Source organism: Camelus dromedarius, chromosome 21 (assembly GCF_036321535.1).
Source record: "Camelus dromedarius isolate mCamDro1 chromosome 21, mCamDro1.pat, whole genome shotgun sequence".
Taxonomy (NCBI): Eukaryota; Metazoa; Chordata; class Mammalia; order Artiodactyla; family Camelidae; genus Camelus; species Camelus dromedarius.
The window spans coordinates 23126583-23399312 of NC_087456.1; the positions used below are offsets into that span (position 1 = coordinate 23126583).

The following is a 272730-nucleotide window of genomic DNA, read 5'->3' on the forward strand; positions in this document are numbered from 1 at the left end:
ATTCAATGGCTTCTGGGTAGAATTTAAAACTCCAGGGTAAATCCTAAACATGATTGGAATTTACTGACCTCAGGGACCTTGTATGAGGCTGAGACTGATGAGATTGTGAGAAACCTCTTCCTTTCCCCTTAGAGCTCCCTTGTTATGGTGATCAGGGTTCTGAGCTGCAGACAACAGAATCTCTTCTAGCTGATTTTCAGTGGTGGGGATTTATTGAGGGATATTAAAAAACTCACTGAAATGTTGCAAGGGCTGGAGGCACTGTTTCCAAGCTCCCAGGAGCACCTCCCAGCCCCTCACTGACGAATGGGCCTGGTAAGGTAGCTACTGTCATCTACTAACCCAGAAGTACCTGCATTTGCAAATAAATGCCCTGATGCCTGCTTGTGGCATCACTTTCAACCTCAAATCTGATATGGTTGCCTCCGTTTGGTAGAACCTGTCACGTGTCTGCAGCCTTGGGGCAAGGGAGGCTGGGAAGCAGTGTTCTGGATGCTATGATAGGAAGGTAGACTCACAACTTGGGGGAAGCTTCCAAAATATGGAGAGACTGTAAAATTTGGGATACCCACGGAAGTTCACTACACATGCAGAATTACCCTTTCACTAATCACTGGGGGAGACAGGAAGTCTAGATTCAGAGCTATATTTTCTTGTTCTGCCTTCATTCCAGAGGCCTCTTGTTCAGAGTTCAATTTTAGAGGAAAAGGGGAAGTCTGTAGAAAAAAGGTTTTGATTTTATTGTGACTTGTAGAGTCTGCCATTCTTTTATAGTCACGTGTGAGAAGTTTTAACAACTGTCCTCTGTTATTAGCGACGGCCCCTTGATCAGGTTACATTCTTTTAGGTCGTCTCTTGCCTGTGCAGTTTCTTCTGCCTGGGCTGTAGCTCTTCCCTCTGGTCACCACCCACAATACCCGGACCAGGCGTTTGTGTGCAGGTCTGGGAGCCGGCCAGACAGACCTGGGTTAAAATCTAGCTCTGCCGCTGTGTTGCTGTGTGACCTTATGAACGTTCCCTGATTTTTCTTCTCCTCAGTTTGTACATCTATAAAATAGGGATAATATTGCTGATCTCAGAAGGTCATTGAGGGGATAAATGGATGATGGATGCAAAGGGGCTCGGTAGATAGAGAGTAAGCCCTCGGGACTCCTCCTCTCTTTCCCATGATATTTGGTACATACCTTGCTTACAGCACTTAGGCTGAACTGTGCCATTTGGACATTTAACAATTGCCTTATTTCAATAATATTTAAAACAAAGGTTTAATCATCTGTATCCCAAGCACACTGGGAAAAGCACATAAGTGACATGAAATTACTCCCACATTCAACTCTCTACTCCCCAGAAGGAGTCTCTGCTAAAAGTTCTGTGCATATCATTCTAAACACTTTATTTCCCTGCTTAACAAAATACTGTGACCAGTTTATAAATTTGCTGCATCATTTTTTAAGGGCAATACAAACTAACCCATAGTTTTATTTAACCACAGGTCTATATTGGTTGTCGTTAAATTTGTTTCAGGTTTTTGTCACGAAAATCCCCGTACACAGTCAGACCACCACTTCTGGCACTCCTGTATCACAACCATAAACAGTCACAAGTGTCAGATTCTGCTCTTTCAAAATAGTGGATTGATTTTCACTCATCTGAACAGCGCCTTTCCCCCTACATTCTCTCCAACACTGGACCGTACCTATCTTTAAAATTCTGGCCAACCTGATAGGTTAAAATGGTAAGTCATCCAGTGAGCAGATTGTCCATTTATATTCCTCCTTCTGTAAAGTGCTTGTTGATATCATTTGCTCATTTTTCAACAGGTAGTCCTTTCCTTTTCAATTGTTATGATAGAGATCTCCATCCTCTGCCTGTTAAAGGTGTTGTAAAATTTCTTTTTCTTCCAGGCAGTCATTTGTCTTTTTTAAGGATCTGTTTACTGTTCTGGGCTCTTGGAAGGCAGGGACCTGGTCATCTGTGGGCACCACTACCTGAGACAGTAGCTCGCTCAGTGCAGGATCCCAGCAAGATCTGTTGCATAAATGAATGAATCTACACACGGATGGCAGACAAATCAAGGGAAAGTCAGTCTATATTAGTGAAAATTTCACATTAGGAGATTTTAAAATAAAATGTATGTTCTGGAAAATATGAATTGTGTCTGTCCACTTTCTGAAAGTTTCATCTTCAGTTCATTGAGATAAAAACCACTGTGGATCTTGGGGTTTACTTTTCAATTCTTCAAAAAAAACGTGAAACAAAATTCATGTGGCAGTATTCACATGTATAAACGGCAAATAAAAATTAGAAAAATAGGTATCTACCTTGAATAAGAACTAAATAAAGCTTAACAGGATAGTGAATAATTGCATCATAAGAATGGTCATACAGACTGTTAAAATCAAGAGAATATCAAGGAATGATTAATCATTTAAAATGACTTAATCATGGTAGGTTTGTATCATGGAAAAAACCCAGAATTCCTAGCTTGGCACTTGTCAATTGAGTGATCAAGTTAAGTCCCTTAACCTCGATTTCATCATCTGTAAGTTGGGCAAAAATATCTGCCCAGACTATTTCAAGCATCCATCCATCTATCCATCCATCCATCTGGCCATCCTTTCATCAGTTTGCTCACTCATTTATTCTAAACTTAGCAGACATCTCACAGTGTAGGTTGAATTAACTTAAATGAGACTCACGTAAAGGTGACATACAAACTATAAACAAATACAATGGTAATATGAGAGATAACTTCAAAAAAAATAGCTTATAAAGTTGGAGTAGAAAATATATCTGTGCTACCCCAAGAATATAATAGACAAAAACACTGATACAACTTTTGGAACATACAGAAATAGAGCTTATTTAAAATACAGTGATGGTCATAGTGAGACTGGAGCGGGATAAAGTTTTTATTATATTGAAGTATTTGCACAAATACACACACTGAAAACATGTAAGTACACACGTTTATCTACTCCACAATATACACAATCGTCGCAGTGCGGGCAGGTGTGTGGATGGCATCTGTGGGACAAAGAATCGGCTCACCAAGGACGGCTGCTCCATCTGTGCAGGTTGTGCTCCAGGGAGAAGAGACCGACATGATTGGCATAACAGCTCCCGGGACAGTCATGTCTGCAAGTGGCCCCTTCACCAGCTCTCATCTTATTTCATCCTTGCAACCCCGTGAGGTAGGCAGCATCAGTTTTATAGAGGAGGAAGCTGAATTATTAGAAAGTGGCTAGTCTTGCTCTTCAATCTAAGTCTTTGGTTTTTAAACTCCAAATCTCCCGATTTTTCTTTTAAAGACCTGGCTGCTTCAGACCTGGGTGATTCTAAAATGCTTGAGACTATCTGAATCCTAGTTTCAACATTTTTTCATATCGCCCTTTTAAAAAAATTTTTTTACTTGTGCAATGATTTGCTTTGCAAACTCCTTTTTCTTGGAGGGCATCAATTTTGCTTTTTAAGGACTGCAGCTTTCTTGGAAATAGAGGTTCTACATCATGAGAGGCCTTCCTCTGTGTCCCGAGTGCAATGGACTTTGGGGAAAGTTTTGTTACTTCAGCACAGCAAGATGCTGAAGAGTGCCTGCTCTCAACAGCTTGGTCTAGTGAAGGAGACAGATAACCAGACAATTATAATAGCAGGTGATGGGTGCTGAAGGCAAAACTTGGTGTCAGAGAGACTCCCTACTCCAATGGAATTGTGGCGTTTGAGCAAGTGACGTCACTTGTAGTTCCTTTCAGGACGGCTCAGACTGCTTGAATAGATTGATCAGCCTGACTCTTCCAAGACCCAAGTATGACATCAAAATACAGAGAATATAAAACCTTCCCTCCATCTCTGAAGGGGCTCAAGATGAGTTCGCCCAACCCAGTGAGGTTTTAGAGAATCAACTCACAGATGAGAAAAATCACAGTTTTTGTTTCCAAGGCAGGATTTGTACCTAAATTAGTTTTCTGAATCATAGTGATTTAGAGAAAGGATTGAATTTTGTCTCAAAATTGGCTTTTCTAACCTACGCTTACTCTCTGATGGTAACGTGTAGATATTTACCAAAGTGCTGTGTGATTTGTCATGACTGGCAGGGAAGTCATTCACGGAAGGAAATTTACCCTACCTGCTAATCACAGCCTAGGGTCCGTTTCAGGGTAGGGCAAAGAAATTCAAGTTGGGATCTGTGAACGAATTTTTCAACAATTCAAGAGTATTCAGTATATATCTATTTCATCTGATATACATGACAAATAACAAACATGCGCTTCAGAAAACTGAAGGTGAAAGAGATCAAACCATAGTAAAGAACAAACCCTGGTGAATATCAGTCTGAGTGAGGATGTTGCCAGAGACTTGCGTGTTTCTCAAAAGCCTTTCCTCTGATCTCTGCAGGAAAAGAAATTTTGCTGGAGGGAGGATAAAGCTTGTGGCTTTCCATGCCCCATGCTTCAAGGCTACATTGAATTAAGCACTTCCTTGCTGCCAGAATGCAGAGAACGAGGTCGCCCTGAAGACCAGAGAGCTTCTCAAGGTAGAACAACTCTCATAGGAGTGGGGAGCATCCAACAAAGGTCACATTTAAGCTATTGTAAAATAAATGATATTTCATATTCTCAACCAGTATTTAAAACATCTGGTAAAGTTTTGCCTGGAGATACTCACACACATACATGTGTAATTTAGGTATCCATACCTAAAAACACACACACAGCCACTACCTTGTAAGGTTGTACAATTTGTTTTATATCTCTTTACACTTTTTGCTCTGGCCTATTAATACTGCTTCTGGCCAGTTTAATATGTTTTATGTAAATAAAAAGGATAAATTCTATAGATTAAGACAATTAAAGGACAATTATTAACTATCACAAAACTATTAAACTGGTTTATTTAATGTGGAAAAAAAGAAAAACCTGGACTTTTTTTTTAAATCAGTGAGATTTGTAAATGATCATATTATGTTGCAAAAGCAGTAACACTAGAGTAGTTTTTTTTAAACTCTTAGAGGTTTGTTCTCTTAAGCAGGCTAACCAGGCTCTTTGTAATCTTGTTTAAGTTATTGATTTACTTAGCAAATCCTTTCACTTTTAAATAGTGGAAAGCTCAAGTCCAGTTCATTGAACAAAAATGTCCAATTAGTGGGTAAAGTAGAACAAATTTTACCCTGATTGTTACTCTGTCGCAAATTAAAACCAGTTCTTATAAGAACCTTAGCAGGTTACAAAGAAAAATATCTGTTGCTGCAAAGAATCTACTCTTCACTTTTTAGGAAGGTGTAGATTGTGTGACAGAAAGTTATGTGAAAAAAAATATGATTAGAAGAGTGAATGTCAAAATATAGCTATTCCAGTTGATTTGAGGACATAAAGTGTAACTTCAGTTTCACTGTGATAGTCACAGGGTCAGAGGGAGCACAGAGTCGTTAGTAATAAGCACAAAATCATGAAACGGATCCAATTTCAGCTGTCGGATGAGAATGGTGGAGGTGTGGGCCAGTATTTTAAATGTTGGCTTAAATCCCCTAGGAAGAGGTCACGTGTGCTCTACAGAATTCCAGTCAACAAATTGGGGCATTGACTCAACCTCTTACTCAAAATTGTAAATATGTGGGTCTCAAGTTTCCTTAAAAGAAAACCCATAAGGCTTGGAAGAGCCCTTTCTTCTACTGTGACTCCTGAACTCAGAACATTATTTATTCCATGCCCACCCCTCCCCCAGTTTAAATCGCACTCTCACGCTCCAGGTCTCAGGAAGGCAGACTTTCAGGCAGCAAACATCCATTAGGCTCTGCTGAGTTAGGAAACTGTGTCCTAGTTGGAACTTGTCAAGTTCATGTTCTAACTGATGGATTAGGGGAGTTGAAAGAAACTGTGTTGATCCTGGTTACTTAATGAGTTAAGTGTGCATGCTGTGGTTTTTAAGGCTGATGAAAAGAGAAATGACACTTTTTTTTTCCATAAAAAATCCAAAATTAGGGCAGTTAAAACACTGTTAAGAACAAAAGGCACAATATTCTATTAATCAACCATGGATATTCATTACTTATCTTTTTTTCTATATATTTAATGCAAAGATAAGAAACCTCTTGGTGTACAAAATCAAACATTAATGAAAGAGGCTGTTTTACAAAAAACATTGTGAATTCATATAACAACAACTGAAAATAAACAAACTAAATGAACTAAATGCCAGCAAACATTCTGGAAAGATCCATGAGGATATAAAGGATATTTGAACATGCTAGTTCCTTCTGCATTAAAAAAAAAAAGTCCTCTCATGAGTCAACAAATTTCTACTTTCATGGCTATGTCAGAAACGTATGAAGAAAACCCAATTGAGTCTTTGGATTTTGTTTTTTTTTTTTTTTTTTTAACAGAGGCTTAAAATTTCTTCTAAAATGACTCTCCTCATTAAAGAGAAAAGATACAGCTGTTTTCAAAGTCATTGTTTCCTCATATTTCCTTTGGAATCTGTCCTAACTGCTGGTAGAAGGATGATTTCCATGTGAGACAATATGAATGAGGAACATTTCCTAATCTTCTGTCAGACCACATTTGTTAAAATTACCCTTCAGATCACCCGTTGCAAAAGTTTAAAAATTTGGAATGACTAAGGCTGGGGCATAGATTATTGTAATGAAATGTAATATAATAAGGTCTTAGCAAAACTTTAAAGAGCGTTGTTTTAGGAGGATGTGCATTTTATAGCAGTTACACACAAGAAATGAATACACACAGATGAGGCTGTGTGGTTTATTTCAGACAATACAGATCTTCTGTGTGAAAAACTTTGTGCTCTTGGCCTATTCCACTTTTCAATCAAGAAGGAATTTTAAAAAGTGATCTTGCAAGGAAGAAGTCAGGAACAAATTGGTAACACAGAATCAGATCTCAAAGGTATATTCTGTTGTAACAGAGTATGAAAATCTTTTCATCAGCAAATAGGACCCTTTTCCCTATGTACAATTTAGTCTCTTCTCTGTGTCGCAGTTCTCTAGAAGAGGACAATGGATGAAAGTTCTTTGTGGAACAGAACTGGAAACAGTGATCCTTGGCTGCCCAGTAATGAGGAATAATTTTTTTTAAAGCTTTCCAGTCGCAGCTAACGAATTAGCTACAAAATTCCTGCATGAAAAATATAGTCAATTCAAATCCAAAGTCTGTAGATGTAATTAATGTGGAAAGGGTCCAGCCACATTCAAAGTTCAGGGTAATTAAGAAGAGGGGTGGGAGTGGGAGGGAAGACAGGCCCCTCTGGCCTCCTGGAACCAGAGCAGGTGCAGAGCAGTGCAGATGAACATCAGCGCCTGACTGGGGCCCAAGGGAGAAGACAAAGTTAACAGGGAGGAACAAATCTGACTCCATATTGGATCTGTTCCTTTAGCTCTAACCCTGGGCTCTGTTTCCTGTGCTGAGTCATGCTGGTTCTGCACCTTTTGTAAAAGAATGTTGCCTGTCACCTGAAATATACAGGACAGCCCATTCTCAAGGCTCTGACCTTTAAGGGTATGACACTTATCCATTCATACAGAGATAAAAAGTTGCAGGACAGATTATAACGTTTGTCTTGTTGGAGGATTACAGGAACATCGTGCCCTGACCTACGTGGACAGCTGCAAGAATGAAGGACTCCTGACACCAAGAAGTTTGCAACAACCAACTACAGCTTCTCCCCTCTTTAGTATAAAAGGAGCCTGAATTCTGACTTGTGTAAGATGGTTCTCCAGGACATTAGTCTGCCATCTTCTCGATCTGCTGGCTTTCCGAATAAAGTCGTTATTCCTTGCCCTGTCACCTCAGCTCATGACTTACTGGCCTGTTGTGTGGCGAGCAGATCGAGTCTTGACTTGGTAACCAAAGGGTTTCTCCTCTCTTCCTCCTAAGACCCTTTCTCTTCAGTTTTTATTTTCTAAATGAAACAACACAGCTCATGTGAAAGTTTTTCAGGTTGGACTCTCTGTAAAGAAGTTTGCTTCTCCTGGTGCCCTTTAATTCAATCTGTGTCTGTGCTCAGCAAAAAAAAAAAAAAAAAAAAAAAAAAATTCTTTGGATCGCTAAATTTGCACTAGCCAACTTTATGCTTACACGTTTCAGAAGAAAAACAAAGAAGCCAGTGTTGGGGATTGTGAAGTCCTATTTTCAAGTGTTCCCTTCCTTTCCCCACTTCCTCAGATTTTTCTAACAGAATGAAGTGCACTGGAGGTGTACATGTGGTCCCAAACGTCAGGGCCAAAAACGAACTGGTCTGACGAGGCAGCTTAGCAGCAGTGCTAACAGTGCGGCAGAGACCTAGTGGATTGAGTTTCCTCTAAGCTGCTTGAGAGGCAGCTGTCATGCTTGAGCCAAAAGTTATTTCCATCTCTAAGTGAACTAACAGACTATCATCCTGTCTCCCTGGGGCTGGTCCTCCTTCCTGTGCTGTATCACAGCCTGTTTTGGGTCCTGCAATTGGGCAGGGAGTTTGACAATCTTACTTGTCCAGAGACCATAATTGTTCAATCAGTGTTTTAATTGCTTAAAACCCAGTCATGAGAAGAACTGTTGAGTGAACTGGGGATGTTAGTGGGAGGACATGATTACTGCTTTCAAGTATCTTTCGGGATGCCATCTGGCAGAAAGATGAGAGATGTGTGTTTTCACTTCAGGGAACAGAATGAGGATCAAACAGGACTAAAAGTACAGGACAAAAGATCTGGGTTCAACCAAGGTAGGCATGTAGTAAGTTTACTGTCATTGAAGTATTCAAGCAAAGGCTGGAGAGCTACTTAACAGAAACGTGGTTTGGTGGAGGTGGGCTGGAGTCAGTGAATGTAACCCCTTCCAACTCTTGATAGCTCTTTTCAGATCCTGAATAATATGCGGCTCTAATTTGGAAAACTATTCTTAGAAAATAATATAACTTCTGGAAAGAACATTGTATTTAGAAATCTTCCGGCCAGTTTTCTCCAGAGGACCAAACTGGAGGCAGAGCCTAGAAGGAAGCAGAAGGCAGTGGAACTCTCCCTGAACGGGGCAGGAATGCACACAGTTTCAGATGACGCCCCGCAAGGAGGCTGTGTCAGATGAGGAATTACCCAGAGAGCGAGCTCCAACAGCTCGATGACTGTAGCTTGATCTAACACAAGATACACGAGTGTCATTTAAGATGCCGCCGGAAGGCTCTGCGTCTCCAGGTGTTAGTTGCACAATAAAATCATCCCTGCGCATCTTGAGACGCTGCTTAACACAGGAGAAGGCAGCTGTCTGAACATGTCCCCTGAGGATCAGAGATGAGAACAAAACTTCATAGAACAAGTTCCTCTTCTCTGAAGGCTTCAAGGGGCTGAGGTTCATCTGACCTGGGGCTATCTTGGTCATTGGGCAACTTATCTTAAGAAGTGTAGCACTTTTTCAGGTGATCACCTCTCTTCATCTATGCTCTTCTTTCTGTGGCACTAACATAACTGTCGCCTGACACAAGATGATGCCTGTGACTCCTGGCTTAGGAGCTATAATAATAGAACAACTGTATGTTTTGGCTAATGCAGAAAAAGACACAAATTTGGATATAAATGTGTCATTTGTTTCAAGTAAAGTCTACCTATGCAGACAGGTGGAATGCACTATTTAAATGCTTGGTAATTAAGTTTTGAATGAGGCCTCACCAAAAATATACATTTTAATGTTGTGTAGCTCTCTTAGAACCAGTATTTATTTTGAACAATCCAAAGTCCTAATTACTGACAACTAAATGCTCCAGAATAAGGGTATCAGATAAATATAAATGCCAGGGAGAAATGAAACTCCCAAGTAATTCAAACTCTAAATCTCTGACTCTCTGCTATGGGAGGGTTAGAGATAGAGAGAAAACAATAACTTTTTAAGCTGGGTATAAATGTGAAAAAAACAACTATACTTTTTGAAAATATAAAATTCAAAATGGCAGAGTGGGGTATTTAAAAAAAAAAAGCCAACACTCGTTAGAAACTCGAGTTGTTGATTGTTCACATGGAATCTAAAAATATTTCATGGTTTTAAACAAAGTGTTCCTGTATTTTGTGGTTCCCTTTCTTAAACTTTTAGATTTTACTTCCATTTGAAAGGAATAATTGAGGCACTGATTTAATACTATATTTATTAAAGTGTTTTTATTAACAAACTTTCACCAGAAAGTTCTGAGTGTGTTAATACAGCAGGCACATTGGCTTCAATGTTTGGTATCTGACAGTCCACAGAATTGCACTTAACTCTCACAATTCTGCCACAACTTTGTGGATTGTTTGGGCAGGGCCTAAAACCAGCCTCCCCCATTAAATGGTTAAATATAAATTTTGGTTCACTCTGATTTAAATGTTCTGAGTTCACAATGACATCAGTCTGTGACAAGCCCGGCTCCACTTGCCTTTCTGCTTTGTCGGTCTGATTCACTGAACCCGAGTCCTTGTTTGCAGCCCCTCCGCTGCCCTCCATGTTTCCGATGTCTCTACTTTTACCAAGTCCCCTTGGGTGAGTCTCAGGATCACAGCATGCTTTCTGTAAAGCTCCAGCGCTTCTGCAGACAAATGACGATGGCTCTGCCACCTTTGGAAGATGCTCCTCTATGCTCTGAAGGCTGTGGACGCTGGTCTTCCCCATTTTCTCCTGGGCTTGAATGTGCTGCACTGGGTGGAGGAAGAAACCCCTAGACAGAGAATTCTGCACTCCCAGCGGTTTCACTCTGCCCTGTAGGCAGGGACAGTGGTGGATGTGTGGGATGGGATGCATGAGGCCCTCGGGGGCTGGCTGTGCAGCCTTCAGAGGTGCCAGGCCGTTCTGGACATGCACAAAACCGCTCGCAGTCGGAGCACACTGGTGGCACAAGCAGTCAGCCACCTGCTGGCAAGAGCGTGGGCCATATTTCAAATGTCTGTAGGCATCTGGACAGCTACATCGCTGATTCAGAGAGAAGAAGTGACACACGGTGTGCTGCTCGAGAGAGGGCTGTAACAAGGCAGTGCCAGCTTCAGTTTTGGTGCTTTGGTTGAGCTCGCTGTTGTAAGCTGCGTGTACTGACATCCCTAAATTCTTGGCCTGGCTGTTGAAAAACTCTGAGCAGATGTGGGTCTCTTCGTAAGTGGTCTTCTCAGAGGCCGGGCAGCTGTGGGACGCCAGGGGTTCTAATTCATAAAACTCGTGCTCCATTTCAGATTTCTGGCCCCTGGGATCTAAATGGTAAGAGTTCATAGTATGTGTCTTGCTTTGTCCCTTGTCACCAGGACTCGGGGAAAAGGCATGGGAGAAGGCACTGCACTGGAGTTTTTTAGGTAAAGGAATCTGACCACAGGTACCCTGCGGCCCAAGGCACCGGCACATGCACTGGAAGAAGAAGGTGGCGAACGCCCAGCTGATGCACATGATGAGCATCAGGAAGGTGCCCAGCTGGGTGTAGGCCAGGACCGTGGAGGGCATCATCATGGCCCCGGCCACGAAGGTGGTCAGAGCGGCCATGGCGATGGCCGAGCCCATGCGACTCAGAGAGAAGATCACCTTCCCTTCTCGGTCGGCATCCGGGGCCAAGCGGTAGGCAACCCCGTAATGGACGGCAAAGTCCACAGACAGGCCAACTGCAACCGAAATGGTGACCGATTCCAAAACATTTAGCTCCCAGCCCAGCAGGACCAGAGAACCCACGGTGACAAATATAGTTCCAGCGATGGAAATGATGGCGTAGAGGCTTATGATGATGTTCCATGTGGTAAGCAGCATCACACTAAAGGCCACAGCCACGGAGAGCCCCATGGCGATGAGGGTGCCGTCGGAGAGGCTGTCCTGGAGGTCATAGAACTCCAGATTGCTGACAAACCAGCCGTTGCTGAGGCCCTCGGGTGCAGAACTCAGCTCACTGGAAATCCACGAGTCCACCTCTTTATAAAAGTGATGCATCTTTTCATAAGCCAGTGTGAAGAGGTAGGTACTCTGGAACTCGAGCACGACTGCCCTGATGGTATCATTGATGTCAAACCTCGGCCCTGGGGTTTTGCTGTCTAAATGGTAGCCCGTGCTCCTTTCCAGCTCCATGATGGCTCTCTTGATGCACAGTTCGAACACCTCTTGCTTATAGGGGAAGCTCCAGTGGCTGCAGCACGGGTACAGGGCGGGCTCATCGCAGTCCTGGTTTTCCATCCACTGCTTGAATGTCTCAATGAAGCAGCTGGTGAAGTCCTGGTCGTCCGTCTGGTAAAAGAACGTCTGATTTCTCAGTTTTTGACAAAAGTGCAAAATCCAGACCTGGGAAGCCGGGCTGGCAATGTTAAAGCTGCTGTCTAACGTCAGCTTCCCCTTGCTCTTAGGGTTGAGCGGGTTGCCGTTGTCTTCCGGGGACACGCCCCAGATGACGGTGATGGGCATGTGGAGCTCTTCTCCGTGGTGCACGCGCTCGAACATGAAGAGCTTTTTGTACTCAGCGTCGTAACGTTCGAAAGGGTGGGACGCCCTGAACACCTGGAACTCGGACAGCTCCAAGGAGGGCAGCTTCATCTTCGGGTTGATGCACACGATGTAGGCCCCGCCCACCGTCAAGGCAAGAAACCAGAACAGCCAAAGGTAGCGAAACTTAATGACGATGCACGGCAGTACTTTTTCAAAAAAAATCCGAGATGCTTCTGAGACGGCAAACAGGACTTTGTGGCACTTCTGACAGGCCACCGTCCAGCAGCTTTTGTTATCGTATATCTGTGGCTGGGGCTTCTTGAAGCAACTGAATAGATTGAGAAGATACCGCTCGTGCAGAACGACCACCGCCGGGAGCCACGTGACCATCAAAACGTAGTTCACCAAGATAGCGGTCCCCGCGTAAACCCCAAAGCATCTGATTGCCGTAATATTGCTCACGTAGTTGGCATAAAAGGCAGCCGCGGTGGTGAAGCTGGTGACGAACATGGAGAGGGCGGCGTGTTGCAGAGTGATGCTCACCGTCTCCGAGGTTTCGGCGTGAGGCTTGTCAAACTTGGTGTAGTTCCACACATCACACAGGACAAAGGCGTCATCCGCTCCAATTCCAACCAAAATGATGAGTGCGGTGAGGTTCATAAAAGGGAAAAATTCAAAGTTGAAGACCACGCGGTAGAGAAAATAGGAAACAATCAGGGAACTGATGATTGCAAACATAGTCATCAGGGTGATAAACATGGACTTGGTGTAGACACACATGACTAAAAGCACGATCACGATGGCGATGGCGGGATACACGGTATCCATCAGAAGATAATCCTGAAACAGACTGTGCTTGATGCCGAACTCAATCCCCGTGACGGTGGTGACGCCGTCGGAGGAGTTCCAGTTTTCGAAGTTGTCCAGGTAAATGTTCATCATGCTCTCCCCTTTCTCCGTGGGCGAGAAGAGCATGCTGTACTTTAAGGAGGGCGTGGCGTAGTCCGCGGTCTTCGGGGCCATGAAGTCTTTGTCCACCAGGTAGTGGAGGATCTGGTACACGGCGTTGTACTTGGTGCACTTTCGCGGCACGTTCGTGCACTTGAGCTGGTCCTTCCTCCGGGCCGCCATGTCCCAGCAGTCCGGCTCCAGGGTGCCGTTCTGGTAGTGTTTGGCGCAGGTCCGAAGTAGCTTCAAGGTGTGAGAAACGTCTCGCTCGACGATTTTCTGACAGGAGGACCTGTTGTTGAGAATCGCGATGTAGTTGCCCAGCGTCCAGCTGGGGCAGCAGGAAGCAGCCGTGGTCCTCTGGCAGAGATCGCCGAACTGGGGGTGCGCTCTGATCTGCAGAGACAGAGACACGCGGGAAGGACTGCCGTTTAAAATCAGTTCACTGAAAGGTCTGAATTACGGTGGCCTTGAGGGATGGGAAAGTCACAGAAGCTAAATCAGCATCCTCTGAATTTGGTATCAGTTTGAATACAAGCTGAGAGTCCCCCACCAAAGCTCTCTTAATGTTGCAGAGGGTGCATTTTGAACAACAAACCACTGTTTGGGGATGACACACAAGTGTGAAACAGTTTCAGTCAATGCCAGCTTAGTTTCAAAAAGGAGACAAAATTAACACCTCTTTAGTAAACACGCCTGTTCAAAGACACTTTAAAAAGCAATACAATGGACAGGCTGTGAAGCTCATGTATATACACTTATGGGATTAATTAAGAGAACAATTGTCCAATTGATATAGGAAACACATTTGTGGCTTTGCCTAAACTTTCTGGTAATCAGCATGAAATTCTTGGTGACAAAGGTACTGTATTTCAGTCAACTTAGTTGGAGGCAAAGATGATATTCTCTAGAAAACTAGCAGTGAATCAAAAAGTGATTCTGTCACTGTGCTGTACATCTGAAACTAACATAATATGATAAATTAACCGTATTTTTTAAGGTGCTATCGCATAACAAAATCTAGATAAAAATTGGGAGATATTTTTAATTAGGTAAAGACTTATTGGTATTACTCTGTGTGCACTTTAGTTTAGGGTTGTTTAATCAAAAGTAAGTTCAAGATGTGAAGGCAGGAAGGGCCCCAACCAACCACAGGAAAAGTTTGAAACCAGTTTTTTAACCATCTTGGATATTCATGGACGTAACTTTCTCTAGTTGAAAGTTACGGAGCAGGGACTATAGTGCCTACAGAACTAGTAAATCTCCTTTTTACAGATTTTTGACATTTCAAAATATTGTTCTCTATACCTACTTAACCTAATGCTATATATTTATATCAATAAATACTGTATATTTAACTATAAAAAAAAGTGATTCTGGTGGTATCAGAAGAAATGATGTCAAAGATGCATGGAAAACCTGGAATAAAATTGTGTCCTGATATATGAGTAGAAAGGGGAAATGTTTCTAAATTTAAAGTATATATATGATTTTAAATACACATATACAGTTCCTAAGTAGGAATTTAATTATTTCTTCTACATCCTTCAAAGTTTATTCAAGTAGACTAAATTCCCTTTTGGGGAGCTTTCTCTTCTGGTTAACAGGGTCTGCTGCACATTAGCAAGTATAACAATTCTGGATTTAATATGGACAGTATTTCACTTAGAACACTATTCCCGGAGAAAGCTTTTCTTCTTATGGCTGTTCTTGTCATAGAAAATTGAAAAAGCGTTCCAGTGCCAAATCTGGCATTGCTAAGGTTAGAATGAAGCCGGCACAATTCCACTGCCTTAAAAATCTATAAATTATGTGAATGGCCCTTCTTCCCTGAAAATGAGAAGAAGAAATATTCCCTTGCTGTTGAGGCTGTCCAGAGACCTCTCTGGAAGTGCCAGGGCTAAGGACGACCACTCCTATCACATTCCCTTATCTCTATTTAAAAAAGGTTGTTCCAGGGCAGAAACTCCAAAGTTCAAGAAGGGCGTGAGGATTTTCTTTTCTAATAAGATTAAAACCACCTTTTTATTTAAGTAGGCTTGATGAACCATGCATTGAAATATTTTCTCATGAACCACGTTACCTGAAATTAAACAAGCCCTGGCTATAAGGATACTTTCCTGGAACTAACCCTGCGGTGGCGACCTGTGGATGACATGTGATTGGCCAGCTACTGGGAATTGCTAAAGTTGGGTGACCTGTACAGAAGATTTCGTTCTACTCTTCAACTTTTGCATCTGCTTGAATATTTCCATAATAACAAGTTAACTTTTTTTAAAAAAGAGATACTCTATTCGGGGTAAAGAAAAATGAATCAAATGGGTTGTTATACAAGTGTGCTGAAATAATGTTCATTTTAACAAAGGCTTCATTTTTAAGCTCATTTTTAAAGAGTGATAATTATTTGACATTCATAAGAATACGATAAGTAATATGTAATTGTTTCTAGGTGAAAACATTCGCATATGTTAACTCAGGGGAAACTGAACTACCTAATAAATAACATGAAACCCTAGAATAGCATCTCTCAGATAACCAGTTTTACTCCACAAAGAAATAATAGGCGAGTCCCTGGGGTCAGCCTAGGGATATGAAAGAAAGGTAATGAAACCGCAGCGTCTGAGAGTTTTCAGATGGAAGAAAATGAACTGTATTCATTATGAAACCCACTATCAGCTAGAGGGAATGTGTCTGTACTTGCTGAAATAACCAGTTGCCGAAGATAAAGCAAACAGGGTTGCCAGCTAAAACGGGGAAAGAAGGCACAGAATTCTGTCCTTGAATAACCTTTTCCAATAATTGCAGGGTTTTTTTAATGTGTGTATCTGACCAAAGATTAAAAAGCTGGCCATGATAAACATAGACCAAATACAACTTTGCTGGATGCTATCAAAAATAAATGTGAATAGGCCTTGGGAGGGGGAGGGGGCCAGACCTCAAATTCAAAGGTGGTACTGACTGATGTACAACCTTTGGAAAACAGTTTTTGAGGAGTCTCTTACAGGGTAAGACATAAGGACAGAGAAGAGACATCTACCCTGAGCTGGATGCCAGTTCCCTGAACCTACAGGAATGGAGCTCAAGGACTATCTAGGCTTTCGGGGGGTAAGGCCACGTGTCCCCACTCAGCCAGCCAGCCAGACAGCCAAAAGGAAAAAATATTTATTGAGCACCTACGCAAGATGAATAAGGAAAAGTGGTCCTGCCCTCAAGATCACAATGAGGCAGGGAATCAGACAAGAAAACCAATCATTGCAATTCAGCATGAAACGCAGCACATTACAGGTAAGGGTCTACGTGAACCTGTGGAGACTGCCAAAGTCTGTCAGTGCGATGGGACAGCGGCCCTAACAGCCGTTTGTGACTGAGACAGTTTAAATACAGAGTCATAGATTATATTGTGGGGCTTAAAGAGCTTGGCAAGCAGGTATATATATCTTCATGCAGAAGGCAGCTATATTTTTGCCATAGTTTTGGCAAAGGGATTCATAGGAATGATTTAGAAATCTCTGAAGTTTATAAAAATAAGAATGGCATTAGTGAGAGCAATTTCGTCTGACTCTCCTGAGGAACACAGCCTTTTTCATTCTAGGTATTCACATAGGGGTGTTTTAGGGAACCATTTTTGCTCATGTGCTTATAACATGTCTTTGCACACTTCCCTAGTTAGCTGGGGTGAAGTTGGCTTAAAATGGGAGTAAAGGAAGAGGAGAAAAAAGAAGAAACCAGCAGAGTTTTAAATGATATCTTAAACTTGTAAAACTTTGGCTAAGTTGAAGATATGTTAAGAGGCTGAAAAAGGAGAAAAGGGGAAAAAATTCAGTGCTTAATACCAGGTTCAGTCAACTGCTGGACTCTCCTTCCCCACGTGGCTGAGTTCCTCCTGTATGGAGTTGAAGGGAGCTGAGAGAGGAAAGAAAAAGGCAAACAGCAAGCGCTCCATAGTTCTCTTTAAAACAACATTAGAAAACACATTTCTGGAGTCCTCTAAGCTGTAGGGAGGCTCCAGCTGGTCCATAAAAGCTACCTTAGTAAAACGGGTCTTAGGCACCTAATTTTAACTCCCTTCTTTAGGATGACTCGTCTGAGCTCCAACTGCTGCAACACGCAAAGGCTAAGAAACAGGGCAAATGGTTTCCAGCAGAGTCAAGATTAGAGAAACACACTTCCTGTTACTAACGACTATCTGCCAGTGCACCCAGTAGGAACCAAAGTGCAGGGAAAAGTTATGAAGAAGATCAAGGGAGTCAACTGAGGCTCCTTTTGAAAGAGTCTAAGAAAACAAGCATTTCTGTGGGGAGGTAGACAACAGCATCAGAAACAGAAGCTCTTCACTTTGGAAGCCAATGCCTGTCTGAACTCTAAGTGGCATGTAATTCAAATGAGATCGGGAGTCTGAACTCAATGTGCTATAAACACAAGACAGGTGACAATTGAAACATCTGGTCTCACTGCGATATTACACTGATTACCAGACGTTTTCTGGAGTCAACCCACCAACAATTAAGCTCTTCTGCTCTGTATCATTTGGTGTGTGTCCCATTCAAATTGATGTTAATAATCAAGTGCTTAGGTCAACAGCTAGGATTTAGAGGGTGGGGGGATTGCCAAGTGGTCTCAGGACAGAGTTTACTCAAACCACCATAACAAATAAAAATCCTAAAAGGCTCCAGAGCTGGGAGACTTAAAAAGGTACAGTCATAATCTGAAATCTGAACTGTTAACCAGTAGTTATTATTTAAGATATCACTGGATACATTATCTCAATGAGAAACATATATTATTTTGGGTTCACAGCAGAGTTTGAACTAGACTATAAGGGCATTTGCAATTGACAAAACAAATATTTATTTTTTGGGGGGATAATTAAGTTTATTTATTCATTTATTTATTTTTTATGAAGGTACTGGGGGCTTGAACCCAGGGCCTCCTGCATGCTAAGCATGTGCTCTACCACTGAGCTATACTCTTCCCCCACAACAGTAGTAATTTAAAAAGTTAAAATTACAACTCTGTTCCTTGAGGTAGAATTCTGGGGCCCTGAATTCAGTTTATTCATTTATTGGCATGGATCTATAATTGGCTTGCCAGTTCATTCAGACATGTGAGTCTGTTCCTCAAATTTTCACAAGAGGATCACAAATCATTGAGTTGTGGTCGGGGATTACAGACTTGAACTCATAGCTCTCCAATCCTTATTACGAGCCCAGTAGAGAAAAAAAAAAAAAAAAAAAAACTCAGACAAGCACAGTACATCTATTCCTTTAGACAATCTAAACTTTGCAAATGCATCAAACTGAACCATCAGAAACCACGTATTTAGATTTCATTGCTTTATCCTGTGTAGAAATGCTTCTATAATGCTTTCCTGCTACCAAACAACCTGAGATATGGTTTACAGATCAGCTAAGATTCAGTACTGTACTTCTTGTAAACCTGCTGTTAAGAACTTTCTTCACATCACATGTCCTTTATGAAGCCTAAGGGGAATGGTCATTTCCTGCCTTAGTATAAGGGAAAGGCGGGCTTCTTCTAAAAATCAAATTTGTTACCCTATTTATATGACTTTTGTCTCTGATTATGAATTCCTTTTTGCTCTGGCTGCCAGGGAGGTTGGAGACAAGTTTGCCACTCACCACCACTCAAATATTTGGAAATGCGGGATATTGATGCTGACTTTTACCATCTGAAATACATATATACATAGTGTTCACTTATAAAAACTGTAATGGTATAGTACTGCTTACTGGCTTTTGAGTCTTTGAGTCCATTAAGATCTAACATGTACTTACAGAATAAATTGCTAGCTCTTTAAAAAAATTTTTTTTAATTTTCGAGGTGGGAGGTAATTAGGCTTATTAATTAATTAATTTATTTTAATGGAGGTACTGGGGATTGAACCCAGGACCTCATGCATGCTAGGCATGACCTCTACCACTGAGCTCTACTCTCCAGCCTTGCTAGCTCTTTTTTAAAAAAGTACCTATTCGAGGCCATGATGATTCTTTGAGGTTCATTTGTGTGGGAAATGGCACATACAGTACAAGACAAAACAAAACTGGGGGGCAGTGATATGTGTTATGGAAGCATGAAGAATGGTGAGCAGAGGCATGACCCTGGAACTAGACTTGGCCGCCTTCAAATCCTGCATCTGCTACTTACCCCCAGTGTGAACCTTCCTCATCTATAAAATAGGCAAAACAACAGTGTTTCATTCATAATGCTGCCATGAGGATTACATGAAATAATTCATTAAAGTGTTCCGAACACTTCCTGACAAATATCAACAACACTCAGTAAACATCAGCTATTAATCAGCTGAGTGAATTCAATCACTTCAGAGTCTTCAAGGGAGGGAAGATCTAAAGACCAACTGCAAGGGCAGAATGAGGACGAAAAGGTATAGAAGTTAGTGAACTGTTCTCATCCAAGGCGTGATTATCAAGTAACCCGACTGACTTCTCTAAGCTAAACTTCTCAGCCGCCAAAAGGTGTTATTCCAGGGTCCCAGGTCCATCGTGAGGGATGTAAAGGGTGCAGCATAAAGTCCTGCACAGAGCAGGTACTCCGCATGCATACTACTTTAGAGTCCTTTAGAGTTCACTTTCTGTATGAGAAGGGCTGTAACCCACAACAAGAGAAGTATGTTCGCAGCTTCCAAATAACATGCCGATAGCTGTAGAACACAAGGAAATAGGACCACTGGTTGAGAAACTTTGGGCTGTTTATAGATGGTTTGTGACTTTGATCTATTTGGAGTTGCACAGAGACAAGATGGCACGCACAGAAAATCCCGATATCCTAATCAATGGACAGTTATTTGCAGAACATATAAGCAGCCTCTCAGAATGAAGAAAAAAGCCAGGAGATCTGGGACTAACTAAGTGACCTGGGTACTTCTGTCAGCACAGTGAGAGTGCCAGTCTGTAGGTGATCTCAGAGCGTCCTTTCTACCTCCTATTCCATCGAGAAACCCTGTTGATAGGACAGGTGACTGCACTGGGTTGTCAGGCTGGCTCTTAGCAGGGCATGTGATTAGATTATCAACCGACCAGTGATTTGACGTTCTAGAATTATGCTAAGAACACCATGAGCTCCTTTTCTGCCTGGTTACTGTGCTTGGACAAGTGCATTAGTGACATCAGGCAGCAGTTTCTACTTGGATAAACTACCTCTGAACATGTGAAATTGACAGCTTTCCCAAGCTCAACGGGTGACTTTCCGTTTTCTGGGACTGACATCTTTTGGCCCTAGAGGAAGTGCTCTCCTCGCATCCTTCTGTCTTACAAAGCAGCACAGTGTTTAGAGTGCAGAACAATCTGGATTGGAACCCTGGCCACTTCCATAGATAATGTATTTGTCCTTTGGCATCTCCTTTCCTAGCCTGTGCCCTAAATTCCCCTTTGACAGTACTGGCCCCAAAGACCCACTGATTGCCAGAAAGGTGAGCATTTCACTGCACAATTAAGATGCTGACAACTGCCTTGGGGGTAAATGGAGTGAACAATGAAACTAGATTAGGAAAGAGGAAATATAGCAAACAAAGAAAAAAAGGCTTAACAATTACCTGAAAGGAAATAAGCTGTGAAATAATACAGAAGACTATCATGTACAAAGAACACAGTGGGAAAGGAAAATAGAGTCTTTATTAAGGAAGATAGTAGGTTTTAAAAGTGGGGGAACAGAGACACTTTGATCCTGGGATCGGAAAGAATGCAAAGCCAGCCTGCGGGTGTTTACTCCTCAGTAGGTAAGCCACTTAAGTGCTTTCAACTATTTAGGCACCAGGGTTGGCAGTAAAAGGAATTTTTAAAGTATAACCTTACTTGTACTAAATATATTTCAGTTTTACTTTACATACCCTTGAATTATCTACATTGCACATTGATTTAATTGCAGGTAAATTCCACAGTGTCTCCCCTCCAGCTGAAGTAAATACTACTCTGGAATATCGGTCACCTGGTGATAGGAGAAAAGAAAAGAAAAAGGGTTATAAATTATTCATTTATTTCATAAGACTCAGCATTCAGAGACAATTCAAACTGGGAAACCACATAGGCAATTCATTAGCAGTAGGCAATCCTGTGCTTCAACAAATTCCTGGAGAAAATGTTAAAAAAAAAAAAAAAAAAAGAAAGGAAAGTAACTTTATAATATTGCTTTAGCTCAAAGCCTTTGTCTAGTCACTATATCTTAAAATTCATAGGAGTTATGTAACAAATCTAGTTCTGATCAGACTGTAATTAGGAAGAATAATCCGTAGGAACATTCAGCAGAAAATTAACTGAATGCCTGCCTCTTTATTTCACAATGCATCACCATGATGGTATATAACATCGAAGGATGATGCCCTGGGGAATATCAAGAATGGATTATAAAGATGTTCTCTTTGGCAGCTAACTAGAGAGCAAAGATGGCAGGTGATCAATTTCAAAGCACTAAAAACAGTCAACTAAGTACAGAATGCTGGCCAGCATTACAGACACAGTCCACATTCTGACTGAATGTTCAGAGTTCCAGAAAAAAATTTTGGAGATCATACTAATACCAAATATATTTCTGAATAGGGAGGTTGTGTGATATACTAGAAAGAGCATGGTCTTTGGAGTTAGAACTGGGTGTAACCTGATTCTGTCATTTACTACCTGGGTGATCGTAGGCAACTACCAACTTCCCAGAGCAACAGTTCCTCATCCGTAAAATAAAGACAGCAGCACCTTCTCAAATAGGTGTGAGACTTTAATGAGATCTTGATAAATAGGTGCTCAATGAGTAGTATTTCTGCTTCCTCAGCCATTAAAAAAAATTAATATGAACCAACTGAAACAAAGCAGGTTAGTTTTCTATGATCTAAAATGCCCAATTGTGCTGACAAAGAAAATCAGTTTGCAAATTTATGAATACAGTTTTATTACATGAGCTTTTATTCATGACCATGAAGTTTTCTTTAGTAAACTCTTGTCTTCATCCAATGGCTATTAACATATGTCGATTGATTCTGAAGACCAAAACAAGCCTTGTGGCAACTGGCACATTTCATTCTTAAAGAGCCAGTGATGGCTTTAGCCAAGGCAGAACCTACTACTCATGGGACAAATACTTAGCATTGACTACTAAAATGTATACAATGTATTCATGAATGTGCTAATGTTCTTCCCAGTTAAGATATTAACTGACAGATGTTGGTTAAGCAGTATATGGTAACACTTTGAGAGAAATAAACTAGTCAAAATTGTGCAACTAACCAGTGTTCAACTTTTCTAATATGTCTTTTAAAATTAATTCTTGTTTTTATTGAAGTGTAGTTGATTTACAATGTTAGTTTCATGTGTACAGCAAAGCGATTCAGTTATATATATACTTGTATTTATAAATTTTTTTTCAGATTGTTTTCCATTTCTCTCATTACCAGAAATTAAATATAGTCCCCCATGCTATACATTAGGTCCTTATTGTTTAATTGTTTTATATCTAATATATGTTTTAAAAGAAGAGACAGAAGAAGAAACTTGCATTGCTTTCTGGGATCAGTTAAACATTCTTTCTAATCTCCTACTTTCTATTACTATATAGTGAAACAGTGTTCAAAATAAAGACCCTGTGGTTTGACAAGATCTAGAAACATCAAAGACCCAATCAGGTCCCCCCAGTGATTTATGGAGATAGGAAAATACACGTTTTAGAAGGACTTTCAACAATAACAAAAAGCTGAAACCCAAAGAGCGTCAATGTTAATATTCATTTAATCAGAAATTGGAGTTATCCACAATTCCTCATTCATAATCATGAGGGCTAATCAATGACTTACAGACTTAAACAGGGTTCCTAGAGACCAATTACCCCTTCCTTCCCCAGCAGCGCAGAGGGACTGGACTAGGGTGACGCCAGGCCACAGCAGATTTTGTTCGGTGAATTTGCTGCCAACATTTCGAGATCTAGAGATTCCACATTGAAATCTGGATTCCTGACAGTATTGGGCCCTTGTTTTTTCAAGGCCATATTCTGCTGCACCGTCACCTCCTGCTGTCTGACGCCCAGCTAGCGTTTCTCATTCATCCATGAGCTAGGTCCCTGAGGCCTTCCAGCTTTGGACCTCTGGGCTTTATTTTGTTCATTTCTCTCCCTCTAGTGCTTAGTGATGAGGTGGGCACAAGAAGGCTATTAATATATGCTTTTTGAATGAATTAAAAATTTAAAAATTAATACAGTAGATTATTTCAGGGTTCAATCCAAAAATACATACAAGGAATTTTTCAAATGACTTGAGATTCTGGGCAGTGTCAAGAATTTGTATTAGATTTATAGCATTCTTAAAACCGAATATAATTCAATCATCTCTTTCTTACTAATTTTTAATTCTAGGTAAAGAAATTCAGATTAGTGGCTGACTGACCTAGAGAAGTAAAATTACAAGTTAATTAAGCTAAAATCTCTTGAAGCACAGCAGAAAAGAATGAGGCTGTGGGACCAGCCACACACTCCTGGCGGTCTAGACTATTAATCGTGTTCAGTCCCAAGTGCCAGGGAACGGTGAGAGGTTTGTCACCCACAATGTCACTCACTCGGAACGTCGCAGAAAAAGCTGTCTTTGTGGAAGTTCCAGTCCACTTCTCTTTTCTCTCTTTCATAATGATCGTCTGACCATCTATCATCCCGATGGCTGAAAGGGAACAACAGTTTGATCTTCAATAAAGCCCTCACCATTTCAAGGCTGACAAGCCTCCCGGTAACAGTACATCCTCAAAGTTATGGCCTATTTACCACATGATATTAACTTGGAAGGATTAACATAAGCAACCAACATAAATTCTCTCACTTCTGAAAAAGGGAAAACGAAACCCCAAACCCTCACTTTTTCGTCCTCACACAACAAAATCTTAAAAGACAATGACAGTTGCAACAAATTTGGTGGCCAAGATTTCGAGCCCACACACTTTCGATTTAATCTGTTTGCTCAGGCAATGTTCAAAAGTGGAATTCATTAGCTGCGTTTTGTCTCAAAGTTAATAAATGATTACCTTTTGGCTTGTTCATCTGCATATTTAAAGGGGTAATTTGCTAATGTTGCTTTGTATCCTGTATTTTTCACCATGTTATTCCATGTGACCAGCCTCTGGCCTATTGCAGTCCCTCTTGGTTCAAAACCCTAAGGCAAAATATTACAAATTCCCATTAGTGTACTTCATTTCAGGCCAAGTACAGTCACAACAGCTTGGGAAAGCAACGTCAAGGTGATGTATAGTTTTCAACAGAAAATATACACGTTCCTCTCAGCGACTCCAGAGGTGAACTGCATTAAAGCAGATGACTTGACCTAAAAATGATCACCTATTTACTGTGACAAAATGATCTGATTCTTTGGTAGCTTACATGTCTCAGGGAAGAGGAAAAAATAAACAAACTTATCTGAAGCTTCTTTTTCAAATTCATACCTAAGCATTTAATAAATACTTATTTTTATGTTCTAAAAAAATCATGGTCAAATTAAATTGTTTTGCATGTAGTGGCATTTTACAAAGAGTTTACCATTATCTTTGCTCACATTTTCCTCACTATTCCACCCCAGAGAGACATTTACTTAAAAACAGACCCTGCTATTTCTTAGTTATACTAAAATTCCTTACAGTTCTTTGGGGCAAGAAGTGACATTCAGTCTTAAAGATTCTATGAAAATGTTTTTACAGTATGCAGATTCTCCAAATTACTGTTTTTTAGTTTAAACACAGAGACCAAGAAGCAAATTTCCAGATTTTTGATGGTGAGCACGTTCCTTGATCCTTTTTGTGAACCTGAGAGCACTGCTATGTCTTCACCTTCCTGACAGAGAGCTGTTTACTTACTGATGACTTGAGAAAGTTTTAAAAGAAATGGGATACTAAACAACACAGTGCAGCATGTATTAAAATGCTTCATCTTTTGAGATGATCCTGGACTAGAGAAAATAGATAAACAAATTCTACTGGCTCAATTCTCCTTACCAGCAATGGGTCAGAGAAGTCAGGAAGCTCTGGCACTAATACACCAACCAAGGCACAGACCACGATGAACACAGTGCACATGCCCAAGACGACCACGGGCCAGTCCGCTATCAGGGCCGCGTAACTGCAAAGGCAGGGAGAAGTCACACAGAAAGCCTCTTAGAAGCAGAGCAAAGTTTTTTGCTACCTAAGAGAGCAATTTGTTATATCCTCATATTTCAGACCTAGGACAGGGATTTATTAATAAAAGACCTAATGAGATTATAAATATTTATATGTAATTGTAGTAGAAAATTAGAAGATCACTCTCCTTTCATTTTTGTGATAAAGCAGCAGTGGTCATTGTTACAGGCCATTCAGACTCAGAATAATGTCCATTTCTTTTTTTCCCCATTTTTTAAATTGAAGTATAGTCAGTTTACAATGTTGTATTAATTTCTGGTGTATAGCATAATGTTTCAGTCATCCATATGCATACATATATTCCTTTTCATATTCTTTTTCATTATAGGTTACTACAAGATATTGAATATAGTTCCCTGTGCTATAGAGTAGAACCTTGTTGTTTATTTTATATACAATAGTTAGTATCTGCAAATCTTAAACTCCCAATTTATCCCTTCCCACCCCCTTTCCTCCCTGGTAACCATAAGTTTGTTTTCTATGTCTGTGAGTCTGTTCGTGTTTTGTAAATAAGTTTGTCTTTTCTTTTAGATTTCATGTATAAGTGATATCATCTGGTATTTTTCTTTCTCTTTCTGTCTTACTTCCCTTAGAATGACAATCTCCAGGGTCATCCATGTTGTTGCAAATGGCATTATTTTATTCTTTTTTATGGCTGAGTAGTATTGCATTGTATATGTATACCACAACTTTATTTCTGACAAACAACATTTTATTGCTACATCTGCACCTGGGAAAAAGAAGATCTTAAATCTCTACTTCCTAAATGGAAAGAAATATATTTTAACAGAAGATCCATCCTCTTTGGACTCTCTTCCAGGACTTTTGTTTCTCCAGTTATTCCCTTCCTCCATACTTTTATTCCATTAGTTCTTGCAAAAGAACTTAGCCCATAAACAATTTCAAAGAGAAGAAACTTTAAGAATAACCAAAGCAAACCTAAAGCTTCCCATAAACCTATTAACTTTCCTTTTAGCTATAACTATAATGACCATGTCCACTAGACTATGAGTTCCATGAAGGCAAAGACTTTTGATTGAGTGAGTGAGTGAGTGAGTGAGTGAGTGAGTCTACTATCAGTGCCTTGAACAGTGCCTTTTAAAAGGAGTTCAGAAACTATTGATTGATTAGATGAACAAACACCCCTGAACCTGCCCTCCCTTCACTCTCCAATCAAACTGGCTTTAGTTTCTTACTACACCTCACAAACTCCTCTCTGTTACCAAATCTTACCATCAAGCTATTTCTTCCAGCACCCTCCCCACACCCCCAATCACCATCTTCCACTGAAAGACCTGTTTCTGGGGCCCTTCCATAAGATCGTGGGCCATCCCTTATTAACTTGACGCTTCCAGATCTCAATACGAACTGAGTGCTCAACAGAAGTTGACTAAACTGAACTTTTCTCAAATTCAAAATGTACCCTGCCAACTTCAGGCTACTTGAGTTTTTTACTGAGAAGAAACATTTAACTTGTCAGCAATTACTGTGAAGTTCTCAACAGTGTTAGTTACCTGGGCTGCTCTGATGGCTATTTCTGGCTCATTTGAAATAGGCTTCTTGCTAATAAATTTTGAATTTTTTCTTCAAAATCATGCCAGTGGTGTAAAGAAAGCTGGCGGCTAACAACGTCATTCTGAAAAAAAAGCTACTATATGTCTCTAAGAATGGACTGATTTTTATATTCTAATCTCTCAACTTCATAGATCTGGCTTTGTGATGTTCAAATTAAATTTTAATAGGGAAGTTAAAATATAACATAATTATGCTTTAAGGGAGCACTTGCACAGGCATTTTTCATTATTGTTCCTTTAAAAGCAACCTTGGGAAAATAAAGAATAGCCTTGCACCCAGTAGGAGTTCCAGTTGCTCTTATGCTTTGCACAGATGATCATCTCATTTAATTCTCACCACAACTTTATGAGATGAAACTGAGGCACAGGCGTGTTAAAGAACGTGTTCAAAGTCACAGGCTAGACCGGCTAATAAAACAAGTCCTGGGGATGTAATGTGTAATGTACAGCACGGCGACTATAGTTAATAGTACTGGACTGTATATCTGAAAGTTGCGAAGGGAGTAGATCTTACAAGTTCTCATTACAAGAAAGAAAAAAAAATTTGTAACCGCGTGTGGTGCTGAATGTTAACTAGACTTATTGTGATTATTTTGCAACATATACAAATACCAAATTATTATATTATACACCTGAAACTAACATAAAGTTACATGTCAGTTATATCCTCTCAATTTTTTTTTTTAAGCCACAAAGTGAGGAACCTAGGTAGTCTGGTTCTAGAGTCTGGCCTTTTAACCACGATGATATTATTTCTTGCTTCAAACACAGAGAAACAAAAGGCATCAGGAATTTGCTTCCCAAACTTGCTACTGATGCTTCTCAAAATCGACATGTGAAAATTAAATTCATAAGCCACACTAATAGTTAATTCCTCTTTGCAAAATCACCTCGACCCAAAGGACTTTAAGTTTGAACATTATTCACTAGATTGCAAATTCTGGATTTAAAAACTCATTAAGGAAAAATTACGCTTGATAAGATGGAATGACTTTTCAAGAATAATTCTGAATGTAATGAAAACATGTAAATCACAATATGCTGATTGTAGCTGTTCAAATGTAAACACCAAGTGGTCAGAAGCTTTCGTATTTCTAGAACACACCCAACGCTTACAGACTCTACACTATATTTCTGCCTCCACCAAATGCAAACTAAGATGAAAGTACCTGGTTTGAAGCAATAAAGTCCTTTGTCAATAGCACGTTTGAGACTTTCTGTTCATTGCTTCAGACTTAAAAAGAGTCCTTTACATTTTTAGACCTTTAAAATATCAGCCCTATGAAATGAAAATGGCCCTGGGCTTATACAATTACTCATTATACTTTATGTTAAATGGATCAATTTTCTTTCAAATGTATCAGAAGTTATGCATTTTTACCTACAAATATGTTATCAGTAGAGGGCGGTGGGCCCCAAATTGCTTAGTTTTCCTACTGTGGTTTAATTTACTCATATAATGACTTTTTGTTTGTGTTTTTGAAAAATCTGCACACATGATTAGCAACCTGGAAAACCTCATTCAATAATTGCTTTTCTTGCCTTTGAAAACATTTGGTTTTGATTTTATAGCAACTGCTCTATACCGTATCCGTGCATTGACTACATGTGGAAACTTTATGGCATCAGGGACTTCAGCACGTTTCTTCCAAACACGTTTAACCTTACGATATTACAATTCCACTTCCTCACCCAGCAGGTGTTTCGCAGGCCAACCTTTCCTAGAGACAACTGTTCGCACTTAAGGAGTGGAATCACCGTCCTGAGAACATAAAGCACCACGGGGGGAAGGCCCAACTCATCTGAGTGAACTGTACTCGGACAAGTATTTCTCCTAAATATTACAAAACAGTTGAGGCTATTTGTGCTAAGACCCCACACTGCACCACACGTACAATAACAAAACCCAGACAATGGTTGGAATATTAAGATAAGAATCTAATAAAGCAGGAAGATTGGTGAAGTAAAGGAAATTAAAAATGGCCTATAAACCTGACCACTATATTTTTTCGCTAATTCCACTCAGGGTGAGTCTGGGTTCAGGGACATAGTCCATGGCGTAAATCAGAATGAAGTATCCATACCCTCTTTCCTTTGAATGTGCATTAGACAAATTTTCAAGAGGATCACTCCTTCGACCCTAATATCTTCTTCTGCATACCATGTAATATTTGTCTTTCAGCTGCCTGATCTAATTTTGTAACTCTTTAGACCACGTCGCAACATAGTTGTAAATGCAGCCCACTTCTGGGATCCCGGGTTGCAGCAGGCAGTCCTTTTGCAGTGACTGAGCAGGGGGAGGCCCTTTCTTTGAGGCCCTACTGCCGTACCAGCCACTTAGGCTAGGGCCCGCGGTGTTATCCGTGGCCCAGCTGTAAACAGTGCACATCATTTCTCAACAGGTTAAGTCTCAAACAGTACATACAGATGAAGGGCTCATCCTCCCTTTACAAAAGTAAGAAACAGAGGGCGCAGGGTGAATGAAGGGTGCGCCCGGGTGACCTGGGGATCTGAGTCAGAGGGCACGCTGCCTGGCGCCTGGGCCGGGCGCCTCCTGCCATACTGCAGTTTTCATGAGCATCCAACAGCAAGTCCCTCAAGTCTACTCATAGATTCTCAGCACCTGATTATTGGGTTTACTTTGGAAAAAGATCAGAAATAACTGTTAAAACAAATAAACTAAGTGTCACAGGGCTAACTTATGCTGAAGTGACATTATATGGGGGCCTGTTTAAAATGGGCCATTTGTATTACAATGAGACCCTCCACAGTAAATTTTCCTTTCTCAGCTTACAAAGATTTTTTTCTTTTGCCCTTTTGCAGCCTTTCTGCAAACACTCTCCTCTTTCTCCCCTTCCTTTCTGAACAGAGAGCCAGGCTTCAGAGAGTATGCATACCTCCTTTTCCTGACCAACCACCCAGTCCTTAATCCCTGATAGCCTGACTTCTGCTCTCCTGGCTCTTCTGAAACCGCCAGGATCAATTAACCAGGCTTGGTTTTCATCCTCCTTAACCTGAGCAATGTTTAACACTTTAGCTACCGCTTTCTTCCTAAAAAAAAAAAATCTCTTCTTCCTCGATTTCTTCTCTATTTCCTTTAATATCTCTTCCCTATTCCTCTTGTCCTTTAAGGGTAAGCATTTCAAGATGTTGTTTATCAAAACTTTTCTAGCGGCATCAACTATCAATTTAGTGGGAGGATTGATTGATGCTACAGGACTTCACAGAAGGAAACATTACAGAACTCCCTCTTTCTTGAAGGAATAAACTCATTCAACAATTAGTATGACTTAGTAAGGAGGCTGGTGTTCTGGGAATAAAATAATGGCAGACATGGGATACTCCAAGGAACTTAGAGCCTAATTCAGAATATCACACAGGTACACAAATACCTGCAAAACCAGGTCAACGGAGATGTGTTTTTGGAGGGATACAGATAAAATGTTTCGTGAATTCAACAGAGGAAAAGGTTACTTCCAACTGAGGTGGGAAAGAGAAATCAGAAAAGACTAATTTTAGGAAGAAGTTGTATTTATCTGTGTATATACCAAAAAGAAGAAATTAAGACTTTAATAAATACCAATCTATGAACAGAAAAAAACATATATGAATCTTTCAAAATAGAAAACTTCTGGTCATTGAAGAAGACCCTATAGTTTCTAGAAAAATGGAAATTCATTTTCTTAATATGTCATATTTACTGGTATAACCTCTTTCCTTCATCTTTTTCCATAATTTTTTTGCAAAAATGGGTAAACAAAAGGTAGTATATGCATACGATGGAATATCAATCAGCCTTAAAAAGGAAGGAAATTCTGACACGTTACAACATGGGTGAAACTTGAGGACGTTATGCTACGTGAAATCAGCTAGTCACAAAAGGACACATAGTGTACTATCCCACACATATGAGGTATTAGAGTAATGGAATTCATAGAGTTAGAGTAGAATGGTGGTTGCCAAGGGCTGGGGGGGAGGGAGAAATGAGTAGGTACTATTTAATGGGTATGGAGGTTCAATTTTACAAGTGGGTAAAAGCTCTAGAGATGGATGGTGGTAATGGTTGCATAATAATGCAAATGTACTTAATACCACAGAATTGTACACTTTAAAATGGTTAAAATGGTAAATCTTATGCTCTATTTTACCACAATTTTCAAAAATAATTTTTTAATGTAAAAGGCATTTCCTCATTAAAATTTATGTAGTAATTTTACTCCAGAGAGGATAACTCCTGAGGTAGGCTTCAGAGTTATCTGCATCTGAGCTAAAGAAGCAAATACATTTCAAAGATCACTAAGAGTTTCTTAATAATATTGTATCTGGAAACACAGTGTACAAGGACAACTGATGCGACATGCTTTTTTTCAGAAACTCTTGTCCATTGAAAATTTTGCTTTTCCACTGAAAAACTAAAACTCGACAATTTCCATAAAAAAGAATCCTTCCATCTTAATATGAAAGCAAAAATTTTTAGAAAGCGACACAGACAACCCATCTGAAATAAGCTGCCATGAATTCAAGTGATGGTAGTTGGCCAAACGGTCCTTCTCTCATCAACAAGTAAGACATTGAGAAGCCATTCCATTACAGAAAAGAATTCGAGATAATTAGGCAAATATAAATGATTGAACTCAAGCAGAATTTAAAGACTAAAAGTCTACCTTGAGATTAAAACCACTTTTGGAGATACAAGATTCCTCAAGCAACCAAGTCAGGGGAAATTTATTTTTCCTTCACAAAAATATGAACGAGGAAGGTGAAAACAATAGCAAAATGTAAAGAAAATACTAAGAGGAAAAAAGCATGTCACTAGTTAATAAGATGACCCAGATTACTTTACCTTTTTGGTAACTTGAAAGGTCTGGATGGTCTGGAAAAAAAGCAAAGGAAAAAGAATCAGAAACAAGGCATCATAGGTGAAACAAATGCTTTATATACGTGTTTAACATCTTTGCTTGCTATCTTTCCTTATGGAAACATCCAGAAGGGATAAAAAAGACAATCTTCGTTGGAGAGATTTTGGATTTAACAATGAATGTTGACTGTCTTGTACACCAGTAAGTGAGACCTTCCCAGACTCTAATCACACCCTCCTAAGGGAATCACAGTCACACCCTGCAAAGTTCTCCAAACCTACAGCTACAGATTCCCTCATCCCTCTCACTACTGGAAGCCACATACCTGCCTCCAATCTAAGCTGCTTCTTACCTATCAAGGATCTCCTAACATCTTTTTTTTTTTTTTTTAAATAGGACATCAATACCTTCTTCAACTGGAAATTCCTTCTTCAGCTACAAAATTCTCTACTCATGTTTCATCCTTCTCAAATACAGTGGCTCTCACAGCATGGGATGAAAACCCCTGAGACTTCCTGAGACCCTTCACAGGGTTTGTGAGGGCTTCCCTTTATTAACTCCATCACTGGTTAAGGCGAGATTTTCTCCCTAATTTTATATGTTTCAACCGAATGGCAGACCGCAATAGATTGACTGCAGAAACAGATACGAGAATCCTACTGTCTTTGCAAAAATGTGAAACAATGTTAATCATCTCATTAAACATTTTTTTTTTGTTTTGGAAACTATATTTTTCATAAAAAATGTTATTTATGTTAACATGTAAAGGGCTTATTGTCATTATTTTAAATGAGGTAAATTAAAAATATGAAATCTCACCGTTTCAATTCCAGTGTGGTACATACAGAAATAACTCACATAAACAAAATACTTCTGGATCTTTAATAATTTTTCAAAGTATAAAGGGGTCATGAGATCAGAAAGTTTGACAACCATTACAATGAGAGGCTACTTATATATTTGTTGAATAAATGAACAAATTTCCTACCTGTGTACTCTCCCCTAACCTGTAATCTTCCAGCATGCTGCCCCATACTTTGAGGAAACAAAACAAAACAAAATGAAAAATCTATCTTCAAATCTTTCTACTTCAAGCTACTACTCTTCCAAATAGTTAGAGCCCTACTTTAGAATTTCTTTGAGATCTAAAGTTTCCTTTCTTATTTTCTCTCTCCATTTACATACATGTATTCATTCTGTAAAAAAAAACCAAACATTTATTTCACTCCTGGTATAGCCATGAATGAGACCAACAGGGTTCCAATCTTCATGGAACTTACATTCTAGAACGTACTTTGTATTCATCTGTTTACATGAAAAATGCATATGTCCTAAATTCATGCTTTATATGTGAATGTCTTCATTAATGGCTCTAAGTCCATTAAAAATAATAAAGTCAAAGAAATGGAACAATCCCAGAGACTGCAAGCACTGGAAACAATCTTAGAGAATACATGTTCCAATTCCACCCCAGTCCTGTTTCTAGAGACGGGCCTCAGCTTCCCTTTGGTCATTCAGGGTCTTAGGAGCAGAGCTGTAGCGAGAACTCGTATTTCCTGGTCACTAATCCACTGCTCTTAGTCCTGTGTGTGTCTGTGTGTAATACCAAGGGGAAGAAACAACATAGGGATAATTATAAAGTATTCATCTGTCATACAGGAAGAAGTATTATTTCTTTTGGGAGATGTGGAATTGGAAGCCAGAGTTTTCAGTAAGAAGAGCATGAGAACTTGTTGCTTTATGAACAAGTATGAAACCGAATATTCACAGCATTTCTAAAGAATACCCCCCAAAATGCATTCTTTTTATGTATGTACAATAAAGAGAATTCATTTTCAAAAGCTAAAAACTGACATTAAAAGCATACACAGGGACTATATCCTCTTTGTGTTTACATCTCTGTAACCTTGTGTAATGTATGATCCTTTGTCAGATCAGACTTTGCTGGATTAATGAATGAGCATCTTTTATTACTTTTCTCAGGCTCAGCAGCTTTGAAGTCAGTAGTCAATGGACAGGAAGAAAATGAGGCCATAAATATCAACAGAGGTAGATTTAGTTCTATTTTCTGTTTGTTTATTTCTCTCTCTGTTATACACACACACACACACAAGAGTCTATAACTTCAGCCCATTCTTAGCTGCCAATCCGACGCCCCTTTACCACTTTACCACGTTATCTAAGTTTTCATGTGTGTCTCTGAACCCTGTTCTCTTATTCAATGCTGCAGGAATCGTTAATCTGATGGCTAATCAGAAAGGTTAAAGTAAGAAATTTGAAAAAAGTGCCATATACATTCCTTAAATATCTAATTGTAACTTAAATGTATACTCTGCTGCCAATCTTTTCTTACGTATCGTACTGCATTGTCTATGATTTCTAGTTTTGGAGGACTTAGGATACTTGTGAGTATCCCAAGTAGACTAATTACAATATATGATCTAGGTTTTGGTGATGTTCCCCCAAATCTTTTATAGTTCTTTCTCTCATGCCTAATTCAGTATCAATTTTTTTTTGTAGCAATTCACATTTACCTAGTTTTTCCAAAGCCTACAATTTTTTCACAAGGACAACTCTTTCTTTTAGAGCCTATACATAAATGGATTATTTTAAAAATTTAATTAAATGACATAAAATGGCATGCATAGGTTTGGTGAGCATGCGTGTCAGATATGGGGAGGAGAAGCACGTGGATGTGGTAGTGAGTGGCCTGCTGGGCCATCTAAACGTGCAGCGGGAAGGCCCATACCCCCAACCCTGTGAGCTGGTACAGTTGGAAATGTGCTCTACACAAAATGAGCACTTCAATACATATGTTTGCTACTGAAGAAGTCATGAAGAACGTTTCGTTTTTTGGGGGGTAAATCTATCAAGGAAAAAACCCCACAATATTTTCAAATATAATTATATATTGATTAAATGTTTTATTGAGATATAATTCACACCCCAAATAACTAATCCATTTAAAGTGTACACGTTAATGGGTTTTAGTACTTCCACAGAGTTGTTCATCCATCACCACTACCACACAGAGCTTTGTAAAGGACATGTTATCTGAACACCAATGATGAAGCTATTTTATGAGCTTCGTGAGAAAATTTATTTTTACAGAGAGGTTGAGTAAGATACTGACCAAAGAAGCCAATCACTTAACTGTTACACAAAATCTCAATTTTTTACTCCCAGTTTTCAAGTTCCACATCCTCAAAAATACCTCTTGAATTTTCACAAGAAGTTAATAGATCTTGCTGTCACTAGATCTAAGGTGATCTCCAGAGCCACAGTTCTGGGCTAGATCATACTATGCAGTTACAATATATTTTATTATATACATTTTGGGTTGTAACAAATGTAAACATTCTCTTTTCACCAACTCAGCCTCACTAGTTTTTTTTTTTTAACTGAGAAATTCATGCATCCATGACTCGTTTACTCCCTAGAGACAGGAACAACTACATATTCATCACATTCTTTCTGCTTGAGTAAGACTTCATTTTATGTTAAATTTGAGACAATAAGTAGAGATTGTGAACATCAGTTAAGAAAGAAAAATTGAGGTTACCACAAAGATACCTCCCGGGAAAACATTAGATCCCTTTGAAGTTTTTATACTAATGGACATGACAAACAGATGTTTGAAACACATGAAACCACAACTGCAGGTTACACAAGAAACCTGTTTGATTTATGGTTTACGGTGTTGCCATCTTTAATTCTGTCCTTACAATCTCTTACCAGAACATATCTGTTTAAGGAGCAAGCAACAGAATCCACCATATACTTTCAAAAGTAGTCTTCCTCCAGTTATATGATCTTTCCGATTTGCTCCTTTAATAGCTATCGAATAAAATCTACAGAGTGATTTTTTTCATCCTAACCTCAGTATTGTGTTGCTAAATAACAACTAGTAAAAACAAACACACAAGAGAGAAACAATGTTTTTTCCAAGGTTCATTTACCTTTCAATACCATCTGGTCAAAACCCATGCCAAAAAACAAATAAAAAACTAATCTTAGGTAGGAACATCTGCCTGTTCTTTGGGTAGGGTTTTAGCCTTTTTTCTGCTGAGAAAAAGCCCCAGGGCAGATGACATTTGCGTGCTCCACCAGGCTGTGGTGCAGACAAGCTTGAGTTGTGCACAGTTCCCAGACGGCAAGCTGGAGTGTCGCTCTTTCTCTCCCATTTAAGAAAGCGTTTCTGCATGCAAGTGGGTGACAGTGACATGATTGCAGGGCTAAGCTCAACCCTGCTTTCAGACAAAATAACGCACTTACAGACTCGGTGCTCGTAATTAGCAATTAATTGCCCCAGGCACTTTACACGTGAGCAGTGTAATAGCAGTTGAGAACCTTGGCTCCAGTGCTCCAACGACCAGTGAACCGTGGTATGTGCACATACATCAGTCAGGGGGGCAGCTAATGAGACTGTAAAGTTCTCAGGAGGAGGGAGGGTGGGAGGCACTCAGGACAATGGGGGTTGGGGGAGATACCGTGGCAAGAAAAATTTTTTTAGATGTTGAAGAAAGAGTATAGGAGGGGAAAAAGTTAACAAGAAAAAGAAGAAATTCTAGAACAGTTACAAGTGGTCTGTTTCTTTATTTCCCTCACCTCTTCTCTCTCTTTTAATAATTTCTGGAAAAGAGTAGGGGATTGTAGAGTGAGGGACCTGGGAATACTAAAACATGAAAACATGCCACCCATCCAGGGAACTCTATTGTTGACATAGCTGCAGAATTAATATCACAACTTAGAAAGGGACCGCATCAAGTTTCACAAATTCCAAATAGCTCTTCTTAGCATTCAGGAAATATCAAAGCTATGGAAAAAATAGCTTTGTATATTCTGAACAACTAAAATGCTATGAAGGAAATAGATTTTCTGCTTCATGGTAGTAACCAGATTTAAATAAGAAAATGCTTAAAATAGGACATTTTAGTCTCAATAGTCCCATATTTTTGTCTCAGTTGGAGTGTGCCATATTGCCTTTTGGTAAAAGAGTATTCTGCACATAAAAACTTCAGTTCGGTGCTGGTATGTTAGGAAGAAAAGTATATGAAAGTAAAAAATCCACACTTTGAGGAGCATTCTTTAAAAGATTTCCAACAAAAACAAAACCAATCTTCATCACTAAGTATTTCCATGAATCATCACTGGCACATGGGTTCCAAGGTGAAGATGAAACAGATACACTGTAGACTAAGCTTGGCCTCTAATTCATCTTCATGCACCAGAACTAAATGTTTATGGTCTATGTCAAGTGATTTGAGGGATAACAATAACCACAATGACTTGTGTTATGTATTTCCTGACTGCTCAAGACATGTTGACTCAAAAGTACTGGTCATCTCGACGTCTCAAACTGTCATAACTGACCAGAGTCCCACCACTATATAATGTATAAAGTAAACTAGGAGTGGGGGAAAAGGTTGAGAATGGAGGGCAAATATTTAAAGAGCATCTAATAAATACCCAGCTCTCTATAAATGTTAAAAAAAAAAAAAGAAATCCAGCATAAATTAAATAAATATGAGTCTGAGGAAACTGTCTTTAAGAAAATAGTGAACTTAAGCGGGGGGGATATAGCTCAGAGGTAGAGCACATGCTTAGCATGCACAAGGTCCTGGGTTAATCCCCAGCACCTCCATCAAATAAATAAATAAAAACCTAATTACCTCTCCCCAAAATAAAATGAAATAAATTAATAAATAAATTTTAAAAAAGAAAATAGTGAACTTAGTAATCAAAAGATGTGAGGTCAAGTCTGGGCCCTGAAACTCATTAGCTGAATGATCTTCAACAAGTCCTTTAATTTCTCAGGATTTATGAGAAATTGATAACGCCTAAAAATGATCTATATGAGTGACAGTGTTCTGTAAACTATTGAGCGTTAGCCAAAGGGAAAAAAGGTGTAACAACTACCACTACTATCACTACTACTATCACTACTACTACCACCACCACCTACTACTACTAACTACTACTAACTACTACTACCACCACCACCACCTACTACCGCCACCACCTACTACTACTGCTGCTACTACCAGCACCACCTACTACTACTACTGCTGCTGCTACTACTACTAACTACTACTACTATCACTAATACTACTACTACCACTAACTACTACTACCACCACCACCACCTACTACCACCACCACCTACTACTACTGCTGCTACTAGTAACTACTACTATCACTACTGCTGCTACTACCAGTACCACCTACTACTACTACTACTGCTGCTACTACTACTACTACTATCACTACTAGTACTACTACTATTACTACTACTAACTACTACTACTATCACTACTAGTACTACTACTATTACTACTACTACTACTAACTACTACTACTATTACTACTACTACTGCTGCTGCTGCTGCTGCTGCCCACCGCCATTACAAGCAGTTCATCTGGAAATGGCGTTCAAGCATGAGTTAAGAAGTAACGCCGAAGACTAATGAGGAGTAAGGTGTAATGCCCTTCTATTCATAAGCACCGTGAAACTTTATGGTTTACTTTACTAGATTCAAATGGCACTTGCTACTAGCTGAATATAATAAAAATGAATGGGTTTCACCCACAAGCTTAATTAGAATAAGAAATTGTTAGAATTGTAAGAAACCCTAAAAGTCATCCCTCTAATCTTTGTTGTCATATAACAAAGGAGAAAAAGGTCCAAGGTCACAGAGCAAGTCAATGAAGAGCCAGGTCTAGAATGCAAATTTTCTGACTTGATCCTATAATTTTTGGCTACAGTCTGGAAAAGAGTGCACTGGTGTAGGTTATGAGATACTGCTGGTGAACCAAAAATGGGAGGAAGAGCAGAACAGGAAGACCTTTTTTAAGAGCAAATGCTACCTGTTCACAAGAGTACATATGCAAGGATGTTCACTGAGGTATGGTTTATAATAAAGAAAAAAATGGGAGCAACTTTTGTGTTCATCTATTAATAGGAGGATGCCTAAATAAATGGTGGTACATCCAAACTATGGGACACTGTACACAATCACTACACACACACACACACAGGCTGGTATGGAAAGAGACATGAGAAATCTCAAAACAATTCACATGGCATTTATTGGAAAAACAATACACAAAATATGTAAATTTATGTTAAAAAGTCTGAATCATGGCAAATCAACTGCCACGTTCATGATAGGAGAAAGAATCAAGAGTGAGTTTTTACTTTGTATTTTTGAATTCTTCAGGAGAACGTATTCACGGATTAGTTGTATAATTTAAAAGAAGTGAAAAGAAACTTATAAAGGAAAATTCATATGTATTCATTTAGGTACATGTGGCTGAAATATTTTATTTAAAACTTTCTCTCACTGATAAAGAATCTGGGGAGAACGCAGGCATCCCGGCTAACTATATACTAGATGAAAAGAGGTAACACTATACGTACATTTTCAAAGAACTTAAAACAAAATATATTAAATACAAAATCTATAGTTAATTTTGTTCAATTCAAATATTTACTGCACAGTTTAAATGACACTAAGTCATTTGATTTTCATTGGAATCACCTGGGCAGCTTATTTTAAAAAGGGATTTCCAGGGTCCTCCCCAGGGACCTTGTTCAGTAGGTCTTGGAATAGAGCCTACACAGTCAGAACTTGAACCATTGCTTTGGACAATTTGCCAGGAAAATGTGACTTCCAGACAAGAAACTATTAGGGAATAATACAAGAAAATAATTGGCCTTAAAAGTATAGTACAAAATGTTAAGTGAAGGGGGAACAGAGTAGTTCAAAGAGTAGCCCCTGAACCTGACATAAGAAGTAGAATTTGAACTAGGTCTTGAAGGACAGATAGATTTCAGACAGATAAACAGGAGGCAGAGGGAAGGAAACAAACACTGTACCAAGATCTATGCTAGAGGCCTTCACGTAGCAGCGTGAGCAATGCCAACAGGACTTACGAGGGAAAGTGAGGAGGGCAGCTTACTGGAGTAGGGAGCGGGAAGCAAGAGACCAAAGTAGGTAAGAGAAACAGGAAGTTGCTAAAGATCCTTGAGCAAGAATGGACATGATGGAAACACCATTTTAGGATGACTGATCCAATGGCAAGATGCAGGAAATGCTAAAGAAAAGACCAGGTTGGGAGCCGGTGTAGTGTTCTAGGTAGACAGTGCTGAGAAGAAAAGAAAGGACAGACTTTAATCTTCCCTTCATGATTCAGAAAGCCTCTGAGAATCTTATAAATATGTAAATCTATTGTTATAAATACATATTATTATATATACTATATAATAATATTAAGTATAAAACCAATATATTTATTAATTATATAACAATTTTATACAATTATGTAACTTCATACTATATTATAAAATATATAATTTTATATAATATATATTTTATATAATTCTACATTATATAGAATTATATAATTAATAATGTTAAAATATGTATATATAACAAGAAAAAATTTTGATGAAATTTTGGATAAACCAAGGTTTATATATTATATGTATAACACATTTCCATACTCTTAATTGTTTAATATTTATATATAATAATGTACTTTAAGTATAATTAGAAATGCCTAAAACTACACTTATCTTTATATAATAAATTAAAAATAGTGGTAGTAAAAATAAATAGTAGTAGTGCCTACTGAAATGAAGCTAGTGATAATGTGAATCACAACACAACACAAAGAGGGTGTCCAAAAGGTTAATCTGGAAGTTGAGGGCATAGCTTTCTAAATTCATTTTGGGGACTTACATCAAGCCTGATTCAACAAATGTATTTTATTACTTTCATTAAGGTAAGAAAGACATACAAGCACATCCCTATTTTCAAAACTTTATGCATCTTATCTGTAAAAAAGTAAAAAGGTTTTGCATCTTCATGACAAAGTGTACAAATTATACAAGTAAGAGCTTGTACAATTATATGAATAAGAGTTTGTACATTAATTAAAGCCTCAGTAAAGGTGTATTTGCATTTCTGAAAATGTTATCTATTTTATTAATAGGACAGATCTTCATCAACTAGACTAGAGATCAAAAGTATAAACATAATCATAATTCATAAACTTGCCAATTGTTTTCTCCAACATTTCTGGTTTTCCATTTTTAGTATAACATGTCCATATTTTGTTCAGTGTAAGAACTATAATTTGAGCTCAACATTACAAGATTATTCATCTTTCTGAAATTCATTTCCTGCATATTTTGTATTATTTTGGCCCCCACAAAATTACTCAGTATCATACAAGTTTGAGCTTGGAAGGTTAAAAGTCACACCTGCTATCAAAAAACTTTGGGGGTGGGGAAGTTAAAAAAAATAATAAAAATCCACTATATCAAAATGACTTCCAACAGTGTAACCAATACCTTGCAGCTGTTGTGATATCTTCATTTTACTGGACAGGAGGATAGATTTATTCCCTCAACTTCTATAGAAATTCTTTGGTTATGCTTTTAAGAACAAGATATAGTGAAATTGATTTTTCTTCCTGAATTAATTTTCTCATATTTATCTCTTTAAAAGTTAAATTTAACTCAATGGTCAAAAGCTTTAATAAAAAAGGTCAAAGTAAAACTCTAACACAGTTTTTATAAAAATAATACTGATAGAAGGTTTTCTTCTCAAAGTCTGAGGTTAAAAAAAAAATCAGCTATGCTTAAAAGAATTAGACTGAGAACAAATGAGAATTTTCTGAGGGAAAAAATGAGGAAAACCTCAAGATGGCAGGACCATGTGTTCTCAAGCTGTGCTGAGGTCCTTGTTACACTCTGGTGCTAGGGTCACCAGGCTAAAACTGTAAGTTCACTGTATTCAGTTCATAATGCTGTAGATTCTTTTCACATCCCCAAAACTTATCAGACCAAACACCATGAAACAAGGTTTAGGAATTTATTCTAAGAATAACGTATTAAAAAGACCACAGTGAGAAGTCAGAAAACTTGTTACTAACTGGGGATTAATTTTGGGTTTTAACCTTTCTGGCTTCAATATCCTCATCTGTAAAGTAAAGAGAGTTGGATTAAATTATTTCTAAGGTCCTTTCCTGCTGTGAAAATCTATTGTATTCTCTTGCGGAACTTTAGAGAATTCAAGTCATCACAGAAGTATTTCAACACTCTGCCATGCACAAGCTGGGAAGCCAGGTTCCCCTAATCAAAATTCTACGTTAAAATATTTCATGTAAAATATTCAGTGAAAAACAGCACCCTTCCCCGCCCCCCCACCCCAACTAGGTAAGTAAAAACTAGTGTTTTGAAAGGCTTGGGTGGGGTGAGAGTATAGCTCAGTGGTACAGGGTACGCTTAGCATGCCTGAGGTCCTGGGTTCAATCCCCAGTACCTCCATTAAATAAATAAATAACCTAATTATCGCCCCCCTCCAAAAAAAAAAAAGATTAAATAGTTGGACTAAAAAATTTTTAAAAGGCTTTGAAAATGAATATTGGCTCTTTATGTGACTAGCTAGAGAGATTGCCTTTTTAAATGGCTAGATACATAGATTAATGGGGGAAAAAAGGGCGAGGCAGGAGGATGGGGCAGAGATCCCTGTGTTAACATCAGGTGAGCAGGGAGAATGATAAAGTGTGATGGCAGTAACACATCTGTGCTAGTTTGTGTCACAGGAGGAAAAAACAGCACAGGAAATCATACGAGGTTATCAAAGACGCTGGTGGCAAGATGTGGTCAGGAATCACCTAGTTCACCAACCTAATGGGTTTTACCAGAAGAGCAAACATGAAAGACTGCTCAGGTTGAAAGAGTTATTCTATGTCTGTGAGTCTATTTCTGGTTTGTAAATAAAATTGGTATCTTAAAAAATTTTTTTTTCTTTTTTAAGAGAGACATGCAGACATAGAAAACAAACTGTGGCTACCAGGGGGAAAAGGGCGAGGTGAGGGATAGATTAGGAGTTTGGGATTAACAGATACATATTACTAGATATAAAACAGATAAACAACAAGGACGTATTTTATAGCACAGGGAACTATATTCAATTTCTTGTAATGAGCCGTAATGGAAAAGAAACTGAAAGTGTGTGTGTGTGTGTGTGTGTGTGTGTGTGTGTGTGTGTGTGTGTAACTAAATCGCTTTGCTGTACACCCAAAACTAACATTGTAAATCAACTACACTTAAATAAAAAATAAGAATTAAAAAAGAAGTTATTCTGAGGTGATGTATTTTCTGCTTTCATTTTGGTTTTGTTTTCTGATTATAAAAATAACACATACATTTTTTTAAAGTCTGAAAAATGCAGACAATGATGAAGAAAAAATATCAGCCACACTCTTACTACACAGGTCTAGCCTCCGTAATTCTCTTTGATCTATTTCCTTTCAGTATTTTTCCTTTGTGCCTAAATATACACCTTAACTATGCACACAATTAGGATTATACTAGATGCATGAAGTATTGTCACTTATTATGAATTTTTTCCATGTAATTAAAAACTTCTGAAAATATGATTTTTAGTAGCTGCATAATGTTCCACTGTATTTCCCCAAATTTATTTAACATATGCACAGTTGTAATCACATCAATATATTAATTTGTCTCTTTTGCATATATATATATATCTTTCCTATTTATTTCTAAGAGTCCTGTATTAAAGCTACAAAACATCAAAATTTTCCTAGTTTGTGATATGCTTTTTAACATGCATTTTAAAATTTTCAATGGCTGTAATTTTCCGTTGTAATTTTGATGACTACTTTTACAGTTAAAGAGTTATCCTTGATCCAGATGTCAGTTTTTCCCAATTTCACTTACTAATAATCTAGACCAGCCCTATTTCTTTGTGATGCTTCATCTATTATTTTCTGTAAGCCCTCACTTTAAGGAGAGAAGTAGAGTCCAAAAATTCATTTTTATAAAATATATGGCATTTGATATTGTGAGAATAAGGAGCTGATCATGGCACACCTGTTCAGCTAGGAGACTGAATTTCCACAGTTTGGCTGAACCTTCCAAATCTGTGCTGGTACGTGTTTTGGTGCCATCTAGTAACAGTTGTTCACTTGGGTGTAATTAGCAGTGGGAACAAATGTGGTTTCTGAGGTTGACTGGTCCTTCTGGAACTACAATAGTGGTAACAGAAATCTCTCAGTTAGATGGTGCCTATTTTATTAAGCCAGATTTGGGGAAACTGGGCTGAGAAAGTCAGAGAAATATGGAGATCCACTTTCTGCCTCCCCCCTTCCTAAAAGAGGGTTGCCTATGATCAGAAGATAAGAATTTCAGCCTGGCCCCATGGGGGTGGAAGTCAGGAGCCCCTTGAGTTATCACACAGTTTTACTGTAGTAAAGCTTTATACAGACTAGGGTTTGTTTTATCTGTCCCATTGGACCCACTGATCCAATTCTTTTCACAGAATCACATTGTTTTAGCTACTTTGGCTTCAAGATAGGCAAGTCTCAGGAGGGAATGCATTTAGGAAATCCTAATTCTTTTTAAACAACTAATAGATTTACAGCATTATTCTTGCATTTGTAACTTGAAAGCAGTTTCAGTTAGTGAAAGATCAAAAGAGATGATTAAAGGGGCCCCCAACCGAATACAAGAAATTTAATTCTCCGATGACATGCACATGGTAGATGACAGTCTAGAACAAAGATCCTTAAGGACATTTCAAAAGTTTTTCAGCTCAGTCAGAACAACTTCCTAACAAGACAACTGCATGAACCTCAAGGGCAGTATTACAGCAAATTTCCCATCTGCTTCCCTTGTGCACAGATATTTCTTACAGAGTAAACTCACATTCAACTCTAAGTCAACTGAGCATAGTAAGTTTTCCCAGAACCTGACTTATGTCATAGGTTGAAGTATTTTGGAGGAAAAGGCTTACATATGTAGAAATCAAGAGCCCTCCCTTGTAATAAATGTTAAAAACACCCTTTCTTTTCCTTCTTCCCAGCACTAAATCTGGCTCTTCCATATGGAAAACTTAAATCTCTTCATAATCTTGGCTTACCTCTATCATAAAATCTTTGGCAGAAGGATGGGAAAGATGAGTTACTACCTTCCCTAAGGAAGGCTGCCTAAGGACAGCCCTTTATTTTCTCAGCATTATTAAATCATTCATTTTTGTCATCTCTTCCACACCCTAAAAATTCCAATTCAGTGTGTGCACTTCTGAGCAGTGAAAAGTAAAAACACATTTTCTGCTCTCAAGTACCAAAATAAGAAGATGAGAGGCTGACAGAAGATGCAAGAGTGAAAGCAAATAAGGCAAGAAATGTGCAAGAATATGATTATGTCACAGAATATTCTACTTTACAGATTGCGAAATAAAATTGCAGCTTAACTTTGCTATCTTCAAATTAAGGAGAAATATATATACATATTTAAACAGTAAGGTGATAGCTCAGAGTGGAACTTGGTTTATTAAAAAAACTCTTCCTGGGATGCAGTGAGCATGCTAGCCCTTAAGCTTTCCTCCTGCCTCCAATCCCCCTCCCACTGCATAATCAGGAATATAAAAATTAATAGACTGTTGTCCCTGTCTTCCAAGTGTATAAAGGACTGGCTAAGAAGGTGAAAGGATATTTTAGAATTAAAGGGGAGAGATTCTTAACCATTGTATGTCATTCTTTTAAACCATTCATATTTCACCAAGTCTTCAATAAGAGGCACAGTGTTTAAGTGTTCAGGTTGATGGATTTTATATTCATGTAACTACCACTCAGATCAAGATATAGGACATATCCCAGAAACCCAAAAGGCTCGCCTGTGCCTCGTCCAGTCAATAATCATAATCAGAATTAACCAACATTCAGGCTTCTATTGCCATAGATTAGTTTAAGAGAGCCAAAGAAAAAAGTTTAAGTAGAACCTTTGGTAGTTAGAATTCAAATTAGTTCAAGTTTAGGGAAATAGGTGAAAATGAAGTCCTGGCATCATTTTAAATGGGTAACTCCTAGATGAGTCTTAGCTGATCTTTTGAAGTTTTAGAAATATCTGTCCACATGACTGAGAAAGTAGAGATCTTAGATTCTGATCCTTTGTTTGGTGGGATATTTAAATAAAGATGTCACACATGCTACTGTGAACATAGGAATATCCATGACAGTGAAGAAAACAGATAAGAAATGGAGATCTGAAATTCTTAACAGTGGAGAGGAGGGTAAGGGAAAAAAAAACAGTGAGCAAGGTATTACGGAAATGACAGGCAAGTAAGGGTGGAAGAGGAGGCTCGGTTAACAGTGAGAGAGGTCAGAAAGGGTCGCAGTAGTTCAGATAAAAGGAGAAGCATAGGGTCATGAAAAGCATAGAGCCATGGAATGCACAAAAAAAAGAACAGTTTAAAAAGGGATGGTGAACAGGGATTACATGCTATTGAACTAAGGAGGAGAAGAAATGAGATCAGTTTGTCAAAAAGGTCCCTGACCCGAGTATCACCAGGAAAGGAATGATGGTTAAAAGTTAGACTGCAAGGTGTTAAAAAGGAAAGAGGTCATACAAAGTAAAAGCATTAAGTGTATGAAGATATCAAAAATAATAATAGTCAACATTTATGGAACTTCACAATGTGCCACACATTGTCCTAAGAACTTGACATATATTAAACAGTTTTTAATTCTTGAAACAATCCTAGGTGGTCAGTAGAGATTTTATAGATGAGGACTTGAAGCACAGAAAGGTTAAATAAGTTGCCCAAACTCACACAGCTAGTCAGTGTTAGAGGCAGGATTCAAGCCTAGGCAGTCTACTGCAGAGTCCAGCCTCTGAACCTCTAGGCTCTGCTCTAGCAAAAGATTCGTTGTTCTCATAATATAGTAGTAGGTGATGCTGCCCATGGATCAGGGGTTGAGAGAGTAAACTACGGTTCGAGTAAATTAGAGACAGAGGAGCATGTGAAAAAAAGCTGCTGTGGGAAATGTGTTTAGGAGTTAGCAGTGAGGACTGAATTTTACCAGACTGCATGAAGTCACATTAAGTAAGGTCTACAGTTTCCATTTTCTTACAGCAAGCACTGTTTGGTAGTCTGGCAGCTGGAGCAAAGGCATCCCAAACTCTGAAGATGACAGCATGGAGTGTGACATTTAGACTGGAGAATTCAATTTAGACAAAAAGAATATGTTACACCTAAAATCTGGAAGATCTATTTATTACCACTAGCATGTCCAAGAACCCACTGTGTGTCCCCCACTGGTGTTTAAGTACAATGCAGACAAGGCACAAAGAGATTGGAGAAATCAGGGGGGTTCTTCCTCAGGGTCTGTGCAAGGTGGCACCGTGAATAGGCCCTTCCTGTGATCTGAAGACAACTTGGGCAGCCCGAGGCAAGTCATCTGTGCTTGTCACGATTATTTGTGTGATCTGTGATCTGTGTGATCTCAGCTCTGCGGTTTCAACAATGAATTTGCACAAATGTTTACTATGTAGCAAGCACTCAGTAATTATTTCTGAAACTCCTACTAAAATGAAAAAAAAATTTAGCTAAAAAAAAATCATTCTCTTATGTTTGGGCAGCACAGAGATGTGACGAAGAGGAAAGGCTTCACAATTGGACAGACCAGGACTCAATTTCAGACTCTACTGCTTATTATTAACCATTTAATTAATCTTTTAAATGTTATTTAATTTTTTCAAGTCATAGTTTCTTCATCTATAAAATGGAAGTGACAAAAATAGCTCTGAATTCCTTGGGCTGTTTTCAGGATTAAATCAGAGAGTGCATGTAAAACAGAGCACAATGTCTGGTATACAGTAAGGGTTCAATAAAACCATGTTACTATAAATTTAATTGAGACCTTATGCCATTAAAGTCCATTTTCTTCACCAAATACAGGCACAATGCATAACCAAGTTCCACTTCACAATTTTAAAAAATTCTTTATACTCAGAGACTAGTATTACTTTGGAATATTTTAGGATATTTGTAGTAATGATCGAACTTACTATTAAAATTCTTAGAAAGGTTATTTTACCATAAAATTACGTAAAAGAGATACCCATGTGATAGCAGAATAAGAAATAATTTAAGTGTTGTGTAATCTAAATTGCAGTGTTGATGGAGAGCTGAATATTCCTAATTGCTTATATGACTAGATATATTTAAGTACCTCATTAATACAGAAGCAATTTACAGGTGATTGTATTTCCATGCAAAGCCTACATCTGTAGGTGAGAAGAGGAGACACACCTCTTCAAAATGTCCTTCATCTCTTCCCATTTTGAAACCTTGATGAAACATGAATAATGTTCTATGTAAGTGTCCTCTAATTTAAATTTTACAGACTTAATTCACAGTGATGAATTGTTTTTCTTTTAAATCATGGTTTTTAAACAGAACATCTGAGGTTAGTTATTTTAACTAAGGAAAGCTAGAATATTTAGTGTCTAAACTATGTGATACTAAAAATCATGCTTATGTTGAATTTACCTCTCAAGATATATCTAGAACCCTGATTATGACCATTACTACTTTCAATAATGAACGTCCAAACGTTAAGTATAAAAATTTACGTTCTCCTTATCACTGACAGGAATACGCCAGTCGAAGGCAGCGAACTGCTGAACTGTCTATGGATTATGGGCAATCCGACTGCTGACTCTCCTTTGACGTCTTTCACTTCTATCTATTTTACAGCCCACTTAAGCAAACAGTGGCTACTTATTAACTAAGAAAAACTTATCTCCAATTTAGCTGTTAAATCATTTGCAATTTTCCCCCTCGAGACATGAAGAATATCGCAGAGATGTGATAAAAGACTGCAGTGAACAATGATAAAAACGTGCATTCTGTATATATTTATAAATCCCCATGCCAACTAACCAAACTTGATGGCAAAAGAAAAATACCTGACATTTAAGGATGTCTGTCCAATGGGGATGATGAAAGGCAAAACTGCCCACTCATCGGATCTCCTAACCGTTACCTCAATTAGTAACCGAGCCTGGTAACCCATGAAGGCATTTCTATGCGATGCTCCATAAGACAAATATGCTTTGTGTATAATATACAATATTCCCTGTCTGTCCCACTCAGACTCAAAATCCCGTAAAGCTGGAACAAATCAGACTTTCATGTTCCAATTTAAGTGAAAAAAAGGAAGTTTTCTCTTATTAGTAGAGCCTGGTCCTAAAAACCAAGCAAGAAATTATGCGATTTCCCTCCAGGTATTTCAATAAACAAGAAAAGAACTGTGTTATACAGAACTGACTGAGAAAGGGGAGGGGCGTCATTTCCTCTTACGTAATTAATTAATTACTTCTTCTTAAGATGATAGAGTTCCAAGGCCCAGCAGATCACTAGTTAAAGGGCAGCTATTCTGCTGTTCATTGAAAGGTGAGGGAAGCGGGGCATGGGAAATTCATTTTCAAATACTTTTTGTCTCTGCCACTTATAAGGAGGAGGGGAGGCAGGACTGGAGGTCAACATACCACAGGGTGCTGGTCCTGTGTGATGCAGACCCCCAAAAGGGGAATCTAAGAATGCCTCTTTTGCTCTCCCCCTCTTTTTAAGAAGCAGTTTAAAGAAATTAGCATTCTGCAAAGGACAATTGGTTAATTAAAAATATTTTTAAATGGTTGAAAAAGAATCTTTGCTTAAAAGGAAACAGTCTTCCTCAGCTCATGAAGTTAAATTTGCATGGTTTAGCTGAAGGTTATAAAGCAAATAGCCCCATGTGTTACATTTTAAATTTATACTAAATTATAAAGCACTTGCCCTGAAAGTCAAGCCTCTCCATGCCAGACTGTTGTTGTGAGCCCCGCACAAAACATGCTAAATGTGAGTATAGTATATACTTTTCTTAATAAGATGTGAATAATAATCACTAATAGGAGATCCAAGAAAAGCTCATAAGAAAGCCAGAAAAATCTTATTAAATTTAACTATCTTAAGAGGTTGGAATGCTGGAATGAATTTTGAAATTCTCAAGCCAAAATACTCACCAGACACTAACGCTGCTCACTTAGAATTTTTAGCTTTGGGAGATACAGGTCAAGGGTAAGGCGGTTAAAAAAAATTAAAACAATTTGGAGCTCAATGTAGGGTTTAACTCTGCCTCAGAGGGAGATATTTTAACAATCAAATAATACATTTAAATAAATCTCCCCTAAGGATTGCTTTACAATGAAGTGGTTCTTGTTTCTGGTAGCCAATATGGTAAGCCAATGGCTGACGGCTAAAGCACAAAGTCCTGGAATAATATCTTAAAAAAAAAAGACCCAGAATATTTAGTGTTGGCCAGGACCAAAAAAAATTATGAGTCTAGTTCCTGATTATATAGAAATGGAAACGAAGCTACAGTTATTAAGCAGATTTCTGTTTAACTTCTAAAATGCAGGGGGAAAAATCTGTTACAGTAATCTTATTCACTGAGCTCTGTCACCTTGTTCCTGACCACAGCTAGAAGATTCCTCCTCCCCGAAACACCTTTCCTTCCCTCACAAAACACACTCCTTCCCTTTAAAGACTTTCAATGCCAGGTCAAGGGGAACCATGGAAGGTTTCTGAGCAGAGGAGTGACATAATGAGAGCAGTGTTTTAGGAAAGGGGAGCTGGGCAGGCCCAAGTGACCACAGACGCACAAACAGGGTCTGCAGGAATGTATGTGTTAACTGTCCATCCTTGCTTCTTGCTAGACACACAAAACAGTGTTCAGAAATAGTAAATTGCTCACATTCATGATAAAAAGCATCATACTTAAATCTCAAACTATTTGATAACTATCAGAGACCTGTATTATTCAAATGGGGAGAAGAAACTGGTTTAACTAAACCAACAACTCAGCAAATTCACAAAGAATAAGGCATCAGATCTGACTCTGGACCCTCTCGATTTATTCTTTCGAAGTCATAAAATACACACAAACAAAGAAAAGCCCAAACTCGTATTCAGGAATTTATATTTCATCTGCCAGTTTTATAATCTGCTGATTGCTTATAAAGTCACTTATATTAGATTTGCAAATATCCTGGAGCTGGCCAGAGCTGAGCAAACAGAAAGGTTATTCTGGGCTGACTCTCCTCAGAGCACGGAGTCTCCTGGCCCCTCCCTGTCTTTCTCAAACGGATTCCAGAATCATATATGAAAGAAGCTTACTAAGAGCTGTGGGAGTGAACTGGGTGCCTAACTTTTCTTTCTCACATCTTCATGAATGAGGCTATAATTTTTTGAGAAGTTAGAAACCAGCGCAACTGTGGGGAGATTTAAAGGACAGGAGGAGATATTCCCCCAAAGAGGCTCAAACAACAATGAACAAAACAGCATTTTTAGGGAGACAGAGCCTTTTAAACCTTCTCCCATGCTTTGGAAAGTATCTTAGTCCAGGAGACCACTATGCCTGATTTTCATTATCAAAATAAAACGTCATAAAATTGAGCTGTGCATAAGAAGGATGTGGCTGATGGTCAATTATTCATTCCATTCAACAATTTCTTTTTTTTTTTCCCTTTATTGTTCAAAATCTTTTTTTTATTGAAGTATGATCAGTTTACAATGTTGTGTCAATTACTGGTGTACAGCATAATGTTTCAGTCATACATATACATACATATATTCCATTACAGGATACTATAAGATATTGAATATAGCTTCCTGTGCTATACAGTAGAAGCTTGTTGTTTATTTATTTTATGTATAGTAGTTAGTATCTGCAAATCTCGAACTCCCAGTTTCGATCATTCAACAATTTCTGAATGTTGACTAAATGCTAGGCACCTTGGTAGGCCCTGGAAATACACAAAAAGCCGTACAAAAAAAGGTTCAACAAGCCTAGGGAAATAGCAATGAGTGAAAGGCATCAGAACCAGGTAATTGCCGAATATAAAGTACTTAGACACTAGTAAGTGCTTCATGATGATTCCACAACCACTGGAACCCACTGTTTCGGGGAGCAGTCTTCTTTGACTCACTGTAGCTACTGTCCTCCAAAGGTTGAATGAGATGAACCTAGTAGGCAGCGTGCCCTGTGCCGCCTCCTCAGGGCCCGTCTGGAGACAAAGGGCACCGCTTGCCAGGCTGCTTCACACTGGCTCCCACTCCCACGTCCTCCAGGCCTCCTTTCCCCTGTTTCAGGCAGCTGGTCTCCCTTCCAATTGTGAAAGACCCTTTTCATTTCCCATGACTCCTCCTCTAGGCTCTCCTATGACTCCATCTCTCTTTGGGACTCACATGACTCTGATTTTGGTACTCAGAGACTGTGGTTATTTTCACCCCATCATCGCTCTCTTATTAGACAATAAACTGCTTGATGGCAGTGACCAATCTGACTTTGTGAGGTTTTGAAAAAATTTCAGCTTTGTCAATTTTTTGCAATTAAAAGAAAAAGAAAGATGTCCTGAGAATTTGGGGGGTGGGCAATCATTCATTCAACAAATATTTGAGTTCCAAATATGCCCCAGGCACTAGGCTGTCTTTCAAACTCCAGTTGACTATTTGGTTTGTTCTTTAAAAAAAAGATATAATTTTGTAGAATCAATTTTGCAGAAAAGAACACAACATAGTACAGCAATAAAAATTCTCCTATAAATGTTAAGTTCTATCAATTCTTTTAAACTACACCTAACAATCCACTTAAGCTTTGAAAGAAGAGGCAGTAGTACAATTGTCTTTTCCCTGGAATTAGAGATGTAACTGATCTGGAACGGTGTCTTTTAAGTTTTACTGTTTGCTAAATATCTTACCTTTCTAAATGTTTTTAACAAAAAAGAAAAAGAAAAATTTGGACCCTTCCTTTTTTTCCTTCACTCTCTAGGATCTGTTAAACAAGCAGCAGTACTACAGAAAGGGGGTGATTAAAAAATACATATTTGCTTCATTCCAAAATGTTACATTAATTAATTTTATGAAATAAAGGGGGTATTGTTTCCTGACATTTATTATTATTAAAGTACAAGATGACCAGGACTCATATTCTGAAATGTATTACAGACTGTGCAATGCATTCCATGAGGCATAGCACACTCTAAAATCGGTTCATTTATAGCATAAAGAAGTCTCTACAAGAAGTCCTCCTAATAAAATCGGCCTTCACTCAGCCTGACTGCCAAGCTGACTTACTTTGGCAAGCCAGCTTGGAACATTTTAAATTTTACAAACATTATCCTGTTTTAAAAAAGTTAATTTTGACTACTTCAAGGAATGTAAAAATAAACCTTGGTTTCAGTGAAATCAAGATTACATCTTACCAGACTTCTAAAATTAACTGTCATAATCAGATTATACAATTAGTATAAAGTATAAAGGTTCTGAGTCTTTGAGGCTGGAGAGGCCCATTTATTCTTAACAATCCCTTTTTCCTCTTCCAGAAGGCAAATTAGTGACCATCTTTTCCACTTGCTCTTTTCTGAAGTCGACGCGGTAAAGCATGCAATGTATAAATAAGAATGAAAAGCAATACATTGTGTATTTATTTAAACCAGGAATCAATGATAGTTTGATTTCTGAAACAATGCTAACAAAATTAAGTACCCACAGCAAAGAATAAAAACAACAAAAACTTCACAGGAGAAAATGCAGGGGACAAAAGTAGAAGGAGGGGAGGAAGGGGGCTCAGATTTGGCTCTAGCTCTGGGCTTTGTGCAAAATAGCCACTGTTATTCTCATTTTTACAGAGATAGAAACTCAGGCTGAGAGAGGTGAAATGTTACCCAAGATCACACAGCTATCAAATGGCGGAGCCAGAATTCAAACACAGTGTGTCCTTTCTAAAGCCCCTGCTCTGCCTACCCCATACTATGCAGCAGTGAGAAAGGAGACATGGTTGAGAAAAGAAAAAATAAGAGTGGTTATGTGGCACCAACGATGAATTCTAGAGGCTAGCTATATTTATCTACTTTTCAGAAAAACTTTGTTTTTTATTTATATTTTAGATCTACTTCTAAAAAGCCCAGGCAACTGTAAATTCAAAAGTTGATACTTTTGCCTTCGGATTGATCTGCAGCAGTTTTTGTAAGATGTAACTGTGACCTCTAGAAGATGTTGCCTACCTGTTACAATTTTTTATCATACAGGGCTTCAGTCCTTCAGATTTTTGATGACGACAGATTTTATCTTTTGTCATTTCTTTGTTATATTTTAAACAAAATACAAGCAATCATACTCCAATTAATTAGAATGCTGTTGACAAAAAAGGGTATTTATTGTCAAATACTGCTGTTATTCTACCTCATCCAGGTTCCATTTGCTGCTACAGAGGTTAAAAAGGGGTCTCGGTTGCTTAAACAAAGCCAAGAAAGATAATTCTGTCCAATAAAATTTCTGCCACGATGGAAGTGGCCCATAACCGTGCTGTCCAATATGGTAGCCGCACGTCACTAGTGCCCGTTGAGCACTGGAAATGTGCCTTGTGTGAAGAACTGAATTTTTCATTTTATTGGACCCTGCTGAACAGCACAGGTCTAAAGAAGTCAGTTTAACCATTCCTTCCTGCAAAAGACACCTGCTTTGCAATCGTGGCCAGGTTACAATTTATAGCAACTGCATTTAAAGACAAATGCTTATTATTTAGCTATTAGAAACCTTCCAATGGTAAGAGAGAAAAAGAAAGGAAAATGAATGTATAAAATGATATGTAGTCTGGTTCTCTTTTTGTATTAATATATAAGCCTGGCTTGTGCCTCTGCAAAAGCCCTGACATTTAACTTCTCTGCTCCAGAGAATACAGCAGCTATGCAGTCAATTTGTTGATCAAAGAAGTCTCTCTACCCAGGTCAGCCCATGCTGAAATCCAAGTATCTTATCCCATCCACATCACCTCCACATGTTTGAATCTGGGGACCATACTTGCAGTTTTTACCTCTGTCTCCATCACTTAACACTTAGTAAGTATTCATTAAATTCTTGCTAAGTAAGTGAGTAACTAACCTCGAATTTCTCCATTCGTTGCTCCATCTTAGAAAAGCCATCTGGGTTGAGTCTGGTGATTCGGGCAAATCAAAGACTCTGGGATCTGTGTCAATGCCCAGGTTCATGCTGCATTGCTGATGAAGTGTTCAGAGTGATTTTTGGTTCAAATTTCCTAGCTAAATAAAATAACGCAATCGCCCGGGATTAGGGAAAAGGGAAGGGTGGATCATTGCAGGCCAGGTGCAGCAAAGTAAGACCCTTTGGAAAATGAAGCTCAGGTCTAGAATATACCCCTGGGCGTGATACACCATATACAAAGGAACCAGATTTCAAGTCGTAGATTCTCTCTCTTTTAACATAATACAAGAATTCTCATTTCTTACTTTTTAGGAGTTCCTTGCACAGAAAGGAACTAGTGTCCTAAGGGGAAACAACAACAAAAAACCTCTGAGAAAAGTGAGTCTGAAATTGGAAAAGTAATTTTAAAAAACCCAAAGAGAAAGGAAATATAGGTTACAAAAATTATATAGTCACAATGTATGGGGAGGCAGGGACAATGTTTATTTAACCTTTCAGGGGCTATGTTTATTTAACCTTTCAGGGGCTGAGCTAATGTTAGGGTCCATGGTCCCCTCTGCCAAACCTTCTTAACTCGGTATAGCTCTAATTCCTCCAGGGTGCCACGGGGAACATTCAAAGTGACCATCTGTCTAAGAAATCACCCTCCCAGAAATAAAAATGCATTTGGCAGGTACCCAAAACTATCACAGGTTCCCTACCATGATAATGAGTCTCTGGCCATTGCCAAGTATCACTTAGAGAGTCCTCTGTTACGATCGAGAACATTTTTCAACACCAAATTAAAAGTTACGTATAGTTTGGATTAGAAATCTTGTGTGCTATTTTTGGGTGCAGAACTCCTTATTAATTGTGTCATAATACCATGACCCTTTCACTTTAATATGGCAATAAGAAGATTCCCAAATGAATAACTCAAAACCTCGCATCAACCAGCACACATGGAACGTGACTGGCTCCTGAAACACGTTTTCCAGATCTTTGTAGGACAAAGAGCAGAACATTTCCATGCAGCCTTTCAGACAACTGGACTGTGTTCAGGATGTAAAACTAGTTAAAGCTCTCTCTCCTGACCATCCAAATGACTCCTTCACTCTGGCCATCCTGTTCTCTTTACTCTTGCTTAAGGATGCTTTCACTTTTGCACGCTTTCCCCTTGCAACTTCCCCCCACCTTCTGTGTTCTCCCTCCTGTGGTCCCTTTATCATGTCTGGTCCTCCCACAAGGGTCACTCAAGTTCTCTCTTCTCAGGCTGCCCCTAACCTATAGGATCCTTCCCACCTCTGAACTCCTGAGTTCTTTATTGTTTCCACTGCAAAAGAAACTTTTCCTTATTGTTATGGTACTTTTCTCTTCTTTAACTCCCCAGGTGATCCTGATGACTTGTGGGTATCAGCTGTGTTCCTAGGTAGGCAACACTACTTTCTGCCTTTTCTAATTCCTTAGTGCTCTCAACCAGTCACGTGAATTAACAGCCGAGCAAATGAGTATGACGCTAGGAATCTACAAACGAAAAAGCTGGAAGCTTTAAAATGAGATCTATTTAAACTACTTAATGTTTGGTGATAAATGGAATTAAAAGAGGATACACTAAATGTGATCCTTGCAATGATCTTAATTTAATCCATCAGAAGATTAGCAGAGAATTTTAAAAAACAAACACACACACACAGGTGACTGATTCTAATGAATCTTTTAGAAACATTTATTACAGCTCAAAGAGTCAAGAAGGGATGAATGAGAATCTACTGTACTGCAAAAGGTGGGGAAAAGAGGAATGGGAGCATGACCAACTGAAAGGAGGTGGCAAATACACTGAGATAAAATTATATTTTGCATTTGACTGACTCTTAAAACATTCTCTATGGTTTAAGTACTTTATAAACAAATAGCAACTTTAAAAAATAAAACAAAATACAAACCAGATGGGCATGCATCTGTGGTGCAGGTGCAAAGAGCAATAGCATGTGAAGGTACCTAGAATCTTTCATCTATACAGTTTTCCTAGAGAGCCGTCAACCTTCAAGACACTCTTTAAGCAATGTGAACACCGTGTACTTTTATGAAGTCATGAATTCATCTTAAACATTAATTGAATAATACTTCCTTAAGTATTTGAGATGATCAGTTTTTTAAAAAGCAACATTCCAGAAATCACAAAAGGAAAACAAACAGACGTAGAGAGTTCCTGGTGGAGATCAGCCTCTAGAACCTTTGTTCCAATAATTCTCCTAAAAGTGCTGAGTAGAATAAGTAATAGAAGGCAGCGAAGTGTTATATGACATCCTCATTTTCAGAATTTCTTAGCGAGGACATCCCACGTAGACTATCCCAAACGCCCTGCTCTCCCTTACACAGTAGCTATTTCCACATCCACATTTGCTTCCGAGCTCATCTTACTGGTTTGAGAAAGAGAGACATAGTACCTGGCTGGGTGCCTTTCCCATAGCACAGTCCTGCAAATAAATGCATACTGGGCTGAGTCTAAAAGTGACAGTTTTCATTCCAGGATAATCACCAACAGTATAGTTTTCCTAATGTAATTGTCATGAATTATCCAGCATCCTCATTCTTTCAAGAAATCCCAAAGGATCACACTCTTCCACTATTACTGCCCACCCCCCGCCCCACCCAAGAAGCCCTGCTTGCTCAGAGCTCTTCCCCCATCCTCTCCATCTTAGTGACTGCCATTACCACCTACCCACCTCGTTGCTCAAGCCAGGAAACTGAAAATCAGTTGTGATTCTTCTTCCCTTCCTCACTCATATCCAGTTGTTCACCAAATCTAGTAGATTCTACCTCATAAATCTCTCTAGCATGAAATTATTTCCAAATGTGGGATTGTCTCTCACCTGAATTACTGCAGCAAGCCTTCTAATGGTCTCCCTCCCTACAACAGTCCTGACCCGGTACAGTTTACTCTCCACAACACAGGTTATGGACCGCTACTAAAATGTGACTCTGAGAGTGCGTCTTTTCTGCTTAAAAATCTGTAGTGTCACATCCGTTAGGATGGCTATGATAAAAATTAAAAAAAAAAAAAAAAAAAAAAACCAAAACAGAAAATAACAGTGTTAGCAAGGGTGGGCACTGCTGAGGGGGTATGTAAAGTAAAACAGCAGCTGTGGAAACAGTCTGGTGGCTCCTCTAAAAACTAAACACAGAGTTACCATATGATACAGTCACAGCACTTCTGGGCATATAATCAAAAGTGAAAGTAGGACTCAAACATCTCTGTACCCCCATGCTCACAGCAGCAGTGTTCACCATAGCCAAAAGGTGGAGCAACCCAAGTTGCTGTTAAGTGGATAAACATATTGTGGTATCAATATATAATGGGATATTATTCAGCCTTAAAAAGGGAGAAAATGTTGATACATGCTATGACTTGGAATGAACCTTGAAGACATTATACTAAGTGAAATCAGACAGTCACAAAAGGACAAATACTGTATGATTCCATTTATATGAAGTACCTAGGGCAGTCAAATTCATAAAGATAGAGAACAGAATGGTGGTTGCCAGGGGCTGGGGGAGGGAAGAGTGGGAAATTATTGTTTAATGGGTATGGAGTTTCAACTTGGGAAGATGAAGAATGTTCCAGAGAAGGGATGGTGGTCATGGTTGCACAGTAGTGCGAATGTATTTAATGCTACTGAACTGTACACATAAAAATGGTTAAAATGATCAATTTTATGTTCAGTATATTTTTCACAATATAAAAAGTCATGCACACACAAAAATCTATAATGCCTCCACACTGGTCTCAGGATAAAGTCCAGAGCTCTCCTACTGTGGTTTACAATGTCCTTCAGGATTTAATCCGAATACACCTCTCCTCTAGCTACTAGCCTCTCTTTTTTAAAAGATTCCACACCTGTACAAATGGCCAATAGACATATGAAAAAATGATCAATATCACTAATTATCAGAGAAATGCAAATCAAAACTACAATGAGGTATCACCTCACACCAGTCAGAATGGCTATCACTAAAAAGTCCATGAATAATAAATACTGGAGAGGGTGTGGAGAAAACGGAACCCTCCTACACTGCTGGTGGAAATGTAATTTGGTGCAGCCATTACGAAAAACAGTACGGCGATTCCTCAAAAAATTAAAAATAGACTTACCATATGATCCAACAATCCCACTTCTGGGTATATATCTAGAGGAAACTCTAATGCAAAAAGATACATGCACCCCAATGTTCATAGCAGCACTATTTACAATAGCCAAGACATGGAAGCAACCTAAATGTCTATCAACAGATGACTGGATAAAGAAATTGTGGTATATTTATACAATGGAATACTACTCAGCCATAAAAAGAATAAAATAACAGCATTTGCAGCAACATGGACGGACCTAGAGATTGTTATTCTAAATGAAGTAAGCCAGAAAGAGAAAGAAAAATACCATATGATATTACTCATATGTGGAATCTAAAAAAAAAGGACACTATGAACTCACCTACAAAACAGAAACAGACTCCCAGACTTAGTAAACAATCTAATCTTATGGTTACTGGGGAAAGAGGGTGGGAGGGGATAAATTTGGGAGTTTGATATTTACAAATGTTAGCCACTCTATATAAAAATAGATTTTTAAAAAAGTTTCTTTTGTATAGCACAGGGAACTATGTTCTATCTCTTGTAATAACCTATAATGGAAAAAAAAATGAAAATGAATATATTTATGTATATGCAAGATTGAGACATTGTGCTGTACACCAGAGACTGACACATTGTAATTGACTGTACTTCAGTAAAAAAAAAAGAAAAAAGAAAAAAGAAAAAATAGGTTCTATGTCTGCTACAGTTTATCAAAGGCTCAAATTCTTCAGATAAAATTTTAATAAGAAAAATTTCTCACACAATATTCCAGTTTCTTTTACAACTTTTCTGATGGAAAAATATGGCATTTTGTTTTATCAGGTTTTTTTTTTAATGCCATTCTATTTAAAGTTGTATGTAGGACTCTCATTCCTTTAAAATTTGGTCATTGAGAAGCGCTAAGCCAAAGTCCTGAAAAAACCAACATGCCTGTTGGTATTGAAACAACTGGTTGCTTGTGCGTTGTTTTACCATTTTGTGAAGTTTTTCAAAGGAGGAGTCGTCTTCAGAATGTGGAACTATCTGTCTCATCTCACACTCTGCACCCATATAATTTATGATTCGAAAATATCAATGTTTTTATGACTATACAATTTCAAAATCAACCACTTAACCACAGTCTCACTCAGAGTGGAAAGAGCCTAAAACTGGCCGGGCAGCACAGTGCCGTCAGGACCAACCTTCTAAGAAATGACTTTGGAGAGTGTTCTTATCATACATAGTTCCTCAAACTAAAAGACTCTCACATCTGATATGGAAAAATGGATTCAGACCCTGTAGAAACACTGCAGAGGACTCCTCACTCTCTGTCTTTCTCTTCCTCTCTTTTTAAAAGAGTGAAACCAGATCATCTCAACAGCATCTGAAACCTGATAAAGCTGAAAAGTATTTATTACTTAATCCCTGTCTAGCTGTGACTCTTTTTTTCTATTGAGGTATAACTGACATATAACATTATATTAGTTTCAGGTGTAGAACATAATGATTCGATATTTGTATATATTGCAAAATGATCGCAAGAAGTCTGGTGAACATCCATTACCACACATACTTAAAAAATTTCTTCTGTGATGAGAACTCTTAAGATCTACTCTCTTAGCAACTTTCAGAAATACAATGCAGCATTACTAACTCTAGTCACCATGCTGTACATTACGTCCTCATGACTTAAAATTTATTACAGAAATGGAAGTCTGTACTGACTCTTAAATTAAAAGTGAATTTGCTACATGCATATGATGGATTACTACGTAGCAATAAAAAGGGAAATGAATACACATAGCAACCAGGCAGTCTCAAAAATGTTATGCTGAGTCGAAATTGCCAGACACAAAAGAGTACCTACAGTTTTATAGCAAACAGAATAATCTGTGGTAACAGAACTCAGAACTGTGCTTCTGGTGAAGACAGTAGGAATCTTCTGGGGTGACAGAAGTTTCTACACCTGACCGAGGTGTGTATTACACTAGTGTATGCAGGTGTCAAAACAGATCAAACTGTACACTTAAGATATGCACATTTCCCTGTATATAAATTATACCCTAACTTTAAAAAGAAAATGTTCTCTTCTAGCGCTTTAAAAACTTTTTATTTCCAAAAAATGTGAAATGGTTCTTGGTCTCTACAGAGTACCCAGTATTTCATAAAATATATTACCATTGCTCACCTGCGATACATGTGGCTTACCCATGAGAAAAACAGCTGAAAAGCGCATGTCAGAGAAACAATGGCCTGAGCTGGGAAGGATGTGGCAATGATAGAGATTTTTCTAGTACTTTTCACTCTACCAGATCTGAAAATGCTTTACAAAAATTATTTTTTCAAGTCCAGTGCTACAAATTTATAGGTTTCATCTGCTGTGAAAGAACTGTTGCTTTCGTACGATCTCAACATATTACATAGTCACCCAGATAACATGACTAAAAATTGTAAGTAGAGCCGTAAGGAAGCAACTGGTTTTATACCACTTTTTCATAAACACTGACCACTATCAATAATAGCAAATACAAGACTCCTATTTAGGCTGCCTCATGACAAATATAACCCCCGTGTTTAGCAACAGAAATTACTAACAATAAAGCCTTATACTGAACTTTACAATTCAAAGCCTACCAGGGACACCTACCCAGCTCGCAGACAAGAAAAAAGGAAGGGAGAGTTTAATTGACTAAGATGTCAACAGATAAAACAGGTGTAATATTCGTTCATTTGCATTTTAGTAGGCTTCACACAATCCATGAAATGCACATTTTTCATTGGTTTCCTTTCCCTGACACATTTTTCCCTCCTTCTTTTGGAGAAATCAACAGAAGCTGTCACATTCACACAGAATCAGCTGAATGCTAACGTCCAGCAAAGCTTTCACACCACTCACCTTATGCTGGCTATGTGCTGCTGCACTGGCTGATGCTGAAAATGGTCAGGCCACGGATGATGCAGGCAGAAGGATGGAGAGGGCTGGAGACAGCACGCAGTCTGATACACAGGCGAATGGTTTGGACAGAGAGATGCAGAGTACTCTGCGTGTGGCTGCATGCAACACGAGGCCAAAGTGGGAGGTGCTGCAGGGCCAGCCTCGGGATGGCACTCTTGGTGACTGTCATGGCCAGTCAAAGGGTGATGGTATGGGCAAGGATGGCAGCACTGGGACAACCTCTGAGGCGTTCTTTGGTCATCTAAAGGCAGAAAGGATGATTTAACTGAGCCATTAACTTGCAGGCATCCATTTGGACTCACTTTTGTTCTTGGTGCTTCTTTGGGTGTGAGCTGCTGGGCTGCAAGGTCTCCATCACAGGGGGTGAGGGGACCAGGGCTGGTAGCACTGGTTGTGATGCTGCCATTGCTCAGAACCACAAAATCATTGTTTCCGTTGCTCATAGCCATGCTCCAATTTCTTGGCCCTAAGAAAAGAAAGGATAGAAAATCATCAGGCTACAGTCCAGCAGGCAATTATATAGAAAAGACAGGAAAAATAATAAAAAAACAGCTCTTTGAATCCTCCCCACTCCCCAAAAAAAGACACCAATGAACTTATTTACAAAACAGAAATAGACATAGAAAACAAACTTATGGTTACTAGTGGGGAAGGGATAAATTGGGAGTTCGAGATTTACAGATACTAACCACTATATATAAAATAGATAAACAACCAGTTTCTACTGTATAGCACAGGGAACTATATTCAATATCTTGCAGTAGCCTATAGTGAAAAAGAATATAAAAAGGAATATATGTATGTACATGTATGACTGAAACATTATGCTGTACACCAGAAACTGACACAACATTGTAAACTGACTATATTTCAACTTAATTAATTAACTTTAAAAAAGGAAAACAGCTCTTTGAAAGCAAGGGTTCTTTCAGGAGTTGGAAAAGTGTTGGGGGAAGGCCGGCAGCACCTGGAAGAGAAGCAGCCAATGCGTTCGGCCCCCTGTTCTTTCCTGCCGGCTACTGCACGTACCTTGAGAACCCTCTCCTATCCTCTTCCTTCCTTCCCGCCCCTCCCCTACTTTCTGTGCCTTTCTTTTCTCCTCATCCGAGCTGTGCAAGTGTCAGTTAAGAATTAGAGCATTTTAGGATGGGGGTGGGGATGGGGAGGAGAGAGAAGATACCACTATCAGCTATAAGTATCAATAATGGTATCAATATTAATACCCAGAGGATACTCATTGTACTAGGATGCAAATTTAGCATTACTGATTTATTTACTTTTTGGACAGAGCTCATCAAACACTCACACACATACACACATTCAGTTATATAAACAGCAGTGCTATAAGAAATGGAAGAATTAATGTGGACATTAAAAATTTTATTTATAAATTGTTTCAGTGAAAAGACAAAGCATTTCTAAACATCAAAACATATATGTAAATCAAGTAGATGTTACTTTTCTCATCAGTTTTATCATCACTTTTGAAAGTGGTCTGTCTGTCAATCCCAACTTCCTTTTACAATGACCATTAAGAAGGATTCTGAAGTGCAGTGAACACAGTTGCTCTCTCCTTCAGTAAATCACTCCTGCGTATAAAGACCCACTATAAAACATTCAAATAATATACTCAGCACAAAGCAATGGTAGTTAAATGGATTATCCAACTAGTAGGAAGCCAGGGTAGATACACTGGTATGAGCCCCAAACTGACCCAGGAGGCACAAACTCTAATCTTCCTTCCGTGACTTTCTGAATATGCCACCACAGCAAGACCTGCTCACTTAAGCTTCTGTTGACTGAAGGACATATCCTCCCTTTTGTTGTGAACAAAAGAAAAAGCTGTATGCAAATATCCTGGAAACAATAAAACATAGCAACTGAAGGCCATCTAAAAAAGGCACTAGACTTCTTAAAATGTTAATTGACATTTAAAATGTTTATTTGTATGGTTCGGTGAAAGAGTCTAGATCATGTAAGAAGCAATCGCTGGAGGAGATAAATGCAGTCATTTCTCAGAATTCAAAACCCTCATTGTACAAACACCCCACAGGAATCACGGAAGGCACATGCTTTCTCTTGCCTCCACCCATGACTCATACCCCCGAGCCTTCTCTTCCGACCTCAGCCGAGCTGCCCGAGCTGATGAGATCTGCTGGGCTGAATGGGGGGGATCAAGACCTCCTCCTGACCCTTCCATCAGGGTAGAAGGAAGACGTTTTCTGGTTTGGGTGTGTTCTTACCATCCTAGATTGGTTAACATCATCTCAGAGAGTCTTTTCTCTAAGTATTAATTCAATCAATCCTACCAACTCCAACCACAGCTGTCGGGTGAGTTATGCTAGTGCAAAGACTCTAACCACAAAAATCCTCCAAGTTTTCACGTGAAACTGAGCTTAACACAGAGTGCCATCAACCTTGAACACCCTTCAATTTGCCCTGAAATCCCCTCTACAGTCTCCAAAATTTCATCTGTTTCCTTATCTTCTAATTGAATCTGCTTTTCCTCAGGAAAAATAATTTTTCTTCTTTGTCACAAGAATTACAACTATCATTGTCTCTCATTTTTATTGCAAATGCATCATTCTGTAGTTACAAAAGAGTTAAATAGATTTTTGCAGGCCAGCCGAGGGACCTAATCACCATTTATAACATTTTTTTCCCCAGCGTGGTTCAAGTGCCAAATAACTGACTTAAAAATGAATTTTGGGAACACAACTTGTTTTGTAACTTGGAGACTTCTTGTTATAAAGTAGGTATGAGTGGACAGTAAGGAATAATTTGAACTCTGACTTTGGCTTGTATTTGAAGTTAAGTCATATGAGCTTTCTACGATTTAGTTTCTTTAATCATAAAATGGCAACAATCAAACTGACTTTATAAATAAGTTGTGAATTATAAATAAAAAATAATAAAAAAGGAAAAATACACAAAAATGTGTTCTAAGAAATGTCTACAGATTAAGTTCAGTGGGTGTGTTTGTGTAAGACCTCAGGTGACCAGGAGAATAGCAAAGTTTCAATCTGAAGTCGAGTTGACCTTTAAGGACACACAGAGAAAGACCTTCTTTCATTAGAACTGAAACAAATGAGAAAAGATTTTGAGAGAACCGGAAAGAAGATGAGATAGAGGAAGATTCAACATCATAAAAAGGAATTATTGTGATAAATGTAAGGCTATGTGATTACAAGTGCAGGGGTAACAGTATTTATGGTGGAAGTTTAAAACATGTTTTGGATCAAACATAATGAACCACTTTAAAAGAGCTATGTTGAAATCACCTGTTTTCCCCAGGGCCATAACACACAGGAACTGCCAAAAGAAAGCTAGTCTTGAGGTGCTGGCTTGAGGTATGATGAGGTCCACAGCCAGATATTTCAGTGTATTTCCTGTTGTTCATGAATATAATATGCCAATATCAATACAACCAAAGCCACTAATCTCACACCCCCTATTTCACTTTTCTACTAGCATTTTCATGTCCTGAGTCCTTTAGCCATTTGGGGACTATGAGTCCTTTGGCCAAGGACAATCTTTTGATTAGATTTTTAAATTAAAGATTTTTTTTTCTTTGAGCCTCACTCAGTTCTTTACATGTATAAACCAGGATACAAATCAATGTCCATCTCATAGGATTATTACGAGAATGTAAAAATGTTTTGAAAACCATAAAGGGATATGTATTTACAATGGAATAATAATTACTATTGCTTGATTGAGTGATGAGAATATACAAAAAATATAGAATGATGTTTCCTAGTTTCAAAGCTCAAATTATGTTTTAAAATGGCATTGGAGATATCTGTAGCTTAGAAGAAATGGCCTGAGTAGGTATGAATTTGAAAGCTGACTCTTACTAGTTACTGACTCTGAGAATCTGGGTCAAGTTACTTACACTCTTAGAGACTCTAAGTCTTGGTTCTTCTTAGAGTTAAATTTGTTTGAAATGCAAATTGGTACAACCTTCTAAGAGAGCAACATGGCACTACTAATCAAAATTTAAAATGCCCTCATCTCTTGACTTACATTTCTATTAGGAGTTTATCCTTTGGATATACTTGAACAATGTGTAAAAATAAGTGTCTGGATAAAGATGTGATTGCACCACTGCTTATAATGGTGAGAAATGAAAACGATCTAAATTATCAATAGGGGACTTAAATTCTGTTATACCCATACACTGGGTATTCTGCACAACAAAAAAGAATGAGTTTGATCAGGATTATTGTTAGGGGAAGAAGTCCAAAGTAAGTCTTTATGTGTGAATAAAACCTAACTGCAGAACAGCCTATATGGTATGAATCTATTTCATTAAAAAAAAAAAAAAGCAGGCGAGACACACATACGTTATCAGTATATACATAAATAATTTCTAGAAGGACACAGGAAAATGCTAACATTGTTTCCTGCTGGAGAGTTGGACTGGGCCATGGAAAAGTAGACAAGAGTTTCACATTTTACTTTTTGTATTGCTTGCAACTTTTACTATAAATGAGTCTTCTTTATAGTAATAAATTTTAATAAAACAACATATAAAGCTTTTAGCACAGTGACTAATAAGAACAAAAGGTAATTATTATTAAAATGCAAAAACAGGTACAAATTTATTTTACCTTAAAGGATAACTAGTCATCTATTTACCGGATGCATTTTAAATTATCTTCCAATATATATCTGCTCTCACACAGTAACACTTTACACAATATATTAAATAATTGGATAAAACAGGAAATCAAAATTGAGTTAAGAAGCAAGAACAGAGAAATACAAACTATTCAGAAAAAGGTTTTCAATATATCTTCTCTCATAGCTTCCAAATTTCTGGAAACATAAATTATTATTTTTTGGACCAAAGCTATCTATGAACCAAAAGCACCATGACTAGTTTTCATAAGCATTAAGCAGACAACACAGAGAAGAAACATAGAGGCACTTAAACCATGTTGAATTGTATAGAGAAAAGTCATCAGAGCTCACGTGATTAGAAGGTTCAAACAATTGTACCCTAGTCTGGTTTGGGACTCAGGAAACTTACACTTACAAGATAAAAGGAGATTACCCTGTTTGAAACACTAAAATTAGTAACTCATTGAAAATGCTATCATATAATCATAGTAGGAACTGTTTGAATATGAAGTTTTATTCATCAACATACTATATACCAAAATTTGTTAATGACACACAATTTACCTCAAAAGATGCATTCAGTCTATTTAGGTGTTCAACATTTACAAAGTGTTATGAACACCTCATAGTAGCTCCTTGAAATTGGAAGTCAGAACTGCTAGTGTGGCCAGAAAACTGTCAAGTTAAAATCTAAATGTAATGTTGAAAGAGAATACACAGGCCTGTTCCAATTACCACAGCAACCACTCAGCAAAGCCATCACTATCCTTAACAAACACAGGGCTCAGATGGCCTGGAGGAACAACATCTTCCTCCCCATCAACAGTTACAATGGTTCACCTCTTAGGTACTGCCAAACACTTTCACACACGTGATCTCACTTGAGCTGATCCCCCTAACAGCCCTCAGAAAAATAGGCATGGCAGGCATGACCACTCCACTGTGCAAAACAAAAAACTGGAGACACAGAGTCTCAACTGGTAAGGCCGGGAAGTCTGCTACCGAGATTTTGAGGGCGTCCTGTGAAACTACAGTCCCCAAGCTCAGATAAAGTATTCTAGAATAACCCTTTGCTTCATCAGATTCATGAACACCAAACTTAACAATAAATGGCAAGTCTGGATCAAAACCAAGATCCTATACTGTAGCCAATCATCTTTTTCAGAAGAGTGCTGCGCCCTTCCCTACCGCTTCACTAGACAAAACACAAAACCCTGATACAGTTGTTTCTCAAACATAAGGATCACTTGGGGATGCTGCTAACACATAGATTCTGATCTAGTCCATTGGGAGTGGGGCAAGAATCTTCCAACAACGTGCCCATACTGTTGGTCCCTGGAACACTCTGTGTAACAAGGCAAAACCACAAACTAGTGGGGAGGCTACAAGAGAATTAGGCCTAAGTAGTGACAAAATGATGCACAATTAAAGCAGAATGGATCAAACAAGTAGGGAAATGATAACAGTTGACAGAGAAATAAAGGCCCATTTTTCTAATTTAGGCAGAGAAAAGTAACATGTTTTACCAGTTAGAGTTTCTAATTGATAACCAAGTTTCATTATGGCTTATTTCATGACTCCTAAACTGCTGTGTGCATAAAAATAACAACCAATCAGATTTTAATCTTTTTGGTGTAATGTATATGGATTGAAGCACCTTGCCCAGTTAACTGGGTGAGACAGTCTTTTTCTCTCAAGTGATACTAGATATTGGAAGATGAACATATAAAGATACCTGAGGTCTTTTTTTTTCACACGAGGTATATAGGCAGTTTGGAAAGTACCTGTATCCATTACACACCAAATCTGTTCTAATATGAAATCGGTCCCCTAAAATTGCTTGATGCTTCTAAAATGGTGGCCTCATTTCTTATCACTGGTACCAAGATGGCCTATTAATACTTAGTGCTACGGCCAGAAAATAAACAGCTTCTCTATATGCACCAGAGAAACTGACAATCATATTTTGGCATCTTCTGTCGTATGAGCTGCTACAGCTGGATGGCAGGACGGCAGCCAGGCTCTGTCTCTAGGAATAGTTTTCCCTTCAAAGGATTATTTAAAAAATTTTTTTTCAAATCATCTTACTATAGATGAAGTATTGTGAGGAAAGCGTTTGACTCAACACCTTCATGAAGATCTTATTAAACCCACTATAGAGAAAACTGAGGGTCAAAAATATTATAGGGATAATCAATCCAAATTCAATCTCAGACCAGCATGTCTCTGAAAGTAAGGCTTTTCTAACAACCTCAGGATGCTTCTAGAGCAATGCCAAGTTCAACTATTTTTTTATAGGACCACTAGAGGCTACTGATATCAAGTTTAGTCTGAAGGTCCACATGAAAAATAGTCCCTGAATTCAATATTCCCCAAGACAGTTTTAAAAGGTACAATTCACCATTTAAGAGTGTCAGAGACATATTTCACTGAATTAAAAGGTGCTATCCACCCATGTATCATATTGTGCAAACCTGAAAAGAGAGGCCATAGATCCATCTTTGCTGTCATGTAGTATTTGGACTATTTCAAAATAAGATAATTGTGACCTGACAGCAAAATCTGTATGTTTAATCAAAGAATCAGGCCCTCTTTAAGCAACTAAAAAGAACAGTCTTAAATAAAGAAATACAATCTTCTCCCCTTCAGAGACAAATTAAATGTTCTTATTTTTCTTTGAGTTCATGAACTTTCTACCATTAAACTCTCCTTCAATAAGAACACTTATAAATGTCTTCATTTAATCACCTATAAGCATTTTATGTGTTGCAAAGAACTCTACAGAAATCAAGTATTATTGCTATCATTCTCCTTAATCATAAACTGCAATAAATTAGAAGCTATTTTCCCAAAGAAACAATATTATACATTTGAAAATCTAATCCACTAAACAAACATTTCATAAGGACCCGCTAGATATTACTATGATTTCCATCACACCATGAGAAAGCAAACTGATCAAGTTCTAGGAAATCTGAAGGTTAAGGATCACTGTTCTTTTACAATAAAACCTCATTGTTGCCTATTAAATTTATATTATTAAGAAAGTAGTTTCAACATATGATAACAAACACCATCTCTGCAAATGAAATATACCTAACATTTTTATATAACCTCTTTTAAATATGATTATGTACAAGATTGATATTGATACAGGCGTCGATAAAGATAAACTACAAATGTTATATGTTTCATTTTTACAAAAATCATTCATATTTATAAACTGCTTAATGATATAGAAGAAAAATTAAAATTGACAGATATAGTTTCCCCCTCCCCAGATTTACAAAACTATATAGATAGATAAGAGTTAAATTACATTAAGACGATATTGTAGTGTACGTGCCACAGCAAGGCTGAAAATCCTGAATTTGGAAAGCGGTCCTATTCCTAGATATGAGTTAGGTTGTCAAAGCAGAGTTTAAACCTATTGGGGTGAGTGATAGGAATTTCAGGGTTGGGGAAACAGTCTCATTTTTCTCGTGTTTAATGTACCTTTGGTAACAGGTCTACGTGGGAAGAGAAATGTGGGTGTAAATAAAGTTGATCTTTGATCTTTTACAGTCTGGGATAAATAATAGTCGATAACACCCTCTTTTTGGCATAAACAGTGATCTTCCTAAGTATATATATTTTAAGAGCACTATCACTGTATTGCAGTCATTAAAGCAGTTTTCAGAGATCTCTTTTCCAAGTTCATCCACCAAAATTATCATTCCATGAAATATTTGCCATTTCTCCCTACAGTTATGTGTTGTGTCCATAAGCATCAATGCCCTTAAAAGAGAGAGAGAGAGTGTTCTTTTATCTCTGAGTTCCTATTTCAGATGAGTTTCAAATTATTAAGCTGCTATAATTTCCTCTAACCCTAAATCTGAAGACTTATCTTCATTTGCACAATAATCTAAGACTATACAAAATAAAACTAGAGTTCTCTATCATCAGAAATGTCAATCACAACACATTGTAAACTGACTATAACTTAATTTTAAAAAAATCTCTTTTTACCTATCAACTTAAAGAAGATTAAGAGAAGATGAAACCCAAAGTTGGCGAGGGAGGGGAAATGAAATGAGTATTTATCTATATTGCCAGTGGAAATAAAAATAAGAATTCTCTTTGTGAAAGCAATTTGGCAATATTTATCAGCAGTCTTAAAAGTATCCCTCTCTTCTGACTCTGTAATTCCAGTTCTGGGAACCTATCCTAAACAATAATAATTCTAAATGCAAACATTTGTCCATGAGAAAGGTCAAATTATTAAAAAATGGAAACAATCTGATATTGATTCAATAAATGATACATCTTAAAAAGAAAAAAAAGAAATGTCAATCAACAGCCTTTCAAAAAAGTTCTAGAAAGTCCTCTGATAAGTCGTTATCTAACCAAAGAACCAGCCGAGACATTCACTTACTCTGTTGCAAGTCTTGAAGGGAACACAATAATTATAACAAATATTCACAAAATTACAAGTCTGTTACAGCAGTTTCAATCCTTTCTGCACATTAGAATCATTTCTGTAATATAAAAAAATTTACAGCCACAAGGCTCTGACCCCAGAGGTTACGATTTAAGGCATACTGTAACGGGGTGTGGACATTAGCATTTTTAAATGCTCCCCAGAGGATTCTAATATTGCAGCTAGGGTTGAGAACCACTGATTTATACTTTATGTAATGAATGCTGATCAATTTATAAGAGCAAGCAACTGCCACTCATAGTATTCAATGCTGGTTCAGAAAACACTGCTTAAAACACATAATGTTCCTGTGTTTTCAAAAACATATGGACCTGGTGGTACTTGGTACTAGATGTGCATTATAGTATCCGGATTATCTTGATGTCCTTTGGGGTTACAATGAAAAGAGATTTCACCTACAGTATTTTTGAAGTTAGAAGGGTGGGGACAAGGGTGCAGCAAAGAGAAATCCTTAATAAGACATTTATTTGAGAGACAACAGTGCAAAATTCATGTGGAACAATGCTGTGGAAATGTAAAACAACCTGTCACATAGCCTCAGTCACTTACGGATCGTTTGAATAAAGTTTAGGATACAGCCAATGTGACTAATGAGTTATTTAACCCTCAAGAAAAAATATGTCCCCAACGTGAAGTCCCAAGCTTCTCTGTTAAAAGAGCATGTTCCCTAAGGTTATGTGCCAAAAAAAGAAGGAAAAGAAGAGAGGAAGGAAGGAAGGAAAGAAGGAAGGAAGGAGGGAGGGAAAGAAAAAGAAAGAAAAGAAAAATAATTCCGATTGCGTTTTAAGCATTTAAAATGTTTCAACTGTAGAGTCAGGCAACTTGCAGACACCAGGCCTGCTACCTAGCCCCAGATCCCCACTAAAAAAGAATTAATTACAAGATGCATTGGTAATGAACAGGACCCTCAGGATGAGATAGGTCTGTCTTTGGCCACAAGATTTCATCTGAAATTATTTTGCCTCAACTAAAATTGCAAAACAAGCAACTTTACAATTGAACAATCTATCTGTATCACTACAGCTCTTCCCCTGGAGAAACAGGATCATATTACTGAGCTTAAGTCATGCTGAACAGATCACAAGCATGTCTAAAGACACCATGAATGTTTAATACTTCACACATCTCAAAACCTCAAAACGTCGCAGCTCAAAGGGAAAAAACTCCACTGAGGTAAATCAAATTAAGACAATTCAATATCCACATATTGTGAGGCAGAAGAATGTGAAGGAATCTTTTAAACGTCTGCCATAAAGCCAAAAACTGAGATCAGTCACCAGAAAGCACTTGAAAGCTGTCTGATTCAGATGGTAATGTGTTGTTTTCTAATACCACACTTGGAATGATCTGAGCTTTCCCCACAAATGCTAAGGATCTGATACCAGGCTCCACTCCCTGCTGTTTTGTGAAGTTTGAGAAGCAGCAAATCAGATTTCCTAGAGCTCCCCAAATGGGTTCTTCCCTGCAGAGTCCAGCAAATAAAGTCTCAAAGGTATCCTTTAGTCTACTGAGCAACCTGGGAAACGTATCTCAAGGCATTTGTATGAGACAGAATTGAAGATACCTTTTTCCTTAAAGGACTCTGAGATTTACCTTAACCTTAGAAAAACATCAAATTTTGATGATTGTTCTTCCTTGAATTGGATCAGTAAAGTAATTCTTAGCAAGAGTCTGGGTTTACCTTTTCATAAATCTTTTCCTATTCCCTACTTAAATTATCACTATAAATGCTTGTGAAGTCTGCTATTGTTTTCTTGCATATATTGGATGAACTGAAACTACATTTACACTGTTCATAAAGATAATTAAATGGCATTTTTCAGTTAGTTAGGCGAATGTCCTTATTTAGCAAGCACATAATAAGCACCTACTGTGTTCCTTGTGAATAATTCTCATCTAATATGTGAGCCTAAAATAAATGAGACTATTTAATAGCGATTAGAATGATGAAAGAATAGAAATTAAGAGAGAAAGAACAAAGGGACACCCTCTTCCCCAACTCTTGCTTTTCAAATATACTTAAATTGCTTTGTTTTTTATTTTTTCCAAAAGACTGAGAGATTGAGCAGTTCATTTGTCTTGATCCTAAACACCCAGTTTTACTTCCTGTGTGAGGATGCGATCTGGAATTGTCAATTTGGGCGGAAGAATTGTAATTTTTTAACAATCGGAAATGTTCAGAGAGTCAGTGTGTCAAGGCTGTCCGTCACCCATACTGAGCTGTAAGAGAGCCTGAAGCACTTGTAACAGCACAAGTTGCAAGCGCTCTGACCCAATCCCAGAAATCAGTCGTTAGAATGGAAGGTAAAGAACTGGTGCACAGCAAGCACTGAAGAGCAGATTTCCCTGATTGCCAAAAAGGGCTGAGTGCTTCAATGTAAACTAAAAAAGACAAGATTAGGTTAAAATGTCAGCTGAATCCATCTTACAATATGTATCATGTCCCAGACTGAGGCAAGGTTCACAGGTATTTTCTAAACTGCTTTGTAAATCATTTCAGACACTTATATATTACATATTTTTTCATCACCAATCCAAATAGTTTACACTCACAATTCTATAATTCAGCTCTAAGATGGAAGCTGTATGAAGCACGGAGGATACATAAATATTCTGCCTTATTTTTGTATACTATACAAACACTGACAAATGAAGTATAATAATCCAATAAAATACTCTAATATTCAAGATTTGGCAATGAAAGCATTCTAAGGTAGTTTATTAAGAGATGTATTAAAAAACATAATGCTAAGGCTATATACTTTGACAGTTTAAAAAGTAGAAATGTGTCAGCAGACATTAAAACCAGTGGGAAGTAGTAAACCCACTGTCTACAAGTGGAACACTCTAGTTTAGAGTTTATTTACATAGTTTAGTGACTTCCCAGCCATCAAAGGCAACTGGAGTTTTCTCAATTATAAATACTATCATCTAAAACAACCCTCTTGTGGGTAAAAAGGACATACTCCTTTTTTTCTTTCGACAGGAATATCTGTTAAAGAAAATTTTAGCAAACTGTAAAGTATGGTTTCCATTTCCTGCATATCACTGAAGCAAGTCATTTGTGGCCAGTCAATAATTTGCATGAAATACCTCAGTTTTTGTGAAATTTTTATCCACTTGGTTTTTTAAAAATTTACACTTTACTACCAAACATACAAATATTTCACAAGTTAAACTAGTTTGAATTTTTCTACCAGTCACACATAAATTATCCATTCTAATTTTAAGCAAAAGTAAATATGGCAAGTACATTCTGATGTCTACTTTAAGTAGTAAATCCAATCATGATATAGTTAATATTGCCATAATTAAAATGAATACCATGCACGCAACATTTAATTGCCTCAAATACAACTTGAGGGTGTATAGTGAGAGGTGCATTTGAAATGAACATTGATAAAAATTAAACTTGCTGTGGAAGCTTAGCCCCTAAGTGGATTATCCTCACACTTCTATTTTTATGAGCTGGAAGATGCTACTATTTCACTATTACAATGTGTAAGTCGCAGAAATGATGAAAGTGATTCCTACATCTAGTTGTCTATCACCTGGTAATGAAAGAAGCATATATTTTCCAAATTCTCTGATACAGATAATGGTTAAAGAAGAATCTCAAAGCATAAAACAGCCAAACGACTTTAAATCTGAGGTTTCTTTCCAACTTCATTTTAAAAAAGCACATTTTAATAAGTCTTCTGAAGAAACAGCTTACCTTACCATGCTAGACTAGAATTCAAAAACCTTCATAAGATTTGAATGCATTCAGATGCCGTTCAAAGTTTGCACTGAAAAAAAAATTGTGTGCTGGAATTTTACATTCCATCTGAGAAGCACAGAGCAAAGTTCAGTTCTTGAATAAATTCTCCCCAAATAACAAATTCAAGCATCCAGAAGCATGAGTAAATGTATTACCTTTCTGTTAAGAGAAGAAACGTCCCTGGCTCAGTTTGGTCTGCAAACGACTGCAGCAGCAACAGCCCAAGAAACTGGCCCCAGAAACGCCGCACAACGGAGAGCGACCAGGGAGTCGCAGGAGCAGCTCCGCGGCGCGGCAGGACAGACTGAGTGACAAGCACATGCAGATTGCTTTGAATTAGGCACGTTAGGGGCTGGGACTTTCCGTGTTTGCTCTCCTATAGGACAGGAGAGTTTTTCTCCTACTTAACTCCTGGGGGCGAGGTCTTAATAATGGTAACAGCTGGCATACAGAGGGGCTTGATCTGAGCACAAGGTCAGCAAGCCAGGATATGAAGGTGACATGTAATTTCTAGCCTTTTCCTGCTTCTACAGGGAAACTGCACGAAGGACTGTTTTTAGTTATAAGTTCCTTTGATCTTCTGGATTTAAAGTTACTTAGTAGATTAAAGCCATGTTAACTGATATTATTTGCGAGCTTGGGCTAACCTAAGTGTTACAGATTCAGTTTTTCTGACACATAGGGCTCCTGCATTTAAACGAACAACAAATAAACACCAGTCCGTGTTTATTTCCAAGTTCCGGGGATTCTTGTGTTCTTTCACAAATGACTCTTGAAACTGCTTTTAGGGCAGAAAGTTCAGAGTCTTTCAAAGAGGCAGAGTCTTCTTTATTAAAAAGGGAAGTATTATTTAAAGCGTTATAAGTATTTCTCTTCAATTTTCCTAAACAAAAACAGTGTGTTAAATAAATCTGACACTGCTTTTTATAAATCTGTGGTCCTGTTGATGCCAGTATTTAAAATTCTACAGCCACAAAAGCACTTTCAAAATTTAAGAAGGTAACACCAAAAGCACAAGAAAAAAAAAATAGATAAAATCGGACTTCATTGAAATAAAAAACTTCTGTACATGAAAGAACTTTCTCAAGAAAGTGAAAAGAAAACCTACAGAAGGGGAGGAAATATTTGCAAACCATATCTCTAAGAGGCTAGTAACCATAATACATAAAAAACTTACAACTCAACAGTAAAAAGACAAATAATCCAATTTTAAAATAGGCAAAGTTTTAGAATAGACATTTTTCCAAAGAAAATATACAAATGGCTAATATGCATATAAACAGATGATCTGCATCACTAATCATCAGGGAAATGCAAATTAAAACCACAGTGAGGTACCACTTGACATCCACTAGGATAGCTATAATCAAAAAAAGAAGGGAAGGAAGGATGGAAGGAGGAAGGGAGGGATGGAGGAAGGCAGGGAGGAAACAAGTGTTGACAAGGACAGGGAGGAACTGGAACCCTCAAACACTGCTGGTGGGAATGTGAAATGGTGCAGCCACTATGGAAAAGCCCAGCAGTTTGTCACAAAATTAAACACAGAGTTACTACAGGACACAGCAATTTCACTCCTAGGCACAGCTCATTATTTGTGGATTCCGTATTTGCCAATTTGCCTACACACTAACATTTATTTGTACCCACAAGATAATCCTCACGATGCTTTCATAGGCATTCAGACGCATGCATGCACAGAGTGGGGAAAAGTTTGCCTTCTCCGAGACACATGTTCCTAGGTGAGGTTGATCAAGGTGACACACTGCCTCCTTGTTTCAGCTCTGACACTGAAGAGAAGTGTTCCTTCTGCAGTCTATTGGGTGCCATGTTTTTCACATTTTTTGTACTTTTTATTGGCAAATTCACTGTTTAAAATGGCCCTGAAGTGTCATGTGTGGTGCTGTCTAGCATTCCTAAGCTAAGAAGGCTGTGATGTGCCTTATGGAGAAAATGCATGTGTTAGAGAAGCTTCATTTAGGCACGAGCTACAGTGCTGTTGGATGTAAGTTCAGTGTTAATGAATCAACAATGTGTATTAGATAAGCTATCTTTAAACAGAAACAAACACAAAACAAGGTCATGTTTTGATGGGATGTCAAAAATGTGACATCCCTAATCCTGTATTTCCCTGCAGAGCAGTGACTCAATATTCATTAATTCAATGTTTGCAGAGACTTTATAGAACATAACTACTATGAATAAGGAAAATCAACTGTATAGACCCAAGAAAATTGAAAACACATGTTCATTAAAAAAACTTGTAAGGAATGTTCATAGCACTGTTATTTACAGCAACCAAGGAATCAACTCAAATGCCCATCAACTGATAAATCAAATGTGGTGCATACGTATGATGGAATACTATTCAGCCATAAAAAGGAATGAAGCACTGATACATGACAATGTGGATGCACCTTGAAAACATTATGCTAAGTGAGAGCCAGACACAAAAGGTCACATATTGTATGACTCCATTTATATGAAATATCCAGAATAGTTAAATTCATAGACAAAAAAGAGATTAGTGGTTGCCAGGGGCTGTGGGGGAACAAAGAACAGGGAGTAACTGATAATAGGTATGAAGTTTCTTTCTTTTGGGGTGATAAAAATGTTCCAGGCTTAGGTAATGGTGACAGTTGCATAACTTTGTGAATACACTAAAGCCCGCTGAATTGTACACTTTAAAATGGTGAATTTTATGGTATGTGGACTATATCTTGATAGAAAAATAAGGAAAGCATAAAATTCTAGTCATGAGACCAATGGTTCTCAAACCTGAGTGTGCATCAGAATCTCCCAGAAGGCTTAGAGGGAGGCAGATCGCTGTGTCTCACCCCCAAAGATTCTGATGCTGAGGGTCTGGCGTGGGGTCTGAGAATCTGCTTTTCTGCAAGTCTCCAGGTGATGTTGATGATGCTCGTCTTAAACCCACATTTTGAGAACCACTGTACTAAAGACAATGTATGGGCTCCTGGAGGGCAGGAAAGGTAACTTTTATCTCTGCTTCTTCTAAGTTTACCTAGAAAAGAGCCAATCTTGGGGGAGGGTGTGAAAGATAGAAAGAGGGAGGGAGGGAAAAGGAGAAGTATTTACTCAAGTAAATCTATTAAAAGATTCAGTCCTGAAATCTTAGGGTGTGCTGGTTTCATACCAGATGTATGCCAAATGCTGTAATACCTTAAAATCCCCCAAAAGGAATTAAAGAATTAAAATGATAACAAAGGTTTTTTTAACATCCCTTGATCATTTCAATAGTACTTTGGCTTAGATTAAAACAACTAATCCCATTTCATTGTGCATGTTGCTGCAAGAAATGCAAACAAAAGTTCTAGAGTTGTGGGTCCCCTAAATTACTTTGAGAAATGTCTTAAATTAGTCAAGGTGTCACAGAAGCCAAAGAGCTGAGCTCTCCAACTCATCAACATGTAAATCCTTATTTACACTTTTACCAAAGTTACTGATTTGTATGCTTAATTGCTTTATTTAAAAATGGGTCTACGTTAAAATACAGTTACAATACAATTTAAAGTACACTTCTGGCATTGTCACATGGAATACATTATTACTTTATAAATAATAATCAGGATTATTTCCAATCGATTCAGGATGTTTCTCAACATATTATTTAGAGTGAAAAGGAAAAGTCTAGTAACCGTGCAAAGTCCTAATGTTCTCTGAAACCAATATCCCTTTTTTTCCTTAGGTCACATTACTTGGTGTCTTTCTTCATTACTAGGGAGACAGAAGGGTATAGGAGTAGGACAGAGAGGCCAGAGCTGGCCGGAGAGGCACAACACTTGGTACTTTTTAAAAACTGAAAAAAAACACCTGCTGGTTAATGAACTCTGTCAAATCTGTCTAAAGTGTAATTCTAGATTTTATTATATTTATTGACATTTAGAATTTCTATCTATTAATTTTTTTCAGGTTATGTATTTTTTTAATTGCGGTATAGTCAATTTACAATGTTATGTCAGTGTCTGGTATACAGTGCAATGTTTGCATCTCTTAATCTTTTTGTGTGTGTTAAATGTCCACATAGCTATGAATGAAGAAACTGTGATCCCAGGTAGATGGAAGTGTACTACTTCAGCAAGATCTTTATTTCAGTATAGTCACGTCAATCGCTTTGTGATTGGAAAGTACAAGTTCAGAAAAAAGTAAATGATAGGAAAGCTTGGCAGATAATATTCTACATTGTGTTTTAGTGTTTCTAGGGAATAGATTGATAGGTACGCACTAAAGACGTCAGCCCAGAATATCATGCTGCTCAAGCCACAGCCAGAACTGGGAATCAGTGGCGTCTTCAAGTGCAGTCTCAGCTCTGCCACTCACTAGCTCTGTAACCTTGAACTAGTCACTTAATCCAGAGGTTAGGGCCTCCTATCTACAAAGTCCATACATTAAAAGGAATGATCTCACAGGTCCCTCCTGACTCTGAATTCAGTTTTTATGAATGTGGAGATCGCTCAAATGGATCAAATAAATTCCAGTTTTACTATTCAAATTTGGATTAAGAAAAAACTATACAGTCAAAGTTGAGTTAGCGAATTTGGAGCAAAGACCACATTGCAGGCAAACTGGAGCAGGAACCAAATAATTGTGGGATGCTGAAATTCCTTTCCATCATGTTGGAAATATGTGCATCCATCTTATATATTCCTCTCACCTGACAATTTACCTTTTTAAACATCTTATAGCTTCTATTTAAATACTACTTCCTGTTGGAAACTCTACCCCCAAAAGCTACAATTCTTACAGATGAAAATTTTATGACCTTGCTCATCTTCCACAGTCTGACATCTAAGGAACCTGCTCTTCACCCTTATGGTGACCTCCAGCTCTGGAGACCTTACCATGTCTTCTTCTAGGTTGACTTGCTTTGTACCTACTTCATACAGATCTTATGGTCAGCAATTACTTACTTTATGAGCCAGCCTTTCAAAGGTCTCCCCTAAACTTTCAGAGGCCTAAACCAAAACCAGACTCTCACCTCTGGAGGGTTCTCTGAGCTGCTGATTTTCATCTCATCTATCACAGATTCTTCAATAAACTAATGCTATTTGCAGCAACATGGATGGAACTGGAGATGGTCATACTAAGTGAAGTAAGCCAGAAAAAGAAAGAAAAATACCATATGATATCAACTTATATGTGGAATCTAGAAAAATGACACAAATGAACTTATTTACAAAACAGAAACAAACTCACAGACATAGAAAACAAACTTATGGTTACCAGGATGGGGAGTGGGGGAGTGGGGGAAGTTGGGAGTTTAGGATTTTCAGATACTAACTACTATATATAAAACAGATAAATAACAAGGTCCTACTGTATAGCACAGGGAACTACATTCAATACCTTGCTGTTTATCTATTATGTACATGGTAGCTGGAAGTTTCAGATTAGTGGATACTAACTTCTTACAATTTTACCATCTAATGGAACTGTTCCTTCAAAAACAAAATTCGGTGGCCCTTTCTCAATACTCATTTTCTTTACATTTCTTCGTTTCCCAACCACACTGGCAACGTTCCTTTCTCCTTGTTCAGTTTTCATTATTCTAACACCCTCTACCTCTTTAATCTCTATTCCATTTTCTTGGCAGATCCTCTGAAATCTCTGATTCTAAATCTTAGGCATGATTCAGAGCTCTGTCCTTTGTCTTTTTTGCTCTATGTTTCCTGCCTATGTCATCACATTCAACTTCTTTTCAAAGTCCCACTTTTGCAACTTTTGCTATCTAAGGACATTTCAATACAAAATGTCCTGCCAGCAGCCCAAACTCAATGACCTACAACACAAATTACTTTATCCTCAAACAAGTTCTTGATTTTCCTATTTCTATTTACTCAGTCATCTAAGCCCCAAATTTTAACTTGAATACTTATTTATTGAGCACCTGATCCATGCTGCATCTGAGGTCGGATGAGAGTCATCGGTGACCTGTCACCATCTACCCTGTTCATTTGTTCTACCTAGCCATTGCCACGTAAATGCATCCTCTCCTTTCCAGTCTCTCTCTCACCTTCTATGTATTATGTTCCCTGGAATTACTGCAACAGTCTACTAGATGTGACCTAATCTATGGTCTCTTTTATTTCCAATCTAGGCAACACAGAGCTTCCAGATTCATCATCATAACAGATGGATCTGATCAAGCTGCTCCTGATCCAGAAAACACTAATGGCTTCCCAATACCACGGAGTGAAGTTTAAACACTTTAGCTGGCACGCAAGACCCTCTGATGTCTGGGCCCTTTCCCTTCCTACTCAGTGCCCTTGCCAATCAGAATGTGCTTGACATCCAGACAAGCTTGCACACACCCCCTCAGTGCTTATGCTATTCCTTCTCCTTGCAATAGTCTTTGTTCACGTTTTCAACTGCCACGATCCCATCCATTCTTTACAACACATGACAAAGAACATGTCTTCCATGAAGCCTTCTCTGATTGCCTGAGCCAGGAATTCTTTCATCCTCTTCTAAGTTATATGAACCTGAGAGCTCTCTTATGGCACTTAGCATGTGTTAATTTTTTTAATCTTGGTCACTTGTATACCTCTCTTACCCCCTAATCTATACTGAACAGCACAAGCTCTAGTGTTATCCTCTTGGTATCCCTCAAGAACATCTAGTATCTGGCAGGTAACTTGACAAATACTTATTGAAAAAAAATGATTTTTTAAACAATTTGTTACTATTACCTAAATCCTTTATTAAATAGAACAAGCGTAGTTTTAAAATGTAGTCTGCAAAATAAAATTCAGTACACAAAATCCTATTTGCCTGCTGATTTATATGGGCCCCAAGGACCACTTCCACTGTGGTTGTGGGAAAGAAACAACAGCCAAGATTCAATATATTTTAAAAATGACTGCAATATGTTGCACTATTCTCCGCTTTTAAATTCTTTAATATTAAATTTCTGCTGAATAATAAGAGATTCCAGTAATTGGCTTTTCACCCTTTTCTCCAAACCAGTAGAGGTCACTCCAGAAGCTAACATGCAAGCTTACTCCTGGACAGTTTTAAAAATTTCTCTTTGTTTGGTTTCTAAGGTATGATTTTCTTTGGCATTAGCAAAATTATTTTTAAACAATGAAAATAAATGAAAGAGATTTCCTCCACAGTGAGCCATTAAATTTAATAGGCAATAGACTTTCTACTTAATTGCCAATTGATCTTATTGTAGCAAATATGATTTCTGTGATAAAATGTCTTGGAAACAAGTAAATCTGGGAAATCTTAACTTTTATTACCTCCTTTGTTTGATTTGATTAAAAATTAGGAAATCATATGCATTTTATCAATAATCAAGAAAGCAATTTAGTCACCCAGAATGAAATTTACTTACTCAATACACTCCCAAAAATTTTAATGAAGCATCAGAAGCCAGGATGTGTATTTTAAGCAAAAAGCACAGAGATAAGTAACTTTCAGAGAAAAAGTCGTTTCTGTAAAGAAAAAAAAAATCTTAATCAAGCAATACAAAAAATAAGCAAGTTTGAGCCCTCCTAACTTAACAAAAAAATTACTAGTGAAAAAAACCTTTTTAAATGTGAAAAATAACTCAAGCAGGTTAGTTTATTATAGGTTTCATGTTGGTATTCTGGTGAACATCTTGTCTTGACATGAGCAGCGTAAACAGCATGCTGTGTGAGAGCCTTTCTCCCACACAAAGCATGAAGAATGTGTTATATTTTAGAGGAGGAGTGGAGGCTCAGATTTGATAGTTTTATACCAAAAACAAGCTGGGTCATTTCAGCCATAACAAAATAACTAGACTGTAGATCATCTAAGAATATACTCTCATGATGCATGATGATTTAAAAGCAAAGCACATGGGCCCTGGAGAGATTCCAACATATTTTGGGTTTGCAATATAGGATTTCAAAATAAGATATTTTACTTTTACAATAGATGCTCCTAGCCTGAAATACACTCCGAGAATGAAGACTACTGGGTCTCAACTTTAGTCTAATTAGAACATTATTCTAATGGTTTCAGCTGCAGTTACCAAACTTTAAATGAATCTAAATGAATGTGGTATGCATACGTTCAGAAGGATTATGGCCAATAAACTGGAATTTTCTGTAAGTCAGACTTCTAATATTTATGGAGAAAGTTACCCTTACTTTCCTTATGTCATGAAATAAAAATACGTGCAAGTTAATTTTTCCAAAAGTCAGACTTCATAGGAAAATACGTGTCACTTGCATACAAACACCTGTCATCATTGCTAAAGGCTTAGATTAACTAACACTATGACACATCACATTCTCTGATATAAAATGAAGTTATATGCAAGAAACTAAATGAAAATTCAAATCCTATTTCATTTATTTATACTTTCTGTAATATGTGGTAATATTATCTTTGGCAATGAAAGAACCTTACACTACCCAACCTCTAAGACAGAAGACGTTTATTAAGGTTAGGTATTTCATAAATGTAGTGGGAGTTGTTTTATATGTTGAAAACACACTCATTAGTTATTCAGAAGTTCAAGCAGTTCAAAATTATGAAACTCATGCTATGCCTGGCTTCAGAAAGTTGTTTATATGAAATAAAATTCTGTGAGATAGCTGTAAAAAGGTAAGAAATAATGCAATCAGTAACAAGTGGGAAAGGAGTAAGGATATTTATTTCTATCTGAATTTAAGAATGTGAGATGTATTCTAACATAGTAAAACATGCCAACATAGCAGTGTTGTTAGGCTCAAAACATAGATCTGGCTGAAAGAGCACATTTACAAGTAGGGCATATTAGAAAGTAGGATCAGGTCAAGTATAGTAAAAGCTCATCATTTTTTCATAAGATTCAAATTTTATTTCATTCATTTTCTTTTTTTTTTTTTTTAATTGAAATAGTCAGTTACAATGTGTCAGTTTCTGGTGTGCAGCATAATGTCCCGGTCATGTATATACATATGTATACTTGTTTTCATTTTCTTTTTCATTAAGGGTTATTATAATATATTGAATATAGATCCCTGTGCTGTACACAAGAAACTTGTTTTTTAATCTATTTTTATATATAGTGGCTAACATTTGCAAATCTCAAACTCCCAAATTTATCTCTTCCCATGCCCTTTCCCCAGATTGTTTACTATGTCCTGGAGTCTGTTTCTGTTTTGTAGATGCGTTCATAGTGTCCTTTAGCAAAAGCTTATCTTAATGTATTTAACGTATTAACAGCACAACACTAAGCTCAGCAAATGCCACTTCAAAGACACACACACAAAAAATCATCACAATGATTGGTGTGCTCCCCAGCCAGCCTCCTCAAGAACAACGCATCTTAGACACATTCATGGCAAACCCCAGTGTTAAAAGCCTAAAGCAAGCTCTGCTTGGTTATTCCCATCCCTGAATGGTGAACCTTTCTGGGCTGTCAGCCAGACAGTCTCCTGGGTATGGACTGGTAAATGCTCCAGCTCCAGTGTTTAGAAGTGTGGATGTGACAATATAGCTGTCTGACGCACATACAGAGTTACCATGTGTGTGCTACTAGATTTTGGCATGCCCCAAAGACTCAAGATACTGTCACAGGGGCTAGATAAAGCTTGCAGCAGTCAGTGGAGGCATTCTTAACCTTAAACATCTTTAGCAAAGAAAATGCCACAACTTTGGCTTTGTTAACCAGTTTCAGGTATCCAAATAACCTAAGATCACTAAACTTCTGACAAAAATGTAGGGAGAAAATATTTAAAGTGAATTTAAACACGTCTATTCCTTGGTAATAAAAACTCACAATCTAACTGTATCATGAAAATTACCATGACAAATATGTAACAAGCTTTGGTCCAAGCACTGCCTTTGGACAGAGACACCAAAGGAGATGGGAATTTGGTTACTTTGAATACAAAGCAACGACAACAACAAAATAAGCTTACACAATTATTGGCATCAGGAAAGTACTTTATTTATTAAGCAAGTATCAGAGTTCCAAGTTTATGTTAACAGCAGAATACCACCAAGACAACCTCTGCCTTGAAAAGAAACAGAAAAGAGATAATTTATCACAATGTTAGTAGTAACATCCAGTATTTAGACTTTGCAAAGGTCTGTCACTGAAAGTGCCTTATACTACAGGAGAAGGAAAGATGAAAAAACTGAAGATCTGGAGAAATCATACTAGTTAGTTCTTTGTTTTGTTCCTAAATTGAGGCGTTGCCTTGTTTAGTCACCCAACCGTCTTTGCTTTCCTGGATATCTCAGTCAACGACCAAGAATTCCTAAGTATCGTGTGTTCTACTTAATATCCTCAAGTCACATTCCCTTACATAGTACACAGTCAACACAGCCCTCATTCACAGCGAAGGAACATTATGCAGTTCCCCTTGCCATCCCTATGGGATATTAGGCAATGCAGTGTTCATTCCTTCCTCTGCCAAGTGGAATGCCTTAGTAATATGTACCCACACCCTGTTGGCTTTGCAAGGACTCAAATCTTGCATCAAGGATCAAGCTCAGATCCCTTATATAAAAACAAGGAGAACTGTCACAAATCTCTAAAATAATCCCTAATCTTGCATAAAGCTAAAGTGTACCTTTTACTTAGATCAAAGAAGCCCAACTTTTCTAAATAATTGCTTTTCCTAATCTCTGATAAGATGTGCAATATCGCTGACTGTTGGTTTGGACACACTGACAACTGGTACTTGACCACTGTGTCCAGGACAACTACAGTTGAACTCAGAGTTCATTAAGCCAGGAGTATATGAAAGATTTTCAATCTTTGCTACTATGAGCTTAACTTCCTTATGTTCTTGGACACTGTCAAAGACTAAATTTTATAAGCTCTCTCATCATACCTCCAAAGAGGGAGCCAGTATTGACAGTGCTTATTCTCACAGTGATAAATAACTCTGTATCCTTTTCAAGAGGGCAAGTGATAAAAAGGGGGAGGTGAGAAAATTGAAAAAGCAGGTAAGGTCCTGGTGCCCATGTCATCTTGTCTCTGAGGGCAAAGCCCCTTGAGCTGGTCCAAAGGAAACTTGAATCCAAATTAATAATAACGCACAGATGTCACTAGGACACGACAAAAAAATTTTCTGATCCCAACTTCAAAGCATAAAACGAATATCCCACTGGTGTAATACATTTTGAAAGGCAATTAAGTTTGTATATAGTAATACACATTTATATCTGGATTCTGGTACTAGTACACTTGAAAGGTTCAGCTGTGCGTTTGCGCAAGTCTCCCTAAAAGAGTTTTTATTTTGAAAAAGTTCTTTCTAAAAAATTAAATCCTGGTCCCTTTGATCAAAACTAACTTCAAATAGAGGAGCAAGGAATTTTATAACAGCCGAAGATTTTGATGATTTCCTTCGGATCACCTGGAATCAGAGTAAGCCTACACTGGCTTGGGTAAGAGAAACATGTAACAATATTAGTTATACAAGCAGACCTTGTCCATTTTTTTGTTTAGAATGTTGTTTTAAAAATGGACTACTCTCCCTTTCAAGTACAAATTTGGGAATAAAATAAGTTATCCCTAGTTGGCTCTGGAGTGTATCAATTTGATACAGAAACAAAGAGTGTTTGAATCTCAAATTTCATAAAAGTTATCCCAAAGATGAATGCTAGTAAGAGACTCCTATTTTATTTTTCATCTACTCTTTTATTGAAGGTTTAATGCTAATATCTTGGGACTTTTTTTTTAAAGACAAAAGTTTTTTTAATAAAAGCGAAGGAAAGAGGAAAAGGAAGCCTATCAAGGGTAAAATCTTGTTGCTAAGCAAATAAAAGACTATAGTTCAAGTGGTTTAAACATTTTATGAACCAACTTCTTTTTCAATAAATGCATGAACTTGAAAGTTCCTATTTTGGATAAGGTGGGTCTAACAATAACATCCCCACTCTATACCGATACATATGAGCTCATATTTTAATACATGAAAACCAATTATCCATGAAAAATAAATTTAATCTGTTAATTTATTTGCTTAATTCTTTAATATTTTATAAAATGATTCAGTCAATTTTATATTTCACAGCTAAGCTTTTTAAGAAATACAAGTGACTTACCAAGAACCAAGGAGAAAGGGTGGGGCAATACTTTCCACAACACTGAAGTACAGCTTTTTAACGTAGTAAGTTCCAATCACTATTTTTTACTTTATTTTAAAACTCTGAAGTATAGTTCAAAATTTTTTAAAGTACATTTTTATCTTTGTTTTTAGCATTCATGCTATAAAAATCTAGTCATGTGGGTCGAGAGTCCTGCAAATTGTCTCATGTCCCATGATCACATCACTGCATATGGCGGCTACACTTCATTCTTGCTCCCACTACATCATCTGTCAATACTCAGACATGAAAGCATTTCCCTATCACACTGCTATTTTTCTAGCTCACATTCTTTAGTGAAACCTCAAATAACCAAATAAGTTCAACAAAAGTTTACTGAAGCTTATGAATATAGTGTGATTGCCTTTTACTTTCTGCCGCCTGATAAGCTCCGAGAATAAAGTTAAAAGGAACAATCTGATTAATACATGAATCAACCCCCTATAATTAACTTTAAGAAATCCCTTGTAGAAAAAGAGTTCAACATATGAGGAAACTAAAGCAAACAGGGGTAGGAGAGGAGAGAGTAAGGGAAGGAGTAACAGAAGACGAATGGTAAAAGGAATACGGGGAATAGAAAACAGCCGTGGTATCAGGGTGATCAAGTTAAGACACACATCAAATAATGGGGAAGAACAGAGCTAAGGTGGGGGAGGGGGAGGGTAGACGCCTGCCTAGCATGCACAAGGTCCTGGGTTCAATCCCCAGCACCTCCACTAAAAAATAAAGCAATAAAAATAAAATTGTTATTTAAAAAAAAAAAGAAGAAGAAACAAGGCAGAAACTGAGGCAGTCTGAGGGGAAAACAGGAAACTGAGGGGAGAGGACAAAATATAACACTGAAAATAGATAAGGCAGAAAAAAATAAGGTGTTTTATGCTATAATCTAACACAGAGTAGTAATCTTGGCTTTAATACAATTTATTAGGAGAAAAAAACACAGAGGAAGAAAACTGTGACACTACACGGATCTACAGTTATTGCAAAAGGATGACTAAGCACCCTTGAACACTGCGGTTCTTCTTGAAATTCCAACTTATTTTTTCCTAAAATCTCATAACATTCGTTATAAGTCCGGACACATGGGAACTTGGTTAAAGCACATTAGTTAAGAGCTTATGGAAAATAGGGGACTACTGGTTTCCCGGAGACAGGCGTCAGCTTCCTCTGGTTTACAGACAAGGGTCAGAGGAGTGCTGATTGCTGCCTGCCCCTGTGCACCCACTCCTCAGGACTCCTTGAGTGGGCACCCACCACCTCACGCTCTCATTAAAATAAAGAGGCACCCAATAGTGGTGCCCTTCCTTTTAAGTTTCCTTAACTTTGCTCCACACAGTCTTACACTTGAAATGAAGTAAATCCAAGTTCTCCCAGTCCCTTTGTTGCAAAGATATCTTTGTCGCCTAGACAATTCAAATTGGAAAGAGCCAGAGGCTTTGGTTTAGAGAAGACACCCTCTGACCCTATGATACCCTTACTTTATACTGGTACTTAATCAGCATTTATTCAGTCTAAGGATAAACTAAGGGACAAAGTGAAAAACAGGTTTAACCGTAAGTTAAAATAACATAAAGAGATGGAGGCTTTCAAATTATCTAAGCTAATCCCTCAGGAAAAAAAGAAAACACAACTTGAGAAGATAGAATTTACCAAAAAAAAAAGAAAAAAAGAAAAAGAAAAAAGAAAGCCCCTAAATCAATTACTTTTAAATCTTAAAGAAATGTATGCTGCTCATCTATAGGATACAAATACTAGATTTTGCCTAGAAAAAGTAGAAAAAGTCAGGTTTTTTTTATAAAGGATGCCATCCTATTTCTCTCAACACAGAGATAATTTAGCAGGGAACACAATTCTATGCACTTTTTTTCCCCTCAGAACTTTGAAGTTTTAGTTCGCTGTCTTTTGGCATCTACGTTGCCAATGAGAAGTCTATTGTAGGTCTAGCTGTAATTCTTTTAAGTAAAGCCTTTTTCTCCCAGTCATTTTCATATTTTCTCTTTTATTTGAGGTAGTTCTACTACAGTGTTTCTAGGTGTGGGTTTACCTTTATTTACCCTGCTTAGTACCTGTGTGCACTTTTGATGTGGTGACTCATGGCTTACAGCAGTTCTGGAAAATCTGAGATATTATCTCCTCTGCTCTTTGAGCATCCCAAACATACTTATTTTATAACCTTTGTTGGAGGTGCATAGTAGTGAATTCATGTTCTAATTTTTTTGTGGGGGGAGGGGAATTTCTTTAACATGTTTTGATAGTTACATTTGCAGGTTCATTTTTAAATGGGAGTATTTTTTGTTCTGTTTAACCTAGCTTTTCTTTCTTCTCCTCTCCTGACAACTCTTTTTGTAGTTGCGTGCACTTGCTCCCTCTCCCAGCCAGATTTTGTACAATCATTAGTCCTATAACTTTGTACGATTATTAGCTCTGTAACAGTTGGATAACAACATTTAAAAACTTCAGCTCTACAGTGATGTTAGGGATATTACAGAGCCAGAAGACACTGACTCAGTTTCTGGTCACTCACCTGTGTTTTCATCCTACTTTCTCTCTATGGCTCACAGCTTCCCATGGCTTCTCACCATGGCCCCCAAGGTTGGCAGCGCTGGCAACCTCTTACTATAACCTCCAGTCACAGTAATGGAAGTCAGGCTGGATGAAGGGCTCTTCTCACGCCACTCCTTCCTTCCAGCAGTGAGCTTGCTCCATTTCCCATCTCCAGAGGAGCTGCTGAGCAAATTTGTGCTCCTGGCCAGGAGCTTGGCAGGCTCACAGTTCCAGTCCTACCTACAGCTTTCTATTCCTGATCACTTTCTGGTCATCTGAGATGTTTGTTTTGATTCTGAGTCAGCCATGTCATTTTAGTTTTCTCTTTTCTATCCTGTCATTGCTGTGTGGAGGATGGTGTGGAAACAGGACCTTAAGGAGCAATCCTGACCAGAAGTCTCTTGTATCTCTTGCCTGCACCTGAGTGCCCAGTGTGGTGCCGAATACAGAATAGATTCTTAATAAATAACTCCCATACAAAAAGTGAAAGTAAATGTGCATATCCGAAAACATGTCAATAGAATCTTGAATCACAACAGAAGAGCATTAACACATTCATAAACAATCATAGTGGCATAAATGTGTTCTTTGCTCTGATTAAAAACAACCATATTGTGCATGTCAACCACATGAATTTGATAATTGCCTGTGTAAATCATAACGAGCTTGGAACAGTTATAATTTAAGAAAATGAATGGGCTAATTGGTATAAAACACTAACCATAGTGCCTGATCCATCTGTTTCTGAATCCTTTTATTCTCTACACACAGTGTGTTACTGGTGACATAGTTCTAAGAAAAGTTTATCTTGAATCAGAAACTGAAATTAATATGAATCAATCCAAATCCATTTAGCACACATTATTCTCAGAAATAACCCATCCGCAGAAGCTCTTTTTGCAGGAGGTGTATACTGCAAGGGAGGGTATCCCAAAGCACATCAAGAAGCAAGAGGATACAACACATTTACAAAGTGTCCTATAATAACATCACAAGGAGGAGAGATATAATCCCAGGAATTCTCCAAAAAAAGTAAGGGGAAGAAAGAAAGAAACAGAACAAGTCAAAGAATAAAAAAATCCATCAGGGGTCTTCAGAATTGACCAAGAGAAAGAAGTCTTTGATTTTGGAAAAGACTTCAATTTATTTTACACTGAAATATTCTTAGTATGGAGAAAGTAAATTCATTAGGTTATTGATTTCAAAAGAAATAATGCTTAAGAATATCCAATTGCCTTTGATTTAATTCTCTGTCCATCACAGAACCTCTTCATTTATAATTTTCCTTCTAGGAGAATAAACACAGCAAATGGAAGAAGGTGTATTATTCTGGTTTGAGCTACTTTTATTCCCACCAAAGCATGATAAACCGACATTATACTTTACAAATACGTCTCCCAGTTACTCTGGGTAAACTGGTAAGTGTCCTTCTACCAGTAAAGCTGGAAGCCTGAGGTTACTGCACCAAAGTCCAAACATCTCTATTTCTTTTAAAACTCTCTACATTCAATGATTAATAATTTCTGCACAGTTATACTAAATCATCAAATCTTTAAATCACTCAGTTTACAGTTGGAAATGACCTTAGTGATAAGTTATCTTTTTTATAAAATCCTGAATCTCATGGCTGTTACCTATCACCTAATGAGCCTGCTGACACTACAGTCCCCTGGAAGGACAATTAGAACACAGTTTGCTGGGTCTTCCCCTTCCCCGCTCCTCACCAGATCTGGATTCAGCAGTTTCAGGTGAGGGCCCTGGAATTTGTGCTTCTAATGAGCTCCCAGATGATGCTGCAGCTGCTAGCTGAGCAACCAACATTCAGAACCACAGCTCTAGCTTCATTCCCCTTTTACTTCATCCTACAGAGTTAATCAAACTAATTCCCAGACCAGACATTCATGTAATAATCTACTGCTCTCTTACTAAAGCTACTCAGTTTAATGTTAGCCCCTCTATAAATTAGACTCATCTCTTGTCTGACCTAGCAAACCCTTTCACAATTCTTGCCATTTCTGTCCTCCCTCTGCTAAAGGCTCTCCCTTTTCTGCCAATACATTTTCAGTATTTTCTTTATCAATCCTTATTTATTCATTCATCAATTCAATAAATATTTATAGAGTACCTGCAATATGTTAGTCACCGTGCTTGGTGTTGTGAAAAATACTGAGGTCAAAACCTTTCATACTTCACCTTGAATCAGCTCCAAACACTCCATGACTTTATGTCCATCTTAGAGATTAAATTGTTTAAACAATCAAAAACTACTGACCCCCAAAGCATTTCAAACTGATTTTTCTAGGAGTGGAAATGGAAATACAGTGGACCTACTATATTCTCTTTCCTGGCCCTCTTATAAGTTAGAATCCACTTTAGAAAATTCTAAAAAGAGTTAAGTATTTAATAAAGATTCCACTATGTAAAACTGAATAGATTTGTAGTATCTTCCTCTCTGTAGTAGGTTTTAAAAAAGTAATTGCTAGTAATTACAAGCTGATGCTTGGTGTTCTCTCCAGATAGAAGGAAACTAAAATATTTGAGGGCAGGAAATAAACCTTGCATCTTGGTATTTCTGGAGCTTAACAGAGCACACAACAGATGCTCAGAAGTTAGACAAAAGGATGAAACCATTTAATGCCTGTTAACTTTTTCAGATAAAGCATTTTTACAGATAACATTATAGTGATGCATATTTAATGGTAACATTTTACTCAGTCTTTTGAATCAAATATTTTTTTTCAAATCCTCAAAGTCCTACGGGTACATTTTAAATTTTGCTTTTACTCATGCTTACTTAATTTTTAAATACTATTTATTCATATTCGGGTACAAATCTGAATGAAGTCATACAAGTTATCCAAAACTAATAACCCCATGGAATAAATGGAATTATTAATGCCAAAGGAAGCTTTCACACAGGCCCAATTAAATCAACGTTATAATTTTATTAAAGCATGACAGAAGAGTCCATGTTAACGCAATAAAGTTTAATGGAAACTCAGTCTGGTACTAAGAGGAGGCATTATATGCAATGAAAGCATAAATTATAAATAAGAAATAGTCTTACAAGAAGAAGCCTGTAGTTTCTTAGAGAGCCAACACATACTTATAATCACATTTATACATCCTGAGTTTGCAGATAGCTACAGTGATGCTATATATTGCTTGTACAGTCTGCATTTGAAAAATGGAGTTATTCTTTAATTAGCTATTTCTAAGCCAAAGTTAATGGTTGCTTGAAAATGAGGCTCATTACATGATTCTGTAAATGTACTCTGTAATAACTAACATTACCACACAGCTGTATAAACATATTTACCATGACATATTCTCCTGCCACAGGTGTATATTTTCCACTGTGAGCATTACTAATACGTATCTCAGACTAGCCTGATTTGGAATTAACGTTGAAGGAAAGCAATACTTCTTAAATTATTTAAATAAAATGTTATCCCAACAGAACACTAAATGTGTCATAAGCCATCTTATTTTTGTATTTTTATGCTCCAATTTGTTCCTAAAAGGGTTTATGGTAGCTAATTTCTTTTTTATTTTAGAAACATTAGTAATATCCTTATCTAAAAAGTAAGTAAGATCATCCTGAAAATAAGTGATAATTTGCATTTACCAGAAAACATCACTTGCAGTATATTTTATATTTTTCTAGTAACATAGTAAAATATAGTTTAAAAGGCAAATAAAATAGTCTAATAATATAATCAAATGAGTAGAAATCATTTTACTAGTTAAAACATGAGGCTCTGAATAAACTAAAGATAAGTTATCCTTTCTAATATAAAGTATTATATTAAGAGAAAAGACTTTACAAATGAACTTTTAGCCTCTTCTGAATATCAAGAATGCTAATGTGTTAAATGATACTGAAAAAGTCCATAAATATGTTAGTATATAAATAACATCTTTGGTATAGTTGAGAACAAATGGCTCAGTGATGACTTATCATGATGTAACAGACCGAAGGCTGATTGATCACTTAAGAGTAGAGGATTAGGAAACTCACATAAATATATCTTCTGTCTAACACATAATTCAGACTTCAACCTTGGAGATTACTTTTTGGTTCTGGAAAAACAAAACAGATGAAAAACCTCACATTGGCGGGTAATCAAACGGTCTCTTTGTTTCAAGGGATTTCTAAAGATGTCTAAATTTATATAAAGGACATGAGAATATTTTTCAGCTGTTGTCCAAGCTTCATTCTTCCTGATTAGGGAAAGGAATAAGCAGGCTACTTTTCTTTGCCATAAAAGGAATCACAGGAGTACACAGCATATATGCTAGGTTTCATTTGACCTGAACACAAATTCTGAAGAAGGCAAGGAAATTTTTTAAAATTATTTAAGCACAACTTCTATGTTTATTCACTCTACCATCTCCTTCTGAGGGACTACCCAAAAGTAAGTATTCTAACATACAGATCTCTTCCCTAGCCTCTGAGCAAACTTCTCAGAGCCTGGGGATATCTTTGGGATCCGATAAATCAAGGATTTAGACTACTAATAATGTTCAGTATACTTGGAAAGTAACGTCAAATATCTCTGGTACCTGTTGATTTTACATAGTGTAGACTAAGGTCACACTACACCTCAAATTTCTAAACAGTGATCACAAAGGCAGCGTAAATAACATGAGCTCTTTAAAACCAGCTTACAGAACCTTTTGTTGTCTCACTCAAAGGGAAAAACACAATAACTTATGCAATTTGATACAATAAAACCAAATTCTTCAAAATTATTATAAAATTCTTCAAATTCCTCACATTATTATATGAGTAGGTATATGCAAATATACAACTTCACATTTTATTTTATTTTGGATTTAGGGACAAGCTTTATTGTTGGATCTTTTCTCTTTTTAAAAATTTTATTTTTTTAAAGTGTATTTGATTTACAATGTTAGTTTCAGATGTACAGCAAATTGATTCAGTTATACATATACATACACATACAAATATTTTTTCAGATTCTTTTCTAGTACAAGAATTTGAATATAGTTCCCTGTGCAGTAGGGAACTATAGGTCCTTGTTGTTTATCTATTTTATATACAGTAATGTGTATCTGTTAATCCCAAACTCCTAATGTACCCTGCCCCCACCCTTTCCCCTTTGGTAACCATAGTTTGTGTTCTATGTCCATGAGTCTATTTTTGGTTTGTAAATAAAATTTGTATCAGTTTTTTCAGATTCCACATATAAGTGGTATCATATGATATTTGTCTTTCTCTGTCTGACTTACTTCACTTAATAGGATCATCTCTAGGTCAATCCATGTTGCTGCAAATGGCATTATTTCATTCTTTTTTATGGCTGAACAACTTTACATTTTAAAACTTACTTTTTACAATGAGTGCTTATTCAGACATACCAAAATATTTACCCATTTCTTTGTTCATATTGACTCTTGCATCTCACACTTTTTATCTGGGTTCACTTTCCTTTTAGGTGAAGCATATGCTTTTGTAGCTCTATAGGCAAAAACCTATGAATAGGATACATCCTCAGTCTCTGCAGGTTCCAAAATGCCTTCTTTTCACTCTTACTCTTAAATTATTTCCCTCAGGACTCTGAAGATGTTATTCCACAGCTGTCTGGCATCTGTTAAGAAGCCTGGGGTCAATCTTAATTTTCATTCTTGGTACAAAACCTTTTTGTCTCTAGTCACTGTTAAAACTTTCTCTATTTCTTTTAGATGACTATTTCATACTTTTTCGTGGCTCTTCAAACCTCTGACAGATCCTTCTCTATCATCAGGTTGTACTCAGCGACCTGGGTATCTTTCACTGCACAGGAAATCAGAAGGAACTTCCACAACTGTCACAGTTACTCACCTACCAACATCTGTACACAAATTTGTTTTCTGCCATCTCATCTGTTTCTAGAGATAAACTATTCTCACTTCTAAGGCTAACCCCTACCCTTGTGTACTAGATTCCACTCCACCTCACCTACTAAAGAACACTGTCGAACAATTCTCATCTTTCTCACAAAATTTTCCCTTTCTACTGAATCAGTCCCATCAGTTTACAAATACGCTTTTTCCCATTTTAAAGTAACAACAAAACAAACCAAAACCTTTCTTGGTTGGGGTGGGAATAGCTCAGCAGTAGAGTGCATGCTTAGCATACACAAGGTCCTGGGTTAAATCCCCAGTACCTGCGTCAGAAAAAACAAGCAAACAAAAGAAAACCTCTCTTGGTTCTACATTTCCCTTGAGCTTTTTGCCTTAGCCCCTACCCATCACTCTGTTTATATAATTAACTAATTGAGATCATAGTTTCTTCACAATGAGATCACACTTAACTTAATTGGAATCATATTGTGATCAACTGAAATCATAGTTCACTATTTTTATTTTGATTTCCTATCTCTAATTTTTCAGGTGAATTATTATCCTGCCTTAAAAGTACATTCTGGAAGGAACCAAGATATTTTTAGGTAGATGAATAACATATAAATGAACTTCTGTACATCCACACAATGGAATATGATTCAGCGCTAAAAACAAATGAGCTATCTGGTCATGAAAAGACATGGATGAAATTTAAATTCATATTACTAAGTGAAAGAAGCCAATCTGAAAAGGCTACATACTGTATTTTTCCAAGTATATAACACTGAAAAATGGTAAAACTTTGGCGACAGTAAAAAGATCGGTGGCTGCTGGGGTTGAGTGTGAAGGGAAGGATGAATAGGCAAAGCACTGAGGTTTGCAGGGCACAGAAAATAGTCTGTATAATACTATAATGATGAATACATGCCATTATACATTTGTCCAAACCCACAGAATGTACACCACCAAGAGCGAACTGTAATGTAAACTCTGGACTTCAGGTGATTATGATGTGTCAGTGCAGGTTCATCAACTGTAACAAACATACCACTTGGGTGGAAAATGTTGTTAGTGGAGGAGGCTATGCATGTGGCAGGGAAGGGAATGTAAGGTAAATCCCTGTATCTTCCTCTCAATTTTTCTGTTAACTTATAATGCTCTTTTTTTTTTTTAAAGGTAGATTCTGGGTTATTTTGACTATTGCTATTTTAATTTAAAGTGTAACTACAGCCAAGTTTCAGTCTTTCAGATGATCTAGCTATACTCTGTCTAGTTTTGCAAATTTGTCAAGGGTCACTACCTTTCCATATTCTGACTGATTCATTACTCAATAGGATCACCGACAGAACAAAGAAAACAGAAGTATGAAAATCAACAAAGTCAAAACCACTCATCAAACAGATTTTTCTTTTTTATGAATCTCATCTACTGATATAGATAATAATCCAAATTAATTGTATCATGTGAGTGTGTATATAAACATAAATGCTTCACGTACATTATCTCATTTAATCCTCTTTCTTACCTATAGAGGCAAGGACTATGTTTATCCTCATTTTATCAATGAGAAAACTAAGGCTTACAAAAGTTGTCCCAAGTTATACAATGAGAAAGTGGCAAAACTGACCTCTACACCTAGGCATCCGGAGCTTAAACTCCTAACCATTGTACTGTCAATCTCAATTCTCAGGATTAATGTTAATAAGGATATATACACTATTCAATACATGAATCTTGTTAGGATTTTAGGAACTAAACTACCTGAATTTTGCTTATTTTAGTTAATCTTACCAACGTACCTAATTATACAGCACATATTACACCCTCTATTAAACAAACTTTATAACATAATTATTTGAACTGTTGAAGTCAGAAACTTTGATGATGTTAAAAACGAACCATTGTTTTCTGAAAACTTTTATTAAGGCTACAGACAGCTCTACAGAGTACTTAACATTAAATTTCCTCTCCCTCTAGTTATATAATCTCATTCCTTCAAGCCAGACAATATAAAATAAGGCCCTTACCCTTTGCAATGAACACGTAATTAAAATAGGAGATTTTATTTTACATACTTGATTCACATAAAATTTGGGATTCAATGCCTGTCATTATTCTCAACCACTTATTTCATTACTGTTAACCATTTCATCAACTTGGAAATCACAGATGATCATTCATTAACTAAGAAGACATGTTCTAATTTTCTCAGCAGATATTGAAGGCAAATAACCTTAAAAACTTGTTATAAACTTCCTCTTAGCATTAGAATCTGAGACCCTATTTTCTTGATTTCCCGCCCCCACCTAAAATCAACAGGTTGAAAATTTCGGGGAGACACCACAAGGACATGGAAAAACCATATTAAACATAATTGCTGTGAACTTTGGTTTTCTCATAGCCTGGCTGTAGGAATCAACCGGAAAAGTAAAAGACTATGTTCATATAAAGTGTTACTTCATTTAGACACTGCTTTAAAGGGTATTTACAATTTATTTTCTAAAAAGACATTTACATCTTTCCTCCGGAAACGTTAAAGATTAAATGTCACAAAAGTTAAACTCAATGTTAGGTGTGTGCTTAGAAAAGGAAGATCAGAACCCAAGTACACTAACTAGATAATTTAATTTAAACTAGTCAAAAGCTGAGCTCAGATATATAGGGGGAGATGTAAAGGAATGAAAGGAATGTATATAACCAAACCCTGAATGCAACCTCACACAATATCTATCAAAAGTGGAAACCATACCTTCCGCAGTGAGCTGCTCTGCTGGGTAGGTCACATGAGATGACACATTTGAAACTGTTAGGCACTTTTTATTGAATAAGACTATTCTTGCTATTATTAAACTAAAAATGCAGCAGGAAGGACTTCAAGAGTTATAAATTATCTACGAATTTTCCCATTTCTTTTTCAACAGAGTCACTTTTACTTTTAAAGAACACACGAGGCCACATTTTTAAAAACAAAGTTGAAACTTCACTGTCTTTCCTCCCCTGCTGTATGACCTGAGTTTACCAAAAATTCTCTTTACCGCCTTTAAAACAGAACTTTTGATACTGGCTTAAACTTTTATAATACATCAGCCAGTGCAGATTTTTCCATTCAAAACAATGTTTATATCCCTGCAGTTAAATTTCTTCCATATACTATAAGCTATAATCCCTGAGAAGGTGACCAGAACTTTACAAATAAGAGGATTTAATAAGAAAGCTTATGTTTTTTCTCAAAGAGCATGGCTAGTGAAAATCAGATGTCAACAGTTTATCTGCAGGACATCAGGACACAAAGCAGAAGAAAAAAATGACAGTAAAAATGCACTACTGACTGTAAAGATTTAAGACCTGGATTGAAAAAGATATATTCTTATGATTCAGACTAGACATAAACTTTTTTTGGAAAGTGAATCCAAAACGCCGTTTTGTTTTAAAGGCATGTGTAGTTTAACTGAAACCCCCTAATATTTTAGCCTCTGAAAATATAGCAGAGTAAGTATAATAAAACTGCTATGTATTTTTAAAATATAAAACACTCAAATGACAGTGAAAGCTACAGATGTTAAGAAATGTTCCCACAAGGGAATGGGGCCTACCTCATTATTTCTACATTTAACTACAACTATTAGGTGCAAAATTAAATTATTCATGACAGGATCACTGAATTGCCTCCTAGAAAGTTTAATAAAGTATCCTAGAAACATAGAACAACTCCTCATAAATTTAAGTGACAAATGCATCTTCAAAAATACATGAAACTCGATGCCAACAATATTTTAATTATTTTTAAAACAATTTCATCATGTTCTTATTTTTAAACAATTTTATTGAAGTATCATTTACACATGATAAAATGTGCAGATTTTAAGTATACAGTTCAATGAGTTGACAAATGGATAGATACGTCCAGGTAATCACTAACCCAATCAAGCTACAGAATATATTCACGACCACAAAAAGGTTTCTTGTACCCTTGTATAGCCCACCTCCCTGCTGTAGCCTACCCTAGTCAACCAATGATCTGATTTTTAAACCCATATATTACTTCTGCCTGTTCTAGAACCGCACACTAAGTACCCTTTTGTGCCAAGTCTCTTTTACTCACCATATGTCTGTGAGATTCACCCACACTGTTGCATGTATCAGTCTGCTGTTCATTTTTATTGCAGAGGAGTATTCCACTGAAGAACTACACCACAATTTGTTGACCTGTTCCCTTACCAATAGACATTAAGGTTGTTTCCAGCTTTTCGTCTATCATGAATAAAGCTGATATGAACATGAATGAATAAATCTTTTTGTGGGCATATGCCTTCATTTCCTTGGGGTAAATATGAAGGTACAGAATTGCTGGGTCATAAGGTCTGTGTGTCTATGAAAAAACTGCCTGTTTTTAAAGTGGTTAAGCCATTTTACACTTCCATCAGAAATGTTCCATTTGTTCTATTTCTCTCCAATACTTATTATTCTCAGTCTTTTTTAATTTCAGCCACTCTGGTGGTTGTAAGTGGTATCTCACTGTGGGTTTTAAACAACTGAAGTGTCTTTTCCAGACTTTGCCCATTAAAAACAATTGTTTGTCTTATTATTGTGTTGTAAGAGTTCTTCAAATATTCTAGGTACATGCCCTTTTTCAGGCATTGTGTTACAAATATTTTGTACTACTTTGTATCTTGCTTGTTCATTTTTAAAATGGTTTCTTTTGAAGAGCAGAAATTTGTAATTATCTGGAAGTCCAATTTATCCAAAGATTTTTTTTAATCTTATGAAAAGTGCTTTTTGTTGTCCTAAGAAATTGCTGTGGTCTGCATGTTTGTATCTCCCCCAATTTTTACATTAAATCCTAATGCCCAGTGTGATGGTATCAGGATGTGGGGCCTTTAGGAGGTGACTAGGTCATATGGGCAGAACCCTCATGAATGAAATTAGTGTCCTTATAAAAGAGGCTCCCGAGATACCCCAAGCCCTTCTCACCACGTGAGGATACAGGAGAAGCCTATGACCTGGAAGAGGACCCTCACCTGACATTCAGGTATATTTTGCTTCATTTAAGCCCACTTCCCTTTTTTTTTTTTTTTTTAACAATGAACTTATTTTGTCTGCTGGCCTTGATTTTACTTTTGCCATTAAAGTCAATATTGCTTTGCTAATTCAGGTGACAGATCAGTTTCTGATTTCAGTTTGGAGTATTACAGGGCCACGGTCACATTTTCTCTTTGCATCTGTCCTATTAAAGTATTTACAAATAATTGCAGCCTGTGGCAAATACCAAACACTGGAAACCCTTGATTATTATTAGGAAGCACTGGAATAATATAACATTCAAATCTCCTAGCAGATTAATAACATTACATAGAAGCAAAGCACACGCCCAAACTGCCAAGTGAGGAACTTATTTTGCTGTCAAAGCTTGTTATTTCTTGGAACGTTACTCACTGGAATCATACAACATAGAGTGTGTGAATCAACTTATCAATACTTATTTTGTTTGCAAGAATGAGTCACAATTAGTGATATACAGGGCTAGAAACACATACTAATGTGTGGCAATGGCCACAAGCAAGACTGACCGTGAAGTTCCCAGAAATGTGCATCTTCACCTGTGACGCCCTAAGTCAAGGTTTCCTGCTCTTGCTTTGGACTTGGTACCAGTGGACTCCTTTGAATCCACAATCTCTGCCTCGATAGCCAAACCTTAATTCTTACAAGAGCATTTTACTTTCCCTGTTTTCCTGATTTCTCTACCATTTGGGATTCGGAAAAAAGGAAGGAAATCCAACCTGGAAACACGTCTCTTTGGTATCTTTATCTCCCTACCTCGAACTCCCACCCCTAACCCCAATGACTTTCTGCTCTTGGCTTTTCAATCATGCCATCTTCTAGAACTTTTGTGCCCCTGTACTCATCCCCTTCCCTTCACTCCCAACTCTTAATATCTTTATTATACATTTATAGCACAAGTATACAATATATTGTATATAAAAATATTTACTATATTTACTCTTTCTGCTTCCTCATTTGCCTTTCACTCCTCAACACACAAAAACCCGGTTTCCACTTCCATCATGCTGCTGAGTCTGGTCTTAACTAAAGGTTGCTAATGGCCTCGAACTGGCAAATGAGATCTCTTTTCAGGTCTCATTCTACTTGACCTTCGCGTAGTATTTGATGCCATTAACAGTTCCTCTTCCTCAAAACTCTCTCCTAACTTGGTTTTCTAAGTAGTATTCCTTTCTTTAAATTGATATTTAATATTTAAGAATATTTGCCAGTGGGGGAGTGGGTATAGCTCAGTGGTAGAGCACGTGCTTAGCATGCACGAGGTCCTAGGTTCAATCCCTAGTACCTCCATTAAAAACAAACCCAATTACTCCCTCAAAAAATATTAAAAGAAAGAATATTTGCCAGAAAAAGAATTTGAAAGGCACAGCTCTCAGCTATGACTGATCCCAAAATGATTTAAATTCATAGACTCAAGGTATAAAACTTTTCATTACTTTCTTCATTAAGGTTTCTTTTCCAAACTAGCAAATGAAAAAGGCTTATTAAAAAATTTTTTTTCGAGATTGTCAAAAACAGAAATTGTCTTCCTTTGAATGTCATGTACTGCTGAAGTAATGCCAGCAATATTAAGACATTTTTTATAATTATTTTCACCCATTATCCCATATCTCTAACATAATACGTATTTCCCTTTTTCTATGTTTATTATGGCCTTTGCTCCAAAACATATATATTTCATGTAGTTGTAATAATATGTGGCTATGACTAAGAGAAAAACAGTCACATGGGGAAAATGATAAACCAAGTAAAAACTACATTTGGAAGAAAAACAGTATCACAAAAGCCAAGAGATAGTGTCCCAAGTGCTACTATTTATATTCTGTCACCTTTAATCTGAAAATCTCTTGGAAGAGTTCCTTTTAAACAGGAGTCTTTAGGAATTGCAGAAAAACACTTTCTGGGGGAAAACAGATCCACCTATCATCAATCAGTTCAACAGGCAAGGCACACACGGTAACTGGACACCAAACAAAACTCTGGCTTTCAAGGGATTAAACACCAATTTATTTAATACGAGCTTACTTACATTTTGAGGGTTTTTTCTTCCCTCACTCTTAACTTAAAAATTCTTGACCTCAAAAAGGATCCCAACACCTTTTCCCCAATCACCATAATCAGAAATATAAAACATATACGACTCAAAGTATAAAATGTATTCTTTAAAAGTTAGAATCTCAGAAATGTTTCAAGATTAAAACCAAGTAAACAACTAAATAAACTAAGAAATCTCTTAGAGTTCTTTCAAATAGAAAAAAAAAAATACAAAAAAAACCTAACACAGTCGGTTACTCAAGGTAAGGTTGTTACTAAAGTAACATTAACAAAAAAAACCTTAAAAATTTCATACTTCTGATATGAATTAACACTGCTGACGTTTAGGAAGATTTAGTTGCTCTCTCCTAGTTTTGGGGACAAAGTAAGGATTATTTGAACACTTTGTGGTTTGTCTGTTAACTTCAATGTGCAGCAGAATTTTCTGCTATCAGAATACTTTCTGATAAAAACACTGAGAAACTCAAAATTTAAAAGACTCTCCCATTATTTTGGGCCTTCTAATTTCATCATTTTTATATTGTCCCACCCTCAGTATTCCCTTGCTCCAGAAAAAAAATTTACTAAAAGGAAAACTTTTAATTCTTTTCACTCAATAAAACACTACAGAAAATTTTGCTTTAAAAATCTTTTCCTTCTTAAGATTGACTTGTTCAACATATGTAATAGCTTGAAATTTTTACTCTTTAAAAGATGGTTTGTTAAATATATATTATATATATTTGTAGGTAGAGATCTGCTTCATCTCATTCACATATAGTAGCAGCCAGCCTTTCACATGTGATGCTTATTATGATTGGCTAGTATGTCTAAAATTAAAAATTATTGGTGGGCCTGTCTCTCCATTGCACACCCATCACTTAGAAGTGAATGGAGGAAAGTCAAGTAGGGCCATGTTGTGACTATTTGGGGTAACTCTATAAAGCCAAACCATCTTCTAGAAATGATCTGAAATGAAACAAGTGGTATGAAATGCCAGCTTGTTCCTAACAGTCAGGCAGACCCACTTTGCAAATCTACCCAAAACTGTGAACTCCCTAAAGTTCCATAGTCAATATTCTAGAAATTTGTAGTAGCCAAGGACTCAGAAGTGTCCCAGTTTGAACCCAGGATCAGTAACTCAGATTAGTGACTAAACAATCAAATGATAATGGGTCAGCCATGTCATGTCTCTGCTATTATGACCTCCAAACCCCGTTCCAACCTGCTAAATTAGGACAAAAGCTCTGTTCCCATTCTCAAAGACATCATTATTTCAAAAATGAAAATATTAAAAACAAAACCAATGTGACATTTATAAATAATTATCTGGTTCAGGAAACTATGATACCTGAAACTAACAAGTATTTTATACAATGAATTTAAGAGTAATGGAGAATAAGATACCTTGACAAGTTTCTTTTAATCTCAGCTGCATGAAAAATGTCCAGATGTTCTGGCTATGATCAGAAGAGCGGCCAATCAAAAGGATGACAAGCAGGCAAGAAAATAAGGGCTTGCATTTCAGGTATTCAAACAAGTATTTAAAAAATGTGCCTGTCTTAACAAGCAATATTTTAAGGTGTAGGAGGGTAATACATACCAGCTTTCAGTTTCCAATTTTCCATTAACCTGACATCAGAGAAGAAACCTGATAACCTGGTACCTCTGAAACTGAAACTTCAACTTCTGTGATGATTTCTTCCCAAAGTCCTTTTTAGCTGGCTTTTTAAAATATCTTAACTACACACTTTGTGCTTCTGTGTAGTTGTGCATTTATCAGTAAACTGGCCCTACCCAGAAATGCCTGCAGTTGAACATGCTGGTGCCCAAAGAATTCTAAGAGACGCATTACATCGCACTGTTAATTCCCATAAGGAATCATTTTGAACAACTAATTCTCTGCCTTTAGGTAAACCAGATTAACTCCAAATGATCTCTCTGGAAACTCTTTAAGTAAACATGATGTTTCAAATCACTTGCAGCTATTTTTCAACTCCCTTTTTGGCAAAGGATTTTTCTTTCTAGGCTTTCTAGGTCAAATGATTGGCCCTATGTAAGCAAAGATTGCCTTGAGTCACTCTGCTTCAAAGGAACGCAACATAAGATGGTCTCTCAAAACAGTTCTGACATCAAAGTACACTACAGCTTCCTATACCTTTGGAATTGACAGGGTTAGTCCATGCAAGTTAAGGAACTTCAAAGAACTGGCCCCCAGCCAGCCACATTTGTGCTCAGTTGCCTCCAATACTAAGTTAATCCTCCTTAAGGAAGAAGTGCAGGTATTATTTACCAAAGAGATCTAAACTTTGTCTTCTTAGAGTCAGTGGAGCTTTGTTTGAAAATAAGTTTGGGGGCTGTGTTGACTTTTTCAATGTAATGTTAAAGCACATAGTAAGTACTCAATAAACATTTCGTGAATGCAGGTAGTACCTGATTCTGATAGCACACAAAACAAGTGCAAACTAACGGGGGTGGCAGCCCCTTCTATCCTCCGGACTGTTACCTAACACACCTCAGGATGTTGCTCTGCTCCCTGTCTCAGGTGATCTCTCCCCACTCACCATTCAGATTTTCCACAGCCCAGCTAGCTCTCTTGATCATCAGCACCAGAAAAACGTACAGGAGAAACATAACAGGAATTTGTGCATCAGCTCTGTTATCTGAGTTGGAGAGGTATCACTGAAAAATCTTTTCCTTCATCCCTTCATCTCCCCATACTGGAAATGGTGGGACTCTATATGTTAATATTAAATACACTGGTTTAAGGGAGGAGGGTATAGCTCAGTGGCAGAGTGCATGCTTAGCATGCACAAGATCCTAGGATCAATCCCCAGTACCTCCATTAAAGAAATAAATAAATAAAATCTAATTACCCTCTCCCCCTCCAAAAAGATAAATACATTGGTTTAAGCCTATACATCTCCTTCCAAGTTGCCCTCTACAAGGGCTTTCAAACTTCTTCACATGGCAGAGAACTGAAAAATCATGATGCTCTTCATGAACTGTCATGCCATAAAAGAAGATGTTTTTAATGCTGTCATGAATTAGGAATAATTTCATAGCAGACAATATTTCTGTGTATTTATTTTTTTAACAAAACTCAACCAAGAGCCATATATCAAAATGAGAAACAAGCTTATAAATTTTATATGATCATCTCAAGGTCTTAAATTAATGATAATATAACTGTTTGTTTGTCTTGCCATTTAATGTTTACTAACAGAAAGTAGTAACATGAAAACTTATAGCAGAAAAACTAAAAACTGAGCAAATCCTATGCATTTTTTCAGCCAACTTAGAAAAGATCACCTTTACTGTACTTAGCAGACACAACATAGGAGCTTGTGAGATATGGGTGCTTAATTTGAGACTGCAAATATGACATAATCAGGGAGAATAAAATAGAGGGGCTGGCTGCACCCCAAAAGCAGCCCCAAATTATGCCCCTGCCAAACCTCTTCCGAGAAGTAGACTGAGCCTTTTGGAGCTCCTGGACAGCCCCAGCAACTCCTTCCTAGGCTTAGGAAGCAGGGCAACACCTCAGGGTCCCAGAGACCCTTTCAGGGGATCTATAAGATCAAAACTATTTTCATGAAACAATATCAAGTCATTAGGTGCCTTTCTCACTCTTAACCTCTCACGAGTGTCCAATGGAGTTTTCTATAGGCTACAGGACGTGCAATATTGCAACAGACTGAGTGTAAAAGCAGATAGGAAAACCCAGCTGTCTTCTATTAAGCCACACCTTAAAGAGATTTGTAAACAATGTACAACAATGCCACTACTCTCATTTTTTTATTTTAGGAAATACAGTTACTTTACATAAAAAATATGTTATTTATGTTAACATGCAATGTTCACTAAACTTATTGTGGCAATCACTTCATGATGCACGTAAGTCAAATCATATATGCTGTACACCTTAAAGTTAGACAGTGTTGTATGTCAATTATATCACAATTAAACTGGAAGTAAAAAAAAAGTTTAAGTTTGAATTTAAAAAGTCATAGAGGAAGTGTTGTAAAAAAATAATAAACAAAATAAAAAACCCTGTTCTATAACAAGTGACATATATATCACTTGAATGTTCTAGTATCTAAGAACACTTGTCACCTGTCCACAGGCACTCACTAGCAAATTCAACTTCAAATTGTCTAGTATTTATACATTTTTAAAACCTTGAAATGACTTGTATTTCAGAGTCAGAGATACATAGCTATCTGTGTCTCCAGATTTTTTTTTAACCATGATAGTTCACCAGAGAGATACATACACAGCCTGCATTCATTAGGTTTTCCAGAGACAGCTTCCATAAAAGCATGACTTAATTATTGCCTTAGCCCCATTGCACATCAATGTAAGAAATAATCATTGTATTTTCTGAAAAACTGCTTTGAGCCCTCTAAAATGTGAACTACTCAAGGGCATGAACCATGCCCTTGATAACCATTAGTTATCTTGTATCACTGAGAAATAGTACAGTGACTCAGGAAACAGTAGCAATGCAATTAACATTTGCTAAATGGATGTATGAGAGAATAAATACAACTATTATGTGGGCTCCCATCCTTTGCAGGCATTGTCATAAACATTTCATATATATATTTTTTATTCTCACAATCCTTAGAAGTAGGAATCAGAGCTCAGAGAGGGAAAGTAACTTACCCCCATTACATACCTGAGAAGAGAGTGGATTTAAATTCAGTTCTAACTTCAAAGCTCTTAAACTAGACCAGTGGTTCTGAAAACAATTGAATATCAGAATCATCTGGAGGACTTTTAAAATATAGTTTCACACTTCTCTGAGTACACCTTTTTGTACTGCTCTGACTCAGAACCATGACATTTCACATAACCACAAAACAAATAAACAAATAAATAAAAATCCTAAACTGAATATAAATAGTAACACATTTAGTGAAGGGTCCACAGGAACTCTCTGCAAATTTTCTGAAGGTTTTTAATTATTTCAAAATTGAAAGTTTAAAAAAAAGTCCCTGGGCCTAAGTGAATGAATAAGGATTTCAGAGGAGGAAGACCCAGGAATTTGTATCTTTAAAATAACCCAAGTGACTCTGATGCAGTCACCCAGCAGGAGTTTGGGAACCTAATTAGCAACCAGGATTTTGAGAAATTAAAAAATAACAGATCCCAACAGTAATCATTTGCTGAGAGCCAACTTCCCAGTTGACAGGTACTCTACGAAGATCAGTAAGTCAAGATGGGTTCTTGTCTTTAAAGAGCTGTCAGTCTGGTAGCTTTCTTTACATTCAGAGCCCCTTTCATCTTATAAAGTGTGACTGCCCTCCATCTTAGTACAGAGGATGTGTTTTGCATTTTGTCCACTTGTAAGGAAATGTAGTATATTGCCAATTTTCCTTATTTAAGTATAGAATTGTAACACTACACACTGTACACTTCCAGAGTCTTGTATATACTTCCGATAAACCTTTTGCAAGCACACTCACAATCATATGTGTATAATTAACAAACCTGTGTATGCTTATGCCTATGCAACTACTTCTTGTAACTCTTGTGTAGTCTTTCTATAAATAATGTGTGATCTTTATTTTGGAAAATGTGGAAACTAGAAAAAAAGGAATGTTTCTATTAAAAACTTTGTACATACGTACACCCTTGGTGGTTTCTGCTTTCCCCTTTATTGTCTTTTAAATTATTTTCTTGGGATAAATTTTCATGCTTGGAATCACTGGGTCAGAGGCTATGAACATATTTACAGGGCTTAAATTGCATTGTCAAATTGCACTCTACACCCTACAACGTGACAAATACCAGGCCTTATCATCTTTAAAAAACAAAAAATGTTAGTTTGAAAGACATGAAATTATTCTTCTCCCTTATTTTAATTGGTATTCCTTTCAGTCATGGTACTATTTCATAAGTTTCTTTGCTATTTGGAGATATACTTTTTCTATATTTATATATCTATATTCTATATTTATATATTTTTTTCTATATTTATATATATATTCTAAGCCTGGTCCAATCATAATCTTACATATTTCACCAAAGTTTTACATGTGATAGACTTCAGCATTCTTTCTGAAAATCTTCTTTGTAAAAATTTATCTTTTTTTAGCTTCTATAATATTTTTAAATGTTTCCACTATATTAATTTCTAAATATTCATACAGATACATTATTCTGATGTTTAAGATTATTATCATCATTTATTTAAAGTAGATTTAACCTATAATAAGAAGATAACAAATTCATATAATTCCATCATAAAATTATTTGTTCTGTCAAATTCCTTAGAAAACCAAGTCAGAGAAATGAGACATGGCCCAAAAGTAAAACATATAGGAAGTTTTAAAACTGAAACAAAGTAAACACAGAGAATATTTTTCTCTATTCATTCATAAATTACGAAGAGAAAAATTTAGTCCTTTTACATTAACCTGAAAATTTTCAATACTTCTTCTTCCCTCTCTGGACAAAGATACTTTTAAATCTAGTGCAGACAAGAGAAGATCCGAACAAACTTCAATTTCCTTCTCCTTCTGCCATTGTATTGGAGTTCTTCTAAATATTTGCCATTCCCAGATTACTAAAATAGAATGAGAAACTGCTCCTTTGTAGTGCGGATGATGGACTAGCCCTCTAGAAGTAAAGAAAAATTCACACGCTTTCAAGGAGGAATTAAAATTAGAGGTTAAATCTTAGAAGATGAGACAAAAATCATTAAAAAATTATTTTTTTACTTGCAATGTATATTTTATATAAAATTATTTGCAATGTACAAGTATTTTACTCTTGATTATCTCACATGAATACATATGGCAAATAGACCATAATGGAAAAAAATTAAGAAAATGTGAAACTTCTCCATGTCAATTTCAGATAGAAATTAGATCATTCCTTGTATGTTCATACAGCATTTCCTTTAAAGATTTGTCAAAATTCCAATTCTAGAGAAACAAAAAAACTCCTTTTCTCTAAGTGTTAATCATTAAAATTACAGTCCATAATTCTCCCCACCTCAAAATTTCCCTTTTATTGGTCCATTCTTATTAACTGCCATCATAATGTTTTAATTTGGTACAATAGTCTTATTTTATGTGTACATGTTGGATACATAAATGCACATAAATGCAAATGAAATACTCAAAAATTTGTTCCAGCTCACTCTTTTAAAAATAAGAATATCTTTTGTGTCCCTTACAAAATCTAGAATTAAAGATCATCAAAGCAGTATTTTTCCTTTAAACCAAAACTAAAGGCATAAATGACTCATGAAAACCTTCAAGCACAACAACTGAAAATATTATGTAGCTAATTTTACAACTTTGAATTGTCCCTAATGCCAACAGTCTTTTATCAATAAATCCATTATGGAGTAGCTGTAAACATGTCTCTCACCTCAACACTGTAAAGAGAAATGCAAGGAGAAAGAAAAAATAAAAGCACTTGTGTCCACATCTTGTTCCTTTATTAAAATCCTTTAATGTGAACTGAAATGTTTCTTTATCAGCAGCTCTAAAGGATGTGGACAAGTTCTGCTTTAGCAGGATATAGTAGGCCTCCCAGCTTTCTCAAACAAGTTAAAACCAATTTTCCTATACATAACATTTTTCTAGAACCCTTCTAGACACTATATTTTAGGATGACTATCCACCAAGTTACATGTGGTCTTCTCTCTCCACACTCAGGAAAGTCACACTTACTAGGTGAAAACAGTATCTTATTTTAAATGTACATTTCTTTGATTACTAAAGAAACTAAATCTTTTCTAATATAGGCTAGTGACATATATGTCCTTTTTTTGTGAATTGACTTTTTGTCTGTTAAGATTTTACTGTCTTTTTCTTACCAATCTGTATTTTTTAATAATTTATATTTCATGGATATCAATCTTGTCATTTTTGATGCAACTAGCTTGCTTTTTCGCCTTCTTCTTTTGTTCATAAGCTTTAAGTTCTAAAAAATGACTTTACGTTTAAAATACATTCTTTATACCCTATCGGCAAAAATGTAGACAAGTACATTTTACAGAAACTGAAAATTCTATAATATACAGATATTCCTTATATATTTTCAAAAATGTCTTCAGTCCCTCACGTCATCACGTGCTATCACATGAGGTTACTAAAATAAATAAATAAATAAACAGAACACAGTTCACTCATTTCATCATTACCACCTCCTTCACCAACAGTTACTCTTCGCTTTTTAACAACCATTTCTAAACATACTCAAGTGTGATAAATAGGCATCAAACGTGCTTGTTTGGGTTTAAAGCACTTCAACATATTTTACATGGCCAAGGAAATGGAAAAGTGAAAATATATCATTGAGGTCTTAAACAACTGAGCCTGGTGTCATTGCCAGAGAATAGACGGGCACTTAAGATATTAAATAATTCTGTTTTTAAAACAAATGTTACACTAACAAGTACAGTTAAGACAACTAAGTCTTCAAAAGTCCTCCTGTGAGAGTCAGCTTTAATATAGGGCAAAACTGTTAGAGCCCCTAGTTTACCAAAGGGCCGAGTCTTTAACTACTCAAATGAAGAGAAGAAAAAATAAAAAAACTAAGCTGCCAAATAAACATACATTAATTAAAATGCTGCTTCTGTTTATACCCTAAAAGCAAGTATTTGCGCTTAGCCTCTCCTTACACATGAAACTGTGCTGCTAGTATACTGAAGGGCAGCGCTCAGGTCTCCTGAAATTAATTTTTTAAGATTACAGAAGCTCCCTTAAAGATCTTTTGAGAATTAAACAGAACATTTGAAGATGTTGCTTTCAAAGTAAGTAAACTTACAAGCAACGTAACACATCATATTTCCATATGACTTTACAGTTTCCAGAAATGCTTTATGTATAAAGTGTTGTTGCTGATCATTATGATCCCTACCCCCCACAGAGGGCACCTACGCTGACAGTAGTATATGATTCTCCATAAAGCTCATCACAGAGCACATCTCCTCCCCTCAAGACCCTTCTAGAACACCCACGGTGCCTCCTTATAAAGCCAAACGTCTGTGAGCATAATCGAAGCCACGAAGCACGTTGGAACCTACCGAAGCATTAAAGCTAAGGACTTCTGGTTAGAAATTAATATTAAAAAGTACAGTCCAAAAAATGTGAACAAGTTGCCAAAAATTAATAATAATAATAAATTAAAATTAACTTACTCATAACCAAATTACATTCAAGTCAAAGCATTCAGATGCTATCTTTACTTATCACACAGGCTAAATTTAAGTTTGCTGAGACCTCACACTGGCAGAGGTGAGGGGAAATGTACCCTGTTATGCCTGTGGGAGGTAATGTAACCTGGGCTACGTTTCTGGAGGACAAACACGGTAATTGTTATTAATATTTTTAAAATACACATTTTAAAAATACCCTTTAACCTAGAAATCCCATTGCCACAGTTTACCATATGACTCACCTAAAAGTTCATCACAATAATATATACAAGGATATTTGTTGTACTATTCTTTATTTAGGGAAGGAAAAAAAGAAGAAAAAGAGAAGGAAGAGGAGAAAGAGAAAAGAAACAAATTATCTAGCAGAGCTAGTTAAATAAATTAAAGTCCACCCCTATAGCAGAATTTGATGCAGTCATTAAAACCTGTTTATCTTCATATTTCTCTATTTTTTTAAACTTTTAAGTCCTTGATTCTTTCTTTCCCTTTACTTACCAGTTTTCATAATAAGTTGATTCCTTAGCACTCTCTAAACGTGACCGATGAGGAATGTGATTTTTTTTCCCTTTTTTTAACTTATTTTGGAAGACAAGCTCTCATCCTCTCTCCTTCTCTCATCCAATTTCTGGTCACCCCTTCATTGCCGGAGGTGACATGAAAATGCCTCAGAAGCTAAGGGGAGCAGCTCCATAGCAGGGGAAGGGAGGGGAGTGATCTTTCAGAGTCAGAAGGAATACGTCAACAAACTCATTTATCAATCACCTGCCGTGTGTCACGCAGCGTGGTGCCTTGGACACAGTAAACTCTCAACAAGTATTTGTTTAATTCATTAATGTATGGAAAACACTTAAGACATTAATGTATTAAGCACTTCATTTGAAGAGGGGGTTAAGGAGTATTCATTGGTCATTTTGGTAACAGTGGTTACACCCAATGGAATCTATTTAGAATACTGTTAAATTTCTTCGTATTGGTTCACTATTTTTGGCTCTAACTCTGTGTTTGAGTAAAACAATGTAAACTTAGAATCTGTACAACAAAGGATTCTATCATATTTAAAGAAGATGACCATTAAGGTGAGCAATTATTGGCAAGCAAGGATCACTGGGTGACCAACACTCCAACTGCACAACAGTTAAAACAAACACCCACTGGTTTGTGGATGCAACTTGTGCTTCCTCACTCTTGTCTTCTTTAAAAGGCCATCAACACGAGCTCTGATTGCTCTGGGCCAGCTCAGCAGACCATTGTCTAGTACACCCTAACAATGCCCCATTGTTTAAAGTTGTTTCCAAACTGTCCTTCAAGCATTTCTTCTGTTCATCCTAATTTTAAGAAACTCTTGCTTAGTGGTCAGCGTCTTCCACATGCTTTCTCAAACCCCAAATTACCCAACGGGGGCTACAGAGCTCTGCAGATCTGGCCTTCCTACTTCTTCAGCATTACCCTGCACCTGCCCTCCCCCGGGACCCTCCACTCCATACCACTGGCCTCCTTTCCAGTCCTGATGGCTGTGCTCCCTCCTACAACAGTCCAGGCTGCTCCCTCAGGTTGAACCACTCTACCCTCCCTCCTTCACTGAAGCCTCTGCTCTTTTCCTGCAAGGCCCAGCTCTAAGGCACTTCTCCAGGAAGCCTCTCATGACTTTCCCAACTAGTTCAAATCCCCCTGTCCTAGCCAGTTTGGCTGCTATAACAAGAATACCATGGACCTGGTGGCTTAAATAACATTGACCTATCACAGATCTGGAAGCTGAAGTCTAAGATCAGGGTGTCAGCATGGCTGGGTTCTGGTAAGAGCCCCTCTTCCTGGTTCCTCACATGGCAGGCGGGGGAGGGGAAGTAAACTTTCCTGTGTCTCTTCTTGAGAGAACATTAATCCCATCACAAGGGCTCCACTCTCAAGACCTAATTCTCCCCCACAGGCCCCATCTCCAAATAGCATCTCACTGGTAATTAGGGTTTCAACACAGGTATTTGGGGGCATGGGGGAGTGGGCAAAAATACTCAGTCCATAATACTCCCTATTAGAAGCAGTACCTTGCACTTGTCCTTTAAGACACAGATCACAGGTACCACTTACATGTGTTTGGGTGGTTAATTGATCATTTATTTCCCCCAGTAGATCTATAGTTATGTAAGGGCGGGCACAATGCCTGCTGTTGTTCATATTTTGTTCCCAGTGCTTGGCATTTCTGCATCTCAAGAACTAAAAAAGCCGTTTTAGGTATGTTATTTATTCCTCACAACGAACTGGGATCAAGAAATTATTATCCTCATTTCATAGATGCAGTAACAATCTACGAGAGAGAAAGCAACTTGCCCGAGGCCACAGAGGCACCAGGAGGCAGAGAGGACAAGCCCCAGCCTCTCTGACTCCAGAGGCCAAGTTCCTTCCCTCTCTTCTTGCCCCTTTTAGAAAATCTGCTCAAATCTATCTTAATTTGCATGCACGTGAAATATTTCAAACTTAGGATAAATAAAAAGATTAATATAATGAATATCCATGCACTTGCTTCCTAGCTTTATAAAAATTCTAACATATTGACTTATGTGCCTTTTTTTTTTTAAATGAAAATATTACAAGCAGGATGGAGTCCCTGTGGAACGTCTTGGGCTACTTTTCCCTTTCTTCCCTCCAAAGAGGCAACCTCTATCATGCATTCGAGGTTTCCTTTCCATGCGTAGCTCACACTTCTACTACGCATGTATCAATAAGTAATACATGTACTATTTTGTGTGTTTTCAAACTTCATATAAATATTATCATATCATTTCTTTCTGCAACATTTTCACTCAGTGTTGGTTTAGAGATTCATGTTCATACACAGCTCTATTTCATTCTTTCTAACTGACTAACAGTATGAAGACATTACTCTTCTTTTTGGTGTTTTGATATCTTACAATTACAGAGAGTGCTGCAAAGAACTATTTTATGCATGTCTCCTGTACGCAGGAATATCTTCAGCGTATTTCATTAAGAAGTGAAATTGTTGGTAAAAAGGATTTGTGCACAGAAAACACAAAACTGCTCACCAAAGTGTTGGTACGCTACTTGCATTTTAATCTACTTAGTAAGGATTAAAGATGTATCACATTATAAACTCCAGAAGCCGAGCCTTGTTCTTTTCTTCCTCCACCATGACTGATCAGCCACACCTCTCCCCGTACAAACACAGCAAGCAATTAATGTTTATGAAATAAAATCAATATCCAAATCAGGGAAGTAAGAATAGCAGTTTAAAATTTATGAAACATTTGTTCTGTGTCAGGCACTGTTCTGGGAATTTTAAAGAAATAATACCATTTCATTTTCATGACAACGCTAAGAGGTAAATATTATTATTATCCCATTTTGTTACTTGACAGATCAAGTTTCCCTTCATTATTCTCCTTTTCAAAATCTTCCTGGCTGTTCTTCACATATTTTTTCTTCCAGGTAAACCTTAGAATCACGTACGTATCTCAAAATGCAACAGTAAGATCGAGAACTCTTTTAATTTTCATTCATGACAAAAAGCACCTAATAAATGTTTTCTGATGTTATTTCCTATCTAAAATACTCTTTGCCCCTCTACGAGGTTAAGAGAGGCTCTGGCTATTTAAAATCTCTTTAGGCTCCGAGTCTATGGGAAAAGAAAAACAAAGCCAAAATAGAGTTAAAATAATTTATAGTATATTTTATAGTTTAATGTTTTTAAGACAGAGACAAAACACATATGATAGTATATTATGACCTTAATTGGGGATAATATTAAAAATTTAAATTTAAGAATGGAAAGGTCCCAGCTCAATGACCCACTAGCCCCACCCCATCACAAACCCGGAAATTGCTCTCATTTTCTATCTTTGCCTTTCCCTCTCTACAAAATTAGTAAACTAATGCTTTCTTTGGACCTGATAATTATCTAATTTTCACTTGGAGTTATTAATAATAGCAGGTACAAGAGATGGTCAGAGTTCATGAAGGCTTAACTTTAATGTTTCATTTGAAAAGGAAACTATGCAAATTTATAATTTATAAAACTAAACTATGCAAATTTAGATGCCTGTAATAAGTAACATCTCTCAAAATGTAGAAAAGATCAAGGATAAGATACGATTCTCCAGTTTTCTTTGTAATTGTTTCATCATGTATAATTTATTTTGTTCCTTCGTAGTCTGAATCAACTAATCCGTAAAGTTATCACAAGCTTTTAGATCAGATGCCCATGGTTTCCGCATGCCTTACTAGCTCCTCAGAGAGAAAGCATTCCCTCATTAAACTGCAGTGCTTGAATCAGTTCTAGGTTACAATCTCATGGTCTTTTAAAGACATTAATTCAGAGCTACTTTACTGAAAACATAAAAGCTTGGTACAAGAGCAACTCATTATGACACACAGACTTTAACCAGCAGGAAAAGGGTTAGTATTTTGTTTCCTCCATCCCAAATACACTCAAACTGTTACTGGTATTTTTCTTATAGTTTTTAAATTGACTAGTTTTTAAATTTTATGTGAAGAACAGCTTTGTTAGTGTTACAAGAACCCTATGACTAACAGATTCCTGGTAAATATTTACATTCAAAAATATTTTTCTTTTATTAGTACCTCTGATTTAAAACAAACAAACAATCTCTTAGGACCTGAGGCATCTCTAATGCTGGAAAATTACAAGGGCATTTACACTTATTCAGAGTTATTGAAGGCTCAGAACCTTAGAACTTGATGAAAATTTACAAAATGCAAAGAGTTTATTTTGTTCTCTTTTTAAATAAAAACATTAATTACACTACATATACATTTTTTTGGCAAAAGGAAGGTTCAAGCCTTGATTAAATCAGGGGCATTATGAGAATTTGTTAGCTTGGTTTCACGTGGAAATGATAGTCATCTTTCATTGGTGAATGTACTAATTTACTCAGTTCACTGCTAAATGAAATAGATTTCTAAAATAAACTAAGATGAAGAATGCTTAACATTATGTGAATCAAGAATATGAACTTTAGAAAAGTTTGATCTTAGGGAAAGCATATCTAAAAATTACCTTCAAGATGTTTCCGTATATACGTTATTACTGGAGTATTGCAGTGTATTAGAAACTACCAGAGTTTAGCCATTCAGTAGCCAGATAATCCATAATCTTCTTCTGTAGGAAATTCTCCTAACTTCACTATTATAAATTCATCTAAAAATCATAAATACGAAAAACTATAGATTGATTTTCATTTCTGTTTATTAGAGCTCTTTAATAACAAAAGTATTAGGTGCTTCTTGTAGCAAATTAAACAATATAACAATAAATGAAAAACAGTTAAGTATTCTTCCACCAAATCCGACTCCGTAAGATGATTAATGCTAACAGCTTGGTTAGTCTTCCACGTACATTCAAATAGATGTAAACATCACATACGTTTGTAGGGTATTACTTTAGTTTTGATGAGATATTACATATCCCACTGCAACATGCCTTTCTCACTATGATCACAGCTGTGCCACTGATCAGTAGACACACAGCTAACCGAGTCTTTTTAATAGCTACAAAAATACGACACACTACAGACATACCATAATTTATTCCCCTCATAATCATTCTCGCTCCTCTTGATAGATGTGAGAGATGTACAGACTCTTTCCAAATGTCTGCTCCAAACTTAACACCGAAAGATTCTCCTTTCCCTTTAGTTCTCCCTCTGCAATCAACACACCAGCTTGAGCACCAGGGAGGAGAGAGAAGTTTCCTTTTGAAATCAGTTTTACATGTAAGGTTACCCATCAGTGTTCCATCTTTTAACATATATCATTGCCTAGATAAATCTGCACCAAAAGACCCTGACTTCTTATATTATATGGTAGTTAGAAGTTTATCATTTACAATAAAGATATACTGGACAGGGAACCATAAAACTCAGGCTCTGCTTCTAGCTTTGCTGTGAACCACTGATGTGACACTGAGTTACTTAACTACATGGAGGTCCATTTCCTCCTCTAAATAATTCATTGCTTGAACTAGGTAATTTCTAGTTTCTTCACGCTAAAGTCAATGATACAATATTGTTCAATGAATGCAGACTTTATGAGAGCCCAGAAAGAGTTTACTAAAGGAACTGCTGTATAACTTCCACAAGGGATTTACTTACAAATTAACGGTACAAACAGTACTAAAAAAAAACAAAAAAAAAAAGAAAGAAAAAAAAATTAACTAAACAAGAAAGCAAAGTTTATGTATCTCTACAAGAACATTATAATTACATATTTACTGACAAATCATATGCTAATCACAACCATAATGGCCAATTCATTGAAGCAGTATGCCTAAAAATCTCATATTATTATATATGCTTGGCTTGGATCCCACTACTACACATCTTAAAAAATAAAATTAATTTCTTTTAAAAGTGTAGTAAGTGTTGAGTGGCCATCAGGAAACTTGGGTTCTGTTTCTGCCTGAGCCATTCAGTTTCTAGATGAAGTTTTTTCATCTGTAAAATTAAAAAGTAACCCCAAAACTTTTAAGGTTCATTCATTCACTCAGCAAATCTTTACCAAGCATCTACACTATTCCAGGCAGACGCTGTGCTTTGTATTCGGGATATAGCTATGAAAAAGAAACGTGGCCACCCTGGGCTAGTCCCATTGCTAAGAAGGTATCAGTCTACGGTTCTGCACCTTAGACTGTTTTCTAATTCAAACTGGTCCTTGCCTTCAACTTCCTTTAGTTAAATTTTAAGGTATAGCTTTTAAAATATTCATATATCATTTTTTTGCAAATATTCTGCAGCACTCTTAAAGTACAAAAAATATTAGTTTTCACTTCAACTGGCAAAAAAGCTTAGGAAACTGCAAGTTTATAGGAAAGGGATGGCAATGAGTAATTTAATATCTGTAATTACCTTTAGCTCATAAGTGATATTAAGATATGCTTGGGTTTTAATTTGCTTGATCTTTTGCTCACTTTAAAAACATGCACAAAGGAAGGGTATAGCTCAGTGGCAGAGTGCATGCTTAACATGCATGAAGTCCTGGGTTCAAAAGTAAATAAATAAACCTAATTACCTAACCCCAAAATTAAAAAAAAAAAGAGCTAAAAACATGTACAGAAGAAGGAAATACAAAACTATCTCAAGAATACCATGCACTGATCATATTTCTGAGGTTACATTCTCCTGTAAAATAAAGAAGTGAAAATAAAAGAAGCCACAGAAAAAAGATGAAGGGAGAATAAAGACAGTAAAGGAGAGAAAATGCTATTTGCTCCAGACAAAACAAACAAAAATCGGAGAAAGAGCCCTCAAGTAAAAATTCGAAGAGAAAATAAAAACATAACTTTGGCTAAAAAGTGCAGACATTTTTGGAAATATGCCAAGTATAGCAGCCTTTAATAGTTAATATTGTGTACATGTGTGGAATGAAAGTCATTAACACTAAGCTATATAAAAATTATTAACACTAGGCTGATGCTGGAGCTATTTAAAGATAACCAAAACAGGCAGCAAGGAATCTGTGACATGACAACACCACCCACCCCAAAGTACCTTTTTAAGCAACAATTTTAGGATTTTAGCTTTATATGCCTATACTTAAAAGATATAAATCCAGAGGAGTGGCCAAGATGGCTGAGTAGGAAGACACTGAGCTCACCTTCTCCACACAGGCACAACAAAAGTACGACTATTTACAGAGCAACTACTGATGAGAAAAACATGAAGACTAGCAGAAAAGATCTTCTACAACTAAAGATATAAAGAAGGAGCAACAAGATAGGCTGGAGAGATGCAAGAATGGTTCAGTATCCGCAAATCAATGTGATACACCACATTAACAAATTGAAGACTAAAAATCATATGATCATCTTAAAAGATACAGATAAAGCTTTTGACAAAATTCAACATCCATTTGTGATAAAATCAACATAATAAAGGCCATATATGATAAGCCCACAGCTAATATCATACTCAGTGGTGAAAAGCTAAAAGCATTTCCTCTAAAATCAGGAACAAGACAAGGATGCCCACTCTCACCACATTTAGTTAACATAGTATTGGAAGTCCTAGCCATGGTAATCAGACAAAAAATAAATCAATAAAAAGAATCTAAATTGGGAAAGAAGAAGTAAAATGGTCACTGTTTTCAGATAACATGATGCTAAACATAGAAAATCTTAGAAATGCCACCAAAAAACTACTAAACCTCATCAATGAATTTAGTAAAGCTGCAGGATACAAAACTAATATACAAAAATCTGTTGTGTTTCTATGCACTAACAACAAACTATCAGAAAGAGAAATTAAGAAAACAATCCCATTTACAGCTGCACCAAAAAGAATAAAATACCTACGAATCAATCTGAGGTAAAAGACCTGTACTCAGAAAACTCTTAGACACCGATGAAAGAAATTAAAGGTGACACTAACAACTGGAAAGATACACTGTGCTCAAGGATTGGAAGCATTAATATTGTCAAAATGACCATACTAACCAAGGCAGTCTACCGATACAGTGCAACCCCTATCAAAATGCCAATGGCATAGTTCACACTACTAAAACAAATAATTCTAAAATTTGAATGAACTCATAAAAGACACTGAATAGCTAAAATGATAGTGAGAAAGAAGAATAAAGCTGGAGGTACTAGGCTCCCAGATTTCAAACTATGCTGCAAAGCTACGGTACTCAAAATAGCAACGGTACTGCCACAAAAAGAGACACATAGATCAATGGAAAAGAGGGTCTAGAAATGAACCCACACTTGTATAGGCAACTAATCTATGACAAAAGAGGCAAGAATATACAATGGTGAAAAGACTTAAAAAAATAGTGTTAGTAAAACACGACAACTATGTTCAAAAGAATCAAACTGGACTACTTTCTCACACCATATACAAGAAATAAACTCAAAGTGGATTTAAGACTTAAATATAAGACATAAAACCATAAAACTTCTGGAAGAAAACACAGGCAATATGCTCTTTGACATAGGCCTTAGAAATATTTTTTTTTTTTGGATATGTCACCTCAGACAAAGGAAACAAATAAAAAATAAGCAGTTGGGACTATATCAAACTAAAAAACTTTTGCAAAGTGAAGGAAACTATCAACAAAATGAAAAGGTCACCTACCAAATGGGAGAAGCAACATATCTGACAAGGGGTTAGTATCCAAAATACACAAAGAACTCATACAACTCACCATCCACAAAACAAACAACCTAATTTTAAAATGTGCAGAAGACCTTAATAGACATTTCTTCAAATCAGACACATAGATGGCTAACAGGTGCATGAAAAGATGCTCAATATCACTAATCCTTAGGGAAATGCAAATTAAAACCACAGTGAGATATCACCTCACATCTATTAGAATGGCTATTATAAAAAGGCAACACATAACAAGTGTTGGTGAGGATGTGGAGAAAAGGAAACCCTCATGCACTATTGGTGAGAATGTAAATTTGTGCAGCCTCTATGAAAAACAGTATGGAGATTGCTCAAAGATTAAAAACAGAACTACCATACAATCCAGCAATTCCACTCCTGGGTACTTACCTGAAGAACATGAAAACACTCATTTGATAAGATATACGCATCGCTATGTTCGTGGAAGCAGTATTTACAATAGCCAAGATAAGGAAGCAACCTAAGTGCCTACTGACAGATGATGGATAAAGAAGTGGTATATATATACACAGTAGAATATTACTCAGCCATAAAAAATGAAATCTTGCCTTTTGCAACAACATAGTTGGACCTAGAGTGCATTATGCTAAGTGAAATAAGTCCAAGAAAGATAAATACTGTATGATTTCACTTACATGTGGAATCTAAAAAACAAAATAAGTGAACAAAGTAACTAAACAGAAACAGTCATAGATACAGAGAACAAACAGGTGTTTGCCAGAGAAGAGAGGTATGGGGTGAGAGAAATAGGTGAGGGAGATTAAGAGATACAAACTTCCAGTTACAAAATAAGTGGGTCATGGGTATGAAATGTACAGTGTAAAGAATATAAGTCAATAATCACGTAATATCTTTGTATGGTGACAAATGATAATTAGACTTGTGATGATCATTCTGTAATGTACAGAAATATCGAGTCACTATATTGTGCATCAAAAATTTAGAGGGTTGTAGGTCAATTATACCTCCAAAACAAAGAAACTCAGAAAAAAAAGATCAGATTTTGGTTACCAGTGGTAAGGAGGAAGGTTGGAGGAGGGAGAAGTGTACGACAGTGGTCAAAAGGTACAAACTTCCAGTTATAAAATAAAAAAGTAGTAGGGATGTTAAGTACAACCTGATTAATATAATTAGCAATGCTGTATGTTATATATGAAAATTAAGAGAGTAAATCCTAAGGGCTCTCACCACAAGGAAAAAAAAATTTTCATATGAGATAATGCATGTCTACTAAACTTATTTTTGTAATCATTTCATGATGCATGTAAGTCAAAGCATTATGCTGTACACCTTAAACTTACACAGTGCTGTATGTCAATTATATCCCAATAAAACTGGATGGGAAAATAAAAGGAAACCTTTAGACTGAAATAAAAACATGATTATGAGAAAAAAAAAAAAGAAGAGATGAATCCATAGAACCTTTAAAACTTTGCCCTCAAAAATTTAATCTTGGGAAAGAAGACTGTTTATGTAAACTGCTATAAAGTTTTTTTTTACGAAAGGCTTTCCAGACTGAAGTGCTTTAAATGTCTTGATTTTTCTATTCACTTTAAAAGAAGCAGACTCCGGCAATTCCCCCTTACATGCGTGGGGGACAAAGTTTTAAATAAATGTTTCCATAAGGGGTTAAAGAAGCTATGCTGGAGAAAAACATCTTTAAAACAAAAATAATCCTCAGCCAATCTTGTGGAAAAGTCATCCTGAATATAAAACTAAACCCCTTGTTTCTTTCCCACTTTTGTGGCAGAATGACATGAGGAATTATACACTGCGAATTATATACTAGAAGTTACAATGCACATGCTATCTTTAACGTACTTTAGTTAAATAGAAAAAGCAAAAATAGAAGAGAGTAGTTTTAAGCAAGTTTCTAGGGATAAACTTAGAGTTTATGAGCAAGGAGTTGTTAGTTTTAATTACATCAGAGAGAAAAATAGACCACATTTCCTGAGGTTTAAGGAGAAAAAAAAAATCCACTTCAAGAGGTAACATCATTCATAGCTGTCCTAAAATTTAAATCTAAAACCTTTGAGGGCATAGGTAAATGAAACCCTACTGTTTTTCCCCCAGATTACTCACAGAGTTAATAATATAATTTGGCAATGAGTCTTAAGGTTATCAGAAATTTTCAGTCACTGGCTCATAAGTTATCTTCAAGCATTCTTGTTTATAGCAGCTTAATGACAAGCAGCAGTGAGATGGACATTCTTTTTGCCTGACGGCACGGGGTATAGGAAGAGAATTCAGATGAAGAACATATTTCACATCGCCAGAGCTGACAAATGTAAAATATATGCCAGACAAACTCTGCAAGCTACAGTTTTTGTAATTAGAAATGCTGAAACCTTCTCAATGGTGCTGCCCACATTCGAGGGTTTTTCTTTTTTTTAAATAAAAAAGAAAGGAACTATTTTTCCTATACAGAAATTTTATTTTTCTTTATGACTTCTTACTAGAAAAAGGATTGACTGCTCAGATTCATTGAATAATTTATCTGGATTCATGCTGTAAATGGTAGAAAATAAGGGTACTCTTATGGAGTCATATCTCATCTAGTTTGAAAGTGAAAAATGAAGATACTGGAGAGAAGAGAACTGTTTGTTCAAGAAAGTTTTAATCATCTGCCTCATGCCAAGCATTGATCACAGCCATGAGGATGTACAAAGATGACATAATAACTATTTCATTTACTCATTCATTTATTCAGATACTTAAAACGTGTATTTATCATTTAATGACAAGGCTTGGATAAGACACTGGGAATACAAAACAATATCACAGAGCTAAGTTTCTCATTGTTGGAGGTGGGAGTTATGAACATGGAGAGGGACTAGAATGAATCCTGGGGTGCTGGATTTCAATGGAGTAATTAATATGAACTCTTAGATACAGAACTTTAATTTAGACATAGTATACATACACATATTCCCTAGCTCAGTCTGAGAGATCTGAGACTTGAGATGGTCTAGAACCAATGACACGTTAGTAGCAATGAGCACACCAATAACCCACATCTTGGCTTTAAAATACCATTCTCCAGTAAAAGGCACCAGGGCACCTAAGAAAAAGAGTGAGTCCAGAACTGGGGCAAGGAAAGCACACAGAGCACCTAGAACATCTTGTTGTACCAGAAAGTGAGAAATTCCCAAAGAATGATAAAGACATATCAAAAGGACAGAGGAGCAGTTTGTAGGAGCTCTCACTGGCCAAATCTGGACTAATTCCAGCATCAAAATAATTAATGACAGTAATGCAATATAACTCCTTGAATAAAGTAAGAGTCTATGAGTTTGAAATAACATAAATTAAAAATAAAGAAGAAAAGGAAGTTCTTCCTTAGAGTTGAATGCCAAGTAATAAATGTGGAAGAATGGAATGATGGGTGCTACATCTATTGAGTCAAAGTTTGAGGAAGGACAAGATATTTACAGTTTCAAAAGACCTTCCTACAAATTACATATCAATTACAAAGGAAGAACAGTAATTTTACAGTGGAGGAATCTGATGGATAGAATTTAGCTGAGTGACAAATCAGTAATATTTGTAGAAACTGATGTCATGGGCTGCCTGATAAGATGTCCTGAGAAGGGCACAACCTCCCTTCTATGGTTTTTCCACCAAAACTGCCCTCAGTTTGGACACATTAGACAAACCCAAACTGAGATTCTGCAACATAATTGAGCTCTACTCTTTAAAATAGGTTAAGGTCAAGAAAGGAAAACAAAGGCTATGTAACTGTTTCAGATTAACGAAAGCTAATGAGACATGGAAATTACAACTGATGTTTGAACAACACAGGGGCTAATATGCATATAACTAACAGCTGGCCCTCCCTGCCTGTGGTCCCTCGGCATCAGTCATAGACAGAGCAGTACTGTAGCACTGACTACTGAAAAATACCCATGCGGAAGTGGACACATGTAGTTCAAGCCCATGTTATCCAAGGGTCAAGTGTAAATGGAATGTTTGATCCTGGAATAAATACCAGACTGAGGAAAAAAAGGCTATAAAAGATACCACTGAGGCAAGTTTGGAAAAGCTGAATATGGACTACAAATCAGAAAACAGTATTATATCGAGGCTAAATGTCCTGGTTTTGATAACTGTACTGTATTTTATATAAGCGAATGTTCTTAGGAACTGTACACTGAAGAATTCAGGGGTAAAGGGGCACCATGTTGGCAACTTTTTCTCAGATGGTTCAGAAAAACATTATACATATATAAGCACGTTTTAAGTTAGAAAATCATCAGTAAATCTGGGTAAGCAGCATATAGGGTTTCCTCATACTAATTTTATAACTCTTCTTTAAGTTTAAATTGATATCCAAATAAAAAGTTATAAACAAACAAAACATTATAGCTAATTCACTCATCAATGTAGTCATTCAGTCAACAGTTAAGACTGTACTATATGTCAGACAGTGGACAAAGGTAAGTGGAAAACAAGATCCCTACTCTGGAGTACATCCCAGTCTTACAAGGGTTTCTAAGCCTTTCAGAAAAGCACGTTGCAGAATTATCTTCTTACCGCTCTCTTTTAATGCAGCCAAAACACCTTATGAGGAAAATGTTTTGTGAAGGACTAGAACATCTTCCCCACTATACTAGAAGTTAGATAATACACATTCCTAAAAATAAGTAAAACAGAAGTTTTGCTTTAAAAAATATTTGAGTTGTAATGGGATCTACATTGCAATACATTACTAGGGAATTTGGATTAGGGAGGGTATAACTTGCTTTATTGATGCCAAATATTTTTAAATGACCAATTAATCACTCATTGTGATTTGAAAGAACAATAATACAATGATCAGGAACAACAAATGATGAGACGATGAAAATATATTTGTGAAGTGGATGGCTTTTAGGTGTTAACTGAAAACAAAAAGTGATAATACTTAAGAAAGACATGGGTTCAGACACAGAATAAGAGGACAGAACTGAAGAAATACGCTCGAGTCATTAACACTTGTTGAATGCTTTACAAATAGGAAAAATTCTTACTTCACAGCCAGACTGGGTTTTTGAAAGACCGAGCAAATGGTAGTAACATCAATCAAAAATAAGGTAGAAATGGCAATAGTGAACATTGACTGGGCACTTACTGTGTGCTGAGTACTTCACCTGCTTTATTCCACTCAGTCCTCATCACAACCCCCATTAGGTAGGAGCAATGACCCCATTGCACAGATGAGGAGACTGGGTCTGGGAAGAGAAGTGGAACAACATGGTTAGTAAGTGACAGGGATGGGATTCAAATCCAGGTTTTTCTAACTCAAAAGCCATGCTTTTAAACACTACATAATCTGCTTTCCAATGAGATAAGAGGATGACTTCAGTCAAAATATCTGAAGATCTACTATATGCACATAACTGTGATAGACACTGAATAGAAGACAGCGAACAAAAGCAACAACATAGTCCCTGATTTCACAGAATTCAGAGTCTACAATATGTAACTGACTGGAACAACAGTGAAACATTAGTAGCCTTCTTGACAGTGAAATATGTTACCAGTCCTTAGAAGTTACAATAACATAACCATCAATGACTTAAAAGTCTTGGGGGAAAGTATCCTCAGAATTAAAATGTAAAGTCACCGCAAAATAGAGGCGAGAACTTGGAGGCAGAATATTCCTGGCCACTTGGCTATGATTTGACTGCCTGTATTAACATGTCTAAAGAAATACATTAATTCAGAAGAGAGGTGCATCGACACTGGAAGCAGAGGGGAAAAAAGAGAAGGGCTGTCCAGAGAGAGGGTTCTTTCACCCCCGGACAGTCACAGTCTGGAGATGAGCATTGCCTCAGTGTGCAGCAAGATGTAGCCCAGTGCCATTAAATATCTTTAATTTTTATTTTTTATCTAAACAATCTATTTACATAGTTTAAAAAGTAGTTCAACAAGACATACAATGGGGGGAAAGTGGCCCCTACCTCTCCTTTCTCCAGCTATCACTTTCTATTTTTTCCACTAGTACTTCTAGAAAACATGCTCATAATTGCTTTTTACAATTTTACATTTTAAGCATTACATGTTGACTTCCTACTATAGGTGATGTGAATTTAGCCATCTACAGCATTCCCTCCCTACTTTCTCAATATCATTACATCACAATTGTTGGTTAAATCAATATTGGGTGTTTTATACTATTATTATGACAACTGAACCACTTAAAGAATAATGATCAGATTTCCTTTCCTGGAAAAAAAAATGTTTCCTTCTAATTAGCCGCCTATTTTTTTTTTAATTTGCTCAGTTTTCTATACATCTTCTCAATATGAGGATAATTTCAGTCAAAACATCTGAAGACCTATTATGTGTACATGCTGTGATAATGAACAAGACCTCACAGAGTTTAGTCTAGAATTTATCACTGACTGAAGCAACATTAATTTACCCCAAACTCTTCATGGAATTCCTCCTACTAGTCAAATAATAGACACACTGGCTTTCCTTTAATTATATCTTCTTTTATCTTCCATCACCATTTTATTTTCTGTCTCGTTGTCTTTTTAATCTAGTGTTTTTAGAAGATGGTCTCAATTTTATCTCCCAAACCTTCTACTGAAATAATAATCTTTTAAATACCCAAAAGCCTTTATTTATTCTTTAAATGATACTTTCTAGAGCATCTTGTTATTTTATAGATACAGTATCTTCTCTTACCTCTGAGGATTTTAATTAAAGTTTTTTGAAATGTCTTTTGCTCCTACATTGTTTCTGTTCCTTTCACATTCTTTTTTTTAAATTTTCCTGTTTGTTTTGGTTTCTTTCGTGTCAGAGGCTTTCCTCTAACATGTCTGTTAAAGTAAACAGTGAAACAACAAAAAGATGAATAAAAGCTATATATGGACGGTAGAACTTACTGACTGATAGATTCAACCATCGCAAATCACCTTTTTCACTGGGGACTGCAGTGTGCCTACCTGTAGCTCTTCTTTCTTTAGCTCCCTTTCCCTGGAGATCTCCTCCATGCTCCTGAGTGTGTTTGCTGGGCTAGAGGGAGAGAGGTGGTAGTAAGCCTGGCGGCCTTCTGGGTGCTACCCGGAAGCGGGTAGAGAGTATTACAACCCAGTATGCAGACTCTGATGTATGATCCTGTTAAAACCTATGTCAGACCCTGTTACCTCCCCTGATTCTGAGCACCTCAAATCCTTACAACAGCCAACAAGGCCCCACGTGATCTCCACCACCCACCCCATGCTCCTCATCTCTCACTCCCTTCAACAGCCAACCTCCTTGTTGCTTCAGGCCTGCCTCCACAGCAGGGTCTCTGCACTAGAAGTTCCTTTGCCTGCGACACTCCCCTGTGACCCCCACAGCTCGTTCCTGTTCCCTGTCTTCCAAGTTATTGCTCAAATGACTCCTGCTATGCCACTTCGTTTTAAACTACAACCCCTCCCACCCTGCCCTCCCTTTCCCTCCTGTTTTCTTTTTCCGTAAGTATTGATCAGCTTCTAACATACCATACAAATCACTATTGTGTCTCCTGCTTATTGTTTGTCTCCTCCCACAAAAATAAGAGTTTGTTTTGTCTGTTTTTGATCACCAGTATATCCCCAGTACCTACAACAATGCCAAGCACATAACAGGTATATGCCCCTGCCCTCAACTATGCCCTGGTCTTCTGTTAGAGCGGGGAAAGGGCAGCATGCAGTACAGGCAGGAGCCCAGGAATCCTACTCTTCCGCATATAATTTTCGAACAATCCTGTCTTCAACTCCACCAGCATGCTGGCCTTCAGAAATATCTGGTATCCTCCATTTCTGTGGTTTTCCAGGGCTCTGCTCTTCAAATACATTGCTTCTTATTTGCTTCCACCCTTCAAATGTTTAGGACTCTATGTTCTCTGCTCTCCTGAATCAGTTAGTATCAGTCCATCTACTTTCCAGCTTCCAAAATTCTGTTCAACTTTCTTCTACTGTTGTCACCTCTCCATTCTATTACAATCATTTCACTGGGAGCAGAAAATGCCACATGTGGTCAATCTACCATATTTACCCTTACGGCTAAATATTTGAATCCGATAACCAACTCCCTTTCTTTACATTCCCTGCTCCCCAAGGAATCGCCCTATGATGATGACTTCTTCCACAGGTAAACTCCAGTACTAGCTAGAAAAATCATCCTATTTATTCCCTTTAGCAGGTAGTAACTCCACACACATTGGTCTATGACCTTGGTAAAGTCTCCCCAGGAGAGATATCTACTCTTAGGATGCTGCACACCACCAGACCAAAGCCACACTAAGATAATACAACCTTAGAAGCCTCTCGGGAGATAGCCAGCAACCCTTTAGTTTTTCATTCATTTATCTATTATGCTGAATATTTTCATATTTTAAATTTCAACAGACTAGAGCTGGATTAGCAAAAATGGGGAGGCCACCCAACAACTAGAAGATAAATATAAACAGATAAGCAGGTATATGGGTGGTGGGTAGACAGATTGCACAGAGATAATTTATAATAAATATATAACCTACAATTTGCTGAGTACCAAATATGCCCTAGGCTTATCCTCACACTAACTCTGTCATCTATTAGGCCATTTTATGAATGAAAAAATTCAGAGATCTTCTATCACTGGCCTAAGGTCACAGAGCCAGCTGAGATAAAGCCAGAACTGTTCGATTCCAAATTCTATGATCTTCATTTTGTACATACAGTTTTCAAGTATCAAGTAAGACAGGCCAAAATGCAAAATAATTCTGACTTTAACAATACGATCATTGGTGATAACATTTTGAATGTTTCTGAAAAATTCTACTAATTTTACAACAAGAATTCAAAGAAGCATAAAAACATAACTGTCCATCCAATTCAACATTCTGTCCCAAATGGAAAGCGGCATCAGCGATAACTTGCGGTAGGAAACAGCTGCCTTTTGCGACACTGACTTCAAACACTTGGGGCAAATCCCTAATACGTCCTTATTTTTCCTTAATGCCCTACTCTAAGCCGGTCCTCCATTGTATCATGTCTATCATCAAAGTCGTATCTACGATAGCCCTAAAACAAAGCCTAGCTGTTTCAGTGTAGAAAAGGCCCACGATCTCCAGTTGCCGGACTTTCAGGCACATTATCACTGGCTTCTCATGGGAAAAAAGGCACACACTGCCTTTAAGTTCAGAAAAAGAAAATTGAAAACAGTAAGCCGCCATACCTGGATTAGTAATGAATGACAGCAACATCGCCTGGAACTATTAGTTTCATCTGGGCCGGAAGGAATCTCAGTGGAGGAATTTTTGGCTGCAGCTCTGCTATTTGCTGAGAATTTTGAAAATTAAACACTGATCCACTAAAAGTGGAATGTGCCTACGCAGATCACAGTAACGTGGAGGCAGTTGCAGCCAAAGGCTTATTTGAGTTCTAATAAAGGACTACATGTCAGAATAGTTTTCAGTTTTTCCAATTGAACTCAGTAAAAAATAAATGACAGTGATGGGGTTCAAAATATTCACACCCTGGAGCTGCCAAGCTAAATCATTTAATATCTTTTTGAACAGAAAAGCCTTTTCCCCCAGGACATATTTTTCAAAATATTAAATGTTCTGTTAGTTTAGCTTTCCCCTTGCAAGCAGCTGCATTCTTTTTTGAAACTGGAGAATGATGGTCTTGCCACTCCTATAATTGAAGAAAAATTCCAGGCACATTAGATAGGAAGCCCTCAAACTTTTATAGCTTATAAATTATGGTACTCTTAATATTATGCAAAATTTGAGTAAGTCAAAATCTCTTCAAAAGGTAGGGAGAAAAACATGTTTTGAAATAAAAAGGAGGAAGCATTTAACGTTGCAAAGTTAAGCTAGTCATCTCTCTAAATTTTGTTTCATTAAACCTGGAAAGCATTTATCAACCAAATAATATGAACTGAGAAAATCAGAAAGCCGTGCATAATGAGGGCTGCTTTCTTGACTTAAGAAGTATGGTGACATGGACCTATCTACTGGGACATAATAACGACTTCCATGTGCTAGTCCTGTGAAGGTTAAAACTCATTATTGGCTAAAATATGTTGCCTGCTAAATAGTTCAGTGTGCTGGCTACTTCCATATATACTCTTCTTAATGAAGATAATATATTTTCCCATTTAATTAGAAGATTCAAGACTATAGCTTTTAGGGCTTTCAAATATCAATTAACTGTTTACATCTATCATTTCGAACTGGTCTCACATAGCTCCCACAGTGTGGAAATTCAAATGTTGTGTTTCTTTTCCTTACTTTCCTTTCTACAAAAGGGCTGTGTGAGGAGAGGGGCACAGGAGGAGTGGCAGAAGGAGAAAAGAAGAGGGGAGCCCAGGTGAAAGGTCTTGACGAGGTGCCTCTTCATACCAAGAGCTGGTATATAAATGCTCTAACTCAGGAAGGTTCTATGACAAGGAATTCGTGTACTGTTTTCCAGTTCTTTGTTTTGCTTTGTATCTAGTTCCCTAGTTAAGGGGAATAGTGGGGGGGACAGGCAGAAACCTCTCCCTTCTTGACAAACCTACTCCCACTGAGAGCCCTGAGGGTTCCCTGAAGGGTCCCTAAGCTCCCAAGACAAGTCTGCAGATGATTTAGACTGAACTGCCTCAGTTCCCCAGAAAACAGAATGTTAGTGCTCTAGGGAAGCCATTCTCCCATTCCCCCAGATCTTGATCATCTCAAGAAGCTGGGTACCACCATCATACCCTTAACACTCAGGTTTCAAAGCACAGTCTTCTGGGTAGGCATACAATTAGCCATTTACAATGGGGAAAGAAAAACTGAATCAGACTCTTTAGGCTCCGCAACAGGATCCTCCTCTAATCACCTAAAAGGAAGGCACTAAAGCACATCACTCTATCACCTGAAAAATGAAAGGGTCTGATTCATTTTGGTAATAGTCATATTATTCCTTAGAGCCCAGAGTTCAGAGCTTTCTCCAAAACAGGAACTCTGGGACATCAGCTTCTATGATTCAGCCTTGTTAAAGGATCTACAAGTCAAGAAACTCAGTTATGAAAAATAATAAAGCTCTTCCAGTTTCACTCCCCTGTACAGGCGGCGGCCAACATCTCTTGCATATATGGCTACGTGTTTTCACTTCCAGAGCAAATTTTATGTTTCAAGGCACAAACATTTTTTGGATGACTAGAGTGCCTTCTTTTTGAAACAGCCAAAAAATCACAGCCGGCCATCAACTTTATTATTAAAACACAGAAAACAGATTCATCAAGAGTAAGTGAGGGAAAAAAAAAAGAGTAAGTGAGGGCTCTCTTTTTTCTATCAAATTACTAATGGTAGATGGCATTCTAAAGCAAAATTCAGACCCTATTCATTTCTTCACTGCACTTTTCACTATTTGTATACAAACACATATAGTATATGTATACATATATTCATATACATATACATATATATATATAAATGTGTATTTGTTTTCCTCAAGGGCAAGGATCTGAAGCTCCATGTTAGTATTATGCACCCAGAGCCCAGCGTGTGCTAGGCACTCAGCTCATATCTGTTACATATGTATATGGTGCTGTGTTAACTAAGCTCCACACAATTATGGCACCTAGTTAGTTAAGCCAAATCACCAGTATTTTTTTTTAAGGGGGTGGGGGAGGGGAGTTGTGTTTGTTAATTTGGTTTGATTTTTCCCCAGTAGAATCAAGACTCTTGAAGACAGGCATTTTCTTTTTGAGGTCAGAATTACCAGTGCAGAGATGAAAGAAACGCTATTTTCAAAGGAATATTTTTCTTCTCTAGACTTTCCCACGTGATAAGATGTATGAAGAATGTGATACTTGGGTATCTCTTTTTCCTAGAGGAGTTCTAAATTTTTCAGGCTGTCATGATGATTCATGTGTATGACGATTTAAGTTAAGAAAACAACTCTGGCTCTTTGGCCAAATAGAAAAAAACATACTAAAAATCTACATTACTGTTTTGTTATAGTCGACATGCCTTTCTTCAAAGGCTTAAAAGAAACCCCAAATGCTGTCAGTTTTGAATTTTTTTCCTAATGAATTTATAACTGATTCCAAATATACTGTTTTTTCACTAGACAATTAGCACCTAAAATACTGAATGCTTTGTTTCCAAGTTGGCTTGTGTGCATCATATAGAAATGGAAAAAAATAAAATTAACTTCAAAAATATCTCCTTTGTTTTACGTTAAGCTGGCCATTTGTTATGAATATTTGAAATAGGGAAAATAAATTTTACAGAATACATAATGTTGTATCTCTAAGACGACTAACATTTTGAAAAATAAAGCTGTTTGCATGCAAACATGAAACCACAGTGTAGTAATGCAACAATTAATAAATTACCTGAGAATTAAGTTCCTTTGTAAAAAATTCTAATGGTACAAATCTCATGTACTCTCTAAGTGTAGAGAGCAGAGTGATGAGCACCTTTCCATACGTAAAAAAGGTCCCCAGATACCAGCGAGGCAAATGGCACAGAAGCCCAGCAAGTCATCTGGGAGGGAGCAGTTACATCCTATGGAGCAAAGGTTCTCAACCTTGGAGAATTCGTGAAATCCTCTGAAACCCTGGTAAAGAACTATGGACCCTCTCCCTTAAAAAATGCTTCTTCGTAAGATTTTGTATACAGTTTCAGGGGTTTTTAGACCCTCTGAAGGGCGTTCAGTGATCTCAGGTTAAGAGCCCCCGAGGCAGAGATACAGGCAGGCCTAGGAAAGGAAGAAAGTGTCGCCACTGGGTGTGTCAGACAAAAATAAAAGGAATTGGGAAATTTAAAAAAAAAATTTTTTTTAATTAATGTATTTATTTTTTAGTCGGGGTACTGGGGACTGAACCCAGGACCCTGTGCATGCTAAGCATGTGCTCTACCACTGAGCTATACCCATCCCCTTGGAAATTTTTAAAGATAATAAAAACTTGGGGTAAGTGGGAGAAAAGAGAGTTAAAAGAAAGAATGAACAAGGAAGTTAGTGAAATAAAAACAGAAGTGGGAAAATTAGAAAACAAAAGAGAAAGAGGAAAAAATAAGAGTGAGCAGAAGAGAGAGGAAAGATGGAGCAAAAATGCATGAGGGGAGAACGTCTGCTTACACTGAACTTTACTGCCAACGTCTACCAAGCGTTGCTCGAGTGCTAATAGCACACTAAGCATTTTTCATGTATTTACTCACTTAAATCTCACAACCACCTTAGAAGATCTACCGTATATGTTACACAGCTCAAGAAACTGAGGTACAGAAATGTTAAGTATACCGTTCAACGGACCAGTGCAGAGCTGGGATTTAAACAGACCTGTTGTTGGATCTCAAAGCCAACTCTATGTTTTTATAGCCATGCTCACTATACAGCCTGTCTTTCGGACACTTGAAAGGCATCCCTAGACCTCTTATACTTGTATTCCTCTTGAGGACAATTTTCTAATCATGAAAATGGCACTAGAATACATTCTCTCTCTTAGTAGACACTATACCAACATCTAAATTGCACTCTCATCAAGATCTGAAACTGTTATGATTTTCTTTTTTATCCTAGCTTTATTGAGATATAATTGACTTCTAACATTCTATACCATGATTTTCATTTCAACTGAAATGGTACTTTTATTTAGGTTTTTAATTTTTGGAAATTCCATAATTCCACTTGTCAAAATACTTCAAATGCATTAAGATGTTATTAAAAATGTAAAAAAAAAAAATGGCCTGTTAACAGTCCGCTAACATTTACTCTGCACACTCACTAAGGTGGTTTGGGTTCCAAAGCTTCCTGTCATGGTACATGTTTGTCAGACTGGTTGCCAGCTGTTTCACTTTAGTTATTTTTAACAATACTGTTTTGTTAAAGCTGCCTTCCCAGATCATGGATATTTTTTTAGTTACATTGATCTTGAAAGGTTTATGTTATACAGATTTGGTCTATTGCATCTCAGTATGGTTTTGATTTAGAGGGCCTTTTTTGTATGAATACTAGGTTTACAAGTAACTTCATTCTTCTCAGAGTTTCAGTAATTGGTATTTTTCACATGGTTACTAAGCAAAAAACAGAACGTATGCTTCAAAGCTGTGGTACCCCTAGAAATGTGTTTCTCTTTTATAAGTGAATGGTTAAAATCATCTTGTCACAGGTGTGGAACATATATAGAACAGATGCTTGGATTTTAAAATGTATTGATTTGATCTTATAAAAATACAAATGAATTACATGATTTTAGTCACAGAACTAAAGGAAGCATTCAGAGAAAATAATATTAGAATGAGGTACTGAAATCAGCAACATTTTGTTAATAATGTAATATAGTATATGCATTCACTATTCAAGATTAAACATGGAATACAGAATTTTCAATGCCTTTATAATTTGGAACACCTATAATCCTGAATAACTGAGTGTCATTTAATCTTGGTTGCATTTTTAATATAAATTATCTGTACATAAAGAATATGAGCTCTTGCCATTTCTATAAGCATGGTATGAAAAATTAGGAGCTCTAAATTCTTATATAAGAAAAGAGATGTCAGTAGTTCTTACTATGCTTTTTCCCTTTTTATTGCAATTTACTCTCCTACTATTTTAAAAATTGATTCCTTTTACACTGAGACAATAATAATGGTGAATGTGTGTTGACTACTTTCTACTAGATGGCTGGCCCTCATCATTTTATATGCAATTCTCATTTAATGATCACAATCATCCTGAGGTAATATTACACTGCCCCGCTATCAGGCATGCAGTGGAAGAAACCAACATATAAATAGAACATAAAAGTAAAGAAACAAAACAATGTAAAACAGGATTCAACAGAGATGGCAATCAAATCAGTGGGGAAAAGATAGATTAGTCAATATTAGTGTTGAAATAACTGGCTATTCATTTGGAAAAAGAAAATTAAAGTTAAGTCCTAAAATACTCCCCCCCTAAAAAAAACTCTTAGGGGGATTAAAGATTAAAATGTCAAAAATAAAACAAAAGGCATAAAAAGTACTAAAAAATATATTTTTATGAATTTAGCTTGTGACATGAAAGCCAGAAACAAATTCTTTTTTAGAAGAGAGACTGACTATTTTCAGGTTTCAAATTCGGTATAACCCCTTTCTTCCTTCAATTCTTTTCATTTAATGGAATCATTGAGCCAAAATTCACTAGGAGGACCTCCCTCCCTCTGCCTTCTCTTTCATCTTTTTTCCTTTGCCCTGGGCTGGGCATGGCTGCTGGAGAGAGAAAAGTCGGCATGTCCTGCAGCAAAAATTTGGCCAATTATAGCCAGAAGATTTGTTCTAGTCAAGGGAACTGAGAAAATAAGTAAATATATTACAGTTAATGGGAGACAGGTTTCCTTACATAGGGAAGAAAGCCTAGGAAAAGAATCCCATGATACTGGATTACAGTTAAAGGTACAGATATGAACTCATGGCTATTCATATAGATGGACAGATATAAAAATAAGTATAAATATGTACTATATAAATACACACCTGTGTGTATATACATGCACATTTATATATAATGTCCAAGCTCGGTCTGCTGACAGGACCTAAAAGCAATGAGGACTTAGTAGCCATGAGCACAGCTAGTATCTAGATCTTTGTTTCCAAATATCATTCTCCACTGAAAAGAACCAGAGCTGCTTGGAGAAATGACTGAGTACAGGGCTTAGGAAAGGAAAGTACAAAATGAGTCTAGAATATTTTGTTAGGACAGAATATAAGAAAATGCTCAAGCAATCATAGGGACATGTCAAAAGGACACAAGTGTCAGCCTGAAGCAGCCCGTTTTCACTGGCCGTTCTTGGGATAATTTGAGCATCAAAATAAATAAAAAATAATTCAAACTTACTCATGTGAAAAGTATGATATGCAATGTCTACATATCTGGACAAAACCTGAAAGACTGTATTATTGGTTATGTTGTAATGGAAACAGGAGAGAAATACAGCGGAAACCATTTTGGTGACATCAGTTTTTTCCTTTAACCATTCTTTTATACAGCAGATATAGGAGCTTCACTCAAAACTTTAATATTGGGAAGCCATAAAAATTAACATAATGGAGGCTAAGTAACAACATAGAAATTTGGTTACTGAGGGTTAAAGAAAGAAATGTTTTCACTAAGAATCTGGCTATGCTCCAACATGTGTGCATGTGGACAGGGACTAAGTGTCCTGCTATCACATAAGTCAATAGTGTGAAAACAGAACCCTTCTCACTCACCATAAATCTTTTCCTTATCCTATATTCCAGTCCTGGTCACAGGTCATACTATTTCCTGGAACCAAAAGCTTTATTCTCATCTTTATTCCCCATCCAGTTCATGCTTACTATCCATCCAATTCTTTCTAAAGTGCCATAAAATCTGTCTTCTTCCCTGCTCTCTCCACATGTATGACTGCTGTCCTAGTTCAGGTCGTTATCAACTCACACCATCTGTCTTTTCCTCCTTTCACTGTAACCTCTACACTGTCTTTAAAGCTGTCTCCATGTACAAACATTTTCAATGGATTTCTACTGACTAAACACATACAAAACTTCGTACTCAGATACAAAAATCAACTCAAAATGGATTACAGACCTAAAAGTAAAAAATTAAAAACTAAAAACTGTAACACTTCTAGAAGAAAATCTGGGAGGAAATCTTCAAAATCCTAGGCTGAGCAAAGATCTCTTAGACAAGACACAAAAAGCACAAACCATGTAAGGATAATTGATAAACTAAACTTCCATCAAAACAAAAATGTATATCCTCAAAAAATACCATTGAGCCAATGAAAAAGCAAGTCACAAACTGGAGAAAGTATTCACAATCCATATATCCAATAAACTACTTGTAGCTAGAACATATAAAGAACTCTCACAATTCAGTAACAAGATGAAAACTCAGTTTTTAAATGGGCAAAAGATTTGAATAGACATTTTACAAAAGAAGCTACATGGATGGAAAATAAGCAGATGAAAAGACATTAATTCAAGCCAAATGAGATACCACCATGCAACCACTAAAATGGCTAACATTGAAAAAACAGTATCATGTATTGACATGGATGTGGAGCATCTAGAACTTTCATGTATTTTTAGTGGGAATGTGAAACAGTACGATGACTCTGAGAATGGTTTGGTAATTTCTCTAGAAGTTAAATATAAACTTAACATGTGACCCTGTAATTCCACTTCTGAGTATTAATCCAAGAGATCTGAAAACATATTTCTACACAAAGACTTACACATAGATGTTCATAAGAGCTTTATTCGTAATAGCCAAAAAGCTAGGAACAACCCCAAAGTCCATCAACAGACAAATGAATAAATGCATTGTGGTATACCCATAAAATGGAAACTACTCAGCAATAAAAAAACACAAACTACTCGTACACACAACATGGATGAATCTCAGGAACATTACCCTGAGCAAAAGAAGCCAGACACAAAAGTGAACTAATTGTGTGATGCCATTTGTGTTAAATTTGAGGACAGGTAAAACTAATCCACAATGACAAAAGCAGATCAGTGGTCGCCTGGGGCCGGTAGCGGGAGGGGAAACTGAGGAGTATGGGGGCACGAGGGAACTTTTTAGATGATGAAATGTTCTATATCTTGACTGTGGTGGTTGTTACATGGCTGTATAGACTTGTGAATCAGCTAAAACTAACAGTTAAAATGAATCATTGTATTATACACAAATTACATCTCAATAGTTAATTTTAAAAGAAAATAAAACTGAGACACTCAAAAACGTTCAACACTGGTTACTGAAGTCACGTAAAGCTTCTGACACTTGCCAAGCCCCTCACACTATTCAGGGGGAAGGTATTTGGCCTTCCACAAAATTTTGTTCGGTAGTACAAAGTTTAGGTGCATATTATTAGTTCTCTTTTATGAGTCATCCCACTTCAGCATTGTTCCAAATTATTTTTTAAATGTTTTAAACAAGATTTGGACACAAAAAGTTTCATGGCAGTATTATTCATATAAAATCCAAGAATGGAAACAACAGACAGGTCCATCAAAGAGGATAAGTTAATAAATTCTGCCCATCCCTACAATGGAAACCAAGCAGCTCTTCATACACTGATACATCTACAATCTACAATCCTCATAGCAGCCAGAACTATCTTTTAAAAACCTAAAGCAGATACTACACTCTTGATAAAACAAACAAGCAAATAAACAAACCTGTTAATGGCCTCTCATCACACTTAAAATGAAATCCTTTACCTTGGCTCTACATGGTCTGGCTCCTGCCCATCCACCCCCTTCACTCGCCACACCCCATCTCCACTGGCCTTCTTTAGGTCTCTAGCCTGGCCCTTCTTATCATTCTGGTCTCCATTTAAAAGTCACCCAGTTTAGTTATTTTTTTACCACATAACCCTATTTTAATATTCTCTCTCTTCCCCTCCCCATCTCTCTCTTTCTCTCTTCTCTCTCTCTCTCCTACTTGAATGTGAGCTCCAGAAGAGCAGAGATCTGGTCAGCTTTGCTTACATCTGTATTCCTAGGATATACACTACACATTCAATTAATGTATCTCAAATAAATGATCTTCCAGATATGTTGTTGAATAGGGGAAAAAAGGAAAAGGGGGATATTACACTGTTTTTATTGTACTACAATTTGAATAATAAGTTGTAAAACATACGCACACATTACATATATGCATGCATTGGTATAAAATCTCTGGAAAGAAATTTAAGAAACTGGTATCAGCTATTGCCTCCAAGAGAGGAACTGGTTGGCTGAAGGGCAAGGTTAGAGAGACTAATACTCTATACCTTTATTCCTTCTGAATTTTGTACTACGTGCATATAGCATCTATTTTTTAAAGTAATCTGAAAGATACATAAGCCATAACATAAAACACAGTGATATTTGTATGATCAGAAAATGAACTTAGAGATCGTGTCCTCTTACAGCTTTCTAGATTTCCAGCTTTACTTCACCTTTGAACAGAAAGTGTCAAGAATTGACATTGAGCTCTTAAACTCTCCCATACTTGTTGCCTATCCTTATTCATCATCATAAAATTGACATTTTGATTTCATTAATCAGGATGGCAGTGTTGACATCATTGAAAATGCTTTCCAAACAAATCAACCCGCTTTCTAGTCTTTTTTCTTCCTGATGAACACCCATAGCTCTTACTCTGCAGACAAATCATACTGGCCAGCATAGACAAGAAAAATCCGAAGGCAACATTCACCCAAAACAAAAGGCTCAAGAAACAACAGAACACTATACAAGTATCACTGGGATGATTAAAAAAATTACTCAAGCCTATCTGGATCTAATGACGTTTTATTCTAAGAGCAAGATTCTACAATGCGGATCTAGAACAAAATAAATAATAAACCGACATAAATTTTAAAAAACAAGTTAATAAACTAAAAAGTAAAACTTTATATTTAACTGAGTTGACTTTTTTAAATTAAAAATTAAACTGTTAGAAATAGACTCACAGACAGAATACAAACTTGTGGTTGCCAAGGGGGCGGGGTGTGGGAAGAGATAGACTGGGATTTCAAAATTGTAGAATAGATAAACAAGATTATACTATATAGCACAAGGAAATATATACAAGATCTTATGGTAGTTCACAGAGAAAAAAATGTGACAATGAATATATATATGTTCATGTATAACTGAAAAATAGTGCTCTACACTGGAATTTGACACAACATTGTAAAATGATTATAACTCAATAAAAAATGTTAAAAAAATTAAACTGTTAGAAAGCCAACATTTTTTCATCCTATAAATTAAACCTGACAAATCTGCAATTTATTTAATTTAAAAATAGTAGATAAATGATATTGACTAGTCACTGAAAATTCAGTTCCGCTGTAAACTATTCTAAATATTGAAGCATGTCAAGTGATTCACACATTCCAAATACTATACTGCAAAACATATTTCCAACCAAAAAGTTGCATAACAGAGAGGGGGCAGAAAGTAAAGAGTAAAGCTTCAAAATAATTTTATGATAGAATTGGCATTAAACTATCTAGTTGAGATCCAGATAAAGCCAAAATACACAAATGCACACACACACAAAACAAATCAGTTCATAGTCATAACAAAGTAATTCAAAACAACCTAAACATCTTGTTTAAATAACCAGAAACTCATAAAGAACTGTGTTAAGAAATGTTTATTGTGCTACTGTGAATACATACTGCAAATCCACATAATGTTTTGAAAATACTTGTTGAAAATAGATCTAATAGTTGTGTGATTTTTTAAGCCTTTTATCTCCCATTAAAAATTACACAAATGAAAACAACTTTGAATAAAAAATACGGAGATGAAAAAAAAGAGTTCTCGCAAGCAATAATGTCCATAGTTAAATGTCAAAACACACATATAAACCATTAGATTCTATTTACTATCAATCTAATTATTTTGTCTTCCATTTCTTTTTTTGCATTAGGATGACAAATGAAGCACAAAGTCAATTTTGATTGCACATATAATGTTAGTAATACTTAACTGTACCTTTCTTTGGCATCTACATAAACTTCTTTAAAAGAAGAATCCTTTTGCCAAAATCTTTTGCCCAGCTGAAAACAAGCAGTGAGGGATCTTCGGTGAAAGTTTTACCTTTTTAATTACTAGATCATAAAAAGTCATTATTTTATCTTGATAGATACATTAACTGTCAGTGTTCTTGAAATGTACAGTCAGAAAACTTGAAGCATCCCATTTTTAGTCAGGTTAATTAGCTGTAAACCCTAAATGTCGGGTTTGTTTTAATTGTTCTCCAGCAACTCCTATTCTTCTTTATATTCAAAACACCTCTTTCAAACAACTGGGAAAAAAAAAAAACAATTGTTGAACACGCTGGGGAGTTATTCTAAACTCTGCTTTACAGTATCTTAAAGTACTCACTTAAAAACACAATTATCAATACAAATCCCGTTGTAATTGTTTCATTCTGTTTCCTTGCCACGTGGCACAGTGCCATATAATGCATTTTTTTGCATTCTGAAATACTCTATGTCTTACTTAGAAACAGCTTTGAAAATTGGCTCATGGCCTATTTGCAATTGATATTATAGCTTAAATACCTTCCCAGCAAAGTTACACTAACTTCAGAATACTCTGGGATCAACCATTAAAATGTTTTTGTTTCGGTTACAACACTAATGAACACCAAATGTTAGAATTTGTTTTAAAAGGAGAGGCTGGATCAGCTCTCCATTAATAATGAAAAGGCAGATTAGTCAGTACTGATATAGATAACACTTGAAAGATTTAATACTTAAGTGTAGAATCAAGCATTAAAAAGTTAAATTTGAGAAAGTCTGCTCAATTAGCCATCATATTTTTCCCTGTAAAAATACCAAACTCCTGTGCTCATTTCAGCAGCACATATACTAAAAAATACCAAACTCCTGGTTTCTAAGCTACGTTTGAGAGAATCCTTCCCTCCATTCCTTGAAAAGCCACTTAACCTCCACCTTCATTTCCCCATTTCTACAAAATGGGTGATACCCTCTCCTTTACTATACTTTCTTATACCATAAAAGAATATAAAATATCAAAGGAAGTAAAAAGGAATTGGAGGAAATCTCAACACATTAGGTCTATTAAATCTGGTAAGAACACTTGATTTGACAAAATTTTAGGAAACAAAAATGTGTAAATACTATTTTTAAAATACAAAACTAAAGAGTAGAGAATGGGCTACTCTGGATCTATTCTTGAGATAAATGCTTTGCATGTAAAAAGGTAGCACGTGAAGAGCTACTGCAGTCCCCTGGGGCGTCTTTCCTAGTCCCAACACCACACTGCAACAGGGGTGTACTACGCCAATTTTCAGTGGCAACCGTCACAGGGACACCATTTATCTGCTTCTGCTGCTGCTTTAGCTCCTTTTGATGCTGACTCTTCTGTGAAGTGGCACCTGCTTCAGACCTCCCCAACATCTAACTATCTTGGCTGCTACAACCACCACTATTAACCTCATCTTTCTTTTCCAGCATCTTTTCATTGTTTTCTTTGTCATCTTTTGATTGCTCTTTGTGATTTAACACTTCTTGGCTTGCATTCTGGATTTTTTACAGAACTCAACAAGCAGATGCCTTTCTTTTTGGTTTATTATTTACTAACTACTCCTTTTAGCTGTAATAGTCAAGTCTTTGGTTCTTGTTTGTTGTTTTTATCAGTGCTCAAGAGAGTTTTTTCCTTCTGCACCATTAGAGAAGATCTCTCCTCTGCCTTATTTCCATGTTTCATTCTACTCTCATTTAGGATACAGATTGCTAAATAAGGTTTTATAAGACATAAGAATTTGCATTAGATTAATCTATAAAGAAATAGTTTAGCAAGCAAATACTATAAATAAGATTCATGTAATAAAAGCTAAAACTTTTGAAAGTAATGTTTTAAAATAATCTCAAGTATTTCAAAAGTGCCTATATATTTGCACCTGAACTAATTACAAGTTACTATTATTTATTCTTTAAAGAATTTCCATCCAGAATCTTTCACTTGGGAATATTTTGCTGGTATAATTTTACATGAAGTGTTTACAGTGGTAAAATTGGATTGCTTTAAAAATCTTTTTTTTTTTTTTTTACAATATCTTGGGTTCACATAGCTATCCCAAATAGTTGGAATTAATGAAGTTTATCATTCTATCAAGTAGAGAGATTAAGTCTTTGGAAAGTTCATGTCAATAAATGTAAGGTACTATAGTAAAATAAATTCAGGGAAGATTCACTGCACCTTAAGTTTCTAACAGCTTCTAAATGCGATTCCCTAAAGTCCATTTATTAGCTATAAATGAAATATAATGGTGGATTTTTGATGGGCCATTACCTTGATACTTCATCAAAGTAACATACTGTTACATTGTTCACTGGAGAGCCTCATTATTCAAAGAGTAGTCCCCGGAACACAAAGGGCATCCGACAACCAACTAATATTAAGGAGAAAAAAGATTCCTAGTTGTAGGAGATGTTGAGCTAAACAAAGCCAAACCAGTTTTTATTACTACAGGACTTCTCAGTGTCATTAATACGTTAATGTACACTGTAAGTCCTCCAGGCGCGTGCTGACACATGGATCCGTGTATGTTGGGAAGGCAGTGTTCACGTGACTGTTCCTCAGTTTACGATTACAATACCGTATTCTAGCAGGTCGTCTCCCAAGACTAAATCCCACAGAATATACTTTGAAAAATACTAGTATTTATAGAAGATGATTATACTAGTTGCTATTTTTCATCTTTAATATAAAGCAATTTCTGTCAGATACTATATTTGTAAAAGTCTAGCTATTTGAGGAAAGAAGGAAGGCATAAAGGTTAAAAAAAAAAAAAAGAAATGTAGTTATTATTCTTCTCTAAAACAGTTAACACCTGGAAAGACAAATAGTGCTCCATCCATATTTAACCCTTCTGCTGTAGCTATATTTGAATATAACAGTTCATTCTTTTTTTTTTTTTAATGACAGGTTTTGTTTACTATACGCCACAGTGAATTCAGACATGTCTTCTTTTTTTTTTTTAATTTAGACTATTTGGGGACTTGAAACAATCAAAGTATTAAGAAATACCTCAAAAAGCTTTAAAGAAGGGCTGTGTATAACCATAAATAAAATGGGAATTGAGTGTCTTGATTTATGAAATTTGAAACTCAAAGTTGACTAGAGCTTGAGTCTTCAGAACTCTTTCCTAGACAACAGAATTGGGCAAGAAACAGAAACACTCCAATTCCACAGGTACCAAGACAATTAGCAGACCAAGGGCGTTACAAGGTTCAAAATTCATTAAATACCTAGCACAGATGTCAAAAATAATTGCTAGATGTCTAAGAATCCAATTCTTCTGATTCCATGCCTCCCACTTCTTCTCTGACACTTCAAAGGTGTGTCAGGCAGAAAGAACACTTTACCCAAACCAACAGAAAGTTAAAGCACCCCAACAGTCACAATACACATACAACTAATTTTTTAAATAATACCCACTTCCCACTATCAACATTTTATTAATATAAATATTACTAGGCATATGTTAAATAAGCTTATAAAACTTTTTAAATAACATGGCAATACTCATTAAATAGCTTGATGCTAAGTACACTGACTATCACCGCTAGACAACTTCTATTTTAACAAAATTTACTATAATAATAAGATAAGCCCCAGTAATATGGGCAGTCTTCTGGGGAGATGAAACAATCCTTAGAGGTGGTATATGTTAAAAATAAAGAGTCTGCTTAGTGTGGTGGTTAAAAACAGACTTTGGAACCCAGACATGGGTTCAAATCCCAGCTGAGACACTTACTAGCTGGATAACTTTGAGCAGCTTACCTAACTTGTCTGTACCTCAGTTTCCCCATGTAAATGGAATAATAATAAAAATAACCACCACCTCATCAGGTTTTTATGAGTTTTATATGACTTATGGAGAATAGTATGAGGCACACAGTAAGCATCATAAATGTTTGTTAAATATACCTTTATTTATTTGTTATGGAGTCCTATTATAAAATAAAATTACTTTAAATAAAGCTTAGTAAGCTTTTTAAAATTTTATTTATTTATTTATTTATTTTATTTTTTGAAGGCCAGAGTAGCTTTATTAAAATGTGACAAAATAGACTTCAGAATAAGGAATCTTGCCAGGGGTAAAGAGGAACACTGCATAATGACAAAGGAGTTGATTCATCAAAAAGACTTAACAATCCTAAATATATATGCATATAAAAACAGACATTCAACATACATGAAGCAAAACTGGACAAAATTGAAAAAAAGGGACAAATTCACATTTCTGTTTGGTGGCTTCAGTTCTTCTTTTACAATAATTGATAGGATAAGGAGACATAGAATCAATAAAAGTGTAGAAGATCAGAAAATATTGTTGCCCAACTTTACTGGATTGACGTGTACAAAACACTCAAAAGGAATGAGTTGAACATCTTGGGAAAGCAAACAAAACATTACATTCATAAAAGAAAGATTTATAGATGAAAATCGTATTTATCCCAATTCACAAATTGGTACATATTCATTAATTTAGTCACTCATTCAAACATTTATTAATAGCCTCTTATTTGCCTACCTCTGTGCTAAGTACTAGTGTTACAAAGATAAAAGAAAGTCTTTGACCCAAGATTAATCAGGTACTCTGCTCACTTTTACATTTATTAAGAATTTAAAGAAAATGTGATACGTATATAGTACTTAACTAAGCGGTATAACTACGCACTGTAATGTGGTTTTGTTGCTGTCATCATTTTTTAAGAACCCTTCTAAACACACTGCAAATACAAGCTGATGGCTGGTGAAAAGGACGGACAAGCATAGCCAAACACATTTTCTCTTCCCTCTTGTCTCAGAACCCAGCAGCTAACTAAAGAATGCTGGAAATAAAAACCTGGCTCTGATGGCTACACTTAAAAGAAACTAATACTGTCTTCTGTTATCAAATAATTTGATCGCTCTGAGAAAAATGAGCAGGAGTAATTTGAAGCATGTGATTTGCCCTTTTTTCTCTGAAGCAGATTTATGGTTCTTTTTACATCCTCAAATTTTTCTTGTAGAAAGGCTGATACTTTTCAACCCGCATCTTAGCACTGCAGTATACATATCTTCTTTGTATCTCTTTATAATCTCTAGATTCGATTATTCAAGCAGACACCATACACACAAAACTATAAACAATATAAATAAATGGTCAGATGGTATGTAAAGGAAACCTTTATACAGAAATTTTTAGAGCTTTAAGTCTACGGTCCTTTTAAGAGCAGACAATTATTACGAAAATGATGCTCTCCCCCTGCACTGCCTTAGCAGTTGAAATCAGCAGCATATTTCCAAATGTTTAGGAAATGAGATAGTACGTTCTTAGGAAAAGCCTTTCAAACTCCTAGATTTCTCTTCTCCTTGACAGACTACTCCATTGGACAAAATTAGTTGTATGTGTTTATCTTTAAATTGATTTTTTTAATTTTTTAATTTTGTGGTAAGATAAACATATAAAACTTACTGTCTTAGTAACCATTTTAAGTGGATAGTTCAGTACTGTTAAATACATTCACACTGTGTACAACCAATGTCCAGAAATTTTCATCCTGCAAAACTGAAACTCTATACACATTAAACAGTAACTCTCCATTTTCTCCTCCCTCTAGCCCCTTGAAACCACCATTCTATCTCCATGAATCTGATGCCTAGGTACCTCACACGAGAGGACTTATACAGTATTTGCCTTTTTTGTGACTAGCTTATTTCACTTAGCATAATGTCTTCAAGGTTTATCCACACTGTAGCATGTGTCAGAATTTCCTTCTTCTTTTTTTTTTTCCTTCCTTCTTAAGGCTGAATAATATTCCATTCTATATTTATACTACATTTTGTCTAACTGCTCATTTGTCAAGTGGACACTTGGGTGGCTTCTACGTTTTGGCTATCACAAATAATGCTGCTATGAACATGAGTGTAAATTAAATGATTCATCAAAAGTTCACATTACCAAATTATTGCATATGAAAGGTAAGAAAAATACAAAAAGTCGAGGAAAACAAATGCATCACTTGGTTTTTCAATAAAACGTGCTGATTTCTACTCAATGAAATCGTCAACAGAAAACAGCAAAAAGCCTATTCATTTATTTGAATTGTCACTAAGTTCTCCTTCTTTCACAATTAGTGTTAAAAGTCTACCAGGTCAATTGAATAATATGTAATTTTGATATTTAAAATTAATACATATCAAGAATTTAACATGCAGAAACCTTCAGAAATATTTTTCCATGGCAAATACTCTTACAATAAATTTCATGGGAAAGTTTAAAATGATGCCTGATTTTTTTTTTCCTGAAACATCCTTACAACTTCACTGACTGATTCACATTTTTTTCAAGCTCCATATTTCAAAGAGAATGCATAATACACTTTTTTTTGGACAAGCATTTAATCACAAAATCAATGAAAGCTACTTAAAGGTTTAAAATATCAAGAATGAGGAACTATTATTAAGTCTTAGATAAAAGCTTTTCTATTTTAGACAAAGGTACTCACGAGGTGAATGTAATACACACATGTATTATGCACATATGTCAGAGCACTCTCTTCATCTTCTAGTTAATAATATGTTATTTTGTGTTCAATAATCCTAAAACCTTGAAGTATATGTTATAACCTTCAATTTCCATACCTAAGTGGCATTATTGTGTAGCATCAGTTCTGCTACCTGACAGTCTCCTTCTAAAAAGCACTGCTCAACAGCAAAGGCATCGTGGGTTTGGTCCCCAAGGCCACCACCAAAAATCCCTTCCTTCAAGAGGTTTCCAGATTGTTGACTCTACTGCCACCAGAAAATATCTATATGTACCAAATGGAAAGAGATCCAAAATGTATTGTTTTATTAACAGGTCAAATTGCAAGACAATCCTGAAAAGACACACAAGAAAATACTAATAGTAGTTCCTTAGAGTCAGACTGGGATGATGGGTAGAAAAAAGGACTTCTTATTTTTATTTACCATCCCACAGAGGATTTTTCAGGCAGTAAAACTATTCTGTATGAGATTGTAATTGTGTATATACAATATTATACATTTGTCAAAACTCACAGAACCATACAACACAGAAAGTGAATCCTAATGTAAACTATGGACTTAAGTTAATAATAATGTAACAACATTAGTTCCTCAGTTGTAACAAACATATACACTAATACAAGATTTCAATAGTAGGAGAAACTGGTGGGACTTGAAAGTGGGAACAGAACATGGGAATTCTCTGTACTTCCACACAATTTTTCTGTAACCTTAAAACTGCTCTACAAGAATAAGCCTATTAAATAAAAAGGAAAAGAAATCTGTACTGTTTAGTTTTAAATGACAAGTTTATGCATGCTAAGAAAAACAAATTCTAAAACTGTTAAGAACTCTAAATATTTTAATCTCACAATGCAGATTTGGGAGACGAAATAAATACACAACATGTGGTAGCAGGGTTTTCTACTCAATGGAAGATATTTTGCCATTTAAAGTTGGTTAGCATCAGGGTGGGGGGTGCTATAGCTCAGTGGTACAGTGTACGTTTAGCACGCACAAGGTCCTAGGTTCAATCCCTATTACTTCCATTAAAAAAAAAAAGAAAGAAAGAAAGAAAGAAAGAAAATTTTAAAATGTAAAAAAAAAAACCATAAAAAATAAAGTAGGTTAGCATCCAGAATATAAAAATACACAGTATATATAAAATAAGAGATAAGGAGGATCCTGTATAGGTGGGTCCTACTTTATGGTACCATCTAAGCACAGTGTACTACACGAGAAGTTTCTACGTTCCAGATCATTGCTTCTTACCATTTTTTTCATTATCATCTCCCTAAGGTGCCTTTTTAGACATTTTCTCCCAACCATGCTCACCCATGAAATTTTAATGCCCCCCAATATACTGACTTCATTTATACTATTGTGAATAATCACCTACCCCTACACATACTATATTGTAATTGCCTGTTTCTGTATCTTACAGGCAAAAAAAGATGCACTCAATTCTAATCGGCCCCTCTAAAATTTTAACTGGTACACCAAACTGCACACAATAAGGTCCAGAAAACAGGCACTAAAAGTTTGGATAAATACTCTCAAATCACTCATCAGTTATTCTATTCTAAAACCTAACTTACCTGAAACATGTATGAGTTGTTTCAGGAGGTACAGAAGGAGGACATGTCAATTATTATAACTTTTTGATGTTTTTAGCAAAAATATTTAGGGCTCATTTAGCCTAGAAAAGTAGGCTAAAAGAAGGAGCATAAGTAAAATCTCTACCAGCCTTTATATTTTCTAATGAAATACTTCCTTATCAGAGAATTTTTGTAGGTGGTTAAAAAAAAAAAAAGAAAAAGGAGCGGCATAGGAAAGCATTCCAAAATTCCAGAGAAGGGATTTCCTTAAGAAAATATTACTAAATATTAGAACATGTACAAGTGTGCCAGGAAACATACTGAATATATCAAGGAGTACTGAGGAAAACTTGAGATTTAGGAAAGTGTAACTTGTACTCAGCAGGGAAGGGAGGAAGGAGAGAGGGCCTTTTTGACATATGCATGTTATGGGGCAACATGGTACAGGTTCTGAAAGGAGCCAGTAGGAACAGGACGCATGTTCTCCTGCACCCAGCATCTCCGAAAAGTATGCTTCTAATACATACAGACCTCCACTGCTGGGTTTATCTTCCTTGAAAGAGCCAAAGGCTACTTGAATTAAGAGAAAGAAAATAGATTAGAGCATTCCCTTGCCTCCCTCCATCCTTAAAGGTAAACCAGGTTCTACCTTTGGGATTTCATATATACACAGTGCAGTTTTTAATGCAGCAGCCACTTAAAAATAACTTCTTTGCACTTTATTGATTGTTCAGATTTCTTTAAGGTGATAATTACTTTCACATGATAATTATGGATAAAAAGAATTTAAAATGAAATTTAAAATTTCAGGAAGAAATATACCAATAGGTTTAACAGTGTTTTCCCCTTTATTTATAGTAAAAGTGTTACTTCTGCGATGGAAAGACGTTTATAATAAAAAAAAGTTTAATTGGCTTGATCAAGCATTATCTTTCCAATTTTCTTACTAAAATACAATTAATCTACAACTGTAAATAACTGGTTATCAATTCACCATTCTATCAAAATTGAAAAGATAAGACCAGTGGCCTTGAAAGAAGATAAAGATTTTTTCTCTAAGGAGAAACAACATAGGAATGAAAAGACCAAGCTCACCAAAGATAAGTAAAAATGACTGTTCTTAACATTCAAGGACAGAGAGCCAGCACAGCCTAGTGTCTTAAGGGTGTGAGCTCTAGTACTAGAATGCGGGTTCATATCCCAGTGCTGTCTCTTCACAGTTATGTAACTTAGGGTACCTAAGAGAGGCATCTTAACTTCTCAAAGCCTCAGCTGCTTTATCTGAAAAAATGAAGACACTAAAAGTCATTATCAAATAGATTGTTTTAAAGTTCAAATGAGATCATGACTTTAGCAGAGAGGCTGGCACATTATAAACACCCAATAAATGTCGGCCTGAAGAAAAAAAAAGACACTATTAATATGAGGCGATAAATGTGAGCATATAGTTTCTCAGGCACAGTATCACACAGGAACACTGCTACTGAGCCTCAGGGCACACAGCCACAAAGTTCCATTGGCTTCCGTGAAGGTATCATTTGAATTGTGACCAACACATTACACAGAAGCTTCGTAGGGGTTAACATTAATACCACAGACTATAAAAGAATAATCAGGAAACAGCTATCAAGAACTGCATGATCACTTAAGCTGGCACAGAGGTGGATTTGAATGTTACTCAACCTCTGGGTTTCATTTTTCTTACCTCTAAAATGAAGATAATAATGCTTAGCAGACAAGGCTGTTGGAATAATAGAGAATAAATCATGTGACGTACTGAGCATAGTGTCCAACACATTATAAATAACCAATAGATGGTACTGAGATAAGAACAATGAGGATAATAGGCACTCTTCTCTTACAATCAGATGACAATAGAAGAAATGAACTTAGACTGTTCTATTGAAAAAAAAAGGCTATTTCTTTTTTTGAAAAAAAAAAAAAAAGTCAAACCCACCACCCATTATCACTTGGAATGCAGTTCTTTCTGAGAGCAGGCTGAAATATACATGATACCTCATTCCTATCCTTCCAGAAAGTCAATTTGAATGGACGAGTGAATCAATGAATCAATTAAGAAATACATTACTGAAATGACTTCATCCATTACTGAGTAATTCATTAGACTGCTAAAATACAGCCACTGCAGTGATGTAATATGGTTGCTACCCATAACTAGACACTCCTCACCAAGCCACAGCTGATGGAGCAGTAGTGGCATGAAGGAGAGATGGTATTTAAAGCGTTTCAGCTTTGTGCTGCAATGTTCTAACTCTCTGAGTATAAGAAAGAGAATTATTACTAGGATGAATATACAGTAGAATAAAAAGATATTAGCTTTAAGTGAAAGAAGCCAGTCACAAAAGGACTCATACTGTATGATTCCATTTATATGAAATGTCTAGAACAGGCAAATCCATAAAGACAGAAAGTAGGTTAGTGGTTGCCTAGCATTGAGGCGGGGAAGGAAGGACAAGGAGCAGGATGAGGAGTGACTGCCGATGTGTATGGGGCTCTTTTTGGTGGTGCTAAAAATTTTCCAAAATTAGATGTGATGGTTGCACAACCATCTGTGAATATACTAAAAGCCACTGGACTGTATGAGCATGTCTTCTGACTTTTCTTTTTCATGAATCTCAGAAGTTAAAGCTGCAGGACTTGGTTCTGTAAAAAGGTTTTTTTTTTAAATAAGCTGGCAATATGATACCTTATTACAAAACTTCCTTAAAAAAGAAATTGTATCACCATCACCAAAAAAGTAATATCTACCCCTTAAAGTAATAAATCAATTATGCCTAGGTTTATCTCAAAATCATGATCTTTCATTCCAGTAATATGATTAATGATTCATATACTTCTTTGAAAATGAAATTTCTGCTAAAATGAGGACTCAATGACTCAAAAAAATCATATCCAAACTTGTTACTTATTAAGAAAAAGAGTCCCCATAAGAATGTATGTTCTAAATGCTTGGGCTAGTTTTTCTTTCTGGCAATACTGCACACTAGGATACTTGAAACCATTCTGTAGTGGACACTATGGTTCACTTAGGCCTTAGGCCAGGTCTTAGGCCTTAAGACTCAATGCCCCAGCTGCCAAGAATGTTAGCTACTGTTGGCTCACAACCAAGAATCACTCCAGGAACTGACTGACCTCCCCCAAAAGTCCCTATCACTAGAGGGCGATGTAGTACTGTTAGCCCCTGGCAGGTGGCAGTACAGTTGTTAAAGCTTCCACCACTAGTGATCTGGGATGAAATACCAGTAGAAGGGGAATGCACTGGTGGATATCACATCTCAGGCTTTGAGAAGTTAAGGGAAAGCAGGAATTATAAGGACTATGGAATCAGATGGCTCTTACTGGGTGTTACTGGTGCAATGGGCAATTGACTGATTAATCAACAACTGAAGATGAAGTACAAAAGTCAGAGGACCTCCTGGACAGCATACAGACAAGGTCAGGGTTCTGGCTAGGAAGGTATGGAACCCTGAGACTTAAGATGAAAATATCTGGGTGTTGCACTCGAAAATCTTGAACCTCCAGATTCCCAGAAATCTGACCCTGCAGGATTAGCACTTCCCTTGCCTGAAGATGCAGCAGAGATTTCTGTCTTACAAGACAACCTGTGTCCTCCAGTATCAACCTCCACTTCCCCTCCTGGCCTCCAGGCCAATCACAAATGGCTATGCTTGGGAAGGGCTGAAGTGCCACGAAGGAAAAGGACTGTCTGCAGAAGGAGCTGCACGCCTTACTTAGCCAATGTGTACCAGCAGAAGCCAGAAGACTATATGTAGGACTGGATCCTGAAGATGCTGGATCACGGGAGATTGAAAAGTTGGACAAAGGAGAGCTTATCTAGCCGGGAGCGGGAATTCTCCCATGATACAGGATTCAACACCATGGCAAGGCCCCTGGAAGTGATACTAATGCACTACTAAGATGGCTCTTGAAAGTTTGAAAGAAGTGAAGCCCCACAATCAGTGATGGAAAAATGCAGAACTGCTGTGGCAGACAGTGAAATAAGGAAATGAAAGGTTCAGAGAAGTGGGCATGCTAGAGAGCATATATACCAGGTAAGGCTGAGAGAGAAAGCTGCCCACGGACAGTACTCCACAGGAGGGCACAGAGGACATTCCATTCCCCATAGAGGTAAAGAAGGCACTGGTGAGAAAGGCACCAGTATTGCTCAGAAGCTCAGTGGCAGCTGTCCTTGTAGGTCAGTTTGACCATAAAAAATACTGTTGGCAGAATCCCCTGAGGTATGAAGACCTGGCCCTGTGTCTGGATTTGGGATATCTCTGACAGTGAATCCCAGGTCCAGAGCTCCCCAGAGAAGTGAAGTCTTGGTTGCAACTGCACTATGAGCTGGCTTCTTCCTTTGCTCAGTCCTGCTTTACATCTCTCACCTCCCAACTGGTGTTGTTAACAAGAGAATTGCCTCAAAAACCGCCTACAAGCCAATCTCTGCCTCAAATCTCTATTCCCTGGGGAACCAGACCTAAGACGTTAAACATCTCAAAATGCTGGATGAAATAAAACAAATGTTCCTTTAAATGCATAGAAGGAAATTAAATACTGAGCATCCAAAAATGAGACACGAACTGAAAACCATACTATGAATTGATTGTGGCTGCTGTGGGGAGATACGCCAGTTTCAGGAACAAAGAGGCTTGAATTTTAACACCTGTCAAATAGCTAGAAATGAGGCCTTAATCTTGAGAGACAGAGTTACAACAAAATGCTCTCATAAAACCAAGTTCCCCATCAAGGAAGCTTAACTATTTCGGCCAGGGTTCTAGATGGACCAAAAAAGTCTACACTGAGAACTTAAGTTGTGGGCCAGCCTTCACAGAGGTCTGAAGTTCAAATTTATACTACCTACATGGTCCAAGAAATCCGAGGTTCATGAATTTATAAAAAGAGTAACCTCAGGCCAATAATGCCCCAGAGGTAACCTAGCAAAAACAAACGTAAAACTACTTTGGACCTACTACAGATGAGCCCACAGTCCAAAGTTACAAAGCACGTGAAGAAATAACCCACCATGAGGGAAACAGAAGACACAAAAAACAATAAAATTAGACCAAAAAAGCTTCAGTTAATAGTACAGATAGAACTTATAGAATAAGTATCCTTAAAATTATTTTAAAAAACACCAAAGACATTATAAAACCTGAGGAGGAAAAAGACTACAGGCAGATTTTGGGGAGGGGGTGGAAATAGGTAAACCAAATAAATCCCCTCTATTTTAGCTACTTAGGTTTTTTGTTACACACAACTAGAAATATTATCTGATACGTATGGTATAAGGTTAAAGCTCTGTTTATCACTAAAATTTCCACTGATTTAGACTCAGCACAAGTTTTAGACTAGACAGTTATTCAGACATCATACAGAAACGGCTTAAGAAGAAAAACAAGAATATGCTGGACATGGGAGATTTTCAGTAGTCACAGGAAAGCAGTTTGCCAGGAGCCAGGAAAACTGAGCATTCTAAACATCAAAGGCCCTGCATGCGCTAATACAAATTGTGCAGAAAAGGGTAAAGATGCTGGAGACAGAGAGATAAGGAGACATTCTTAAATGAGATTTGCCCCTGGAGAAACCCAGAGAGCATCAAACTACCTCCTCTTACCAGTGTTTTTGTTTTCAAGTTATTTTGTTTAAACTTTGTTTACTGTTTTTAAAAATTTAAAGATTTCTGGATAAAAGATAATACATGCATTTATCTCCACTTGCTCCTGAAACGCCACTAAAAAGACAGTAAAGGGGAAAAAATGTAAGCATTAAACAGTAAGGATAAAGCCTGGAAGAAGTTAAAGAGAAAAGAAGTTAATAAAATTTGGGGGGATGGAAAGCAGAAAGTTAAAGAGTTTCTGACTTAGCAGAACAGAAAGTTAAAACTAACTATCTGTAGTGAGGAGAAGGATGCCAACAATGAAGAAGCCTAGAAAGGCAAGGATGGGGCAGAGTTATGTGTGGGCTAAAACCAGGAGGATGATAGAAAGTTCCCATAAGGAGCCATCAGATACTAGATGCTCCTTTCCAATTCTCCAACAAACTCTCACTCTGACAAAAGAAAAGCAATTCTCTGGTAAAAACTGAATCTGACATACTTGAATTAGGGACTACAGGCACTGAGTGTGAGGATAAGATACTGTACTGAAAACAAGGAGAGTAAATACAAATTTATACTCAGCCTTGAGATCACCCACTACCCACCAGCTCTCTTCTCCTACTCAATTGCCAGAAACTGGTGGCCAGCCTTATATCACCTAGGCAGGAAACAGATGGATTCCTCCTTGGGGAGAAAAATCAACCCAAGAGAAAAGATTAAGTTTTAAGAGTCAGAGATGTCTCAATAAAATAAATCTGGTCTTCAACTAACAGCCCTAGAGTAAAACTTATGCACACAAAATTTCCACTAAGATTTCCAGCATTAACTAAACATTTGAGAAACAATTGAGAGATGCTTCTAACATGAAAAAAAGAAACCCAACTCAGATAGAAAAACAAAAAAGAGATCATACAGTGCAAAAAGAAATTGTTTTTTTTAAACTATAATTAATACCTTTAGCAAGATGAAGTGAAATTGAATCCATAAAACAAGAATATGGGATTATAAAAAGGAACACACAGAAAACAAGAAAAAGCTTCTGGAAATTTTAAATTGAGAGCAGAAACTTAAAATATATATATATAATAGTAAGATTGGAAGATAAGGCTGAGCAAGTCGCCAAGACACTAGAAAATTAGAAGATCAAAATCCAGGAAAGCCAAAATATGGATGTAACACCAGAAGAAACTGCTAAAAGGATTAAAAACAGTTGCCTCTGGGAATAACAACCCACGGTTGAGAAGGAGTTGGCCAAGGATCAATGGTTTTCATTATACACTACTTCATTATTTGAGCTTTCAACATTAATTAAACTTATAAATTAACCTTTATAAGACATTTTATAACATTAAGCAACATAAAAGAATGTAAATATTTTAATATTTTAATCTCTCCATACATTAAAAAAATTTTTTTAATTTATTTTTTGGGGGGGAGAGGTAAGTAGGTCTATTTATTTATTTACTTACTTTTGGAGGAGGTACTGGGGATTGAACCCAGGACCTCATGCATGCTAAGCATGAGCTCTACCACTTGAGCTATATACCCTCCCCTCCTCCATACATTTTTACATTCTTTTATGTCTTAAATTAGATTGTTACGTTTTTCTCACACAAGTCCTCTTGCCCATTTCTTTTTATTTCATTCTAGATAAAGTGTATTTTGGTTACTATTATGAATGACACCACAAAAATTATGTTCTCTAAGTGGTTGTTGCTAGTTATTTTACATTTTTTTAATTGAAAGAATCCTTGTTCTCAATTTTCTAAAATCCACTGACAATAGAAATCATTATCATGACCTTTCATTTAGCATTGTGCCTCCCCCACAACAAGTAGAAAGTAAATATTTAACAAGTAATAGAAAACACTGACAGAGCGCTTAGTAGGTGTCACACATTAAACTAGCCAATTTATAATCTCTAGTCTTCACAGCTCTTTAAGGTCGTGTTTTATTTAAGCCAGGAGGTAGACTGTAGCCAACTGTTAACAGCTATAACAAAGGAAAACAGAAATACAAGGGCTTAAGATAGAAGTTTATTTCCCTCTCATATAATAGTTCAAAGATAAGTGAGTAATCTGGGGTGGGTAAACAGCTCTGCTTTACGGAACCCAGACTAGCTAGTCAGTTCTGCCATCTTCATCATTTGGCATCCATCTCTGGATCCAAGGCTGCTGCTTCAATTCTTGTCATTTCCCAAAAAGAAAAAGAAGAAGAGGACATCCAGGACAAATGACATATTTTTTAAGAAGATGACCCCAAAAGTTTCTCACATCTCTTCCTTTAGAATTCCAATGTCCCAAACTTAGGCACGGGGCCCCTTTTAGGTACATCTAGCTGAGCTGTAGTTGGGTGATCGTGGGCTGGCTAAAACTCAGGGCGAGACTGGGGATCGCATTTCTCAAAAAAGGGGAAAAAATGGCTACTAGGGTATAGTTAGCAGTCTTTATCACAGGTAGGCATTATCACCTCTACTTTATAAATGCAGAAATTAAAAATCAGAACTATTTGCCTAAAACCACTTGGCTAATAATAAAGCCAGAATTCAATTCTACCTTGATCCTACACCGTTTCCATTAAATCATGTTAAATAACAATAGGAATGTACATACATTTTAAAATTTCTTGCTAAATGTGGCACAACTGGACTGGGTCTAACCAAACAGTCCTGGGTGTCCAGCAGGAGCAGCCTCTGCCCACATCCCCCACACTGATATCAGCCTTTCCACCTCTGAAGGGATGAACCCCACACTGCCTAATGAAACAGTAACCATCTTCCTAGAGGCAGTTGCCACTCAAGGCAGTGCTGACTCATTTCCACCACCCATCTTGTAGATTTATAACTAGACTAAAGTCCCAGCAGGTCCCTAAAGGTGAGGTACAAAGTGTGACCCACAGAGGGGTATGCTACATGCACTCTAAAAGAACTACTTTCTAATTCATACAAGCAGAAATCCATGGAACACGTGGGGGAATGGATATTTAAGGGTGTGCGGTAATAGTACAAGGAACATAAAGTTGAATCAGGCTGAATTTATTGATATGGGCTCACTAAGCAGAGATTCTGCATTTAATGTTGTGGCTGGGGAAGTCAGAAAGGGCTCTAACAGATTGGTTGGTTGGCTGAAACATCAAAAGATGGCTCATTGTGAGCAAATTAAAAATGCCCAACTCCTCATTCTCCCTTGGTTTCATGAAGAGAAAGAGATTCAAAGGCTTAGTGAAACTGGAATGTTAGAGCGAACTGTCATTTAATACCTACTCACCCACAGTGGGAGGGTCCAGGAGATACACCTTTCACCGATACTTTGCGAAATACACTTGTGAGAGGAGCCCTAGCATCCCCGAAGTGCGGCCTGATCGCTCTTCTCTGTAAGTCAGATCTGACACTGGGAACTGCAACCATTCAACCAGAAAACTTAAATGCAGTGGGAGTGACTGGGTCCCAGGATGGCCGGGGCCAAGTGGCGCATGCAGCTGCCAAAGGCAAGGTGGGAGTAGTTACTGTAATGAACAAGCAGCAGTGAGAATAGTATGATTCACACAGACCTGTGGCGTTGGCTGATCACAGTATCGTAAGAAGTGAAGCAGATAGGAAGCCTACTAACTTCTTAATTGATCTGTATAAGCAGAAAAGTCTAGGTCAAAGGAACAAAAGTGTAACTCAAATTATAAAAACACAGAGTCATGGCTCCTCAATCAACTTCTAGATATTAGCCAGTTTACAGACCAGAACCCTTAAATGAAAAGAAGGCCAGACCGCTTGAGGAAGTGTACTTTCCATTTCCAGTGTACTGGAAATGTACACTGTTCATCTTTCTTCCAGTCTTCCCCAAAGAGACCTACAGCCTTTAACCAGGGTTAGTGTGGACTGGGGAAAACAAAATAAAGAGACCTTTCAGGGACTAATGGACATTGGCTCTGAACTGACACCGAGTCCAGAAGACCCAAAAATTACTGCTCCCCAGTCAGATAAGGGGCTTACGGAGGACAGACTGCCAACAGAGCTTTAGCTCAGGTCCATGTCACAGTGGGCCCAGTGGGTCCCCAAACCCATCCTGTGGGTTCCCCAGCTGCAGAATGCATAATTGTAATACACATACTTAGCAGTCCCCACATTGGCTCCTCCCTGACCTGTGGAGTAGGGAGGGACTCTTATGGTTGGAAAGGCCAAGTGGAAGCCATTAAAACTGCCTCTACCTAGGAAAACAGTCAATCCAAAGCAATACCACATCCCTGGTGGGACTGCAGAGACTAGTGCCATCATCAAGGATTTGAAAGCTGCAGGGGTTGATTCCCACCACGCCCCATTCAACTCTCCTATTTCGCTTGTGCGGAAGACGGATGGCTCTTGGAGAACAATGGATTATGGTAAGCTTCACCAGGTGGTAACTCCAATTACAGCTGCTGTACTTTCACTGCTGGAGTAAGTTAACACATCCCCTGGTACCTGACACGCAGCAACTGACCTGGCAAATGTCTTTTTCTCCATACCCGGCCATAAGGCCCTCCAGAAGCAGTTTGCTTTCAGCTGGCAAGGCCAGCAAGACATCTTCACTGTCTTACCTCAGGGGTGTATCAACTCTCCAGCCCTGGGTCATAATTTAGCTCACAGGGATCTTGACTGCCTTTCCCTTCCTCAGGATATCACACTGGTACATTACGCTGATGAGATTCTGCTGGCTGGATTAGCGAGTGAGAAGCAGCAACTACTTCAGATTAATTGGTCAGACATTTGCATATCAGAACGTAGGAAATAAATCCAACTAAAATTCAGGGGCCTTTCACCTCAGTGAAATTTCTAGGTGTGCAGTGCTGTGAGGCATGTCGTGATATATTCTTCCTGAGGCGAAGGCTAGGTTGCTGCCTCTGGCCCCTTCTACAACCAAGAAAGAGGCACAATGCTTAGTGGGCCAATGTGGATTTTGGAGGCAACACATTCCTCATTTGGGTGTGTTGCTCCGGCTCACTGACCAAGGGACCAAAACAACTGCTGGTCTGAGTGGAGCCCTGAACAAAAGAAGCTTTACATCAGGTTTAGGCTGCTGGGCAAGCTGCTCTGCCACTTGGGCCACACGATCCAGCAGACCCCAAGTGCCTGAAGCGGTGGTGGCAGACAGGGACACTGTGTGAGCCTCCGGCAGGCCCCTACAGGAGAACTGCAGCACAGGCCTTTAGGATTCTGAAGCAAGACCCTACATCACCTTCAGATAACCATTCTCCTTTTAAAAGACAATTCCTAGCCTGCTACTGGGCCTTAGCAGAAATCAAACACTTGACCACAGGCCACCAAGTTACCCTGAGACCTGAGCTGCCCATCATGAACTGAGTGTCATCTGACCCACCAAGCCGTAAAGTTGGCTGTGCACAGCAATAGCCCATTGCCAAGTGGAAGTGATGTACGTGTGACCAGGTGAGAGGCCCAAGCAAGATACATGAAGAAGTGGCCTAGACGCCCATGGGCCCCACTCCTGCTACGCTGCCTCTGCCTTCTCCCCACCCAGCCTTCACCTATGCGTGAGGAGCTCCCTACCATCACCTGCGGAGGAAGAGGAGACTCGGGCCTGGCTGACAGGTGGTTCTGCTGGATAGCAAGACAAGCAGAGACCTAGATTCGTGACTTCCACTCCAGGGCTCCTTTCGTTATCCTATTCTGTCTTCGAATGGAAGTAAGGTTTGTCCAGTCACAATTATAGTCCTTCCCAGGTGTTACACGGTTTAAATGATAATTTTTTCTTCCAAGTGATAATAAAGCACTAGTCTTGAGTAAAACCTAAAGTCTGGTCATACATTACTACTTCTGTACATTGAACTGAGAATTCATCCAGCAATGTTATCTTTGAATGAGCATAAAGCTTCACAGTCACAACACTTTCTCTGTATGAATATTTCAAAAATCTAGTGTGCACACTTATAAACACCATTAGAATAGAAGAATTTAAGCCTGATTTTTTTTTCCCAATTGTGTTTTCCTTCGTGGTCACTAAAAGATCCCAGTCCCAAGTTTGTCCTTAGAGAATAAGACATCATATTCCTTCTATCTCGAGTCAAAATTACTCATACTCTATGGCAAGCTCTATTTGCTCTATTTGATACTTTTTGCTACTACCCTAAGTACAAAACAGAAATCCAGAAAGTCTGCTGAATTAAGCTAAGTTTCTAAATAGATGCCAAAGTTACCTAAAAGGAGTATAAAATTTACCACTGCACACAATTTCTTTCAAGCTTATCTTCTTTCCACCCCAGTAACAAAGTCCCCACTAGGATGATACCAAATATATCTGATGTTTTGTCTTGAGACAAAACATATTTTAAATAGTTTGGGGGGAAAATTAAATATTTGCGAGGCAACGACCTACTTTGTCCATGTCATACAGCAACAGGAAAATCAACTGTATTACCAAAGATGGGTGGGGGTTTGGGAGAGAGGTGACAACTCCAGTACAGAGAGATGATGATTTAATTGGTATATCTTGCATAGGCCTGACTGACTCCAATTTAGTTCGAGAGGACTATCGGTTATCTTTGCCAAGGATACAAATATAATTAAAAAATAAGTGACCCTTTCAAAATCTGAAATTATCTTTTTTCCATGAAGCTGCTTCTGACGCTTAATACATGCCTTTTGAGTTATTGCAAATATCTCAACAGAACTAATATGGTGTCTGCTCTCCCAGAAATCTATGCAAGAACATAATACATATTTAGCCAAAAAAACAAATCACAAGAGCGACACTTGCAAGTGCTCATATTCTATCAGTGGAATGTATTGCCAAATGATATACAAAAAGTCACATATTAAGCCTAGATCAAAAAATAACTCCCATCATTAACTGAATCCCTAGCATGCACCTGGCACCGTACTAGGTACTTCACGTATTTTTTTCCACCTCAACAACAATTCTGCAAGGGTATTATTCTATTTTGCAGCTGATTAAAAAAATTCAAAAGAAATTGACTGACTTGCCCAATATCACATACCTCATGTGTAAGAGAGCCAGGATATGAGTCAACAGTTCCCTTTCAAGAAAATTAACTTGAAGGATATTTTTAGCTTACTAAAAAGAATCACAGGAGCATGTCTTTAAAAACATAAAGTCTATCATGATCAGTACTCGAACACTGTTCACATACATAAAAAATACAAAGAGGGTAGCATCTTGGCAGCGTGCAGCCCGGGTGATACGAGAGATGTGGGAGCTTGGTCTGCACTACTGGCTGTGACAGAATGCCTTGATGGTAAGGCCTCGTGTACCCCGTTACTGCCTAGATTATCTTTCCTGGACCCAGACCAAACTCCATTTCTGAATTCTCCGTTCAGCTGCTAAACCTATCTCTGTCTGTCTAGCTTTTACCCAAACATTTTCCTTTCAATGTTTGTGTCCTCCAGATTCCCATCTACTATCTTACTCCTTTTTATCCGAGGCAGACAGAGAACTAAAAGTGAACCTTGTTGTTAACCTCCCACCTCTCTACTTTTAGGGGATAGCCTACAAAGAGTCAGCTTATCTACCCAGCCAGAGGATAGGGTGCTATGTTCTGCTATACCTTTTTCCTAAGATGGAGAAGGAATAATAAAACTTCTGAGGAAATGGAGAAATAGAAAAATAAAAAGCAGTTAAAAAGTTCTTAAACATAGAAACAGAGAACATGAGATAAGCACAGTTCTGTAAGAAGGCTGGGTGTGCAGTAGGGCACCAAGGTCCTGCCCTCACGGGGCTCACAACTTCAAGCCCTGTGCCTTAGCACTGTGGGGGCTGGGGACACACTGCCTGCCCCCAAAGACACACAATCTACCCATGACACTTCACGTTTAAATAGCTCTTTAGAACTTTATAAAGTGCTCTCTTAGCATCTTAGTTATGCCTCATTGCAACAACCTGCAATAGAAATAACTATCCTTCCCTTTATTAAAGAGAAAACAGATTAAGAAAAGCTATATGTCTTGCACAAAGTGACACAAATAGTAAGAGGTGGAGCCAACAATCAAGCCCAGGTCCTCTGGCTCCAATTCTACCGCACTGGGGGTCTCTGAGGAGAAGTCTGGTTTCTGTCAGGTGAATTTCGAGCCCAATTCTTACATCTGAAATGAATGCCTTATAATCCATCCATCACATTGCAGTTTCAAATGGTCATGGCAAAGCAGTGGTCATATACGCAACCAAAGGGACATAAATACTAGAGGCCAAGGACAGCACCGGGCCTGAGCCTTTCCTTCTCCCCTCTGCCTGGGCCAAACCCCATGTGCCACTCTCCATGACAAGTCTCGCAATACAGTTTGAATATGTAACTAAACTGCCCAACAGCGTCAGAGATCAAAAGGTAGTTTATGGTCATATTATAAGGTAGTACAAGGGGGCAGTTGTGGGCTATCCAAACATTAAATACTGTCAGCCCAAGATCAGAGCCTATGAAGTGTCTTTGAACAAAAAGTTAATAGTCTGGAAGGACCTACTTAATGCCCACACATTTGCCACTCTAGGTTCCTGTCTTTGTGACACAGCTCAGCTATCCTTACCACTTAATTAAAGGTCTGCTCTCTAGAAGCTGTAACTCTGGCTATCCAGCATGCTTTCCAAACTCCCTTTTTTGATTAAGCAAACAACAGGAATGACAAAACAAATAAACATCCATCCACTTTGTCTTTGTGAAAATCATTCCCCACTACATGTGGTATGGTTAGGGCTGTCAAACACAGAACCCTCAAAGGCTCCATTCCAGCCACAGGATGGGTTCAAGATTGCTCTGATTAACTGTGATTTCTTTGGGGTGCTTTGGATTTTATTTTTATTTAAATTTAAACTTAAATTTTTAATATAATTTAATTTACATTTATCTTCATTTAAAATTTAACTTAAAATTAATTCAACAGTATCCAAAAGAAAGCAAAATTATCTAAAACAATCCATTAAAAAATTCTCAACTGAAAAAAAAATCAACTAGAAAACTAAGCAAAATAGTAAACTTCTTGTTGGTGATGAGAAGATATCTATATATTTTATGCTCAGTAACCCTAACTGAGGGCCCTTTCTATAAAAGCTATTAAGACCTTTAACACTAGAAAATACAGTAAAATCAATGACTTGGTGATTTGGCAAATTTATCATCACAACAATCTAGATCTGTCAGAGACGGTCCAGACACTTGTACAGGTTACTAAGTCATCAGGTAGTCAATCAAGACTCAAATCTGGACGTTTAGTCCCTCCAGGGTCTGTGCTCTTATCCATCACACTGTTCTGCTGGTTGGTTAATGAATGGATGATCAAGCATCTCACAGTTTCACAAGACTTCGAATCTCCTCAGGATGGTATTTGGTGTCCTATGTGTCCCAGCTCCAATCTCCACCTCCTAACACGTGTCCCATATTCTGCAGCCAAACTGGTCTCTCAAACACACCTGCAAATGTCCCACCTTCACCCTGGCTCCCACTACTGGATATTTCCTCCTCTACACACACACCTCTCCAAATCCTGTCAAGCCCCAGCCCAGGTCATTATGTCTATAAAGTTTTCTCTGGTCTCTTTGTCCTGGAATAGTATCACTTTCATGTGACCTGCTACAACACTAACATTCACCAGTTACAGCTGTAGGGCCTTTAAGGATAAGGGATAAGAACTTACAGCTATTTATAAATTATATCCAGCATCAAATATAGTTCTGTATACGTCATGGACATTTAGCATATATCTGTTAAATGAATTTAAGATACTTTATTACCAAGAAATAAACATTGCCTCTGATATGATCTTCCCATTTTTTAATGTTATTGCCTAACTTTAACTTACAATTCCACGTGTGTATGTGTATATAAATGCCAAGCTGTGTAATACTTAAAAAGGAGTAGTAGCTTTTACCAGATAATAATACTGAAATTCTCAATGTTGAAACGACTTAGTTTTTAAGAGAAGCATTTCACTTTAGCACAATCAAAGGTCATCATATTAAAGATTCTCTACAGTGAAATCAGTACGCATATCCTGCAGAAGAACGAACCAAGGAACAATTTTAATTCTAAACATATGTTGAAAACACTGCAGATATCTAATCCAAAAGATCCATCAGTCACACGTGTCACCACAACAACCTTGGCAGGTTCTTCACAAACTCAGATACCCTTCTTTAGGCATTAGGCTCCTCCTCCATTTAGCCTAAAACAAAAGGACAGAGAACAGATCTAAATAAAATGCACAGGCGGCAATCTCACGGATGCAGACTTAACTGTCATCTCTGCAAGAGGGCTGCCCATCACCATACCCACTATTAGACTTACAAGAATGTAATGGCCTATTAGCCTTGGCACAAAGCTAACTCTGCGGACAGCAGGGACCATGTGGAGAAGACCAACCACAAAGTATAGTCGAAATCTCTGCACTGAAACTTGCTTTAAAGAAAGTGCAAGAAAGGAAAGGGGGGGTGGGGAGCGTTCCATTATGTATACACAAACTGCACAATCTTCATTTCATTGCGATGGCCTCCAAAAATAAAAAAATTAAATCTACTTGCAAAGAGTCCTTTGAAACAGCTGCTTGATTTCATGGTCAAGTTATGTGATTTTTTAAGACTTGAAGATATTCAAGTCAGTGATAAACACCAAATCACATGACCCACTCGAGGAAAAGACATGAAAATATCTGCCCGGAGTTTATACTGGCTGTGCAAATGAATGTCCTTAGTCATTATTCAACATTGCCACTTACAAAGCAAGCAATTGTTTCCCTCTGGATGCTCATCTTTTCCATCAGCACTGATTTAAAGTCACTGCCAAAAACACTGAATTAACACCGCTTGCTACATAAATAACAACTTGATAAAACATTGACCTTAACCCATTAAAAAATATATGGGTTAAGCATCTTTTCAATTAAAATATTATTTTTACAGTGTTTATCTAGTGAGAAAAGGAAAACACATCTCATTTAGATAATCCTATCACAGGATTATATGAAAGAAAGAAGAACATAGGAAACACTATTCTAAAGTTAGTTTCTACTTCTGGATGTCCTCCTAATATTTATTGCTAAGAAAGAAGAATAAGTAAAAATAGTTACAGGCACCATCTTTCACAATGCGTGGTTTTTTTCACTTAAAAATAAATTAAAATACACATGAGAAGAACTTCTCTTGTATAGATTTTTTGTAAAAAAGGAAAAACGATCTTTGAGCCTAAGATTTAAAGAGGACTGATGGGAGGACGGTTATCATCTCTCTGAAGAACACTGAGGCCCTTGAAGAAGACAAGTCCTCAGAACAAACTCTGCAAAATTCCAACACAAATAAGTTTTCACGTGTTCATGGCAATTTCAGCCTAATGCTATAAACTTTCTTAGGGTATATCTGGTCCTACCTGAGCTCCACATGTGGCAACCCATGCTCAGATCAAGTAATCCTTGGCTCCTGTTTATCTCAGAATAAGACGCAAAAGAAAACAATACTTAAATGTCCCATCAAAAGATCTGTTTTCAGATTTTTTTTCTGCCTCCAGAGGGCAGTCAATGTAAGCTTCCAGTAAAGGGAGTTTTTAAGAAAATTTTGAGGGGTCATTTGACGGAAGTCACTTAGTGTTGCAAGGGAAGAAAAATATCTTTTCCATCTACCTTCTAAGGTCTCAGCTAGGTCTCTAAACAAGGCAAATTAACAAGAGAAAAGGATACAAATTTACTTCATATAAATTTCATGGGACACGGGAATCTTTGTGAGGAAACAAAGACCAAAGAAATGGTTCAGCCTGGGTGTTTTTATATCAGGTGTGATGAAGAGTAGAGAGTCATGGAAAAATATGACAGAACAAAATGGAGTGTGCGCTAAGAGTAGTAAACTGAGGGAAACTTAGCAGGGCCAGTTTCTTCAAATTCTTCTCAGTGTCCATCCATCTTCCAAGAGAGGGATGCTCTTTTCCTCTGGATACAGGAAGGGCATCTCTCACATGATCTTCAGGGGAAGCTCTTTCATTGACTTTTGTCAGCTTCCAGAGCGAGTGGGGTGTCCCAGCCATCCTTTCATGGTCACCAGGGACTGTAGGGGAGGAAAAGTATCTTTTCCTTCTACCCTTCTAACTCAGCTGAGTCTCTGTAAAAAAAGACAGATTAACAAAAAGAAAAGCATACAAACTGATTTAATGTAAGTTTTATGTGACACAGGAGACTTCACAGAAAATGAAAAGCAAAGAAATGGTTCAGCCTGAGTGCTTTTATACCAAGTTTGGTGGAGAGTAGTAGAGTCATGGAAAAATGTGATAAGACAGAAAGGGGTATGAGCTAAGGGTAGTAAACCGGGGGAACTTAGCAAGGGCCGTTCATTCCGATTCCTCTGGTGTTCCTCTTTCTTTGGAGATGAGGACGCTCCTTTCCTCCCTGTACAGGGAGGACACCTCATACACTAAGGGTTTTGTGGGCTGCTTAGGTAAAGGTCAGAAGGTCCCTCCTGGACCTGCCACTTCTCAAATCCCTTCAGCTTAAAATATTCAACATGCCAAGGTGCCATATTTTGAGGTAGCATGTCCTGAACTTCATCATTTTCCTTCAAACAGTTATTTCTTATGCTCTCAATTAAAGAGTTTTGCCAGTTACTAGGTAGGGGCATGACAGATTAAAATAAATCAAGTCCTCTCCCTACCTCTCAGGGCTGGTACAAAATACTCCAATCAAGCACAATGACAATATGAACTTCTACTCCTGGCAATGTGGACCCAGTGCCTGGAGATCACCTAAAAAAATTCTAGAATAAATATTTTTAAAATGTATGGCAGCAGGGGGAGGGTATAGCTCAAGTGGTAGAGTGTATGCTTTGCATGCACGAGGTGCTGGGTTCAATTCCCTGTATCTCCTCTAAAAATAAAGAAATAAATAAGTCCAATTACCTCTACCCCACCCCCCAAAAAATGTATGGCAGAGCTAGATATAAATGAAGTAAGAATTGCTCCCAGGGCAGCAATGATAAGAAAGCACAAATTTAGAGAGCTGAGTTAGTTTTGAAGCCAGCATGCCCTAGGGACATCTGCATAGTCCTGATGGTATGAACTTGATGAGGGGAGAAGGGAGGCTACATGAAACAGGCTAATACGAGGCAAAACTCGAGGGCCTATGCAAGGTGGCAAGCCAGAGCAGAGGCCTCCCACACAAGCCCCATGGGGGTTGGGGGGTGGTTACAAACTAATTCATCTTATAGCTAATTGCATGAAGGAACGATCAAATGATCAGAAAGAAAAAAGAAAACATAAATGCATATGGGTAAATCTAAACACTGCTACTCTGTTATTTCTGAGGTTAAAAGACCAAGTCCCAGAACTATAACATCTAATAAACATAGTTTATTTCAGAAGGAGGTTGATCTTACTGTTCAGGAAGAAGGTAAAGATAGTATTTACATTTAGACTTTGGTAAGTATACATATTAATATTTCTTAGGGTAACTACCAAAAGAAAAGAAATAGTACTGAAAACTTCCAATGGAGTTGAAGTGTAAAAATGGATTAAGAAAAGAAGAAAATTCAAAAGAAGACAGAAAGCATATGACATGAATTCAGGCCTTAGAATAAGATATCCCCAGGTTCAAACCCTCAGGTCTGCAAGCATTCACTCTACCCACAGACAAGTCCGCTGCTTTTTAAATTTCAGTTTCCTCATCTTTAAAAAGAAAAAAAGAGAGAGAGACTAACACAAAGTTTTTAACCTAGGATTTGAGATAACACATAAACACACAATACCTAGCAGAGTGCCTGCCACAAAAATGTACAAATAACTTTTTCCTTTCCCTTCTTTTCATGACACTGAAGCACATTCACTAATAAGCAGGTTGTTGTTTTAAACTGAAGCAGACATTTTAATCATGAACACCACAACTATTACATAGAATTCAGTCTCCCTGGCTTTCTATTCCTTCCTTATTCAGGACTAAAAAGCTTGCAAATAAAATTATATTATGTGTAGTACCTCAAGCTTATTGCTGTTCTCAAACTATGCTTAAATATATTTAGGTTTTCAAAAGAAAGATTAAGTTCATTACTATGCTTAAACATATTTAGGTTTTCAAAAGAAAGATTAAGTTCGATCTGAAGCAAATATTCCTTCCATAGCAAAATGTAAAAGTTAACACTTCATATAAAATAAAGAAAACTCAGTGGCTTCTTTATTAAATAGCTACCTGCTCTTGCCACCCCCTACTTTCTGAGGAAAAAGAATGACTATGAATTATGTCACCTCGAAGATGTGTAACTCACCTTACCTAATTACAATTTGTCAAAATTCAGAATGAGGGTGTAATCCCAAAGCACAAAACAGCGTCTTGATGTATGAAGACTATTTCATGGATTTAGAATTAAATTAAAAGTGTTCAGTAAGGGGTTAGTAAATCAAGTATTTCCCATAACAGTGTATAAAGGCTGACTCCAAGGACAAAAAAAAAAGTGAAAACCTTTTAATTCAACAACCTACACAGGGATTATACATCCCCACACCTCCTCTTTAAATTCTTATGACCAATTTCATATTCTGAGTGACCTTTTTTCTCTTCTGCACAGGATGTTTCCAGAATTTCCCCATCTGCACATTTACAGAGTAAAAATTAAGTTTCTGTATATGTCTAAGATAAACTTAAAATGGCAAATCTGCCCCCAAAGTTATAATCCAAAATAAAGCATAAATGCTTTAGCTGTTCATTTCTACCCATACAAAGGATTGAGTGCCCCCAACCTGAAAACACGTATGCCAAACAGTCAGCAAGGTGACACAATCCCCTTACCTGGAATAAAAATGGTACAAGCTTTCAAAGTTTTGCAGGAAACCAATTGGCAATCACTAAAACTAAAGATGAAAGTTTTAGTAGAATAGAAATGGAAAATCCGTATATAGACTCTAACAGGAAACAACACGGGGGAATTTTAAGAGTGGAAATTTTAAATAGAGTTATGTATAAAACAGAAGGCATTGCCTGATGTTCAGCAGAGCAGTTAAAGGGCTATGGCCTTGAAGTCAGGTTACCCCAAATCAAATCCCAGCTCTAACCACTGTGTAAGTTAGGCAAGCTAAACAAGCTCCCATACACCTCAGTTTCTGTATCTGTGAAGTTGGCATAATAAGGGCCCTTAATAAGACTACAGTGAGGATTAAATTAGATAACAGATGTAAAGCACTTAGCACAATGATTGGCACACAGGAAATATTTAAATTATTAGCCAGTAGTATAATTATCCTCTTTCTAAAATTGTTTTGTGACACCACACTAAAAGTGTCAAAAATCACCTTAAGCAGTGATTAAAGAAATTATGTTCTCATTCCCTGATGGGAGTAGTTAATCCTAATGCCCATCATACAACATTCAGCAATACAATAACCTGGAAGTCAACACCAAAGAACCACAAATGAAATCATTAAAAATTATTAAAGCATAAAGGTGACTACTAATCTACTCACTTGAGCCCAGAGATCTAATCACTAATAATTAGACTGCAGTATTGAGCGACTAATGCAATTCCTCTACACTACATTGCTACTGAAGTGATCCTGAGGGGCAACATGATAAACCATAACGTCAAAAAGAATCAAGAGCCACCAACTCTTCTGTGAGCGCGGTAAATCAGTGAGTCCCACCACCACCACCACCACCATAGCTTTAGCGGCTGGCGCGGAGGGCAATATATTCGAGATATTAGCTCTTGAAAACAGCTTAGTTCTCCCACGTTGCAGTGAGTAAAAGGATCTACGGCACATAATTTTAAAAGTTTGGTTTGCTTTTGACCTTGACAGCCTAAGAAAACCTAAGCAGTTCAGGGAGAGTAACACTTTTCTCTGAAACCTCTCAGTTGGGGGCGAAAAGGAAAGAGTCTTAAGAATGCCTGAAGGCTTATACTATCCCCCAGGGAGAAACTAGTTGCGACTGAACTGTTAACGGGCAACCACCACCGTCAGTACCACCTGAACAGGCTTCTAGAGCAGGAATGTAATAACTACTCATTAGGTAAGCCACTAATTTACTCTTCATTTCAAAGCACCCTTTTTATCTAGGTTTAAAAAGAACGAAACTGTCTAAAATTTTTTTTCTGCAGCAGATGGAAATGCATTCATCATTCCTCTCCATTATTCTTTTCAGCTGGCAAAAACCTGTGGTTGTAAAGGAAAGAAATAATAGAGTTGGGGTGATTTTAATCAAAGCTTGGATTCTAACGCTGCCCTGCAGCATGCTGTAATATGGGCAACATTCCTGCCTCACATTCCAAAAGAAATGAATTTTTATATGAATACCGACTCCCAATAACTGTCACCTCTCTTTTTGTTATTGTTTTGATCCATGCAGCCAATATTTCTTAAGCATCTATTTTATGTTGGATGCTACATTAATTATGGTACCATCCTTGAAAAAAAATTCATCAATAATAAACTGATTGTTTTAATAAAAGTTTAAAGTGGAACAAATGGGTCATAAAACACTTTTAGGAGTACATAGATATACAAAACAAAAAAAATTATAGACTCAACATGCTGCTCACACTCTCTAAAAAGTACTATTGGTAAGGCACCAAAATATTTGGGGTGCTTTTGAGATGCAGAGGAAAACAGCGTGCATAAGCGAAAGCAGACAGGCTTTAAAACTGGTTCCACCATTTACAAGTAGCATAAAATTAGACAAATTATTTACTCTCCCCAAAATTTCCTCATCTACAAAAGGGAAATACAAATATCCCCCTTATATAAGGGTTGTCGTGAGGACTGAATATAATGATATTAAATGCCCCGTGCAGTGTTTGGCAAATGGTATATTATCAATGGACAGAGATCAGTATAATTAGAGACATTTTCAAGAGGGCATATTAAGAAATGGAAAAAATTCATGTCAATAGAACTTACAGCTGTTCTGAAAAACAAAGTAAAATCACAAGTTTCATAGAAGAACATGTAACGTGACAACATATAAATTAGGAGAATTTCTTTTGGCAGGTTGGGAGACAGGAACCTATAACTAAGACGTGAGTTGTATTCCATAACAGGAGTATTTAAACAACCAACAAAAAATCTATAGTGAGATTACAGAAGAAGAATCTGGAGAAGGAAAAAGTCAAGCAGCAGCTATACCCATCTGTTAAACTGAAAAAGGTCCTGTCTCTTCCTCTTATTCTTTCTCCTCTTCTTAACTCCTCTAGGAAAGAAATACATTCTCTGAGAAACTGAGAGTCCAGGAAAAAAAAAAAAAAAAAGGAAGGCAAACAAGAAATCTATATATTAAACCACTTGCTAATTCTTTGAGTCAATAGGTCTTTAGTTTTACAAGTTTTACTTTAAAATACAGGTAACTTACATAATGTACCTTAGGGTTAGGTCTATGTCATTCCATCCTTACTCTGAATTAACTTAAATAATTATGGATTAGCTATCAGTTATGAGAGAAATGGAGATTTCACTTGGAGGAGAGATTAAGGGACAAAAGAAAGAGAAGGGAGTGCTTTTAATGTGTGGAGCACGTGTAAGATGAGAAAGCATCATTATCAATGGAAGAGAAAACAGCGGGGAAAGAAAGAGACTGCAGGAGAGGGTACACCAAGTGCTACAGAACAAGCGCTAATGACCAACACACCACTTACCTGCTTTTCTAAGAGACAATAATTGCCAACATTTCTCACTGAAAATCAAATGCTACTTATAGACCTATATAGACTACCAATACTTACCAACTGTAGGACTGTGAAACAGAATACCATATAATTTGAAACGCTAGGGTCTGAAAATAAGAAGCTGTTTTATCTTATGATCAAACTACAGAAAAATCATTATCATGCAAAAAGCAATGTTTATTTAATAGCATCTCTGGGGAAAAAAAACAGGGATTACTAGAAAGAAATATTCAAACTTACTTCTTAAAGACCTCTTTCAAGCTTTTCTGAACTCCTTTTGCCTATGAATATACACAAACACAAATTTCTCAATTTAAATGTAAAACCTAGCATACAAAATTGTGCAGAGAAGCTCTCTTCCAGTTCAGGGGGTTTCTAAGAAAGAATCCTTCCTTAACAGATCATCAAGCATTGCAAAGGCTCCTTAGAATGATAACTGAACACACTAAATTACTCTGAATCAGGTGCAAACTCTACCAACCTTCCAGACACAAGTGAAGTGGTTTCCAGGTCTGGTTCAGAAATAGTTACACTATAAAGTTAAGACAAGTAACTCTATGCCTCATATCTAGTAATCTCACTACTGGATCCTGGGCTCATACACCGATTACCACTGAGTCTACATCCTTAAGTGTTTTTTCATATCTTAAGATACAGTTATCACAGAAAACATCTTTTTATTTAACCAGTTATCTTTGGAGTTGGCATCTATCAAAATATTTTGGTTTTTACTCAAACCTAAAGGGACTAACCCTCTGAAGAGAAAAGGGAGATGTTTTTTCAAAATTCTGTACTTTCCACTTCCTGTTCCAACCACATCTTCATAGTTAAATTCCAAAAGGGGGAAATAAAAACAGGGGCAGTAAAATTGGAGATAGCGCTGTAGTCAAGTACATCTTTTCAGTTTGATGAAATGGAATTTGCAATTGAAGTATGGCCCCCAAAAGATACACAGTTTATTCAAAAAAGGACAGGCTGGAGGATCACAGAGGTAGAGAAGTACTACACATAATCAAGATATACACCTGCCTGGAAATAAGAAACCTGAGGCAAAAAGCATGCTAAAGAGCTGTGAAGGTTACATAAAAAATTAGGGGAAGGGAAGTAGGGGGAAAAAAAGGATCTTACTCTAGTGATACCTTTTACAAGACCCTTAACCAGTTGCCATGATGTAATATAATAAATGCGATTATTTATTGAATACCATGTACCAGGCATTATGCTAAGCACATGATATACATTATCTCCTTTACTTCCTATAACAACTATGTGCATCAGGTATAATTACACTTATTTTGCAGGTAAGAAATCTCAGATGGTACCTGAAACCCAGCAGCCTTCTAAAGGATCCACCTACATCCTACAATATTTTCTCTGTGCCCTGTATCCTTAAAATTCCCTCCTAGAGGATTTCCAAATTCCTGCCCTATGCTGCTTCAAGAGAGCATGTTTCTCTATTCTTAACCTCTTCAACAAAGAAAGCTCTCTCAGGAACTTCTTTTGGTCCATGCACTCACTACACTTAAGGTCCTCTGGAATATCCCCTATGAATCATCCAATGGCTAGCTTGTATTCACTAGCAAAATCTTTTCTAGCCGCAGGGGTATCACATGTCACTGTGTGCCGCAGTGGATATGTTGTCCATCTGGATATATCTTATGATAAACACACTTCTCCCTGCCCACCCTCCCCCCAGGGTCACTGCATGGCCTGAATATCACCACTATTCTCTTAACTATTCATTCATATTCACTCCCTTAAATAGAGACTCAAAATCTCTCTCCTCAGAAAACCTAACCATGATTAGCATCACTTAACTTAACTTAATCACTTTAGTAGCAGAAAGGCCCAGGATCAGAAACCAGATCTGGCTTCTAATCATGGTTCTTTTTCTCGATAGATTACCTAGGCAAATCACTCCACCTTTCTAGGACCAGTTTCTCAGCCATAAATGAGGGGAATTAGACTTACATAAGCTCAAAACTAATTCCCAGCTCTACAATTTTTTTTATGCAAAAAGATTACCAAAAGCATTAACTTTTAAAAACAGAAATTCATAATTTTTAATAAACTTTATTATTAAAATAAAATAAAATATTTTTTTAAGTTATAAATTTTTAAAATTACTTAAGGCACCTTACATTTTTAAAAAATTTTCATACACAACATATTAAAACCACCAAAAAAAGAGAATAACTTACATTTCAAAGGGTGACATAGTTGATTAAATTTTTCATTTTCCATTCTTTATCTGATAGATGACTGAAAACCCAGGTAACCCCTTAGACTACTAGGCTATGAATATACACACTCTCCCATTAACTAATCATGTAATATTTTATACACCACGTGTTTAACATACCAAAAGTATTCTAAATACTAACTGTGATGATTAGTCTTATCTGTCAACTTGGCGAGGTTATAGTACCCAGTTATTTAATCAAACATTAATCTAGGTGTTACTGTGAAAGTATTTTGTAAACGTGGTTAATATCTACAGTAAATTGACTTTAGGTAAAGGCAATTACCCTTGATAATGTGGGTGGGACTCCTCTAATCAGTTGAAGGACTTAAGAGCAAAAACTGAGTTTCCCGCAGAAGAAGGAATTCTACCTCAAGAACAAAGCATCAACATGACCTTAGAGCCTGCCAACATGCCCTACAAATTTTGGACTTGCCCCTCACAATGCTGTGAGCCAATTCAATAAATTAAACCTTTTTTTAAAAACTCACACATACACAAGTGATTCTGTTTCTCTGGAGAACCCTGACTGATACACTAACACACTAAATACTTAAACTGGTAAGTTGTTCTTTTTTAAGTAAAGATTAACAAATGCCTATTTCTTGTAACCTCATTAAAATACTAAAGTATTTTAAATAAGTGCTCGGAATGTTATTTTGTAAGTTAGTATTTACTACACAATGCCAACAAATTAGCCACGCTATTATCTCACTGTGCTTTTCTTTATTAAAATACGTGGGAAGAAAAAGAACAGTGATATTTTCTACACTGAATTTTTAAGCTCCGAAACTGATTTCAGAAGATTCTGAGATTCCATTTTTTTCTCATTTTCATGGCTTTCAAAGTGTTTTATAACTAGCAGTTAGTATAACATGACAGTGAAGAAAGTCATTTATCAGCCCAATTTTAAAGACCAAAGAACCAGTCAAATAGAAGTCGTAGACCTAGCACTACTTTATCTAGTGATATTTGAAGAATCAAGCTGAGAATTCTCCAGCTCTAAGTTTTACTGTTGATCCATCAATTGGTTAGTCTTCCGGGCTACACCGACATAGAAAAAGATTTCAGAATCACAACATACACAGGAACTATTAAGGTCACAAGAATGACACATTTAGTAACATCAGTCCACATGCTGGTTCCATTCAAGAAGTATTACTGATACCAGGTCCCCATAAACTTTCTCTATAGAGGGTCAGCAGGATTCAGGCTTTGTAGGCCATAAATACGGTCTCTTTGGCAACCACTCAGCTCTGTCATTGTAGCCCCAAAGTAGCCAATGACAGTACATAAACAAATGAGTACAGCTGTGCTCCAGTAAAACTTTATTTACTAAAACAGGCGCCTGAGGGCCAGAGTTTGCTAACCTTGACTTACACTCATGAAATCATGGAGTTGGAAAAGACCTCGGAGGTCATTATGGTGCAGTCTCCCATTCAGTGCCAAGATACCTCTATATCTAGTGCCAGTGACCATCTGGTTCAGAACAGGTTCCAGAAACAGACTGTCTTCCAAGCTAGATCAGTATTCCTCAATGAGGGACTTAAGGCTGTTTAGATGGGATATTTTCCCACAGAGTGGGACTGTCCAGAGTGCTGTGGGTCATTCAGCATTCCTGGTTCCCAAACAGTAAATGCTAACTACGCACACATATACACTCATCACTAGGACAACCAAAAACTTCCCCACATATTTCCTAATCCCATGGGGTGAGGGTGTTGGTACCCAATGGGTTAAGACACAGTTCGCTGTATCGAGATGGGATATCGGCAGCTATCCATGCAGCCATTCCCCTGTCTACCTATGGCAGATACGACTAATCAATCACAATACTCTTTCCTACTGAGGTTGGACTTTGCCTCAGAATTTTTAACACAATGTTCAAGATAACCACCTCCAATGAACCAGAATTGTGACCTTAAACCATATCTGTTATCCCTAACCTAAAAAGATAGTTCTACATACCCACTCTGAAAAGAAATTGGTTTCCTTTACATTTACAAAGCTGAAAAATATGATTTAATTTTAAACCCTAAGGGATGTTTTGAAAGTTCGTGAAAACACCTCTTGGTCGTGACAATGACTGGGGGCACTGAAGGCACTTGGTGCACTGAGGCAAGGAATGCCAGATGTCCTGCAACACTGGGGACAGTACTGCACGACAAAGGACAATCCTGCATCCCTCATGATTTTTTAAAATTCCCCTAATAATAGATGTGGATGAAAAAGCTGTTTAAATTATCAAAGCCTAGACTGTAACTCCATTTAACATATAAACAGGAATTCTCTTTTTCACATTTTTAATAATCATTAAGTTCTCCCAAAAGGTAACTGCTTTGAAAGTCAAGATAAGACTGTACTTAGCTTTTCTCTAAATTGTGTCAAGACTTATTCACCATTTTGGAAAATCATCTCAATGACAGCAATATAATTCAGTGTATGTAAGTACAATTTACCTACATAAGTCTGCATTTGTAATGATTTCATTCATAGCAATCCTAGATACAGGTACAAAAAGTTAACCACTTAATATATGTAGAGTATATACATATTAAAAATATATTTTTAATGACTTTATTTTTATTTCTCCTTTATATTATGGCTGGAACATTATGTTCATTTCTTTGCAGTCAGGTTTGCAAGTAGTTACAGTATGTCTACGAATTCATTTCAGGATAGTAAAAGAGGGACTGCAAAATATTTACTATAAAAATAGAGTGTTGGCTCTGACAGGTTAAGAACCACTGACCTAAATCACTGGCACCTTTTTGACCAAATTTCATTAACACAGACACCAATCTTGCCCATGATTCTGAAACAAATGTAATAATGGCGGGGAGGTATAGCTCTGTGGTAGAGTGTATGCTTAGCATGCACAAGGTCCTGGGTTCAATCCCCAGTACCTCCATTAAAAAAAAATAATAAAATAAACAAACCTAATTACCCCCCACTCCAAAATTAAGTGGCAAAACAAATGTAATAATGTGTTTCAAGGAAGGGTGCAAACACAGCTTTAACTGTCTATATGAAACAATTTTTACAGAAAAATACTAGAGCTCCCAATTTAGGAGCAGTTTCTGCATCTCCTTTCCCCATTTGTATAAAATATACAAGAAATGTCTATGAAAGCCAAGTGCTTAGGACCTCTAAGTCCTCCAGCACATTGTATCTGTCACTGCGATTACTTCTACCCAACTGTGAAGAGAACTGGCAGTGATTAACAGTGTCAATGAAAGAACCCAGTCATCACTGAGAAAACTCCCTTGAGCACCAGACACAAAGATTCTACACTGAGTCCATTTTCCACATTAAATTATGTAATTGAGAGTTGCCCTTTGTTTTACACAGAGCAGGCTCTAGACTGCATCAAACAGAACACTCTGAGAGGGCAGAAATGTTCGACATCTGCACTGTCTGCATAAGATTACTAGCTTAAAATGGAAAGGTTTGACGTTGACTAAAAGTGGAAACAACCTCTATATAAACCTATTATATATACGTATGTGTGTGTGTGTATAAAACGAACTAAGGCCATTGGCGAGCCTAATCCAAGAATATTAATTATTGTTTCCCTCTACAAGTCTTTTTTAAAAATCTTTTTATAGCTCATGGCAGTTTTTACATCTTTTGAGTGTGGATAAGAGGTCATACACAGTTCAAAGACTAAACTCCAAAGCAAAATTATAGACATAAGCAAGGGCAGTCCCCAGATACTTTCTCTAAACCACGTTTTTCAACTATTCTAGGTTTAAGGGGTGACATTTAGCTTTGAAAGCTAAGATAAAGACAGGTATATTGGAACATAATTCCAATAATTTGTCTTTTCTATTCTTCAGAGACATGCAGTAAAACCAGTAAAGGTTTTGGAATTGCCTATAAGTAATTCTTGGGTCTCCTAGGGAATAAGGCAACCAGGGCCAGAGAACTAGCACTTGCCACACTTCTTTGCAGAAAACTTTGTATAAAATCATCCATAAATGATCTGCTTCTAAGCCCTACAAGGCGCATTAGCTACCTAGCTGTAATCAGCCCAAAGCCAGCCCTGACTCAACACAAGCTTTGAGGGGTATTATAAGTGGAGAAGACAATGCTGAAAAGGATGGCTAATAGCAAACAAGAATATTGAGACCAAAATATATCTCTATAGGCTAAAATTCTGGACTGCTGAAACACTGGCAGGATAAAATTTAATAGGGAGTAAGTATAAAGTCTTGCATTTCTATTCAAAAATCACTTGTACAAGCACAGGGACCAGACTAACAGACAGTTCTTGTGAAACTTTGGGGAGCTTTGGCTTACCAAATGCTTAATATAAGAGCAAGATGTGTCTACTTAAATATTAATGTAATCTGGACTTCATAATACTGAATATGCAATAACAGAGAGAGTATGGTGCCCACTTTACAAGAAGTAACAGTCCCACTATTTGCTGCCTTGATCAGACATCTAAAATAGTGTCCACGTTACAGAAGCTGTATTTTCAAAATACAGACAACCTAGCACATCCAGAATAAGATGATTAAGATAGTGAGAGATCTGGGTATTAGCATTATTTACCCTGGAGAAGAGATATTAAGAGACAGTTATCTTTAAATATGTGACAATTTTATGTATCAGAGCAAAAACAGATCTTCTGTGTTTCTCTGGCTGATATCACTAAAACCAACAGACTACACAACAGGTAATTTGGATCTGTTATAAAGAAAAGAATAACCTTATAACTGGAGCCACCCAACAATGAGCCAAGGTTGCATAAAATAGAAGTGAACACCTTGTTATTTTACGTATCCAGGCAAGGGCCTCAAGTCCTCTGGGACAGGAAGTGTTATGAGGGTACCCAAATCAGGTAGAAGACTGGATTAAGGGGCTGCTACAGGTTCACTCCAATTCTGCAGTGATATTATTTTAAGTGTGGAAGAAAAAGTACAAGTGGTGTCAACAAACACTTTTATTTCCCTAACAGCAAGTGACACTGGTGAAAGGGGAGAAGAAATGAGAGAGCCTAAGTGACCCTAAGGGACACTTAACAATACACGATATGTAAGGACCTCCAAGGAGATGCCGTGGAAAAGGGAACTGGATTTAGGGTTAGAAGACTGAGCTTGCATCCCACTTCCAACACAGCCTAGCTCTGCAGGACGTAGGGCAAGTCCCTGGACCTTTCTGTAGGTCAGGTTTTTCTGCCTCTGAAACAGGGATACCACCTGTCCTGCCCCATGGATCAAATGACTATATAAGAAAAGAACTTCCTAAATAAGTTAGACATAAAGCATCATTGTTATTATTCTACATTAGTCAGACTCTTCTAAGCTTTGTTCACCACACTTTTAAAAGGATATGAAAAACCCAGAATCTTAAAAGATCCACCAAGATAAAGCCTTGTGACTTGACTAAAGAGATAGAAAGCATGTTTTAGGTAGAAAGTCTAAAGGAAAAAAAAATAGTCTTACCCAAGGAACGTTAACAAGGTATTTATTACAGAATAGTTAAGTGTTCTTAAAAAGGATGTTGTTCAGTTGTTTTCTATAGGAAAAGGAAAAGAGATTCAGAAGAGGTGGACTTAAATGAACGTAAGTGAGATTTCAGGTAGGTCTAGGAAATAACATTTTACATGCTTGTTTTGAGATCAAATTAAAATGTATAAGCCACAAAGCAACAAAAAGACCCAGGAAACCTACCTGTCTGGATGATAAGACCCTGGAGGGGCTATGGAGGTTTAGAATTCAAAACCCATCTGTCCGGGATTGGTCAACATTACCATCCTCAAGGGAGTCAAATCAGATTATCTCCCAAGGTCCTTTCTAGCTTGAGAACTCAGAGACTTAGAACCAGAGATAACTGTTCATTAGGAAAAGAACAAAAGTTAGCAGTTGAACCTGGGAGTATATTTTATGTGAGTTTTCTACCTTCATCAAAAGTACTCTTATTCTTAAGTGATAAAGCAAATGAGGTAAAATGTTAAAAACAGGTGAATCTGAATAAAGGGTATACAGGTGGTTCCTTGCACTGTTTTATTTTTGCAACTTTATTTAACTACTATGAAATAGTCATCATTTAGGTTTAAAATATTAGGAGTTGACTAATACTTCTATTCTTATTAGTTCTTATGGGGAAGTCTAGAACTGGATTATATACCACTTCCTAGGGTCTTCCCTCCCTCCTCGGCTTTAACTAAGACAAATAAACTCATATACAGCACTTGGTCATCTCGCATCTACAGTGTTCTCATCAATCTCTGTGCCTTTATCCTCTAAGAATTGAAAATAACCTTCAAAATTAGTTCTTTATTCATATTTCAACCCTTCCCTCAAACCTCTCCATGACTCTTAATTACTATAAAAACTCTGACTTCAGGAATCTCCGCCAGGTCATTCTCACAGAGGTGGAAGGGATTTCTTTCCCTGCCTGCTATAGGCAATAAGGGGGCACATTGCCTGTAGGGTATTTTAAAACAATAATAAAGGCAACTAAAAGTCTTTCTGCTTTTTATTATCATCAGGCACTGGCAATTCTAAACAACCTTAGTGTGAAGACACCCCTTCTGACCAGTGCAGACAGCTCCAAACATCATCCACTCAATATGTCACCAGTAACTGTCAGCCTCCCCAACCTCTGCAGAAATCCCTTATCCAATAGTTTTTCTTTTCCTCAGGATCTCAAATTACAAAAAAAAAAAAAAAAAAAAAAAAAAAAAACAATAAAAACAACACAAAGACTAAAGGCAATCAATCTGTTTTCTACTGTATTTGCAATTGTGAGGTGTATCATTATCAATTTAATAGAAAAGCACATGTATAAATTAATATGATGTCTCACTCTAAGCAAAACTAAGTAGTGTCCACTTATCTAATTCTGATCAATTATGATTTAGTATTAAAACTATTTTTCAAACAACAATAACATAAACAAGTGGTTCACAGCCATAACTGCAAACCAGGAGCCTGGAAAATTGGCCAAGATTTATGGGATCAGACTCAGTGGATGGATAAGGCTCTACCAACAGGACTGCAGTATTTCTGGCTGCTCTGACTCCCTGGTGTCACTTTGAGGCCCAGTTCATCTTAGTCACTATGAGAAAAAAGGTCTAACTCAGCAAAAGGACAAAAAGAGATACTAAAAGAAGGGGTCGATTATGTCTCAGTCAATCTTTTTGAGGGCCATCTTGCATAAAAGGCAATGCAGCAGCTGGATGGTGAATCAGCAGAAGGTCAACACTCTATTTGGTACCTTGTTGTCCAAAAGCTGTATTCTCAACTGCAACAAATCCTCCTAATTCTATCAAAAGGCAGGGAATGACTTTCTAACTAGGGTATACAGGTAACTGAGAATGGACAATATAATAACAAAATTGATATTCACAAGAGTTTAGAACCAGAAAACTCAATATAGCAGGTTACTTCATATATTACAAACTGGTGATTAAGGAAAACAAAATGGGTTAGTATGTATATATGAAGACAGTATTGGCTATTGCTATTTTAATAGTGTTTCCAATGCACAGACACATATTTCACTGCAGCAGAAATAAGTAAATCCATAAGAATAACTAGCAATTTTCTGCACCCTGATTTTTAAAAGAGCCACTGTTGGTTAAACTATAAAATACATCTAAATCTTATAGAACAACACATAGAATTTAACTTGAGAAAGCTAAGAAATTGACTCAACAATTAGAACAAAGAACAAAAATTTCAAAGATTATCCAGAACAGAAGGCATAAAATTTTAAACATACTACTCAGATATATAACTAGAAACTTGCCACAGAAGGCAGGGATTATGTGTGTCAACAATGAGAACTTCCTCTCCTAAGAACTAACATCTAATGTCCTGCAGGCTTTCTCAACTACATCATCTCCCAAAACCAAGGAAAACGGGGGAAGAACACATTTTAAAAGCAACATTATATGGAAAAATCAGATCAAGCCTTATCAGAAAAAAACAGTATTGTCTACTTTAAAGAAGTAAGACTGAATTAAGACATATACAAATCTACATAGCAGTTAATTCAATAACTTTAAACATGTGTCATCTTTTCATTTTCTAATTTGAAAATTTATTCAATATGCTCAATCACATGTTAAAGCATTATCTGTATTTAGGCAATGCTTCCACTTGCTGTATCAGCTGTGCCCCTAAACATAAGGAACTTACAACCATCGATCTTATTCAAGCATAAATTTCCAAGGCTATTAAGAGTTTATAAGCTACAGTTAATAATACTGTTGTATATTTGAAATTTGCTAAGAGAGTAGACCTTAAGTGTTTTCACCAGAGGGAAAAAAAAAGAGAGGGAGAGAGAGAAATTAGTAACTATAACTATGTGAAGTTATGATTTGTTAATTAGCTTGATTGTGGTAATCATTTCACAACATATGTGTATATCAAATCATCACGTTGTACATCTTAAACAAACACAATTTTGATTTGTCAATTATACCTCAATAAAGCCAGGGGGAAAAAAGAGTTTATAAGCTAGCAAGACACTAAGGCAGCAATAAACATAAAATGGTCCAGTTCACTTGAATTAGTACAAGTCAGACCACCAAGTCAGATCTAAAAGTTATTTATACCAATACAGTAATTTTAAAAATAAAAAACTGTAACACTTGAAATATGAAATACTGGAAACAAGCAAAAGGTTCAATCATCAGATATCACCCTCAACCAATGACAATGTTAGGGTTCTCCCTAGTTACCTTGCTCAGTTTGTGACAAAAACCAAATCTGCCATCTACCCAAAGCTAAAAGAGTCTGTAATTCACAGAAGTGAGACACTATATGATGTAGATTAGGAAGTACATATTAATTACAGTCAATAAAACATGAGTAAAATGTAGACAATAATTACAACTAATAATAATTACCCCTTATAATGATAAAAGCAAGTCCACGTACTACACGATGGCCAATAAGGAAAACTACATATGCTAATGTGTTTATAGCAACAGATTTTGGGTTATCAATATTTTTTAGAAATCTGCCAATAGCAAATATGTTCTCCTTGTAGCAGAAATAAAAAGGAACAGTAAATCCTTAGGAACTGCTAGTAATTGGCTTCACCCTAATCTAAAATTGCCTTACCGTTTAGACTAAAAAACTAGACGCAACAGGATAATTTTCAGTAAAAATATTTTAGAAAGTTAGGCAGAAAAACAATAAACTGTATCGCAAACGTGACAGCACTGGTTTTCCATGTAATTATCACTGTAATTCTAAACGCACTTAGAAATTCATTCCATGACAAAGGAAATAAGACAACCTAAACTCTGCAGGGTAGAGAAGATTCCAAAAGGAAAACTTTGGTAGGCTTGTTTGTATGAAGACAACTTCAAAGCACCATCTGTTTGACAAAGAAATGCAGTATAAATTGGACCTGGGTAAGGAAGAGTTCAAGTTTTCCCTGAGAATGTAAAATTTCTTCCCCGAAATTCACACGGGTAAAATAAATAAATAAATAAACCCACATCAAAAAGCCAGCGTAACTGCAAATGAAGCAATACAAGTTCAGCATCCAATAGGTGGCTGGTCATCTTTCTGATCCGTTAGGTCAAGACGTCCTTCTCATCTACGACTCTAGGAGAAGGACTGACTGCCTCCTCTCAAACCTCCCCTGGAAGTCAACCTTTGCCAACTCGTGCCGCCTCACAGTCTGCCAAGTCCCGGGACACTCCCTCAAGCGGGACTGCTCTCCTCCGAGACGCATCCTGCCTAGTGTCACCCGCCAGTCCCCTCCCCTGGTCAGGGCCTCTTCGGCCTCAGGGTCCCCGGTGCCTCCCTCCCCAGCCCCTCACGGCTGCCCTCAGGGCTCCCCCTCGTTCCCCGACCCCCAGTCCTGGCCCCCTCCCTCAAACCTGGGGTCCCGGCTCTCCCTCTGCCCGCGCGGGGAGTCCCGACTCTCCCGTCCCTACCGGGTCTCCCCGTCCCGCGGCGCGGGGGAGCGGCGGGGCCGAGAGACATCCACTGAGGAGACAAGTGCCTGAGACTCTCCGGCTCCAATCCGGACCGGAGCCCGGCTTCCGCCTCGAGCCGGAAGGCATTCAAGAGCGGGACCGGAAGTCCCGCCCCGCCGGCTCCCCGCCGGCTCCCCGCCTGCCTGTGGGCTTGCGGGGCACCGCGGGGTCTGCCTACAGCGCAGAGAGGAGTGGAGGGAGAGAGGGGGTCGCCGGCGGCTGGCGGGGAGCGGAGGGGCTTGCCCTGAAGGGACGAGGCTCCGAAAGGCTTTCTTATGCTTCGCTCTCCAGCGGATCAGTCAACCGATCTGCAATCGCTTGACCAAGGGTCTACTCTGCTCACGCCACGTGTGGAACTAGATGACTCAGACACTGACCCCTGCCCTCGCTATCTAGTTGAAAGTTGACATAAATATAAACAGAGGTTAATCACACCACAAGGCAGTTTTGCTTCATTCCTTAATCCAAAAATTTATCACCTGCTGTATATCACTCGTTAAACAACTAGGCTGTAAACAGATGAAAGTCCCTATCATGGAGCGAGGGAGGCACTCAGGGCAATGAACTGGGCAGAGAATAAATCAAACAGCAAATTGTCCCTCGGGAAGCTTAGGGTAGTATAGGGACAGATATATGGGAAACAAGTGCAATGAAACTATCAAGCATTAGAGGAACTGTGGCAGTGCTAAAGGCTGTGGTGGGGTGTAGGGAGCTGGGCAGATACAAGACTCTAGAGATAATGGCTCTTCAGTTGAGACGCAAATGAATGATGAGTAAGAGTTAAAGGTCAGACAAGGTGGGGAAGGGCATGCAGAGAAGAAATATGCCAGAGAGAGAGTTGGCTTGATCAGGGAGCTGGAGGAGGGAACAGTTAATCTGGCAAAGTCTGAAATCAGAGATGCAAGAGGAAGCACAAAGAGAGGAGGCAAGCCCAGATCAGGAAAACTACTGTGTATTATGTTAAGGAATTTGGACTTTAGACTCCGTGCAACACGAAATCAGTGTAGATCTCTAAGGGAACAGACAAAATGCTGAGTTATGAGGTTGACTAGGGTGATGGATATAGTCATCGAATAAAAATAAGAACTTGAAAGTCATGGAGAGAACACTTTACCTGTGAGGATGCTTTCTCAAACTGCCATACCCAGGTGTACAAATAATGGATGACTACTTCAACTCTATAAAGGCAGGGCCACCAGAGTACAGACCCCTCAGGTTGCCCATTGGGCAGATCACCCCAACCGAGTTGCCAGGTGAAGCCATAGGAACCATGGTATGAAGGGGCCGAGGAGGAAGAAACCTCATTACCAGCTACATTAATGAGGCCTGTTCCCTCTATTGCTGTTTTCTTGCTTGCTACTACTGTTTAATAAATACCCTCTTACACACCATGCCCCATTTTTCCTATTTAAAAGGAAACTGTGCAACCTTTTCCCCCCTTCATTTCTTTTCCTTTTGCCAGCAACAAACTATGTTGCAATATATGGAGATAGGATTAGGGTAAACAGAAAGGAAGACTGGATACCATGTAGACAATTTGTACCTAAAGGGCACAAAATCTCCTCTGCCTGGAGTAGAAAGACATGGTTTTGAGTTTTTTCCCTTTGAGAAGGTTAGCAGTCAATTTGTGGTAGGATGTGAAATAACCGAATCATGTAGTGGAGAAGTGTGTCTTTGAAAGAATAGGAAGAGAGTGTGTATGTGGGGGGTTTGTGTAGGTGGGGGAGTGTGTTGGGCCACCAAGAAATAAAATGTAATTTTATGAGATATTTCTCATTATGACTTCTCATTATGACTTTTTATGAGATATTTCCCTGTAGCTCACCACAATTCCTCTTTTTGTAGGAATGGCCCAATACATAGGGCAATCCTTTAAAGAGCCACCTATGGATGCCCAAGTGATCATGTTCTAGGGTGACCAACCATCCTACTTTGCCCAGGATTGAGGGGGATCCCAGGAAGCTGGACTTCTCGTGCTTAAACTGAGATAGTCCTGGAAAAACTGGGACAAGGTGGTCGGTCACATGATCACATCTCCTATATAACAGATTAATTCAGTTATGAACACATCCTAAACTAGGGCATTTAGACTCTTCACTCAAGGAATTTTAAATATGGCGTAGGGAAACACAGAGAGAAGACAGCTATTAGAGCTGAATCATATAAATGGTGGTGCCCTAAAAAAAAGATCTATTGACACCCTTTACCAAGGACCCATGTCTTGCCCTGTTTTCTTCGATTATGGGAGATATCCCTGTGTACTTCCAAAACTTTTTTTTTTTTTTTTTTTTTTGCTTATCAGCCAAAGAAGATTTCTGCTTCTTGTAACCAAAGTAATTTGTTTAAGATAATGTGCGCCCAGAGCCCCTGTTGAATAGGCACTGAGCCAAATGATCCATACTTATTGTCGCAGCAAACTGGAGTAGATGTAGACACAACCCAAATAGACTAAGAGAATCTCGCATGCATGGATTTTAGAGTTGACATACAGAGCTCCAACTGGTTTTCATGTTGAGATAGAAATGTCATGTAAACCTAGGATTGGGTTAGGAATGAGCAAAGTGTCCCACACTGATAGAGAAATGAGGGTGGTAGGAACTAGCACAAAGAGAGAGAGAAAGGATAAGGAAGAGAGAAAGAGGGGGAAAAAGAAGACAGAATTATCTGAGAGGTGGTCATCTGGGTTCCCATCTTTTCAATTTTGATTCTAGTCCCTCATGAGGTCTAGCTAAACTTTGTCCTTAACCTCTATGAAAATTCTGTGTCCTTCCAGTAAATTTCCCATTTGACTTGGGTTCGTTTTACTAGGTTTCTTTTCCTAGCAATTAAACACCAAGATATCAGTTCACAAGACACCAAGATATAAGGTTGCCTGCTCGCTCTCTTTTCTGCATCCACCTCTTCTCACCAGAACTTTGGAATCAGCTTCTCTCCCCAAGCCAACGGCAGAAGGAAGATTTGCACATTTCCACTGCTGCCTGGTCCCTACAGGAAAACTGTCACAGTCACCATGGGGTTGATGGGTGGGGCAAATCATATGATCAGTATGTAAATATGGAAGGAGATTTTAGAAACCAAGTATTTCAAATTCTTCATTATACAGAGGAGGGACCTAAAAGTCTAGTTAGACACAATGATTTCTCCAAGGTCAAATGGTTCAATAGTCCCAGAGATAAGACTAGTTCAAAATCTTCTCTCTCCCAGCCCAGTTACCTGATTATCTGATGTGCAGAGAGTGCAAACCCCAGGAGGCTACTGTGAAATCCTTAAAAGTGTGCTACTGCCCAGCCTCCTCCCAGCCACTTCCTGGCCTTTGGTGTTTACTCGTATCTACATAATGGTACTAGCCTGACTGCAGAATCATGACAACCATTCAGGAGACACTGGTGAGTGACAGTGGGTAATAGACATGTTACTTTGAACCAGAAGAGTATTTTAAGGAAATCTCTCCTACTTTTATTTTTTCAGAACTCACCAACTGGCTCAGACAGATGGATGGGTTAATTAACAAAGCTAATAAGCTTAGATGTTTTAAAACTTTATTTACACATTCTACTTTCTCTTTAGTTCATACATGAGTGTTTTCCTTATATTTATTTATTCTTTTCACAACCAACATAAACAATAACATCATTAGCACTTATGTCTAAAATGATATTCTCTTCCCTTTGGACACGGAGTAGGTTAGTAATTTGTGGCAAAATTAACTAGTCCATAGTTGGAGGCAGTCCCAACAGCATGTTTCCTGGAGTATAAACAGTTTGGTATAAAATTATATTAGTAAAAGACTATGAATTGGGTGATACTTAAGATCACCCAGTGTTTGCCAATGAATAATTCCCAACTCTACTGCCAGGCACCAAAAGCAAGGTATTTTCTATGAAGATATCAATCTTCTATAATCCGATAGTATCACTTAGACTAAAGAGGAAAATGACTCATAACATTAAGGATGGTGTTTCCTTCCTAAAAAAGGAGCTGCCCCAGAAATGTTTCAATTCAATTGAAATATCTAAGAACATGACTTTCGATAGTTTGATCTAGATTCTACTGTGGAAAGATATATAAAATGTAAAACTTACCACTTTAGCCATGTTTAAGTGCACACTACGTTGGCATTAACATTCATGACATTATATAACCATCATCTCTATCCATCTCCAGAACGTTTTCATCTTCCTAAAATGAAATTCTATACCCATTAAACATTAGCTCCCCATCTCACCCCCTACAATGTCTAATTTTGGTCTAATTTTATAAGTTTGTATATCCCATTAAAATATTTTCAACACTGATTCATACTCTCTAGAAGTAAACATATTTATAAATAGAAATAAAATTGTGCCTTATTCACCTCTTTTCCCCTGTGGAATTCAAATGAAACATGTGATTTCTACAGGGACACACTGTATAATAATCAGATATTTTTACCTCTTTAAAACCCCCACCAATGGCGATTCCATGTGTCAAAGAGAAACCCAACAGGGAAACTTGGCTTGATATTCACTAACCGAAAGTTTGGGTGGGTGTGTTTGGAAGGATTTTTATGCAAGTTAATGATTTTAAACTCCAATCTTTGTGTTTCTTTCTGCAAAAGCAATGGGCATTCTGCATATCTGACTCAGGCACAAACCTCACTTTGTTTTCTTCCCAACAAAATCAGAGCTAAGCAGGAATTCTCCTGCCAGAGAAAGCTTTACCTGTTAAATTCCAACAGTAATAGGAAAACAAGTCTTTCCTCTTCAATAAAGATTTCACTCCAAGGCTTGGTAACTGAAATAGACATGCACTTCTACTCTTAGGTTGACAGTCTGACCACTGGGTAGAGTAATAGACTGACTTTTCAGCTCTGAGTCTCAATGATGCAAACTTATTTTCCAAGAAGAAATTAGCTAGGCTGAGAAGACTGAGACAAAACTTTCCCTATAGGAGGGACAAGGTATGGCTCAGTGGTAGAGTGAGGTTCAATCAATTGAACTCAGGATGGGTTCAATCCCCAGTACTTCCATTAAAAATAAATAAATAAACCTAGTTACCTCCCCTTCCAAAAAAAAAAAAAAAAAGTTTCTCTGTGAAACACAATGGACTGGATATATGTCTTAAAGAGGAATATGCCTTCTCTACAAAAGTATCTTGATTAATTCGTAAAAAGACACTTCCTTTGTTTTTAACATTCTCTTAAAATTTTTGATAAGCAAACAATGCTATACAGGTTGGTTGTATCTGCCTTTAGTAGATAAGACAGGATCATAGAGGGCTATTTCTTATTACTTAAGTACTATAATAAGTACTATACTTATTAAAGTATTTTCCAAATACTTTAGGAAAAAATAGGGCACAATAAAAGGGTGGCAGTTGCAATTACAATAATCAAAAAGTGACACTGGGACAGAGGCTTGAAAAAAGTGAAATAAAGGGCCTGTCTGGGGAAAAATGTTCCAAAATGGAAAGAAAAGCCAGGGCAAAGGCCCTGAGACAAGAGCATACAGATCAAATTCTGGAAATCCAGCTCTCACACTTGCAACATGCTCCAACGTTTCTCACTTCCAGCTAGGCTCACCCTGGACCCCCTGCTAGAATGACGGATTTGTTTGCATTTCTGTCTCCACAGGGGTGTCAGCTCTGGAGACATTTCTCCTTTGGCAGACGTTCCCAGCACGGGGCGTGAGAGGGAGATTGGAAGCCTGGAGGCAGGAGAGGGAGTTGTTTTATCCAGTCTACTTCCTGTTTCCTGTCAGCGTCACTTCTGATGGCCCTTCACCTTGCAAATGGCTCTTAGGAGTTAGTTAGCATCTTTTGCCCAACTCCTAAAGCCAGCCTCATCAGGCCCCTCAGAGTATCTGCTATGGAAATGCAGCCTTACCTCCAAGCCCCAGGCCCCACTTCTGCAGACTCTGCTCTTCCTTTTGTTCCCACAGCCCCCAAAGCATGAGCTGCTTCCTGCAGCTACTGTCTCTCTATGATCTCAGTGCTCCAGTTAATTCCCCTTTTCAGTGGTCCATCACCCATATAACAGATTCCCAATACTAAATTCTCTCTGTTAAGATAACTGGTGTGGCTTCTTTTTCCTGACTGGAACTTAACTGATATGGGAGCTAGAATGTAACATTCCTGAAGTCACAAAACATGTTTTATTCATCTCCAACTCCAAGCACTGAACACAAAACCTAGCATATAATAGTGCTCCATCAAAGTTTGTTGACTGAATAATAAACAAATATCATATCTACTCCCTGGCAAAATAAATTGAGACCAATGCCTGGGCGTGTGACACCCATCCCTAACTATCCCTGTAAGTATTCAGCAAATCACCTGGGTTTGCCTTGTCAGAGTAGACCAACAGCAGCTTCTTAATGTGAACAGCAACACCCACCCACCAACCCCTAGTCCCGTCCCCTACAAAGAGGGAGTATGTGCAGAATGAAGAGGGCGTGCACGGAGAATGAAGTCAGGAAAAATCAGACCTTAGGCAGGCTACTATTAGTCCAGGGAAATTTTGAAACAAGAAGAAAGTGTTTGGGTTAAAATTATATACCAAAAGCATTAGTGTTTGGTCCACTGCCCACCAAAATGCTGCCAAAACATTAGCCACTTTCTTACAGGGATTCATAGCAAGACACTGAGCAGCTTATTTCAGTTTAGTCAGAAAATATAAAAGAACAGCTCTCTGGGAACACTTGTGCAGTGAGGAAATACCACGCCACGTTTTAAACGCTAGACTATATTCCTGTAAGGAAATTTGGTTGTAATCAAAATGAAGCAAATGATACCTGAAAGTAAAGTTGCCCAGAGCCCTGCATGTAGTGAGCGTGTAATAAATCATTGTTAAGTTCTGCTAATGGGACTCTCCATCACAGCTGTCTGGTGAAATCATCCTAGAGAACTCGGAGGAACTCGGAGTGCTTTGGATCCCGTAACTAGCATGTGCGAGATCGAATTCTGGCACAGAATCCTTTTGATGTACTTTTCCATCCCAGCCACTATCTCGGTATAAATTTGCCTTTTTTTTTTTTTATAATAGTCTTCAGACTGGACTTCTTGCCACTAACTCTGGACCATAGTCCACAGCACTTTCAGTTATTTTTCCAAAGCTCTCATGCTTGGTTCAATTTTCAACTTTGTCACATCCTAGCTGTGTGGCCTCAAGTAACTTAATTAACCTCTCTGTCCTTGGTTTCATCATCTTAAAATAGGGATAAGGACAGTACCTGCCTCATAGGATTGGTATAACTTCTAAATAAGTCAAAAGATCTAAGATACTTGTGGCAGGAAGATCTAAAGACAATGCACAGCACATTGAGATCGCAATATTGGTGACAGCTACTATTATTTCACTTGAAAACACAAGTTGGGTTCCTGTTGCTGATAGGATAAAATTCAGTTCCTTAGTAGATATAGGTTTTCCTACTTAGAACCTCCAGCTCTCTTTCCAGATTCATCCTCTACCTTTTCCCTCTATATTTCTCTCCATAATTACCTGTCTCTTCATCCCCTCTGACAAAACCTACTTTCCCACCGGAAGTTTTCATGAGATGGACCTCTAACCACCACTATCACTACCACCACCACCACCATGTCTTTCCAGTCTTTCTTTTGACTGTCTTTGGGTTAAAATTAATGTATTTTTCTCTTTACCTGGAATGTCCTCCTTCTTCCTCTTCTTCAACCTGCCTCCACTTGACCTTCAAGACCACGTGCGGTGTGACTCTCTGAAGCCTCTCAGTGTCCTCCAAGAAGAGGTAATGACTCCTGTCACTAAAGGATTTCATCTTTCTGAAGTGTTAAGGACCACACTGTACTGCATCTCACACACTTCCATATTTGTCTCTCCTCACAGGAATTTACATTTCCTGGAGGACAGGAAATATACCAAAAAAGATGACTGTCTTTTTCACAACAGTGCCTTCGCTCAGTGATTGACATAGTATGTGTCCAGTAAATGATGAGTAAATGAATCAGTGAAATAAAAGTAACTCAAAACAGGCAGAAGGAGATGCCCATTACTTGACCTCTTCAAGCAGAAGCTGAGTGACCCTCTGCCACCATTATTTTAACGAGAAATGGGTGAGAGTTTGAATCAGATAACCTAACTTCTGACTCTAAGACTCCAAAAGAAATCCAGGAAAAAGTTTGTGTGTGTGTGTTAATATATTTTGCTTGATGCAAGTGAACTCAAATTGGACACCAATATTATCATTTCATTTTATCACTCTATTTTTAAACAAAAAAATTTGTGTATAAGTTAATCACAAAAGGAATGTTGCCTATAACTTAAAGCATACATACATACATAATGGCCCAACTCCAGGAACCCTGCCTCCCATGCCTGAGCATTAAGCTAAAATACTTTTGTTTAGCTCACAGGAAACATCCTGACCATACCAACCTGTGAATGACTGCAAGGAGAGAATTTAACACATTCCCCCCAGAGTCTGGCCAGAACTAGGAAGTATTTGCAGGAACCAGGAAATATTTGCAGCAACTTATCACCTTTTTACTTTACTTCCTCACCTCACCTTGTTTCTTTCATAAAAGAAACTTTTCAAACTTGAGCAAGATGGTTCTTTAGGACTTTAGTCCACCATCTTCTTGTGTCCGCTGGCTTTCCAAATGAAGTTGTGATTCCCTGCCTCTGCTAAAAGGCACATATATATGCATATGACATACCAAAAACTGGCTCTCAAGCTAATGAATTTTGCAAAAGTTCACGGAAGGAAGAGCTCAACTTTACTTGTATTACACACAAGGGGTCATTCTTCCAACCGGAAGATCTGAAAAATGTAAATTTAATCTCTTCCTATTACTAAGGAAAGTCAAATACAGAGAGAGAGGAATGATAAAATGATAGATGAAGAAATGTAGGCATTGGTGGTGAAGTGCATGCTTAGCATGCCCAAAGTCCTGGGTTCAATCCCCAGTACCTCCATTAAAAATAAATAAAATAAAAATAAATAAACCTAATTACCTCTCCCATCAAAAAAAAAAAAAAAAAAAAAAAAAGGTAGGCATTATGAGAAGAGAGTTAAGGAGCTGCCAGTGTGACTAGAAGGAAAAATAGACACTCAACAGTAAGGTGAACAGTGAGTGACTCTAGATGACTGAGGAAAGCTAACTGTCAAACAGTTCCAAATCTCAAATGAATGTTTATTTAAATAATACATAAAATGAAAAAAGCTGAGCAGTAAAATCAGTAGCAGGTTTACCGTGCTATGCAGCACACATGGCTTGAAAAAGACCTCTTTTCGTTTAAGAGGTTACTCCTTTTTTCAGACTTGAGTACTTTACATACAAATGTGGCATGAATCATTTTGTAGAAGCAGATGTTGAAAGAATAAGCCTGGAAATAAAATCATCCAGAGTGACTTTAACAAGTGTATGTTTGAAATATTAAAATTGTTCAGTCATGATGTGAAATGTAGGTTGTTTTGTGTACTTTTTTAATTAACAAAAAGAATCAACTGTTTTGGACAAATCAGCTTGAAACACTTAAAATATTGGGTTACCCAGCTAACTCAGTTTTCACCTTTCTCTTCCTGTTTATTCATAGACCAAAGAGAAAGATAAACTTCCCTGCTTTTTTTCTTTTTAAGGTCCCAAAGAGATCTCAATTGACAGAGGTAGATAACATTCTTTCTATATCTTAGAAAATGCCAGTTTCTCAGAAAAGACAGACTGGCCTGACACTTCCAGAACTCCAAGCCCTCACACGCCCTTTAAAACATCAAGAGGACTTCGCTGCACCTTCCTTAAGAGTTCATCCTTAGAGGCTCAAATGAATTTATTACGGCCAATAATCGCTTTTTCTTGAAATGTAATAGTTTAATTTTTGAAACCTATGAAAATAAAATAGAATTTTTTAAAAAAAATGAAAGTATTTCAACAAAAGTGCCCAAATAAAAAGTATAATAATACCTCAAGTTTTAAAGCAGTAATTTTCCTACAGTTTTCAAGGGGAAAAAAAATAACTCCTGTCTTACAGTTCACATGGCATCTAGCCAGCAGATCTAATTGTTAGGCTGGGAAGGGTGTAACCCTGTAAACCAAATGGGAGTGAGCTACCTTTGGCTGAAGTTCACTATAATCTCAAATATCCTATCCCATTATCTGTGTAAGTACACTTAGACTTGTCAGATCACTTGAGGAAATTTTTCCTTCAAAAATATGATTATTGAACCTTTGACACTTAGACCACTAATATCTTTTAATGTGGCTGGAACAAGAATTCTGAGGGAGATGGATTCCCTAGGCTCAATTATGAGACATTTATCCGCCCTTCCATTTCTCCTCCCTGTTCCTAACTCTTGTTATTAACTAATAATTGAGGTATTAGCTGAAGAAGTATTAACATGGGTCCTTATTTCCTTGAAAAATATTTCTTTTTTTAAAAAATGCCTTCAAGAATTAACTGAAAGAAGCAGTAATAGTTAGTAGTAGGGCTGAGACACTGGCACACGAGGTCCTCAATTTACCAGGCCAATTCTATAGCCCCAGGCCTTTCCACCCTTCCCAAAAGGAGGCATGAAGTTTGGGGCAAGCCTGAGACTGCGGTCTCTCTGGGCCAACCTTCCCTACCTCTCTGTCCTCTCCTCCCTTCTCTCCTTCTCCACGTGCCTGCATCTGTTCCAGTGTCACCATGTGTCCGGAGTTCCTACCTGAGGCAGGATGCTTAAGAAAAAGATGTGCTACTTTGAAGAAGGTTGGCCTCTGGCCAGATCATAAACCCCAAAGACCTGAAATGATCAGCCTAAAAGTCAAGCCCCTTATCTCATCCTTGGTTAAGGTCTAAGCTCATGAACTCAGCCAGGACACCTCCCCTTCATCCACCCTCTGCGTGTTTGCTGAAGGGCTGACCTGCCCGCAGTCCACAGCAGGCAATTTCTCTTTCTCCACAGGGCTTGGGTGGAGAGTCTTGACCAGAAGGATCTGTAGGAGTGTCGGGCTTTGCTTTTGGGCTGCTTGTTACTGTTTTCAGGACCTCACCCAGAGGTCAGTGATTCTCAGTCTCATCCCAGTCATGGCCCCTTCTGAGAATATGATGAAAAACATACACCTCTTCCCCCAAGCACATGCACACACATACACACAATTTCACATACAATTTCTGTGTGCTCATGGACGATCCTGTGGTCTGGGTCTTATCTTCAGAAACTTTAACTCTGTAAACATATTGACACAATATATTGGGGACAAAGAATATCCTACAGGTATAAATAGTCTTTGAAATGTTTCAACACAGTTCAGCTCATTAGGGAGCCAAAGTTTGTGAGACTAGTCTTCAGAAATTCACTCTATCTCAGCCAACCCAAAATGTCTACTTACCTTAGGCTATTCTCAAGGTCTCCAGCATGAAAGATTCAGGTCCTGTGCTTGCTTTAGCTACAGGAATGCCAACCAGTCCGCAGATTTTTGCCTAAGGCTGCGTTTCCATTACCAAAACATAATTTGAATTAGTGCTTTCTTTAGAAAAATCTCCTGAATAGTTTGTTCTTCCTTCTCCAAGCCCATACTCTCCCCTTGCTTCATACTTTTCTTTAGAAGTGAAGAAGAAGGAAATACGATCAGGATAAGAAAATCAAATAGTATTTGTTAAATATCTATGGTGTCACCAGTCACGAGTTTCATGAGTGCGATTATGTGATGACCTGGGGTTGTGGCAGTATAATCGAGTTACAGTCATTCTCATGTAGAACAAATCTCGAGACGTGAAGAACTTAATGGTGCCATTATAATTACTAAGGATTATAATTACTTTTGGATTATGATTGTCCATTAAGATTACAATGACAGTTTAAGTGCAGTTTGGCACTTTACGAAGACATTTTTTACATTTAAACATTGAAATGTAAGTATAAGGAATATAGTAATTTAAAAAGCACTTTCAAAGCCTTCTTGATAACATCTGTTATAAACCCCCAAACCACTATTTTCATTTCTTCAAACCTGAAAATGCCTGAGTAAAAGGAAAGTAAATAGAAAAGGAGAAAGAAATGCTCCAGCTTTTTTTCTTAATGGTATTTTTGTTACTCAACACTTCTGAGCATGCATACAGTGTTGCCAAAGATGAAAAGAGACCCAAGCATTAGCAACGTACTGGTGGACTCGGTATGTAGCCAGCCTGAGTGCAATGGTGCACACAGCCGTGGGACATAACTCTGGAACCAGATGAAGGCCTGTGGTCCTATCCATCCCATCAGCCTCATCAGAGCATCAGAGACAGGATGAGCGAGTGGGCTGATGCCTTAGGGAATAAGAGATCAAGGACCCAGGGCTGCTCCAGATTTAAAGGAGGGAGGGTTCTGGCAGTGATCTGGTTAGATTAGAGTTAGGGGACTTTTCCTGAAGCTGTTTCCAAATGAAGCTTGTTGGGGGGTTTTCTTAAACTATCAAAAGTGCTGGTCCTAGATTGTATTTATTTGGAGTGGCCTGAGGAAGGCTGCTGGCATTGTGATGTAAGGGTCCTCTACATCCCTCTCTGGGGCTTCTCCTACACATGATTTCCTCCTTCTCCCAACCTCCCCATCTTTCTCTCAGAAATTCCGTGGTAGCCACCAACCCCCAGCCCACCCCTCGCCTGAGCCAGGCAAGAGGTGCCATAGATCTTTATTCCCCAACCCCTCTCTGCCTCCTCCCCTTCAGTAAGCCTCATTTCACCGCTAACATCACCTCTGTCTGCAAGTCCTGATACTCTGTTTCTCTGAGTAGTTACCTTAGTGGAGGCTCATTTGTCACTCTTTCATCAGGGCACTCTGAGGCTCTTCATTAAGACCATTTAATGAGTACAATTTATTTCAGAGAGGTTTTAGTGACTGTCTGCCATGAGAATAAAAGTGGCTCCCACTTATTGATGAGTTTCAATTAATCTACTGTTCCAAGGACTTTGCCTGAATCTGCTCACTTAATCCTTAAATAACTCAAGTTCATTTTGCCTATTCTTGAACTTTGTAATAATGGAATAATACAGTATGGACTCTTTTAGAAGCTTTTACTCAACACGATGTCTGTGAGATGCATCTAAACTGTTGGGGGAGTAACTTTAGTTCATTCCTTTTCATTGTGGTGTAGAATTTCCCTGAGTTAATGAGAACAAGATTCCCCAGCTTAGGTTTATATGAAGATTATTGTCTTAACAGCACAACAGAGCAAAACAGAGAGCTTTTTCTCCTGTTTCATTCCAGGATTACTCATGCTTGTGTTTGTGAAGTTCTTCAGGGATATTCTAATTCCACTATTATTAAGGCTTAGCTGAAAGGTAGAAAAGAAGAAGAAAACATTTAGGGTTGAGATTATTTGCCTGCGACTGAGAGTAAGTGAGGGAATTCGGAAGCTGTTCTCTGGACTCCCTGAAGTTTTAAGGTGGAGGCTAGATCTTCAGAAAGTTTGGCAAAAGAGACAGAAAAACTTCTAGGTAAGAGTTCTCATTCTCCAGAAACTCCCAAGGTAACTTCAATACTAACGTTTATTTTTTTAGCTCTTAGAACTCACACTCCCAGAGCGGTGTGCTCAAGATGGACTCTGCATATGTTTGTTTAACCCAGACTTTATCTAGATTTAGATAAAATGACAAGTCAAGATATTTGGATAGTCGGCTTCTCCTGGTTATCCCCTTTAAATCTAACATTTTACCACTTTGACCGTGATGACTGACATGGCTTTGAAGAACTTGGCCAAATATTTTCTTCACCAGTATCATCAGGAGACAGAACATGTGGAGAGACCGGTGATGCTGCAGGACCAACGAGGTGGCTGAATCTTCCACCAGGGGATCAAGAGAACAGAAAAGGAACCTGTAGGTTTGTTGTTATTTTTGTTTTTTAGAGAAGAGAACAACAATATATTTTCATTAAAATGTCAAGCAAAAATATATAATTCTCTTTATTCCAGCAGAATTCCTCCCTTAATCAAATGAAATAAATATTTACTGAGTATCTGCTGTAATAAGTCCCATCGGGAATATAAAAATAAGTGAGAGACATTTCTTTCTATTAAGACACTTATAATTGAGAAGAACAGATAAGTCAAAAATATGGATTCATAAACAAATCTGTGGGAGATGAAGACTATCAGAAACATACCCCCAAAATAGTCCGGGAACCAAACAGAAAGGGAAATGAAATCAAGCTCAGAGCAGAGGAAGGACTTTGTGGAGAAGTTGGCAATGGCGTTGGCCTTGAAGGATGGTTAAGAATTTTGATATTAAAGCTAGGATGGGGGGGGGGTATCAGGTGAAGAAAATATCAAGGGGCTAATCCATGGAGACTGGACAAAATTGGACATATGAGGAGAGCAATAAACAATACAACAGATAATAATGCACCATTGGGCTCAGAAAAGAGAACTAAGTTAACTAGTCCCTCCTTGTGGTCCCAGTATGCAAGCCAGCAATCTTTTCCCCAAAATATTTTGTAGTTACTTATTATATTAGTTTGCTAGCACTCCCATAATAAAATACCACAGAATGGATGGCTTAAACAACAGTTTATTTTCTCGTAATTTTGGAGACTGGAAATCTAAGATCAAGGTGTCAGCAGCTTTGGTTTCTCCTGAAGTCTCTCTCTTTGACTTACAAATGGCTGCCTCCTTGCTGTGTGGCCTTTTCTCTGGGTGAGTGCCTCCCTGGTGTCACTCCCTCTTCTTATGAGGACACCAGTCATAATGGATTAGGGCCACACATATGAGCTCATTTAACCTTAATTGCTTCTTTAAAGATCCTATCTCTAAATAGGCATGTTCTAAGGCACCGCAGGTTAGGGTATCAACATATGAATTTCAGGTTGGGGGGGCACAATTCAGTCTATAACACTTATTTAATGCCTTTCTTCTGTTTAACCTGAGAGAAGGGTCTGGTTTTGTTTATCTGTATACTCCATGTGCCTTAGCATAATGTCTGGCACAGAAATATTTCTCGGCCCACTTTTTGCTAATTTATAAGTAGAGTGCAGATTATGTTGGCTGGAGTCAGATGATGAAGAGCTTTAGGTGCTAAAGAGAGATGCAGATATTTTAGAATAAAGAATGTATGATCAAGAACATCATGCTGTCAACGGTGTAGAGGATTCGTTGGCAGCAAGAGGAAACGGAGCCAGGAAATCAGTTAGGAGTCTCTCACTGTGGTCCGTGCAATGGAGCCTGAGGATTTGAATGCTAGTAGCTTTGGGGAGGGAGATGAAGGGAAGACCTGTTCCAAAGCTTGGATGCGACAATGAACTGGGAGTGGGAGGAAAGGAGAGAAAAGTCAATTTTTTGAGCCCAATGGCATAAAAGTTATAGTTCCATTCAAGGCAAGAGATTGTACTCGAGCTGAATTTGATAAGTTTGAGGTGCAGGTGAGCTACATGGATGCTACTGCAGGGGATTTTCAGTGCAGAAACTAGAAAGACATGTGTGTTTATTTAGTTCATTTCCCAACAGAAAGTTGGAAATGTGGGTCTGTTGTCCAAGAAAGAGCTATTGGGGTAGGCTGTGTGATGGATGAAACTTCACTTTATTTGTTTATTTCTCGTATCTGCAGCTCCTAGTTCAATGCCTGGCCTATGTATAATGCTCAATAAATATTTGTTGAATGAATGAAATAAAGATTGAGGAATAATCTGCACTGCAGACACTGCAGTCAAAAAGATCATTGTTAAAATCAAGGGCAAGAAAGGAGGAAAAAGAGGATAGTCTAAGGATGTTTAGTCTCCCTCACTTGATTTTGAATTATCTCACTGTAAATTATGGAAAACACAATGGGTAATTCTCAAAATCACATAGAGAAGAAACAATCTCAGTACCACTACAAAAACCAAAAACCAAAACAAGCAAACAAACAAAAAAAACCCAGGCATTTTGGAACCAGCGGAGAAGGTTAGTAATACATTAACTTAACAAATAGCAACACCTAGTGACCAGTTCCAAAAACAACACGGGGACTTCTCAATGACTTTCTTAGTGAGGATTTTTCACAGCATTCAGACATGTGGGGAAAGAAAGAGATAGTAATTGACCAGTTCTGCAGGTGGTGGTGACAATAATAACTAGTATTTGTATGGCACTTAATTGTTTGCAAAACACTCTTCTATACCTTGTCTCATTTGGTAATTGAGATAGATATTGTTGAATAAAATCAAGGCTAATACAGAGAAGAGGGTTGGGGTCTGGGCTGCTTGGCATGGCTGAATACCCTGTGCTGTCTGTCCCAGAAATGGTGCACGATAAGAAGTGGCAGACGGGAGACAGCAGATGACTCACTGCAACCCCTCACCACTGTTGGAAGAAGCAGCGCCAAGGAGAGCTAAACAGCTACACACCACACACACATACACACACACACACACACACGCTTGTGTACTCATAGGCTCACACACATGTACACACATATGCACAAAACACACACACACAAACACATTTTTTCCCCTTTAATCTCAGGTGGAAAGTTATTCCAGTTTGTCAAGCACTCTGTTGATTTCCACTTGAATTTGCCTCAACAATCTTTCCAAACCTTTTCTACTCTGAAGTCCTGAACTCCAGGACTGTTCTGGAGTTTGAATGCCAGTTCCAACACTTTCTTCCTGAATGACCTTGGACAAATCACTTATTCTCTCTGTGTCTCAGTTTCACCATCTATACATTGGGAATAATCACAGAACATACCTCAAAGGCTGGTTATGAGGTTTAAACTAGTTAATATCTCAAATGCTTAAACATGTTTATCTTATAATAAGTGCTAGCTATTTTTTTTTCTATCATTGGATTGTAATGGTTTATTTGCTTTTTCTGTCTCTTCTTCTGGTCTGGTCTCCTTGAGTGTAGAGTTTTGTTGAGCTCTGAAACCCTAACACTTATGGATGATATACATAGGAGGTCGAGGTAAGCAGTTTGTCCTTGGGGTGACCAGAGGAACAGCAGGATATCTGAACAGTTTTCTGGAGCATGATGATATTGAAGGAAATGAGAATACATTACCCCCAAATCCTTTTGGCCACTTTGCCAAAAGGATTATTTTGAATTGAAGGCAATCAGGAAGAAGCAGATACTAGAAAAGCTCCTTGCTTCCCCCTGATTTGCCTAAATGCAGGATGTAAATTACCCAAGGTGTCCCTCCTTCCTCTCTATCAGGAAAGACAAAAGGAAATCTTGGGAGTCAACTCTAGACTCTTATCAGTCCAAAGATGGCACTAGAGAAATCTACATAACAAATTTTACCAACTAGACTTTTATCTACCATTAATTTCCTCCCATATGTTTACCTTCCCACAGGTTCCTTCCTTAGAAGCCTAAAACCGCTTTCTTTTGTCCCGTTACTTCTCTACAACTTTATTGTTCTTTGCTAAAGATCCTATATAAGCCTGAATTTTAAGCTACCTCCTCTAGTTACTCTTCCCTGAGCTTCTCCCATGAATGTATGAGATATACTTGTTGATACTAACAAACAGAAGTTTGTTAATATTAAGGAGGGGAGGATGGAAGGTGGAGGGGATGAAGCAGGAAACTAAAGCTAGAGTTGTAAAATGCTTTTGTCAAAACTTGCATCAGAACCCAGGTCTCTTCTTTCCCAGTCCAGCTGCGTTTCCACTAGATTGTTCACATTTTAAACATCACTAGTGTTGTCAAAAATGCCGTCTATTTTCCTGTTACTGATGGCAAATTTATTATGAGGGTGAATCAAAGGAAACCATAAACAAAACAAAAAGACAACCTACTGACTAGGAGAAAACATTTGCAAAAGATGAGACAGACAAGGGCTTAATTTCCAGAATATATAAACAGCTCAAACAGCTCATAACAAAAAGGCAAACAACCCAATCCAAAAATGGGCAGAAGACCTAAATAAGCAATTCTCCAGGGAATACATACAAAAGGCCAACAGGCACATGAAAAAATGCTCAGTATCTCTAATTATCAGAGAAATGCAGATCAAAACTACAATGATATATCACCTCACATCAGTCAGAATGGCCATCATTAAGCAGTCCACAAACAATAAATGCTAGAGAGGCTGTGGAGAAAAGGGAACCCTCCTACACTGATGGTGGGAATATAATTTGGTGTAACCACTATGGAAAACAGTATGGAGATTCCTCAAAAAACTAAAGATAGACTTACCTTATGATCCAGCAATCCCATTCCTGAGCTTATATGCAGAGGGGACTCTAATTCGAAAAGATACATGCACCCCAGTGTTCATAGAAGCACTGTTTACAATAGCCAAGACATGGAAACAACCTAAATGTCCATCAACAGATGACCAAGTAGAGCAGCTGTTGGTATATATATACAATGGAATACTACTCAGCCATAAAAAAGAATAAAATAATGCCATTTGCAGCAACATGGATGGACCTGGAGACCATCATTCTAAGTGAAGCTAGCCAGAAAATGAAAGAAAAATACCATATGATATCACTTATTTGTGGAATAAAAAAAAAAAAGGACACATACACACACAAAAGGACACAAATGAACTTATTTATAAATCAGAAACAGACTCACAGACATAGAAAAGAAACTCATGGTTGGGGTGGGGATGAGTACAAATAAAATGAGAGTTGGAAAATAAATGCCATCTATTTTCCTGTTAATGATGGCAGTTTCATTACGAGAGCAGTCGCTGTGCTTCACTGCAGCTGTTTTCTCCACGTACCTGAAATGCCAATGCCCCAGCTGTCTTGATGGAGAGGCCCAGTTTGCAAGAAAATAAGACAAACTACTTTGCTGCCTTAATTCTAGTGGGAATTTAATTTAATTAGCATCTGATTTACACAATGCATATCTGACAGCTGTGTTTGTGGAGTATCCGTGGAAGCAAGAAATTACCATCCATTGAAATCATCATCAAAGCTTACTTATCTTCCTGCTGCATCTTTCCAGCCTTCAGCTTTGGGGACTTCTGTGTGTTTATTGCACACTTCATGGAGGTTACAGTAAATAATACTCCAGTAAGTGTGCTCGGATTTGCGGAGTGTTTAGTAGAGGCTTGTTTTAGAGACTTAATAGGATGAATCTGAAAATGAGGCTTTGGAGGTTTGATCAAAGGACAGGTGTTTGTTTGTTTGTTTTTTAATGTTGGGTTTTAAGGAATATTAAGGATCTCAAATGAGAGAATCTTACCACCTGGGCCAAGGAGCCATCAGAGCATTGGCATTTGGCACTTGTGCAGTGTGATCTGCTCGTCACTGCTCAAGAAGGGCGTGGGTGGTCTGTGATGGGCTGCTCACTTGGGTCTCTCCTCCAGCCCCTGGAGCTGTCCTGGGGGAACCCAGGGATTGGTTGCAGGATCTTACCCATGCTTATATTCCCCAGTGCCTGGCACGGAATAAATAGTTGTCCAATGAGTGAACAAGTAAATGGAATTATACATAAACTGGAGGCAGAGCTTTTAATAAGCCTCTTCCAGGCACTTACTATTCCCCTGTGTTCAATTTATCCATTATTCGATTTTTTTGGGGGGGTGGGGTGGGTAGGAAGAGGTAACTAGGTTTTATTTTTAGAGGAGGTACTGGGGATTGAACTCTGGACCTCATGTATGCTAAGCATGCACTCTACCACTTGAGCTATACCCTCCCACCTCGCCCATTGTTTGAAGAATGATTAGCATGAGTTTACGAATCACTACAATACTGGCAGGGAACACATTAGATAAAGGAGGGTCTAATTAAGTACAGAGAGCACATATCTAAATAAGGGTTCAATAGAATCTTCAAAGAAGACATGGCATTAGAGCCGAATTTTGAATCAAACAAATGTTTTACGGGAGACAATGTTTTGATAACAAAAAATACAAGGTAGGAAGCCCAAAGAGACAAAATTATATTAATAGAGGTAAAAAGGCATGAAATAAGATGTTTTCAAGGAGCAGGGAGCTTGGCTCATAGAGATAGGAAATGTAGAATAAGTTAGGGCTGGACCATGAAAGACCTTGAAGAATTTCTAATTTTATTCTGTCATAACGTGGGACCTTTGAAGATTTTTGCCAAGGAGAGTGACCTGATTAGATTCACAGTTTAGAAGAAAAACCTCTGGCATCATGGTAAAGAATGGACAAGCAGAGAGAACGAGACTGACTTTTCATGCTCTCATGAGTTAGATTTTCAGTGTTCCCACCATTGAAGCAACAATCCAGAAATCCGTCCATCAGTAAATCCTGGAAGCAGGGTTCCTGACATGGAAATGAGTTTCAGAGATAACACTAAAGATGAATGGTCAGGATTTGGCAATGGGTCGATTGACAGCTGAGAGTCAAATTTGCCCCTGAAATACCAAAAGTTTCCAGCTGGGCTGATGGCAAAAATGGCGATGCCAATTAGGAGGAGAGAAAAATCCAAAGAAGATACTGGTAAAAATAAAACATGTTTCCCACTTTAGCATGCCGTTCATACACCTGACACGTGCCCATTTTCTTGGTGCCATTCCAGCTTGATGGAATAAGAACATTAGAGTTAAAAGACACTTTACAGATTATCTAGTTTAGTGTTTCTCAAAGTAAGATCCTCAGATTGCAGCTGATTAGAATGCCCCAGGCACAAGTGAGTTCACAAGCAAATACCTTGTGAAATATTGTATACTCCGTCTGCCTTTTGGAGCTTAACAATACACAGTAACATACTAAACACCATGAAAAGCCACTTTCTGCAGCAAAGAAATTTTCTCCATTTTGTTAAGTTTCTCAGACCTTTTTTTAATAAAGTTTATTAATAGTCAGAAGAATATTTTTTCTCCAAAAGCTAGTTTAGTCCAAACTCCTCATTTCATTGATTAGAAAACCAGGCCCAGAGATTCCAAATGACTTTTCCAAGTTATACAACTTTCTAGTAGCAGAACCAAAACTAGAATCTAATTTTTACAACTTCTTATCCAGGCCTCTTTCCACCTCTAATTAGGCTTCTAATTAATACGAACGTGATTTGTGTATCTTTCCTAAACTACAATCAGCCAGAGGGCTTAAGACTCCATCCATCCTGCCCTCTCCTCTCAGATCTCCTCCCACCTCAGGCAGGAGGCTCCTTAATTCACCCTCAAGGGCTGGTATGAGTCTGCCTCCAATTCCAGCGTATGGGTTTTCCTCCCACACTAAGCAATTCTCCGACACCAGCTCTGTGTCCTACAATTCAACTCAGTTCTGACACTGGTAGATACCAGGAGACAGCATCAGATCCCACAGCATAAGGACTGAGTCCTACAAGACTGCCCGCCCCCTTCTGCCGCTTGTCACCTGTGCTGCTAACTGGCTCCAGGTGGGAGGTTCCAATGAGCTCCTCCTTGGGTTCCAGTAATTTGGTAGAGCGGATCACAGAACTCAGAGAAATATTTTTACTTATCAGATTGCTGGGTTAGTATAGCTCGGGAACAGGCACAGGGCTGGGCATGGGGAAGGGCGTGCAGCTCCATGCTCGCTGAGTTTGTTGCTCTCCCCACATCTCCACATGTCCACCAGTGCGGAAGCTCTCTGAACCCTATAGTTCAGGGGTTTTTCGGGAAGCTCCATTACATAGGTATGAGTAATTAAATCATTGGGCTTTGTTGACTGAAGTCAAGCTCCAGCCCCTCTCCCCTCCCTGGAGGTCTCGGGTTGGGTATGGAAGCAAAGGGGTTTGTGGTGGGGCTGAAAATTCCAACCCTCTAATCACATGATTGGTCCTTCTGGGAATCAGTCCCCAAACTTAGATGGGTCCAGAAGTCATCTTAGCAACATAACACAATTTTTTTTTTAATTCCTTTATCCCCTCTCATGGTAGGAAATTCCAAGGGTTTTAGGAGGCCAGTAGGCTGGAAACTGGCTGGATTTGATGCTGCAGTCTTTTTTTATTTTTTGTTTGTTTTTGAAGGGGAGATAATCAGGTTTATTTATTTATTTTTATTTTTTATTTATTTTCTTTTATAAATGGAGGTACAGGGGATTAAACCCAGGACCTCGTGCATGCTAAGCACACACTCTACTACTGAGCTATAACTACCCCCAACTGCAGTCTTGAGGCAGAATTTCTTCCTCTTTATTGAAACTCAGTTTTTTCTCTTAATTCTTTCACCATTTTCCCCCTCTTTTGCCTAAAAAGCTGACTACTGTGTTTGCTAGCTCTTGGCAAACCTGCACAAGGTGCCTGAGAATAAAAATGTTGAAAGGTGTGGTTGGCTTCATTTTGCTTTAAGTATAAGAATTAATTGTATCTTGTGGTTGGAGGTGGTGCAATTTGGCAGAGGATGGAAACTTTTATGAGATAATTGAAGGGCCTCGTCACCAACAAGCCTGCAAAGATGAAAAAGACCCAAACGATTCTGGGCAGGCTGTTCATCCAGGGAAAGACTTTCATATGATTTTTGGAGATACGGAGATAAAGGGTAGGTGCCTGTGTGCATTTGCCAAAGAGCTTCTCTGATCACTTCACACCTCTTGAATTTCCACTCCTAAGGTTAAGGTTTAGGTGACTCCATCATTAGAAAAGAAAAACCATAAAATTAACTTTAATTTGCCTACGTTGCACACAATGAAGTATGGTGGTAATAACCTAAAACATCAAGAATCAGAGAAATCATTTAAATTTAGTTTATTCACTTAACTAAATCAAACTTTCGCTACATCATTTGTTTAATTGGGGATATTTTGGGCTGGCAAGAATCTAGGGTTTAAATACCACTGGAAAGGGAAGTCATTTAGCCCTTCCCCGTATATGATTGGATCTTGGGGGACGTGGCTGCCCCAGGTCGGGGGACGGGATGAACAGTGCGCTTGCAGGTGCTGAGCTGTTCCGGAGGGTCGGGATCCAGGACACCGCAAGGCTTGGGAGTGGCCTGATCATGACGGCAGAATGTTGAGGGACAGGGCCTAATCCACACATTATTTACCCTGAAGGCAGAGCTGGAGGACACTGGACTGCATGGCCAAGGGTGGGGAAGGGCAGGCAGGCTGGCTGGGGTGTCCTCTAAGAAGAGACACTTGAGAGCTATGGTGATGTAAGAGAAGCCAGGTGCCATGTCAGGCAGCAAGTCCTAAGGGGACTGATTCACAGGTTAGTAGCTGCTGCCTCAGGGTGGTTTTCCAGGCGTGGTTCCTCTCCACATTGAGGACTGTGCTGGTTGGGGCCGGAGGGCCCCGGCTGCCCAAGGCCGGCTGAAGGGATGTGTGTGTGCTGTGCAGATGGTCCTGGGTATTTTCTGGAGCAAGAGGAAATATGACCCAGCCCAGGACAAGTACTGGGCCAGGACCAGGTTCAGAGGATTAGGGGCGCTATGGTTGGCTTTTGAGGGGAAATAGGCCTGTCGGAAGTCAACCGTTCCTCGCTGGCTATTCAAAGAAGACCTTAGTTCTTTACCAAATGGACCTCTCCACAGGCTGCAAGATTCTCACAACATGACAGCTGCCCCCTGCCCCATCTCCCAGCGAGTGATCCAAGAGAAAGAGAGAGACCAAAACAGAAGCCATAGTGTCTCTTATGACAATCTGAGAAGTGTCATACATAGCTGCTGCTGCTTTTTTTCCTTCTACTCTCCTTTTGGGGTGGGAAGTAATTAGGTTTATATATTTATTTTAATGGAGGTACTGGGGATTGAACCCAGCACCCTGTGCATGCTAAGCATGGGCTCTGCCACTGAGCTATATGCTCCACCCACATTGCTTCTGATATATTCCACTGGTCACAGAGACAGCCCTGGTTCAGTATGGGAGGGGCTACATGAAGTGTGAATACCAGGAGGTAAAGATTATTGGGGACCATTTGAGAAATTGGCCACACAAAGACTGGATTTTTTTTTTTTTTTTGAGTATAGAGAAGGAGTTTATTAGGTACACTGCCATAGACAACAGTGGGTCACACAGACAAGAGATGCCTGGGTGTACGAGAATGAATGTTCTAATAATTTAGCTGTGGTGAACTTAAGGCCAACAGGAGTGCAGGGATTTGTGAGAGGGGGAGGGTATAGCTCAGTGGTAGAGCACATGCTTAGCATGCATGAGGTCCTGAGTTCAATCCCCAGTACCTCCATTAAAAAAAGAAAAAAAAAAAAAAAAAGAATAGGTGAGAAAGCTCAATATGTGTTTGATGGAAGTTCCAGAAGAAGTGACTAGAAATAATGGGGGAGGTAATGTTTGAAGGGAGAATGGCTATGAATTTTCCATATTTGAAGAAACACGCAAATCCTCAAATACGAGAAACATGAAGAATATACTAAGGTGGCTAAAAAATAAAATTAAACATAGATCATAGAAATTTTGGAAAATCTTAACGTTTACAATAGAAACAGATTAGGGTAAAAAGGCTGACTTCAAATCAGCAACAACCAAGACCAGAAGACAACTGATTACTGCCATAAAGAATTCCATGTCTGGCTAAACAATTATGGAAAGTAAAATAATGAAATTTTACAACCTGTGAAAACTGAATTGACCGTTCCTGCATCTTCACTGAATGATGAATAAGACTGTATGTCAACTGGAAGGAAACTGAACCAAGACGTAAGAGTGAGATGCGAGAAACAAATGTAAACAAACTAGTAAACAAAGTGAGAAATCTTAATAGTGACTCTTAAAAACACTATTTTGGTAAGGCACAGTATAAAAACAAAGAAGTATTAAGTATCAGACAACAATAAGAAACATATGAGGATTAGACCTCTTTAAGCATTGATTCGAAGTAGGTTGGATAGGGAAAGTTAAGCAAACATGTTGACAATTTAAAGGTAACTAGAAAATGAACTTATTTACAAAACAGAAACAGACTCACAGACATAGAAAACAAACTTATGGTTACCAGCAGAGAAAGGGGGTGGAAAGGGATAAATTGGGGTTGAGATTTGCAGATACTAGCTACTATGTATAAAATCGATATACAAGTTTCTTCTGTATAGCACAGGGAACTATATTCAATATCTTGTAGTAACCTATAATGAAAAAAGAATTTGAAAATGAATATATATGTATGACTAAAACATTATGCTGTACACCAGAAATTGACACAACATTGTAAACTGACTATATTTCAATTAAAAAAAGATACGTAAAGGTAACTAGAAAAATAATGGAATTAGAATGTATAGCTTCAAAACTAGTAGAAGGAAAAAAAAGGAAAATAAACAATCCAATAGAAAGCAGGAAAGAGGGGAGAAAGAGAGCAAAGGAAAAGCATGATTAATGAAAACACCAATAAAATATTAGAAAAATTCCAAATAAGTCAGTAATCATAATACATATAAATGAATGATCAGCCATCTATCTATGAAGTCTAGTAGACTGAATTCTAAAAAGATTTTACGGGCAAGAGAAACATGATTGAATACACACATACATATATATTCATACATATATATGTTTATGTATGTATAAATAAGTCACCAAATATTGGTATAATGCTGAGTATACACCATTGTCAAAGGTCAGTGTTGCAAAAAAACCTGTCAAGGGTTAAATTTGTTATCCAAGATGGTGTGAGATCTTCCCAGCCCAGGGTTCCCTGAGAAGTCTTAAAGGACACCTGCGGTTTTCCCTGACTTAGTGGCTGGTGTGTCACAGAAGAGCCTGGGTAAGAAGCAGGAAGACTTGTTACCACTTATTTCTGATGCCAAAGAGCAGCAAAAAAATAACCATTTTAACTTGATGTTTAAAATATGCTGAGCCTAATACTATTTGCAAAAATGGATATTGTCAGTGCCACGAGAAATAAAACATATTCTATAATAACAATCAGAAGAAAATAAAAACATTTTCAAAAAACAACTCACCTACAGCGTTCCTCTGCTTTTTCTTACATTGTGTTAAAGCAGTTAATGTTTGGTTTTGAAAGGAGTGCAAAATTTGGTGCTAGAAGTTGTTCAGCAGGTGATAAATGAGTAAAACTAGCCCCTGACTGTGCTGACGTGGAAATGTTCTCTTGCATGTGTCTTAACAGGGTGGGACATATTTGAGTTGTGGGAAGGTCAGTTATATTTACACATTTGGCAGTAGCTAAACCCAGTGGCCTTCAACTTGTCTTCAAGTTAGAATTGTCTGGGCGTCCTTCTAAAAAATTCCAAGGCCAGGACACACCCAAGACCCACAATCTCTAGGGGTGGGACAAGGCCATCAGTTATTTTGAGGCTGTCTGGGGGATCATAATGTGCCAGCCAGTTTGGGGACCAGCGCCCTAAGGAGAGCAGGAAGAAACGTAACTTCTAAATGGAACAGACTTGTGCCTTAGTGATGTGGTGCACTGCAGAAAGCCCCCACAGCAGGCTCGTACCAAGGGGTCTTGTTTATTTTTGGGGGGGGAGGTGTTTTCTAAGCCCTCCTCCTTGCCTCGCCCCAAGTGGAAAAGCTTAAACATCAAAAGTTCAAGAATAAGGCCTGTCTCACAGACTCATAGACATAGAATACAAACTTGTGGTTGCCAAGGGGGCGAGGGATGGGAAGGGACAGACTGGGATTTTTAAATATAGAATAGATACACAAGATTATACTGTATAGCACAGGGGAATATATACAAGATCTTGTGGTAGCTCATAGCAAAAAACAAATGTGACAATGAATATATGTATGTTCATGTATAACTGAAAAATTGTGCTCTACACTGGAATTTGACACAACATTGTAAAATGACTATTACTCAATAAAAAAATATTAAAAAAAAAAAAAAAGAATAAGGCCTGTCTCATTATAGTCAGTTTATTCCTCTCCAGACCATCTCCCAACTCATATGTTTTCAAACCAAATGAAGTACTACATCCCTCATACATCTGGCTCACCCCTGTTCTATTACAATGATATCTGTTGGCTCTCTGAAGAAACTAGTAGTTTCTGTTTTAGTAGTGTTGTGCATTAAATAGACATATTCATCTTTAAATTCAGAGGGCTCAAAGCAGTGGAGCGAGCGAGCGATGCAGAGAGATGGAGCTTATGGTGGATTTAGTGAATGTTTTACTGCCACCTAATGAACATTTTAGGAACTGCTAAACAAAATTCATCTTTGTACTCAACAATGTTAAACAAAAGGGGCTCAATACTGAACACTGGAATCTACTTACTTTTATTTACAAAAATTTGGGGAGCATTGCCAACTTCACACCAAGCCCTTAGACATGGGTGTTTTGTAGGTGATATTTCAGAGGGCCAAATATTCCCTATAAATGCTTTTTTACCTGTTTAATTCTTATGAGAACCTTTACTTTTTTCTTAAAAACCCCAAATCTAGTTTATCAAGGATTTTGCCCAAGAATATAATGTAATTAACACACCCTATAATCTCCCTGACGTTGCAATATTGGAGAACTCCAGGGCTCAGTTATTGGACTCTCCTGTTTTTTTATCTATTCCTTGTTGGCCCCATTGAGACAGGAAGGGGGCAGGGCGCCACCACTAAAAGAATGACACAGCAATTAGCCCCAAGATGGGGGAAGAGTCAACTCCCAGTAGACCTTGAGACACAAGATGGTGGGAGATTTGACTTCCAGTGGACCTTGAGCTTCATTATACACATTGTAATATATCATCATGCGAAAAGGCACTCCTACAGTTGCCATGATAGTTCCGAGGATGACCATAAAATGTCAAAAAGAGGGCAGTGGCCCAGTTCCTGGGAGTCCCTGCTCCTTCCAAAAGGTAGTTGGAATAATCCTCCTGCTCACTAGCATATGAAATTACTAAGCCCATAAAAACGAACAACCCCACGGGGAGTGGTCCCTCTCTTGCCTCCAGAGACAGCCTGCACTCTATGGAGTGTGTATCTGGTTTTACTTTACTCCTCGCCACCCTCCACCCAGCCATGGCCTCTCTTGCCTTCTGAGATGGCCTGCACCCTCTCTATGGAGTGTGCATCTCTCTGAGTATTTACTCAACAACAGTTCACTCTTAAATTCCTCCCTGCGCAAAGCCAAGGACCCTCACTTGATGGGGCACATCCCAGGGACTCGCTTGGGACCTGGGACATGGTCATCCCTTGATGCCCCATATTTTCCTGTATCATTGTGGCTTTAAATCCTATCTTTAAATACAACATTCTTTTCTCCCTGAATCTCAGATTCATAGATCCTACTGTTTACTTGCCATCTCTTCTTAGAGGTCTAACAGATACCTCAGTCTTAAGATGTCTAAATCTTCTGCTCATACTTTCAGTGCACCCTCTTCCATCCTGAAACTCTCCCACCCACCCCCTCCTCACACACTCACAGCTACTGCTCTGGCAGTCTTCTCATTTCAATAAGTGGCAGTAAATGCCAGATCCACAGACCATGAACTTTGGAGACATTCTTGATTCTTCTCCTTTCATCATGCCTCACCTTAAATCCATCAGGAAGTTCTCTGGGATATTTCCTGAATCTTAATACCACCACCCCACTGCCACCACCCTGGTCTAAGCCATCATCTCTCACCTAGATCATTGCAGTGGCCTCCCAATTGGCCTCCTACAGTCTATACTCAAAAAGCAGTCAGCTTTGTTAAATCCTGAATCAGGTCATGCCACTCCTCTGCTTAAAACTCTCAGTTTTCCCATCTCACCCAGAGTAAAAGCTGAAGTTCTTACAATGGCCTGCAGGGTTGGAGATGTGGCCCCAATACTTTTCTGGGCTCATTTTGTACTAATCTTCCCCTCACTTGTCCCATTTCAGCCCCACTGGCCGCTCCCTGGCCACCCAGGCTGTCTCCCTGGCAGGGACCTTGTGCTGGCTCTTTTAGTCCCTTCCCCCCTTAGACTTTGTTCCATCACTTCCTTCAGGTCTTTGACTCAAAAGTCCGCACAGAGCTCCTGTCTTTCAAGGCAACTACTCATTTCCCTCACCACCCTGCCTCCACCACTAGCATCTTGCCTCATTCTGTTTTGTTTTGTCTCCTTGGCACTTTTCAACACTGAACATAATCTCTGTTGCATTTATCTTGTTTGTCTCCCTCTTCCCTTCCCTCTCTGCCCCACCGTCCAGCCAGGGCGGAAGGGTTTCACCTGCGTACTCCCGGCTTTATCTACTGCCCCTGCCACACCCAGCATGGCTGGAACTCAGTACTTGTTTAATAAATGAATCATATGTTGAGTTCACTTTAATGGTTGCGGGAAAGCACCACACAATAGATTGGGAAAATAAAGATAGAACAGCCTTATAATTGTCTTTATTTCCTGATATTAAAACAGCTGCCTTAAAAAAAAAAACCCTAAACAGCTACCTTTTAATACTTTTTTCATTACATTTACACACTAATGATTTCATTTTAATTAACTCCTTCACTGAAGCACAGCATCGTCAGCTGTATCAACAAAATAACACTATCTTGGCATTTAAATTCAGGGAGGTATATATAATACCTCAAATGTCCTAGAGTTCTTTCAGTTTTCATGGTTCAAAAAGAAGTTTTCAAATGAACCAGGTTCAAGTGCAGCGAAGACTGGGCACTGGGTGACTCGTCAGCCCGGGTCACCTGGGCCCGCGGCCGCTTCCCCGCTTCCCCTGAGGTCGAGCCTCTGGTAAAAGCCCCACCTCACAGGGCGGTATTCACTACCAGTTTCTCCTCACATTTCTCCTGAGGAGGTGGGCCCGCCCCAATCAGTGACTCACCCTAGTTGGGGGCAGGCAGGCAGAGTGAGGGATTCTGAGGAGGGAAAGTGAAATATGAGTAACACACACACATGTATAAACAAACCACTGCTTCCCCTGGAGAAGCACTGACAGAACGTCATCTGAATTTTTCTGTCTTTATTTTCAGTATTAGAGCATGTACATGGGACCAATCAGCACAGGCAACAGTGACTGCTGACACACCTGTTCCGTTGGCGTGTTCCTCAGCTTTTTCTACATCATAGTAGATGATGGAGGAAATACATTGTTTGGAATTCTGGAGGTGAGCAGCCTGGAAGCTCCAGTTATTGGAGGCCCTGCCCAACCAGCCCCAGAAGGCTGAGATCAGTAGCTTGAGGCAAACAACTTGAGAAGCTCTAGACAGTATCAAGACAGTGGGCGATCTAGCGTTTTCTCTGGGAAGCACTCTAGGAAGGAGCTGTGAGCGCACACCTACCTTGAGCACTTCATTGGCATCAGATACACTGAATTGCTTGAGTGATAGCTCTGATCTTTCGGACAAGTAGAGTCAAATATGGTTTTCTGTTCTGCAATTTACAGTCTCCCCCCCCCCCAGATTAACTATTTTAAATCCCTTTAGTTTACTATTAGAATGTTTTTTAAAATAAAAATGTAAATTCTAAGCAAACTACTCAAATACTGTTTTCAGACACAAAATTACAGCAAACCAAATGATTCAAGTTTATCTTTCATGCACATAGTAAGAAAAAATGTCCTATTTTCTAAAGATGATTATCTAAAAAATAAGGAAATATTTCTGAATATGATTTGAGTACATTTATATAGGACTGAAAATGCCGCCTCAAGTTGCCAAAGTACAAAGCGCTCTGCGGAGTGTCTCACGGCGACCGTACGAGCACCACCACACACAACGCTGCATCATGCAGAGTAACAGGAGGAATAAGCTCCATGCAGGCTGACTGAAACCCTACTTTGGGATTGAAAGATGGTAAGTACCAAGAAAGCATAAAATAGAAACCAAACAGGTCAAGGAGTGTTGAGTTTTTAATGAATTCATGTTGCATAAAACAACTGATGCGCACGCACCTATTTTAAAATGTAACTGTGAAGAATTACGATTTTACATTGTATTACTTTTGTTGCTGGCTTAGTAAGTGTAAAAATATTTATTGAAAAACATAAAAATTCCAATGAAACTGTAAGTAAAATTACTTTTATTTCCATAAATAAAAAGGTAATTCATTGTACAAACAAGACTTTTAGCAGAATGTTAGCTGTCATTACCCAGTCATTATTTATCATTAAACTAAGTATGTGATAGTTAACAACAAATAGTTACATCTCTCTATAACATTCATGCAACTTCTTTACACTTGTTAACCTCCCAAAATTTCCAACAGCCGTTCGAAGAATATTATATATAATGGGATAGTTTAGTCACAAAGTTACCACCTTTGCTGAGTCAACAGAGTATTTATTATCAGCTTATGTCAAAGTTGCCAATTATAGATTAAATGTAATGCCAGTATTTACTACATTTTACAGAGCACTGAGCATATTACATGTTTTCTATATATGGTAGCATGACCCACAAAAATGTCAATGTGAAAATTTAGTAACTAGGCTAAAAGCACTAGTACCTAAAATCAACAGATCCTATAGGCCAAGAGGAAGAAAACGGCATCAAGTGCTGTTTACAGTCCTGTCAGTGAACGGCACAGAACGCACGAAATACAGTGAAACTGAATTAAAGTATTTTCTCTACGGACAGCAAAATAGAAAGTCTGTTTAGTTATTACTCCACTTATTCTGGAAACTGCAGCCTCAAATATTAAATGTTACCTAGCAAGGAGTAATTAGCATTTCCATATATTAAAAAAACCCCCTCAGATTCTATGTAGCTTTTTTTCAAGAGTGTAAACTATGATTTAAATAATCATTTATTTGAACACAATAGGCTTAATCTATTTATTCTTCATAATGATATATTTATTCCTATTTCAATACTTTATGCAGATTTTACTTATTTCTCACAGGATTGCTGTGTGGAATCAATGGTTTATCTATATCAGTGCTCAGCACAGTGCCTGGTACATAGTAAGCGCTCAGTGTACACTACTATTATTATTTCTATTAAGTGAACCAATCTGACATTTGTAATAGAAAAATTAGTGCCTCAGGAGAATAATCAAAAGATAAACCTATAGGTGTGATTTTGTTAAAGTAGTATATATCCACAATACCCCAGATTTGTGTATATACTAAATTATTTCAAGTATTACAAGCTGTTTTTAAGATATACTGAATCTATTGGCTCTCTAAGTTTCTGTTATGGCCTTCCACCTAAAGCAATACAATTCTCAGAGTACATGTATATTAGGACACCGTATAAAAGCCACATACACTGAAATTAAGTAACAAAGGCATTTTACTCTAACTCCTGTAACAAAGAAGTAAAGAGTTACCGGTGTAATTCAGGACACCCTATCTTAGGTTTAAAGTTTAGGTTTAAAGTTATTTCTTTACATCATGCAATATTTGACTTCTGCAAAAACATTTTCATTCTGTCTTCTCACATATAGAAACACTAAGAGCTGTTACAAAGTTCTAGCACCTAAGTAAAAAAATCCACTAGAAAAGGTACTTTAAAAAATATTGTAGGCTTGTTTATTGAGACTGAAATGAAGTGCAGGGTTACCAACATAGGAGTAAGTTCTTAAATGGTCTCAACACACCTATAAACACTGATTTTCGAGTAAATTATGGATTCTAACATGTGTGAGGGATTTGGTATGAAGATTTTCTGCTTAAAGATCTAAAATGATTTTTTTTCCCACCAGAAAAGAAACTGACTCAGAACATAACAAGTCTGTGCTACAATTAACATAATGGGGAGGAGAAAAAACTGTCTTTGTTTAAACCTGGCTCCTGTCATTCTTCTGGTATCAAATAAGAGGAAGGAAAATAAACTTTTCTTGTGAAGATGGAAAAAAATACCTGAAACCACATGATTCTGGTCTATAATGTATTAACCTGAAACTTACTACCACCCAGAGTTCAGGGGAAAAAAACCCAACCCCCAAATATGCCCTTTAGAGATTCAATAAAAATCTTTCACATGCTTTCCAGATTACAAAGGAGTCTGAAAACAAAGCATGAAACATCTCAACTGTATTAAAAATCAAGAACAAATAAATTGAAGGCAGATTCCCTCTGAATGTACTAAATTAATACAGACTTCTGAGAAATCGATTCAAGAAATATGCACTGAAGTTCCATGGTTTATCTTATCTACTGGTAGAGAAATTCAAAATGACACTGCATCAGTGATTTCAGGAGATGGAGCACCCAGTGTCCTTCTGAGGTTTGATATCTGGTTCTTTCACTGGTTTCACCACTTCTTCTGGTTTGGATTTGGCCTAGGAAGGAAGAAAAATACAGTGTGAGTACATAAAATAGGATCTGGAAAACAAACACTCGATCTTTCCATGTCAGTCTAATATAAAGATGTTATATTAAATTACACAACATCAAGATTAACACAGCAACACACCAATTCAATTAAAGACACAATCAGAAGGCAACATTTCAGTGAAGATGAAAACCTACATAGGCAGGCAAAAATCAAGCTAACGGTCCTCTGATTCTTTCTAAGGAAGGAGAAACTGAGTGATCAATCTATGCACATGGGATCCTTAAATTTGAAAATAACTCATGATGGTAATAGGCTATCTCTGAGGACGTTATTTAAGAGGCTGAACAGGATATAAAAATAGTTACTTTAAGGAATAATGGTTTTAGTATGGGTAGGAAATTACTTAAAAAAATTCAATTCCCAGGAAGGTGCTATGGCTACAAAATAATTTCCATTCCCTTCTTCATAGACCCTTTGTCTTTTGGTAGCCAAACCTCAAAATTTCCACTTAATCGATCAGTTGATTTAGTACACTAAGATGTACTTAGATATAAATGAATAAAAGCAGTCATTTTACTCCTGGATGATTTCATGGAATGCTGAAATTAGGCCAAATCTTCAAATATCATGCACAATGCTAAATCAAAAACAGCACTGTGACAGCAGTATAATCATGGGTAAGCCACACTTTTTAGACCTGTCCTCCCACACACATCTTAAAAGAGGCTCTAATGATTCATAAAAAGGCAAGATAATGTGGTGAAAACATCACTCAATTATGTAAAAAACCAGAAGACACTTAAGGCCTCAAGGTCTTCTAAGAGAGAGTTAGTTCTACAACAGATTTTATATCAAGCACTGTAATTAGCTAATTTAACATTTAGACAAACACATGTATCTACTTAAATAGAGGACAGTATCAAACTGTGAAGTCTGAATTCTCTTTTGAAACTTTTGTGAATGAACAGAAAAAACCCAGTCTCGTACACTGTCATCCTTGGGTCTCTTGGTGAGATCAAACGCAGCCAACGTTTCTGGCGTCCAGTGCGCACTCATCGGAGGAAACTCGTAAGGTACAGGCTCTACGAGGCCATAATTTGCTTTGAGTTCCAGTTGTGGGGCTTCTGTTGGGACTTTCTGAAAGTAACTGCAAAACGCAATGTAAACAGCAATTCATTCATTTCTTTGTTAACTCTTTGTCTATTTCTGTCCAAGGCCCTGTGCAAGAAAGTGACAATTTAAGGATGGATAGCACAGAAAGCATTTCCTGTCTCACAAAGATTACAGATGAGAAGGTGACAAAGTCAAGAAACCTTGCCACTACAGTGCATGTAACTGAAGCAACAAAGGCCAGAAGTGCCAAGGGAACACAGAAGAGGGGCAATTTACTCAGAACTGGGGGGTCAGGGGTGCTTTCCAAAGGAAGTGGTAAGAGTTAAACGAGGTATGTTCAAGGAAGCGAAAGAGCTCACTATGACCAGATGCAGAACATAAAGGGAAGAAAGTAAGGAGAGAAAAACGGGGACAAAATTAATTCTACCAACCTCTGCAGGGGCTGATCTACAGTTTGAACAATGCTGATTTAATAAAGAAAGTGACTGACGGAACTAGACAGGACTGACGGCAAATTAATTTCCCCGCTTTGTGGGTAGCTGGGACCAGGGTGAGATGAATGTGTCAAGAGGAGATAATACTAAACTCATGGAGCAGGAATGGCAGAGAAACAAAGGAAGAAAATTTGGACAGAATAAGCGGGCCGTATGTTAATAATTCATGCTTGAATTTTAAAATCTGCTTTTACGTCATCATCAGAAGCAGAATAACAGTTAATCCAATACAAGTGAATTCTATCACCAATTGCTAAACTTAAATGCAATTTGATAATTTTTTAGGAACAGAGACTAACAAACTATGGTATTACTAAAACAGTATTAATATTTAAACATTAATAAATTAAACATAAATATAGTCATCCCTTGGTATCTTTGGGGGATTGGTTCCAGGACCCCCAGCAGATACCAAAATCTGTAGATGCCCAAGTCCCTTATATAAAATGGTGTAGTATTTGCATATATAACCTATGCACAGTCTCCCATAAACTTTAAATCATCTCTAGATTACTTATAATACCTAACACAATGTAAATGCTACATACATAGTTGGTAGTGTGTGGCAAATTCAAGTTTTGCTTTTTGGGACTTTCCAGAATTTTTTTCCTCTGAATACTTTCCGTCTGCAGTTGGCTGAATCATGAATGTGGAACCCACAGAACACAGAAGGCCAACTGTATATACTGTACTATTATTAATATTACTAAAATCATACTGAGCTGTACTCACATAAATCCATTTTCTCTCTGACATTTTTCTAGGGTATTTTTCACAAGGTTTCCAAGCTTCCTGAAGAACAAATGTCCTGAAGGTTTGACTGTTGGTCCAGGTCCTTTGGTTTCTCCATATTCCTTGCATAATGCTTCTGCCTTTGCATAAACTACAGGTGGAGGGATATAAAGTTGTTTGATTATAATTAATTATTGACTATTTATACTAGAAAGGCTGTAAATCAGAGATGCTCTTTAACTAGTATAACAGCAACATCAACAATAGGGTAAGGGACAGGCAGGTGTTTTCTACAGGCTCTAGGTTTTTTAAATATTTTTTTTCTTTTCTACATTACTTCATTGATGCTCATTCCCTTTCATGAACTCAGCCAAAATCTCTTTTAACCTCCTATTTCCCCTTTATGCTAAAACACTAGTTTTTAAAAGGGGGGTTAATATCTTGGCAGGAATACTTACATTTTTCTGCTTCCTGGAGAGACCTGATTGCTTCACCACATTTATCACTAGCCAACAAAGTCTGACCATGATAACAGTAAGCCTGATAAAAGAAACAAATTTTTATTCATTCTCTCCTCAAATAAAGAAAGGCCTTTGTCCACTGTTCAAAGCATCAATGCAATTCCGTACATTTCTTTCCTTGAATAAGCTTTCCTCCATCTCTGTTGGTATAAAAGTGGAATTACGTCCTGCCCCGAGACAAACTAGCCTTCTAACCATGGACTGAGAGCAAAAAGTATTTGCTGAAACCTGTTTTTAACGCAAGGGCATAGTGGATAAAGGAGGAAAATCACTGTGCTAGTACAGAGGGAGAGGGAGGGAGCATTTTGAGGCTAAGGACTAACCAGATTTTAAGAAAAAATGCTACCAGTCTGGAGTAGGACAAGTTCACTCTTTAAACGTCGACATCAGTGCAGAGACTGCATAGGGTTTCATGCAGTGTGTTTGAAAACAGATTAGAAGGTGTAAGAAACCTTATTAATGGTTCTTTACCAACCCAGGTGATATATTGTATGGTAAGCCTTAAGATTAGAATTAGCAAATATCTTTCTCAGTGTACAGGATGAAATGAGAGAATTCTCACTAAGTTTGCACAAGGTTCTAGCTTAAAAGCGGGTTGGAGCCAACAGTAATTCCATTGCTGTAATCCAGTTCCACATCATCTCCTTCCTCCCACTTTACCCCACAATGGCTGCACTGACCGTCAGGAAACGTCTACTCAGAGCTGTCCATTATTTGTAAAATGCCAATGAAGAGTCTGGCAAGGTGACAGTGCTGGCACTCAAGGGGCTGGAGACACAGTAACTTACATTGTTTCTGGGCGGAAAATACTTACATAAGCTGTGTAGAAACACATTTTCAAGTGAAGATATTTTCTCCATTTAGCAGAGTACGCAGGCTCCAAACTGGATAAAGTATGATCTAAAGTTACATTTTAAAAAGCAAAACATAATTTCACCCTGATTCACTAGAAGACTTTCAATTCATGTGTTCAGATGCTAAAAGCAGAATGCCATTCAAGTCTCAAACTCAAGCATTTACATATTGAAAAAAATACTTTGCTTTATTTAAAGTGATTTATTTTCCCATAACTGTATTTTAACTACATAGTAAGACTGATCAAGGACCATGGCACCTCTTTGATTTGACGGGTGCTGTAATTTAAGCTTGAGATAACGATAACAGTAGATATGACTAAGAACTTAAAGGTAAATGTGAATTACACCATCATGGTATCTCTTTTCAAAAAGTTAAAGAATATAGCAACACAAAGAGTAGTCCGATCACCCAAGACAGAAAAAGGAGACTCTCCTAACTTTCATTTGTCACTTCATCCCTGCATCTTGTATAAAACACACATGCTCAAATATCTTGCCCAGCACTCTCAGATATATTTATTCCTCTCCATTTCCTGCTTTGCTGCCACTGTCAAAGCTTTCACCATTTCCTCCATAGCACTTAGGAAGACATGACTATAGTCTAAGTAGAGTAAGTCTACCACTCCATCAGCAGCAGGCCCATTTCTCACCTTGCAATGATAGGGATCTTTCTTAAACTCAAGTCCAATCAAATCAGATATACTTTATATATCTTTTAAAGGGTCCCAAATATCTACCACATAAAGGCCAAAACTTTTAGATAGGCTTACAAACCAATTCGTAATCTCACACCTGCATACTTCCCTAACCTTTTCTCCTGTCACTTATCCTGTTTCAGCTAACAGCATCTGTCTAAAGGTCCCAGATCTTTTAGGTTTTTATTTCACCCCTGTGACAACACCTTATTTCATGGGATAAAAATGTGGTTACATGTTTGTCTCCCTCCCTAGACTGTCATCTGTTCTACTGATCTTTGTATACCCAGCAACTAAAGGAGTAACCATGCCAAAAATAGAAGAATATGCGTATTTCCTGAAAAAGTGACTGAACAGAATGATAGGTTAATGAGAAGACCTGGATTCTAGTCCCAGCCTCCCACCAGCTAGCAGTTAAATTACGAGTTAGTTATATTAGGTTTCAATTTCTTGTCTAAATAAGGATATTAACTATAAGGTTGTTACATAAAGACCAAAAAAAAAAATCTCAAAAAAAACCCCTAGCTGTTTAACTATTAGATATAGCTGGTTAAAAAAGAGAGCATCATCCTTTTCATTAGGAGTTACGGAGCAAAGTAACTGTGAGCAGCTCTAATTCTTTTAACCAAGAGTAACAAAGTAATGCAGATATTCTTCCAGTTTTGCAAATGATGAAACAATCTGAGAATCTTTTTGTTTGGCTTGTTTCCTAAGCCAAGAGCTTAATGTAAACATTTAAAGACTAAAAATATAACAGAATTATAAACTTACCAGCTTTTTGATAGAAATTGGCTGTTTCATAAGCCAGGGCAGCAATGAGTCCAGGAGCATGTTTCAGCTCAATTGCTCGAGCAATTGTTACTACAATCAGAACACAATGAAGTGAGCGGATGATTACTTCTCCTTGCAACACCCTAAGTTCAATTACAATAGCAGAAGACAGCCTGATATCTATGTGGGATTTTAATACAGCTTGGTAAAAGTTTTGATACGAAAAGCTAGCTACAGAAGATGCAAACCTAAACAAACAGAAAGCACACAGCTTGTTGGCTCTGACACCATTTCCTTAAATAAACCACTAGCCAATTACTAATCACAGAAAATCCCTACTACAAAAGAGCGTGATGTAAGAGGAAACAAATACTTTCAGGGCACTGGCGTTTGAAATAAAGAAAAAACAGAAGTCTACAGAGTTTCTAACTTTATTCTTTTCACGTTAAGTCTTCATTTATTTCCTGACCTTGATAGGTGAAGATTTCAAGATAAGGCAAACAGTGGAAGTGAAAAAGAATGAGCAAGGTGGAGGGGCAAAAGATGAGTTACAGACTTAATTTCATGCTGCCAGAAATGGCATGAAATCAAAATTCTCTTAAAAAGAGTCATTAAATGGGAAGGCCTTTTCTTGCTAACAAAAAATGAAGGCAATGCTAAAGAAAATTATTCTCCATTTCATAGTGAGGAATATAGAAACAGGTATTTCTCAAATCTTGAAACTCAATTCCAGCTAATTCTGATTTTTAAAAAAGAATTAAATGCCAATATAGACTTTCTTCAAAAAAAAAAAATCTTACAATATTTAGGATACCTTCTTGAGCTTCAGCCTGACACTGGATAACATAAGCTTCTATGAGTCGTGCCTCCAAATCCCGCCCCTTTTCTGCAGGTGTAATAAGCTTTGGGATATGACTTTCCTGAGAGAAAGAAAAACAAAAAAAACAGAAAAACAAGCCAAATTTTATTTTAACTCAGTTGTTGGAGATAAAGAAAATGGAAGTCATGAGGCATTCAATTTGGGAATTTATCAGAAATTTAGGGTACAAACAAAAATTGTGTAAAAAGGAACAATATTATGCTTACAGAGAATAAAGGCACCTGTACACTTAAACTTTTAAAGCTTTTTATAAACTTTCATAAAAATAAGAAATTCAATAGTAAAATCTGGGTCATAATAAGTTACTTAGATAGGCAAGTCATACTCTTTTCATCTTAGAAAATGTTAACTGAAATGGTGACCAAAGTTCCCTTTTGCACGATAGCCAGAGTTGTTCATTCTCATTAATAACTGTAGATATAAAGGAGACTACAGTTCTGCAGCTAACTCAGGAGCACAGCTTTTTCATCACTGTAAAAGCTTCTTATTTTATCACAAGAAAATGCAACACTGGCCTCCAGGAGCCTTCAGTAAGTAGTGGTTTAATTAGAATGAGGCGGGAGTAATTCTGGTTGGAAAATACATTAGTCTTTCTCCTAATTCCCATCTCATCTCCAGGCAATTTAATTAGTATGCACTGACTGCCCCTCTAACATTTTCATTGAAATACAGAACATATACCCGGAAAATTCAGTTTTGCAGAATCATGACTGCTCCTGGCAACTGCTGCAGACAGCAAGGAGAAATGCTAAGAACCATCTAATTTTGTGCTTTGTTTTCTCCTGTCTTTTCAGAAGAAGTGGAAAAGAAAACAGTGAAGTATCACCTGAGTTGTTTAATTGTAAAATTCACTAATGACTTTCTAAAGCAGAGGCAATATTCTGTAACTGGCTGCATTCATCAACAAGGAACTTAATGTAAGGAACACAGAACGCATACTGCTTCTTTTTAAATGATGAAATAATTCTCTCACCCCACTCCACAAAGAAAGAAAAATTATTCAACAGTTAAAGCATTAAGAATATATTTTATTATGATTTTACCTTTAGATGTTTAAAAATCCCAGCTGCAACTTTTAAGCTTCGGTGGACTTCTTTTGCTTCATCCTCTGTTATGCTTAACGATAGTGGTTATATCAGTTAGAGGACAAACTGCGTTTCTGGTATTAAAACCAACAACTAATACATTATCATAAAGCCATAAAAATTAGCCTCTCATTTGGTTTTCTTCCTTTTAAAAAAGCCTAATTTAACACTTAAAAAAGTAACAAGTGCAAATGAAAACTATCCAAAGAGAAGATATTAAAAATTAAAAAGAAAGATCTTCTCTAGAGGTCTGGACAAAGGTTGTTTGTTTTTCCTTCCAGATAATCTTCTGTGCATAAACAGGCATGAAAGAATACACACTTAATGTGTGCATATACTTGAAAAACATACATATACAACATTCACCACTCTGCTCTTGTTTTAATTGGCTCAATTACTTTAGTGGTAACTTTACATCAGCAGATACAATTCAACCTCGTTTTTACATGGCTGTCCACTATTCCTAGGTTCAGAGGCACCACAGTTGGTAGTTTCCAGTTTCATATTGCTAATATCCATATTTTACTATGATAAAAATTGTACCTCATTTTACTTCAATTCTTTAATCCTTCAAAAGATCTTTCACCTACTTATAAGCCTTTGTATTTTCCTATGAACTGCCTATTTATGTCCTTTGCTTATTTTCAATTGATTGTTGGTCTTTCCCTTGTTGATTTCTAAGAGTATACATTATAAAAGCAATTTGTCACTGCATTACAATTTTTTTGACCAATGTTATTTGCTTTTTTAAACTTTGTTTATGGTACTTTTATGTGGTCAAATATTCGATATTTCTTTTTCTTAGTTTGGGGTTTTATTTAGAAAGACCATCCCCATGACAAGATTATTACTTTTTTTTCACTTTTAACACTGGGCTCCATAATTCTGTTAGTGCTTAAAGTATTAACAATATCAGGCAACTTTACATTTATGACAAGTGGTACTTTTTATCAGTAGCCTAGACTTTTTAATGATGAAGCTCTATATAGTTGAAAAATAATATTTATGCATATGACCCTCCCCTGTTAACTTACTTTTCTTTTCCAGCCAGTCTTGAAGCATATTTGGTATACCATAAAGCTACGTTAAATCCCATGGAAATTAATTCAAAAACAGCATCCTGCTGGGCACTAAAATGATAAACATGATCATTAAGTACTGTCAATTACTGAGACATCTCTGTAAGAAACCTACTACACATCTTACTAAAAATTATAAAGAACTAAATGCTAGCTGAAAAAAGAGTCCTTGTGTTTAATATAGCTGGGGAGATAAGACACAAGCACACACAAACATAATTAACAACAAATGACTAAACATATGGTCCAGGATGTACTTCATAATAGTAAACTTGAGAACAGTAGTTCCCCAAAGGTTACTATAAACTGAATAGCTTTAAAAGCAGATTTGGGGGACTTACCCCATAAAGTCAGAAAGTCTGGGAAGGGCCCAGAATCTGTATTTGTAACAAGTATCCAGGTGATTCCGGAGCAAGTGGTTCTTACACCACATTTTAAGAAAATGAGTTTCACAGGAGAGATCATTTTGGTCTAGAATGATTAAAGAAGGCTTAACAGTATATACAGAATTTGAATTGTGCCTGAAAAGATGGCGAGATGGGAAGCAGAAGGACATCCCAGAAGGGAACGATGCTGTTAAAGCACAAGACAGTATACAGAGTTTTCTGACAGCAGTGACTCAACTAGCTTGACTGGAGCAGTTAGTTTGTAAAAAGAAATTGAGGAAGAGGAAAGCAAAACAGCCAAGCTGATGTGAAACTGAAGATTTTATGGTTCAACATATGCAAATCAATCAATGTAATACATCACATCAACAAGAGAAGGGACAAAAACCACATGATCATCTCAATAGATGCAGAAAAAGCATTTGATAAAATTCAACACCCATTTATGATAAAAACTCTCACCAAAGTGGGTACAGAGGGAACATATCTCAACATAATAAAAGTTATATATGACAAACCTACAGCCAGCATAGTACTCAACATTGAAAAACTCAAAAGCTTCCCACTAAAATCTGGGACAAGACAAGGCTGCCCACTATCACCACTCCTATTCAACAGTCTTGGAAGTCCTAGCCACAGCAATCAGGCAAGAGAGAGAAATAAAAGGGATCCAAATTGGAAACAAAGAGGTAAAAGTGTCACTATATGCAGATAACATGATACTATATATAGATAATCCTAAAAGGTCCACTCAAAAACTTCTAGAAATAATTGAAGAATTCAGCAAGGTAGTAGGTTACAAAATTAATGTTCAAAAATTGTTGCATTTCTTTACACTAACAATGAATCAACAGAAAAAGAAAGTAAAGAAACAATCTCCTTTAAAATAGCACCCAAAGTAATAAAATACCTAGGAATAAATCTAACCAAGGAGGTGAAAGACTTATACATGGAAAACTATAAAACACTGATTAAGGAAATTAAAGAAGACTTAAAAAAATGGAAAGATATCCCATGCTCCTGGATTGGAAGAATCAATACTGTTAAAATGGTCATACTGCCCAAAGCAATCTATGGATTTAATGCAATCCCTATCAAATTACCCAGGACATATTTCACAGAACAAATCATAGTAAAATTTGTATGGAACCACAAAAGACCTAGAATTTCCAAAGCATTACTGAAGAAAAAGAAAGAGGCTGGAGGAATAACTCTCTCAGACTTCAGACAATACTATAGATCTTCCGTAATCAAAACAGAACGGTATTGGTATAAAAACAGACATATGGACCAATGGAACAGAACAGACAGCCCAGAAATGAATCCACAAACTTTTGGCCAACTAATCTTCAACAAAGGAGGCAAGAATATACAATGGAATAAAGACAGTCTCTTCAGCAAATGGTGTTGGGAAAACTGGACAGCAGCATGTAAATCAGTGAAGCTAGAACATTCCCTTACACCATACACAAAAATAAACTCAAAATGGATCAAAGACTTAAACATAAGACAAGATACAATAAACCTCCTAGAAGAAAACATAGGCAAAACATTACCTGACATACATCTCAAAAATGTTCTCCTAGGGCAGTCTACCCAAGCAATAGAAATAAAAGCAAGAGTAAACAAATGGGACCTAATGAAACTTACAAGCTTCTGCACAGCAAAGAAAACCATAAGTAAAACAAAAAGACAACCTATGGAATGGGAGAGAATTTTTGCAAATGGAACCGACAAAGGCTTGATCTCCAGAATATATAAGCAGCTCATACGACTCAATAAGAAAAAAATAAACAACCCAATCCAAAAATGGGCAGAAGACCTAAACAAGCAGTTCTCCAAGGAAGACATACAAATGATCAAAAGGCACATGAAAAGATGCTTAATATCACTAGTTATCAGAGAAATGCAAATCAAAACTACAATGAGGTATCACCTCACACCAGTCAGAATGGCCGTCATTCAAAAATCCACAAATGACAAATGCTGGAGAGGCTGTGGAGAAAGGGGAACCCTCCTACACTGCTGGTGGGAATGCAGTTTGGTGCAGCCACTGTGGAAAACAGTATGGAGATTCCTCAAAAGACTAGGAATAGACTTACCGTATGACCCAGGAATCCCACTCCTGGGCTTATATCCAGAAGGAACCCTACTTCAGGATGACACCTGCACCCCGATGTTCATAGCAGCTCTATTTACAATAGCCAAAACATGGAAACAGCCTAAATGTCCATCAACAGGTGACTGGATAAAGAAGATGTGGTATATTTATACAATGGAATACTACTCAGCCACAAAAACCGACAACATAACGCCATTTGCAGCAACATGGATGCTGCTGGAGAATGTCATTCTAAGTGAAGTAAGCCAGAAGGAGAAAGAAAAATACCATGAGATCGCTCATATGTGGAATCTAAAAAACAAAAACAAAAACAAAAACAAACAAACAAAAAAAAGTGTAAATACAGGACAGAAATAGACTCACAGACATAGAATACAGACTTGTGGTTGCCAGGGGGGCAGAGGGTGGAAAGCGATAGACTGGGATTTCAAAATTGTAGAATAGATAAACAAGATTATACTGTATAGCACAGGGAATCACAGAGGAAAAAATGTGAGAATGAGTGTGTATATGTCCATGTATGACTGAAAAATTGTGCTAAACACTAGAATCTGACACAACATTGTAAAATGATTATAAATCAGTAAAAAATGTTAAAAAAAGAAACTGAAGAAGATTTTAAATGCCAAGCTACTCAGTATACTACAAAGAAAAAGGTCTTAAAAATAAGTATATTTTATATTTTATTTGTTTCCTTTAGACTCTATTACTAAACATAACACCAAGACGACAAAAAGCTTATAAAGCAAGTATTTTTATTCACTATTCTGATAAGACCCTGAAAACTCTTTATACATTATCTCATTTATCACAAATGAGGCAGTAAAAAAAAACAGAATACCCTTATTTTACACACGTAATTCTAAGATACATAAAAATTACCCAAAAGGAAGACATTAGAATCGATTCTATTTTGTATTTTTTATAACCGTTGCCTCCATCTTAAAAGGAACAGACACATGGAAATTTTTTACACTTGAAAAAAAAAGTTATAAAACATATAGCAATTCAAAAATGACTTACAAACTATCCTGTTTACTACATGTTATAACATACAAAGATATAAGTTACAACATTTTTTTTAAAGTTACAAATTTTTTAACAGTTTACCATGCAGAAAAACAATTTAATGTGTAGTTCACTCGCTTACTCTTTTCAGCACTGAGAATTTTCAAATTAATTACATCTAATGATTAAATCGAGTAATTCTAGTAATGATATGCTAGTAGGCATATCTAATTTATAGCTTTACCTTTAAATAAAATAGTTTTGCTAATTTATACTAAATCTAATGAACAGCTGTCTCCCTTTTATCCTTTGTCTACTTCAATCTGCCTCACTCCCAAACACTCCATTTCTATTGTACCACATGAAGCAGTAGAGTGCATAGTTGAAAAAACATTTGTCAGCACAGACACACTCACAGTACACTTTCTACTGAATAAGTAGCAATCAAGGACAAAATAACTTAAAATCTCAGATGTACTGAATATTGTTCAACATTATAACTTAAGGCCTTTATCATATAATCCTTCACTGTCTCATAGGACTATGCTGAGAAATGCTGTTACAAGGAATGAAAATTTAACAGAGTGGGAAAAAGTGCCAAATGTATGCAGTGCAAGATGCTTTAGAATTTGCCAAAGTTCTGTAATGTAATAATGACACAGGTTTGAGTCTTGAAAAAAGTTTTAAAGAAAAACATTCCTTAATTTTAGATGAGGTACCAAGGGATACATAAAGAAAAACAGAAAGCGAGGACTTACTTGGAAAACCTTGGTATCCCATAAAATTTGGAAAGACTCCATAGTCCCCAACTTCCTACCCAATTCATGAATTCTACATAAAATATTCCTGAGGAAGGAAGGAGACTAACATTTACTGGATGTCCATGAAATGCCTGGTACTGTATTAGTCACTTAGCATAAAATGTCCTATTTTGATCCTCACAAAAACCCTATACCTGTAACCCCAGCACACAGCTGAGGAAGCAGATGGTCACACAGTAGAAGTCCTGAGGGTGCAGCTACAGAGTGTGAATCCAATTCTCCTTCCATTCTAATGCCTGCCCTGGTTGTTCAACAATCTCCATGTCCCTCCCTTCTAATTTTATAAAATGGTAATTCTAAAGCAAATTGAGATAAAGATATATGACCATTTAAACAACCCAATGGTATAAAAAATTTTTTAAAGTAGTTTAACAAAAATTTAGCACCATTAAGATCTGTTTCTTGTTATAATTAGCTCCAACCAGTTTCAAGTGAGTGATGAGAAAGTTCTGAGGATAAGTATTCAAAAAGAGCAGAAACAGTGAAATTAGGAAGAAAACCAATACAGTACCGCGAATCAAAACGTATGGAGTTCAGATGGAACTGTGGATAAAGAGAAAGAAGGAGGTGGTCCAAAGACATGTGAACTGTCCATCAGAAGAGAAAAGTGGGGAAACAACAAAAAATTCTGCTCTGCTTGAATGAAAGCAAAGCCTAAGAGCAGGTTTCAGTTCCAAATTCCCAAACCATTTTTTGTGTGTTATTAAAAGTCAAGGCTGCTCAATTCTAGTTAACATGTATGTTGATTATCTCAAGGATAGATCTGGCCCAGGAGAAACAAATTACATTTTCACTTAACAGACTGTATTAGCAGTTTAGGTCAAAAGTTTTTCATTAATTTCCTAGTAATAGAAAATGCTGATTAGACCTATAATTTATTTAACACAGAGGCTACAAATTAAAGATTTACAAAAATGGCTTCAATTTAGTGCTGTTGGCATTGCTTACCTTGGAACCTGTCCCTGTAATGTGTCAGTCCACTTGAAATTCTGAATGTATCGTAACTTGCTTTCTTGAGTAGATTCATCCAATGAATTAATGAAACCTATAAAAAGGTAGAAAATATTTCAGTTTTATAGGAAACATTAAGTGTTCTGTTCAGAATATTTTTTAGATCATGACTTTTTCAGGTACCTGAATGAAACTTCCGGCCCCTCTCTCCCCTTCTCCTAGGGTAACATAATATGAAATAGGCACATATTTGATTTTCAACATGTTAGAAATACCACATACCACTCTGACATTCTTACATTTCTAAAACTCAAGCATACTGAAGAATACAGCCTAGATACCACAGAATGCAGCCTAGAAGATGATTCAAATCTGAAAAGTATAAGAATCAGATGTCACCTTCTGCACAGTTGTTTTTTTAGAAACCTGAAGTTCACTTAAATAACTAACCTTGTAAAAGTGAAAAATAGGAATCTGCTGCATTCTTCATCATTTCTGGATTACAGCTCAGATCGGTGAACAGCTCGAGCAGCCGTGCTCTAGATGACCTTAAGTCACTTACATGAGACAGAGACAGTAGAGTTAAGTGAGCTGCATTACAATCAGTCCACGTAAAAGTGGCTTAAAAGTTTCAATTGTGAAAGCTTCAAAATACACACACATATCCCTACTCTAAGATGTAAGTATACAGGAATGAATTTAATTAAGACCAACATTGGAGGTAAGTGAAATTTCCAGTAACAATTTTTTAAAAGTTGTACTAAAACAAACTGAGTCCATTTAAAGGGGCAAAGAATGAGTAAGTCAATCTGACCAGTTAAAAAGTTTTTTGAAAAATGGAAATTTAACCTTTGTGTTAAATTTATGATTTTAGTATCTCCTTAAAATTTCAAAAGTTGCCATTAGGTCAAAATATACTTTATTAAGTAGAATATCGTATTTTAAAACTGCACTCTATAATACAACATACACTCAAGTCTGGAGAAATACGTGGTCACTAGTCATTTTAAAACTGCTCCCTTGTCTCCATTCTCCTTTGCTTCTCTGCAGCAATAAATGTTGCAGACACTGTTTCCTTCTCTAAATTCTTTTCTCCCTTGATTCCAATAACACTAAATTTTCCAGATTCTCCTCTTATCTCTAACAGTTCCTTCTACATTTTCTTCACGTCCCCTTCTTACTCCCACCTCTAGAAACGGTTAGTCTTCGGCTTTCTGCTCCCCTTTCTTCTGAGGCTTCATCTCTGAGGACAACTTTACATCTCACCCTAGATCTACATCATCAGCTCTAACTTGGTCCTGCTCCAGGTCCACATCCAATTTCAGAAGGCAGCTTGCTCAGTGAGGGGTCCAGAAATCCTATCACCTGGACAATGACTGAAGACAATCGTGTGTAAACGACTAAAGGCACACTAAATTTAAACTGTAAGCACCAAGAGTAGAGATTGTACACCCAGAACTTAGTGGGTGCCTAGGACAAAGCATGCATGCAAAAATCTTCGTTGAGTGAAATAATACTAACATTCAAATATTTTAAGATTTAGAAGGACAGTAACATAGCAATAATGTTTAGAAGGGAGCACAAACTTAGTCTTGAATGGTCTAGATGGGGTGTTTATTCATTAGTACTAGCCTTAAGAAGGCTTATTCCAAGAACGTACATAGCAACAATTATATACAGCTGACCTCAAAATGGGATGGGCCACCTTATGAATTTGTCATTGTTGAGTTATTTAATTAGAAGCTGGGAGGGAGTAATCCCTGGATTAGGAAAAATTTTCAATTCTTAAGGCCTAGTCTAGACTTAAATAGTTTGCTATTTCCAAGCAGGCATTCACCTGCAAACCAACTTGCATAAAGTTACATTCATCTTAAAATGCTAGAATTTGAGAAAAGTATACCTTAGAAGTATCTAATTTAGGTTATTAATTTTATAGATGAGTAATTAGATCCAAAGGAGTTAAGAGATTTGCCCAACACTACAGATAAAACAGTTAATCTGGGACCAACCTCCAGGAGTCTAAGATCAAGGACTGGCAAACTACAACCTGTAACTTGTTTGTATATGGCCCTCAGCTTATTTTTGTAAAAATGAGCAAAGAAGAATATAAAACAGTGACTGTGTATAGTCCACAAAGCCTAAAATATTTACTATTTGGCCCTTTACAGAAAAAGTTTGCTGACCCTTGGTCTAGATCAATAAGCCAGTTTTCCTACCTTTTGCTCCAATTACTTCTTTCTACAAAAAGTAGCAACTCTCTTGATTTTTCTTTACTGGTACCTTCAGTACCTTGATTATCTGCATTCTGTATCTCACACACTGATTCCTTTTCAACCTCTCAGACCAAATCAGTCAATCTGGCCAGCTGACTCCTCCTTGGAAGTATCTCTTGAATCTCTCACTTCTGTTCCAGTTAAACTGCTCTACTCACTATCCTTAGAACAAAGGTTTTCCAAACAAAAATGACTTTCTCCTCTCCCTTCTTACTAAGTCAGGGATCAGCAAATTTCTTCTGTAAAGAGCCTGAAGACAAATATATTAGGCCTTATGGTTCATAAAGTTTCTCTTGGGACTACCCAACTCTACCGTATAGAGAAAAGGCAGCCACAAACAACATGTAAATAAGTGGAGGGGTTGTGTTTTAATAAAACTTTAGTTATAAAAACAAGCAGTAGGCCAAATCTGCAGGACATAGTTTTCCAACGCCTGGTCTAAGCCATACAATTTATTTAACCCCCCGTTCAAAAGTCCTTTCTCCTATTGAACACTCTGAAGGCTACTTCAGGTCACAGGGATCTCTCCCTGCTCAGAACTCAATTAATTTACTATCTGGCCAATTCACAATATTCATGTATAACTTTGGGGAGACTCTTGTACTGTTGTAACATGTAGCTTAACTCCTTAACTGTGATTGCTTTAGCCTCTCTAGAACTCACCTTACTGATATAAAATTATGGACCCAGTTTAAATAATCTATGATTTAACTCTTAACATACCATTTGTAAGTTTATAAGGAGTCTAAGGTTAGAGACAGTGTGTTACATACTTTTGCAGCGAGCATGGCCCTAAAAAAGTAACTTGTATCCAAGGATGGCTCATTCAATACTTGCGGAAATTGACTAAAACATACCTGCAAATTTTTGAAGCAGCAGGGCTAGTGACTACGCCATAGTAGTTAAAAGAGACAGGAGCTGTGGCCTTTAACGGATTCCTATGAAACCAATGTGTCATTTTCTCCAGGTGTTTCCTACAGATGAAAATGAAATGAATAAAAATAAAAGATAAAACATTTAACAAACAACATATATAGTATTAAAATAGAAATTTACTACAGGATATATACATTTTAATATAAAATATATACAGTATATATATATAAAAATAAATAAAATGGTTCACTGCCATAAGTCAATCTTATTTTGTCCATTTATAGTAGCCTATGTTCAGATCAGGCCTATAATAGAAGAGTATTCGGAAAAGTGCTCACAATAACTGCAATGCAAACATACTGGAGCAGTAATGTTTAAGCTTTAATGTGCACAAAAATCACCTAGGGGTGAGGGATAGGAGTTAAAATGCAGGTTCTAATTTAACAGTGCGGGGTACGACCAGAGATCCTGATGCTGCTGGTCCCCGGACTACACTTTTGAGAAGCAAGGTACTAGACTTTGGTTGGACAGCTGCAAATGAGAAGGGCACAGGACCAGAAGAACATAATTCCAGAACAGGTTCAAATGGTTGGAAGAAATGGCGATTAAATATGGCAATTAGATTCCAGGAAGTAACAGACAAGAAATTCTGATAAGACTTAATTTGAAGGCACAATACAATGCTGTCCACAGACTTTTCTTACTGGAAAAAAAAATGTGGGCTGCATAGTATGTAAAATACCTACCCTTACTACATTTACTTTTTCATGGCAAACTGGTTTTGGAGAACATCAGATATTTAAGGAAGAGAAAATGCACTGTGTACTCAATGAAAAATTGAACAAGTTCACTTACAATTCAAAACATGTAACAAGTCCTTCAAAAATATATAGTATTATTTTTCATTTTTTATTGAAGAATAGTTGACTTACAATGTTGTATTAGTTTAAAAATATATAATCTAAACATCACGCATGTAAACCTTGTTTATAACCTAAGTAAACTAACACAGCATCTCGGGGCACATAAACCAAGCCTTCTAGAGGTAATGGTACACAATACACTTGATTGTGACAGCAAAATTTCCGCAAAAACTCTTTTAAGGCGGCCTCCCACGTTCTGGATGAAAATGTCTGAAGTTCCGTATATCTTTACTTCAGAAACGAACAAGGCAAGTACTGCGTTCCCTGCCCCTGCCAGATCTGTGCCCAAGAGAGACCCCCACTCTCGTTTCAAGATTTCGGAGGGTGGGGCAGAAGGACAACACACCCACCTGCAGGTGCGAGGATGTCTTTAGGGCCCCCAGTACAAAAGTCGAATAGAGGCTGCCACCTAGCCGCCTCCACAGGAGTCCGATTACTGACAAGGGTCCCTCACTCGGAGAGGAGGCCCTAGGTCCCGCGAGGAACCTACCTGACGGCCGCCCCCCGAGCTCCGAACGTCCACTTCCTGTTTACCACCCAGCCTCTTCCTCCCGTGCTCCGTCCGGTTTAACGCCGTAGGACCTTGCGCAGGCGCACACCCTAGCGTGCCCCGCCTGAACAGGCATTTTTGTGGAAAGCCGATACCATCTACCTGGCAGGGGCGGCTGACCGCGGCTAAGTCAACCCCTATTTAGCTTATAAGACCCCCAACTGCCATTGGAGACGCCAGCAAGGGGATTCGCAAAATCTACCTATCAATACCATTGATTCGCGGGGCCAATATGGATTTTCTTTCTCTCGCTTGTTTCAAAACATTAGAAGACTTCAGGGGACCACTATTCGGGAGTCTATGGAGCTTATATAAAAGGGAGGTGACTCTATTGACTGGGACTCCGGGGAGATGACAGGGGTAGGGACAGTACTGGGAAACGCCCATCCTCGTGACATACTTACCCGATTTCTCGGAGTCTGGACAGCAGCCCTCCTGACGGAAGAAAGGCAGTGTCCGAGTTAGCAAACGAGAAAGGGAAAGAGTCGAAGAGCCGGGACAATCGAACTAGCGCGACAGGAAACCAGGCCTGCGCGACCCGGAGTCACGTGGGCCGGGCGGCCATGACAGCTACCGAGGCGGCAGCGCGCGCCGCTCGGGGGCGGGGGCTGCCGCGTTGTGGCACCCCGTTACAACACTCCGTTAATCAGCCCTCTCTTGGCTATTCCTCCATAGTGTTTCCTCTTCAGCTGGGGTTTCTCCTCCAGAGAGGAAGAGCAGAACTGGCCCGGCCTCCCCAGCCGGGGAAGAATGCCGCAGTAGCAATGGCGGCCGCACGGTGGAGCGGGGCGGCCTCAACCTAACGCGAGGCGGGGCCTCGGGGGCGGAGTCTCGGCGGGGCGGCCGCTTCGGAGCCGCAAAGTTTGGCTGTGGCGGCAAATGGGCTTGGGCGGCTCCTTGGCGGGTGGCGGTGGTGGCCGTAGCGGTTCCTCCTGGCCCTGTTAATGTCGGGGCCAGGCCCGGGGAGGATGGCGCCCTAGAGCCCGGCCTTGCTGGGGTAGGGGCGGGAGGGGACGGGGTGGGGACCGGCCATGTCGGAGGTGACCCGGAGTCTGCTGCAGCGCTGGGGCGCCAGTTTTAGGAGAGGCGCCGACTTCGATTCTTGGGGCCAGCTGGTGGAGGCGATAGACGAGTATCAGATGTGAGTGACTAACCACGGGAGCGGGCCAGACCAGCTCCAGTCGACCGCCTCCCCCTTCTTTCTGTCGGTGTCTCTCATCACTGTATCTGCAGCCAAGGCTTCTCAGGGTGGGGCCCTGCAGGCACTGGGGCTGAGATCGCACTGGCCCCAGAGAGGCTTCCCTGTAGACAACGGTCCGCTCTCTGGGGTTTCTCGCCCTTCGCCCTCCGCCTCCGCAGGGCCAGTTGCGTGCAACAGGTAGCCCTGCTTTCCTTGGGCGCCGGCCCTATCAAGCTACCTACTTAGTTCCTTTCCACCGTTTCACGGGTCCCCCGCTCTGCAGTCAGTTTCCTTTCCTCCTTTCCTCCGCCTCTCTCAGGTTGCCGCCCCTCAATTTCTCTTTTGGAATCTCTGAGGAATACTTGTGTGTTCTCCGCCCACGTTCCAGGGATGAGTGGCCTTGCTCTGTGTACGGTGCCTTCCTCCTCCCATGTGGAGGACAGGAGGGAAATGAAGGCAATGGAGGGGAGGAGTTGCCCCCAGGAAGCAGCGAGGCCGGAGGTGGCTCATCAGCCCAAAGAAGCGTCCCCTCTCGCGCCCCTTCTCCACCCCGCTTTCTAGTGAGCCGTGTTTTCACTATTCACCTCAATTCCGTTTCGGTTTCTGGGACTGTTATTTGCTAGGCTGTGTGAGTCCCACCCACCCCCTCGCTCGGTTGCTCTGGGTGGAGTCCGCGCAGGATGTGAACAGAAGAGAGCAAAATGTGAATTAATAGAGCACGCACAGGAGCCACCACTCCCTCCTTGGGTTCTTCCTCCTTTTCCTGTGTATAATGTATAGCCGCAGGGTACATGTTAGTACCAGGTTCTTTGATCAACCCAAGTCCGATTTCTTTCCCTTTCTGGTTTCCTCCCAAAACTTAAGGAATGTTTTTAAAATTAAAAGACAAGATTTGCGTACATATATAATCTTGCATAGTTTCTTGCACATTTTACTGAAAAGTAAGAACTGCCTGCTAAAATGCTATTGTTTGCAAACTGTTGCCATTAATTAAGTCTTGGTTTAAAGCAAATTATTGTTTGAAACCATGTATAAGGAAAACAAATTTTTCTTTCTCCTCATTGTCTTGGAAAGAATACAGGATGGGTACTTGGAAGATCTGACTCCTTTATTCTTTCTCTTCAGTAGTTACTTGTTTTGATCTGACCATGAAGATAATTTAAATGTGTGGATGTTCTATATCTCATCTCACTGACTTTGAATTGCCTGTAGTTTAAAAAATCCCTGAGAACCGCCATGCTCTGGGCCATTTTGCCGTGTGTAACAACTACTGGCATTTGTTTTGCACTTTCTCTTGATTTCACCTGCTCTTGCAACTATTCAGTGAGAATATTATTATTCTTATTTTACAAATATTATTATTCTTGGATGAAACTGAAGCTCAGGTTAACCAGATTATGTAGGGTCACAACATTATACCATTGAAATCTGGAATTTTTTTTTTTCAGTTCCAGATCCTGTCTGCTATACTATCTAGTGCTTATGACATTTTTATTTAAGATGCATTGTGTAAATGAACTGGACAAATGAGAAGATTTCCTTCGTATCCTTCCACACTGTAGCCAGTTAGACATCCAGCACCCACATAAACTCATTCCGGGTGTTAACTAAACTTGCATATCCTGAAATCTCAAGCTGCCTCTCACTTGTGATGTGGTGGGACTTGGCAGCTGTTGTTACTCAGCAGCAGACCTCACCGTGGAAAGTGAAGAATACCATGTCCAATTGAAATCACAAAGGAAAACTGAATATGCAAGCTGTTCAGCTGGGAGTTCTAGAAACATCTCAATAAAGGAGTAACAGGCACGGACAAATCTATTGTTGAACCTCAATACTAACCTTGAACTTCACGATTCAGAGTAGTTCTCAACTTATGGTAAAAACTACCAGTGTCAAATCTGAATGGAAATGTGTGATGATTGGCTTAAATTTTATACACATACAGACTACACATAAAATGAGGTTGAATTTAAAATTAATATATTCAGAAATGAAGGTCAGTTGTCTTTTATTTGAATTATTTGTTTGGGGGAAAGGCTGTAGAAAAGGAGACCATTTAGAGGCCACTCAGTGATGTAAAAAGGAATTGACAGGATTACTCACTGACTGGATATTGAGAGAGAGAAGGAGGAGGGGTCTAGGAGAACTGGCCTTTCTAACTGGGGAGGCAGGAATGAATTCATGGGATGGAGATGTTGGGGGAGGGAATGACCATGTTTGTACTAAAGGTAAGAATATCGCAGCTTAAACAATTTCATCACTCAGCAAATGAGAGCTGGGCAATGTAAAAAGGGGTAAGATTTGATTTCCACCCTCAGAGTATGAGTCTAACCGAGGATTTTAGAGTATCTGGGTGTTGCTGCTGTGTAAGTCTGAAAAGAGTAAGTGCTACCCTACTCCTTGCTGTTTCCTGAAGCCTGCTTCTGCTGTAGGGCTCTGTCCTTTTTCTGGAACACTCTTCCCCCACTGTCTGCTTGGGTCACTTGATCCCCTCCTTCAGGTCTTTTCCAACTATTGCCTTCCCTGGGAGGCCCTCTCCAGCCACCCTATTTAAAATTGCCCGTTTGAGCCTGCCGCCCGCTGCCACTCCCCCTGCCTCAGTCTTTGCAGTCCTGCTTATTTTTTTCCATAGTATTTATTACCATTTAAAATACAATATATTTTGTGTATTCATTTTGTTTATTGTCTCTCCCCACTTGAATGTAAACCCTTTGAGGGCAGGGTTTATGAGGGGCTGTCTGGTTTGTTCACTACTGTAGACTTAGTGTCCAGAGTAGTACAAGGCTATTATTAAGTAATTATTCATTTAGATCTTATATAATTATTGTATTGTAGTGAATGGCTTGATCCAGGAGTATGCTCTGAGGGCATGAAGGAATGGATGCCAAAATACTGTTTGAAGATTTAAACAAATTATGTCAAAACTAAAACTGCAATCCAAAATACACGTGATGAATTCAAAGCAACTCCATCTAGCCGGCTACCTCTTTCAGCGACCTGGGGGTACCTGCCCCCTAACTTAGGGTACAGTGGCACGGACTCTGCTGCTCAGAATCAGATATGTCACAGGATCAGTCCTGAGGTTTTAACCCAGCAATAGCTTTATTGAGGTATAATTTACGTACCATGAAATTCACCCATTTTACATGTACAGTCCACCCACTGTTCAATGAGTTTGAAGACTGGACAATCCCTGTTGTTAATCATCTTTATTATGCTTTATATCAGCGCTTCTCAAGGTAGGGTCTCAGATCCTTGCCGGTCTGCAAACTGTTTCTGGTCTGCAACGAGATGAAGAAATTGAGATTTAAGATTTAGAAACTTATAGCAATTTGACATCTTCACGATAGTTTTTATTGTGTTTTATAAAAGTATCAGCCTGAAACATACTGGGGGGGAAAAAAACTAGTCCTTCACTGTAGAGAGGAAGAAGCACTGTTTTTTGTCATGGGTTGCTGTGGGGTTTCTGTGGGTCACTTGTTTAGGGCTGTCAGTATATTTAAAACTCCCCCTGGGGGATGGTCCTGTATTACCTGTGGGCATCCTTGTAAGCTGAGGTTATTCTCTAGAGAAGAATATTTGATAGGTTTCTCACCTTTACTAATAGAATGTCTACTCTTTTCACCCGCTCGTCTGATAGCCAGAGCATGTGGATTTTCCCTCAGTGGACAGATTTATGTCTTACTTTGTCTTAAAATGGTGCAGTCATTTATGCATTTAGATAATTTTTTTGCCTAGGTTTTAAAAAAGTTTTTAAAGGTAACTTTATTGAGGTATAATTTATACATCATAAAATTCACCCATTTCACTTGTACAGTTCAGTGAATTTTTAGTAAATTTACCAAGTTGCGCAACCATCATTACAATCAAATTTTAGACCATTTCCATCATCAAAAAGAGATCCCTTGTGCCCACTTGCAGTCATTCCATATTCCCACTCTAGCCCCAGGCAGCCATCAGTCTATATTCTGTCTCTAAAGATGAAAAGAAGTGTTCTTGTCCGGACACTTCATGTAAATTGAATCATGTAGTATGTACTCTTTTGTACGTGGCTTCTTTCATTTAGCATAATGTTTTTGAGGTTTTTGCATGTTGTGACGTGTATGGGTGCTTTGTTTCTTGTTACTGCTGAATGCCATTACGTTGTATGGATATACCACATTTTGTATCCATTCACTAGGTGATGGACTTTTGAGTTGTTCCTACTTTTTGACTTTTATCATTAATGTTGATATGAGCCTTCATGTGTAAGTCTTTGTGTGCACATGTATTTTCATTATTCTTGGGCAGATTCTTAGGAGTGGAATTGCTGGCTCATATGGTAAATTAATGTGTAATTTTTAAAGGGAAATTGCCAAATGGGTGTCCAAACTGAGTACCATTTTACATTTCTACCAAGCATATATGAGAATTCCTGTTCTCCACATTGATGGCATTTGCTAATGGATGTCTCTTTGATTAGCCATTCTAACGGGTAGGTAGTGTACTTGACTGTGGTTTTAACTTGCCCTTCACTTATGACTAATGATGCTGAGCATCTTTTCATGTGATGCTCATTTTCCTTGTAAATCTTGTTTGTAAAACATCTCTTCAAATCTTTTGCCCAATTTTAAAATTGAATTGTTTGTCTTTTAACAATTGAGTTATAAGGGTTCTTTGTGTATTTGGATATAAATCCTTGATCAGATAAATGTTTCCTCCCATTTTCTGCCTAATTTGTTATGTTTGTTTTGTCTTGTGTTGCTTTTATTGACTACAACATACTTCCAAAAAAATGCACAATCATAAATGTACAACTCGATGAATCGTCACAAAGACAACACTGCTAAACAAAGGCAAGAACATTACTAAAGATTCCTCTCCTTCAGTTACACTCAGACCTATAGGCATAGATTTCCAAGAGCAAAGTTCAGTTTTGCTTGTTCTCAACCTTACAGAAATGGAACCATACACTATGTTCTCTATCTTGTTGCTTAATTTTAGAAAAAGAGCGTTCTGTTTGACTCTAACATCCTTGTCTACTGACTGTTAGCTCTTGAACAGGAGGTTAGAGCTACACCCTTTGTTCTGACAGTAATCCTGCGTAGGTTGTCACTATTAGTCTGTTGTGTGGAGAACTATTCAAATAAAGAAACTGTGCCGCACTGTAACGTCCCTGAGTTCAGGGATGTGTAATTGACATTGTTAAGTGTAGGCTGTGATTCCTAAAAAGAACTCCATGTAGATGGTAGGCCAGCAAGAGTTAGAAAGGAAACCAGGGACAGAACAAGGACAATGGCTATCTCTGTTTCTAATTGTACTCACCCCTGTATAAGATCCACAAAGAATGGGTCTATGAATGATAGTTGAGGAAAAATATCTTTGGGGGTTTCAGTGTTGGGGGAAAAGAAAGAAATGAATGGAAGCAATTTGATTAAGTAACATGATGGAGCTATCCTGGCAAATGTTAATGATTTTATGTAGGAGTTTCTTGCTTTTTGATAAGGAGGAGTCAACTGTTGCATAGATTGGATGGAAGCCATCAAGTGAACTTTACACCTGATCACTAAAGACGTGATTGTATAGAACAGAACTTCCATGTAAGACTTTTTGGAAGCTTGGAGAACTGTCTTTTGCAATGGCTTAGGAGGAAATCTAGCACTTGCTACCCTTTGTATCCCTGCCTCCATTCGCCACTCAGAATAGTATAGTATGCTTGGGAATTATAGTTTCAAATTCTGCCAGTTCCAACATGTTTCACCAAAAAATCCTTTGAATTCTTTGGGTTTTTGTCCCCCTCTGCAGATTTTTAAAAACTGAGATTAAATAGCACATAACGTGAAATTTCCCATAGTAAAGTTGTAGAGTTTGGTGGGTTTTAGTATATTCACAATGTTATGCCACCACCACCACTATCTAATTCCAGAATGTTTCCATCACCCCTGAAAGAAACCCTTTACGTGATATTGGTCACTTCCAATTTTCTCCTTTCCCCAGTCCCTGGCAACCACTAACCTGCTTTCTATTTCTAGTGATTTGCCTATTCTGGATATTTCGTGTAAATGGAATCATATACTATATGATCTTTTACGTCTAGCTTTTTTCATTTAACATAATGTTTTTGAAGTTCATCCATGTTGTAGCATGTATCAGTATTCCATTCCTTTTTATGGCCAAATAATATTCCATCGAATGGGTGCACCACATTTTGTTAATCCATTCATCAGTTAAGGGATATTTTGTGTAGTTCTGCTTTTTGGCTGTCACACATAATGCTGCTCCTGTGAACATTCGTGTAAGTTTTTTTGCATGAACATATTCTCTGTTCTCTTGGGAATATACCTAGGATTTTGAATTGCTGGGTTATGTGGTAACTCCATGTTTAACTTTGTGAGAAACTGCCAAACTGTTTTCCACAATGACTATACCATTTTACATTCCTACCGTCAACGTATAAGGGTTCCAATTTCCACATCCTTGCCAACACCCTTATATTTTTTTCTCCCTCTTTTTAAAAATTATACCCATCCTAGTGGGTATTTGTGGTTTTGATTTATATTTCCCTGATGACTAATGATATGATATTCATGTGATTATTGGCCATTTCTTTGGAGAAGTGTCTATTCAATCAAACCATTTACTAATTTTTTAAAGAGTTATTTGTCTTTCTATTGTTTAGCTGTAAGAGTCAATCCTTTGGTTTTTGCTGTCTCAGAAATAGCTTTGGTTCCTTACTGTAAGCTTAGACTTGTAACGCAGATCCATCCTTGAAAACTTACCCAATACCTAGCTGCTATTTTTAAGTATGATGATAACTGGGCAAACAGTGATTTCCATGTCTGATTTGTAGAAGATTTTCTTTATTTTCCACAAAAAATGTTTTCAAAAGTATAATTTGATGGTGTCTTCACTTTTTCACAGCTGTAATTTGAACTAATCTTATCAGCAAATTAATGATAGACTGATAAAGTGTCTGTGGTTGATGCTCGCTGGAAGTGTTTAAGCAGAATCTGGACAACTGCTTATTGGCTCGTTCTAGAAGAAATTCATGCATACTAAAGAAAGTTGGACTAGATGTCATTTGAGATTCTTTTCAGCTCTAAGATTCTGTTTTTACTGCCTGGAGCTGAAATTTGTCCTAGTGAAATGGTATGAAAAGTATTATATCTTATTTTCATTGTCATTGTATAAAGAGTTTGATTCTAAAGATAACGTAGATTTATAGTTTGAAAACAGAAGACAGTATCATTGTACTTCATTGTCTGTTTTTTAAGATTTAAATTGTTTTACCTTGCCCTTGAGATGATTTGCTTTTCTTCAATTCTAAAGAATGTTTTTTTCTTCTTACAGATTAGCAAGACACCTACAAAAAGAGGCCCAAGCTCAACACAATAATTCTGAATTCACAGAAGAACAAAAGGTACCATTAAATAATCTCTAGATACGTCAGATTCCAAATGAAAAGGGTTGTCTTTTGAGTCCATTAAGCAAAAACAAACGAAAACCGTTATATTTAAGTACAGAGAATGATACTGATCATGCTTTGCAGAACATTAGGTGATCACTTGGAGATACCACGTGATTTACCATGTAATAAATTTCTCACTTACTGAATTTCTTTACTCAGCCATTTAGCTTTGCTAAACTTTAATGGAAACCATTCACACTTTGGTTGGGGAGGGGGGATTCCAGAGACTGGAGTTTGATGGTGAGTAATTGCACCCCACCTCAGTGCTTACTTAACTCTGAACTTTCTTAACTCTTCCACCTCCTCTCAAAACAAGCAAACAAAAATGAAACCAAACCAAACCAAAACAAACAAAAAACCCACTGAAAAAAATTAGTTCAAGAATTTGGCATAAAACTCCGTCAGCAAAATAAATGCATAATGTTTCAAAATGTTTCAGTGGTGCTCTTTTTGCCTTGAATTAAAAGTTTAATGTGTCAGGTTGAGTCCCTGTAGTGCTAGAGACTGTGAAAAAGGGGATACTTTAAGAAACTTTACTTTAAAAAAGTGAGAAGTGAAAAAATTCACTGTTTGCTGGCTCAAGGTATCGAGTGTTAAGCCAAATTTTAAACTCTTAGATATTGAAAAAAATTGTCAATTTTCTTCTCATTTCTTAAGGAAAGACATTGTGAAAACCATGGTGACTTAATCTGCTTTCATTCTTTTTTTGTACAAGGGGTGGGAGTGGGAGTGATTTTTTTGCACACCTTTTAAGTAAGCCTGAACAAATTTGTTTCAGTCCTTAGACCCGTAGTCATTTGATTCTTCTTTATAAGAGTTCGGGGGAAAAAAAAAACCCCAAAGATTAGGGTTAGGCCTATTTCTTACACAAGTTAGTATATTTGCACTTTAAAAATATTTAGTGTCTGTGTTATCTAGGATACCTTTATTTTGTATTTTAAAAAGAAATAGCACATTTAAAATTTGAAAGTGTTTATTTTTCTTTTTTCCTTAGTAATTGCTAATATCCACCATAGATTTAGGAAATTTAGGATTTTAGCCCTGCAAAATAATTACCAAAGAAGAAGTGTCAGTTTTGCGTAAGGAAGGGAACAAAGGCTGTACCCTTTGTCGCCTCTCTAAGATTGGTGAAATCTAAGAATTAATTAGGAAGTGATCAGCTGGCATCACAGAATTGAGTTAAAATACCTGCAGATTTGACCTAAGACATACTAAAATTGTAAAAAATGACATCAGAAAATGAGCGTTGTTACCTGATGATGATTAGACTAATGAGAAAAAATTAGCTTTTTCTTAATTTTCTTTAACTTTCTAAGGCTAAAGCTAGAGTTCGACAATGCTGTTTATTTAATCTTTAATGTACAGCTGTTCCTTACTAGGCACCTGGCTGCTGTCCTTTTTTTCAGCTAATACAGCTCTTACCCTCCACGAGGCCCAGGAGGCAGTGTGACTTAGAGGAAGGAGCCTGGGATCTAGAGTCAGAACACTTGGTCTTGAATCCTGGCTCTGTCTCTGGCCTTCACTTCCTTATTGTGAAATAAGGGATTAGATAACCCTAAATCATCTTGAAAGGTATCCCTAAATCTTCTAATGACCTCTGCCTTTGAGGTGTTCTGTCCTCCTCCTCTCCTGGAGGCCTGATTTCTGAGGTATCATTTATAATACCTGCCTAGGAGGCCTGTGTGGCTGCCAGTTGTGACTACAGAGAAGATTTCCCAGACATTATCTGGAGAACATTGACTCGGGAAAATTCATCGATGTTATTTGAATGGAGTTTGTGACTTGTCAGGGCTGTTAATATGTTAATGTATGTGTTGGATTTTTAAAGAGTTTGAGTAATGGAGTATTTCTTAAATTTGTTTGCTTTTGGAAGTCCCCCTCCTCCTCTCCTTATAGTGTTTCATTGGGTCTGGTATTCTGAAGAACATGTTACGGGATATTTTGAAACCAACTGTTAGGTCTGCAGAATGAATTGAATGCCAGACCTGGCATGTGAGCTGAAGGAGAAGAAACTCGACTTTTTTCCTTAAAAGAGGAAAATGGAGAATGTTCTTTACATTATTCTAAGCAAAATTGTTCTTTATGTTTTCTATTTTGAATTAGATTCTTTAATGCTTTCACCATTTTAAATGTTTTGGCAGTGACAAATTTTAGAATTATGCCAACCATTCAATAATTTGTGGAACTTTGAAAGAAGATGTTTTTAACACCATCTGTGTCTCTAAAGTGCTTTCTTAATGCGGTTTTTTACTCTCACAATAAGATTTCACAAATATTTGATGAATAAATGCTTTGTTGGCTCTTAGGTTATTGATATTTATTCATATATAATTGTTATTTTAAAAGAGGAATCCTACTTTTTGAGTGAATCTTCACAATATTTATTTTAAATCTAAAGAACTCTGAAGCAGAGAACTAGTGATCTCTCAGCTTTATTAACTGGTGATAAAAAAAATCTTCATATGGATTTTCTATTCATAATATTCTCAAAGATTTCTGGTGGAAAATAAGAAAGTTTATAATTCTAAAAAAAAAAAAAAAAGAAGGTTTATAATTCTTATTTGATCCTCCCTCATGATCAGTTGACTTAGCTTTCATTTCAGCTCTTAATAGTTTTGTCATTATAACAACTGGGTTTAGTAGCCAAAGAATGGCTGCCAAAAGCATTCATTCCATTAAATTCCCTGCTTTGGTGTAGTAGATTTTCTCATGTAAGTTTCTGGACAGAAGAGAACATCCTGTCTCATGATGCTTAGAAAGTTTTTCCCTGTTTTGAATCAAATCTAGTGGTAATGAGAATTCCAGCACTATATGCTTGTTTTATATTTTATAGGTCCCCCCTTTCCACTGCCTCCCCCTCCCTCCTTTTCTTCCCGGCCTCCTTCCCAGCTAGAAAGTACATGACTGGCTGTTTAAATCTAAAATATTAAGTCTGGATTGGGAGTATACGACTTTAACTATGCGTGTTTTTCAAACCTGTTTTTCCTGATGTAAATTAAATATGTTTCAGCAAAATTAATTTAACTTTTTAATCGTATGTGTCTCTTCCACCTTTTCCTTTAACTGCTCTTTTTGAGTTGTCGATTTCCCCAGCGATGACAAAGTAAAATAGCCAATATTCTGAAAACGAGAACGTTTTCCATTTCTATACCATGTTAGGCATAAGCAATTAATTTGAGTCAAGTGGTAATTATTTAAATCTTTCTAAAATTAAACTTTGCTTACCTTCAGTGCTTAGTCAATGTGTATTAGTAGTCAATCCTTATATTCTGACACAAATGGCCTCGTGCTTAATAAGTTTTCTGAACCATTTCTTTCTGAGAAAGGTGAAATAATTACAGTAGCAAGCACTTGATTTTGATGTCAATAAATGCTGCATGTTTTAAAAGTCATTGCTACAGCTGAAAATGATAGTGTTTCACTCCTTTTTTAATACTGAAGTTGGGTGTGGTCCCTTAAAATAGTTATGAATAATGCCTGTTGGTATTTTGCCATAGTTCAGTAGATTCTGTGTAAAAAACTGTTGCTTCTGCTTAACTTGAAGAAATGTTTAAATTTAAAATAGGTTATTAGTGGACCCAGTTGTTTACATTTTACCTTAAAAGTTAGAAACATCAAATCAAGTGTAATGCATAGTAAAGAAGGCAAGGGCGTTAACTAGTATTTTGAAAGACTTACTCATTGATACATTTCCCTTAATACAGACAAGCCTTTTTAAAAATCATTTTTAAAATAACATAAAAAGTATGACCAAGTGGTTTTAAAATAAGAGTATTGCTTTGTTGTATGTATTGCTATTCTATAGAAGGCATTAATGTCTAGGGCAAATTGCTTAACCTGTCTTCCGTTTTCACAGCTATGAAATCATATCTAACTTATAGGATTATAGTCAGGATTAAATGAATTAATGTGTGTAATTACTTAGGAGAGGCTCTCACTTAGTAAGTGAGTGCTCAATAGTTGTTAGTCATTACTGTTACCATGTAATCATATTTAAAATTTTTAACTAGTTTTGTCAGATTTGAGTGGTTTATTTGACAACAGTGATTCGGGGGTATTAGATTTTATGTGGAGAAGACTGTTGCTGGTTCCTCTACAACAGCTATTTGAGAGGGTGAATAAATTGGTGCTCATCTTGAACTCTTCTGCAGTAATTATATTAAATGTAATATTTAAATGTAAATTTTCAGAATAAAATTTGGCATTTTCTAAACTCTTATACTAAGATTAAAAGAAATCTTTGAAGATTTTGGAGGTAGTTAAATATTATTACTTGTTCCTTGGCCAAGAGTCATAGCTTTTGCTCAGCAGTGGTTTATTTTGTGAATTGCTGTCCTAGCTGTCCATTGTCCGTATGATAATTGCGAAGTGCCTGCTAGCCTGAGTGCCAGGGACCAGGATAATACTTGTTATTCCTCTTTGCTCCTCATTTATCATCCAAAGAAAACTGACAAAAGAGAAAACCACCAAATCTAATGGATTAAACTTTTGCAGGTCATCAGTATGTGTAAAAAAACATCTTTTTTAGAATATTTTATTGTGAAGGTATTGCAAATATTGCACATACATACTTCACTTTTATAGTCTGAATTTATTCCTAATAAAGAGTTAATGTCTTTTTTGGAAGGATTTCAAAGTCTCGTTGGGCATAATTCAGCTGCCTGCTCTTGCAGCGTTTTCTTCTGTGGGTCTCCTCCTTTTCCTTTTCACCCTGGTCATTCATGTTCTGGTTCTGCTTACCATTGACCGGGACAGTTGAAATAGCCTGAGTGATCTTGCCTTTAGTCTTTTCCATTTTCTGCTTTAATCTATGGATACTGTTATCATGGCAGTCTTATTGCAGGGCGAATCTGATAGTCATTCTTCTGTCCAAAAACTATCTGCATAATTTATTGCTAACGTAATAACAGATTCCCCAGCTACTCATAGAAGGTCCCGTTCGTAATGACCCCCCTCACCCAATACACATACGTATTTCACATTTCAAGCCTGTTTCTCCCTGCTTCAGTTTGGGACTTTAGACAATGGAACTATGACAGTTTTCTAAGTTCTTTAGTTTTAGAAATCCTCCCAGTCGTTGGGGCTTGATTCCTAATACAGATTCTTGTCCTGTTTCTCCAGGACATATGTAACAGCTTACTTTGCTGAGGTCTGTAGAATCAAGTGCCTCTGCTTTACATGACAGTGATTCTGTACGTGTCTTATATAGTAGAAACATGAGGCTACTAAAAGCAAGGACTATGTCCTATCACTTATATTCACCCTTTAAATCGTGTCTGAAGCTATCATCAAAGCAAACTTGATTTAAAATTAATGATACAGGTGAACTTATTTACAAGACAGAAATATACTCACAGACATAGAAAACAAACTTATGGTTACCAAAGAGGAAAGGGGAAGAGGATAAATTAGGAGTTTGGGATTAACATACACATACTACCATGTATAAAATAGATAAACAACAAGGACTATTGTATAGCACAAGGAGCTGTATTCAATATCTTGTAATAACCTATAAAGGAAAAGAATCTGAAAATATATATATATATATGAACCACTTCACTGTATACCTGAAACTAACACAACATTGTAAATTAACTATACTTCAATTTAAAAAAAAGTTAAATAAAAAAAAAATTGGTTGTGCCACTTTAGGTCAGGAGCAAACGTATACTCACCTTCTCTGCCTGATCCCAGCCCTTTGCCTCCTGTTTCTCATTTCCAAAGTCTGCAAGATGGTATAAAGAAATAAAATTTAACTTATTTTTTAAAATTATTGGTCGCTTATCAATAAAAATTAACTTGATGATATTGACAACTAACAGTTATAATGTATTTGGTATTTATAGCTTTCTCTTTTTCCTACAGAAAACCATAGGCAAAATTGCAACATGCTTGGAATTACGAAGTGCAGCTTTACAGGTAAATAGGTACTCCCCCCAACTTTCTAATATAAGGGAAAGAAATTGTGAACTATCCTGATAAAATGTTAGGCATTCATGCCAAAAGCAGTATTGTCTCAGAAAAGTTTTATAACAGTAGGAATCCATGGGTTAAACTCATATTAAAAATTTTAGTTCATATTTTATATAGTAAAAATAAAAAGTGACTTCAGTTTTTTCTGTTTTTTTAGCCTAAACATTCCAAAATTACAGAAACAATAATCAATTTGGAACTTCTTATTTTCTATTGAAAGCAAGAAATAGATTCATTTATTTGGGCTGCTTTTTGAATACTTAGTCAACCACTTAAAAGACATAGGGCGCAGTGAAATCTTTGCAATAACAAGATATAATATGCATATTTTAGTCCACACAGTCCCAAGAAGAATTTAAACTGGAGGATCTGAAGAAGCTAGAACCAAGTAAGTTTATTTTACATTTTTGTATTTTTTAGTGATACTCCTTTAGAAAAATAAATATTTAAGCTATTATAGATATTGACTCTTTAGCATAGATGCTGATTAATTTCTGTTAATATCTAGTCCTATGTGATTTTTTTTGTGCTTTATAATTCCCATAATATTTATAGGAATTATTATTTGGTTCATCTTTACTGTAGAATATGAAAAATTATTTGATTCTAGATTGTACTTCATCTGTGTGTTTTAACCTTTGTTTCGTTTTAATCACTTTAGTAAGACTACAATTATTTTGGTAAATATGTACAATAGAGTCTGCTGGAGAATACAAAGTTATAGTCATTGATGCCTGTTTATGCTGCATGTCACTGAAAACTGCGTCCAGCTGTTGGATCTGCTCTATAAAACTTTTCCCTGTTGTCCTCGTTTTCCTTTCCCTTCCTGAAAGTTTTTTTGAAGTAAACCATTTCTTCAAATATTTTGGTGGTTAGGATGCTGCCAGATAAAGCTTTTTTGCTGGTTCAAATGAATGTTCTCTTAGAGGAAATGTTTGCAATGTAGGCAAAGGCACAGGTATTGAATATCACCACAGTCAATTTTAGGACATTTTTATCACCCCATAAAGAAACCCTGTGTCCATTAGCATCCACTCATTTCCCCCAAGCTTCCCCCAATTCCCAGCCCTAGGCAACCACTAATCTACCTTTTGTCTCTATAAATTTGTCTCTTCTGAACATTTCATATAAATAGAGTCATACAATATATAGTCTTTTGTGACTGGCTATATATAAGATTATTTTAAAAAAAGCACATTGATGGCTTTAACAAAAGATTTTAGCTACAGTTAGGATGTCTGAATTATATGATGTTTCTAAAGAAAATTATAGTGTTCAATTTTTTAGATAAGAATAATTAGGATTTGGGATCCTTATTTAGTCACTGTTTTCCAGTTCTTTTCAGTTTGTTTCCAAATAAAACTTAACAGTATTATAGATACATAGTATAACTGTAAAGATTGTAAAGGCTTATACTCAAAATTATCTTTTTGCATAGACACACTCAGTTATTTTTCCTACTGCCTCATAGAATCTCTCCCTGGTAATAATGTTTAGCATTTTTTAGAGTAGCAGCGATGTGCCAAGCCCTCAGATAAATCGTCTCAACTGACACTTGTCCATGTCTTACACTTGTCTTACAACTTGTAAATGCCAGAACCAGGTTTTGGCCAGGGTTCTAAGTGATCTCAAAGCCTGTGTTCCTACCACTGCACTCTGTTATTAATATTTGTAACGGTGCAATATTGACTTCAGTCCTAAACACCATAGTTCTTCAGTTCAAGCACCTGAGAGATTATTGACCCATGTCTTAGTGGAAGATTGGACTAAAATCTGGATTAGTCCTCTATTTTTGTTTGGTTTTTTTAAGATTTGGGGTGGGAATGGAAAGGAAAGAGTATTGGGGGTGAGGGTTAGCTCAGTGGTTGAGTGTGTGCTTAGCATGCACAGGGTCCTGGTTTCAATCCCCAGTGCCTCCACTAAAAAGAAAATTAAATAAACAAACCTAATTACCACCCCCCCCCAAAAAAAGGAAAGATTATCATTAGGAATCATTTTGTTATATTTTGAATTTATATAATGCTTTTCATTTGGACTTCTCCCTTCTTGGTACTTAATTATCTTTTTAGATGATTTTATCTGCTGTTGCCTCTTAAAGGAACATAAATGTGAATATTGCATCTCAGGATACATACAGGATATGCTCTGTAATTAATTTTGAATTTATATGATCTAGGCAGTTGTCACGAGTTAATTATTTTATCAGAATTAAACATTTTCTACAGATTGGTGTTTGACTATATTTCAGACTGTGTTCTTAGTCAAGCTGGCCTCTGCCTCTTCTAAGAATGTAAGGAAAGGAAAATGAATGAATGACTGTATCTTTCAATATGTTGGACTTGGTTTATTGTGCTATTGTATTTTTCCTTCAGAGTTTTTAAAATCTCTTGATAATCCTGTCTGAAATTCATACTAAACCTAAGATCTTGAAAGTAACTAGTTATTTAATTTTTTTACGTTAATCCTTAGTAATATATTACTTCTTAATCATATCCCTCCATTACTGTAAAGTTCCCTTCCATTAATTCATCTTTCAGGGCCCCAGAGAAACCCCACCTCTCTCTGAAAGCTTCTCCACTCTCCCCAGCCGTAATTACACTCTGCTGCACGCCCTTTGTAGGAGCGTTTTTATATCCACCATCGTGGTCTTCCCTATATTAATTAGTCTCACATTTATTTCTCTCCTCAAGAAGATTGTGAATAACCTTTGTATTTCCCCCACAGAGCGTAATTCAATGCCTTGCCTATAGTATGAACTTGGGAAACTTTTAAGTTGAATAGAGTTGAATGTCTTCAGGGAATGGTCTCCCATAATTAAAAAAAATAATCTTTCAGATGGGAAGCACTTGCTCATTTTGCCTACCACAAAAACAAAAAAAGTCAGCCACAAAAGAAGGGCACATTTGATGTTTGTGTGTGTGTGATTTTTAGAGTGTAAGCTTCAGGAGGGTGGCAGTCCGTGGTCCGTGAGAGCGCTGGGAGTTCTGAGTTTTCACCGGGAGAGTGCGCATCACGCCTGCCGTTCAGGGGGCCTGTGTGCATGCGTCCTACTGAACCAGCCGGTTAGTCCCCAGCCCGTGGTGGACTCCGTGCTCAGGATAACACCTTCCATGACATTAGTAGCTGGCTTCTCCTCTTCTCTAAATCCTCCTCAAATATCAATATGAGTATCCAAGGAAAAATCCTTCATAAAGTTTATGTAAAACCCTATTTTAAAAGGACATTAGAATCCCTGTTATTCCATAGTTGGTGAAAATGGAAGCCTGTCCTGCAATTACAGAAAGTGAGAAAGGACCTGTTATTTTTCTTCCAAAATTATTCACACAAATTAAATATCTGATAAAGTATATATATCTGATATCTGATACAGTATATATGCTTGTAATACAAAATAAATTAGAGGCTATGAGGCCAGAATAAACATTTCCTTTCCAAAGCATTGAAACCTAAGAAAAGAAAATACCATTTAATTCTTGTATTATAATACAAATTCAAGATGTTCTTGATAACTAACATGATTTTCAGCTTTTTTATTGATGTTTTATACATATTTTAAGGGTTGATTTTCCCTTTATTATTAAAATATGATTATTTCTAATATGAATATACATTTTTTTTGTCACTCATTCTCCTGTTCTCAGTATCTAGCACAATACCACGTAAGTGATTAATTGATATTTTAATTGAATGAGTAGTTTACTCACAGTCAGCAGTCATGCACCAAGTTTAGGAAGGATATGCTTATAATTTTAAAAATAGTGCTTCTTAGGGAAATCTGGAATAGTAGGATTCTAGTCAGCAAGACAGGGAAAACTACGGAGAGACTAAGTCACTGTATAGTAATGTAGGCTTCTACTTTTATGGTATTTAAATTTTTCCTATTCAATTCCATATACTATGTTATTTAATTTCATTCTCTCAACAGTCTGTGAAGGAAGTGGTATTCCGATTTGAGGACTGGGGAAACAGACTCAGAGTAGTTATGTGAATGCTCGAGTCATTGACATCATTGTAGGGCTGAGATCTGGTGTCAGATCTTTTGTCACTTCCCCCTTACTTATCAGACCTCAGCTATACAGTCCGTTTCAGTCCTTGAACAAGCCCAGCCAGCTCCTGCCTAGAGCTTGCTGTTGCTCTAGCCTGTTCTCTGATACTTGGAGAGCCCTTGCCCCAGGGCTCCTTATGGACGTTTCCACTCATCCAGGTCATATGGGTCAAGTGTCTTCTAATAACTCATCTGTGAGAGGCCTACCCTGTTCACCTCAGCAGGAGTTGTCCCTCTACTCCGCTCACACAGGCATCGTCTTTGTTCCTTTTGTAACATGAATCACAGCCTTACGTTAGCTTGTTTATTTGTCGGCTTATGATTGTCTGCTCCTCCTGACTGGGGGGAGCCCTCTGTCTCAGTCACACCACATCTTTAGCACCTGAAACAGTCACTGAGCACTCAGTGCACATCTGTTGAGAGGTAGAATGACAGTAAGAGTTGGAGGGAGAGGCAGAGAGAATAAGAAGGAATGAGACTGTAGACACAAGTCTCAGACTTCTCTCTCTGCAGGGCTTAATAAGAGTGCATCTTTTAGAAGAAGTCTGATAAGCACGTCTAACTAACACAGGGATCTCCTTTTTGGGGACAATGATGTGCCATATCTACTTTAGCTCTGAACTGCAAGACTCCAAAACTAGAGAGACTGAATTAGTTGTGTATGAAATCCCAGGAACATTTTGGATTGCCCTGTTTATGCCATTACTTCACCTTCATATAATTTCAGATAGTTACTCGGACTCCGCACAGCCAGATGTGAAGCACTGAATTACATACAGTACCTCTCCAAATGTAGGCAGAGCTGTAGAACATCTCTCTTTAAGTGTACATGCCAGGACATAATCACTGACCACAGCCATAATACAGGAGGTGGTACCATGCTGTTTGAAGACTTCTTTTGAGGATAAATCCCTCTTTGTGTGTGTGTGTGTACACCCATATGAATATATGTACATATATGCATGTATATATTACATATATAATAAACGATTATAAAAGACGTATGAGAATGATAACCTCACTACTGCAAATTTTACCACTTTTAGGAAGTTGAGGGGAAATCAAATCAGGACCTGGAGTAAGATGTGCCCCTGTACCTCTCACTGGCCAGGCTTGACACCGATCTTTTAAAGTATTCCAGGAGGAGTTAGTCTGTTTTCACTGGTTCCCCGTGTCTCCCCTTGGACTTTGTACATAGAAGAATTATTTTGGGGTTCGTTTTCCTGAGGGCTGTGAGACTCTGGAAGTTACTGTCCGTGGAGATCTGACAGTACTCTGAAATTGCTAGTGTTTGGAGCACACGATGGATGTTTTCACTTTGCTAAGACTTCCAGTGGACAAATGTACTGTGGCTCTAGGTGGTGACACAGTTAGGAATTTTTTTTAAAAAGTATTAATAGGCAAAGTAAACTTGATTCAAAATCAGTCATTTGTAATAAAAGTTTTTATTTTGATTCCTTGAAGAATTCATGTCTTTCTCTTTTTAATTCTAGTCCTAAAGAATATTCTTACATATAATAAAGAATTCCCGTTTGATGTTCAGCCTGTCCCCTTAAGGTAAAATAGATAAGCACCAATATTTGTTTTCTTATTGTATCATCTTATTTTATACCTATTTTTCAGGTATTTCTGGATTTTTTTATATCAATGTTGGTATCATCAATATCATTGATAGCAATATATTAACACTTTTAATTGACACAACATTGTAAACTGACTATACTTCAATAAAAATATATTAAAAAAACATTTTTATGTCAGCATTTTTTTATATCAACATTTTGCCTAGGAAATGAGTAGCTATGAGGCTTCTCTAGTATATTTAGTTTTGTAGCTCACTATTTTTTCTGACTTTTTGCATGTAGAAGAATTTTAGCACCTGGTGAAGAAGAGAATTTGGAATTTGAAGAAGAAGATGAAGAGGGTGGTGCTGGAGCAGGGTCTCCTGATTCCTTTCCTGCTAGAGTTCCTGGTAGGTATCACTTGTTAAAAATACACATTACTTAACTCAGTCCAAGGTCCAGGTGTTTGGAACTTAGTTTGGTACTTGCTAGTGGGGAGTAAAACTTCTCCAGGGCTCATGCCATCTTAAGTAAATTTTTATGGTCATAAAATTATGGTCATATTATCGGCAGTGGCTGTTTTATAAGTACAGTCTAAAAGTATATTTCTGTGTGTATCGAGGTCCCAGAGACCACCCTCAGTTCCCTGATTCACTAGGAGGACTCCCAGGACTCAGCGTGCCCTTGTGCTCACAGCTGTGGTTTACTGCAGGGGAAAAATACAGGAACACAGTCAGCAAAGGGAAAAGGTACAGGAGCAAAGTCTGGAGGAAACCAAGTGCAAGCTGTCAGGAGTCCTCTCCCAGTGGAGTCACATAGCTTGTGCTTAATTCCTCTGGCAGCAAATTGTAACACCACATGTGAGACGTCCCCTGGGGAAACATGTTGGAGACTCCGGGGCTCAGAGCTGCTACTGGGCGCTGACCACATAGGCACCCTCTGCCCAGCACTGACCGGAATTCCAGACCCCAGGAGGAAGGAAGCTGTTTAGCATGAACCATCTTGTTTGCCCAAATAGCTTAGGCATAGTGACCATTCTTATCAGGGAGGGGGTGGGGAGAACCCTCCCAAAATCCAGATCCCCAGACTCTATAGTCAGGGGCCGACCTTGAAATCAGGCCTTTCTAATAATAACCATCTCAGGCTTGCTTTGCTCCTCTTTTCTGCGCACGAGGTGAGCACTTCTTTAATTCATCAAGTCGTGCTTGCTAACAATTAGACCCAAGGAGGACGGGTCCTGAGCAGATGCCCTTGCCTTCCCGTCTCGTTTTAGGAAAGCAAATAATGTACAGCAAGCCTTTTGTATTTACAGACGATCTGGGTGAGGACCTTGCCTCCCTGTGAGTGACCGAGGCAGGCACCCTGGATACATTTCCTGCCTCTCCCAGTTACTGTTCTGCTCCGTTCTGTTCTTGTACAGCACACAGTTTTCTTTTCTGATAAACTAGTTCACTTTCGGAAGTATAGTAATGGGCTGCAATATTGTGATACATTTTAAAGTAGACTCCAGAAGCTTTAAAGTACAGTTATATACAGTTAATGTGTCATCCAGATAACTTTCTTGCTAATAAAAATACAGGCATACCTTAGAGATTTTGCAGGTTCCAGGCCACCACAGTTTTAAAGTAGGTTTTGCAAGAAAGCAAGTCCTGTGAGTTTTTTGGTTTCCCAGTGCATTTAAAAGTTATGTGTGCACTATACTGTGGTCTGTTAAGTTTGCATGATGTCTAAAATGCACATACCTTAGTTAAAAAATGCTTTATGGCTAAAAAGAAGCTAACCATCATCTAAGCCTTCAATGAAGCGTGTCTTTTTGCTGGTAGAGGGTCTTGTCTTGATGTTGATGGCTGCTGACTGATCAGCAGTGGCTGCTGATGGTTGAGATGGCTGTGACAACTTCTTAAAATAAGACAACAGTGAAGTTTGCCATCTAAATTGACTCCTCTCTCAGACAGTTTCTCTGTAGCATGCAATGCTGTTTGCTACCATTTTACTCATAGTAGAACTTCTTTCAAAATTGAAATCAATTCTCTCAAACCCTGCCACTGCTGCATCAACTAAGTTAACGTAATATTCTAATTTTTTTGCTCTCATTTCAATAATCTTCATAGCGTCTTCACCAGGAGTAGATTCCATCTCAGGAAAACCACTTTCTTTGCTCATTCATAAGACAACACCTCCTCTGCTAAAGTCTTACTGTGAGATTGCAGCCTCTGCTTCTAATTCTCATCCTCTTGCCTTTTCCACCACGTCTGCAGTTACAGTACTCACATCAGAGATCACTGACCACGGATCACTGTAACAAATATAATAATAGTGAAAAGTTTGAAATAATGCCAGGATTATCAAAATGTGGAAACACAGAGACACAGAATTAGCAAACTCTATTGAAGAGAATGGCACTGATAGGCTTGCTCAGTGCAGGGCTGCCACAAACCTTCGATTTGTAAAAAATGTACCATGTGCAGAGTGTAATAAAGTGAAGCACAGTAAAGTAATACAATAATAATACTAATACTGCAGTGTCTCCAGTACCGCTTGGAGAGGAGGCGTTATTGGGTAGGAGCAGCAGACTCGAACCAACAGACACCAGACTTGGGTCTAATCTCTATTACTGGTTGCACCTATTCTTAAACCTGTCTGAACCTCCATTTCTTTATCTATAAAATGGGATGATAATAGTGTCTAACTCAAGGTTTCCGTGAAGATTACACAGGGTACTGCATATAAACCTTTTAGCCCAGCCCCTGGCAGATCCTGAATCTTAGTGAGGTGGTTATTCTCATCATCATCACCTTCCAGTGGAGATAACAGTGCCTACACTGTAGGATCGTTGGGGAAATCACAGGCACTACAGATGGGAGCTGTTACTGTTAGTAATGTTTCTTTGGTATGAGGGCATTATTCCTGGTGTTCCTTGCTTTATGAAGAGAGAGGTGTATTTTTCTTTTGTCATACGTGTAGGAAATTTCAAAATTGCTGAGATGGTGAGAGAAATCATCTTGCTGTTTGACTGACTAGTTGTTATTCCCTTTTCAAACCACATGTTGTATTGTAGTTGCTGTAGCTTCCAGGATTGTAAACTTTTATCTGATTTGGTTGTTTGCTCGCTTGCTGTACTTCCGTAGCAAACAGGATCCCTAAAACAGATGATGTAAACCACGAAACAGACAGATCGAGGTCTTTACGGGTTCAGGTTGTTGAGCTGAAAAGAAACTTCTGCCATAAATTAAATCCATTTGCTATATAAGATTAAGCCCAAACGGAATAGATTTTTGTGTTCTGATATAACACTGCAGTATTTCATGTCATAGGTACAGAAAGCTTACTGAACCCTTCTGTTCTCTGAATTTCTCTTCCAGAAGAGCACATGTCGTTTACTCAGCTGTATTGAGTTTGGGATCATTACTGTCCAGGGCCTAGGAGTGTCATTAAGAAATAACTTGTAAAATTGTGTTCATTGAAATAGCAAGATCACATGGAACTTTTAACAACTGTAAAGTAGGGAACATTTTCTTTTCTTTGTTACTCTAAGAGAATCCAAGATTTCAGTAATGCCTTGGCTGTGTCTGCATTTTGGTGGCAAGGTGGTTCTAGGAATTGTGACTTGTTTCCTTTTAATTTATTATCTTTGTTTTTATGTAATTCATTGAATTGTAAGTTTGTCGTGACCTTTTTTTAAGGCCTGAACATTTATTGGCAGTGTTCACTATAAAGGTATTAAAATCGTAAGCCCAAGAAATACAAATTTAAAAAATAGCCCAAGACACAAATTTCAAGATTTTCTTACTGAATGACATAATTAAACTCAAACACAGGCTTAGCAGTTTCAAAATTACACAAATGTGTTGGTTTCTAGAGCTCTTACATAGGCTTAAATATGCATAAAAACGTTTACTTTTGAAACTAAGAAAATGAAATTTACCTGTTCGATGTGAAACCTGTGCTTGGTTTTTGCTGCACAAGTACTCAGTTCTGAGTTGAACTTGAGAGATAAGCAAATGTGTATTTCTTTTTCAGATGAAATGAGATGTTTTCTTGCTCATTCATATGAGAAGTTGAAAATTGCAACAGAAATGTTCAGTGCTTTCCTCTGAATATCACAGAAATACTTCACAGAAATCCAGAGCATGTCTAGGGGCCCAGCAGTAAATATTATCATAAGTGTACAGTTAGACCACAGCTCCCGAAGTTTTTCTCATCTCCCTAATTTGTCAAGTGCTCAGGCTAGGCAGAAGAATCAGAGAAAGCCTTCCTCACCCAGGCATTTATTTGTGTATAAAGGGAAGGAAAATACTCTGATTTTGTCCTCTAGTTCTCCAGGCTGGTTTTTCGTAAGATTTGAGACTTACTGATATTTTTCCTCGCTCTCAGGCCTAAACAGTTTTGGAAACATTTCAAAATTTCCTTTTACAACTGATTTTTTTTTTCCTTATAAATCCAAGAATCCTATTACTTGAAGTTAAAGGGTTTTCTTCGGAGCTTTGCAGAGACTGGTTCATATGAAACGTCTGTTAAATAGACTGTGGTCTGCAGCCCTCATCTTCAAAGCACCCAGCCACATCCGGCCTGTTCTTTCTTGAAAGTACTCTGGCAACTCAGCCTTTCAACTCAGACACCTGTGGGGAACTCCTCCTTGCCCTCTGTGGGGAGTGATGGATTGCCCTTTTCAAACTAGCATTTCTGCATGCAGCATATGCCCACTGACTCATTCCAGACTGTGGATGTGTGTTTATTAAATTACTTTTTTTCAAAATGTGATATAGTGACACTTGTAAGTCAATCATGTGTGATGGGTCAAATGACATATTTCTGGTAACAGAAAGACTAAAATGAAAGTATATTTCTAGTAGCTCTTAATAAAGAAAATTAAATAGGAGTCAGTGTACCAATACACTCACGTATGCAAACAACTTTAATCAGGTATGATTTTTAATTTCACAGACCTAGATAAAATATTACTGAAATGATAATGGCCCCTAAGATTCTTGTCAAACTTTTAAAGCAATTTTTAAAATGAAGAAACTTCTTATAAGTTTTCACTCTTTCTCTTGAAAGAAAGGAACCCATGTTCCTCATTAGCTACACAATAAATTACTAGCTAAAAGAAATTATGTATATATATTCAAATATTTTACCACAATTTCTACCTCTAAATTGAATTCAGTATTTCAAAACAAATAAATGGCCCTTCCATAACTTTTTCTCTATATGCAATGTCAACTGCCAAGGTTCTCTGTTGCCAGAATTTGAAGATACATTTAATGAATTGTCTACTATCAACCAAATATTGTGGCCAGTTTGATCAATATCATTATCTTAAATTGTGTTTAAAATTATCCCCAAATAACAAGTATTTTTCTTGAAAGAAAAACGTGCTACTTACATGCAAAGCATTACCATGTATGTCCTTTTGTGTTTTACACTTTAGCAGCACAAAGAAATGTGCACTTAAAAAAATACAGTTGGATGACAAAGAGAATCTGCATCAGTCATACTGGATATGTGAATACAGTTACAAGTATGATAAATCTAAAGCAATAAAAACTAACAAGAATATATGTATTATCACACATACATGATACTGCTTAGTCTACATTTTAGACACCTAATTGAACTCTGCTCTAAGTGTGGATAAAAAAATCATTTACTTCTTGTTAGTGATATTTAATTTCCAAAGCACCAAGGCAAAATAAGGACAAGCTCACCTCTCACTGTAGAACCAATGCCTGTGGGAACATCTGCACAATAGCACATGAAAATTAAGCAAATAATATTACTTAATAAGTAAACTCAAATCAGAGTGTTTTCAAAAGATGTAATCCTCGGTAGTTTTCCAAGACGGTGTTACCTCTTTAGGATTCTAGTCTAGGTGATGATAGACTATTTGGAACAAAGACTATCGTGCTATTTCCTGATTTAGACCAGAAGGAGAAATCATATGAGGACAGGGTCTTAAAGGATTTCACTGACTTCAGTTTCCCTGTAACCTCTGTTTTCTTCTATGGACTTAACAGAGACTCCTGGTCCCTGGGCTGGCGATCTGTTCATAGTCTGGTTCTCCATAGTCTCTCTTGTCCAGAGGTCTTGGCCCCATACTAACTAGTCAGTGTGGGGAGAGCCTCCTTATGCTGGGATCTGCATTGTTAGCAGCTTCCCTTGGAGCAGAGAAGTTGTAGGTGAAGGGGGAGGGGCCACAGTTGCTCCTCCATTTCTTCCAGTGCCGGTCAGGAGGGAGGTGGTGTGGATCCTGGATGCTGCACCGGCACTCTGGAGACGAGATGCCCGGCACGTGCCACCACCTCCCCCACCCCCGGTGGCAGAGGCTATAATAGACTCAGCTGAGAGCCTGCGCTCTTGCTCGGTCATTTTCACAATGTAAAAAAAAATAATAATAATCTGGAGAGAATTGGTCTTTGTTAAATAAACATAGCTATTTTTATGATACCATCCAGAACATCTTTTCATTTCATCTGCAAGAGTTGACAATAGCATCTCTCTGTGAAGAAAGCCATGAGTTGACAGTGTCAGGATGTTCTGTTTCTGTAAGAAGGGGGCCAGCTGTCATTGGACACCCCGGTGCAGATGCCGCTGTGGTTCTTCAGAGACAGGGATGAAGACTGGACTCTGAAGCCATCCTGGCCCCGGCTTGTTTGGGGCCTTTGCAGCAGGAAAAAGTTTTCTTGATTTTCACCACCATTTATAGAGCTCGCAAATGCTACAGTGTGACATTTATTGGCTAAACCTGTAGGCTCAATAGTGAAGCTATTTTTATAGTTTTGTCACAAAACGTCTCCAGCATCATGTGAGATGTCGCCAGTGTCCACTTACTGCTCGTTAGAGCAGAGCCTTTTACATTTCTTACGCTGAATCTTGTCCTAAACACTTACTGTAATTTCACGTTGGCACCGTCAGATTCCCACCACTGCGACTTCTTTTTCTGCACGTTAAATTTTGCTGCTCAGTAATTTGCTTTCTAAGCCTTTAAAACTGAATGACTTTTAGAAGAAAACTCTACTCTGTTTAAGTGGCTATTAGAATCTCACAATACCAGCACCTTTGCTTGTCAGTGGTTGTGATTTGTAGTTAAGTGCCTTTTTAATTTTTCTGAATCTGTTCTGCATTCATACGTTGTTTTGCACAGTAGACGCACTGTGGAATAGGAGAACTTGGATTGCCACTCCAAATACAACCTATTGGTAAATAGTTTTCATCATCCAGATGGACTTTGGTTTGTCCCCTTTGCACTAGTGCAGTAAAATGACCCTGGAGCTTAAGAGTCATTGCTGTTACCTAATCAGAATTGTCTGGAGACTTAGGCTTGGAATCCTCCTCTCCTGGCTCAGACCTGTTCTTCAAGAGCCACAGTGAATAAATAATTCCTTCTGGTTTTCTTTGACAGCAGTAGGACATGTTTGCTCCTGTTGATGGTGCAAAGGGGAGGTTGGGCAGCTAAATCGGAGATGCTGGCATCATCATTAGGCTGCCTTCCTCTGTGCAGTGTTGAGCTCACCAGCGACCAATGGCTGTGTCTTTCTCACCTAGAAAACTAGGAATGGATCCAACCAAATGAACACGGTCCTACTGCCCACTGCCATACGAGGCTCAAAGACCTGGAACGGAATTGCCGTAGGGACTGCCAGGCTCTGTCCATCACAGGGAACGTGCACTGCTCAGTGCACAAAGCTCAGGCAGCATTTATTCTTTCTGAATCACCCTCTTTTGTGGAGCTCCTAGCCACTGGTCAAGCACACCCCTAGGATTTTACAGAACCCTGGTTGAGAAATCCTGGTTTACACAATTAGCTGTAGCATCTCGACAGCTATTGTGTTATAACATGGAAATGCAAAGGGCTAAACATAGTTAAGACTCTTGAAGAATAACGTCGAGGCGGGAGAGTTTGCGTAACCAAATGTGAAGACTGTTTATAAAGCTCTGGTAACCCAGACACTTGTGGTGGTGGTGCAGGGATAAGATAGAGTCCAGTGAGAGAGAATGGGGAGCTGAGAGACAGACCCACACTTGGCTTACGATCAGGGTGGCACTGCAGATCAATGGGTGAAATGACAGTCTATTAAACAGTAGCTCTGGGACAACTGAGTATCCATGTGGAAAAAGAATGACTCCTACCACACAGCCAAAAATTAATTCTACGTGGATTAAGAAATTTGAATATATTAAGACTTTATCAAAATCCGAAGACACCATAAACAGAGCAAAGACATTCTGAATGTGCAAAACTAATCTTGGTGTTAAAAGTCAAGAATAGTTCTTATCTCTTGGGGGAGAGAGTGATTTGGGTGTGTGTTGGGGTCACAAGTCAGGCTCCTAGGATGCTGGTAATGTCTTTCCTGCATATGGCGGTAGTCACACAGATGTGTTCGTTTTGTGAAAATTCATTAAGCTGTACTTAGAATTTGTATACTTTTTAATGTTACCCTTCAATATAAAGATTTTTTTAAAAAAGGAAAGCCGCTGAGAAACTTACTTGTAGAACATGTTATCCTACAAAAAGCTTATTTCAAAATACTAGAGAGCTCTTACAAATCAGTAAGATAAAAGGTGAACGTTTCAATAGCAAAATGGGCAAAATAATTGAACACACCCTTCAGAAAAAGGGAAATCCAAATGCTCATTTTAAAATGGAAAGGTGTTCAGCCTCATTAATCACTGGAGAAATGCACTTAAAACTAGATTGGCATTTCTCCACACCTAAATTGGCTAAAAGGAACTTGGCAACCCCAAGAGCTAGTGAGGATGTGGAGCAATGGGAATTGTGCTGGGCGTAAAATTCAAATTTTACTTTTGAGATCGTATTGAATACTGCTTTGAATGCCACATATTAGTTTTTCTACATTTTATACGCCTACCTTTCATCAGCCAAAGATTTTCTTTGATAAGTATCTCTAGTTAAGCCTCTTGGATTTCTTAAGTGCTTTTCTAGTTTTCATGTCATAAAACTCACTCTTTGTAAGTGTACGACTCAGTGACTTCTGATAAATCTGTAGTGTTGTGGCATCTATCAGTTTGATCCAGTTTGAAAACATTTTCATCACCCTCTGAATTTCCCTCAAGCAGACTGGCAGTCAGTTAGATGTAATCAATTTTGAACGTGGTCAGTCGATTCACGTACTTCAAATACTTCATCATTAAAAGTAGGACAACACAGTGTTGGATACAAACTTGAAGAAGGTCAACCAAAGTTCTTTATAAATGTCAGGCTCTATAGTTTGTGGTACCATATACATATTAAATTAAAATCAACTTGTTTTTGTATCTGTTCTCCATAGATTATTTGATATAAATGAACAAACTGTACAATTGATTCTCCATGTCATTTTCTTGGTGAGGATGCTCTTGTGTGGGTCTGGGTGGTGGTTTTCAGTTTTAAAAAATTTACTTGCTATATGGAACAGATTTCAAACATAATTGCCCATGTTGTTTCATGTGGCATTCTCAGGACTGATTTCTGAGAGAATAGATCATACAAAACAGGATAAAGAAAGGAGTAGAAAATTAGGCTGAAAATTATTCCATTAAAATATCAAATTATAAGTTTTCCCCCATCAATAGTAACTAAAAGATTTGTCAATTGATTCTGGTATTAAATTTCTCAAACTTTAGGATCATGTCACAAATTTTTAACACACTTGAATTAGTCATTTATGCCTTAGTGTTGAATATGAAGTATGAAAGTGTAGATGTATCGTGTGTCTAATTAAATATTTGTCTGAAAAGAATGACATCAAGTGTTTGGGACTTTTGGAAACCAAAATAATGCCTGGCTAGCTACTAAGCCGGTTAAGAGCAAAGCTGTATCTCTCCATGTTGTTGAAACATTTGCTCTGGACTTACTGGTGAAGCTCATTTTTATTGTCGTTTCTCTGTTGCCAGGTACTTTACTACCAAGGTTGCCGTCAGAACCAGGAATGACGTTACTCACTATCAGAATTGAGAAAATCGGCCTGAAAGACGCCGGGCAGTGCATTGATCCCTACATCACAGTCAGTGTAAAAGGTAAAGCACTGGGTCTGCCTGTCTTCCTTCTAGCGAATTTTACGTTGCTTCGCATCTGGCACTTTTTCTTGGTGGGAGTGGGGGCCGTTTTGTATGTGACAGCTCATTTCAGTTCATTCTACAGTGAGGCCGAACCCCTGGGAAGAGGCTGTGTTATTCCTTCACTGAACATTTCTGAGGATTTACTGACAGTATTTTCCTGTCTATAACTTACACTTGTGTTTGCTTTCGGGCTTTTCTCTGAGTATGTCTTTTTATTCTTAATATTCCATCAAGGGTGCTGACTAGACAGACACACTTTAGCAGCAGATACATCCTTCAGGAAACAGGTTGGAAAAATGTCCCCACCTGCCAAGGGTGTGTGGTTTTCTTTGCAAAGCCCTCCTGTTTCCCCATGCCTCTACTTTTGGGCCCTCCAGTTCCTGACCAGGAGAGGTTTGTACATAGGGGAGCCCTGCAGAGGTGGGTGAGCATCGGGCCTTTGATGAACCACAGGTGGAGACAGGGAAATAGCATGCATCCATAAACATCCACACCCTGAACGTAATCCTGTGGGACATTAGGCAGGTAATGTATTTCTTACCCTTAACTATGTTACCATCATTATTAAGCAGGATTACACTTAGGATTTGTTATTTTCTACTATCCAAGGTGGCAGAACGCTTACTCCTTGAAAATGACCTTTTTGGTCATTGGTTTAAGAGAGGGAAACCACAGTGGTTGAATTCTTTTGTTGTTGCCGTGCATTTTATACAGGATTTTGTTTGTAAAGCGTTCAACAGTCTTTTAAAAATAATCACTGTGTGACTGAGGATGAAGTTGTCCTACTATTTATTATTCAGAAGTAACTGCACAGTTAACCCAATGTACAATTAATAACCTGCAATTTGAGACAAATCAAAGAAACAGATGTGGACTGAAATTAAATGGAGGGAACTACCAATCATAGAAACATTCAGACCCATGGGTTCATTAGTAATAATGAATAAAAAGGGTTTCTTTTTAAATAAAAAAGGATTTCAGCCACAGAGAAGAATTTTGACATGGAGAGATTGTGATGCACAGCACCAGTGCCGGGATACTTTAACTTCTGATGTTAATTGGTTCTCAAATCCATGGTCTACAGGACAGTGTTTATAGCCTGCATTGTTTGATAGGCCATTCACAAAACTGCATCTCTCATTAGGGAATGAACACTATAAAATACAAAAAATGCACTGATAATGTGGTAGATGTTATGTTACCTTTGCATGCACTTTGAACTGAAACATGTTTTATGTAAATATCTTCAGAAACTGAAAAATCAAATGTTCTAGTTTGTTTTAAGGTCCCTAGGATGGGTCTGTTGAATAATACATAAACACTGAGCAGTCATCAAATGAGTCTGTTGAATTTGATTAAATTGGATAATTCCTGGCTCCAGAAATTACAGCCATGTATCACACATGGTACACCATCTGGTCGTTGTGAAGTTTGGGAAACAGCGGTAGGGGCACCATTGTGGATATTGTTACTCACATTCCAAAATGCAATTCACAAAAATGTACTGGCCTACCCCCTCGGAAGACACCTCCTGACGATGAGGATCCAACTTTGTCTGTACGGAGGCTTCCCCCTCCCATCCGCTCGGCTCCCTCCACGTGGTCTCTGGAAACCAGCCCCTTCCGGTACCTGCTCACACCAGATGTGAGTTTCTATCAGCCTGAGTATCTCCTCTCAGCTTTTGCCCCTTCAGGAAACACAGCCCTCTGCAGTTCCTTTGCAGGTTTAAGCCTCTTGTGTTTGAAGGCTCTAGGCAGACACTGTTTTTTCCACTCTAGATCTGAACGGCATAGATTTAACTCCCGTGCAAGATACTCCTGTGGCTTCAAGAAAAGAAGATACGTATGTTCATTTTAACGTGGACATTGAGCTCCAGAAGCATGTTGAAAAGTTAACCAAAGGTTTGTGATGCGAAAAGTAGAACTATATTTAGAATCTGACTCTTCATTTTCTCCAGCCGTGAATGTGCTATGTACAGTAACTGTGTTTTACCTGAGACTGACGCTAAGGAGTATACTTCACGTTTGTAAGCATTTCAGTTAATCTGCCCAGGCTGTTCTCATTTTACATTTTGCTCTCCTAAATGCCATAAGGCCCAGAGCTACGCATACCAGGAATGCAGGAAATGCATTGCCTACTAATGCTGCAGATGAATAATCTTTTTTAACTTCCTTAAAGTGATGGTATCATATTTGGACTTTAATCTTGTTTTCCAATGTGACTTTATTTTCACATTTATTCAGACCTCCAATAGTCATGACGACAAGGAGACAGGTTCCATCGCTGGAGAGGCTAAGAAACGTGATCTGCTGTCTTAAAAAAATCTGTGAGGTTTTTTAATAAACAAATGCTTCTGCTGTTGCCATGTGAGTGGAGAAGCTCCCCCTTTGTGGACGTGGCAGGGCCATACACCTGGGGACAGGAGGTCACCAGTCACCTAACAATTGTAATCCCTTTGTCTGTGTAGTAGATACCAAACATGCCCACCTGTCCCTCACCCACACCCCCCTGTCTCCTGAGCCATTGTATTCTCTTTCCACCCTTGACATGTGAAGCGCTCGTGGGGACCGAGGTGCCAGGACTGCACACACATTTCTGAACATTGTGAAACTCTTAGTCACTTGTGACTTTTGTCATCAGTGAAAGTATCAGATGTACGTTGATTGATTATAAAAGCAAGGCAAGACCCAGCAGCCTTCTGGTTGAGGCCGTGTTAGTAAGTAGCCAGTTAAGAGTGAGACCCTGGCTTCCTTGCATCTCTTTCCTGGCCTCTTTTAGAAATGAATTGTTCTTGGCAACGTTGATGAGGCAGTTTATTGTTCTTTTAGCTGTTTTCTGTGGGGAGATGGAGAGAGCTTCTCTGTTGGGCTTTGAGGAGAGAAATCTAAGGTTTTCATTACCACTTGCTCACTGGGGGAGGGGGAGGGGGTGGCAGGCTTTAAACCCTTGTCTTATATGGTGCTGTCTTTACACAAATCATGTGTCATTCCAGGAAAAACAAAACCCTGCTTTGGGCACTGAAAAAGGTATTAGGGAATAGATAGCATTTAAAAACTGAACCAGCACATGATTCATACTGTTTGAACTCAAAAACACCCCAAAATTGAATTTTTGAGTTAATTGTTTCAAGGGGAGAAATGATTTAAGCTTGGATATTTTGATGAACTCTTTTACGTGTCTTTTTATTTAATGAGTTTCTATGAGTAATGTTAATACTTAACAAGTATCTTTTGTTCTTTTTTGTAATATTTATTATTTTCTATTCTCAATAGTTTATAACTCTGTATATGAACTTATTTACATTCAGAGCCATTCTGGCTCAGGAAGTTTTGCTCTGCCTTGTAGAACTGGGTGATACGGAGACATACCCCTCCATTCAGGTACAGAGAAGTTTGGGGTGACAACCACAGCCATTTGTATCATCAGAGAGCTTGTTTGACAAAGGGTACTTTGTAAAATTATGATCATTGTTGCTTTGTTCATAGGCTTCCAGTGATCAAAGAAAATGTATTGACTGTAAACATGCTGTCTGGCTGATGTGCTTTGTTTTAATTCCTTAGGTGCAGCTATTTTCTTTGAATTCAAACACTACAAGCCTAAAAAAAGGTTTACCAGCACCAAGTGTTTTGCTTTCATGGAGATGGATGAAATTAAGCCTGGGCCAATTGTAATAGAACTGTAAGTGATGCGCATAGAGATTTAGTGCTAATTAAATGGTGACTAGTATCTCTTCTTAGTATGTGACCTTCGAATAGATCAATTATCAATGGCTTTTCTGTTGTGGTTACAGATACAAGAAACCCACTGACTTTAAAAGAAAGAAATTGCAATTATTGACCAAGAAACCACTTTATCTTCATCTACATCAAACTTTGCACAAGGAGTGATCCTGACATGAATAACCTGGAACTTCTGTGAATCTTACCACTCAGTAGAAACCATCATAGCTCTGTGTAGCATATTCACCCTTCAACAGGCAGGAAGCAAGCCGGCCCCAGGCCAGCAGGCCAGAGTGAGCCCATTACAAAGCTGTACCGCAGAATTCAGAGTCCAGCACATCACTGACGTAAAAGACTCCTTTGGATACAGGCTTATTGTAGATCTTGAAACATTTTCCACTTTTCTATTAATTGTGCAATCGATTCTCTTTTCTAATTGACCACTACTCCTGCCCTGCTTCCTGGAACACTGTTGTGGGTGGGATGTGCTCGTCTTCAAACTTAATACAGCAATAAGAATGTGCTAGTTTACACATCCATTCACTTCTGCTCCAACATGCTCTTTGGTTTTTTGTTAATGTCAAACTTTGGGTTGATGTGGGGAGGACAGCATGAAACAGCTTTGAGAGGAATTGGACCAATTATGTTGCCCAAGGTCAGTCTGGAAATTTATAGGCTGCTCCTCAGAGATGGCCTAAATTCACCCTGATCTCATGGTTTTCCTGCTTAGAGACAGTGTGCCTTGGCCAGATCAGTATCCCACATGGGATTCTTCCCAGGTGGTAGCTGTGATTTTTCCGGAATACCAGATCGTTTTTCTGAAAGTGAGCATATTTTCAGTCATGTTGATTAGCTTTTTTCTACATCTCACTGTTAGTCTTTCTGGTAGTGATTCTAGGGTTAAGGATGGAACAACCATCTCAGAATAATCATAAAATTTTTGATGGGTTTATGTCTTCTAAATCTTGTAATCTAAAAATAATTTGAGTCAGATGCTAACAAGATACTGCAGGAGTAACTGCTGTTTTTCTGACAACTGATTGTGAAACCTTAAAACCTGCACACCTCTTCTTACAGTGATGAGTATGCAAATCTGGAGATACTCTATTTTTTTTTATATAGGTAGATAGGATACCATTTATTTCCTATTTAGATATATTGACATTCATCCATATGGAATTATGCAGGTCATTAGCTTATTATAATTTGACTATTTACATTCTTTTGACTTAATAATGGGGCATAAATAAAACTTTCATAGTACACAGAAGGTGAATATTTGATACACAGAACATTAAGATTTGGGGTGGGCTTTCTGTGGGTTAGATGTAGAACCCACATATTGAATATTCACTGTTTTAAATGACCAGTGCTAGCATGAGGGGAGCGCGGTGCCAGTACTTGGCCTTTTTTTTAAAACTAGTGTAATTAAGCCTAGTCATACCGTTCAGTATGTTTGCTTTTGAAAATACATAACCACAGTTAAGTTCTAGCCCTTGCACTTCAAGATCTAGTCTCCACCTTCAGTTGTCTGTTAGGTCAATTCTTTTTACTATGTTGGATGTTAAAAACTGTATGAGCCTGAAGAATTCTCAACCAAATTTAGTCTTGTCTCCCACCTTGGTTAGATTAATCCCAAAATTATTCCATTCACAGTAGCTTGAGGGGATGAAGAATTTGCCTTAATAAATTTCTTTGTTGTTCACTCAACTCGTAGACTGTGAGTTGTCAGCACCCACCCACTCCACCCCCAGCCTGTGAGCTCCCCAGGGGGCAAGAAGCACATTTTCTCCGTGTCATGTACATTTCCTGAGGTGCTTGGCAGCACTCTGTACCCTGTGGAGTACTCAGTACCTTTTGTTTGATGTTGCTGACAAGACCGAAAAAATAATCCCTTAAAAAACCTACTATTAAAATGTAGCAAAACTGAGATATTGTTTTCTTTTTTGTCATAGACCGTAAGACATGTATATCAAAGTGGTAACTTATATGAAGAAGCATCTGCTACCATTCAAAAGTAGATTTTGATGAACTACAAATGCCTCTCATCATTATAAAGAAGCTTAAATTGAACAGTGTGAATTGCTTAGCTTTAATTCAGCCCTGAATGAGATGACAAAACGAATGACTGTCTCGAAGCAGTAGACACAGAATACTCCACATCCCACAAATTACTTAAATGTACTTTCCAATGGAAAAAGTCAGTTATTGGACAATAACCATGAGTATAGTAGAAATGCTTTCAGGCTGAAACATTGCTGCTCTGTAAATGAGATGATTTTAGAACAAGCCCAGAAACACAGCTGGGATGCCTTCTGAAATAGATGATACAATTTTTGAGATGGCTGAGTCTGATGTAACTGAGGGGTGATAGCCTCCTCCCCCTCCAAAGTGGCAGCCTGCCTGGGCTCTGCTGCAGAAGTGGTGCAGACAGAGGGCCCTGGGAGGCAGCGATGGTGGCGGGTTCAGAACTGCTTAGATAAGCCACAATGGAATTTCTCTACAGTTTACTCGTTTTTCAATAATATGAAATAGAGAAACACCAAAAAAGGCTTGAGAAGTTGAAAAAAAAAAAAAAAAAGAGAGGCTCTAGATTTGATTTTTAAAATATTTAATTTACCTTTCCTACTTCATTATCTTCCTAACTGGTATAACCTATATTTAAATACTATTTAAAATTCAAAGTTATCTTAAATTCACCATTATTTCATGTCTCACATACAACTTCTGAGTGTATCAAGCTTTTTATTTTACATGGTTAAAAATAACCCATGCTATTGATATGGAGTTTTCCCTCTTACATTTCTTCTATTCTTGGTATTAACTAGGACATGTAGATGGAATTCTCTTTTCTTAAGAAACTCCTTATATACTTGTTACGAATTTTGGACAAGTTGTCTTCTGTCAAAGGGCCGTATCTTTCTAAAGTGGTATCTTTCAGTAGTTCAGTATAAAGAAAAAATTGCTTCACAGTGAAGCGTTAGCTTCTTTGTAAGGTATTTTTAGTGGGTAAATATCCTGACAGTGATGTCGTGGTCCAGATTTCAGTAATATCACTATGTATCACAGAACTTCATTGGAAGCGTATCATCTAGCCGTGAACAGGAATATC

At 37.7% G+C, this 272730-nt stretch overlaps 3 protein-coding genes across 11 annotated transcripts; 1 reads left to right on the top strand and 2 right to left on the bottom strand.

The window, feature by feature from the left end:
• Positions 1 to 10110: 10110 nt before the first annotated feature.
• Positions 10111 to 184667, bottom strand: DISP1 (dispatched RND transporter family member 1). 7 transcript variants are annotated; one of them, XM_031438422.2, is made up of 10 exons: positions 184577 to 184660; positions 127544 to 127613; positions 125719 to 125818; positions 61786 to 62311; positions 31916 to 31945; positions 25316 to 25439; positions 24356 to 24483; positions 23900 to 23997; positions 21199 to 21296; positions 10111 to 13733 (listed from the first exon to the last, which is right to left on the bottom strand). In XM_031438422.2, the coding sequence occupies exons 4-10, from the start codon at positions 62292 to 62294 to the stop codon at positions 10119 to 10121; spliced, it is 4602 nt and encodes a 1533-aa protein (XP_031294282.1). In that variant the 5' UTR covers positions 62295 to 62311; positions 125719 to 125818; positions 127544 to 127613; positions 184577 to 184660; the 3' UTR covers positions 10111 to 10118. The 7 variants fall into 7 exon arrangements, with proteins under 7 accessions (XP_031294282.1, XP_031294281.1, XP_064333347.1 ...); XM_031438421.2 differs by lacking the exon at positions 127544 to 127613 and having other exon boundaries at positions 184577 to 184667; XM_064477277.1 differs by lacking the exons at positions 127544 to 127613; positions 184577 to 184660 and adding an exon at positions 184520 to 184541.
• Positions 184668 to 215269: 30602 nt separating this feature from the next.
• Positions 215270 to 236388, bottom strand: BROX (BRO1 domain and CAAX motif containing). 3 transcript variants are annotated; one of them, XM_010992857.3, is made up of 13 exons: positions 236035 to 236388; positions 234139 to 234255; positions 231459 to 231565; positions 231006 to 231102; positions 225676 to 225771; positions 224600 to 224672; positions 223491 to 223596; positions 222677 to 222766; positions 221168 to 221253; positions 220291 to 220372; positions 219833 to 219983; positions 218481 to 218640; positions 215270 to 217497 (listed from the first exon to the last, which is right to left on the bottom strand). In XM_010992857.3, the coding sequence occupies exons 2-13, from the start codon at positions 234237 to 234239 to the stop codon at positions 217411 to 217413; spliced, it is 1236 nt and encodes a 411-aa protein (XP_010991159.1). In that variant the 5' UTR covers positions 234240 to 234255; positions 236035 to 236388; the 3' UTR covers positions 215270 to 217410. The 3 variants fall into 3 exon arrangements, with proteins under 3 accessions (XP_010991159.1, XP_010991142.1, XP_010991150.1); XM_010992840.3 differs by lacking the exon at positions 236035 to 236388 and adding an exon at positions 235571 to 235681; XM_010992848.3 differs by lacking the exon at positions 236035 to 236388 and adding an exon at positions 235431 to 235626.
• Positions 236389 to 236486: 98 nt separating this feature from the next.
• Positions 236487 to 271548, top strand: AIDA (axin interactor, dorsalization associated). Its single transcript, XM_010992869.3, has 10 exons — positions 236487 to 236771; positions 244140 to 244209; positions 250126 to 250179; positions 250567 to 250621; positions 255772 to 255835; positions 256144 to 256250; positions 265735 to 265857; positions 267678 to 267800; positions 269460 to 269577; positions 269690 to 271548. Exons 1-10 carry the CDS (start codon positions 236662 to 236664, stop codon positions 269784 to 269786), a joined length of 921 nt encoding a protein of 306 aa, XP_010991171.1. The 5' UTR covers positions 236487 to 236661; the 3' UTR covers positions 269787 to 271548.
• Positions 271549 to 272730: the final 1182 nt, after the last annotated feature.

Coding starts and splice junctions, on each gene's coding strand:
- AIDA (XM_010992869.3), top strand. CDS start 236,662: ATGTCGGAGGTGACCCGGAGTCTGCTGCAGCGCTGGGGCGCCAGTTTT. Junction 255,836..256,143: donor GTTCAGCCTGTCCCCTTAAG/GTAAAATAGATA, acceptor TTTTGCATGTAG/AAGAATTTTAGCACCTGGTG. Junction 267,801..269,459: donor TGTTGAAAAGTTAACCAAAG/GTTTGTGATGCG, acceptor TTAATTCCTTAG/GTGCAGCTATTTTCTTTGAA.
- BROX (XM_010992857.3), bottom strand. CDS start 234,239: ATGACACATTGGTTTCATAGGAATCCGTTAAAGGCCACAGCTCCTGTC. Junction 221,254..222,676: donor CAATTTCTATCAAAAAGCTG/GTAAGTTTATAA, acceptor ATGTAACTTTAG/ATCATACTTTATCCAGTTTG. Junction 217,498..218,480: donor AGAGACCCAAGGATGACAGT/GTACGAGACTGG, acceptor CTTCCTTCCTAG/GCCAAATCCAAACCAGAAGA.
- DISP1 (XM_031438421.2), bottom strand. CDS start 62,294: ATGGCTATGAGCAACGGAAACAATGATTTTGTGGTTCTGAGCAATGGC. Junction 23,998..24,355: donor GCAGATGAACAAGCCAAAAG/GTAATCATTTAT, acceptor GTTCCCTTTCAG/CCATCGGGATGATAGATGGT. Junction 13,734..21,198: donor GCAATGTAGATAATTCAAGG/GTATGTAAAGTA, acceptor CTGTCTCTGCAG/ATCAGAGCGCACCCCCAGTT.